This window comes from Epargyreus clarus, unplaced genomic scaffold (assembly GCF_041222505.1).
Source record: "Epargyreus clarus isolate Ecla_fem2 unplaced genomic scaffold, WU_Ecla_fem_2.2 ptg000033l, whole genome shotgun sequence".
Classification (NCBI taxonomy): Eukaryota; Metazoa; Arthropoda; class Insecta; order Lepidoptera; family Hesperiidae; genus Epargyreus; species Epargyreus clarus.
Window position 1 is genome coordinate 4,429,780 of NW_027332238.1, and position 240,421 is coordinate 4,670,200.

General features: G+C 37.5%; 14 protein-coding genes and 1 long non-coding RNA gene across 18 annotated transcripts; 9 read left to right on the forward strand and 6 right to left on the reverse strand.

Moving 5' to 3' along the window:
* Positions 1 to 13,762: 13,762 nt before the first annotated feature.
* Positions 13,763 to 25,936, reverse strand: LOC140755543 (uncharacterized). Its single transcript, XM_073090827.1, has 9 exons — positions 25,631 to 25,936; positions 22,748 to 22,861; positions 19,449 to 20,279; positions 18,753 to 18,952; positions 17,447 to 17,551; positions 17,020 to 17,229; positions 15,953 to 16,076; positions 14,694 to 14,798; positions 13,763 to 13,942 (listed from the first exon to the last, which is right to left on the reverse strand). Exons 1-9 carry the CDS (start codon positions 25,763 to 25,765, stop codon positions 13,793 to 13,795), a joined length of 1,974 nt encoding a protein of 657 aa, XP_072946928.1. The 5' UTR covers positions 25,766 to 25,936; the 3' UTR covers positions 13,763 to 13,792.
* A 262-nt stretch (positions 25,937 to 26,198) lies between these two features.
* LOC140755548 (zinc finger Y-chromosomal protein 1) lies at positions 26,199 to 34,860 on the forward strand. The gene is made up of 10 exons (XM_073090835.1): positions 26,199 to 26,402; positions 26,779 to 26,892; positions 27,919 to 28,242; positions 29,020 to 29,238; positions 29,722 to 29,936; positions 31,340 to 31,444; positions 31,877 to 32,083; positions 33,645 to 33,756; positions 34,275 to 34,376; positions 34,664 to 34,860. Exons 1-10 carry the CDS (start codon positions 26,295 to 26,297, stop codon positions 34,799 to 34,801), a joined length of 1,644 nt encoding a protein of 547 aa, XP_072946936.1. The 5' UTR covers positions 26,199 to 26,294; the 3' UTR covers positions 34,802 to 34,860.
* Positions 34,861 to 40,423: 5,563 nt separating this feature from the next.
* LOC140755564 (solute carrier family 2, facilitated glucose transporter member 1) lies at positions 40,424 to 65,033 on the forward strand. The gene is made up of 12 exons (XM_073090858.1): positions 40,424 to 40,685; positions 52,860 to 52,958; positions 54,325 to 54,485; positions 54,848 to 54,958; positions 55,631 to 55,718; positions 56,377 to 56,590; positions 57,288 to 57,346; positions 60,149 to 60,350; positions 61,790 to 61,926; positions 62,835 to 62,937; positions 63,542 to 63,642; positions 64,247 to 65,033. Exons 1-12 carry the CDS (start codon positions 40,680 to 40,682, stop codon positions 64,382 to 64,384), a joined length of 1,419 nt encoding a protein of 472 aa, XP_072946959.1. The 5' UTR covers positions 40,424 to 40,679; the 3' UTR covers positions 64,385 to 65,033.
* A 1,450-nt stretch (positions 65,034 to 66,483) lies between these two features.
* pn (exopolyphosphatase prune) lies at positions 66,484 to 75,272 on the reverse strand. The gene is made up of 8 exons (XM_073090575.1): positions 75,046 to 75,272; positions 74,473 to 74,741; positions 73,663 to 73,850; positions 72,864 to 72,971; positions 70,393 to 70,513; positions 68,365 to 68,494; positions 67,141 to 67,296; positions 66,484 to 66,633 (listed from the first exon to the last, which is right to left on the reverse strand). The coding sequence occupies exons 1-8, from the start codon at positions 75,079 to 75,081 to the stop codon at positions 66,484 to 66,486; spliced, it is 1,158 nt and encodes a 385-aa protein (XP_072946676.1). The 5' UTR covers positions 75,082 to 75,272.
* LOC140755565 (uncharacterized) lies at positions 71,409 to 72,606 on the forward strand. Its single transcript, XR_012103793.1, has 2 exons — positions 71,409 to 71,615; positions 71,926 to 72,606. It is a non-coding gene; the product is annotated as an uncharacterized LOC140755565 (long non-coding RNA).
* A 292-nt stretch (positions 75,273 to 75,564) lies between the features above and the next one.
* Positions 75,565 to 82,987, forward strand: LOC140755550 (uncharacterized). The gene is made up of 9 exons (XM_073090837.1): positions 75,565 to 75,677; positions 76,957 to 77,172; positions 77,532 to 77,597; positions 78,375 to 78,467; positions 79,201 to 79,308; positions 79,931 to 80,647; positions 81,085 to 81,231; positions 82,014 to 82,163; positions 82,939 to 82,987. The coding sequence occupies exons 1-9, from the start codon at positions 75,650 to 75,652 to the stop codon at positions 82,971 to 82,973; spliced, it is 1,560 nt and encodes a 519-aa protein (XP_072946938.1). The 5' UTR covers positions 75,565 to 75,649; the 3' UTR covers positions 82,974 to 82,987.
* A 4,389-nt stretch (positions 82,988 to 87,376) lies between these two features.
* Positions 87,377 to 94,006, forward strand: LOC140755439 (uncharacterized). Its single transcript, XM_073090699.1, has 4 exons — positions 87,377 to 87,573; positions 89,578 to 89,801; positions 90,792 to 91,552; positions 92,150 to 94,006. The coding sequence occupies exons 2-4, from the start codon at positions 89,582 to 89,584 to the stop codon at positions 93,944 to 93,946; spliced, it is 2,778 nt and encodes a 925-aa protein (XP_072946800.1). The 5' UTR covers positions 87,377 to 87,573; positions 89,578 to 89,581; the 3' UTR covers positions 93,947 to 94,006.
* A 2,923-nt stretch (positions 94,007 to 96,929) lies between these two features.
* LOC140755436 (uncharacterized) lies at positions 96,930 to 99,065 on the forward strand. The gene is made up of 2 exons (XM_073090695.1): positions 96,930 to 97,330; positions 97,530 to 99,065. Exons 1-2 carry the CDS (start codon positions 97,136 to 97,138, stop codon positions 99,057 to 99,059), a joined length of 1,725 nt encoding a protein of 574 aa, XP_072946796.1. The 5' UTR covers positions 96,930 to 97,135; the 3' UTR covers positions 99,060 to 99,065.
* Positions 99,061 to 101,261, reverse strand: LOC140755437 (uncharacterized). Its single transcript, XM_073090697.1, has 3 exons — positions 100,835 to 101,261; positions 100,401 to 100,597; positions 99,061 to 100,071 (listed from the first exon to the last, which is right to left on the reverse strand). Exons 1-3 carry the CDS (start codon positions 100,963 to 100,965, stop codon positions 99,089 to 99,091), a joined length of 1,311 nt encoding a protein of 436 aa, XP_072946798.1. The 5' UTR covers positions 100,966 to 101,261; the 3' UTR covers positions 99,061 to 99,088.
* A 5,726-nt stretch (positions 101,262 to 106,987) lies between these two features.
* LOC140755415 (uncharacterized) lies at positions 106,988 to 113,544 on the reverse strand. The gene is made up of 4 exons (XM_073090622.1): positions 113,342 to 113,544; positions 111,186 to 111,404; positions 109,427 to 110,424; positions 106,988 to 109,132 (listed from the first exon to the last, which is right to left on the reverse strand). The coding sequence occupies exons 1-4, from the start codon at positions 113,349 to 113,351 to the stop codon at positions 107,015 to 107,017; spliced, it is 3,345 nt and encodes a 1,114-aa protein (XP_072946723.1). The 5' UTR covers positions 113,352 to 113,544; the 3' UTR covers positions 106,988 to 107,014.
* A 211-nt stretch (positions 113,545 to 113,755) lies between these two features.
* LOC140755416 (bromodomain-containing protein 8) lies at positions 113,756 to 131,797 on the forward strand. Its single transcript, XM_073090623.1, has 18 exons — positions 113,756 to 114,029; positions 114,817 to 114,997; positions 115,856 to 116,051; positions 117,156 to 117,257; positions 118,522 to 118,662; positions 120,275 to 120,425; positions 121,465 to 121,555; positions 121,956 to 122,015; positions 122,181 to 122,318; positions 123,070 to 123,194; positions 124,348 to 124,517; positions 125,319 to 125,476; positions 126,655 to 126,786; positions 127,314 to 127,386; positions 128,376 to 128,475; positions 129,822 to 129,956; positions 130,390 to 130,498; positions 131,667 to 131,797. Exons 1-18 carry the CDS (start codon positions 113,845 to 113,847, stop codon positions 131,763 to 131,765), a joined length of 2,346 nt encoding a protein of 781 aa, XP_072946724.1. The 5' UTR covers positions 113,756 to 113,844; the 3' UTR covers positions 131,766 to 131,797.
* Positions 131,798 to 138,095: 6,298 nt separating this feature from the next.
* LOC140755527 (uncharacterized) lies at positions 138,096 to 197,029 on the reverse strand. 4 transcript variants are annotated; one of them, XM_073090816.1, is made up of 48 exons: positions 196,566 to 197,029; positions 191,716 to 191,931; positions 190,991 to 191,126; positions 190,358 to 190,437; positions 189,301 to 189,405; positions 188,696 to 188,778; positions 188,114 to 188,196; positions 186,958 to 187,084; positions 186,074 to 186,210; positions 185,455 to 185,574; positions 184,685 to 184,799; positions 183,783 to 183,849; positions 183,207 to 183,289; positions 182,398 to 182,474; positions 181,613 to 181,697; positions 180,303 to 180,375; positions 179,811 to 179,872; positions 178,458 to 178,579; positions 177,706 to 177,967; positions 176,947 to 177,067; positions 175,298 to 175,420; positions 174,357 to 174,454; positions 170,620 to 173,615; positions 169,653 to 169,744; positions 169,030 to 169,128; positions 168,214 to 168,336; positions 159,283 to 159,426; positions 158,534 to 158,626; positions 157,606 to 157,812; positions 156,856 to 156,948; positions 155,668 to 155,771; positions 154,594 to 154,717; positions 153,997 to 154,156; positions 152,809 to 152,906; positions 152,126 to 152,233; positions 150,997 to 151,090; positions 150,423 to 150,482; positions 149,421 to 149,527; positions 148,912 to 149,031; positions 148,081 to 148,330; positions 147,517 to 147,695; positions 146,469 to 146,537; positions 142,672 to 142,758; positions 141,928 to 142,036; positions 140,260 to 141,260; positions 139,557 to 139,665; positions 138,782 to 138,835; positions 138,096 to 138,235 (listed from the first exon to the last, which is right to left on the reverse strand). In XM_073090816.1, the coding sequence occupies exons 1-48, from the start codon at positions 196,824 to 196,826 to the stop codon at positions 138,123 to 138,125; spliced, it is 9,429 nt and encodes a 3,142-aa protein (XP_072946917.1). In that variant the 5' UTR covers positions 196,827 to 197,029; the 3' UTR covers positions 138,096 to 138,122. The 4 variants fall into 4 exon arrangements, with proteins under 4 accessions (XP_072946917.1, XP_072946915.1, XP_072946916.1 ...); XM_073090814.1 differs by having other exon boundaries at positions 146,463 to 146,537; positions 174,357 to 174,451; positions 196,566 to 197,028; XM_073090815.1 differs by having other exon boundaries at positions 146,463 to 146,537; positions 155,668 to 155,768; positions 196,566 to 197,028.
* Positions 197,030 to 198,427: 1,398 nt separating this feature from the next.
* On the forward strand, positions 198,428 to 212,171 carry LOC140755647 (uncharacterized). Its single transcript, XM_073090949.1, has 4 exons — positions 198,428 to 198,877; positions 209,096 to 209,186; positions 211,065 to 211,183; positions 211,625 to 212,171. The coding sequence occupies exons 1-4, from the start codon at positions 198,736 to 198,738 to the stop codon at positions 211,795 to 211,797; spliced, it is 525 nt and encodes a 174-aa protein (XP_072947050.1). The 5' UTR covers positions 198,428 to 198,735; the 3' UTR covers positions 211,798 to 212,171.
* Positions 212,172 to 220,216: 8,045 nt separating this feature from the next.
* On the reverse strand, positions 220,217 to 224,132 carry LOC140755409 (calmodulin-like protein 4). Its single transcript, XM_073090613.1, has 6 exons — positions 224,005 to 224,132; positions 223,881 to 223,911; positions 222,854 to 222,967; positions 222,216 to 222,307; positions 221,686 to 221,793; positions 220,217 to 220,606 (listed from the first exon to the last, which is right to left on the reverse strand). The coding sequence occupies exons 1-6, from the start codon at positions 224,005 to 224,007 to the stop codon at positions 220,505 to 220,507; spliced, it is 450 nt and encodes a 149-aa protein (XP_072946714.1). The 5' UTR covers positions 224,008 to 224,132; the 3' UTR covers positions 220,217 to 220,504.
* A 214-nt stretch (positions 224,133 to 224,346) lies between these two features.
* LOC140755408 (solute carrier family 25 member 44) lies at positions 224,347 to 232,405 on the forward strand. The gene is made up of 8 exons (XM_073090611.1): positions 224,347 to 224,540; positions 226,328 to 226,891; positions 227,608 to 227,759; positions 228,252 to 228,341; positions 229,055 to 229,180; positions 230,094 to 230,277; positions 231,024 to 231,151; positions 232,193 to 232,405. The coding sequence occupies exons 2-8, from the start codon at positions 226,693 to 226,695 to the stop codon at positions 232,385 to 232,387; spliced, it is 1,074 nt and encodes a 357-aa protein (XP_072946712.1). The 5' UTR covers positions 224,347 to 224,540; positions 226,328 to 226,692; the 3' UTR covers positions 232,388 to 232,405.
* Positions 232,406 to 240,421: the final 8,016 nt, after the last annotated feature.

Here is a 240,421-nt window from a genome sequence, read left to right on the forward strand (position 1 = left end):
AGTTTGGCTAGGCGGCCCGTTCACAGGTAGCAAAGGTAGACAAAAACATAACTTACTTTTGTTAAATTCGAAGCACTGATTTTTATACAGGGTGTCGTGTAAGTACCACGACAAACTTAGGGAGAACATAGGTGAGGGTCTGACCGCTCTGGGAAAAAAATTACCTTAGTAAAAGTATCACCTTATTTGCACTATCAATTGTTTTAGATTTTTTGAGAAATACAGACCTCTTCATCTTCTTTCGTTAACTGCGTGTACAAATTTGGTGATGCAGTATTTATTTTTTCTGTTACATACTATAAGATAGTTGGTCTATCATATTGAAATGTAAATTGGTTAAAACATGTAAAGGCACCATGAAAAAAATAGGGATATTTTTAGATTTTATTTTTTTTGCTATTTTTCCCTCAACTTTGACTCGTCGTGGTGAAAAAAAAAGTACTGGACTAAAAGTGTACATTGCGCAAAAAAATATGTCCAGTTAATAGAGATTTCAAAAAGGTAACACACTTACTATTTAAAGTTGAATAAAAAAAGTTAAGGCCGTTTTTGCATGAAAGGGACTGAAACCAACTAAAACGTAATGATCGAGTTTTTATTTAAATTACGGTTTCTACCGACTCACAACGTGTCAGGCAAAACTCAATCACATTATTACCTAGTTACACACTTAAAATATCATTCTTCTTTTGTAAAAAAAACAATTAAGTAACTAACTAGCAAACAAAGTAATACAATTCATTAAGTCAATTTTTACCTACTTAGAAGTGTCGTTTCGAAGTGAAGCTTCGTACATGTAAGTAATTTGAATGACAATACCATAATTTGATATCTTGGAACTGATCTGATGATGGAGTCCCTTTCATACACAAACGGCCTTAACTTTTTTTCTTCGACTTTAAATAATAAGTGTGGTACCTTTTTGAAATCTCTATTAACTGGACATATTTTTTTGCGCAATGTACACTTATAGTCCAGTACACTTTTTTTTTACCGCGACGAGTCAAATTTGAGGGAATAATATTAAAAAAAATTAAATCTAAAAATATCCCTATTTTTTTCATGATTCCTTTACATCTTTTAATCAATTTACATTTCAATATGATAGACCAACTATCTGATAGTATTTAACGGAAAAAATAAACATTGCATCACCAAATTTGTACACGCAGTTAACGAAAAAAGATGAAGAGGGCTGAATTTCTCAAAAAATCTAAAACAATTGATGGTGAAAAAACGGTGACACTTTTACTAAGGTATTTTTTTTTGCCAGAGCGGTCAGACCCTCACCTATGTTCTCTCCAAGTTTGTCGTGGTACTTACGGGACAACCTGTATATGTCACATAGAATATTATTCAAAATAAATAATTCATATTGACAGACCGTTCTTATAGGCGGTAATTCTTCCCAGACGCTTTAGACCTCATAAAAAAATAACTGATCTTTTGTTATATTCGAAGTCTTCAACTTTATATATGATGCTTGGGGGACTATTTTAATACCTTTTGTGGACAGCCAGACCAATCCGAAGCGCCAAACATTCTCCCAGACACAATATTTTTTTTTATTTAACCCCAGAAACAATCATTTTTTTTTCCTACACGGGGTTTGTTTTCAACAATAAGTTATTTAGTTAAATGACGATTTATTATTATCATTATATTAATACAAAAATATAGAAATTTAGTAAAAATATGATTTTCCATTACTATTTAATTATGTCTTAATCTTCATTGTTTGCTTCATATGAGTTTCGACTTTCATCCTCGAACCAATCCTGGATTTCAATATTCAAGTGGTCATCATCGTTAATATCGTTATTTGAATCTTCTTTTGAATCTACTCGAAACTCTATCAGCTATGTTAAGTTCACATCAAATTAATTTATTCTATGCACAGCAATTCATATCTTCATTAATTTATTTGTATTTTCAGAAGATTCAAATAACGATATTCACGATGATGACGACTTGAATATTGAAATCTAGGATTGGTTCGAGGATGAAAGTCGAAACTCATATGAAGCAAACAATGAAGATTAAGACTTAATTAAATAGTAATGGAAGATCATATTTTTACTAAATTTCTATATTTTTGTATTAATATAATGATAATAATAAATCGTCATTTAACTAAATAATTTATTGTTGAAAACAAACCCTGTGTAGGAAAAAAATAATGATTGTTTTTGGGGTTTAATAAAAAAAAATATTGTGTCTGGGAGAATGTTTGGCGCTTCGGATTGGTCTGGCTGTCCACAAAAGGTATTAAAATAGTCCCCCAAGCATCATATATAAAGTTGAAGACTTCGAATATAACAAAAGTTCAGTTATTTTTTATGAGGTTTAATGCGTCTGGGAGGAATTACCGCCCACAGGAACGGTCTGTCAATGTGAAATATTTATTTTGAATAATATTCTATGTGACATATATAAAAATCAGTGCTTCGAATTTAACAAAAGTAAGTTATGTTTTTGTCTACCTTTTCTACCTTTGCTACCTGTGAACGGGCCGCCTAGCCAAACTAGCGAGTATGCACACACTCTTAAACACATATAAGAGCGTCTATACCGTAAAATTCGTTACTTCAAAAATAAGTAACGTCTGGGGGCCCTGGGATCTTACTCTACTAGATCAATAAGGAGCTCAGTTATCCAATTAGTAACAAAAATAGTATCAGCATTCCTGTGTTTGCCTGTCTTTACAGTAAATGTAGACTTACGGGTGTAAAATTTATAACTCAATTACTTAAATTGGGATTTATTGCTAAAACCTTTGAATAATGCAAATCATTTTAATTGCATTTGACATGATCTTATCATACAAATATGAAGGCTCTAGTACGTTAAGCGTATGAAATATGCACTCGCGTTTGATGAAGAGTTTACCTTGTTTTTATTATTCTTCATCAAATAGATATACTAATGAAACTTGTCTCTATCCTATAAGGCATCTATCTAGTAAGGGATTAATGAGAATGACAAGCCTTATCGATTTATTTCTCTCTGTACATATTTAAGATAACTTTTTAAAATTTAAACAATATCTAGCTATCTAGTCCAGTTAGTAGGGGAAACAACTTTTACCATACAAAAGACGGTGGATTAACAATTATTTTTAGATGATAGAACTGCTTGTGGTTCGATTACGACACCTAGCGCCACACCTTTTTTGTCTAGTAACAGGAGTGTTTAGCTCTGTTGTATTCTGATTTGAAGAGTGTGGTGAAGGAGCGCTGTTGTGTTCTGGTTTGAAGAGTGGGGTAAGGTAGGCATACTTTTCCAAGGCCTTCCAACTTAGTCCTTATGGGCAGCAGTGCATCTGTGGCCAACCTCTGCTAGGAATCTAATCTTATACAGGGTTGATAACTGACATCCATGGCCGACAGTAGCCACTTACTATTAGGTATATTAAAAACGAAATTATATAATATGTTGTTTAGGTATGTATTCTGATGTAAAATTAAAATTTATGAACTTGAGGAGTGACCGAGTATTATACCCCAATGGTTGATGCTACGACTAAATCATTCAATGAATACTTGAAGAGAAAATTTTACATTTCTTATTGTTTGGACATTATTTTTGCAAGTCTCACGTGTATCGAATGATAGCAGTGTAAACATGAAAATTTGATCACAGATTACAATTTATTGGAACAAATATTACTTTATTATTTTTAACGCTCTTTTACACCAAAATAAGATTACATGGCAGAATATTCCAAATTACTTACTAGGTGGTGGTAATTTAGAATACATTTTGCCATATAATCCTATTTTTGTGTAAGAAAGTGGTATCTAATGATATTTATTCCAACAAAAAATGTAATTTGTACACAAATTTTAATCTTTATACTGCTATAACTCAATACATGTGAGACGTCCAAAAAATTGTTGAAACAATAAATGTGTAAATTTCTTTTCACTTCCAGTTTGTTTTGAACCTTTTTGTCGTAGGATCAACTGTTGAAGTATTATATTGAAAAATACAGAATTTAGCACCTTTCATCCACGGCGGCGGTCCGAGCGGGCACTACTCAGGTCACAAATTTGGATTTTTCATCAAAGTACAAACCATAACAACATATGTAAAAATTTTTACTAAACCACCTTTTGTATGGCAAAAATCCTTACTGACTGGAGTAATCCATAAACTCAATATCATTTGTTTTGAGAATATTTGCAATAATAGAAATCGTAAGAAACGAGAAGTATATTTTTAGGCGCAATTTTCTACGTTCACCCCGAAGTGACACCTACAAAAAATACATAAGTTATTATTAGCTATTTGTTTCATAACAGAATTACCAAAAGGTCAAATCAGTGGAATATACCTTAAATAAATTGACACCAATTATGGATATGTGTAAGGGAATAATTTTTTACAAAAAATAATAAATAAGCTACAAGACAACCTTTCATTTTCCAAATCTGTAATCATAAACATATGCATAACAACGTGTCATAACTTAGTGACAAAATATTGCAACTGTACGCATCGACTATATAATTTGACGGTATTCGACGCCACGAATTCGGAACACGTGATTTAAATTCGATACCTTGTTATTGTATTATGAGCTTCAATAAGCATGTACTGTACTCTCAACGATACGCTGTAATTCATCAAAAAATTTCATCCAGCTCCTCCCAAATCGAAAAGGGCCCTGAAAAGGGCAAACGCCGTCAGCACGACAAAGGGCGTTTGCCCTCATAGAACCCCTTTTCGGTAAACTTTTTAATAAATTACAGCTATTCCTCGAGGATATAGACATCACATTATACTATAAGATAACTTAGTACAGAGTCTAAATCACGTGTTCCAAATTAGTGTAGTCGAATGCCGTCAAATCAGATAGCCAACATGTGTATCCGATGAGTTATGAAACGAAAAATAATTCATATGCACTTAATATCCATGATTGGTTTTAATTATTTAAGGTGTGTTCCACCAATTAAACCATTTTATAATTCTGATTTGTAAAAAAATAGCATACTAATGTATAAAAAAACAAATATTATTGGTAGGTGTCACTTCGTGGATAAGTGTAAAAAATCACCCCCAAAAATATACTTATCATATCTTACTATTTTCCATATCACATATAATCTGAAAAAAAAAAATATGGAACATGGATAGACATACATAATTTACAAATATAAACAGTTTAAATTTCATAAAGATATCTTAAATAAGTACTGAAAAAAAATCGTTAAGGGTTGTCGCCCTCATAACTCCCTTACTATAAGGGCAAGTGACAAGATTAATTGGTATAACTATTTTAGATGAAGAACAATAAAAACAGGGCAGGAACCCTTCATCTGGTGAGAGTGCACTTTTCACAAGCGTAATCGATTTCTTTTATTAGTTTTTTAAAATATTAATTTTACGCTTGAGCGCTGCAGCCGTTGCTTCTTCCGCGAATGTTCTATTTTTTAAAACACAAAATCTTTTGACGCATATTATAAACACACTATTAATAATTTTATTTACATTTATTTCTTTATGTGTCATACAACTGTTCAAGAAATTGAAATCGATTTCTGATTTTATTTGATTAGTAATTATATTTTTTAAGTATATTATTTCTCCTTTTTCTTTTAATAAATTGTTTGTTCTTGCGGCGCAGCGCTCAACACAGATCACCATATTTTTAGATGCATAATTCAAAGACTTTTTCAAATCCGAATATTCCCGTAGCTCTACAAATCTGTGATGCAATTCTAGTTTATTTGAAAAAAGTAATGATTGACAAATTTTACAATCGCTGGCAAATTTCTTAAGCATAAACCCACACACATATGCACATGCTTGTATTTCTGCATTATCTTCAGTTACATTAAAATTAAGCTCCAGCTCATTTGGTACTGAAAATTCAGATGATACTGAATTTTCAGCAGTAAATGAGCTGGACTGGCATGAGTGTGTGGGTTGAGCTGTAGAAGCCACAGAATGCATTGTATAGAAATTATTTACAATTATGTTGTCATCTTCTTCACAATTTCCTTTAGTCCCAATATGGGCTAAGTTACTAATGATGGATGTTTTTAGGGCAGCCTCGAATTGACCTAATGTAGGGTTGAAATTGGAACCACAGTTACCACGAATACATCCAAATAAATTTTCGAGTGGGTCCTGCTGAAGCCTTCTTGTAGCAAGGCTTCTTATTTTATGGGTACGTACTAAATTATTCCATAATCTTTCCACACCATTCAACGTCCATACCCAGCCATCCTGAGAAGGAGGGGTACATCTACTACCAATATATTTCACATTAGACAAAAATTTCCTCATTTTAAAAAAATACTCTAAATGTGGTGTCCCCTCCCTCATATTTGTAGCATGAGGTTTTCCTCTTCGCAAGTCAGCTGTGTCACTATTTAGCAGATCAAATAGTCGGTCCATGTGGGTTATTAAATTAGCAGTAATTACGCTTTCTGATGCCAATGTCCCTGGAATTTAAAAAATAATGTATTTTTTACCAGACCAAACTACTTTTGTGAAACTACAAAACAGAAAGAGAGATAGGTCCTATACCTTTATTTCAAAGTTTTTTAATCATATATTCAATCATATATTCTACTACTCGGTTAGAGATACAATGTTTCTTTGCTTAAGGGGATCTCAAGCAGGCATGAAATAATCAAATCCTGAAGCCGCTCGTAGATCATTCAAGATTAAAATCTACCACAGGGCTTTGCATGTGTCTTAAATTTAAACGATTATTTACCTTCCGATATCTTAGCATACATGCCAGCGGCCACAGAATGGCTAAACACCTGAGCGGCAAGCTTTACTTTCATTTTTTGTTTAGTATTTGGATTGAGGTGATCCGTTGATAAACTAGGCACATACACAAATACTGGATTTTCACTGTCTATTTTGTGGAAATCTTTTATATGTGACCACTTAGCAATTCCTGTAAAATGATACAAAAAAAATTACACAACAAAAAATAAATTAAGCACTATTTACAAATTTGTGGTGGTGTGCAACCATTTCATATTAGACTATACTATTTCCTAAATTCTGTACATTTATGAGAAAAAAAACTCGTTTCCGTCAGTGGAACATTGAGGGTTTTTGATTTTAATAAATATATTGATGAACTTTGATAAAAGGAGATGGTTTTGCTTCATAACTGAAATGGAGTTTTGCAAAATCATTTTCTTAGTCTATTTTAGTGAACAGATTTATTTCTTAACTTTATGCCTATAAAATAATACAAACTATATATTTATATATAACATAAATATTCAAATACTGCAGTGACCAGTTAATTGGACTATACTCTTTTGATTATCCCTTGTTATAGGAAATGCAAGATAAAAGTTTTTAACCTCAAAAATAATAAAAGTAACTGCTTACCTCTTCCAAGTTTATCATCAGAAGATATATCAGTATCACACTCTATATTATACTTAAGAAAAAGATTTCTAAAGCACTTTAATAAATGAGGTGTATCATACAATGTTACTACCTCTTTCCCAAATATGTTTATATATGGGCTCTGAATGAAAGCACCCAATATAGCAAGAGCTCTCCTATTCACCCCATCCATATCGCAAACAGTAGCAGCAATGTGAATATCATAGTTGTAGCACTGTCGGAGGACCTGAAATGAAATATATAACATAACTAAATCTAAATTCAACTATATGTTTACTAAAAATATGATAAAATATGCACTGGCTAAATTCAAATTGTACTTTGTCTGCATAGAGGATCCAGTAATTTAGAAAGTATACCCAATTATGTAAAAATGTGAAATAATATGTGCTCATCATCATCAATAAATCTTTTATGTCTACAATGCTGGCCAAGCGTAGGCAAACTATGCAATAGTGATGGAAAAAAAATGAACTGCACAGTTTTTGCAAAAGTAAAATATGTTCAAAATTGGGATGTAAATTAACTCACCTCTTTGATGAGCACTGCTAGTCTATCTGCAGTGGAATACCCGCTGGAGAAATAGTGCGCCACAGGCTGCTTAACTTTATGTCTTATGCCACAAATCATGAAGACTAATGCCTGAGATGCTATTGACGAACTGCGTCCTTGTGACGCATGATCTTGATATCCTTCAATTACATCCTTTTTAACATTATAGTGTAAATGTTTTTTTATCGCCATCTCATCAAATGCGAGAATAAAACAATTTTTATCTGCTTTTAAAGTTTTTAAATATTTCTGTATAACTTCTAACACGGGTTTATTGACACCAACATCAACGGGAACATTACTTAAAAGTGTTTTTAATGTTCCTGGTGTTGGTAAGCAGAACATTCTCCTGAGTAATCTGTAGCATGTAGGTGACCTCTTATATATTCTTAATGCTGTCACCTTCTCGTCTCGAGTCCATCTGTGACCAGTTTTTGGCCTCTTAGCATTCCTTAATTGCCCTTGTAACAAAATAGCAAATGCTGGTGTAATTTTTTTTGAAAGTTTTTTCACTGCTACATCATTATTTATCTGAGCCAACTTGTTTTTTAAGGAGACACTTCTTATGCGATTGCGCAGTTCGCAAATTTTTTTAAGATATTTGCGGCATTTAATTAGGTTCAGATTACCATTAATGTTCTGTTTTCTTACTTCAGAAACAGTAGTGTGGGTTATTGTAGCCGATGTTGAGGGATAGTCAGTTGGTTCACTGAAGGTATCTATTTGTAGAGGATTGATCACTTCAGCTGCGGTGATAATTGGCTCACAGTTAGTTGGATGACTAACCTTAAAAGCAAAAAATAAATATATGTACTTTTTGGTATAACATAAGTATGCCCAAAATTACAAGTAAAGAGTTTCCAAGAAGCCTTTTTTACATATTTTCTTACTTCAGAAACAGTTGTGTGGGTTATTGTAGCAGATGTTACGGGATAATTAGTGAGATCTCTGAAGGCAACCCTTTGTACAGGATTAACCACTTCAGCTGCGGCAATAGTTCGTTCATAGTCAGTTGTAGGAGTAGCCTGAAAACAAAAAATAAAAAATATGTATTCCTTGGTATGGCTTAAGTATATACACAATTACAAGTGAAGAGCTTCCAAAAAGCCTTTTTGTACAGCTTTAAGTTCTAAATATTATAATTTATTTTTAAAAATTACCTGAATTTTTTAAGATCATCTAACCTGACTAGTTTCCAGTATAAAATATAGAAAGGTAAGGTATAAAACTACATAAAGATACTCACAATACCATTTAGGACAAAAGACATGAATATGGAGGTAATTGGTTTTTATATATTTATATCAAATTAAAGCAACAACTTACATGATACATTGGAATAGCATCTCTATTCAATTGCAGTTTAGTCTTGTCTACAAAATCTGCATCTTGAAAATGCTTCGTACATAGCATTCTATGCTCAGAATGAAGTTTATGTAGCAATGTAAGAGTAGGTGCCCTTTCCGGGAAAATAAACTTTGCCCATTGTTCACAGCTGTGAATGAAACATAAGTTACCAAATTATTATTTGTACACAACTGTTCAGAAAATAAGGGGACAATGTTTTTAGGGTTAAAGTATGTAAATATTCAAGTATGTAAGCAAGTTTCCTTAGCTCATCACAAGTGACAGATACAAAATCAACCCTCAAGAAATAAAAGGATTAAGTTACATGCATGTTCAGAAAGACTAAAATAGTCTCTCCAATAATCTGTATGCATAATGGTGTCTTTCAAACATATATTTATTTGTGTAATGCCAATAAACCAGGACTATTTTATGTGGTGCTCCAAGGTTCACATAACTCTATTTATAGCATAGGATGTAAATGAGAGTCGTATTAGCGTCTTTCTAGCAAATTTGACGATTGCTAATATTCACAATAAACCGATTAAAAATCGTCTAAAGTGATGAAGTTTTCTAATGTGTATATTATTATGTAAAGATATAATATTTATATGAACATTGCGCACACGGTTTTTGATAGTGGAACATTTTTGTTTTAGACGGTTTTACAGTAATTTATGTTTTTAGCGTAAGAGTTACTTAGAAAAATGATTTACTTATATACAAAATTAGCACGAAGAATCATAGAATTTAAGGTTTGATAAAATGGCTTCTAGCGATCATGTTAGGCACTTACCGGCGTAAGTTCCTCAAAGTTACACCAGGCTTCAGAAATCGGAACAATCTAACATTATCTAAAGCAGGCGAACACCCACACTTAAAACATTTCCTTTTGGTGTCCTTATCTGCCATTGCAAATAAAATAACTACTTAACTAATAGAGTCCTGTCTCGAAAATAATAACCACTGATTACGAGCGGAGTTACAAACTCAACACACGAAATCGGTTCACTGGATTATGACTGCACTTTTAAAACACATAAACGGAGGAACACAAGCTCGACTCAACGTTGTAGCGAATTAAAAATGCAAGGAATTATGTCACACAGGGTATTACGCCGGAGGACATAAGACGCCATATTGTTTATTTTGTTTTTTTTTTTTTAATCTCCTGAGATGTTACTATACACAAAAATATTAAGAATATAAACTATATTTAAAATGGCAACAAAATTGAGCCCCCGTAGGTATAACCATTGCACATACCTAGTTGACCCCCCCTGATACTGAGTTACTGACTGAAACTGTTAACTGACTGTAGTCTGTCGAGAGTGTCGAGTCGAGTGAACTCGAGTGTGATGCAGTGGAATCGATCTGAGGAATAATCGATTGTTTTAATCGATTTCCAGTAATGGATTCAGTTAATCGATATTTTAGAAAATCAAGATTATAATATAATCGAGTTGTACTCAGTACAGGGGCCCTGGCAACGTTTTGTAATGTACTTGTGAATCAATAAATTATTTTTTCATTTTTCATTTCATTTTCATATATTTACCTTTACCATAACCACGACAAAATTATTTACAGTAGGGAATATGCTCATTTTTGTTTTATTATTTTGAATCACTTATCGTTTTATCATAGTAAAAAATATAAACAAATTTTGCGCTTTAAAAAAAATATTTACGAGGCGTAGTCCTTCATTTTAAATTATTTTAATGCTATAACATTGTAAAAACAGCTTTAATAATTTAAAACGTACAATAGATGGTTTTTATAATGACCTTTTTGTTTTCTACCATTTAATTTGTATTGAAAATCCGAACTTAAAATCAAATAAAAAAATGATCGATTCTTTAGGCCCAGATTTTTATAGCGTACCGATTTATCAGACTTCGATTCCAATCAATCGTTTTCGGAAAGAATCCCATCCTTACAACGCAACTAGTGTTGCCAACCTTCCCAACTAAAAAGCAGTAAATAGTAGTATTTATGTAATAATCACATTGTGTGACAAACAAAGATGGTTACTTAAAATAAGTAATCAAAAGAAGTAGTGTTACTGGCTGGTACTGCACTGGCAAATAGTGGAATGGCATTTGTTATCCGTGCACTGCTCATATCATAAGAGCAGACTAAGATACACTTGGTTGTACGACCACGCTTCCTTGAATAAAACATCGATTATAGTCTGACAAGTAAAGTAAAATTGGTTGTGCAACCATTTATTTTAACAAAATTTGTAAGCGGATGTGGTTCTCGAGCGTGCAATTCGCGGACCCTGCGGTACGTAATAATTGGGTACTTGACAGTTATAGCAATAAAATATGAAATATGTTGGATATGATAGCTTATAAGTAAACATAAATTATGCAGTATTTCGTTTATTTTTTAATACGTTCTAAGTATTTTAATTTTTAAAAAGAATTTTTCGATTTTTTATCTGTGGATTTTAAATCCCAAAACGGCGACAGTGCTGCCTCAAATGTCATGTGACGTCACTACATCGAAACCAAACAAGACAAATAATAATTAAATCGTTTGCTGTTAGAGTTGGTTGAATTTATGTTGTGAACCGAAATGAAGCCATACTATATTAAAGCTGATAGCGTGAACCTGCTTAAAGAAGATCCATATATGCAGTGCAATAAATCAAAATATAACCTATGGAAACCTATGGAAATATATAGGATGATAACCTATGGAAATATCAAATAAACAACGTAAGTAAAACATTCTTTATATTTACATTTAATCATATCGGACAATTAAAACATTTCTTAACTGACTTCAGACAGAAGAAAGGTTGTCTTCAAGTGATTATTAAGATTTTTTTAAATATATATATTCTTATGTGAACTGTTTTAAGGTTATTAATTGGTTATATTTATATTTACAGATCTTCCCGACAATCGTATAGTGACGACGTTATAGAGTATGTGCAGTTTAAGAGGAAGGCAAGTTTGTGTTTCATGAAAAGTAAAAGTTGTCCTGAACACAAGGTACATCAATGAAAATGAAAATGTGATGACTGTCCTGCCTAGAAGAAGTGACGAGCCAAAAGTTTCGAAAGTGGGCACCAGTCTGAAATACATAAAGTAAAGTACACGGGAAATAGTACTTCTTTACTTGCGTAACCTACCCAACAAGATGAAGGAAGAAAAGTGACCATACAGTTCCTATTATTGCATTGCAATTTAATTCTGAAAATGACAGTGATAAAAATATATATCCATTTGTTACGGAAAATAATTTTAGTAATGAAGAAAAGCAGACACGCAAGCAGCACAAAAATTTAGCTTAGGTGATCTGTAGTAATTATTGTAACTGTAACATATGATAAATATATACAAAAGTTCTACTGTGTGTACTCACTAATAGAACCATATAAACCAAATAAACAAAGAAATCGGTTAATAAAATACTAATATTAGCAAATCATGTATTTTTAATTATACAGTCCTGTAACTTAATCAGTGCACATGCACCATCAATCATGAAATATTTTACATGTCATGAAATATTTTAATTGTGTCCTATTAATTACAGAATGGGCCCTTAAAATAGAATTCTCATAGACGTCTTATAATTCTATTCTTATCATAGACATCTATATAATATATTAAATATATGAATACTTCCACTTGCTGTTTTGTTTTGATTACGTCCCGTTCCAATGATTTGGAATTGACGAATCACTCGAGAGGTACTAAATTTATTCCTTTTTTTCAATAATACTTCTCTTACATAGATACATAGATTAGTATTTGTTAGGATATTTAGCGATCGTACTTGTACACATCGTCACTGCACACGTCTTATAACTTGTCATTTATTTAAATTTTAGTTATAATAGCTAAATAACTCTCAATTTTCTTCTAAGCGTTGTTTGTTTACAGTGTAATGACGTTCCGCCACAAAATGACACTTGACCGCCTGATTTAACGCGACGTTCCGTTCACCGTAAAGAAAGTTCGATTTTTATTAATGAATAGCCCTTTTTTTGAAAAAGTGATCAATGAAAGGCATATATAATACGTATACTAATTCATTAAAACACTTTCCCAAAAAGTGTCAAGTAGCCAATTGAATAGATTGATTGATTAACAGATAATTAAACTTACGCAAAATATGCCACGACTTTCTTTCATTTGCCAAAGAAACAGATCAATTACGAACAAATACATAATTAATACCTATGAACAAATAGGGTCGTACGACTAAGATAGTTTGGCATTCGTTTGCCGCTCATATTAAAAGACCGGACTAAGACATAATTGGTCGGACGACCAAGCAAACTTGTATTAAATATCGATTACGGTCTGACAACTAAAATAAACTTGGTTGTTCAACCATTTATTTCAACAAAATCTGTATACAAAAGCATTGCTTTCATTGTGACACGACAAAAATAACTTTGGTTGTACAACCATAAATTTGACAAAGGCAAAAAAAGCACGTAAATAGTTTTTTCTTTTTTTTTATTGTTTTAATTCTGTCAAAACGCGCGCCGTTTTCCCTTCATGTGTATGTACTTGACGTGCGACACCATGCCGTGCTTCTGCGTGAACCTGGCGTCGCAGTGCGCGCAGCCGTACGGCCGCTCGCCCGAGTGCGTACGGATGTGGTTCACGAGGGTGCGGTTCGCCTGCGGATAGATTAGATAGACCGTTATTAATAATCAATCTATGCAAAGCTTCGCCAATCTGCTTTGGTGGTAGAACCCTTTGTGGTTCGACTCCGGCGGCACTACCGCCACACCTATTTCTGTTATTACAGCAGTGTAGCGCTGCTGTGTTGCGGTTTGAAAGATGTGGTAAAGGAGACATACTTTTCCGAGGTGTACCACCTTAGTACTCAGGGGTAGCAGCGCATCTGTGGCTGACTTAATTTTACTAATCTATGCTTCAGGTAGGAATATCCAATCCTTTCTGGGGTTGATTACAGATGTTTATGGGCGGCAGTAGCCACTTACCATAATATAGGAGTATCAGACGAGCATACAGTCCACCTGATGGTAAGTGGCTACTGCCGCCCATGGACATATGTAATCAACCCCAGATAGGATTAGATATTCCTACCTGAGGTCGGCCACTGATGCGCCTGAGGACTGAGCTGGAACGCCTCGGAAAAGTCCGTCCCTTACCACACCCTTCAAACAAGAACACAGCAGCGCCTAACACTGCTGTTATTAGGTAGAAATAGGTGTGGCAGTGGTGCCGCCGGAGTCCAACCACAAAGTGTTCTACCACCTTCAAATTCTAGTGTAATCCATTATAAGCAACAAATTGTATTCTTCTATTATCGATAAGTGTAACGCTGTTGGATTGCCGAATAAATTAATATATGAATAAATGAATGAATAAATAAATAAATAAATAAAACATAATGGTACTCACTGAAAACCCTCTCCCACAAATGTTGCATAGTTTATTCTTAAGTTTAGTTTTCCCTTCGTGTTGGTATTTCCTGTGCTCCACATACCTCGTGCGATTCAGGAAGTGCTGTAAAACAATTTAATATTACTTAAGTAATAACATTATTATAATATTAACATTAGTTAATTTTATGTTGTGATCATAGATAAGTATAGATATCTCAATGCCTTGTAATTGAAGGAAGCCATTAAATGACTTAAAGGGCCGACAAATATGTCAGCCGTTTAATGGCTGTCATGGTGTAATTTACGCGGAACAATGCCGACATGTGCAGTTAAGTGTGCAAAAACACGAAATCGAAGAAAAAGTCCGGAGAAATATCGTTTCATTGGTAAATATTTTTCAAACACGAAAATAATTGACAGTGACAATTTCAATTGTCAAAACTAGTTACATTTTCTTGTTAGGAGTAAGTAATCTTTACTAATCTAAGATTGTGGTCTTAACAAACGGGCTTTTTTAAATGAAATTCTGCCACAGATGCGCCGCTACCCCTGAGGACTAAGCTGGAACGCCTCCGATAAGTTTGTTTCCCTTATCACACTTCAAACTAGAACACAGCAGCGCTTAACACTGCTGTTATAACTTATAATAGAAATAGGTTTTTTTTAATAGTTATACCTAACGATAAGGCAGACGTGCTACCGTGATGGAAAGCAGTCAACGTCACCTATGGACATTTGCAACACCAGAGCAGTCGCCAATGCATCGCCGGCTTTGAAGAAGAGCTCTTTTTGCACTCCTCTTGAAGAGCCCCATGTCAGCGCTCAGGGAATACCTTAGGAGGAAGTTCATTCCACATTGGCACGTACGCGGCATAAATGACCGTGCAAACTGAACCGTGGAGGACCGCCACGAGTCCAGTTGATGTGGATAGAACGTCATCCTTCGGCGAGTGGTGCGATGAAGGAAGGGTGATGTAGGCACCAGATTGAACAGTTCCTCAACCCAAACAGGTATGGCTGTGGTGCCGCCGGAATCGAACCACAGGGTACAGTCCACGCCAATCTTCAAGTCCGCTCTGAATATAGAACCGAGTCGCGTCGTAATAGCAAATTGTAGATATTAGCGGGTCCCCCGGCATCCCCCGCTGCTCTCGACCGCGGATATATAGCTGCGATAGTATGCCCTTACATTACGGAGTACATGCTAACTAAACCTGCGCGCAACAACTTCAGAGCGGACTAGCAGTTTGGCGCGGACTACACCATACTACTTACCCTATCACAATCCGCACAGTAATGCTTCGACTGCTTCATATGTACATGGCGGTAATGGTTCATCATATATGTCTTCCTAGAGTACATATTGTTACATATCGGACAGCTGAATTGCTTCTTGTCTCTGAAAACAATATAAGAAGTATATAAATACACACAATGTTATATATTCCTGTTTAGATTTAGGTATAGCTGGTCAAAGTTTTTGTATGCAAATCATTCATTAACACACACCGAAACACACACATACGCAAACAAATACACAGGCGCGGTCGCGTTCACACTTACACACACACACACACACACACACACAGTAATTAGTTATTACGCTTGTAGGCACACACGTACGCAATCATCCATACACGCACTCACACACAAACTCGCACGTATACACATACGCTTAGCACTAAGTTTTCTTCACTATACATACATTACAAAACGTAATCCCGTCCCACTCACGTACCTTTCGGCGTCCCGCTTACATCTAGTGACGTCACGACACGCAGCTCGCCGCTCGCTACACACCGCACCCAGTGACGTCACTCACCCGCCGGCGTCCCGCTCGGCCGCGTGCGCCGCGCTGCCGGTCACGTGCCGCTTGTACAGCGCCGCACCTAGTGACGTCACGACACGCAGCTCGCCGCTCGCTACACACCGCACCCAGTGACGTCACTCACCCGCCGGCGTCCCGCTCGGCCGCGTGCGCCGCGCTGCCGGTCACGTGCCGCTTGTACAGCGCCGCACCTAGTGACGTCACGACACGCAGCTCGCCGCTCGCTACACACCGCACCCAGTGACGTCACTCACCCGCCGGCGTCCCGCTCGGCCGCGTGCGCCGCGCTGCCGGTCACGTGCCGCTTGTACAGCGCCGCACCTAGTGACGTCACGACACGCAGCTCGCCGCTCGCTACACACCGCACCCAGTGACGTCACTCACCCGCCGGCGTCCCGCTCGGCCGCGTGCGCCGCGCTGCCGGTCACGTGCCGCTTGTACAGCGCCGCACCTAGTGACGTCACGACACGCAGCTCGCCGCTCGCTACACACCGCACCCAGTGACGTCACTCACCCGCCGGCGTCCCGCTCGGCCGCGTGCGCCGCGCTGCCGGTCACGTGCCGCTTGTACAGCGCCGCGTTCGCGAACTGCTTGTCGCACGGCACACAGTACGCCAGCTCGCGACACGTGCTCTTGTGCTTCAGCTCGCAGTGGTTCCGTAGCGAGTTGCGTGACGCGTATTGCTTGTTGCATATCAAACACACGTTCGGCACGAAGTGGTGTCTGTGGAGGTTTTTTGTTATTAATAGTATATAGGGTGAATTTTTCAAATAGGCCTTCAGGACCGAATCCGAAACTATAAGGATTAGCGAAAAGTGTTAGAAGGAGTTACAAGCCGATTTTGATAAAAACTAAAACTGCGTCATTGGTTTTTTAAAATATGTTTTTCCCTAGCCGGAAATAGCATGCTACTTAGTAACATTGAATTAGATAAACTTACTTCATATGTTTCTCAAGGGTATATTTCGTCCGAGACTTCTTCCCGCAGTGGTCACATACGAATGAATGGTTCGTTTTAAAGTGTTTGTAGAAAGCGTTGATATTACTGGAACAATAAAATTTTACTTTAACACACTTTGTTACTGTTTAGTTCTTAGAAAATAATTAATATATTTAGCGCTAAATTTATTTAAAATAAGAAACATAATACTTTTATCCCTCTGTCACAGGGAGAATTAAATTAAAAATATGAATTAAGTTCAATATTTCGTGTGTAAGTTTTCAAGAGATCATACAAAAATCCTGTGTGTGTGTGTGTGTGTGTGTGTGTGCGTGCATGTGAGTGCGTGTGCATTAAATGTGTTTGTGTGTGTACCTTCAATACCTGTGTTAATCCTTTCAATATGTTGTGTTTTCTTAAATCATTTAAATGATGAAGATGACAGTATTAAAAAATCAATCTTTGATATTTTAATACTGTCATCATGCAAATTGTGCGTGGATTTATATATTTGTGCGCGCATGCGTGTGCCAGTGTGCGTGTACGTTAAATCTGTGCTAGTGTGTGTCCTTAAGTGGCTGTAAATATGAGTGCGTAGCAGTGTGTATCTATGCGTATAAGTATATTTACGAGTGTTTGCGAGTGTGCGTGTGTGTGTGAGCGCGCGCGTATGCGTGTTTGTGTGCGTGTGTGTGAATTTTACGAGCGTGGGTGGAAGTTTGCGAGTGTGTATATATGTGTGTTTGCGAGCCGTGCATATATGAGCACACGCTCTCTTATGCGAGCGAGCGGCTGTATCTGTGTGTAAGGTAGTGTGTATTTCATTGTGGTTTTATGTATTTATGCGTGCGTGCGTGTACGTTAAATGTTTGCTTATGTGAGTGTGTGTATTATTTTTTTTTGCGCGCGTGTGTGTGTGTGTGTAGACACGCGTGCGTGTTTGCGTGTGTGAACACACGTGCAAGTTTGTGTGAGTATGTGAACACGCGTTCATGCGTGTTTGTGTGTGTATATGAACGCACATACTTGCGTGGTTGTGTGTCTATGAATTACTCACGGGAAGCAAGCGGCACATGCAATGTGTGTGTCTATGCGAAACATGCGTATGTTCTCGAGCGTGTCTGGCAGTGCTTGCAAATGGGTGTATGTGCGTTTGTGTGTGTATGTATGCTTTCTTGTTCGTGTGAGAGGGCACGTTGTGGTAATGTGCGTGGCTGTACCTAAAAGGGCGCGTGTGTGAGTTGGTGTGTATTTCTGCGTGCCTTTATGTATTTGTGTGTACTGTGTGTGTGTGTGTGTTACTCACGGGAAGCAAGCGGCACAGTGCGCGCACCGCAGCGCCTGTTTGTGCCTCTTCATATGCAACTTGACCACGCGCCGCGACTCGTACCGCCGCCCACACACTAGACACTTGTATACATAGTAGTGTTTGACCACGTGCGCTTCGAGTAAGTCCTTCGACGCGAAATGCATGAGGCATATATCACACTTCCACTTTCCAACTGCCTGTAATCATTAAAATAAAACTTATTTTGTTTTTAATGTGTTAGAAACCTCTGTGGTTCGACTCCGGCGGCACCACCGCCACACCTATTTCTGTTATAACAGCAGTGTAGCGCTGCTATGCTCTGGTTTGAAGTGTGGTAAGGGAGACCTACTTTTCCAAGGCGTTCCAGCTTAGTCCTCAGGGGTAGCATGCATCTATGAGAGGCTTCATGTAGGACTCTAATTCGGTTGATTGAATTGAAAACTTACCCTATGGGGTTCGATGAAGGTGGTAGAAAAATTTTATGGACTTCATTCGAACTTTCAAGAGCATGGTAAGGGAGACATACTTATCCGAGGAGTGCCAACTTAGTCCTCAGGGGTAGCGGCGCATCTATAGCCGACCTCACGTAGGTACCTAATCTTATCTGGGATCAATTACAGATGTCCATGGCATTAGCTTACCATCAGACGGACTGCATGCTTGTTAACTACTTCTATATAAAAAAAAACTCACTTCATTATGGTATTTCTCATCATGTTCCTTTTTATCCTTTAAGTTTAAAAATCCAAAAACACAATCGTGGCACTTGTAAGGTTGTTTTTGATAAAAATCACTCGCTCTTGCGTGATTTCGCCATGTTATTAGTTCACTTGCATCAAATTTGATTTTAATTCTAAATGACTTCAGATCATTCCGTGTGATATCAACCATTTTGTAGTGTCCCTCTAGATCTTCCTTTCTCATTCTGGCTCTTGACATTTTATTTTCTTTAAGCATATTCATTATTTCGCTGGTATCATTATTTAAGATATCATTATTTGGTTGTACACTATTGTTTAAATTATCATTATTTAAATCATCATTATCTGGTTGTACACTATTGTTTAAATTATCATTATTTAAATCATCATTATTTAAATGATTATTATCTGGTTGTACACTATTGTTTAAATTATCATTATTTAAATCATCATTATTAAAATTATCATTATCTGGTTGTCCACTATTGTTTAAATTATCATTATTTGGTTGTACATTATCATCATTGTTCGTTTCGTCCAAAATTATCTCCGAAGCCTCTTCAATAGGATCTATTGTGTCTTCACACATATTTACTTCCCAGAAATCTACAGTGTGCATATCATCAGACATCCACATATATGGCTCAAATTCCCTTTCAATTTTTAGTCCATTAAAATACTTCGTATCATAGCAGTCCAGATTTCCAGGGATAGGTGCGTCCTTAAGAACTTTGTGGACATATGTATCTTCTTTTTTTAGAACTACGTCATTTATTCTAATTGGGCCGTAGTCTACGGATGACAAAGCTTGAGGTACACTTCCCTGAAATAGAAAAATTTGACATAATTTTAAATTACAACTGAAACTTCTCAGATACAAGCCTTTGTGGTTCGAGTCACAGGCACTGCCACACCACTATTTGTTATAACAGCAGTGTTAAGCGCTGCTGTGTTCTGGTTTGAAGGGCATGGTAAGAGAGACATACTTTTCCGTGTTCCAGCTTAGTCCTCAGGGGTAGCGGCGCATGTGTGGCTTACCTTAGATAGGAATATATAGTCCTATGAGGGGTTGATTACAGATGTCCATGGACGGCAGTAATCACTTACCATAAGGTGGACAGCATGCTCGTCTGCTATACCTACATTATAGAAAAAACACTTCCATAACGAGACCACAGACACTGGGTGCTCCCAGTTAAATATTGTATAGAAACATATGATGTTGTCTGACAAAACAAATTGGTTGTTATTATAAATTTTTCAATAATTTAGGAGTAGCAGACGAGTATGCAGTCCACCTAATAAAAAGTGGCTACTGCAATTGACATCTATAATCAACTCCAGATAAGATTAGGTAGGCCACAGATGCGCTACCCCCACCCTGAGGACTAAGCTGGAATGCGTCGAAAAAATATTAACTTTAGCACACCCATTAAACAAGAACACGGCAGCGCTTAACAGAAATTATTATTATATTAGGCAGAAATAGGTGCGGCGGTGGTGCCATCGGAATTGAACAAAAGTTCTACCAACCAGAAATATTAACGAAGTAGAAAAGGCTATAAAAAGCCAAAAGATGGAAAAAGCACCTGGTCCAGACAAAATAACAAACGAAATTACACGTGGAACGGTCAAATAAATAAGTCCAATACTAACAAAGATCTTCAACGCGATTCTACATACCGGAATTATACCACGCCAATGGACAGAATCACATATAATTCTACTATACAAAAAAGGTTCAAAAGACGATATTGGAAATTATAGACCCATATCTCTGATATCAAACATATATAAAGTTTTTGCGAAAGTCATTTTGGAAAGAATATCTAATAAGACTCGACGAACACCAGCCGGAGGAACAGGCAGGAAAAACTTTAGCACAATCAACATACATACGGTAAAACAGCTAATGCAAAAATATGATGAGTACAACAAACCCTTTTACCTGGCATTCATTGACTATTCCAAGGCATTTGACAGTCTCAAACACGAATGCGTATGGCAAAGCCTAAAGTACATAACAAGTACATAACGGTCATCAAAAACATCTATAGCGACAGTAAAGCTAGTATTAGAGTGGAATCACTAGGAGAAGCGTTTCAGATTCAAAGAGGAGTAAGACAAGGAGACCCACTCTCGCCAAAACTATTCTCAGCAGTGTTAGAGCAAATGTTTAGAAAGCTAGAATGGGATCATCTAGGACTAAACATAAACGGGAAAAGACTAAATAATCTAAGATTCACCGATGACCTGGTTATATTGTAAGGGAATCCTAAAATACTGGAAACCATGATACAGACCCTAACAGATAGAAGCAGAGACTTAGGACTAGATATGAATTCGAACAAGACAAAGATGATGACAAATTCAGAAGCTGTAGACATAACCATTGACGGGCAGAAACTTGAATATGAAAAGGAGTATGTGTATTTAGGCCAGATTGTATCGCCCACAGACCAAATGTCTAACGAACCTGTCAAAAGAATTGCCACTGGATGGAAAACATTTTGGGGTTTAAAAGAAATCATGAAGAGCAAAGAAATAGGTATCAAGATAAAGAACAAGACCTTTGACATCTGTATTCTCCCCTGCATAACATATGGCTGCGAAACCTGGGCTTTAAATAGATATCAAAGGAGCAAACTAGCCAGGTGTCAAAGAGCCATGGAGAGGAGCATGCTGGGGCTGAGGCTGAAGGACAGAGTCAAGAATGAGGATATCAGACAAAGAACAGAACTGACAGAACAGACATTCTACTACATATTGAACGTATGAAGTGGCGATGGACATGGCTCCTTTGTGGAATAGAGAAGTGGTCAGATACCCACGGGACGGTCGGGATTTAGGACAAGAGGTCGAAAAACAAGGAGATGGGGGGACGACCTAAAAATGAACCTTAGGTCCCCTCTGGCTAGGAGTAGCTAAGGATGGACAGCAGTGGAAGGAGTTGGAGGAGGCCTATGCAGCAAGGCACACCGAGTTGAGGGACATTCTGTGAAAATAGAGTAACTAACTAATGTATTAAGAAGAAAAAATGTAAAATTCGGAAATAAAGAAATATTATTATTTTCTACCAACAAAATGTCTGTGTAAATGGGGCCTTTATTATAAAGACCAGCTGACCCTTTGCCCACTATCCTGGGAGTTAATTATATTTTTGTGATGCAATTATGTTGTGAGAACTAATAGAGAACATTTTTCATGAATATTATGTTCGTCTATAGCAAACCTTTTAGTCAGCGCACACCGAAACTACTACTAGAAAGATATAAGGAAAGATATATTTACCCTAGCCCATTGCCTGCACAATGTGTTCTGGGACACAAAACACCGCTTCTGAAACTCTTTTACCCTTCTCAGCATCCCTCTGCATTCCCAACATACTTTAACACCATCTTTGATCTGAAAATCATAATACAATTTTATAATTCAGTAATATATTTAAGATATTGATATTGAGATTGAGATATTGATATTGATGTTTGTCCCTTTATTTGGGTCTACCCTGAAAATCAGCACCTTGGTTGAACTACCATTATGTCACAGTGCGGTACCCTCCATATATAGTAACATAATGTTTCTAGTATTATAAGAACTTGTTTTTTTATGTTTATGTTTTCTTTTGATTCTTGTATTCTAGTCATGTGTGTGCTACTATGTATTCTGTGAATAAAATTTTATTATTATTATTATATTCTATAAAAATAATATAAGAAGAGCTTTTTTTTTTGTGTTGTCATTTGTGAACAGTCTGTTGACTATAAACAGATGTGTTGTGAGTCTTTATGGCTTGTAGGGAACTGCTCCTTGGAGCCATCCCTTCCTTTTCGGACTTTTAGTCACACATCATCAAACATATCCCGTCGCTTTTTTAGGCGACGTTCTGCCACTGCAATTGCCAGCTGCCCCGCCAGCCGGTTGGGTTGCCTCTGTAGTCATCTTTTATACTTTTATATTATACTTATTTTATTATATTCAAGTATAATATATTTGGAAAATTATAATCTGTAGTACTTAGTATTGTATAAGGGAAGAGCGGGACCCTCTACTACAGGTACTAACGTACTAAAAAGAGGATACCCAACAATATTGTAAAACAATGTACAGTACATGCAATAAATCATTTTTATTTTTATATATTTATGTATTTATATAAAAAGAGTAATTGTATAAATATGTGGTCGTCAAACCATTACTGTCCCACTGCTGCGCACGGGACTTTTCTAAGAAAGAGAAGGATTAGGCTTTAGTTCACAACGCTGGCCAAGTGAGTATTGGTAGGATTCATTACACCTTTGACAATATTTTTTAAAGATCGCACAGAAAGTTGAGACTCAGCCCCTCAATCAGGAGGCCGAAGTTTCCCCAGGCACACACCGATTTTCAAAGTTATGTGCATATTAGAAATTAATTATCACTTGCTAATGGTGAAGAAAAACATTGCAGAGACTACATAGCTGAATTTGACAATCCGCGTGGCGGAGCGGCCACCATACCGGTCTGACGCGCACAGGGTCCCTAGTTCGATTCCTGGCCACACAGATATCTAAATGATGAATTTAGATTTCTGTTTCTGGGTCTGGGTGTTTGTGTATTTGTTTTTGTGTGTCCATGGCACCCACGACACAGGGAATCCTAGTGTGGGGCTGTGACTGTAGAAAGTGTTTAAGTTTTAAGCGTTTAATTCTTTGAAAGAAAAAAAAGTTATTGTAGGTGTGAAGTTAAAAATTCGCACTTGGCCAGCGCGGTGGACTACGGCCTAAACCTCTCACTCTGAGAAACCCGTGCCCTTTTTTTTTCTTTTTATTCACGAGGGGGAAACCTTCAAAAGGTATCCGATGCCGTGGAAGCGTTATGTGGTGGACACATGGATATGTGGGATTCTTACCGGGCACGATTACGATTCTTACGGCGCCAAAATTTGAATGCGGATCCTTATAGATCTCGACGAGACAAGACGAAAATTAAGAATAAATTTTTTTGATATCTCGCTTAGTTTTCGAGATATCGATATTTAAAAATCGAAAAATAAAAAAAAAATATTCTTTTAATGATGTATTTCGATAGATTTTTGGAAAAGAAAACAAAAACAAAGAATATTTTTTTTCGATATCTTGCTTAGTTTTCAAGATATTAATAAATACATTATTAAAAATGTTGGAATTTTATTAAAAAAATTTTTTGAAGATATATTTTATCCTTTATTATGCTTATCACTATTATTATGATAATAATAATAATAATAAAAAAAAACCTAACCTAACCTAACCTAACCTAAACCTAACCTAACCTAACCTAACCTAACTGAGGCAAGTAGGTCCTAGTTTATGTTATGTTTGTGTTTATGTTTATGTATGTTTCTAACAAATCGTCCCAACCCAAGGAAAAAAAAAAAAAAAAAAAAAAAAAAAAAATGAACTAACTAACTGTTCCACCACTTCCACCCATTATAAAATAAAAAAGAAAATTTAAAAATTTAAAAAAAAGGGGGAAAAAAAAAGTAAGTAGTAAGTAAAATAAGGTTTTCTGTACAGCCGCCAATGCCATCACCGCATGAAACTGGGTATCGGCTCGTGCCATTACCAGGTTAAGTGTGGTGGTGACAGGGAAGGCTCATAGTGGAGCTATCAATATATATAATTATTTTATACCATCGTACTAGTCTCAACGATACCTTTTCGCACATACTACTTCCGTTTCTCTCCGTTTTCTAAATTTTTAAATATAATATTCTCCGTTTTTCAAAAATCAATTTTTGGTTTTTCTCATTTTCCTCCGCCGTTTCTTAACGAATTCTCTTCATTTTTCTTCTACCGTATTCTGCACGTCCTCCCCTATCCGGAGATACCAGTCGCACCCGTTTCCGCCGCGCCGTTCCTCGGCAATTTCACTTTTAAAACACAAAAAATCGAAATTTTCGAATGATTTTTGAGTATCGATATCTCGAAAACTAAGCGAGATATCAAAAAAAATTATTCTTACTTTTCGTCTTGTCTCATCGAAATCTATACGGATCCGCATTCAGATCTTGGCGCCGTAAGAACCGTAATCCCCCCTTCTTACCGCACTAAAACCCCCGGTGGCCGTCCTCGGCGCTGCGTAGAGGACCCGTGCCCAGCAGTGAGAGAGTAATGGGCTATCGAGCTTGTCGACTAAAACAACGGAACTCACCAATACTTTGTCCGCCAGGATTACTTTTAAAGTATCATAATGATCACCCACCGGATGTAACTCTCGAGTCCTATTCAGACATGTGTAACAAAATACGTTAATTTTGATTTGCAAAGAATCCAATGCTGATGCCATATTGTGAATGTGTGACTAATAAAATTCATTTAATATATAAGTAAAAGTAAAATAGTTTGTTTATAACGTAATCTATAACAACAACACTATTGTATTATCAATAAACACTTGTAACAAATCAAAACTATTGGAACATAGGATAAAATACATGTATAGAAATTAGAAATTGTATTGACAATGGCATATTCATTGTCAAAGTTACTAATCTATGGCCAAAGTCAATAAATTTAAAAAAATTAAATGACATTTTCGTTTTAAAAATTGATTGTATTTTTAGGTTCTCTAATAACGTAATTTATTAAAAATTACTCTTAAATCTAAAAAATTATATTTTTTTACCTATATACTCTTGGTTGTTAACAAATAGTGATATTATATTATACAAGGCTGTTTGCTTTAATTACGCTGTACTACATGCAGAGCTTTGCCTTTAAGAAACATAAAAGTAAACAATTATGGCGTTTGAAAATGACATAAACAAAAACAATAATAATCAATAAAAGTTGTAACAGGACGAAAATCAATAAAAATGAGTGCTTTATGTATTAATATTTGCCAAACGTGTTTATCTAAGGATCGTACTCTGTATCCTATGTTTAAATTGCAGACTATTTTAGAGGAATTACATTTTTTCCAGGTTACAACTTTTTTTAACACTGTTTTATATAAATCATGGGAGTAGCAGACGAGCATGCAGTCCACCTGATGGTAAGTAGCTACTGCCGCCCGTGGACATCTATAATCAACCCTAGATTAGATTATTTGAGATCTGCCACAGATGAGCCACTACCCCTGAGGACTAAGCCGAAACGCATCTGTAAAGCAAGTCTCCCTTACTATACTGCTATTTGACAGAAATAGGTGCAGCGGTGGTGCCACTGGGGTCGAACCATAGAGGTTATACCACCTTCAAAACCTTTTTTGTTATCATCTGCGCTCAGTCTGTCGACGCTAAACATATGTGCTGTGAGGTCAAAAAAACGAATTTATTTATTGTTTAATTATATTTTCAGCTAATCAACACAATGGGAGGCATTTGTTGGGAGTGTAAACAACAAGTGAGAAACATATGGAAGTTTAAAAATCAAGTTATACAGGCCCAGAATGTTCTATGCAATAATTTGGAGGTAAATATTATTCTGGCTCAAACTATACTTTTTAGGTAATTGTATCAATAGCCTTTTTAGGTAATTTTATACCTTGAACCATAGATTAGTAACGATTACTCACTCCTAACAAGAAAATGTACCCAGTTTTAAGAATGGAAATAGTTGCGTAAAAAAGTTTTGCTACGTCTCCATGCTAAAATGTCCCTAAAATATTTGAAATAATTATTTATTTATTATCTAAATTACGCAATATTAGTTATTTGTTCGTAAATTTTCTCTAAAAATGTTTTTATTTGTCAAGAATTCAAAAAAATAACTTACTAATAAGCCGTTTGTGGCTTCATTCAATTTCAAGGCGGCGAAGTATCTTTACTAATCTATGCCTTGAACACAAAAAGTTTGTGGAACACTGACCTAAACTACAGGACCACCTTCACACCTATTTCTGCCTAATAAAAACAGCAGAGTTAATTACTGTTATGATCTGGTTTGAAGAATGTAGCAAAGAAGACATATGATGCGTACCAAGGTTAAAACAGGTGCCTCCAGACACAAATTACAGAGTTCTAACTCAGTCATTCACATATTGAAGGGTGTGGTAAGAGAGACATCCTTTCCTAGGCATTCTGCCTTAGTCCTCAGGGGTAGCAGCCATTTAGGCCGATCACATGTAGGAATTAATCATATCTGGGGTTGCTTACAGATGTTCATACGGCAGTAGCTACTTACCATCAGGTGGACTGCATGCTCATTTCCTACATATAAAAAAGTATATAAATAATTATTATAGCTTACAAAACCAAAAACCAGGCTAAATTTGCACAAGGAAAATTGCCAATCCTGGTTCCTGATGATCCTGATGAGGTGAATGGGATAAAATTATTAAAATCGTGTATTGTCATCGGCTCTTTATAATTGTTCAAAATTTTAAATGAATTTGACCATTCAATGTGGGTTGACATCGAGTTCAAAGATTCCGTTACATATATACATACAGGTCAAGCTAAGAAAAGTGTGGTAAAAATACCTGTATGTTCTTTTCAGTCTAAATATATAGGCAGTATGTCACTGAAAACCAAAAATGATTTTGACTACCAATTTTACTATGAACAAGACCCACTGTTACACACAGAAAATGTTACTACAAATAAATTGAATGTAATAAAAGAAGAGGAAATACGTAGAGTCGAAAATAATGAAAATATTCCAAAATTTGAAATTCCAAATTGTGATGATAGTATATCAAGTTGTGCTGAAGATGTTAAAGTTGGTTTTAAAGAAGAAATTGATGGAATAAATTATTGTGATTTTGAAAAAAGTGAACTGAAAAATGACAAGAATGGTGTCTTGGGGAAAGTAAAAAAAAAGGTAAGGTATTTCTTTTAATATACTTTGTCAAAGGGAGATCTCCTGCTGGGCTAGGTGATAATGCCCGAGGAGCGGCCGTGCTCCGACAGTCTCAGTTCGGAACTTGTATATATGCAAGATATAGATATATAGATATATAAGATTAGAAAACTTCGATAGCGTGATTCAGCAGCGCCATCTCTTGTCGAGTAGCGGGAAGTCGCTACAATACTATGTGTGTTTACTTTTAACTTACATTATAAATATGAAGGTGAGTTTGTTGGTTTGCTACACTTTTCCACCTTAACTACATAAACCAATTGTCATGAAATTTTGTGCACATGTTGTCAAGGGTTCAAAAAAACACATACATACATACAAGGTACCATTATCCCGAAAAAAGTATAGTTCACAAGGAAACAAAAAAAAAAGTTTAAACTAAAAACCATGCTAAACTCGCACAAGGAAAGGTTAATCCTGATTCCTCACGATCCTGATGAGGAGAATGGGATAAAATTATTAAGATTGTGTATTGTCATCGGTTCTTGATAATGTTCAATATTTTAAATTAATTGGACCATTCAAAGTGGGTAATAATCGAGTTCAAAGATTCCGTTACATACGTACATACAGGTCAAGGTAATAAAAGTGTGGTTACAACTAATTTAGCCGACCTCTGGCGCGAGTGGAGCCGCGGGTAAAAACTAGTCATATATATTGCTGCTTTTAGATGTGTGAAACCATGTTGTTTTCTGGTTGAATATAATATTATTTCAATAACACAATAACAATTTTCAGAACAGCAGGCCGCCAAAAATCACAAAAGACTCAGAGGAGGACATTTTAGAAGAGAAGTACAAAATAATAGTGTTCACAGAGGAAGAAATGCTTAGAAATAGAGAAGAGAAGAGAAGACAGCCGAATTTTAAGAAGATTCCATTCAAATGTGACCACTGTGTTCTTGGTTTCAAGAATAAAGAGAATTATGATTTGCATGTGAAGAATAAGCATGATGAGGTAGGAGACTTGTTATGTGTTGTGATTCAGCACAGCTAAGCTTCAGCCAGCCAAATCACTAAATGTTGAAGGTGGTAGAATCCTTTGTGGTTCGACTTCGACAGCACCCCCGCTACATAGATTCCTTTCTAATAACAGCAGAGTGAAACGCTCCTGTTCTGGTTTAAGAGTATGGTAAGGGAGACATACTTATCCGAGGTATTCCAGCTTAGTTCTCAGGGGTAGCGGCGCATTTGCGGTTGATTTCAGGTAGGAGTCTAATCTTATCTGGGGTTGTTTACAGATGTCCGTGTGTGGCAGTAGCCAATTACTGTTAGATGTTACTGTTAGATGGACTATATGTTCGTCTGCTAGTCCTATAATATAATAAAGTCAAATTTCGATCGTTAGTAGGCAAACGTGAGATAGATTGAGTATTAATAAAGGGCGTAAGCGAGTTGCCTGTGCAATCCATGTGTTACTACCTATTAATATTTGTTCCAGTCGATAGGCCCGCACGCTTGCCCGGTGTGCTCCACCCGCTTCGCGTCTCTCCCGGCGTTGCGTCGCCACCTGTGCGCTCACTACCGGCGCTACGCGTGCCGGCTGTGCGCGCACCGCACGCGGCGGCGCGGCGCGGCGCACAGCCACGCGGCCCGCAAGCACGCCGCCGACACGCGCGGGAACATACACTGCGCCCGGTGTGAGCACGTCGCTAGGTGAGTGGTGACTGTCCCGCCCCCCATTTTCACCCCCCACATTTTAGCTCCCCCCCCCCACATTCTTACATCCACCCACATTTTCTCCCCCCATTTTACCCCTCCCCCACATCCTTACACCCTGCATTATTCGCCCCTCATACATTCTTCCATCCCCTCATTCTTCAACCCCCCGCCATTTTTCATCCACACATTTTCCCTCTTCCCTTCTTTCCCCCCATTTTCCTTCCACAACACCCTCACATCCTGCATATCCCTCCATTATCCCTCCCTGTATTTCTTTCCCCCACTCACCATCCCACACTTTCAATACACCCAGTATATCAACACACTCGGTCTAGCTATAAGCTCGTGTGTGTATGTGCCTCCGTGTGTGTGTGCGTGTGTGCTCCACCCGTTTCGCGTTTCTCCCGGCGATTTGTCGCCACTTAGTCGCTCACTACCGGCGCTACGCGTGCCGGCTGTGCGCGCACCGCACGCGGCGGCGCGGCGCGGCGCACAGCCACGCGGCCCGCAAGCACGCCGCCGACACGCGCGGGAACATACACTGCGCGCGGTGCGACCACGTCGCTAGGTGAGTGTCCCCCCCACATTTTTCACATTTCCCCACTTATACTTCCCCCCCACTCATAATACCCCCCACTTTTTACCCCCTACATTATTTCATCCCTAAATTCTTCCACCCCCCTCATTCTTCTACCCTCCCCCTTCACTTTTTCACCCCAACATTTTTTCATCCCCTTCACTTGTCCTCTCGTTCATCCTCTCCCTCACCCTCCCTTCATGCATATTCCTATACCATTCCTCTATTATCCCTCCCCGTATTTCTTTCCCCCACTATCCTTCTTTCCATTGAACCTGTACTATCCCTTAAACACTCGGTCTCGCTATATGCGCGTGTGTATGTATATGCTTCCGCGTATGTGTGTATATTAGTATGTATGCGTATGTGTGTGCTCCACACACATTTTTTTCTCCACAATATTCCTTCCCCAACATCCGACATCCATTCATATTATTACGCCTGCCACATTCATTCTCCGCTTTTCTACCTCATCCCTATCCCTCCCTCATTCCTCCCTTTTTCCTCCCTATATTCCTCTTCCCTATAATACCCTTCCTTCATTCTTCCTTATTTTTTTCTTACACACTCGGTTTTCCTAAATGCGTGTGTGTAGGTGTGGGCGTGTGTCTATATTATATGTGTGTGCTCCACCCGATTTGTCGCTTAGTTAGTCTTTCTCTGTCTCCTTCATTTCCCCTCCCCCTTTCATTAGTAGGTTTCCCTATGTACACATGTATTGGTGTTCGTGTGTGAGTGAATGTATATGCGTGCTCCACTTGCTTTGTCACGAGATAACTTGCATTTTCCCACATTTTAAATTATTATTTTCTTGTTCCAGGACTCCAGAAGAATTGTCGGAACACATGCGGACACAACACATTTTGTATTGCAACGAATGCGGCGAAAAGTTTAAAGGGAAAGACACGCTGCGTAAACATGAAACGTATGTATTTAGTAGAAAAGTATCTGATAGTGATGAATATACAGTCCACCTCATACTAGGTACCTTCTACTAAGTACTACAGCCCATGGACATCTGTAGTCAAACCTAGATAAGATTAGATTCCTGTAGTAGCCAAAGATGTGTTGCTACCCCCTGAGGACTAAGTTTTAACGCTTCTGATAAGTAAGTCTCCTTTATTCACTTCCTTTAGTCACACCCTTCAGTGGAGGTGATACCTCCGGAGTCGAACCATAAAAGAGTATAACCCTTTGTGAATCCTTCAGTCTTTTTAGTTTACCTTAAAGGAATCTTTACTTAACCATAAAGTTAGAGAGATGAAGTATCGCTGTCATGGGGAATTGGGGCAAAAATTCAAGACCTAAACTTTTATTTAGGTAGTAGTACTAGTCTATAACTACCTAATATTTTCAGCCGCATCCACAAATCGAAGAGGGATTTCATATGCGACATATGCAAGAAGACATTCAAGACGAAGTCCCGCCTAGAATCACACATGTCGTCGCACGCGGCGTCGCTCGCGCGGCAGCTGGCGTACTGCGGCGAGTGCGGCGTGCAGTACAAGAACATACACGTGTACAGGCACCATTTGAGGAACAGCAAGAACCACGCGGAGAGAGTGTGAGTGATTAGAGATGAAAAATTGTTCGTGTCCTACTTGTTTTCAGGTTTAAAAAGAGAGATGTCTCCCTGTAGGTAAAAAAGGCATATTTTCCACTCTTGATATTTCCGGGTTATAAAGACGATTTTCCCCTCTTCATATTTCTAGATGAAAATGTGAATATTTCCTCTTGATATTTCTAGGTTGAAAATGTTTTGTTTCCCGCCACATATTTCCAAGGTGAGAAAAAAGTTTCCCCGCTAGCTATTTTTAAAGTAAAACAGTAATTTTCTTCATCGATATTTTCGGGATAAAATGTTTTCCCTCTCGGTGTTTGTCTGAAATAGTAGTTTCACCATCGGTTTTATTAGGTTAAAAAAAATTTATCCCGCATGACTTTCTCAGGGTACAAAATAGCCCCCCTAACTATTTCTGGGGTACAAAGCACTCTCTACACATCACTCAATCAGCAAGAACCACGCGGAGAGGGTGTGAGTGATGAGAGATCTTCACATTTCTAGGTGAAAAAAAATATAATAATAACAAGAAATTTCCCCCATCGATTTTTGAGGTTAAAAAGGTAACATGATTCCCTCTTCATAGTTCTAGATGAAAAGGATAATTTTCCACTTCTTATATTTCCAAGTTAGGAAGGTAATGTTTCCCTCCTTATATTTACAGTGTAAAAATTGCGTACCGCTGCATATTTTCAGGGTAAGAAAGAAGTTTCACCGCTAGATATTTTTTTCATCAATATTATCGGATTAAAAACTGTTTTCCCGTTCCATGTTTTTCTGAACAAGTGGTTTCTTCACCTTAGGTTTTGTTAGATAAAAACCCCGCTTGATGCTCTCAGCGTACAAAATAGTCCCTGTAACTATTTTTGTGGTACATAATATTGTCCACACATCACTAAGTCAGCTACACTGTAAGTAAATTCTGTAAGTAAATGAGTGCACATGATGAAAAGTGGATCCTATTTTACATGTTTTCAGGTTTAAAAAGGACATTTCTCCCCTTGAGTTTTCTAGGTGAAATTGGTATTCTTCCCCTCTTCATATTTCCAGGTTAAAAAGTTTATTTTCCACTTCACATTTTCAGGATAAAAGGATAGATTTCCCCCATTATAATTTCAGGTTAAACAGGTAATTTTTAAAATTTACCAATTCCCAGGGCAATAGCATGGTAAAAAAGATGTTTCCCTTTTAGATATTTTCAGAATAAAAAGCGAGTATCCCTGGCAGGTGTTTTCAAGGTAAGATAAAAAATGTGTTATTCTTAAATTGTTGAGGTAAAAGTAATTTTCCCTTTTAATATACAAAACAATATATCTGGGTTCAATATGTACAAAAGCAAAAATAAATAAATTGCCCTCTTAGTAATTTAAAAATAGCCTTATAGCATTAGCTACCAGTCAGTGACAGACAGACAAAATATTAAATCATTGATTGATTTTTACGGTGTAAAATTTTACATTTAGTAAAAAGAAATTTTGCAATTAAAAAAAAACAGACACTTAAGCTTATTTATATAGATTTATTGAAATAAATAAATGAATAATAATTAATACTTTGTCCACAGGCATAAGTGTCCGGATTGCAACAAGATGTTTGCTTCAAAAGTATATTTTCGGAAGCATTGCAACTTTTTTCATCTCAAGAAATCACCGTTCAAATGCGAGATTTGTGATAAGGTGAGGACAATAGTGGTGCCCATATCGCCCTAACATAGCTCCGGTTTCGATCCCTGTCCAAGCCATTTACTTTTAGGGTTCCATACCCAAAAGGTTCCGTACCCATACGATACTAAAACGGAACCCCATTACTAAGCCTCCTTCTCAAACTCAAACTCAAAAAATATCTTCAAAGTGATTGGGGGTTGCCATATAAGAAACAGCAGTGATAGCCTAGTGGTTAAGAAACTCGGCCTCTCGATCGAGGGGTCCAAGATTCAAATCCCAGGCACGCACCCCTGGTTTTTTTTTTAATTATGTGCGTATTAGAAATTAATTATCACTTGCTAAACGGTGAATGAAAACATAGTGAGGAAAAATAAAAAAATAATCTCAAAGGTATGTGAATTCGCAACCAATTCGCACTTGGGCAGCGCGGTGGACTATGGCCTAATCCTTCTCATTCTGAGAGGAGACCCGTGCCCAGCAGTGATGGGTTGATGATGATTATTTTGGTTCATTTACATTTTCTGTTACAGCTTTTTATATCGGATTGGCTTCTGAAAAATCATATAGAGACTCACCATAGTGCCAACAGGAAGAGAAATCATACGTGTACTGAATGCGGGAAGAAATTCTACGTAAGTATTCCTTTATAATATAGGAGTAGCAGACGAGCATGCAGTCCACCTGATGGTAAGCTACTGCCGCCTATGGACATCTGTAATCAACCCCAGCTAGGGATAGATTCCTACCTGACGTCGGCCACAGATGCGCCGCTACCCCTGAGGACTAAGCTGGAACGACAGAACACAGCAACGCTTAACACTGCTGGTATAACAGAAAAGGTGTGGCTGTGGTGACGTCAGGGTAGAGTAAAAGATTCTACCACCTTTTGGATGTCTTCTCAATAACTTTTATTTTTCAGACACAGTCAACTCTCAGAGCGCACTATCTCACTCACTCCTCAGAGCGTACTTATATGTGTGAGCAGTGCGGCGATACTTTTAAACAACGGGCAGCGTTACACACACATACACGGGCCTTACACGCACAAACGCAGTGACTTCATATATGGAAAATTCGTTTAAATATAACGATGACAATAAAAATATTTATTTTTAATTAAGGCGTTTTATTTTTAGCGTATCTTTATTTATAGACCTGTATGAGAAAGGTTTAAGTCTTAGTTCTGCCACACTGCTTTGTGGTAACTCCAAACCGAAATTTAAAAATCACGGAACAAAAAAATCTAATAATTGTTCCGTGCCATAGATAAGTATAGATATCTCACCGCCTTGTAATTGCAGGAAGCCATTAAATTGTGTAAACAGCTGACAAATGTGTCAGCCATTTAATGGCTGTCATGGTGTAATGTACACGGAACAATGCCGACATGTGCAGTTAAATGGTGCAAAAACACGAAATCGAAGAAAAAGTGCAGAGAAATATCGTTTCATTCGTAAATGACCTAAAAACTACATTTTTTAAATATTTTTCAAACACGGAAAATATATGACTGACAATTTCAATTGTCAAAACTGGTAATTTTTTTTGCTAGGAGTGAGTAATCTTTACTAATCTCATAGATTAGTAAAGATACTTCGCCGCCTTGAAATTGAATGAAGCCACAAATGGCTTATTATCGTAAGTTCTTTTTTTGAATTCTTGACAAATAAACACATTTTTAGAGAAAATTTACGAATAAATAACTAATACTGCGTAATTTACATGAATTTACATAATAAAAAATAAATATTTCAAATATTTTAGGGATATTTTAGCACGGAGACGTGGCAAAACTTTTTTACGCAAGTATTTCAATTCTCAAAACTGGGCACATTTTCTAGTTAGGAGTGAGTAATCTTTACTAATCTATGACTAATCTATGTTCCGTGCTTAAAACCAAGTTCCATTTATATAGGAACAACACCATCTATTAATATGAAGCGGACATTATACGTTATTTCTGTATATTATATTATTAACTCTACAAATAAAATTGAATAGCGCACAAATAATATTTTTAAACATGTGTACAATATTTTTATGATAATACACAAAATGGTTAAAAATATATTCCTCTAATATCACTTATTACAAAAATCCGTTGAAGTAGTGCTACAGCGCCATCTAACGGCGAGTTACAACAACGTCCATAGCTTAAAAACTAATGATTTTTTATAAGAAAATAGTCAGATGTGCCTACTTGCATGATTATTATAAAAATTAAAATATTATTAAATAAATAAATTACCTACCAAAGATCGTCTTTTAACAATTTTCCTATGTTCTTTATTAATATTGAATCTATCCACCGTATGCCTACCAACATTCGAAATGGGACATTCTAGGCGGAAATGGTAAAAAGTAAGCAAACCACTGGATAGATGGTTTATTAATAATGGACGCTTCTAGAAATTTTCAAATTTCGATCTTTGAAAGCCAACTAGCTACATAACGGGACTTTTTCACCTTTTTTTAATATAGGAGTAGCAGACGAGCATGCAGTCCACCTGATGGTAAGTGGCTACTGCCGCCCGTGGACATCTGTAATCAACCTCAGATAGGATTAGATATTCCTATCTGAGGTCAGTCACAGATGCGCCGCTAGCCCTGAGGACTAAGATGGAACGCCTCGGAAAAGTATGTCTCCCTTACCACACCCTTCAAACCGGAACACAGCAGCGCCTAACACTGCTGTTATTAGGTAGAAATAGGTGACTATTCAGACTTCACGTATTGAAGATATTTGTAAAAATTTCTTGTATCAAGGAGTATGTAATCTACCTGATGTTAATTCCGCACAGACAGATGTAATTAATCGCTATATATATGTGATTCTATTTGTGATCGGCTGCACGTAGGCCGCTACTGAGTAATATGCGTGGATGTAACTTAATATGGTCAATATGGACAGAATGATCTAGAATCTAAATAAAGCTATTATTTCAACTATATATCACTTCCGCGCCTAAAATTAGGGTCGGTTATGCAATTATAGGTACACACTCATATTTCACTGTAAAATTTATGACGATAAATTGGAACTGCCTCGGTTTTTTTCTGACGTATTAAAACGAGCCCATCACACACCTCCGTGTGTTTGGTTTTCAAGCGCAAAAAGCGCTTAAATTTATATATTCGTACTCATTAATATTATTTAATTAATTACCTAAAATTTGGTTTATTTATGTGATTTCTCAATATGTTTATTTAACTATCGGTACATCTAATTAATTATAAAATACTAATGAATTGATAATTTATACTTATATATTTTGTATTTCAATCATTATTATACCAAAGTTTAATTAACAGTCTAGGTAGACCTCTTACATAATTTATATTTTCCCTGCTTTAAGGATGTCGAAAGCTGTACAAAGATGAGCATCTTTGGGCGGTCAAGCGTTGGATGGGTGACCGTTAGTGGCTAAATCTTGTGCGTGTTGACGTGCTTCAAAGAACGTTAAGCTGACATGCATTGGCCACTAACCGTAACGTTACTCCACAAATCTGGTTCGAAGCCAAACCATATCCAGATCGTCTTAGTAACCATTTTTGTCACACTAATACTAAAGTGATATAAAATGTACCTACTAAGTAGGTCGGGTAGGGTAGGGTAGCCAGATACATTTTGTGTATCAAATGTAAGTTGGCTACATTATTTAGCTCCTGCTTAACCTAATATAAACTGATGCTATATATCAGAACTAATTTTTGCCCGCGGCTTCGCCCGCGTTTAAAAGAAAATAATATAACATACTAACATAATATATAAAACGGAAAATTCGTACCTTCAACTTTGCTAAAGATCATCACTTGATCAAATGCATAGTTTACGATTCAATCCTTACTAATATCGATTAAAATAATCGATGTTTTGGGTCCAAAAGATCGATTTTACGATTAATCGATCTTAGATCGCCATCCCTAATTCCCTTGGGATTTCCGGGATAAAAACTATCCTATGTCCTTTCTCGGGTCTCAGACTATCTTTGTACAAAATTTCATTAAAATCGGTTCAGTGGTTTGGGCGTGAAGAAGAGACAACCAGACAGACAGACAGACAGACAGAGTTACTTTCGGATTTATAATATTAGTTCCAGGAAGTTCCGGGATAAAAACTATCCTATGTCCTTTCTCGGCTCTCAGACTATCTTTGTACAAAATTTCATTGAAATCGGTTCAGTGGTTTGGGCGTGAAGAAGAGACAACCAGACAGACAGACAGAGTTACTTTCGGATTTATAATATTAGTAAAGATTAAAAAGTTATTTCAACCCGAGATATATTTCTTATTTTCAGCATTAAATAAAAATGTGTTCAGATTCATGCGACAAGAGGTTTGTATCTGCAACTGTACCGATTATTTTAATAATAATTAATTTTAATACCGAAATATATTACGTCGATTTTATACTAATTCCTAGAATTAGAGTAAATAATTAAAGTTTCCCGGTTGTAACAGGAAAAATGTTATATTTATCTCATAAGGGACGCTGTAACCTTGAAAACTACATATGGTATATGTAAAGTGAATATTCAACTATATCGTAGTATAGTAGTAGGTACAATGGATATAGTTGTAAATCGATCTGAAATATAATATGTTAACGGTTAAACTAAGATGGTGCGTTAAGCGGGATAAAGGAGGTAGAACCATCTGTATTTTGACTTAGGCAGCACCACCACCAAACCTATTTCTGTTATAACAGCAGTTTTCAGCACTGCTGTGTTTTGATTTGGAGGCTGTGGTAAGAGAGAAAGATGTCCATGGGCAATACTAACCACATACCATCGGATGGACTGGATACACATCTGCTACTCCTATATTATAAATAAACCTTATCTTATCTGGGGTTGATTACAAATGACTATGGACGGCAGTAGCCACTTACCATCAGGAGGAACGCATGCTCATTGGCTACCTCTACGTTAAACAAAATCTAATTTAAATAATTATAGATCATTTTACTGTGTTTTGTTGTATCTAGAGTTAGACAGTACCGACAGACAGACAGACAGTAGTAGTAACTAGTGTTTTCCATATTTATTTTCATTTTTAATTTCTTCGTTCTTTATACTTTCTTCTTTTGTTTCTTACACTATCTTTGTTAAAGACAGACATCATGGTGAAACTACTAATTTTAATAAGTATAAGAAAACATTTTTTTTGAAGCTGCACAAATTTGTAACTCTATTCGTTTTACGTACTTTTAGGTTACGTGTCTTTTATCACGCTACTACGCATTAATACAGGAAAATTCCCTTTTGAGCTCATGAAAACCCTAATGACTAACTAGGTAGGAAGGTACGCAACCACATTCGCTGCGTAAACAACTGATCATTGCTTACGTCATTATACATTTTATTTATGATATTATAGTAGGATGTTAGTATGCGGTTAACCTGATGGAATGCGGTCTGGTGCTGCTCATGGACCTTTGTTAATCCTTATAGAACAGGTTCTACCTGAAGCCAATCACCGATGCGTTGCCACTAGATAAGATCATAAGAGTAACTAAGTAGCAACGCCGCTAGCATTTGTCTTTAGAGAAAGGAGGGCAGGAACAAGATACAAATCCCAAACACGATTAACTCTTCAAATTTATGTGTGTATTACAAAAAAATGAAACCTAGGTATGTACCTATAATCATAAAGTAACCAAAAAGAAAATCATTGTAAGGAAACCTATATGCCTGAGGACTCTAAAACCAACTCAAGGATGTATAAAGTCGGCCACACTTGAGCGCGGTAGACTATGATCTAAACTTCTTTCACTCTAAAAGGAGACCTGTGTCCAGTAGTGGGACAGTAATCGGTTAAAGACGACATTATGTAGAAAATTGAATAATAACTCCATTTTAGATTACAATTTTTATTAAGTCCAGTCACAACTTGTTTGATCACAACAATGACTTCTTTACACAGCTTATCTCTATTTTGTTAGAAGTTATATTACCTATCTCGGATAGTCCGATGCCCTTCAGATGCTATTTTTACCCAATCACTGTAAAAAGCGAAGTTTGTTATCTTTTTATAATATTGAGGTACCAAACAAGCATGCCGTCCAGCTGATCGTAAGTGGCTACTGACCAGTGGACATTTGTAATCAACCTCAGATCTTAGTGTCCTGTGATCGGCTACAGATTCGATGCAAGCGAGACATACTTTTTCGAGACGTTCCAGCTTCGCCCTCAGAGGTGGAAAACTAATTTACCATCAGGTGTACTGCATGCTGGTCTGCTAATTCATATTATAAACAAAAAACCCGAGTAGAACCATGAAAAGTTCTATTTCTTGACGCATTGTATAAAACACAATAGTCGTCGGATGCTCCTAATTGTCTACAATATTGCACAAGAGTTGCTAAAATATGGTAATGTTATGTTAATCTGACGGAAAACCGCTTTGTGTGGTGACAAAATATTAGCGGGCTATTATCTTGATGTGAAAAGCAAACTTTTGTTTGCCAAATGACGTGTACAGAACAAAATCCAGCGCTACACCGCTGAATGTGTCTGCTGCGTACACTCATTCAAAAATATATCACAACATAACTTGCATTGAAAAAAACAAGATGGACTTTAAAACTAAGCTTATAAACTTCAGTTTACTTCGTACTCTGTACTTGAGTCAGTCTTCGAGGGGCTCGCATCTCAACCGGTTTATGTGACGTCACTGCACGCCTTGTCATTTGAAATTCGAATCATTTTCGACCCGCTACGCGACCGTGGTAGTGACCGGCGTGGAAATAAACTACAAAAATGTCTTTTAACGACTTTTAAATGTTTAAATCGTAACTATCTGTGTTACAGTTGTTCGTTTAAAATAAATATTATTTTGCTAATTTTATTAACGTGTTAGTTTTAAATACTTGGTGATTGTTACGTAGTTGTGTTAAATTGTAAACGGAAGCTCGACAGAAGTGGAACACCAGAATGGCGGTAAATTTTAGTTTTATTTATTTTATCTGTCGGAATACTGGGGCGTCGATATTTATACAGCCGGACTTGTTAAATGCTAACATATTTGCAAAACATAAGTAGATTTCTTGGCTACAATTAATAATTATATAGAGCCAAGGTGAACTATTACAATAATTTCATATTATATTATTAAAATATTTGCATAAAGTAATTAGTAAGTTATTAAAACAATTTACATTTTAAATATGAATAACAGTATTCAGGCATACAGGCGCCGAGGTAACAACCTTTAATATATGACCAATTATCATAAAAAATAACTTTAATAAAAATAATACACTTATTGTTTATTTCCGCTTTCTACACAATTAAAATTATTGTATATTTTCTTTTAATAAAATAACAATAATGATTAAGCTTAATAAACAGAATATTTTTATATCAAAGATAACGAATATTGACTAAGTACATGTTATTTTTTTATTGTAGTAACAGACGAGTATGCATTCCATCTGATGGTAAAGTCAATACCGTATGGACATCTGTAATCGATTCCAGATAGGAACCTATCTGGGATCGGCCACATGCGTTGTTTTCCGTGAATTTCGTATTAGACCGGATGTTATTGTTTCAATGGGGTTTTGAGCATATTAAACTAACTTACATATAAGGCGACCATTACTCCTCAGGAGTGGCGCATGTGATCAGCTTACAGGAGTAAGCTGTACAGATGTACAGATGTAGATGTATAAATATGGAGTTGTACAGATGTGATACGAGAGTGACCACTTACCATCACGTAAATTGCATTTACTCATTTCTCATTTGCTTCGCATTCGCATTTGCTCATTTACTATTAAAATTATATCAGTTTGTAAGTCAATGGATCTTTTTTATATAATATAAGAGCAACAGACGAGCATACAGTCCATCTGATGGTAAGTGGCTACTGCCGCCCATGGACATCTGTAATCAACCACAGATGCGCCGCTACCCCTGGGAACTAAGCTGGAACACCTCGGAAAAGTACGTTTTCCTTCAAACACACACACACTTCACAGACTTCAAACCAGAACACAGCAGCGCTTAACACTGCTGTTATAACAGAAATAGGTGTGGCGGTGGTGCTGCCGAACCACAGAGGGATCTACCATCAAGTTACAAGTGATGTAACACACATTTTCCCAGAGAAAATAAGTACCTACTACGCAACATTTCATTCAATACAACAATCGTATGATTTCTCAGAACTTAAGGATTATTGATAGAATTTTTTATCGACACCTACCTGATGTATTGTTTTTTACCGGTATGAATGGAAACGGTCAAGTGCGAGCTTGTTCTCATGTATTCCGTACAATTTTAACAGGGCTTTAGTTTGTACATGAATTTTGTGTAGTTTTCACATTATTTTTTTTGATCGAATAGTATAACTATTTAGTATAAATATAAATATTATAGTATAAATATTTAGTTTAACTATTTCACATCAATAATAATTAAAATCGAATTACTAGCAACAATATAACAGAAGATTTATACGAATCCAAACAAAACTAATAATGAAATATAAATAATAATAAAATTCTACTTATAAAATAACGAGGTCGTCGAAAATTCTTTCTTGTGGTTCACTTTTAGTAGATTTTTGTTAATTTACACATAGATGCCCTAAATATTTTGTAACTATTAGTATTAAAATAAAAGCCAAAACCCGACTGCTTAAAATATAGATTATGTCTCCCACAATTTAGACGAATCCAACGACACCTCATATGTTAATCCGTCAAGCCGTTTGGGCTGCAGTGTGGCAAAGAATGAGACATACATCACAAAATAAGTACCGGCTTTACAATGGTGAGTGTTCCGAGGAACTATTTGACCTGGTGCCTACGTCACCATTCCTCCATCGCACCGCTCGCCGAAGGATGAGGTTCCATCCACACCAACTGGACTCGTGGCGGTCCTCCACGGTTCGGTTTGCGCGGACGTTCTTGCCATGGACGTGCAAGATGTGGAATGAACTTCCTTCTGAGGTATTCCCGGAGCGCTGACATGGGGCTCTTCAAAAAAGGTGCAAAAAGAGCTCTTCTTCAAAGCCGGCGATGTATTGGCGACTCCTTTGGTGTTGCAAATGTCCATAGGCGACGGTGACTACTTTCCATCAGGTAGCACGTCTGCTTTATCGTTAAGCTCAAATATAAAAAAAAACTTTTTACTTTGCGACGAAAATCTCGCTTTCATTATGTCTACTGCATCCTATCCTTGACTATGCAGATGTTTGCTATCTAGATCTAACCGTGGAGCAATTAAATAAGCTTGAGCGTATCCAAAACTTATTTATCCGATTCATATTTGGAATTCGTAAATATGATCACGTCTCTGAGTATCGTAAAAAACTCAAGTGGCTCCCAATTCGCCTTCGTCGGAATACTCATATACTTTCTGCTTTATACTGCATCTTGTTTAACCCTAACACACCTAATTATTTAAAAGAGCGTTTCCATTACCTGCATCTGTCTCACGATACACATTTACTGCGCTCCAATAATAACCTTTCCCTATTAACTCCTTCTTCTTCTTCATCATTCTTTAGTAAATCTTTTACTTCAGTGGCTGTGCGCCTATGGAATGCCTTACCAATTACTATCCGACGTGCGCAGTCACTGGATTCTTTTAAAAATCAGGTAAAAGAATTTTATCTATCATTATAATCTGCTTCCTAGTTACTCTGTTATTTTTATACTATTCTATTATTTCCTACTTTATATATTCTCCTCTTTCTTTCCTTTTCTTCCATTCTTTACTACTCTAGCTGCTGATATATTTAAAATATAACTCTCGCTACATTATACTTATGTACACCCCTACCCTGGATCTCTTTTTATACATTATTACTTTCTTCCTATTTGTAAACGGTTGCCTGGAAGAGATCGCTATTTAGCGATAAGGCCGCCAGTTGTACCTTTAATTAATTTTCATTGTGTATTTCTGTTTTTTATTATAAATCTGGTGTACAATAAAGAGTATTGTATTGTATTGTATTGTACTTTGTGGATACATACTCCCCAGTCGGATAAATTACTATTCTACGTTATTTACCATACGATAATAAGTAATAATTAGATACTCACTTAGATATTAATCATTTTTAAATTGGTTGTAATACGAGTACCTACTCATTTAAATTTGATTTTATACGAGAATATTTAAGCGATGCGTCCCATCCTTATTTATAAACGACCGTTATTTATAATCAATCTATCCACATTTTGAAGGTGGTAAAAACCTCTGTGGTTCGACTCCGGCGGCACCACCGCCACACCTATTTCTGTTATAACAGCAGTGTTAAGCGCTGCTGTGTTCTGGTTTGAAGTTTTACTATGTTTGAAGGGTGTGGTAAGGGAGACAGACTTTTCCGAGACGTTCCAGCTTAGTTCTCAGGGGTAGCGGCGCATCTGTGGCCGACCTTAGGTAGGAATATCTAATCCTGTCTGGGGTTGATTACAGATGTCCATGGGCGGCAGTAGCCACTTACCGTCAGGTGGACTGCATGCTCGTCTGCTACTCATATATTATATAAAAAAAAAATATTTTAAATTACTTATTTTTTTTTACTCTGTAATACATTTTCAAGTGTCTATCTATAACGGTTTAAGAGACAGAGCCCTGTGACAAACGGACAGACAGCGAATGCTTAATAATAGAGTTCCGTTTTTAGGGTTTCGTACAAAAACGGAACCCTATTACTAAGATTTCACTGTCTGTCCATCTATCTCCTGAAAGGTAATAGATAGACATTCGAAAATATACAGATATATTGGTGGCCGCTATAACAATACTAAAAATAAAAAAAAATGTAAATAAATGGGGATCGTCATACAGAATCCGTTTTTTTACGTTTCTCGCTTTAGCTCTTGAACCATAATAGACAGTTCAAATTTTCACAGCCATGTAATTCAATGGCTGCCATATAACAAATACTAAAAATAAAAAATAAAAAATGATAGTACGAAATCCTCCGTGTGCGAGTTTGACTTGCACCTTTTGAGTACAGAACCCTAAAAAAGAAACCGGTACTGAAAACCGGCACCGAAAACCCGCATCTATATAAACGGCCCGTGTCAATAGATCTTTCCGTTCGTGATTCAAGCGCATTGTTTTTACGTTTTTATACAAACACGCTCTGATTGTCGCGGCGTGTGTATTGGAGTGTGGTTTGAAACTTCTCTTTTAAAACTTAGTACTAAATACTTTAGTAGCAATGATATTTTATACTATCTAATATATAAAATTCTCGTGTCACAGTTTTCGTTGCCATACTCCTCCGAAACGGCTTGACCGATTTTGATGAAATTTTTTGTGCTTATCCGGTATCTATAAGAATCGGCCAACATCTATTTTTCATCCCCCTAAATGTTAGGGGTAGTACAACCCTAAATTTTTTTTTATTTATATGGCAATACAACGTTTGCTGGGTCAGCTAGTAGTAATATAGATGGGGATACATGCTTACTAAACAACTCGAAAAAGTAAGAGAACCAACGCATTGACACACATACGCATTTTCCTTTTTACTTAAGTATTACTACATAGACAAATATTCTATAAGGGACAGAGCTATTGGAACAATATGATAACTTCAACTTCATATTGCTCAAGGCTATTAAATATTACCATTAATTTATTTTTATGTATTCTAAGCTCCTTTTTATCTTGTATCCATTTTAGATTAATATATTTTTTTTTGTGATTGACTATGTTTCTTGCAATGCTGTGCACACCTATAATTTAAGTACATAATATATTAACTAGCTTTGTATAGTCTCTTTTTAATGCTATTTATGTATTTAGTTGGTTTGCCATTTAAATAAATAAATAAATAAATAAAGAGCTGGAATATGTCGGAAAATGTCTCCCATACCACACCCTTCAAACCAGAACACAGCAGCGCTTAACACTGTTATAACATAAATAGGTGTGACAGTGCCGCCGTCCTATCTTAAAATGTCTTTAACGGCCAAAGTCACAAAGCACTGTCGATGTTCTCCGCTCCAGATACCCGAACGAAGGAAGTGAATTTTTAAAGGAATTTGTAACGCTCACCGCCGGTTGTAAACTCGTTTAGTACCGGTTTGACCGCTTTCGGTACTAGCCACTACCCAAAATAGTTAGCGATGATGTAACAATGAGTTTTGGGCATTAAAACATATGACAATCTATTGTAACTTTACATATACTGAATAATAATCTTTGCGTGTCTGTACGAATGTTTTGCGTAAAAGTTTGGACGCAGGCTAAGAATTAATAAGAAGAATAAGAACTTCCTTACTTAATATTATAAATTCGAAGATAACTCTGTCTGTCTGGTTGTCTCTTCTTCACGCCTAAACCACTGAACCGATTATAATGAAATTTTTTACAAAAATAGTCAGAGACCCGAGAAAGGACATAGGATAGTTTTTATCCTGGAAATCCCACGGGAACTAGGGATGGCGATCTAAGATCGATTAATCGGAGAATCGATCTTTTGGACCCAAAACATCGATTATTTTAATCGATATTAGTAAGGGTTGAATCGTAAAGTATGCATTTGACTAAGTGATGATCTTTAGCAAAGTTGAAGGTACGAATTTTCAGTTTTATGTATGTTAGTATGTTATATTATTTACTTTTAAACGCGGGCGAAGCCGCGGGCAAAAACTAGTTAATAGTAAGTAATTATTGCAATTTCTATAATTTCGGCATTTTAACCACGCTTTTATTAGCTTGGGTTGTATCTATGTATGTATGTATGTTACGGAATCTTTGAACTCGATTTTTACCCACTTTGAACGGTCCGATTGGTTTAAAATTTTGAACAATTGTAAGAACCGATGATAATACACGATGTAAATAATTATATCCCATTCTCCTCATCAGGATCGTCAGGAATTAGGATTAACGATTTTCCTTGTCGATTTTAGCGTGGTTTTTAGTTTTTAAACTATAATAATTATTTCTATGCTGACACCGTATGACATCTTGACTTTTACAGTTTGCTTTGCCGTCTTACGATCAGGCCACGTGTCCTGACGCGACTTTAACATTTTTTACCTATCACAAAAATTGCACAACGCCGTTAAAGAAGTTTTTACTTCAAAAACAAAACAGTAGCCTAATTATGTGTAAAGAACTAATCTACTATTAAGAGGAAGTTACCGCTAACGCAAATATTTAACTTATAAATTTTTGTTGACGACGTACCGTGTTCTTATTTTAGATTGAGATAACTTTTCTTACGAAAAATAATGATGTACGAGTATTAAACACATGTGTTTTTAATATATATATAATGCTAGCTTTACCCGTGGTTTCGCTCGTAGTCAAATATATTTTTTTCGGGACAAAAGTTGTCCTTTTCTGAACCCCTGACGTGTGTACAAATTTTTAAGACAATCGGTCATATACAGGGTGGCGGAAAACTAATCACAATAATCCCTACTATCTAGGTTTTTGAATAACTTTTGTATTGAATAAAAAAAGTGATTTCGATTAATATAACTACTTTACTATGGCCTGTAACTTTTTTTTGCCTAATAGAAAATATGATATCTGTGGAAATCTTCTACCAGCGTTGGCATAAATTTGCGCCCAAATTTTCATTTTTAGTATTTGCTGTTATAACGGCCCCAAATTTACATAATTTGTAAAAAATGTAAATGTTTATTACGGTTCCAGAGAACATTGTGAGGCTTAGTAATAGGGTTCCATTTTGACCCTTTAGGTACGGAACCCTAAAACTGTTATTCTTATATTACAAACAGAAAATTCAATTTTATTTATTCATAGAATAGACATATAACTTTCAATATTGCATAAACCACAGATTCGAACCTAACACTCCTAGAGTATGTAACACTATCTAACCACTGACTTCATTTTACATTTTGTAATCTGTGGTAAATAAGCAGTGATAGCATAGTGGTTAAGAAAGTCAGCCTCTTGATCGAGGGGTCCGAGGTTTAAATCCCAGGCTCGCATTTTTCAAAGTTATGTGCGTATGAGAAATTAATAATCAGAGGTTGCATAGCGGGGGCTGCTATAAAAACAAATACTAAAAATTAAATAAATTGAATATTGAAGGGTGTCTCCATACAACAAGTATTTTTCGGCATTTTTCGATGTAACTGTTAAATCGTACTAGGAAGATAGTTGACATTTTTACAATCCGTTTACTACTATAATTGCTATTATAATAAATACAAAAAAGAACAATAAAACAAATTTTCATATGTTTATTTCATAAAATTAAGAAAAATATAATGAACATTTGCTGGTACGGAAGCCTCCATGTGCGAGTTCGACTCGTACTTAGCGAATTATTTAATATTTGTTTACTAAAATACACATTTTATAGGGGTCGGTACCCAAAGCGTAAAATCGGAACCCTATTACTAAGCCTCCACTGTCTGTCCGTCTGTCACAGGGCTCTATCTCTGGAACAGTAATGGATACATACTTGAAATTTTCACAGGACATGTATATAGCGGCCATGCCACAACAAGTATTAAAAAATAAAATTATTGAAAATAAATGCGCTTTTCGCTTTATTTTTTCTACTAAATCAAACACTAATAATTAAAAAAAAATGAAAATTTGGCGGTGCGGAACCCTTAGTGTGCGAATTCAACTCACACTTGGCCAATTATTTATAATATTGAATACATATTTTTACAAGATGTCGATAATGATAAGTGGCTACTACTTCGAAAGACATTTGTAATCAACTCCAGATAGGATAAGATTCCTACCTGAGGTTGGCCATAGATACGTTGCTATCCCTGAGGAATAAGTTGGAACGCCTTAGACAAGAGAGACACCCTTACGTCCCTTGAAACCAGAACACAACAGCGCTTAACACTGCTGTTATAGTCCGCGTAAAACTGCTAGTCCGCTCAGAATATAGAAACGAATCGCGTCGCCGTAGTAAACCGTATGACTACACCTGCTCGCAACAACTTCAGAGCGAACTAGCAGTTTATCGCGGACTATACAATAATAAATAAGTGAATTACAGAACTAAAGTTTACTAAACGAGCATTCATTAAAATTATTTTTTCTTTGTGACAGAAGTCTGTTATGATATGTTTATGTTTTATCACAAGGAAAATGGAGTATAGGTACTTAATTCCGGATTTCGTGTAATATTTCAACGAAACAATAACCATAATCGGGTGCAATAATCAACACATTGTTTTTATATAATGAAAAATAAATATTGACATAACCTTGCCTCAAGATAGTGGGCGACCATTAAAAATATTTTTTATTAATTGACATAATAGGTATCTATAGGAATATATTTGCAATATGTGTTTGTTTTCTTTTCATTACAATACTCTAAATACTTAAGTAAACTTAAATACTATTTTTTTTCTAAATAAAATTAAATTTATTTCAACCTTTTGTGGTTCGACTCCGGCGGCACCACCGTCACACCTATTTCTGTTATAACCAAAAGTGTTAAGCGCTGCTGTGTTCTGGTTTGAAGTGTGGTAAAAGAGACATACTTTTCCGAGGCGTTCCATGTATGTACGTGATTGAAATGTAAATTAATAAAAATATCGCTCAAAAAGGGTCAACCATTTTTTTAATAAATTCGTAAAAACAAAGTAGATAAAAATTGGATTCAAAGATTCCGTTACTAAGTAACATACATACATACATACAACACAAGCTAATAAAAGCGCGTTAAAAAAAATTGAATAAAAAATATGTAATAGTTAAAAGCATTTCATAACTTTTTATATTTTGTAATACTAAATTACAAAAAAGCGTGTTAAAAATAATCAATCATACAAACACAAATTGTTGGTACTAAATTCAAATACAGAACTAATTTTCAAATAAAGTACCTACGTATGGTCCGCGCCAAACTGCTAGTCCGCTCTGAAGTTGCGAGCAAGTGTAGTCATACAATTTGCTATGGCGACGCGATTCATTTCTATATTCAGAGCGGACTAGCAGTTTTACGCGGACTATATTTAGAAAAAAACATCTTTGTAAGTATATAGCGAAGTGAATGACATAATTTTGTCTCTGGATCACTGGTGGCCTTGACACAAGATGGCGGTACGCGACCGACATGTGTTTTTAAAATCGAATTCTAATGTAAATGTGTTAATGATTTTCGCACATCATGTCGAGGCAAACCATAGATTAATGGTTTTTAATAACGGGCGGGTGTAGCATTTTCTGTGGTTTAACCATTTTAACTGATGTCCTTGTGTCAAACAAGTTCAAATTAGCGCTCCTATTTTTAATAATATTCGAGTAGCAGACGAGGATGCAGTCCACATGATGGTAAGTGGCTACTGCCGCCCATGGACATCTGTAATCAACCCCAGATAGGATTAGATATTCCTACCTGAGGTCGGCCACAGATGCGCCGCTACCCCTGAGGACTAAGCTGGAACGCCTCGGAAAAGTCTGTCTCCCTTACCACACCCGACAAAACGGAACACAGCAGCCTAGCACTGCTGTTATTAGGTAGAAATAGGTGTGGCGGTGGTACCGCCGGAGTCGAACCACAAAGGGTTCTACCACCTTTTAATCTATGTACACATTATATACGCTCGAGATTACCCTCCGATGTCTTGTAAAAAGCGTAATAACAAACATGGCGCCGATGCAGTCAAACTGCAGACACTTCTAATATCATAAATGTCCTTTCATGTCATAATAAAATGCAAATTATTAAACTTCCTCGTTTCATAATCAGACGAAAAATTAAGACAGCGCATGAGAATAATTCATTTTAATGTAATTACTAAGTAAATCCGAAAAACATTTTATTCTTCCTGAACTTCCTGAGGCATTCCCGGAGCGCTATGACATGGGGCTCTTCAAAAAAGGCGCAAAAAGAGATCTTCTTCAATGCAGGCGATGTATTGGCCATTCCACTGGTGTTGTAAATGTCGAAAGGCAACGTTGACTACATTTCAAATAGCATGCTTTATTGTTAAGGTCAAATATAAAAAACAAAGTGTCTATGGGTCTATTACAGGGCTCTATCTCTGGAACCGTGATAGATAGACACTTGAAATTTTCAAAGTAGAAAAGAAATAAATAAATCTTTAAAATAAATGGGGGTCACCATACAAGAAATTGCTATTTTTCAAAATTCTTCGCTTTATGTATTGTAATAGATGTATCTAGAGAGTTCAAATTGTCACAATGCATCTCTATACGGTCATGGTTAAAACTAATTTGTTAAGTATTTCTTTTTATTTTAAATCATACGTGAATTATACTGACACAATATAGCAATTCTTCTAAAACGATTAAAAAAATCAAGCACCGCAATTATATTACTTTTGCTTAGTCTATTTTTTTAGTCACAGAAGTCATTTCACCTTACACGTTCTCTAAAGTGTAAAGGTTAACTTGTTTTCTATTTTCAATGTCATCCGCATAATATAATAATCTCTTTAGCCGCCAAAATCAAGCGAGTCTAGATAAAACTACTTAAGTAAATTCTTTTTAATAAAATAATTGTTGTTAAAGATTACCTGAATTGCTTCGAGAAAAGAACGGTACGGTCCAAAGAGAATGTAATCACTACATTTGTACGGCCGTACCGCTTTTTTTTTGCTCGACTTGGCGGAGCACTGCCGTGTCCCCAAATCTCTGAACAATTGGGGAGATTGTGGTAGTACCAGATTTGCCCACACAGCACTGGCGTATTTAGATAACGTTTTATTTCAGAAGTTTTTTTTATTTAAGAGTAGCAGACGAGCACGTAGTTCACCTGATGATAAGTGGCTACTGCCTATGGACATCTGTAATCAACCCCAGATAGGATTAAATATTCCTACTCGAGGTTGGCCACAGATGCAGCCGCTGCCCCTGAGGACTAAGCTGGAACGCCACGGAAAAGTATGTCTTCCTTACTACACCGTTCAAACCAGAACACAGCAGCGCTTAAAACTGCAGTTATAACAGAAATAGGTGTAGCGGTGGTGCCGCCGGAGTCGAACCACAAAGAGTTCTACCACCTTTTTAATTGAGTCTCTACTGTCATTTATATTTTGGATATCCGACTTTCGGATACGATTACGGAGCTTCAAACAACAATACCGGTACTATATGCTAATGCATGCAAGTTATGCGTTAGAAAGTGGAATGCAGTTCCGTTAATACCGTAATTACCGTACCCTTGATTATTAGAAAGCAGTGATAGCCTCGTGGTTAAAACTCAGCCTCTGAATCGAATTGTCCTAGGTTCGAAACACACTCAGTGGTTTTTCGGCTATGTGCGTATTAGAAATTAATTATCACTTGTTTTAAGTTATTATAAAGGAGTTTATACGCTTGAGAGTTCTGTAAAACAGTTTTGAAAGGTGCGTAAAGTCTACTAATTCGCACTTGTCCAGTTCGGTGGACTATGGCTTAATTTTTCTCATTCTGAGAGGAGACCCGTGCCCAGAAGTGGGACATAATGGTTTGACGAGGAAGAAAGAAGAAATAGTAGGGACGTTATCTTAAACATTGAATGTTTACAGTTTTTTTTTTTGTTCATAGGGAAATTTGTTATTATTATAAAAACAAAAAATCTGCCTGCATAAAATTGTAGACTATCTCTCTCTCACAATTTAGACGAATCCAACGACACCTTATATGTTAATCCGTCAAGCCGTTTGTGCTGCAGCGTGACAAAGAATGAGACAGACATACATACGCTCGGATAACATTACCCTCCGCTGTGGAGTAAAAAATATAAGTCTATGGGTCTAATAGGTACTAAATTCATCAAAATAATGCCAAATTTGGGGTCGCTAGGCAACGTAATCGTTGTTACAAATTACAATATTGTTTCCAATAAAAATAACACCTATCTCTGTTATAACAGCAGTGTTAAGCGCTGCTGTGTTCTGGTTTGAAGGGTGTGGTTAGACGTACTTGTCCGAGGCGTTCTAGCTTAGTCCTCAGAGATAGCGGCGCATCTATTACCAACCTGTTGTCTTATCTTATCTGGGGTTGATTGCAGATGTCCATACGGCAGTGGTCATGCTCCTTTGTTTCTTTTACAAAGTAGTAATAAAGTCATAAGATTCCTACCTGAAATAATAAATATCATTAGATTCCTACCTGACTTATTTGATATCTTAAGTTTCATAATAATATTTTTTTTTATGTTTGCTTCAACAGGAAATGAACCTGAGACTGATGTTTGCGATAGTGTCATCGGCGTGTTGGTCAGCCTTCCAACATGGGTACAACACAGGAGTCATAAACGCACCACAGAATGTAAATACTGTTTTATCTATGAGCATGGGTATTTATGAGGGAAAGAGAGGGTTCAAATTAGAAATGCGCCGAATAGTGGTTTCACCGAATACCCGAATACCGAATAATATTCGGTTTAACCTTTACCGAACCGAATATTCGGCCGAATTATTCGGTCGACTATTTCTTTATTGTCAATTTGTCAGTTATGTGTGTTCATTCACACTTTAAAATGTTGATTTGAGGTTTAAAGTTGAATACTGATTTTAGGTTTAAAATAAATGGTGACTATATTAACTATAGGTCAAGTAATAAATGTTTTCCAAAATATATGTTGATTCAAATCAAATCAATCAGTTTAATTGCTTTATTTTATTAGCCTTTCTCAACATATTTTTCATATGATTTGAGTTGGACTTATATTATAACATAAATCTTATATAAGAAGTTTTGTGTTTAGTCTTGTACCATTTCGTGTATACAACAAAATAGAAATACTCGAACCGATCATATTCGGCACTGAAACCGAATAATTCGGCCGAATACACCGAATACCGTTTGGTATTAAACGAATATTCGGCGCATCCCTAGTTCAAATGTTTATTAACTTTACTTAAAGCTGGGAAAACTATCATTGTTCAGAAAAGTTTTATCTCAATATTGCATCAACATTATTTTGCTCCTCCTTAATTCCTCCTTAAAATAGTTTTGTTTTGTTGCTGTGGAGTGATGTAAAAGAATGAGCAATTTGTCAATTCCTTATCCAAGAGAAAACGAGACATTGCAACCAATAGAAATTGTCATATTTTGCTTAAAAAGTTACATTTTCTGCAAAAAAAGAATGAATAATTTCGTCTGACATCATACAAAATTGCTTAAGTATTGTAATATTATAAAAACAAACTTTACTTTAACGAGGTCGTGGTACGAAATTTTAATGTATTATTAAAATAATATTGTTTTAAGAGATGGTAGTAGTCCCGCTGGCCTTCCAATCTATCATGGAAACTACTGCCATCTAGCAGAATTTTAATGAAACACGAGGCAAAAAAAACACATTTATTTAAAAAAAATGTGTGTTATGGAATTTCTTTCGCCGCTTCTTCTCCATAACGAAACACCTTGTGAAGCGGTGGTAGATGTAATTACATTCAAAAAGTGCTATGTGAATAAAAAAAATGATTTTTGATTTGATTTGTCAATGTTGCTGTGAATATTTACAAAATAGTGGCGCATCTATGACCGACCTTATATAGGAATATCTGATTCTATCTGGGGTTGATTACAGATATCCATGGGCGGCAGTAGCCACTTACCATCAGGTGGACTGCATGCTTGTCTGCTACTCCTATGTTATAAAATATTATATTTTCTCATTTTATTTCAGGTGATGTCAGAATGGTTACAACGCGACGTCCTATCTGGTACTAACACAACCTTAGTTGCTAAGGAAGACCCGAAGGTCACCATGGTGTGGACGGTGGTGGTCGCCATCTACTGCGTGGGGGGGATGGTGGGCGGTGTGATCACCAGCTATGTGGCTGACAGGTGAAGACATCTTTATTATACCTTGAAAATAAGTGCCACTTTCAAAATATGAAACGAATTTTACTTAAGTATTTGAAGGTTCGACCTTTGCGGTTCGACTCAGGCGGAACCACCGATACACCTATTTCTGCCATTAACAGCAATGTTAAGCGCTGCTGTGTTCTAGTTTGACGAGTGTGGTAAGAGAGACATAATATTCTGAGGCGTTCCAGCTTAGTCCTCAGGAGTAGCCGGCCTCAGGTAGGAATATCTAATCCTATCTGGGGTTGATTACAGATGTCCATAGGCGGCAGTAGCCACTTACCATCAGGTGGACTGCATGCTCGTCTGCTACTCCTATATTATAAAAAAATATTTTTCAGATTTGGAAGAAAAGGCGGCCTTCTTCTGAACAACGCGCTGGTTTTTATCGGACTTATTCTCCAAAGTTCTTCGAAAGCTGCAGCTTCTTCGGAATTGCTTATTATTGGACGGTAAATTTAAATATTAATTAAAATTTCTTTTATGTAGAGAAAATAAAAAAAATACTAAAGTATTATAAGTATTCTAGTGGTGCCCGCGGCGTCGCCCGCATTTTAAAGAAATAATACGACATACATTAAACGGAAAATTTGTACCTGCATTAGAATGACAGTGGTGCCATCTGTCGAAAATTGGTCTTACCAACTCTCAAACCCTCGTGGACTTTTGGACAACAACTTTGCTAAAGATCATCATTTGATCAAATGCATAGTTTCCGATTCTATAACTAAGTACTTAGGAATTAAAAATAAATTAAAAAAACCTTTTCCCACGGACTAAATTGTGAATCCAAACCATTCTCAAGTCCCCTTGAACACACACAACAAATTTCATCAAAATCAGTCCTGTCGTTTAGGAGGAGTTCAGTGACATACACACGCACATAAGAAATATATATATAAAGATATGTTTATATTGTCTGAAATATATGATGATGATGATGATGATTATTGAATAATAATTAGAAACAACAAAGGTATATATTGTCAAAATACTAATTACTTAAATTTTAATCAAACATTAAAAATTCAAATTAAATTAATCATGAATTAAAGTAAAAAATATTAAATTATATTTTGCATTTTCGTCTACAACTTTGTACTTTACAAATGTTAATGTTTCAGATTCTTTATTGGAATCAACAGCGGATTGAATGCTGGACTCGCTCCCATGTACATATCTGAGATATCTCCGGTATCGCTACGAGGATCTGTAAGTATACTTGTCATCTTTAATCCATCACTGTCCCACTGATGGGCACGGGTCTCCTCTCAGAATGGTTTAGGCCATAGTCCACCGCGCTGGCCAAGTGGATGGGTAGACTTAGCCATAACTTGCGTTTTTTTTGGTTTGTAATAGTTTTAAATTACAATTACATATAAAATGGAATATTGGAATCCTAGTAGAGGTGATCATCTAGGGAGTCTTCGTTTGCTAGTCTCAATTCGAAGCTTGTATATATGTAAGATGTTTAGAAAACTTCGATAGCGTGATTCAGAATACTCGTGGCGCCATCTCTTGACGAGTTGCGTAGTTGTTACGCGAAAAAAATCAATATTTATATTATTGAGTTATTTTTATTTATGAAATATGTAATATTTACTTATTTATTTATTTATTTTATTGATCTAATTAGAACGGCCGAGGCCACTTACACTAACTAGACAGATCTAACATACAGACAACTCACAGAACTCCAAGCATACAGACATGATCAGCTTCCAGTCATCAGCAAGCCCATCACAGTTCCAATAAAGCTTTACATAAAAGTTACACGAAAAAAATCTTTGTTTGTTCTTAACTTGTTGTGTAAGGATTTTTAAGGGTTGTACAGCATGTTTAAAATATGTTTTTCTTTTATTTCTTCCAGATAGGCACAGTCTACCAACTGGTAATCACTCTAACGATCCTTCTCTCGCAAATCCTGGGCTTGGAGTCGGTTCTCGGTACCGATGCTGGTTGGCCTTACCTGCTGGGTATAGTGGCTATACCAGCGGTCATCCAGTGCTGCACTCTACCTATATGCCCGGAGTCGCCGAAGTACCTGCTGTTGAATAAGGGGCAGGAATTGCACGCTCAAAGAGGTATGTAGATTTTTATATGCGAAAGTCTCAAAGCACGCTGTCCTGATGGTAAGTGGCTAGTGCCGCCCATGGACATCTGTCATCAACCCCAGATAAGGTTCCTACTAGATACGCCACAGATCGCCGCTACCCCTTAGGACTAAGTCGGTATGTTACCAGTTCCGACACCCTTGAAGTCAGAACACAGGACAGCAGCGCTTAACACTGCTCTTATCTAGGGCCGGATTTAAGGGAGGGCAACCGGGGCGGCAGCCCCAGGGCCTCCACAAAAGAGAGGCCCCCACAGAGACATCGGATTTTTTTTATTCCAACTAGTAAACACTAGTACAAAAAAAATATACATATTTTCCTTTGATATTCTTTTTCACTGTTTTACCTTTATCTACAGTACTTTGTACAAACAGGAATACTAGAAGAATCTACCTGCGTTTCACAATAAAATATTTATTGAAAAACTCAACTGAAAAAATTGTTCATTTTATTCGGAAAATAATTTGGGGCCAGGGGGCCTCCACTCCTTTGTTGCCCCAGAGCCTCTAGACCTCTGAATCCGGCCCTGCTCTTATCAGGTAGTAATTCTTAACCACGACCATGACCATGACATTCTGTAAGGTGTTCAATATTGACAATGATTAAAAAAGTAATACGAAAATTTGAAAAGTTTTAATTAATATTTTATACCTTCGTATTATTGCAGCACTGACTTGGTTGAGAGGTGATGTAGCTGTTCACAGCGAAATGGAAGAAATGCGACAGGTAAGCGATAGTTAGATCAATTGACAGATTCTAAATTATATTTTATTTTAGCTGCATATCTATTATATTTTATTTTAGATTTGACATATTCCAAATTTTTTACCTTAATTTTTATATAATTAAAAACTTAATTACCTTTTAAATACTCAATACTCAATACTCAATACTTTATTGCAATCAACAAATAAATGCAATCAACAATAAATAAATGACACAAGAAAATACCGCATACATAACCGCATAAGAAAATACTTTATTGCAATCAACAATAAATAAATGACACAAGAAAATACCGCTTGCTTATGCTTTTTTTACCTTACCTTACCTTTTTTTAACTATTGTGTTTAGAGGGCCCCCAGGACCAGGATCAGGACCCGTGGGCGGATCACCCCTTTCGCCCCTAGAGCCTAGCGCTAATTTTTTTTTGTTGGGGGTAGTTCCATGGACACAGAAAAAATATGTACACCAATACATAGACAGTAATCTAATTTTACCATTTAGATATCTGTCTGACTAGCAACTTAACCCGGAGTCGATCGCTCGGCCACGTTGGTCGTCAAATCCAAACTTTTCTCTCTCTCATAACTATATACGTCCCACTCCTTCTTTGTTCATGCGGTTAGACTGTGGAATTCACTGCTGCCTTTTCTCTAAGACTATATCTATATTTAAAAGAAGAGTTAGAGAATATTATCTATCACTTTCATAAAGATTATATTTATTTATATGTATGGTATACAGGGTGAATTTTTAAAACGGGCCTTCAGGGCCAAATCCGAAACTATAAGGATTAGCGAAAAATGCTGAAAGGAGTTACGAGGCCGATTTTGATAAAAACTAAAACTGCATCATTAGTTTTTTAAAATATTTTTTTCCTTAGCCGGGAATCGAACGAGTTCATTTTGAAAAAAAATACACCTCTATATTATTTCGCTATCTGATAGTGTCGCTTATAAGGATAAAATTCTGGGAAGTAATGTTATGTGACAAATTAAAGGAAAAGGAAAATTTTGAAGAAAATACGTATTTTTCCATACATTGGCATACTAATCCTTAAGGATTATACATAACAAATGATTTATGTATAATTCTTTAGAAACATACATAAGTCATAGCATTGAAGAATTTGTTGGTTAAACAACTAATTATTCGATGTTATAACTATGGCATATGGCTTAGTATGAGAAAGTAATAGTTTGGCAAATAAGTTACCGCCGTTTTTAGGATTTATTTTTAATGAAAATAGATAACTGAATAGTAAATTCTTATTGTTTGTTGTTTACAACTTCGTTTCAACGTTAAATATGATTTTCTATATCTCTTTTTTTAGTAATCACTCGGATTCGACTCTAAAAGTAATTCTCGCAAATTGTCAACTTTACAACTGTATTAAACGAAACTCCGCCCATAGCTAAGTCGGACATAAAAATATAAATTATTGGGAAACAAAACGTCCATTTCGAATGATTAGAAACATTGAGCCAAAAAAAAAATGTCAATGTTACGAAATTTTAAAATTCATGAATGGCGGGAACTTAACTGCCAAATTAATACGGAAAAATATGTATTTTCTTAAAATTGAGGCTTTTCCTTTAGTTTGTCATTTATCATTACTTTCCAGATTTTGATCCTTATAAGCAACACTATCAGATAGTGGAATAATATAGAGGGTGCATTTTTTTTCAAAATGAACTCGTTCGATTCCCGGCTAGGTAAAAAGTTATTTTAAAAAAGTAATGATGCAGTTTTAGTTTTTATGAAAATCGGCCTCGTAACTCCTTTCAGCATTTTTCGTTAATCCTTATAGTTTCGGATTTGGCCCTGAAGGCCCGTTTTAAAAATTCACCCTGTATACAGGTATTTGTCACATAACATTACTTCCCAGAATTTGATCCTTATAAGCGACACTATCAGATAGTGGAATAATATAGAGGTGTCATTTTTTTTCAAAATGAACTCGTTCGATTCCCGGCTAAGGAAAAAAATATTTTAAAAAAGTAATGATGCAGTTTTAGTTTTTATCAAAATCGGCCTCGTAACTCCTTTCAGCATTTTTCACTAATCCTTATAGTTTCGGATTTGGCCCTGAAGGCCCGTTTTAAAAATTCACCCTGTATATCTGTAGGTTTAATATATGTTGTCCCTGTAGTCTCGGGAATAGAATAGGGCTACGGTATCCCCTGCCTGTCGTAAGAGGCGACAAAAAGGGGGCTTCCGGGGTTGCGGGCGGCAAGAGTGGGAGCTCGAACCGTCCAGCAAGCAACCCTGGGAAGGACAGCGGTATGTGTGGTCGCATACCGTCGTAAACACCAGATGATGTGAGAGGAGCCAAAAGTGCTCCCCCAGGGTAGAGCCCGATCGGGGCATTGCGCTTGAAGGACTCCGGTTGTGTTCCCTCGGAGATCCCGGAGTTCTCCAACAAGCGTTGAGGACGACCACCGGGGGGGTTTTAGTGCGATAAAAATCCCACATAACCCGGCGTCGCTCCCACGTCGTCGGGTACCTTTTGAAGGTTTCCCCCTCGTAAACAAAAAAAAAAAGGTTTAATATATGTATATATTTGTTATTATTATTATTATTATTTTTTCTTTGTTAAGTTTTTTTTGCACACTAATTTTGAACACTAATTTTGGAATGAGCAATCCTTTGTACTTCATTTCTATCTCTTCTGTATTGTTATCTTTTTCTTTGTGTACAAAAACTTATTAAATAAATAAATAAAAATACTCTACACACATTCAAGGCAACTTAGTCAATTAAGGTAATTTAAATCCCTTTACAATGAGCACTTTACACTTCCAGGAGGCAGAAAAGAACAAAATAAGTAAGAAGGTGACTCTCCGCGAGTTGTTCAGCAGCCGGCAGCTCCGGCAGCCGCTGGTGATCGCCGCGGTGGCGATGGTGGCGCAGCAGTTCTCCGGCATCAACGCGGTCATATCGTTCTCCACTGACATCTTCAAGCGCGCCGGCCTCCACGAACAACAGTCGCAGTACGCCACGTTGGGTATGTTCTTATCATAGAAGTAGGTAAAGAGCAGGTAGTCACCAGATGATCACGACAATGACAAAAAAACACGACGATGACTATGACAACGATGATGACTATAACCAACATAGGATGACCATGACGATTACTTGCCATGACCACGATGATGACTATGACCTCGATATTAACTATCACGAAGAGAATGATCATGACCACTGTGGTGATAATGACAACGACGTTGACCATGACCACAAAATGACTATGACCACGATGAAAAATATACCCAAGTCAATGACCATGATGACTATGGTCACGAATACGACCATACCACGATAATAATCATAATAATGACCATGACATCGACCATTATAAAAAATGACCACGATATTGATGACCACGACCACGAAAATATGCAATAAACAAGACGGTGATGCTCTGTAAGTAAACAAAAAGGTGACGCTCTGTAAGTAAACAAGAAGGTGACCCTCTGTAAGTAAGCAAGAAGGTGACCCTCTGTAAGTAATCAAGAAGGTGACACGAGCAACAGTCGCAGTACGCCACGTTGGGTGAGCTGGTTTATACTAGACTGGACTAGAGTAGACTGGAGTAGAAGTAGGTGAAGAGTAGGTATGTAGGCTTCCCGATGGTAAGTGACAACCGTGACCAATGAGATAATAATGACCATAAAATGACCTAGACATTATTTGATGACCATTACTAAGACAATGGCCACGCTACGTTGAGCTGGCTTATACTAGACCAGACTAGATTAGACTAGAAGTAGGCTATCTGATGGTACGTGGTAAGCGTGATAACAACGATGAAAATTACCATAAAATGACCAATTACTAAGATATATTATTTTATGACCATTACTAAGACTATGATCACGAGGTTGACCTTGTTCGTGACATTGATTGTGACCACTGCGGTGACTTTGACTGCGATATTGACTATGACCTCGTTAATGAGTATCACCAAGAGAATGACAATAAGCACAATGACCATAATGACCACGAATACGATAAAAATGGTCACGAGAACAACCATGACTACTAGGATGACAATGACCACGAGATGTCTATGACCACAACGTAGACGTTTTCATGACGTTGACTGCGGTGACTCTTACCACGACGATGACTATGACCTCGATAATGAGTATCATCATGAGAACAATGGTAACGATGACCATAAGACGACGACGACCATGACCACACATAACTATGACTACGGCGTCGATCATGACCTCGATATTGATAACTACGAAAATATGAACGTCGTGGTCATGGTCACAACAACAATCAACGATGACCACGACCACGACATCAACAAATATGGTGATAATAAATATAATTAATTATTTATTATCACCATATTTGTTGATGTCGCGTTGATGTCGCACCATTAATTATATATTTATTATTTGATGTTGATGTTATAATGAATATTTGCAGGTATGGGAGCAATGAACGTAGTCATAACGGTTGTCAGTTTGGTGCTGGTGGAGCGCGCTGGTCGGAAGACGCTGCTGCTGACCGGCTTCAGCGGTATGCTGGTGTGCTCGGTGGCGCTCTGTGCTGCTGCTGCTTTTGTGAGTATCCTAATAGATAGATGATAGATAGATAGATAGATGATAGATAGATAGATAGATTATTTATTTCAAGAACTTAAGCAACAACAACAAATTATAACACATAATAAACAGTGAAATCAAAAATACACATATGGAAACACAAACTTAATTATGAACCTATTGACTAAATTTTCTTAAGAAATAAAATTATACAAAAATAAAAATAAAAATAGTGAAAATAATAAAGTAATTTAAAAATAAAAACAAACAAAATACATAATCTAGTGTTGCAGCTAAAGTCTGTGAAAAAGGTTCCGGAGCTCAGAAAAAAACCGAGATTGGATCTCGGCAACTGATTTTCAGCCCGGACCTTATGTATTGTAAATGTAATATGTATTGTAAATGCGAAAGTGTTTGTTTTATGATATAGAAGTAGATAAGCTGTCTACCTGTAAGCTATTGCCGCGTAAGAACATCTGTAATCAATGACAAATAGGATTAGATAGGACCTGAGGTCGGCCACGGGAGCGCCGCTACCCTTGAGGACTAAGCTGGAACACCTCAGAGAAGTATGTCTCCTTTACCATACTGTTGTAAGGCCGAAAAAGTTGTGGCGGTGGTGCCGCCGGAGTCGAACCGCAAAGGGTTCTACCACCTTTCTATACTATCAAGGCATTCCAGCTTAATCCTCATGGGTAGCGGCGCATCTGTGGCCGACCTCGGGTAGCAAAATCCTATGTGGGGTTGACTATAGATATCCATGGGCGGATGTAGCCACTTACCATCAGGACTGCATGCTCGTACGCTACTCCTATATCATAAAAATATACATAAAAATACATCTTAAATTAGAATCAAGTAAGATCCTTCGAACGATAATTTTGTGAAAGATATTCTTGTCTTCATGTTCACATTTTGTTTTACAGAATACAGTCAGTTGGGTGCCGTATCTGAGCATCGCTTTGGTTATAGCGTTCGTGGTTATGTTTGCCGTCGGTCCGGGTTCGATTCCGTGGTTCCTTGTCACTGGTAAGTACCCAACATAATAATTATACGGTATTTGTCGCTTAGAAAATAAGCCGAAAAAAAGGAAATTTGTATTATGCAGTACAAAAAATGACTTTTTTTATATTTTAAAAATTTCATTTGTGAAATAGGCGCATTACGTTTGAAAACTTTCATTTTGGTTTTAAATATCAGCAAATCGAATTGGCAGTAAAAAATATAAAAATATTACAATAATGAGCGTAATAATGAGACATTTACCTCACCTATGGACATGCGAGTGCAAATGTCCATAGGCGACGTTAACTAAATAAATCTGTTATTTAATTTCTTTTCATTGACACATGAATGAAATGTTTTAAGTTATTATGACACTCAAGTGACATTGTGGCGAAATTCCGTAGCTCGTCAACAGATGGCGCTATAATCTGAATCACGCTATCGAAGTTTTGCCAACATTCTGTTACTTTCATTGACAAATAACATACGTTCTACTTTTAATATCAATTTTATCAAATTGACGTAGAAACTAAAAAATAAAAAAATCGCTTTTCATCAAAACATTTCAAAAACCGCCACACGATCAAAAATTATCGGAATATATTAAATTTTGTTTTCATTCTTACAGAGTTGTTCGGCCAATCGGCTCGGCCAGCTGCGACCGCTGTGGCAGTTACCGTCAACTGGGCGGCTAACTTCATCATTCTACTCGGCTTTTATCCTATTTCTGTAAGTATTATTAATATTTTTTTTATTTTGATTATTACAATCCTATGGTAATTTTGAAGGTGATAGTACTGTTTGTGATTCGACTCCGGAGGTTCCACTACACCGTTTGTTATAACAGCAGTGTAGCGCTGCTGCGTTGTGGTTTGAAGAGTGGTGAGAGTGACGTACTTATCAGAGGCATTACAGCTTAGTCCTTAGGGGTAGCGTCGCATCTGTGGCCGACCTCAGGTAGGAATTTAATCCTATCTGATGTTGATTACAGATGTCCATGGGTGGCAATATCCACTTATTACGTGGACTGCATGCTCGTCTGTTACTTTTAGATTTTCTATCTAAGGTTGGCCACAGATGCATTTACCCCTGAGGACTAAGCTGGAACGCCACGGATAAATATGTCTCCCTTAACAGTACCACACCAGACCAAACCAGATTCAAATCCAATCCATCCAAATTCAAACCAGAACACAGCAGCGCTTAACACTGCTTTTATAACAGAAACAGGTGTGATGATGGTGCCGCCGGAGGCGAAGCACAAAGTTCTACCACCTCAGACCATCTACTATCTTTAACTATCATCCTTCTAATATAATATTTTGTCTTACAGCAAATAATAGGTATGAACACATTCATCATTTTTGCCGTTCTTCAGTTGATATTCATCATCTTCATCGCTCTCAAAGTGCCAGAAACTAAAAATAAGACCACTGAAGAAATCACCGCAATGTTTAGACAACAGATGTAAAATAAATCGAAATTTAAAAAATTAATCGAAATTTAAAAAGAGCGGGAATTTTGCGGATTTTTTTAAAGAAATTCTTGATTTTCCGGCATAAAAAAAGATGTAAACCTCTCTGTATATTATATTTAAGAAAATTCTAACATGGAATGATATAAATATAAAGTTTTATTAAAAAAAATTCGCAGTGTGCACAAAATTTGAAAACCGAATAGAGATGCATATTGACGTAATCTGACTTTTTGTAAAAAAATGCTTTAGAATATTTCCGCTACGCAGAAATATCGTAATTCGTAACATTTTAATACAAATTCGTTAGCATATTAAAATGTTTCGTTTTCATATTTATATGGCGCATACTCTAAAATGATTGAGAAATTCAATTTTATAATATGATTATGAATGTACTTATCCATTTTTTTTTGTAAATTTTGACATTTCGTATTTACATACGTATCGAACAATCAAATAAGGACATAATATTGTTTATGTATAATGTACAGACATTGATATTTTTATACATCGTAAGATTTAAGATAATTAAATTAATACTCCAGACGCATTTCTTATTTGTAGATTAGAACAAAATAAATGTGTGCGTTTATTTTTATATTTTATTGTAGGTATAACTTAAAATGTCATTAATTTTGAATTTATGACTCACTCCTTTGAGAATTTGCCCGGGCAAAGAGGGTACCCTCGAGACCCGAATAATCCCTACCCACCCCCATATTGCAAACGCAGACGCGGCATATGAGAGGCCGGTGGGTACGAAGTCCCGTCTTGTCTGTCACTAGCGTCATTCATTTTTAATTGAGCCGCGCTTGAGAAGTCGATCATTTTCAAATTTAATGAGTGTAAGTAAACATTAAAAAATAATTTTATCAAATGTTTTATTGATAATTCGATTCTTGAACAAACAAAAATAATAAAGAGGAATAAAATATCACGGGCTTCAAGCCATAGGAGTGTATACATTTCGTTTTACATCAAAAAGATTTTCATTTTCTGGGAAAATCTTAAACTATTTTAAAATTATGTTCATTGTCTTCTTCATAGATTAGTTGTTTTCTTAAAAAATGCTGACTTGAGAGATTATGTATTGACAAATTAGGCAAGTAATGACGTAATAAAATAGAAAACTCATTTTCATACGCCCCTATGGTTGCAAGATCGCCACGTTTTAAGCATATTTTTGTTATTTTTTAACCATAATAATATGGAAATAGATACATAAAATAAATTTGATATTAAATTATATTTATCAAGTGCTAAGCGCGGCGACTATGACAAAACTTTCTAAAAGAGTTGTTTAGTATCTCTAAGGGCTGATGATAGATATATTTTAGTAGTAATATTTATATTTACGTCTAGAAATAAGATTGTAGTACTTAATGTACCTTTATTGCATTTTGTAATAAACATTTTCGTAATAAACTTTCGTTTTATTATTAACAACACTTGTAGGTATGTGTGGCAATATAGTTTATGAATGGACGAATCTAGGATTTTTGTTTGAAAGGAGACTAGGAATGATTGCAGAAAACTTGTTTAGTAATTTCATTTGTAGGTTATTGGCTTTTTTCTGATTAAACTTTCATTCCAAAATCGACAATAATAGTGACTCGATGGTCACTTAAACTATTAATTAAGTTTTAAAATTGGTATTGGTTTAAATTAAAAAAAATAATCAATGGTGAAACTCCTAGCGAGAAAGTAGTTCTCGCGAAGTTAGCACAATTCTTATATAGGTACATAAAAAGTAAATAGTTTTATCCGAGTATAACAGACTAATCTTACTTCGGAGGTTATATACCTACAAGATATTTAGAAAATTTCAATACCATAATTCAGTATACACGTGGCACCATCTCTTACCAAGTGTAGTTCACGTAAAACTACTAGTCCGCTCTGAATATAGAAATGAATCGCGTCGCTATAGCAAACTGTATGGCTACCCCTCGCAACAACTTCAGAGCGGTCTAGCAGTTAGGCGATAACTATACTAACAAAAATGTTTGATCCTGGATTGAATATATGTTTGCTCCTCCTTGTTAAACAGGATAGGTCATCACAATAAAACAACTTTATTTTATTATATATATTTATTGTTGACTTAAGAAATGTGTAAGCGCTGGTAGGTACTGCTTCCGTGAAGCTGCGAGGTTCGACTGTGTGAAGTATAAACAGTCGATTGCTGGGGACTGGGAGAGGCCTAGGGAAGGCCTCGTCCATTGCTGGAGGCCTCGCGCCAACTGAAAATACAAGGTATTAGAAAACTATAAAATCTCTCATACATTTTTTGTAATTCTCATATTTTTTTGTAATTTTCTTTTATGCTATTGTGTTTTATTGTATATTTTACCTAATAAATATTTTTTCTTTCTTTCTTTCTCACATTTTTATAAATTTATGTAGCAAATGAGCATGCTGTCCACTTAGTGGCTAACTGTGGCCTATGAACGTCAGTAACCAACCTCAGATAAGATTAAAATCCTACCTGAGCTCGGCCACAGCACAACTACCCCTTAGGACTAAGCTGGAACCTCGGATAAGTATGTCTCCCTTACCACCTTTCAAACCAGAACACAGTAGCGCTACACTGCTGTTTAATATAACAGAAATAGGTGTAGCGGTGGTGCGCCTCAGGTAGAAAACTAATCTTATCTAGGGTTTACAGCTGTCGATGTGCGGCAGTAGCCTACCATCAGGCGGACTACATACTCTGCTATCCTTATATTATAAATAATAATAATACTCACAGACTCCGTTATAGCAGGATCGTTACGGGCATACACAGCGACATCTCGTTGCAGTTGTGCACCCAACTTCATGCCCAGCAGTACGCCCACGCTGCACTGCCGCTGGGTTAACGCCTCGTCCAGCGCTGGGATAGCGTCTGGCTTTGCTAGGAACTCCTGAAACAATATACAGGGTGAATTTTTCAAACTTTTCCTTTATTATTTTCTTCAAAATTTTCCTTTTCCTTTAATTTGTCTCATAACATTACTTCCCAGATTTTGATCCTTATAAGCAACACTATCAGATAGTGAAATAATATAGAGGTGTCACTTTTTTCAAAATGAACTCGTTCGATTCCCGGCTAAGGAAAAAAATATTTTAAAAAACTAATGATGCAGTTTTCGTTTTAATCAAAATCGGCCTCGTAACTCCTTTCAGCATTTTTCGCTAATCCTTATAGTTTCGGATTTGGCCCTGAAGGCCCGTTTTAAAAATTCACCCTGTATAGTATGTTTTATTATTTTTTATCAATCTAATACAGGCTGAATTTTTCCGGCCATATCCGAATCTATAAGAATTAGAGAAAAATGCTGAAGTTATGAGGCAGATACTGAGAAAAACTATTTCCTAGCCATTTCCAACTCCATCGGTGGCCAACCTTACGTGATATTCTAAAGTTATTAAGAGTTGATCCCATGTAGCAGCAGGCTGGCAGTGGCAAGCAGCAGCAGTAGCCCACCAGGTGAACTCCTCATATACCATGTCTATAATATACGACAAGAATCACACAACTAAACTTGTAGGGACGACCTAGTGCGTTGTAACAACTTCCCACAACTCTTTAAGAGATGGCGCCACACATATTCTGGATCACGCTATCGAAGTTTTCTTAACTCGCTGCATATATACAAACTTCGAACTGAGATAGTCGGAGCACGGCCGCTCCCCGGTGATATCTAGCCCACAAGGAGAGCTCTACTGAACCGTGTATAGTCCGCGCCAAACTGCTAGTACGCTCTGAATATAGAAAGGAGTCGCGTTGCACCAGCAAATTGTAGATATTAGCGGGACTGCGACCGTTCTCCCCCGCGGGTACATAGCACAGTTAGTGTGTCCTTACGTTGCTACGGATTATATGCTTATAGTTGTGCGCAACAACTTCACAGTGGACTAGCAGTTTGGCGCTGTCTAAAACACATATTATATTCAATGAAAGCCCACGCCCAACAGTGGTATATACCCACCTCGACGAGAATAGGGAAGCTGGGTACAAGAATGTCTGCTATAACTTTAACATCTTTTCTGAGTAGTTGCGCTGCCGTCAGAGCTGACACGTCGCACCTCGCCGCTACCAAGCGATCCACTAGGGTTTTTCTAGAAAATTAAAACAAATAAATTATTGAAATATTGAATAAATTATTGAAAAACCTTTAAGTTTATGGTTTGCTAAAAATGTGTTATAAGATAAACATTGGAGGTGGTAGAACCCAGTTTGTCTCCGGCGGCACCACCGCCACACCTATTTCAATATAGGAGTAGCAGACGAGCATGCAGTCCACCTGATGGTAAGTGGCTACTGCCGCCCATGGACATCTGTAATCAAGCCCAGATAGGATTAGGAAATAGGTATGGCAGTGGTGCCGCCAGAGTCGAACCACAAAAGGTTCTACCACCTCAAAATGTTTGTTATAACCGCAGTCTTAAGGCGCTGCTGTGTTCTAGTATCAAGGGTGTGGTAAGAGAGACACACCTTACCATATAAAGCATTCCAACTTGGCTTTCAGGAGTTGCATAGTATCTATGGCCGACTACAGAATCTATTCCTATCTGGGGCTGATTAGAGATGTCTATGAGCGGCCGTAGCTATTTACTTTTAGGTGAACTGGATACTTGTGTGCTATAAAAAACTTTTTAATGATATCTCTTTATCAATACTAGAAATAGAAATAAATTAGCTATTAATACTAGAAATAGAAATAAATTAGCAATTCCTAAACATAGATTATGTAAGGTGGCTAGATCTTTCATGGGTAACTGTATTCGCTACTACAATAAAATACCCGACCACATTTTGAATCTCAGAAAAAAAGTTCAAACATGTCGTTAAAACAAAAGCTATGTAAAAAGCGTACTATAAACGAAGTTATTATTTGACTGACAAAACGGTGTGGTCTGAAGTAGTTCCAGCTCCACATGTACCATTAGGTTCAGTTTAACATTGTAAAAAAACATTTTTCCAATGATGTGTGTTATGGGGTTTCTTTCGCCGCTTCTTCTCCATAACGAAACACCTTGTGAAGTGGTGGTAGTTGTATTGACATTCAAAAAGTACTTTGTAAAGAACCTATTTTGAATAAAAAAGAAATTATTTGATTTGAAAAAATTATAATAGTGTTCACCCAGTAGTTGAAGTTTTACTCGATGGCCCCAAACTTCAAACCAGAGTATAGCAGCGCTACACTGCTGTTATAACAGAAACAGGTGTGGCGGTGGTGCCGTCGGAGTCGAACTACAGAGCGTTCTATCACCCTCAAGTATAAAATCTTTAAAATTACTCCTAAGTAGGGGTGTGCGAATAATTCGAACTTACGAATTATTCGTTCCGAATCGAATATTAATATTCGATTCGAAACTCGAATCGAATAATTCGAAAATTCGAATTATTCGAAAGTTCCCGAATAATTCGAAAAATTTCGAATAATTCGAAAATTTTCGAATAATTCGAAAATTTTCGAATAATCCGAAAATTTTTGAATAATTCGAATTTTTTCAGGGTTTCTTATTTTCAATTTTCGAATAAAAAATTGTTTTTGTACTTTTTTTTTTACTTTTTAGAATTTTTTAAAAATAGTAAAAATTGAAATTTGGGGATGATCCTATTCTTGTAATGTTAATAAATAACTTATAAAAAATGGATGGTAAAAATATTGATTGCCTTTTTTTACGGCACTTCAAAAAATTACCTGAAATTCATGCTTCTAGACTAGAATACCCCCTTAATTCGCGAATTATTCGAAAACTTTCGAATTATTCGAAATTTTTCGAATTATTCGAAATTTTTCGAATTATTCGAAATTTTTCGAATTATTCGAAATTCTTCAAATTATTCGAAGAATTTCGAATAATTCGAAAATTCGAATTATTCGAATTTCGAATCGAATATTGATATTCGATTCGATTCGATTCGAACGATATTCGCACACCCCTACTCCTAAGGGTTAATATTGTGGACTTCAAACATACATTTCAAACTGAAAGTACTTAAAGCTTACCTTTCTAAATGACAGTCATTCGGTTTTATCACATTTTCCAAAAACAACACTATTTCTTCATCTTGTGGCGTTGCTTTGTTCACTTCTTTTGAAAAATTTACCGTGTCTAATAATATTACACCTGAAATAACATCCATATGTATAAATAATTATAGTTTTAAACTAAATAGTTTTAAATTAAGTTAAAACTAAAAACCACGCTAAAATCGAACTAGGTAAATCGTTAATACTGATTCCTGACGATCCTGATGAAGAGAATGGGATAAAATTATTTAAATCGTGTATTGTCATGGGTTCTTCATAAGTATTCAAAATTTTAAATTAATCGGACCGTTCAAAGTCGGGAAAAATCGAGTTCGAAGATTCCGTTACATACATACACACATGTCAAGCTAATAAAAGCGTGGTAAAAATCAGCTTCCTTTTGTAAGCATTTAAGCATACAAACACACATAAGTTAGGATTTTTAACAAACATATTGAAAACGATTTTTGAAGTGAAAACTTCTTTAGCGACGTTGTGAAGTTTTTGTGATGGGTTAAAAATGTTAAACTCGCATCAGGATCACGTGTCCTGATCGAAAATTCGTAAGACGGCAAAGCAAACTGTCAATATCATCAGGTGCCAGTATAGAAAAATATGTCAATGGGTGTCAGTTTCATTTATTATTTATTATATTTTATTATTCAGGTTAGGTTTCAAAAGTTCTCACTTGTGCCGTCACTCCCGGAGCGCAACCCGTTATATGTGTATTTTTTATATGAAATAATTAGTGTTTTTATTTTGGAATATAAACGCTTTCTACTCTCACAGCCCCACACTAGAATTGCCTGTGGGTACCAGGGACACACACATAGACGAATACACAAACACCCAGACCCAGAAACAGAAACCTAAATTCATAATTTGATATCTGTCCGACCAGGGATCGAACCCGGGACGCCGCGTGTTCAGACCGGTATGGTGACCGCTCCGCCAAGCGTTTCGTCGATATAATATATTTAAGTCATATCCCTTTACACCCGAGATGATATGAGCGTGAGTTTCACTTTAAAAAAATTCCCACGTGATAGCTTCTTATTTTTCGAAACGCAACCGATGCCGATCAATCGTGAGGAGAGTATCGCACGTGCTACTGGCTAAGTGAGCGGGGTGCAGGCGGTCAGTTGTGCTAGGGACTCGTCCAAAGATGGCAGATTTTTTCGACCCGCGCACTGTCACAGGTATATAATTATTTTTGGTATGAAATGTTAAGTATCTATTATTAATTATTGCTAATTTAAAAGCTAAAAGAACACTAAATACGTGGACTTTAGTACTAATTTAAAAGCTAAAAGAACACTAAATACGTGGACTTTAGTAGTTTATTCGATTAACCTGCAATTTAGATACAATTAGGTTGCAAATCTCAACTGTTACGATCGTGTGCCTACGGGTGTTGGTGCAGAATAACGTTTGATGAAAATGCTTTTATTGTTATTACCAGTTATGTGTAAGTTTCGTCAATAACAATTTAGTTTGTTTCAATTTTAGGGGTACATTTAAATGACGATCAGATTTTGCCAGTGCGGGGTGAGGAGAAATATATCGGACATTGAAGATCTTCATGAAAGTGAAGAGCTTCAACCAAATAGATTAGAAGAGTTTCAATTTGAAGAATTGTGCCCTGAAACAGATCCAGAAGCACATGCAGACCCTCAAATAGAAACTAAGCTAGAATTGGATCTGGAACTTGAGCCTGAACCTCAACCATCTACTTCAAAATCATCCCTAGAAATTTCTCGCCGCCGAGCATCTTCACGTCCAACACATCGAAAAATAGCTTGGAAAAGAATACGTTTTCTGTCTTGAAAAGGTCTATACATCCCTACCAACATCTCCAGTAAAGTTTACAAAGAAATATTTTTATCAATATTTTAATTGTGAGGCTCTTGATATGTAACCAGATGCACAAATTTTTATTATCTAAGAAGAACCGGTCGAAAACTTAATTTAATTGCAATAGATATGGCTAAAGTTTTCTCTATCTGCATTATCATTGGATGTATTCCCTAGCCAAGAATACCTACGCCTTGGAGACCTGGATTGAAGACGGAGGCAATAACGGAAGAAAGAAGAATGTTGATTTTCATAGAATTACGTAGTTTAGGTTTCATTGCCAAGACAGATTTTTTATAAAGACTAATGAAAATAAAGACAGTGATGTTAAATATCTCCAAATTGTTTTAATTTTGTAATATTTTTTGATAAAAAACTATTTTTTTTTTGCAATTTTCACGATCGTGAGTGTGACAGTTCCCACCGGAGACTCACGATCGTGCGGGTCGATTTCTGGATTAAGTATAAACTCTGGATTTTTTTTCCTATTTTTTGTGGGTCCCTTAAGCTATATAAAAAGCCGTAATAAACGTTTTGAATCGGAAATTGCGAAAAAAAATCTTCGGGTGTAAAGGGATATTATATATACTTACTATGTAAAAGCCGTGCGCATACAGGGTAGGCATTGAAGAATTCCATATCCTTAGACAGGAGAGCACTTAAGTCTTTTATTCTTTGACCAACTAATGTACAACATGACCCTGTAAGCAATAGATATACTTCGTAGACCAGGTATCAGCATATAGTGGACGTGAAACATAAAATTGACCTACATTTCTGTCTTTTTGTTCAAAATATAAGTAGCAAATGAGCATGCAGTCCACGTAGCAGTAAGTAGGATGTTTGTAAATTCTGTAATTAAACCTATAGGACCTTTAGCACTAAAGTCCTAACTGAAGTCGGCCACAATTGTGTTGCTTACTCTCTGTGGTTCGATTATTATTTTATGCACTGGTGGGTTCTGGTTTGAATATTGTGGTAAGGGAGATATACTTATCTGAGGTGTTCCAGCTTAGTCTAGGGTAGCAAGCATTGTTCATTAAGCTCAGGCAGGAATCTAATCTTATCTGGGATTGATTACAGATGTCAATGGGCGGCAGTAGCCACTTTGCCATCAGGTTAACTGCCTTATGCTACTTTATTACAAAAAAAATCATAACTTGACAATTTCAGCTGACTAGGAATTGTCAAATACCAATCTTTAGTCATCAATAATTGGATAGATTGATTATTAATAATGGGCGTTATTCTATCTGGGGTTACAGATGGTTACAGACATACAGAGGGTTACAGACGTCAATGCCGCAGTGTCTTACCATCAGGTGGACTGCTTGCTCGTCTGCTACTTCTATATCATAAAAAAATATTGAAGTAATTTTTTTACAATCTCACCAACAACTTCTATAGTACTTCTTGTATCTTCTTTATATTTCCATCCAGACCTATCTAATGGTCGGTGATCAATTATTTCAGTCACATACGGTGCTAAGTACTCATATTTCTTGCATAACACATGATGATCCACTAATATGACCCTAGTTGTGACTGTTTGGACCAATTCTTGTAAGTTTAAGTCGTCTCTGAAAATAAATAAAGTAGATAAAATAAAGTTACATATCAGGCTCATTTGGAGAATAAACTGAACTACAAATCTTAAACAGTGTTTACATATGAAACTTAAATCCCTGTGCGGGTACTATGGACACACACAAAGACATATAACAAACACCCAGACCCAGAATAAGAATCTAAAATCATTATTTACATATTTGGCTTGGGATCGTACTTGAAACATACTTTGGCGAGTACTCCACAAAAGTTTAATAGAACATCTTGTACGACCTCCACATCTATTTATAGCATGTAGTAATCTTTAGTAAATTCCAGTAGAATTATTCTCATATTAAGACAATTATATAGACAACTAGCTGACCCGACAAACGTTGTGTTGCCATATAAATAAAAAAATGTTAAGGGTGAACAACCCTTATCACTTAGGGGGATGAAAAATAGATGTTGGCCGATTCTCATAGATACCGGATAAGCACAAAAAATTTCATCAAAATCGGTCAAGCCGTTTCGGAGGAGTATGGCAACGAAAACTGTGACACGAGAATTTTATATATTAGATTTGTTAGTGTCTCATAGTCCTATACAAAATACATTCTGTCACACTATATTAAACAAAAATATGACAAACACCTAAAAACCAGTAATTCCTTCGTAATCCCAACCTCCTTTAAGGAGTACGCCACCTCAGTCTTCAGCTCAAAGTCCTCGCGGTCTACGTCGAGTAATGGCACAAATATCTCATGCTTAACGTCATCCGAGGTTCGTGTACAGACTCCACAGTGGATCTTCTGATACTGCCAGTGGAGGAAGATGGCGTAAACCAGGGAACTGATCGCGGAGTCCAGGTCGCAGCTCTCGTTCCCCAGGACTACTGTCACGCTGGAATAGTCTTTGGACTTCTGTGGATAAATAGGAAAAGAGAGTGATAAAAGTGGTTGGAACTGGACATCAACTGGAAGGTCCGGTGAGCACCTGTGATTTTTTAGTTATGTGCAACATATTAAAAGTTTCTCAGGCATAAACAAACCCTCATGTCGTTTTATTTCAAAATTAAAATAAGTAGTACTTATTTTCTAATACGTAAATTAATTTGAAAAATCAGCGCTTGAGATATGAACATTGGACCTACAACATCAAGAGGAAATTCACAATACTATTGCTCTTTTAATATCTAATTAGGATAGATATTGAATAATAACTTACCAATTTCGATACGGTATTAGATAAAACGTCCTCCATCTTACTTTACGCAACACACGACTTTCACATAAATTACTAATTAATAGTTATCACATCAATATAACGGTATCATAACATTATCATATTTGTTTAGGTCGCACGCAATTAATTGATTTTAATATAAAATTGACCCCAATTTGTTATCATTTTTCCCGCCGTTTTGACAGTACTACCATAGACAATTATAGAGTTGACAGCATAAGATGCCAGATATATCATTGAAATAACCCACAGATTATATATGAATATATTAAGAGAAGTAACAATGAAAATTGTACATATTGTTTGAAAAAAATAAAGTGCGTAGTACAAAAAAGATTAAATTCGAGTACTAATATACTCCCATCAAAAGATAATGTAATATAAATCGTTTCTCTAAGGATTGTAATAAAAAATAATGGTATTTTATACGATTCCCTTAGGTCTTCTACACGATGAATTTGAATTTTTAAATAGTAAAATAATTTCTAGTTGCAATTACGCTTCACTCGAGCGTGTTATTTTAATTAAGAATCGCTATCATCAAAGTTATTCGAAAGAAATCTTTACGTTGATATTATTCACAAAAATGAAATTCTGTTTCGTGTTTGTGCTTGGTATGTTTCCACTAATATTATTTAGTTATAAATAAAACATATAAATTTAGTCTGTAATTTTCTTTCAGATTTTTACGATGCTTATTAACTAAATACTGAAAAAAAAACTTTTTTTTGAGTCTGAATATATGCGAGTACCATCTAAATCTATTTTGATGAGACTTAAATTTCATTATGGTGAAAAAGTTAAGTTAAAAATGGTTATTCATTTATTAACCGACTTCAAAAAGGAGGTGGTTTTCAATTCGGCCGGTATCTTTTTTTTTATGTATGTACACGAATTACTCCGCCGTTAGTGGACCGATTTCAATTATTCTTTTTTTATTGTATAGAGACAAGCTGGAAGTTGGTCCCATTTAAATATGGTTAGGATCCATCGATGAGTTCTGGAGAAAATGAGGGGAACTCCTCCTCCCACGTAAATATAACAGCCATAACTTCGCCGTTTATGAACCTATTTTAATGCCTTTAATATCGTGTGTGTATAATTGCTACAATTTGGTCCCATTTAAGTATGATGAGGATCAGAGCGGGTTCTGGAGACAAAATATGTAACTCCTCAACCGATGGGTATAATTGAGTTTTGTTTGAAGATATTTGGTGTAGGTTCTAATGAAATTACAAAGCAAGTTCATCATTGACTATTTAAGGGTCTGATAATGTGGCTCCGAGACAAAATATGTAACTCCTCAACCGATGGAAATAATTGAGTTGTGTTTGAAGATATTTGGTGTAGGTTCTAACGAAATTGCAAAGCCAGTTCATCATTGACTATTTAAGGGTTTGATAATGTGTCTCGGAGACAAAATATGTAACTTCTCAACCAATGGGAATAATTGAGTTGTGTTTGAAGATATTTGGTGTAGGTTCTAACGAAATTGCAAAGCCTACTATTTAGTTAGGTTAGGTTGGAACATATAAGACAATATGAAACGGGCGGTTCCAATCAATGTAAATTCAGACATTACCTTCATTCATGATCACGTTTATACAATTTTATATTGTATTAATATAAATGTTAGTATGTCATCACTAAAAAGGATGATTTTTTTTTTTAACAAAAGTTCATATTAGACACGCTGTTTACATCGTTATCCAACGGAAAATATTGAGCGCCGACTTCAGAAATATGTACTAAACCAACATTTATTTCAATTATTTTTTACTTTGTAGTGACATAGAAGTCGGTTGTATTTTTTGTTATTTTTTTTTTATTATTAACTTTACACTCCCAATAGGAGTAACATACCACTAAGCCAGATGCATATATTGGTTGCAGCTATTCATTCGGCTTTAAATTTAGAGAATTTGAGCAACACTAACAAACTAAAATGGAAAAACGTAACAAAATTCAACTGTAAACGAATCAACTGCCCGCCAGTGGAAGAGCCGGTATGCGTCAGAATGAGAAACAAGAAAATTGGATCAAAAACAAAAGACATCTACATCATGTTGTTAAATAAATGTGAAATGGAATATATGAAGTGTCATCAAGGTAAGAGAAATGAAAAATGTCGCGTCCATACATTTGCCAAACCATTACTAATTCAAACGTGCGGATAGAGTTTGACTTGGTTTGTGCAAGTTTGCAGGAGTTTGTAGCCAATCCAAAGGGTTTTCTTAGCAAATCAAAAGAAAATTGTCGCGACTGTTTATGATGCGTCCACATCTTGGTGTATAATCTTAAAACATTTCATATGTGTTTACATATGATTTAATTTTTAAGGCGTTTAATATAAAAAATATTAAATACCCCATTATAATGCAGTTTTTGGTTGGCATCGGCAATTTAGGTTTCGATTACATATTGTCGTTTTGGTAATAATCAAAATTAATGTAGTGTTTAAATTACAGATTACAAAGCTACTGAAGTTTCAATGAAGAACTGTGGACATTATGGCAAATCGTCGGGACTTTCTGGTAGTACCTAGTTTGATTAGCGACATCCCTACAACAATTAAATCTTCATTTTATCTTTACCAAGGGGAGATCTCCCTGTCGGTTAGGTGATCATGCCTGGGGAACGGCTCCCACAGTCTCTGTTCAGAACTTGTATGTACAAAATGCTTAGAAAACTTCGATAGCGTGATTCAGAATACTCGTGAATACTCGCCATGTCTTGACGAGCGGGAAGCCACATATCAATTACTTCATCCATTTACCTACAAAGTATTTCTTTTTACTTAATTGACGATATTATGGTTAACATCATGATTGCCAATTACCAGTTGCTCCTGCGAAAGATTCCAGGGTCCAATTTGAGACATATACATAGATAAGTATACATATAAGTATAGGTACCTCACCGCCTTGCAATTGAAAGAAGCCATTAAATGGCTTAAACGGCTGACAATGTATCAGCCATTTAATGGCTGTCATGGTGTAATTTACGCGGAACAATGCCGACATCTGCCGGAACTGCACATCAGTTAAGTGGTGAAAAAACACAAAATCGAAGAAAAAGTGCGGAGAAATCGTTTCAGTCGTAAATTATCTAAAAACTATTTTTTTTAATATTTTTCAAACACGAAAATAGATGATAGTGACAATTTCAATTGTCGAATCTGGTTACATTTTCTTGTTAGGAGTGATTACTGATTACTAGTCTATGGACATATATGTGAACTGAAAGAACCTACTTAATTTTTGCAAGAACGACCTTTTATGTAATATTCACCCTTAAATATATATTCACAGGAAAGTCACGAGTAAAGCGGGAAGTATTAAAAGGTATACACGAACGAGGCAGCCTTACTACCGATCCAGCCAAAACACAATTAAGGAACCGAGGTAATAATAGTGTTTTTTTTTTATAATATGGGAGTAACAGACGAGTCCACGCAGTCCACCTGATTGTAAGTGGCTACTGCCGCACATAGAATATAATCAACCCCAGATAGGATTAGATATTCCTACCTGAGGTCGGCCACAGATGCGCCGCTACCCCTGAGGACTAAGCTGGAACGCCTTGGAAAAGTCTGTCTCCCTTACCACACCCTTCAAACCGGAACACACCAGCGCCTAACACTGCTGTTATTAGGTAGAAATAGGTGTGAGGGTTGTGTCACCGGAGTCGAACCACAAAGGGTTCTACTCGTACCACATTCAATAGTATTTGTTGTTATAGCGGCAACCATTATACATACCTATTCTGTGAAATTTCAAATTTCAGAAATAAATCCCCTAAAACGCTCATACTCATAGATATAGAATTAAAAAAAAATATTTTGTCTTACGGAACCTTCCATTTGCTAATTCGACACGTTTTTCTGTGTTAGTCCGCTTTTTATAAAATGCATGCGGATGTAAAGTTTTTTAAGAGTAACTTTATTCTTTTCTCTTCTAATTTTTCCCATTCCATTTCTCTTTTGTTCTCTCTTTTTTTCTCCTTATACAAGCCAAAAGAAGCACAACGTTAATAAAAAACGTTTTTATGTCTGCTTTTCTCCTTCTTCCTTCTCTTTTTCCCCATACACAAGCCAAAAGAAGCACAACATTAATAAAAAACGTTTTTACGTTTCAGAAGACATAACATATAGAATGTTCAAACCATATCATCCTCAAAATAAAAGCATTTTGGCCGGTTTGTCAATCTTCGGATCGCCGTTATATGAGAAAGAGGCATTACAACGTAAGTAGTGATAGCCTAATGGTTAAGAAACTCGGTCTCCTGATCGAGGGGTCCTAGGTTCAAATCTCAGGCACGCACCTCATTCAAAGTTATGTGCGTAGCAGTAATTAATTATGCGTAAACGGCGAAGCAAAGCATCGTGACGAAACCTGCATATTTGAGAAATCTAAAAAAAATTAAGGTATGAGAAGTAATACGCACTTGGCCAGCGCGGTGGACTATGGCCTAATCCTTCTCATTCTGAGAGGAGACCCGTGCGCAGCAGTGCGACAGTGATGGCTTAAATTAATAGTCCAGTAAACTGATGCCTCCATGTCGTAACACGGAGACCTATGTTTGGCGTTAAATTTAAGTTATAGATAACGGTGCTAGAGTTCCAGAAATTAAGATGTTTTATTGTAGATTTCCTCTTCTTTCTTTTGTAATAACATAAACACAAACTCTTATAGAAGTCTTAATATAGAATAAGGCATGGAGAGGGCATAACGCTTTTTCCTTATGTAACGATTTGGACCATCTTACTCCTACAGCAAACCAAAAGGATTTGTCTCAAAGAGGACATATACATTTACGTTTTGAGATAAATGCTATTGTAACATTATTATTTATATTTCTTTATTAGGAAGACCAGTAAAACTAACTCCTAAATCTAGTCCAGAGAACTTAGAAGACGCTAGTGACGAAGAAAGTAATAAAGAAGAAAGAGTTGAAATGAAAGAAGATGATGCCAACAAATCAATACCTGAATCTAGTCCGGAGAACTCAGACGACGCTACTAATGAAGAAAGTAATAAAGAAGAAAGAATTGATAAGAAAGAAGAAGATACCGGAATATCTAAAGAAGTGAGTGAGAGGGAAAATATGGTTGAAAAAGAAGATAGCGCAAATAAAGAGGCTGTTGATATAATATCAATTGAAAAGCATGACGGAGATTCGGATACAGAAGAATCGACCCCAAGCCCTGTTTTAGAAGAAACTCCGATTGAAGAAAATGAACATGAATCTACTGAAGAAAGTCAGGAAGTTAACATTCATGATAACAGTTCTGGTACGAATACAGAAGCCGTTGACAAAGCTAATCCAGATAATCATGTAATAGAATTAGACTCAAATGGAAAAGTACTAAGTTCTGAGGTTAATTATGGAAAAGAACCTAAAATAAATGTGAAGAGTGAGGAAGAAAGTGAAAGCAAGTCAATGCACGGACCTGATACTAGTGAGATAGAATTTACTCCAAAATATGGGATGTATACAAATACTAAAAAACCTGAATCAAACCAAGCAGAGCAGGATCAAAAAGTTGCTGTGGAGTACAATATTATGGCTGTTAATGAGGGAGGTATGGCACTTTATGAGATAACCGACTACCTAATTGCTTTAAAAAATAGCCTTTTTTAATATTGAGGAGTAGCAGACGAGCATGCAGTCCACCTGATGGTAAGCCGCCCATGGACATCTGTAATCAACCCCAGATAGGATTAGATATTTCTACCTGAGGTCGGTCATAGATGCACCGCTACCCTTGAGGACTAAGCTGGAACGCCTCGGAAAAGTATGTCTCCCTTACCACACCCTTCAAACCGGAACACAGCAGCGCCTAACACTGCTGTTATAACAGAAATAGTTGTGGCGGTGGTGCTGTCAGAATTAAATCCGGAACCTTCTGCGTTTCAGATTGATATAGTGACTGCTCTACCACAGATCGGGTAATTCCGATCAAAACACAAAACAGTAGAATAAATATTTACTTAAGTATAATACTTATTTAAATTGCAGTCGATTTCGAAGAATACAGCAAAGAATGCCCAACTGTTTGCCCAGCGTCTGAAGTGATGTTGTGTGGGCGATGTAAAGATGGTGTTTACAGAACTTTCATGAGCATCTGCCATCTCCGAATGTTTAACTGCAAGCATCCCGATGAAAGTAAGTTTTTCTGTAATATAGGAGTAGCAGATGAGCATGCAGTCCACCTGATGGTAAGTGGCTACTGCCACCCAAGGACATCTATAATCAACACCAGATAGGATAAGATATTCCTACCTGAAGTCGGCCTCAGATGCTGCTACCCCTGAGGACTAAGCTGGAACGCTCTAAAAAGTATGTCTCCCTTACTACACCTTCAAACCAAAACAGCAGCTGGTGTTATGGGGCAGAAATAGGTGTGATGGTGGTTCCGTTCGAGTCGAACCACAAAGGTTCTACCTTCAAAAGTTTAATAATAATGCCTCCCTAGTGTCATCTAGCGACATTATAAATAAATACTTATAGCAAAATTGTATGCCTCTTGCAAGTCTTTTGACAGCTTCGTAGTGTCATCTAGTGGCCGATTTTGTTGAATATATTTTTTAATCTTTGATACGTAACGTAATTTACAAAAAAGCTAATGATTTGGCCGTTGAAGCCAATTTAAAGTTCTGTAAAAAAACTGTAGTTGGATTTTTATTTGAGTTCGTTCCAGTTTTGGTGTAGTTTCAGTGTATACTGAGTTTTATACGGTTTTCCTGTAGTAAATTTCAGAATTATTTCAGAAAATTCTATATAAGAGTTTTAAAAAAATCTATTAAAATTGTATATTTTTATTAATATGTCACCCCCCTAAAAGTCCCATGGCTAGCTCTAAGCCTCACTTACCTTCCTATTACCTACTATGATCTATTTCTAGTTCATTTTACTTCCAATCTAATCCTATAACAACACCCCATCAGAAGTGGAGCTGGTGACAAGATACCCCTGTATCCTCTCCGCGCCGTACCTACATGAAGCACCCTCCCCTCCAGGCAGGGTTACAAAACCGGGCAGAGATGTAGTGTTACAGTATATTAGATGCAGGGAGAAGAAAAGCCTCGGAGAAGAGGGTAAGAAGTTACAGAGTAAAGTAGTGTCATCTAGTGTTTAATTATGCATATTGTTCGAAGACATGATTCGCCTTACGCTGTTTGTCCACCGACCACCGATACCGAGCCGATACCGATAATTAATGGCGGCTTGTAGCTTGTCCACCTCACGTCTGTCACCCGAGCACCGTCATCCCAGCCGCCGATATTCCTAGCAGATCGGCGTGACCGCTAGATCGGCACCGAGTTCTTGACGGGTCGATGTGCAATCAATGTAAAACACAGTGACAGCGGCAAACACAGCTAAACACATTTACATACGTCGTCGCACTAATAGCAAAAAGCAGTAAAAAGCCTAAGTAGTAAAATATTTGGCTTCTTGATCGACAGATCCGAGGTTATAATCCCAGGCATGCACCTCTGATTTGTCAGTTATGTGCGTAATAGAAATTAATTATCACTTGCTTTAACGGTTAAGGAAAACATCGTGAGGACACATACCTGAGAGATATTTAAAAAATGTTTTCAAAGGTATGTGAAGTCTACCAATACGCACTTGGCCAGCGCGGTGGACTATGGCCTAATCCTTCTTATTCCCATCAGTATTCGGTTGGATCAGACGACAACGGCGCTTGGTAAAACGTAACGTCGTACTAGTAAACAATGTCGTGTCGTGGAAATCTACGACGTAAAGAGTTTATATGTTTAGGCGCAAAATCAAAATATATCAATTGAGTTTATATATTATCTTTGATTAATTATTGGTACTTAGTAATAGTGAATAATTCTTTTACAGATGATCCAAGATGTAATTTCGAATCTAAAAGTTAAATAAAATATTGGCAATAATCGAATTCGTTTTATTTAAGGTATTGCAACGGGTAAAATTAGTACTAAGCGAGTTCTTAATTAATATCCTAGCATCGAATTATAGTGTGACGAACTTTTCTATGCGTGTGCTAGGGACGACACTGGGAGCCATAATGTTGCTAAATTATCAAAACTACCTAAAAAAAACGGGAATTTTTAAAGAATTTAAGTATCGATAATTATCATATTTTTACAAATCTCAAACGATGTTAAACGTTATAAATTTTAATGACAAATAAAATAAATTACAGTATTTGGAGTCGATTTTTTATTAAATTGACGTAAAAACTAGCTTCTTACTCTTACTTACGGGGAAAATCCATGACTATAGACAACAAAACTATTTCCGGAAACCGTCACACGCACAAATAATGACGGAGTCAGATAATAGGTTCATACAGTTTACAATTCTACAATTTAAATAGAAAAATAAAATTATTACTACTCTAATATTAAGAAATATAAGGTTAAGTATAAGTAGCAGTCCAGCAATAATTGATCTGGTTAATTGATTTTAAACGTTTTAATGAGCGATAAACTCTAGTTCACACCTAAAAGAAGTTAAGTTACGATAATTGATTATGTATGCTCTAATTGTATATATGATCAAAGACTAAGCAGTACTTTTTATAGATGGTATAGTATTTTTGTGTTGTCAAAATTTCCTATCCTAAAAAGTGGGTTCGCATGGGAGAGACAAGGAGTCATGTCACATGTGGGATTTTTCCAATAAAAATCCTTGCGACCGTTCCCGAGTCCCCCGAGCACTGTGGCCCGTTCAGGTACAGCCCTGGTATGCTCACCATACCTTTGGGTGTATGACGAAATGCGACAACACATCAATGTCCTTCCCGGGGTCACTGGCTAGGTGCTTCGAGCTCCCACTCTTGCAAGCAAGCCCTAAAATCACCTTTTAGTCGCTTCTTATTCTTACGTCAGGCAGAAAATACCATAGCTCTATTGTGTCCCGAGTCTTTAGAGATAAGATAGTACCAAAGCTTTTGATGTTGGTATACAATTAGGGAGCTTACAAAACAGACCATTTGAGTCGGACTGCTGCAGACAAGGACACCATGATGGTATTGACACGAGGCAATCACAATGATTTTTTTATAATATAGGAGTAGCAGACGAGCATGCAGTCCACCTGATGGTAAGTGACTATTGCGACCCATGGATATCTGTAATCAACCCCAGATAGGATATTCCTAACTGAGGTAGGCCACAGATGCGCCGCTACCCCTGAGGACTAAGCTGGAACTCCTCGGAAAAGTATGTCTCCATTACCACACCCTTAAAAACGGAACATAGCAGCGCCTAACACTGCTGTTATTAGGCAGAAATAGGTGTGGCGGTGGTGCCGCCGGAGTCGAACCACAAAAGGTTCAAGGAATTGATCATCTATTCTTGCAATGCTATTTACTCTATGTCAAGTGTTAATTAGAGAAAAATATTAAGCACCGCTTCTCAAAAACAAATCAGAAGAGTCATAGTCACCACCATGAAGATGGGTATGTTTAATTTACACTGTTTTTTTTACAAGAGGACTAAGCTGAAACTACTAACTTGGGCGTTCGAAGTTAGTAGTTTCAGCTTAGTAGCAGGTAGCGGGCTCAAGGGTAGCGGTGCATCTATGGTCGACCTCTGATAGGAATCTAATCTTATTTCGGGTCGATTAAAGATGTCCATGCTCGGGAGCAACTTATAGTCCGCACCAAACTGCTAGTCCGCTCCGAATATAGAGACGAGTCGCGTCACAATAGCAAATTGTAGATATTAGAGTGTGCATCAGCAGCGGTACAAATCCTTACGAAGTTTATGCTAACTAAACTTGCCAACAACTTCAGAGCGAACAAAAGTTTGGCGCGGACTATACCATCAGACGGACTGCATACACGTCTGCTACTCTTATATTATAAAAAAACGCAGTCCATGAGCGTCAAGGTCATTTGTAATCAACCCTCAATATACCCATTTTGAAGGTAGTAGAACCCTTTTGTAGTTCGACTCCGGCAGCACCACCGCCACACCTATTTCTAATAACAGCAGTGTTAGGCGCTGCTGTGTTCCGGTTTGAAGGGTGTGGTAAGGGAGACAGACTTTTCCGAGGCGTTCTAGCTTAGTCCTCAGGGGTAGCGGCGCATCTGTGGCCGACCACAGGTAGGAATATCTAATACTATCTGGGGTTGATTACAGATGTCCATGGGCGGTAGTAGCCACTTACCATCAGGTGGAATGCATGCTCGTCTGCTACTCCTATATTATAAAAAAAAACTTATAGACCCCCAACTGACGACGACCTTAGATGCATTTTGCTACCCCGTATGAGCACTAAGTTGGAACGTCTTATATTAGTGTCTCTCCCTTACAATACATGACAGTGTTCACTTAATACTAAGTACATTATATCTTCTTTCATAATAGATAGAATAGATACTTATAAATATCATTTGTTTTTCAGATCTATTTCTCTTAATATTACTTCTTGGAATTCTAATAGAGCGCTTAGAAGGTTTTGAAAATTATACCGACCCCAGTACACACCAATGGCTAAACAAAATCGATTTAATTGAAATAGCAAAGAAAAAACAAGACATAATGAGTCTTCGCAATGACAAATTAAACAGAAGAGAAATCGAAGACAGACCATTACTTATTTCCAAAATAAATGACAATATAACTGATGAATATTTGCATCCTTTTCATATATTAGATTATTCTATAAAATATGATAATGTAAATAATAAATTTATTAATTTTTCACCCCGAAGCAGTGCCTATTATTATAATCAAGTGAAGATTAGTAAGGCAAATGACCAAGAAAAAATATATCCACAAAATAATAAACTAAATCGTAAGCCAAATTATATAACTTTTGAACGTTATTTAGATGACACTGAATTAAAAAATAAAGCAACAAGACCCAAATACAAAAATGGGAATCAACGAAAAGGAGTAAAGAAAGGAAATGGTTTTTTGAATCGTATACTACGTCTTTTGACAGGCAATTTTCAAAATCGCTTGAGAGGATCGAAAAATACGTTTGATAGTAAACCTGGGAAATACGACAACAAATATACTTTTATTAACACAGACGCGATAAGTAAAGAGAGCAATATAATGAATCTTGATGAGATTTACAGCAACACTGAGGATTTTACACTTAATGTTGACGAAACGGATAATCAAGCAGAGCCAGATATAATCGTCGATGACAATAAAATTCAAGACAGAAATTCTATGTTCAGGACTAATTTACGCAACATATTTAATTTCAGAACTGACGATAATATCAACGATTCATTTGGTCACTTAATTAATATGCATAAAAGTGGTGTACCTAATAAGAAAGAGAGAAATTTTAAAACGATACGTGAACATAATAATGTTGGCACTGTAATTGGTATTGATAATATGGCGTTGCTAAATGATCATAATATGAATACTTTATTCAACCATGGAAATCCTAAACGGGCAAAATATAGATATAGCTAAAATAAAGTTAAAAATATTATATATCTGGCAATGGAGTGGTGAAAAAAAAATAAGTCATCACTTTCTTCACTATAATATTATAATGAAATAAATGATAATGATTTAAAACATATTGTTGAAAACTATTTAATCAAAAATGATGAAAATGTGGTCAATAATTATACTTTTGGTCGAATAAATGATTTTATTCGAAAATTAAAATCTAAATGTGAATTGATCTATTATAGTCTGACAAATTTTTGTGTCACAGGGGTTACTAGCCCATCATAAAGTTGCTAGTTAGACAAAACTACCTATAAAATGGGAGATTTTAACAATCTTACCTGATTTATCAATATTAAAAATAATAATATACGAATACCCCAAAAATATTGTAAAAAATCATTAATTTCATTCTCAAATAACATGTAGTTAAGTTTTATGATTGTAATTTTATTAAATTAACGTAAAAATTAAAAATGTTTTACTTGGGAAATTTGAAAAATCTTTCATGAAGCTGACAAGAAATTACTGTTTCCCTAATCCATCACACCAAAGGTCAAAGAGTATAGCATCACACGTTCGAAACAGATTGTCGGACAATACTTAACTTAAACAAATAAAATATAATAGTGTTTATTATAATATAATTTGACGAATGTATTCCAAATTTCAACCTAAAAACTTCTTATTTACTTTTGTCGGTGTGAAATGAAAGTCCACCTCCTCTTTAAACAGTGTTTTATAAATTATAGTTTAACATAAAACTTGATGGTCTTGTCGATCGTGTGCGTATTACAAAATTGACATTATATAGTGTGCTGTTGTTTTATTTTCATAATAACTTTTCACCTTCTCTCTAGTTCGGGAAAAACAAGTTCTTATATCTTTCCTATAAAAAACGTTGCTTTATCATCGTATTTGTAAAATACGCCCTATAAATAACTATACGTGCACAAGTCTATGGTTTATAGTGAGATTCTATCTATCGTTAAGTGAAGATTAGATAAATTTCCGTAATATATATTACGGAATTACGTATTTTATTTAGATGAATGTAACACTCCAGAAGTTCAACCAAAAGCCGGTGAGTCTACGACAATTGACATGTAGATTCGATTTTTGAATTAAGAACAAAGTCGGGCTCTTAAGTTTGTGTCCGCAAAAATCGAAAAGTATTCGATGGATTTATTTGAATCTTTTATACCACGTTTCATATCTTCGTAAAAGTGTTTATAAATAATATCCCGAAATTCCCACGGAAACATCTGACTAAGCCACTGTGAAGCGTGGCCGTATGTAGCCAAACTTTAATAGAACTTTCCATAAAGTTTGTAACAAGTAATTTGTTGCAACTTTGTCAATGTTAGTACAATTTTAATGTCTTATAATTACACTTCATATAATACTAAGACAAAATAGTGTTGAGTGTAAGTACACAATATTAACTTGGATATCAATGTGAAACTTAAAATCTATACATATAAGCATAGATTAGTAAAGATTACTCACTCCTAACAAGAAAATGTACCCAGTTTTGATAATTGAAATAGTTGCGTAAAAAAGTTTTGCCACGTCTCCGTGCTAAAATATCCCTAAAATATTTGAAATTATTATTATAAATGATTTAATGATCATGTAAATTACGCAGTATTAGTTATTTATTCGTAAATTTTCTCTAAAAATGTTTTTATTTGTCAAAAATTCAAAAAAAGAACTTACTATAATAAGCCATTTGTGGCTTCATTCAATTTCAAGGCGGCGAAGTATCTTTACTAATCTATGCATATAAGTATAATAGTGTCTGACACTGCATTTTTCTGTAACGTATGTAGTAATAGTATGATTGTTATTTATTGCATGTAATATGATGCACAAGATGTTACATATAATTATGATCGCTGGCCAAGTGCGTATTGGTAGACTTCACATACTTTTAAGCTTTTTTTGTTTTATAAATCTCTTAGGTATGCAGGTTTCCTCACGATGTTTTCCTTCACCGTTTTTAGCAAGTGATAATTAATTTCTAATATGCACATCATTTGGAAAAATCAGAGGCGTGTGCCGGGGATTTGAACCTCGGTCTCCTCAATTGAGAGGCCAAGTTAACCACTAGGCTATCAATGCAATTTCAATAGGGAATGTTGTAAATACCTATAGTGTATGAGTACTGCATCATTGTCACCTTCAACCCATTATCACTGTATTACTAAGCACAGGTCTCCAGTACTCCCACTGTCCCATTAGCACAGATTGGTAGACTTAACACTTCTTTGAATATATGCCTCAATGTATTAAATCTTTAATATGACATCTATTTCATAAAAAAATGGACGAAGATTTAATTGGGCAGGCTTTTATACAATCCAGGAATTTTACATTTATATTTTAAGTGTAAAATCTATCAAATAAAGATATTTAATTTGATTCAACAACTTTTGTTTTAATGAAACTCTTAGTCTCCAACTGTTTTCAGTCATAAAGCTAGTTATAATAAAATAATTAATTCCTGACACACGGGCAAACATATTTGATATTGCTAAGTTGTATCTTAGCAATATCAAATAATGTAGGCCTAATTTTAAATAATGAAATATATTCATGAAATGTACTAGTAATGTTGTGACCTGGGGGCCTACCGCCATCTTTTAAAAACCATAATAGTTCAGGAGAGTTTTATTTCAATGTTTCATCAACATTAATATGTTTTTTTACCACAACCTCCTTAAAGCAGTATTGCTTTATTTCTGCCGAGTGATGTAAAAGAATGAGTAATTTGTATTCCTTATCCAAGAGGGAACGAGACATTGAAACTAGTGTCATCTCTTTCATACCACGGTCTAAAAGTAAAATTTTGTGAAAAAAAAGAATGAATAATTTCAACCAACTTATAAAAAAACTGCTTATTGTAATATTATAAAAACAATCTTACTTTAACGAGATTGTGGTATGAAATTTTGATGTATGATTAAAATAATATTGTTTTAAGAGATGCTAGTACCCTCCTATGCTCTAATCTGTGCCCAGCAGTGGAACAATAAAAACTTCAGATCGATGTACTTAATAAAAATATGTCATAAATATATTTCAGAAAAATGGCATCACCTTACGTTGAACCAAACAAATACGTGATATCGTTAGACTCTCTGGACCTCGGCCTCCTTCCCAACTCATACCAGTCACGACTTAACAATAATTCAACCTCGTTATGGTCAGCAAGTAATTTGAACGGAAAAACAGATGACTATTTTCAATTTGAAATAAAACCAAGGACACATGAAAGAGACACATCTGAAATTGATAGCAGTATAGATGGTATGTTATATTTTTTTTATTTATTTATTTTTTTGCTATAGTAGTTAATAAGTATAGCATGTTGTCCACATGATGGTCATTATTGTAATTTTTTTCTGTTATTTATCTGTGTTGCAATTATCCAATTAAATTAAAGATATTCTTTCTTTCTATGGACATTTGTAATCAACCTCAGATCGGAATAACTTGAGAGCCAGAAAACTTGAGGGCCAGAAGTCTCCCCTGCAATAATCTTCTGGCCATTCCATCCAGTAGTTGCTTAGAATTTCTATTAAAAGAAATTCTCCATTTTTTATATACAAAATAGGAGTAGCAGACGAGCATGCAGTCCATCTGATGGTAAGTGGATACTGCCGCCCATGAACCCCAACCCCAGGTAGGATTAGATTTTCCTACCTGAAGTCGGCTACAAATGCGCCGCTACCTTTGAGGACTAAGCTGGAACGCCTCGAAAAAGAATGTGCTTGACGCCTGATGCAGCTGATTAGAGGCAGAAAAGGGGTGGCGGTGGTGCCGCCGCAGTATAACCACAAAGGGGTCTACTACCTTCATTATTCTAATGTAGGGTTAATTAAAAAATACTTATATAATTAATACAACATGATAATATGTTAGGATCAAATCTTGAACTTAATTTCAAACCAAATGAACTTATATTTTGTAAAATATGCATACCCCAAGACGGTAGGCCCATTATTTTTTATGCACCCCTACGATATGAGTATGAAACCAAAGTGTTTTCGAAGAATATCTTATATACAAAATTCTCGTGTCACAATGTTAGTTACCGTACTCCTCCGAAACGGCTTTACTGATTTTCACCAAATTTTATATGCATATTCAGTAGGTCTGAGAATCTGCTACTATCTATTTTTCATACCCCTAAGTGATAGGGGTTGTTCACCCTTACCATTTTTTATTTATATGGCAACAATGTTTGCCGGGTCAACTAGTTAATTAATAAAAAAATTGTTTTTTATACAATTTCAGGTTCAATAGAAGAGTCAACATGTTATATTTGCGACCTCAAAGTGCCCATTGCATACTTAACGGACCACGAAAACAGTTTAAAGCATCAAGCATATGTAAAAATAGCTGATGTGGTCCTCGATAGAGCAAGACAGCACATGCTGAAGCGAGACAATAGACGTATTGTACACAATAACGATTCTATGTACTTTTGTGGTCCCTGTGTTACTGTTGTTCGAACAACAGATAGAGGAAGTCACGAGAAATCTAAATTGCATAAACGATCTCTGTCATTAGATCGGTTACTATTCGAACTAGTTTCGTTATACACAGATGATGATGTCACAGAGCCAAAAGTAAAACATAAGAATAAAGTTGAGGAACATAAGCTGCATATAACGGATAATTTTATAGATGATAATGATAACGATGTTAACAGTGAAGTTGATAGAAATTTGGAAAATACAGTCCTTATCAGTGACATTAAAGCTACTATGACTGCACATGAGACTGAGAAACATAAAACAAATAGTCTTAAAGTGAATGCCAATGATAAAATGAAAAATATAACCCCAGTTGATAACGTAACGATAGAAACGTTAGATGGGCATGAAATTAGCATATCCGATGACAATTTTCATGGGTTCATGCGGATCGGAAAACATCATATACAGTGCAAAGTCTGCAAAGTGATTGTCAAAAATGAGCAAGAACACAAAACATCTAAGGAACATGTGAATAAAATCTTACAACCGTTTAAAGATAAACATTGCATTAGAATTGTAAGTATTAATTTTGAATTTTGAAATTCAAAAAACATACTGGTTTATGCTTCATTTTTTTATAATATAGGAGTAGCAGACGAGCATGCAGTCCACCTGATGGTAAGTGGCTACTGCCGCCCATGGACAACTGTAATCAACCCCAGATAGTTTTATATTTCTACCTGAGGACAGCCACAGATGCGCCGCTACCCCTGAGGACTAAGCTGGAACGCCTCGGAAAAATATGTCTCCCTTACCACACCCTTCAAACCGGAATACAGCTACGCTTAACACTGCTGTTATTAGTCAGAAATAGGTGTGGCGGTGGTGCCGTCGGAGTCGAACCAAGAAAGGTTTTACCACCTTCAAATTTCGATCGGGTAGATACCACTGACGAATTTTAACATATGAGATGTTGTTGAATTCGTCTAAATTCTAGAACTAAAATAAGCTATATTTTTAAGTACTTAGTTTTATTTTTCATAATAATTACTTTTTTAGTTTTATAGCTCTTTCAGTTCATCCGAACTTTATAGTAGATGCTACAAAAATGTATTTCCTTTCATTTAAATATTTTACTAGTGTTAAATTGTAACATTCTATTCTCTTTTATAGTTGAATGACTCTTGGAGCCATTGCGTCATTTGCAACGAAGTAATTGAAAATTCAGACGTTCACGCACTTTGCAACGAATTGCACGAAAAGCTACTCAAAAAAGCTCTCGTAGTTTATAAAACTCCGCCCAACAAGTTTAATATTTTAATAGAAAATAATAGTACCCCACAAGTAAATACTACCACAGACAGTTCGGAATATTATTGTGCGACATGTAACGTTACAATGCACGTGAATAACACAGCGTCACATGTAAATGGTACGAAACATGCGATGAACTCAAAATCTAATTTACACTACTTAATGAAACAAGTTGAAGGTGCTGACGACTTGGTTTGCAAAGTTTGTAACGTGCACGTTGTAGACAGTCCGACTGACGTGGAAAAACACGTTAAAACTGCCGATCATTCTAAAAATTTAAAAGAGTTCCTGTCAACGAACTATGTTAGGCTTCACCAAAACGAATTTTACTGTAAGCCATGTGACGTAAAAATTACGAAAATGAATGAGTTCTACCACATAGAGAAGTTAAGTCACGAAGTCAATTTAGCGGTTTTCAAAAGCAGCTTGGACGCATCAAACAAAGTATGCGAAAGTAAGGTCGAAGTTAAAACTGAAGAACCGAAAACCGTTGAGAATCTAAGCTCCTATTATTGTCATGTTTGCAATGTTAAGATTCCGAACAATCCCAAAAATATAAACTCTCATAATGACGGTAATAAACATAGGAAAAACGTTTCAAACGTTATAGCCGAGATAGAAAGTGCCATAGAAAGAGTAGCATCTAATATACACTACCAAATGGAATTGACGCAGAATGAGAAAGAACTGAAATGCAAAGCTTGCAATGTCATCGTACCAAATAGAGAAGGGAATATAGATGAGCATGTTATTGGGTTACGACATAAGAATAATGAGAAAAAGCTTATGACAGACAATCATATCGAAATCAAAGGCGATAAATACTTTTGTAACGCTTGCAACATGTTCATTGTAAGCGAACAACAATTTATTCACATAAAGCACCCAACACACGTAAAATTGCTACGTAATTTAGCACAAAAACAAGAAAAACCAACCGATTTGCCACCCAAGGTGGAGATTTGGAGAGATAGTCCATCCGTCGAATCAAACAGTACAATTTCAGACGCAGGTAAAAGTACTGAAGATAATCTAGCCAAAAACGTACCTGTGAATCTATATTCAGTTTTAAAACACCATTTCGCTGATACAGATGACCCAGATATCGTTAAGTGTAGAATCTGTTCTATTAACATCCTACATACGGTATTAGAAGTTTTAAACCACGCGAACGATAAGAAACATATGGAAGGGTACAGGGATCTGATGTCAAAGAACCTTATATTCGAAACTGACAATTCTACATTCTTTTGTGGTATTTGCAATTGCTTAGTACCCGGTAAAGGGGAATTTCATCATGCCTTTGGTTTAAGACATGCGGACAATCTCACTAAAGCCACCGCGGGTGATCATTGTGATATTTGTGACGTAGATACCGTGATGAAAGACCACATAACCACGGCTGAACACATAAAGAAAGTGAAACAGAATCAAACAATTCTAAATCATTGTGAGATATGTAATGCTTTGATAACGAAGAACGATCGTGACTTCAGTCAACACAGCGTGAACTGTGAACTGATGCTGAAACACCGTTTGGTTGTAAAAGACAAAATTTGTTTTTGTATTATCTGTGATCTGTATTTCGCTAGGGATTTAATAGAGGATCACGTTCAAAGTAATCACCATTTGTTACTCTTTAATATGGTATCATAAAACCCAGCGGGTTCGAGCCATTGTTCTTTCTCACAAAAACAACTCACACACGCACGTAGACAGACACGCACCCGTAAACACCACACGTGCGTTCACACAATATACGCAACAACAACATACACTCGGACGCAAACACATGTCGTTGGTTCAATGCAAAACTACCACAAATAACACTTTTTTACAAGAGAGCTGATTAAAAAAACGTATTTTTTGCCTTTATAAAATCAATGTATAACACGGATTAGTTTTCGAGATGTGTCACTTTTGTACGGAAGAGACGTCCTTCAGCTAGTTTGTCGACGTGCAACTAACAATATGACAGTTTAGATTATATTTCGCACGTTGAAAACAAAAATTCAAAAACAAATGGTTGCGTGGTTTTGTATCTCAGAATGCAGAATCAATGGGAGTCTCTTTCAAATTTAAAAATATAAAGGCTTACGATTGCATTTTTGCCATATAAACATTTTTGATATTTTTTTATTCGTGGTACTTTTGAATTGAAGCAGCGATATATAAAACTGCACCCAGTCACACGACAAATGCGCACATACACATCATACACGAAAAAACGACACGAACACATGCAGGCAGACACAAACCACACGTCACACACGTACAGACACACACATACACACACACCACATGCTAGTAGAGACATAGCCTTGCACGCCCACACATGCATCAGGACCAAAAGTATCCTGTGTGCCGTTGATTACATATGTCCATACACGGCAGTGGCTATTTACCATCAGGTGGACTACATGCCCAAAGAGTAGCAAAACAAGCAGCAAACTTACTTGTACATTATAAAAATAGTTTTTATAGAAACTACGGGACTAATGTATATTTTAGGCAGCCATAAATGTCGTTTGTAATTCTTTATGAACTTAATAATATTTTATTACTTTTTTTACTAAGTTTTAAGTTGAAATTTAACTTTATAACCTTCTTCGATAGATATAACGTATCTAAAATGGCAACTTTTAATCATAAGGAAAACCGAAAAGTATCATTTTGGTCACTATTAAAAAATGATGGAAGTTTTTGTTGTTTAGCACTTAAGATTTCTTTGATAAATAACTGTTTTTGTCAGCTAACAAAATTTTGAATACTTTTAGATTTTCCGGTTGCTTAGGAAGGATTGCTTTTCATGTATCAATATACTCAATTATGTTTTACCAAACGCGCCAAATAGTATAACTTCAATAAGTCTGTGCTCATATTTGTCACAAATATATAATCATGTATTTTTTATTCTCTACTCTAGCATATAAGTCTTTAATTTTAGTGATTTTTTGTACTTTTATTGGGAATGGAAATACCGTAGTCGTAATCATAGTCATTGTATAAAATAGCTTAAGACGAAACAATTATGATATTTTTCTCGTTTTTTTTTGTTTTGGTATTTGTTTGTTTATGTAAAGTTAGTTATTAAGTTAGCGGCGGGAGATCTCCCTGCTGGCTAGATGACACCGGGGAAGCGGCCGTGCTCCGACTGTCTCTCAGTTCGGAGCTTGTATATATGCAATACGTTGAGAAAACTTCGATAGCGTGATTCAGAAACATGTAGCGCCATCTCTTGAATAGTTGCGGGAAGTTGCCACAATTATATAAATTGACATCAAGCGTGTATATTATAAATTTAAAACCGATCATGTGGCCATCTTTAAATATAAAGATATCAAATATCAATTAGTGTTTCCAGTATTTAAAATCCATTTCAACTTTGTGATACTAGGTATGTTAAGGAATTTGTTAAAAAATAAAAAAATATTTTTCGAAAATTTCCTTTTTTTTCAAATCCTACGTTTATAAAATAAATAAATATGATGTTTTGTGATTTACTACTGTTCAAAATACTGAAAACTATGAAACAACCAACTTTTAATGAGATTTTCATAAAGCTATATTAATAACTTATTGACAACAAGGTTACTCAAAATGCATTTTATATAAAAGTACCACCAATACAGGTATGTGAAAAGTATGGATCAGTAATGCAAATGAAATTCAAAATAGTTTTTAATCAAAAATTTTAATGTTTACAAAATAGATACAGTAGAACCTTGATTAACCAGACTAATTATTGTCGTTAGGCATTCAGATAATGTATGAAAAACAGCCGGTTTTGTGCACATGTAGTACATAATGATAAATGTTTATTAAAACAGCCTTTGCATATCAACGAAAATCAATGTTTGATAAAAAATTATTAATTAAAAGATGCATTTTCCAACATAGGATGTATTTATGTATAGTCCTCGAGGTCTAAGCTGAGCTTTGCATTTGTGTGCGAGCACAGGGATAGTGTGTGAAATCAAATTAAAGTTTAAACCAGTTTATACTGTTGTTTGGCAATCGTGCATCTTCTTGACTTCCAGTACCTTCTAGTAGTTAAGCTCAGCTGAGGCCTCGCAGACTATACATTTATATTTTCTTAGATTATATACATACATAATTGGTTGTGGTTGGTAGTACGGATAATCGCGTATCCGTATAACCAAGGTTCTACCGTATAGATACTTATAAATACTGCTACACTTTACTACTATAGTATAATACTGTTAACCAGGGGCGGCTCTAGCTCGTGAAGCGCCCGTGTGCAATGAAACCCTGGCGCCCCCTAGGCCTGACCAGCGGGTATAATTATTAACTTGGCCGTCGTAACATGAAAGTTTTTCATATTCCAACAAGCTATTTTATAAGTAGTTTGATAAAGCGGTGCCCGTGTGCATTGCACACCCTGCACTGTAGGTTAAGCCGCCCCTGCACTGTTAACATAAGTTAAATGTAATAGGTATAAATAACTTACTATTATATAAGTCTTAGACTGCAAACTACTTAAAAAATCACAGATCACAATTAATACACAATAATTCTACAAAGCTACTACAAAATATGGCAAAATGATATGGTTTACCTAATAGGGAATATGCACATTTATTTTTTATTTTTTTAAACCACTTTTGACTTCATTCTAACACAGTAAAAAATATAAACACTGAAAATAGTGATTGATTTATTTTTTAAAAAAATATTTAAATTATCCATAAAATTTGACACGTTTAAACGCCGCCATTTTTTCGCGCCCTTTGTGTGACGTCACATAGCGTAAATTGAGTGTTGTTTACTATACGCATAAGTTATGATTTAAAGTTTTTCAACGTTAATAACAATTTTTACATCATGGAAAGAACTAAAGAACCATATTATAGATATTGCCTAGTACCGCTGTGCAAAAACACCATCAGAAGTACACCAGATAAGGTGTTTTTTTCTGTTCCACACGACATGAAAATACGAAACCAATGGTGTAAGATGATGAGAAGAGATAAAGTATCTCCTATGGCGCATTTACATTGTTGTGAAGACCATTTTAATGTAAGTGTTATTACTTTTTTATATTTCGATATAATCAACAAGGTGTGAATTGCTCAAAAGGAAGCAAGAATAAGATGTAGAATATAACTCAGTTTTTATACCTTCTTCACCTATTTCACGTCAACATTAAGTATAAAGAACTGTAGCTACTTATCATTCCAACTCATTTGGTATTTTACTAATGTTGAATTTATTTCAGATCAAGGAAGATACAAAAAATTATATGCAATATAGCATCATGAAACAACATGGGGAAAAAGTTAACTTGCAGTTAAAGGAAGGAGTTATACCTCATAAATTTCAGTGCCAAAAAAGAAATATGCCACCACCAAAAGAGAGAAATTATCCTATTAAGAAACAAAGATTATCAATAATAAACGAAACTCTTTCAGAGTTTGACATCAAGAGTACTGTAAAAAGTGAAAGTTTGTATGACGCTGGGCCCAGTACTTCTTATATTGAAAGCAGCGATGATTACCAAGCAAAGCCCAGTACCTCTCGCATGGATATCTCTGAAACAGAGCCCAGTACCTTGCATACTGAAGTCTCTAGAAACATGGAAAACTTTTGTGACAAAGCTATACAAGTAAATATTAAATTGAAGTACAGAAGCAAAGGTGTTAATGTAAATTTAAATACAGAAAATAAGAATGTAGCTCTATCCCCTATTCGTCTTGCATCACAAAATATTGGAACTTCACCAATAAAATCAACTACAATAGTTGTAAAAAGAAAGTTATTTGGAGATAACCCTGTTGATAGTTTATCTATATCTTCTAATTCTTCAGTTATATCCCATAATGAACCATACAGTTCATCTGATTTAAGTTGGGTGCAAGATGAGTCTGAAGATGAAAAACATTTTAAAAATATAATGCGTAGTGGTATGTTAAGTGCTATAGAAAAACAACCTAAAATGTTATTAGGATTACCTAAACAATCATATCATTTAATAAAATTATTAAGTGATAACATTCCACTTCCAACTATAGATATACTAATTACCCTAAAGAAATTAAAATTAAATGATTCATTTAGCATATTAGGCTTACATTTTGGATATTCACAGAGCACTATTAGTAGAATATTCTCTAAAACCTTACCTCTCATTGCATCAAAAATGAAAGATTTGATTGTGTGGCCGACACCATCAAAGGTTTATGAAAATTTACCAATATCCTTCAGGGCTAGACATAAAAATGTTATTTCAATCATTGATTGCTTGGAAATTCAAATCGAAAAGCCAACAGATGCAGTCCACCAATCACTTACTTGGTCACAATACAAAAAATGCAATACGTTAAAGTACTTGATTTCATGTACACCAGATGGATTAATTAATTTTATTTCTGATGGGTATGGTGGAAGAGCAACAGATGTTGCAATTGTGCAAGATTGTGGCTACTTGGACTGTTTGCCCCCTAATAAAGCAGTGATGGCTGACAGAGGATTTAAAAATATATCACATTTACTAGAAGCCAAAAAATGTACTCTCGTCAGACCACCTACTGTTTCAAAGTTTTCTGCCAGCAGCAAAGAAGAAGTAAGAGTATCTAAACAAATAGCTGCATTAAGAATTCATGTGGAACGGGTTATAAATAGGCTGAGAGAATACCACATGCTACTCCCTCATGCTTCTATAGACTGTAACTTAATTCCCATCATGGATGAAGTGATAATATTAGCCTGTGGCTTAATTAATATGCAGGATGTTTTAATAAAAAAATGAATCAATTGTGCATTACTTTTATTTCACATTCAGTTCACATTTATTTTAGGAAAAATAGCTTGATGCCAAAATAGTATGCATTTTTCCAATAGAGCTTCACAAAATTCTTTATTATGCTCTACTTCTATTATATTTACCCATTTTGTATTTTCAAAATCATTATGGGCAACACAAAACAGGCCCTTTGCTTTGTTGGAAAAATGCATTTGTAATTGTAGCTGTGCCATATATTTTGGAGCCACTTCATTTTTTGATGTTATATATTGATTGATTGCTTTTTCTGTCATTGGGCATTTTATTTCGATGCTGTACTCATTACTTTCCCCATCTGGAGAAGCACCCATGGTTGGGTAATCAGCACATAATTTTAACCCGCATTTATTAATTTTAATTTTTAATGTTTTTTCAACTTCTTTTATAACTTGATCTTCTAAAAATCTTCCTCTTTTCATTGCTTCAGTGTCCCTCAATTTACTTGCTCCTAATATGGCTTCAGTTAAACTACCATCCAAAACACTACAATTTGCAGCCTCATGTGCCTTAGAAGCTGTGATTCTTCCATATCTCAGCTCGTGCCACAATGGACAGTCTCGTTGTTGTGTTGTTGCTAATGCAGCTTCATTGCATGCTTCTGTACTCATTATAGATTTACAACACACAATAAAATCATCAGAGTTAGTAGCTTTACTTGTAATTATTAGATGATGTATTGACAATCTTTCTACTATACTAGGATTCTTAAAAAAGACCATTAAATGATTATTTGTATCACCAACTACCATGCAATTATTTTTCACCACTGAAAGAAAATTGTCTTGAAGTGTTCTTGAAGTTTTTGGCGCAAGGTTATGTTTAGGTACACTACAAATATCCTTTGCTTTAATAAATTTCAATTGGGTACCAATTGACGCTAACTTGGATTTTTTCCAATAACATTCCGTACTAGTACTTGGTGGATCTTCACTACGTCGATGTAGCCAAGCCAAAAAAGCAATAGCATGCTTGCACCCTCCTAAAACAAAAGAAAAAAATTAAGTTATGTTTCATATAATAATGTAACATTGGTTATGTATGGCATGAAACATGGTAGAATGAATATGGTTCGAGGGAGGTACCACCAACACCATCCCTATTTTTGGGATATTTCAAGGATGAAGCAGTTCTTGACTTCACCATGAGATGCACTGCATGGCCATTTGCTATTTCAATTGTATAAAAAAGTATGACTAATCTAGTGCTCCTATCTTAATGAACAGTACTTTGATGACAAGTGGCAAAACCAAGGTCTCTGACACTCAATAAATTAATGGTATCCACTGAGTGAAAGAAACGAAATACTACCTAAGTGTGCCGCACAATCTTCACATTGAACAGAAATTATTGTTTCTTCTGTTTCATCACAGATAGCTTGTACGGCATAACACTTCTGATGCACATTGTGCTCCGGTGTAATTCGAGCTCTAACTACACATATGTTCCCCTCTCGTTTTACTTGTACATAGCCTACAGCTGAATCGCCATAAGATTCTCGTTCAGATCTGTAATAAATAATAATTTTACGTAAATAATTATAAAAGATTCAACCATCTCATCATGATCGTTATGATGACTTTGTTAAGTATTTAAACATACAAAATGCAGTAAAATGTATTACCTATAATATAAAGGCAGGTGAATGTTAACATCTAAAGGTTATGTTTAGTTAAATTACCTAAATTGATCTATGCATACACATCTATTTAGAAGTAGAAATTACAATATATCATGATAATTACCTTGCAGCTTTCACTCCTTTAATCTCAGCGGACATGAAATCTGGATTTGATGCAAAATACGCTGTCATCATAAAAGCATCTATTTTTGGTAGATTGTCCGATTGTGCTTTAACAAAACCAATTTCAGTCATTGTTCTTGATACAGTGTAATGTATAACTCTGCAGGGATATAATTAAAAACAATTTTCCTCTCAAAACTATCAAATATCAATAATACAAACTATTAAATAGGATGAATATGGATGCCGATAATTGTCATAACACGCTATGTTACGTCACGTTTTGTTTCGACCAATGGCAATGCGTTTCGCAAATTTGAATTTCCCGCACAAAATTTACGATTTTTAATTAAAGTTTTAAGCTGTTTAAGACAAAATAAATAAAAAATAATAGTTTAGACGTAAAGTCAGGTCTTTAAAGTACCATAGAAAAAAATAACAAGCAAATCTAAATCACATGCATATTCCCTATTCTGAAGAAATGGTAATGGTGTGGTAATACTACACAAAATTCACATGAAAGTTATATTTAAATTCAACATTGTTAGTAGTAAGTACATAATATTCTAAATTCGGACATATTGATGAACAAACGATATTGCTAGATAAGATTATAATTCCTACCTGAGGTTGGCAATAAATGTGTTGCTACCCTCGAGGACTAAGTTGGAAATCCTCGGATAAGTATGTCTCCCTTACCACACCCTTCAAACCAAAACAAGGCAGTGCTTAACAGCGCTTTTATTAGGCAGAAATATATGGCGGTGGTGCCTCCGGAGTCAACCTTCAATATGTTGCGACTCAAAATTATAGCAATTTTTTAATATCGTTAAATTTAAGAGCTATATTATTGTGCATTTTTAAGGTGTTACTATTTGTTAATGTAATATATTTAACATGAATAAAATCAGAAATTTTACACATGTAATCAGTCCTGCAGATTGGAAGGTGGCTGGCTTACTTAATACACTAATCTCTAGTATTTTTACCTTATTGATACCTACACATAGATAAGTATAGATATCTCGCCGCCTTGTAAACAGTCAACCATTTCCCATTACGTCACCGACTGTCATGGTGTAATTTACGCGGAACAATGCCGATGTGCAGTAAAGTAGTGCAAAAACAACACGAAATCGAAGAAAAAGTGCGGAGAAATGTTTCATTCGTAAATGCTCTAAAAACTACATTTTTTTACTATTTTTCAAAGTTAAAAACATTCAAATTTGTTAGGAGTGAGTAATCTTTACTAATCTATGTGCCTACATTTTAATTTTACACTTAATAAAGTATAAAAATAAAATAATAGATACAAAATACAATGAACAATTATTTATACAATATTCTATACAATACAATTCGGACAATAACTCGGACAATAACTAAAATGCAATTATCAAAGGTGGGTAGTTATATAACATTATCAATATGCATTTTTACTGTGCTTTTATACAGTGCTGCCTATATATGACTAGCGCCCGTTATTAATAATCAATCTATCTGTCTAATGTATTGCTTACCAAATATCAACATTTAACAATTTCTTCATATTTATAAGGGCGGCCCTAGAGCGGTGGAAACAGTACGACCGCACCGGGCGCCATCAAACTATCATCAACAACCCATCACTGTCCCACTGCTGGGCACGGGTCTCCTCTCAGAATGAGGAGGATTAGGCCATAGTCCACCGCGCTGGCCAAGTGTATTGGTAGACTTCACATGCCTTTGAGATTTTTTTTTTATAAATCTCTCAGGTTTCCTCACGATGTTTTCCTTCACCGTTTAGCAAGTGATTATTAATTTCTAATACGCACATAACTTTGGAAAAATCAGAGGTGCGTGCCTGGGACTTGAACCTCGGACCCCTCGATCGAGAGGCCAAGTTTCTTAACTACTAGGCTATCACCGCGCCGTCACTCTAGGGACGCCAAAAACACATACGAGAGGCGCCGAAAATACCCGAGCGTCACTGTTCAGTAAAGAGGCTAGGCTGTTAATTGAAGGCTACTTAAGCTACTTGGCTGAAACATACATATTCTGTACCATAACTATAGGGTGCGAGAGAGCCCCACCATGAGATGTCGCACTACCTTAAATATTTGCAAGGGCCGCCACTGTTACTAGACATTTAAATTTTAATCTTAGATAGATATAGCATTGGATGATTGATTATCAGCAACGGGCGTAAAATGCGTAACTGAGGACTAAGTTGAAACGCCTCAAATTATTCTTTTTATATAAAAATCTTATATTAATACGATTACATATAAAAAGGACACCGCCATAAAAATCCCCTTAATTCTAAAGCCCACTCCACATTCTCGCGAGAACTCGAGAAATGCACGAGAAACGAGAATGTAGAGCCTATGCGAAACGGATTTTTTCGCGTTCTCGCAAGTTTTCGCGTGAATGTGGAGCGGGCTTAACGAGTAACATATGAATCAACTATCATCTATATTTCGTTTATTCAAGATCTTAATTAAGTAACATAAAATGAATCAAATCCAAGATATTATCCTTAAATCCTACTTTTAATCAATTTTCATCCTTGAATCACATCAAATAACATTATATTAATCAAATTAGGGAGTAGTAAGTAACATCCTCTTAATTCTCACTGAGAAAGATTTTAAGATACAGACAAGACACATGATTCACGTCCTCTCGTTCCCCATTAAGTAAAATTAAATGAATCAAACTAGAAATACGATAAAAATCTCTCATAATCCTCACTTGGTAACAATAAAACAATCAAATTAGTAAATGATATCATCTCCCTCTATTCACAGAGTAAGGACCTTATTCCTGTCACGCAGTATGTCTTCATGCGTGTCCCACCCGCACGCGTTATATAGTAAATGGTATCATCTCCCTCAATTCACAGAGTAAGGACCTTATTCCTGTCACGCAGTATGTCTTCATGCGTGTCCTACCCGCACGCGTTAATTATAGTAAATGGTATCATCTCCCTCAATTCACAGAGTAAGGACCTTATTCCTGTCACGCAGTATGTCTTCATGCGTGTCCTACCCGCACGCGTTAATTATAGTAAATGGTATCATCTCCCTCAATTCTCACAGAACATAGGTATTATACATATCACGCGGGGTCGCTCGCACGCGTGAAGTTTCAGCCTCTCCGCGACCCTTTTCGTGTGCGTGCATGACAAGAAAAGTATTTCTGAAAGGGACCAGATTTGGAGGAGGGCAGGCCGGGCTACGGCCAAGCGCAATCGAAGCATAAGATTTCTTTTTATAACTTTAGTATTAACTTTACTACTACGACAAAAAACTGACCAAGTCCAAGTCGGACTCGACGGTGTTAGGGTCATGAGGCTTAGGACAGGCGCCTGGTTACGGCCACGGGGCCTCCACAATAATGATAAATATTATATAAAAAATTCGAAGGTTAACAACTTGAGTAGTAATTACTAGTCTTTATTGAAATTAACAAACAATTGGCTTATTTATTAACAATATAGAAAGACTTCACGGAAAAAATGCTTCGTTTATTCGGAAAATAAAGACGCTCTTTCGTTGCCCCTGGCTCCAGACCTCTAAATCTGGTCCTGGATAAAATGTAAGAAACGTTTGGAATGGGACACGCATGTTAAAAGCACGCGCGACAGGAAAAAGGTCCCTGAATTGTATTAGATCAAGAGCCCGCGGCTCCCAGACCTTCCTTATTTTATAAAAGCTGAAAGTTTGTCTGTGCACGACCCCAACACACATGAAAACGTTCTGCGACTATGGAGTTTAGATGATGGTGGCTTTGGCAAATATCAGGTAGTAAATGTGTGAAAAATAGTACCTTACTTTCGTTAAAGTATAAAGGTCAGTTCTTATATATTTTATTTGTAATAACGTTAAAAACTACCTCGTTCATTGCCAGACACCTACTGCAGTGGCCACGCCCTACCAGACACCCTTAAATTATAAGTCATTATAATTCTACTTCCGTCATGGTATAAAGGCTGAACTATAAATATGTTATTTGGGCAACTATAAATTGATGTTTTCTCTGTAGCCAGACAGTTCCCAGAGTTCCCCTACCTTCCCAGACACATTGAAAATCACTCGAGGTGCGAGCGCGAGAGTAGGTGTGAATGAAATACTGCGTTCTATTCACTAGATTTACCAAGAAAATTGATTTTATACATATATTAGGGCTTTATAAGCAGTGAAAGATTAGTGGTTAAGAAACTCGGCCCTCTTGATCGAGGGGTCCGAGGTTCAAATCCCAGGCACCTCTGACTTTTCACACGTATGTGCGTATTAGAAATTAATTATCACTTGCTTAAACGGTGAAGGCCAACATGTCAAGGAAACCTGCATGAACCTGAGAAATCTTAAAAAAAAGATGTTTTCAAAGGTATGTGAAATGTACGCATTTGGCCAGCGCGGTGGACTATGGCCAATCCTTCTTTTTGATGAAATTTTGATACTAGCAGTTGATAGTACCATCTTGTAAAAGAGACCAATTACAAAAATTTTTGCTAACTATATTAGTAAAATTTAGAATAACGCTCACTTAAAAAAACAACTTCAAAAGAATCAAAAATAATGGCTGACCAATACCATTTTAAATTGTTTGAAGGGCATCAGAAGGGCTCCAGCTCTTGGGTCACCGGAGGCCTCAATCAGGTGCGAATACAATTCTTTATAGAAATGCTTCGCTTCCGGTCCCCACGGTCCTATCGTCTCGACTGCGAAGGGCACAAACATGTAACTCTGTGAGATATTAGCATACTTGCTCCGCTTCACAGCCTCCGCAGATTCAGCAGCCGCTCCAGCACGCATCAAGGTCGCCTGTATATGAGATGGGGCCATGGTATCTACACATGTACCATCCCATTATTTTAAATAAATCATAGGCTATTCATAATTATTCTAATTTGTTGAATTATTGTAGAAACAGACAAAGAAGGCGATAACGTTAATGACCAATAAGTACACAGATTGAAGTGGCAGTGAAGATAATGAAAATATTGATGCAAACGATGGAGACGATTGAATATATTTTTGGATTTAATAATACGTGTTTGAAACATTAATTTTTATGTATACTAATGGCTATAAGTTGAATTAATCTTCATTTTTCATTGGATTTATTAATATCTCAATAATTTCCCCTCTATAGTAAACCCAGCACACTTCCAAATAATTCTATTAGAATTTTAATTACTACAAATTTTCCACCTATTCTTAATTTCTTCTTTTTTCAATAATCCTTGGAAAAATTATCAACCGTTATTTCTTTATAGTTTTCTCAAATGTCCGTTTCAGTCAATAAAAGTTGTTTCAAAATGTTAAAATTTTTGTAGAATGTAAAAAATAATAAAGTTTACACATCCCTACAAATTAATTCGTTACATTACATGATTGTTAATTTAGTAACTTTATTATACATGATTTTTTCTTTATTCCTTTTTAAAAACTTCTTTTGAAGCCCTCATAATATTTTAAACGACAATTTTCATGGTACATCTAGTTAATAGAACGCAGTATTTAATATAATAATTAATTTCTATTACGAACATAAGTGTGAAAAGTTAGAGGTGCCTGGGATTTGAACCTCGGACCCAACGATCAAAAGGCCGAGTATCTTAACCACTAAGCTTTCACTGCTTAAAAAGCCCTAATATATGTATAAAATCAATTTTCTTGGTAAATCTAGTGAATAGAACGCAGTATTTCATTCACACCTACTCTCGCGCTCGCACCTCGAGTGATTTTCAATGTGTCTGGGATGATATGGGAACTATCGAAACTGTCTGGCTACAGAGAAAACATCAATTTATAGTTGCCCAAATAACATATTTATAGTTCAGCCTTTATACCATGACGGAAGTAGAATTATAATGACTTATAATTTAAGGGTGTCTGGTAGGGCGTGGCCACTGCAGTAGGTGTCTGGCAATGAACGAGGTAGTTTTTAACGTTATTACAAATAAAATATATAAGAACTGACCTTTATACTTTAACGAAAGTAAGGTACTATTTTTCACACATTTACTACCTGATATCTGCCAAAGCCACCATCATCCAAACTCCATAGTCGCAGAACGTTTTCATGTGTGTTGGGGTCGTGCACAGGCAGTTTCAGCTTTTATAAAATAAGGAAGGTCTGGGGGCCGCGGGCTCTTGGGTTATATGGAACACACTAAAATTACCATAAAATCTTAATCTCCACCAAGCAGCATTATGTGATTCAAACTAGAGATATGAACATCGAAGAATTCTCTACTGAAGTGACTTTCGCATATTTTGCAAAAACACTTTTTGTTCTTCAAGGACACGCTGTTCTGTTCTAACAGAGAACAATTGTTCTTGTGCTGAAAGCCGTCGTTATGTCGCTTGACGTTCATTTCGTTGTTAGTTAGTTGTAAATCACAAATATTGCAATAATAATGAGCGGGAGTATTCCTGTTAATGTTTTTTATATGTTGAATTGTTGTCACGTGTTCTTTTACTCCGATGTCGATAGTTGATACGTTACATTTGAAACAAAAGTTCTTTTTGCGGTATTTTTGCTGCGTTTCCACGTGATTTTGACTCGAAATGTGCTCAAATTCATTGTCAAGTGTACATTCGCACAACCCACATACGAAACCAGTATCAATATCGAAGATTTGATTATGTGCCATCACTTCTTTGTATCTCATCGTATGATTTTTATCATCTGAATGTGTTATGATTTCATATTCAGTATTCGGTACCAAAATACGACATAAAACACAAAATATTTTATGTTCATTATCAATTACTTCAGTAAAATGGTGATTAACATTCGTCCTGCAATTGCCTTTCTTTTTCGAAGGCAAAAAATCACCAAATTTTATCCCTTCACTGCAATTTTCGTATTTATTTTCCAAAAATTTCAAATCCTTATCAATTTTATCAATTAGCTTTTTTGCATCGGCTGTGATTAGGACGTGGCTTTCATTTTTAAGAGCTTGTATCCTTTTTATATGTTTTTCTGAATCAATATGACTCAATTCTTTATCATTATCTACATACACATTACAGGCGTAACAAATGTATCTATTCTCTCTTGCTTTTAGCTTATTCTCGGCTATTAAAACTCTATAATTATTCACGTGTTTCAAACTATTAATATGTTTTTCTGTATCTTCAATGGAAATTGTATGCGCACAAATTTTACATATTACTTCGTTTTCAGCATTTATTCTTTGCAAATGGTAATGTATTTTTGGTGGATTACTGTAATATTTCAAAAGTTCCTTGAGCGAACTATTTATTCTTGAAATAAACTTATCCATCATTACATCCTTTGGCAATTCATCATGTACATTAACCGGATTATTTAAAGAGTCCTTATTTTTAGCGTCGCAGTCATACGATTGAGTGTTGTCCTTATTTTGTTGTATTTTAATTAATTTAACATTCTCATAATCTACAGACACTTCTTCAATAGAATCTTTAATATTACACTTATCCACAAAAGCATTATCTATATGTTCAAATGATGAATCCTCACTCACAAATGTATTAAGTTTAACCACTTCATTATTATCATTATTATTACCATTCTTATTGAAGACAGTTTCCTTATCTTCAGATGTTTCAGAAACCTTACCACCTTTCTCATCAACATACAAATTCTCCTTACACTTATTTATATCCTTAATACACTCGATGTTATAAGACGCCAATTTCAACCGATGAATCCTACTTCCTATATGACAAATTTCGGTCATTTTTGGCAATATCACAGAACAAGGTTTACAGAACAAATCATCATCGATTTTATCAATTTGATTAACAGCTAATACATTGAAATATTTAATAACGTGATCAACTGTAGCGACATGGTCTTCGATCGCCCAAAGGTACTTTTGAAGGGATGTGTTACAAACTTTACATTTTAATCCATCATTATCTTTTTTCATAAGATAGTTATTAACTGTTTTCGAGTTCATTATATGTTTTGTCCCCTTTTCGTGAATTTCTATATCATTGACATGCATAAATTTGTTACATATTATGCAAAAATGACGATTGCTGACGTCTTTCCTATGTTCGTCTAAAGAATTTGTATTTTGATTATTACTTACTGTATTAGCGGAATTTGTATCTTCTATTTCTTTTGCTTTCATATCAGTTTTTGGTACAATTTTTAGTTCACATTCATTGACTTCTTCTGGTGGAGATTTAGTTACCTTTTTTGGAATAAGCGCTTGTTCAAGCTTCCTTATATGTTCGTTAAATAGTTTGTGTACCTCTGGCTTATCAACAATCTCATTGCAAACCACACAGTGACTCGACGACTCAGCCAACTGAAAAGACAAAACAATTAAGTCTTTTCTTTTCATATTCACAATCCATACTGAAACTTCCACTATAAGTCCACATACAATTTTCTAAGTAAAGAATTATAATAATAACGAATACCCGACTGCTTAGAAATATGTCAATTCTATTCACAATTCAAACGAATCCAATGTCACCTCATATATTAAAAACCGTTAAGCCGTTTTGGCTGTAGGGCGTGCTAAAGAATGAGACTTACTTACGCTCTGAAAACATTAACCTCCGCAATCAATCGATAATAATTTACAATCAATACTCACACGTCTCAAACAATGTTTATCTTCAAACGGCTGCGTTACGTATTTTAAATGCTTTTCCGATACTTTATGCTCATTTTTATCACTCACGAAGATCTTACATAGTTTACATTGCACAAACTTATTCCCAGTTCTCCTTAAACCATGGAAATTGTTCACAGAAATCACTAATTCAGCGCCATCTGTTGACTCAACTATTAAACGTTCTTGCTCATTCGAATTTATCGTGCTAAGTTTGATAGTACTGTGCCTCTTAAGGAGTCTTATGTATTGTTCTAAATTGCTTACAAGATTCGCGCCCTCATTGCTTTCAATTTCAGTAACATTATTGTTCATCTCTTTGAGATCAACTAAACGACTCTCTATATCTTTTATGAGACTCTCAGCATCTTTTATCTTACTACCAAGAACTGTTTCTTTTTCTTTTGTAAGACTCTCATCAAGAACCAAGCTATCTTTATTTAACTTAGTATTCATATCCAAATTATCTTTATTAAATTCTCTAGTTTTTTCGTTATTACTAATTTTGGTTGGCTTGACATCAACATAGTTATTATCGGATGTACTAATTTTTATCGTCATTACTTCTAAATCATCTTCTGTTTCAAAATCTTTCTGATTTACTTTTACAAGTTCACATGCATTTGCGTGTTCAACTACACCAATATGTCTATCATCTTCAATATAAGCATAGAATGTAGCAAAAGTATCCACAAATGTGTCAATTGCTGTGTATTTTTTGTGTAATTCTGTATTTTCATGTGTATTTCGAGCTGACAGAGGCATAACTAAAGTGCAATGCTCACAAAAGTATTCCAATTCTTTATTTTTGTCCTCTGTAATCATCTCTTTATGCTTTTTGACTCTTTCTAATCCTATGTTCGCTATTTTTTGGTATGATCTATGCTTTAAACTTCGTAAATGTTTGGCGAAGTGGGCATTTGGCATTGTTACGTGGCAAATATAACAGAATGTGTTTGTTAAATCTTTTGTGGGTCCATCTGGGTGTACAAACAATATAGAATTTTATAAGACATTTTAGAACAGATTTAGATAAGTAATTTAATAAACATAGGGTTTGTTATATTATAATTTGGTTTATGATGTTGCTAAAAGACCTTTTTGCTCATTACTATATATATAAAAAATAAGAATTAAAAAACGATTAACACATATTGCATGAAAGTAACATATATAACAATAAAACAAGGTAAAGGCAACAATAATTTTATTTATAAGAAACATTTATTAATCCCATAAATAACAAAATATTAAATAAAATAAGACTTAAATATTAAATTGTGGAGGAAAATTATACATTACAAACAAATAAATATACTTTCATATACAAAATAAATTATATAAGAAATACTTATAGAAATAATAATAATTAATTGTAAATATAAAAAATAAACTTTACATAATTTATATATAAAATTCTCGTGTCACAATGTTAGTTACCATACTCCTCCGAAACGACTTTACCAATTTGCACCAAATTTTATATGCATATTAAGTAGGTCTGAGAATCAGCTAATATCTATTTTTCATACCCCTAAGTGATAAGGGTTGTTCACCCTTAACATTTTTTTAATTACATAGCAACACAACGTTTGCCGTGTCACCTAGTAACTTATATTATTAAATATATGGTGAAAATCGGTAAAGTTGTTTCGGAGGACTACGGTAACTAATATTGTGGCAAGAGAATTTTATATAATAATATAAGATTTATGTTAATAAGTACCAATAACATACATACCATCAAAACTGCCTGTAAACTCAAATACAGGGGCTTCATGACTAGATTTAATTTCAAATTCATAATAATTTTCAGCTCCAACACAGTTATTTGCAGTCCAAAGTAAAGCTGGCTCTCTACGAGGTTTATATATTGGTAGAAGTTTCAAATCCAGTGAATCTAATGATATGACATACTTATTTGAATCTTTTGAAATCATATAACTGTTGGTTCCCATTTCTGAAATAATAATTTATATTTAATTCTTGGAGAACAGTCATTCATATTCCATATGACCAGGAAAATTCTCTGCTCTGCTTGAGAAAAACTTGAGTCTGCACCGAAAACACGTGGGAGACCCCGACTCACATGGTTAAAGATCATAGATAACCTTAAGAGTTATAATATTGACCCAAAGACGATCCAGAACCGCCAGCTCTGGAGAAAAATTATTAGGAGAGCCGACCCCAATTAAAAATGGGAAGGTCTGTAGAAGAAGGAGGAGCAGTCACTGTACAAGTCTGATGCAGTAGGTTCCACCTCCAGCCCGTCAAAATTAATTTAGTTTTTATTCTAGGTCTTTGTGTTGTATTTTTTTTTTATAATATAAGAGTAGCAGACGAGCATGCAGTCCACCTGATGGTAAGTGGCTACTGCCGCCCATGGACATCTGTTATCAACCCCAGATAGGATTAGATATTCCTACCTGAGGTCGGCCACAGATGCGCCGCTACCCCTAAGTACTAAGCTGGAACGCCTCGGAAAAGTTTGTCTCCCTTACCACGCCCTTCAAACCGGAACACAGGAGCGCCTAACACTGCTGTTATTAGGTAGAAATAGGTGTGGCGGTGGTGCCGCCGGAGTCAAACCACAAAGAGTTCTACCACCTTCAATATTTTATATTCTATTTGTCTATGGCACCTATAATTCAGGGAATCCTAGTGTAGTAGTATGTAGGAAGTGTACTAGTATAGTCCGCGTAAAACTGCTAGTCCGCTCTGAATATAGAAATGAATTGCGTCGCCATCGCAGATTGTATGTCTACACCTGCTCGCAACAACTTCAGAGCGGACTAGAAGCTTGGCCCGGACTATATCTACCTAACATAGTGACTTGATTTGGGCATGTTTTGTTCATCTGGTTCATCATTACTATGCAGTTACCATATTGAGGTACATTTTAATTCTGGATGTGGAAGTCAGCTTTGAGCCTGTGTTTTTGTTGAATGTTAGCATGATTCTATAGATGACGGTCTTTTAGCTCATTGTCTACTCATTACTGCCTCATTGCTGAGCATGTCTCCTCTCATAATAAAAAGAATCAGGGGGTTACTACCATCTCTTAAAACAATATTATTTTAATCATACTTTTATTTAACTTTTTAAGCAAAATATGACAATTTCAATTGGTTTTATGCAATGGATAAGTGAAAAATTAATAAGGGTTTAAGTTTGTTCAACTGTGTATGACGGAATATTTTACTGTTTTAAGGAGGGAATAAAACTTTCCTGAACTATGATGGTTTTTAAAAGATGGTGGTAGGCCCCCAGGCCTAAAACAGCCATGCTGGTCATGTGCGTGTAGGTAGAATTCACTGGTAAAAAACCAGTAAAAAATTATTGAATACACATTCAATATTTTTTTTATGTATACTAAACACGATTACTAGAAAATAATTTATGAAGGTAGAACGCTTCATGGTTCAACTCCGGAGGCAACAGCACTACATCTATGATTTCCATTGTTACTAGGAAATCATAGATGAATAGGAAATGATAGATGAATCTAGCAATGCTGTGTTCCGGTGTTGGGATAAGTATTTCACACTTACCGTACGTTTAAGTATGTCACTTTGGTGCTCCAAAAATTTAAATTGCAGTGATTAATTCACATTAAATCATGTTACATTAAGCTTCCTTATATAAAAATATTTTTAACAAAAGGAACCTTGATTATCACCAAAAAAATATTCTGTTTATTTTTCTTTTTACTTACGTGAAAATACAAAATTGATTTTATTTTCATCCAATTTTAGAATTAGATTTAGAGCTGCGATTATGTAGGCAAGTAATACAAATTAAGTAATGTTAAAATCACGCTCAATACTACAACCACATTTCTTTTACTACTGGATAACAATTTTATAAAATCTATTTTCAAAATTGTCTTATACGTACCGGCAAACATTTTGAGTACTAATTAATCACAATTACAAGATTTTGATCTTCCAATAGCCACAAAACGCGCGAAGAATATTTATTTCCATTCCTATGCTAATATAAGTTTAGTTTATTACAAAATTCGGGTATTTACAAAACATTAACAAAAACAAAAATTAGCGTAAAAAATGGCGGTTAAATCTTTTGTTCCGATTCACACATTGATTAGGCAAAGTATATTTACAAAGTCAATCATACACAAAGTTAGTATCCATATAAGTACGTAATTATTTATTGTATTTATAATAATTTATATCTAAAATGGGATTTTTTTATACTTATTTAAAAGCAAATAATTAAAATACATTTAAATTCTATTAGGCTGAAAAGCAAGAACACGAAGTACCAAAAAATTCACTAATGTCACTTTCATTTGACATATTTGTCAATTGTCATTTTGTTGTAATAGGGGTGGAGCGCAGTTTGTTTATTATTTTGATATTTTGTGTAATTTAACAAATATGAGTTCTATCCAAGAGCGTCTGCAGTTAAAGCGGGTGCCGCTGGACACGTGGAATGTTCGCGAACAGTTGTGTCTCGCGTCCGCCGTGGTGCGGAGTGGTGATCAGAATTGGATGTCGGTGTCTCGCGCGCTTAAAACCGTCGGAGAGCCGAACAGGCCGCCGGATTGGTACTCACAGAAGAGGTATGTATTAGAGATGTACTAAGTCAGGTCGACTCGAGTCAGTACTCGAGTACTTATATAAACTCGCATACTCGAGTACTACTCCAGTCTAATGTACCTTATATAGGCAAACGAGTGAATGCAGCAGGATTGTGCAAGTAAAAACTTGTTTAATTTTGTGTAGTGAGTGCCTTTTTAATCTTCCGTGCTATTGGACTGCGTGTTACAAAGTACTCAAGTACTTTATGCTAACTCGAGTACATTGTAAATGGACTCGAGTACTGAGTTGATTCTTTTTTATATGAGTACTAAGGTACTCGAATACCAAAAATGGCCGACTCGGCACAAAAAGTACCCAAAGAGTAAAGACTAATAATTGGCCAAGTGCAAGTCGAACCCGCACTTGACAGTTCCATACCACCAAATTTTTTTTTTTACGGTTAGGTATTTTTTATTATAGCAGCCATTGAAGTACATTAATTGTGAAAATTAGAACTGTGTACCTTTTATGGTTCAATAGATAAAGCAAAAAACTTCTACGCCCATCTATTTCCAACTTTTTTTTTTTATTTTTAGTATTTGTTTTTATAGTGGACATCTTTATACATACTCTGTAAAAATTTCAAGTGTCAATCTATTACGGTTCCGGAGATAGAGCCTTGTGACAGACGGACAGACAGCAAAGTCTTAGAAATAGGTTTCCATTTTACCCTTTAGGTACGAAACCCTAAAAATATATTTTTTTCAAACTTTGCAATATTATCTAGCTAACTGTGATTTTTATGAAACACCATATTTCACTACATAGTTGCGCAGCTCAATATGAAGCCCTACTCGAGCATGTGGAGACCCCGAAGCGCAAGAAGCGCAGCAGTGAGGGTGCGGTGGAGACTCCCCAGGAGAGCATCCTGAAACGCCTCACACAGGACAGGATCCTCGAGATACAGAAGACATTGGCTGATATGAACCAGCAGTATGATCAATTAAAGGTGACAATTTTGTAGCTTTTTTTTGTAATATAGATGACAAAGAAACCATGCAGTTCTGATGGTGAGTGGTTACTGCTGCCCATGAACATCTTAAAACAATCTAGATAAGATTGAAGTCACCTGAGGTCAGCCAGTTGCACCATTATAGTCCGCGTTAAACTGCTAGTCTGCTCTGAATATAGAAATGAATTGCGTCGCCATAGCAAACTGTATCACTACACCTGCTCGCAACAGCTTCAGAGCGGACTAGCATTTTGGCGCAGACTATACCTGTGAGCACTAAGATAGGATGCCTGTGATAAGTATTATGTAATATAGGTAAGAAACTACGAGTTCTGGTGGTAAGTCTACTGCCACCTATGGACATCTTAAATCTAGATAAGATTGGAGTCACCTGAGGTCAGCCACAGATGCGCCGCTACCTCTGAGAACTAAGCTAGAATGCCTGTGATAAATTAGTCCCACACCATACATTTCAAACCCGAACACAACAGCATGCTGCTATTAGGCTATAATACATGCTCGTAAATGAGGCTGCTAGAACCAGACTGGCCTAACTGCATTTAAATGATTTTTGACCTATGTGTTTTCGTAATTTGAAAATGCTCAGCTAGTATTTTTTTTATAATAATATATGTACTAGCTGACCTGGCAAACTTTGTACCGCCTAAAAATCTATTTATCAAATATATTTCATATAAAATATAGCCTATGTTACTCGTGGATAATGTAGCTTTCGAATGGTGAAAGAATTTTTTTTAATCGGTCCAGTAGTTTTTGAGCCTATTCATTATAAACAAACAAACAAAGTTTTCCTCTTTATAATATTAGTATATATAAAAAAAACATTTCTTGTAGAACGAGATAGCGGAAGCCCACAACCCGTCGACCAGCGAGGAGAGGCTCCAGGAGCTGTGGACGGGCATAGAGAGCGCGAAGCGGGCGAGGGAGCGCGAGAGCGGGCGGCGCGCGGCCTGGCTGAAGGAGCGCGAGGAGCGCCGCGCGCGGGCTGAGAGGACCTGGCGGCCGCCGCAGACCCCGCCGGCCGTCGCAGGTGACTGACTTAGTTGTCATTTCTTTGTCTAGTGTCTCTTTGCTTTGGCCCTTCAAGACCCTTGAAGATATTTGATGTGAAACATCTATAGCCGCACGTAAAACCGATTTCTGGCGTGGCGACGCATGCCGTCGCCACGCTAGACGATGGTATATATATACAGTCTATATGCAGTAGTGTGTACGGTGTGGCGACGCGTCGCCATGCGCAATCGACTGTGCGATTCTCTCCCACTCGATCTGGCGTTAAGAGTAATACCGTCCTCAGAGGCAACATCGAATATAACTATTACCGAAGTCACTGATTAAACGAATTAAGTAGTCACGATTTGAAATAAATTCGTAATTTTTTGTATTTAATGAAAATAAATGTTTATTCAATAAATAGTCATCGTTATCTGGAAAAAAATCGTAATATTTTATTTTATCATTATGACATATTTAGTTCCTATCACAATATGTTCTTTTCTGCATATTACTTTTACAAAATAATGTCGATGTTTCACATCTGCCAGGCGTGCCGTGACGGCTCACATTTTTTTATTTATTATATTATAAGCAAAACACAAACTTTATTAATAATTATTTAATCAAATTAGGATTTTAAGAACAAAAGTTCTATGAATTTCTGGTTCTAGAGAAAACAAGGTACGATACTACTTTTCATGAATATATGTGATGCGCCTAACCGTTCTGAGCAATGTCTCAAGCAAAAGTCAATCAAATGCCAAAGGCCGTTCAGCCACTCCTGTCGTATTGACGTTAAGTTTACATCACAATTTTTCTTTTTTCCTTATAATATATATAATACATAAATCAGTTAAGTTATATCCGCCAATCACTAACACATAGATAAATTGCACAAAATATATGGGGTGAATTTTTCAAATTGGCCTTCTTTTCTTTTTTGTGAAAATAACTTGTTTGATTCCCAATCAAGGCGCATGTCGGGGTGGTTCCGCGTAAATTACACCATGACAGCCATAAATTGGCTGACAGAATTGTTAGCCGTTTAAGCCATTTAATGGCTTCCTTCAATTACAAGGCGGTGAGATATCTGTACTTATCTATGAATTCAACTTGAATTCCTTTTGTATTATTCCAGCTACACCACCGGCGCCGTCGTCACCGCTGCTGACGTCACTGCTGAAGTCCTCGCCGGTGGTGACAACACCACAGCATCTACCACACCCGGCCACACTTGTTGGTAAGAATATCATCGTCATCCTTATAAACTAGTTTTTATCTGACTACCCAATGAAACGGAAATGTGTTACATAAAATACATACATACATACATGCATAAAATGTAATACAATACATACATACATAAAATGTAATAAAATACATACATGCATAAAATGTAATACAATACATACATACATGAAATATAATACAATACATACATACATGAAATGTAATACAATACATACATACATAAAATTTATGTATGTATTTTTATTCATTTCTGATTCACTGAGATCGAGACTGAGAAGAGAGAGACAGAGATAAAAAGAGGGAGAGAGAATGAGAAGATAAAGAAATTGGGATGATTTATTTATTAATTCATTTATGTGTTTCTTTGCTTATTTATTGAAATGTAATTTCTTGTTTATCATTGATTACTTGGGTTTTTACGTATTCTTCTTTTTATTTGATTATTATATTGCAGTGATGTTTATTAGATCAATAATTAGAGTTAGTGATACTGAAACTCTCTGTCTATCTCTTTTCCCCACACAAATAAACATAATATGCGCACAATAGCATAAATAAATGGTATCAACTCTTTCTGTTTCTCTCTCTTCCTCTCTCTCCCCTCTCTTTTCCTCTCCCTCCTATTCTGTCTATTGCTCTGCCACACACACATTAAACTATCCTATCTCTCTCTTTCTCCTGCCCTCTCCCTTTTTCTCTCTCTCTCCTTACCCTCACTCTCCCCCTCTCTCTTTACTTTTTCCCCCTCTCTCTTCACTCTCTCCCTCTTTCTCTTCACTCTCTCCCTCTCTCTCTTCACTCTCTCCCTCTCCCTCTCTTCACTCTCTCCCTCTCTCTCTTCACTCTCTCCCTCTCTCTCTCTCTTCACTCTCTCCCTCTCTCTCTCTCTTCACTCTCTCCCTCTCTCTCTTCACTCTCTCCCTCTCTCTCTCTCTCTTCACTCTCTCCCTCTCTCTCTTCACTCTCTCCCCCTCTCTCTCTCTTCACTCTCTCCCTCTCTCTCTCTTCACTCTCTCCCTCTCTCTCTCTTCACTCTCTCCCTCTCTCTCTCTTCACTCTCTCCCTCTCTCTCTTCACTCTCTCCCTCTCTCTCTTCACTCTCTCCCTCTCTCTCTTCACTCTCTCCCTCTCTCTCTTTACTCTCTCCCTCTCTCTCTTCACTCTCTCCCCCTCTCTCTGCCACACTTTCTCCTCACCCCTTCCCCCTAGACATGAAAGTAACAATCAACTACACCAACCCCATCACATTCCAGAGACGATATCCCCGTCAGCGGGTGCTCCAACACTCTCCATGCTGCTAGAGAAGCCCGGGGGCTCCAGCCCGCATGAGAGCAAGCACGCGGCTATAGAACACATCAAGAGCCAGCTGGTGCAGATCGAACAGCAGCTTAAAGGTAAGGCGAAGAGTTATATAGGTATAGTCGCTGTAACACTGCTGGTCCGCTCTGAATATAGAAATGAATCGCGTCGCCATAGCAAATTGTATGACTACACCAGCTCGCAACAACTTCAGAGCGGACTAGCAGTTTGGCGCGGACTATACTTGGTTTGTTACTAATTGAAAACGATTGTTTAGAAATAGTAGAAAAACTTATTTATTCTTCTTCGATAGAGCCATTTGCAAGAACACTAAGGAACAATAGACTACATTATAGCCCGAGACCATAGATAGTGTACGCGTTATAAAATATATAAAGTTAAATTTTATTATTTCTAATAGTTATAAGATATACTTACAGGCACGATCGCAGCACAAGACTTGGGGGGGAGGGGAAGTCATCGAAAACTTGGTTAAATTAGACCATTTTTTTCTAACGCGTTTAAATGTATATTTCAATATTTATTGTACCGTTCGGCATATCGACTCCGCTACCCTCGCGGCAGAGAAGAATCCATGCTAGGTTTCCCCACGAAAATAAATCTGACGAAATTTTGGGGGGGTCATGACCTCTATGAATGACTGCACCAGTTTACTTAGGTACGAGCTTTTGCCTGCGGCTTCGTTCGCGTAACGAAGTAATATTTTCATCCCCTATTTTATCCCCTGGGGGTAGAATTGATCAAAATCGTTTCTTAGCGGATGCCTACGTCATAACATCTACCTGCATGCCAAATTTCAGCCCAATCCGTCCAGTGGTTTGGGCTGTGCGTTGATAGATCACTATGTCAGTCAGTCACCTTTGAGTTATATATTTTTAAAGATTACCAGTTCTGTAACTACGAGTTGGGAGCGCAAAGTTATTATGCAGATTAAATGTAGGATGGGGGACAAAGAGTTATTGTTGTATCTGAAGTTACACTAAAGTATTACCGGTTGGTAACTAGGGGTTGGGAGCGAAGAGTTATTACGCAGATTGAATAACTGCTTAAAGGTAGGGTGGGGACGAAGAGTTATTGTTATATCTGAATGTTACTGGTTTGTAATTTGGATTGGGGGGCTGGGAGGGAGGGGCGAAGAGTTATTATTATTTTTAAAGTTATACTTTTCAGGGCATTTGGGAATAGGAGAAGTGATTATTGGTATATAAAAAGTTTTTTATACTTGTATGTAATTAGAAAATTATCATGTAGTTTACGTGATAGAGGTGGTGGTTTAGTGGACATCAGTAATCAACTCCAGGTAGGATTAGAGTCCTATCTGACGTCAGCTACGAATACGCCTATCTCCCTCACCACACTCTTATATATATCCCACTAAAGATCTTGTCAAATGTTAATCTTTGGTAGACAAAACATTGGATAATATCATCATCAGCCCCTCACTGCCCCACTGCTGGGCGCGGGTCTCCTCTCAGAATGTGGATTAGGCCATAGTCCACCGCGCTGGACAAGTGCGAATTGGTAGACTTCACATACCTTTGACAACTTTTTGTTAAGACTTCTCACATATGCAGATTTCCTCACGATGTTTTCCTTCACCGTTTAAGCAAGTGATAATTGATTTCTAAATTGAATAATATAATGATTATTTAGGTGATAAAAAATAATATATTCATCTCTTTCCAGCAAACACGACGCCCCCTCAGCCTGTCCCGCTCGCACCCGCGCCATCGGTGGACATAGACGACATAGAGATCAAGGCGGAGGATGTGTATGCCTTCAGGGACATCGATATACACATACCGCCGGTCACCGCTATGCACAAGGGGAATCCTAGGTGAGTGTTTTGCGGAGGGCAATGTTGTTAGAGCCTGTTGTCGAGCGGCGGAGGGGAATGTTTTAGAGAGTATGGAGGGTGGACTGCGGAGAGCAATGTTGTTAGAACCTGTTGTCCAATGGCGGAGGGGAATGTTTTAGAGCGTATGGAGGCTGGAGCGCGGAGAGCAATGTTGTTAGAACCTGTTGTCCAATGGCGGAGGGGAATGTTGTTAGAGTCTGTTGTCAAACAGTGGAGGGGAGTGTTGTTAGAACCTGTTGTCCAATGGCGGAGGGGAATGTTTTAGAGCGTATGGAGGGGGGACTGCGGAGGGCAATGTTGTTAGACCCTGTTGTCCAATGGCGGAGGGGAATGTATTAGAGCGTATGGAGGGTGGACTGCGGAGGGCAATGTTGTTAGAGCCTGTTGTCGAACGGCGGAGGGTAATGTTTGAGAGCGTATGGAGGGTGGACTGCGGAGGGCAATGTTGTTAGAGCCTGTTGTCAAACGGCGGAGGGGAATGTTTTAGAGCATATGGAGGATAGACTGCGGAGGGCAATGTTGTTAGAACCTGTTGTCCAATGGCGGAGGGGAATGTTTTAGAGCGTATGGAGGGTGGACTGCGGAGAGCAATGTTGTTAGAACCTGTTGTCAAATGGCGGAGGGGAATGTCTTAGAGAGTATGTTGTTAGAGTTAAAGCAGCAGTGTTAAGCGCTACCGTTGGAAGATGTTCCAGCTTAGTCCTCATTGGTAGCGGCGCATCTGTGGCCGACCTTAGATGTCTTATCTTATCTGGGATTGATTATAGATGTCCATGGGCGGCAGTAGCCACTTACCAGCAGGTGGCAGTCCATCTCCGCGTACTTGCAACTTTAGTATAAAAAATGTATGTATGTATGTCTCATTCTTTGTCACGCTGCAGCACAAATGGCTTGACGGATTAACATGTGAGGTGTCGATGGATTCGTCTAAATTGTGGGAGTGACATAATCTATACTTTAAGCAGTCGGGTTTTTATTTTAATTATACTTGGTAGTTATAATTATATAATTGTTATAGGCCTACAGAGAAAGCTTCAATGCGCAAGGAGGATGTAGCCCCCATAGAGATGGTGCCAGCGCCCCAAGCAATGGAAATAGACGAGGATAAGGTAAAGAAATAAATAATATAGTTCGACATTAACCCATTACTGTCCCACTGCTGGACACGGGTCTCCTCTCAGAATGAGAAGGATTAGGCCATAGTCCACCGTGCTGGACAAGTGCGTATTGGTAGACTTTACATACCTTGAAAACTTTTTTTATAATATCTCAAGTATGCAGGTTTCCTCACGATGTTTTCCTTCACCGTTTAAGCAAATGATAATTAATTTCTAATACGAACATAACTTTGAAAAATCAGAGGTGCGTGTCTGGGATTTGCACCTCGGACCGCCCGAGATGCTTACATGGGAGGCCGAGTTTCTTAACCCCTAGGCTCATTTAGATGTACCCAAATGTAGGTTGTGCATGTAAAATTAATATAATTCTAATGTTTAATATCTCCGATAGGTGGAGCCACCGTCAACTGAAAATATTAATGAAGAAGTTTTAGCTACTGAAATGGAAATGGTAAGCAGAATATAAATAATAAATATAAATATCCTTACTAAGCGACATTTAGTAATATTTACAGGAGAGTAATTAGAACATGAAATATTTACAAAAATAGATATATTAATTATTACATTACGCTAAATATATTATTGTCATATTAGTATTTTATTTAATCTATAGCCGGAAGCGCCGGAACCGGAACCAGAACAGGAGCCGGAAGCGCGGGAGGCAACACCGGAACCGGAAGTGCGGATATCGTTCCCGGAAGTCAAGTTTCCGACGCCGGAGATCAAAGTTATACAGCCAGAAGTTGTTAAGGTTTGTTTGTTGTTGTTATGTTTGAACTGTTTATGTTTGTATACTAGTAATAAAATGTTTGTAATAAATAGGAAAGAAAAAAATAAATAAATGAAAGTAAAAAAGATAAAAATAGAATAAATATTTATACAGTATAGATAAAAACATCTATTGTCATCGACATCGAACAAATAATAATAAAAATACTTATCGAAACGGGCGAAAAATTATATTACAAGAATATAAAAAAAATACGACGGAAAAGAGGCCTTTACAGATAAAGATAAAATACAGATAAAAGAAAAAAAGATAGTAGGATTTATTTTATCGTTAAAATATGTATATTTCTTTATTTTTAATACATATTGATATATCTGCTGTTTCTATTATTGTCTATCGCTCTCTGTTACTTTCGCATAACACCTGCTGCAAATTCTCCTCATCCACCTAGGGTTGACTGGTAGAAAATGCCATCAGGCATTATGTTTGCCCTTTTGTACATTTCTTCTTAGAGGTGATGCAATATTTTTTTTAATAAATAAATATAGCATAATGCCTAAAACATAGTGTAATTATTATAAACCATAGCTTAGTTTATACAGTAAACTTCAAAATTTGATTAAAATAATTAATTCTCAAAATATTCGTTTTAGAACAGAAATTATCAAAAAAAAAAAGAAAGAAAATAAAAATAGAAAACAATTTATAGTACTTATTACATAATAGACAATATTATATTCTCAATTTTGTTTCTTACATTGTCTCCTTCTAGATCAAAGAGGATATTAGAGAAGTAGAAGCTCCACCGCCAGAAGAGAAGCAGAGGGAGACAGAGAGTGTCGTGAACGTGGAAGAAGATTCTAGACCTATCGAGGAAGAAGTCATTCATAAACCGAGGTATGTTTTTTTTATAAAGGAGAATGCCCATTCTTGGTACTGATTTTTCTCATGCGTCAAAATGAAAGTAATATTAAAATTATTTTTTGATTTTATTACATAGTTTGTTTATCAGAATAGTTTCTTTGAACGGGGAATCAATTTAAGATAAAATAAGACGAAATGTTGATTTTTGTTCTTAAAAATTATTATTGGCGGTATTTTATACTCGGAATTCAATAAGATCTATTAGTGTTTTGGCTAAACAAATAATATCATTACAGTTGATGTATAAAGAGAAAATTTGAAGGCAATGGCGTTTTATTTTGATTTAGTTCATGTGTGTTTGTCAATACGGGATAATCGGATATTTTAGATTTTGAGGTTATGTAACATTTCGGTAAATAACTTCCGAACCCGGGTGCTGATCTATAAAATAATTATTGGTGGTAGTATTTGGTTAATTATACATCGTCTACAACAAGTTTCAATTTGATGCAACTCTGGACGGCGGTCCATACTTTCATGGGCGTGTGGGTGTTTAATTGTGTGTCATTTTTAGGGTTCTGTGTGCAAAGGGGAAAAACGGACTAACTTACTAACCCTCCGCTGTCTGTCCGTCTGTCACAGGGCTCTATCTCCTAAACCGTTATAGACAGACACTTTACAGTGAAATTGAAATTTTACAGTGTGTAAAATGGCAGCCGCTATAACAACAAATACAAAAGTATACAAATAAAAAAGGTTTTAAACGTGGTAGAACTCTTTGTGGTTCGACCCCGGCGGCACCACCGCCACACCTTTTTCTGTTATAACAGCAGTGTAGCGCTGCTGTGTTCCGGTTTGAAGTGTGGTAAGGGAGAGATACTTTTCCGAGGCGTTCCAGCTTAGTCCTCAGGGGTAGCGGCGCATCTGTGGCCGACCTCAGGTAGGAATATCTAATCCGATCTGGGGTTGATTACAGATGTACATGGGCGGCAGTAGCCACTTACCATCAGGTAGACTGCATGCTCGTCTACTACTCCTATATTATAAAAAAAACATCTGTCCGGCCGGGGATCGAACCCAGTACCCTCTTACGTCAGACCGTAACTTGGGACTTTTCATTTGTAAATACTTTTTAGAGGGCATGATTTTTTTTATTTAAATTTAAATTTTAAATTATTATTTACAGCATCCCAGAACAAAACGAAGAAGACATCCAGATCAAGATAGAGCAAGAAGAAGAAGTTGAGAGAAGACCACAAGCGGAGGACAGCAGAGAAGAGAGGGAAGCGCAGCCGTCGCCAGAGGAGACGCAAATAGAGAAGAGTCCAGAAGTACAGGAGACTGAAGTTGAAACAGGTATAATCAAATTTAGGAACAAATTTTATTAGAAAAGAATTCTATTTTATTTGTATTCAATGTGTTTTTAAGGGATTTTTTTTTATATATAGGGTGTAATGAATCCTATATAATAAAATATGGTACTTTAGCTATTTATAAGCTAATAATATAACTAATTATGGGAGATCTCCCTGTGGGCTAGGCGATCATGCCCAGGAAGCGATTGTGTTCGGACATTCTCAGTTCGGAGCTTGTATATGTACAAGAAGTTGAGAAAACTCCGATAGCGTGATTCAGAACACTCGTGGCGCCATCTCTCGGCGAGTGGCGGGAATTCGCCACAAAAGAATAACGTTATTATTAGAACGTGGCATTTATTATTGTTTTCCAGATTTACTAAATGATACTGGTTACTTTTTTAAGGCTAACTAGGAAATATTTAAAATCCGCTCCATATTTCAGTTTTGCACTTTTCCCCATAACTTACGGATTTGGCCATCGACACGCACTTAAAAAAAATCATCATATATTTAATTTGTACTCATCTCCACGTGCCTACTCTCGGGCTAAGTGTAACAGAAGAGCAACTATAACTCTGTTGTAAAAGGAATAGGTGTGACAGTGGTACCTCCGTGGTGTAATCTCTCAAACTGGTATAGTCCGCACCAAACTGCTAGTCCGCTCTGAATATAGAAATGAATCGCGTCGCATAGCAAATTTTATGGCTACACCTACTCGCAACAACTTCAGAGCGGACTTGCAGTTTGGCGCGAACTATACCACCTTTAAAACTATCTCACAAACTCCTTTATCTTCTAGAACCACCTCCCAGCACACCGAACACAGAAGTGTCCCTGAAAGAAGAACGAGAGGACAATACAGAAGAAGCGCCGCCAGAAGAATCCGTCTCCGTTCTAGAAGAAGACAGCGCGGAGGAGAAGTTGATAGAGGATATCAAGAAGGAGGAAGATGCTGAGGTATTTGTTTCATATTTTTTTGGAGGTCCCGAGTTCGAATATACTGCTTACAGTGGTCGTAATTCGAGTTAGGGATTGATTTGCTAATATACGAGATTTTGTGCCTATATGCTTAACTAGATACTAATGAGCCGTTTTATATACTACAAATCTTAGAAATGCTCAAATCAGGGTAACTTAGAAATATAATAGGACTAGTTTTTGCCCGCGGCTTCGCCCGCGTTTAAAAGAAAAAATATGACATATCACGCCATCTGGCGAAAATTGGTCGTACCAACTCTGAAGCCATCGTGGGCTCATGGACAACAATTTTGCTAAAGATCATTACTTGATCAAATGCATAGTTTACGATTCAATCCTTTCTAATATCGATTTTTAAAATAATATTAAAATAATCGATTTTTTTTGGTCCAGAAAATCGATTCTCCGATTAATCGATCTTAGATCGCCATCAGTTCCCGTGGGATTTCCGGGATAAAAACTATCCTATGTCCTTTCTCGGGTCTCAGACTATCTTCCTACAAAATTTCATTAAAACCGGTTCAGTGGTTTGGGCGTGAAGAAGAGACAAACAGACAGACAGACAGAGTTACTTTCGGATTTATAATATTAGTAAGGATTTTGTTCTCACGAATTTTGTGTCCATCAAAAACAAAAAAAAAGATAAAAGCCAAATGTCAGCTCAATTGGACACTGGCAAGTGGCAGTCCAATACAAGGCAGGTGGTAGAACCCTCTGTGGTTCGACTTTGCCACACCTAGTTTTGTTATAACAACAGTGTTAAGCGCTGATGTGTTCTGGTTTGAAGGGTACGGGTAAGGGAGACATAATTATCTGGGGTATTCCAATTTAGTCCGCAGCAGCAGCCACTCATAAAAAATCATAATTAATTATTTCAAAATAGTAAATCAATTGTCAGTCAATAAAATTTTATTTATAATTTTTCACAGCTATATTTCATTTGTTTCAATTTAAATTTCTAATACATTTTGATTTTATAAATTAACAGCTTATATATAATATTTTTATTTGTATGTAATGGAATGAAATTATATATAATTTATTATATTTACTATTTTTATATATAGACCTGTGTAGACACTTACAGATTGTTATTTGCACTATTATTTTCTTGTAAGAAACTCAGTGTATATACTATATTATATTATTTTATTCAGGACTCGATCCCGCTGAAGGAGATGATGAAGGAGGACTGCCAGCTGGCGTCGCTGCCGCAGCATATGAAAGAAGAGAAGTTGCAAGAAGTAGAGGATACTCACACGGAAACAGACGATGATACTCCGATGGAGGTATGTTACGTCATATATCGTTATTTTAATAATGGCTCATTATTATTTCTTTTTTTTAAATATAAATATAGAAGAAACATTTGAACATGCAGTCCATTTGATCGTCATCATCAACTCATTACTGTCCCACTGCTGGGCACGAGTCTCCTCTCAGAATGAGAAGGATTAGGCCATAGTCCACCGCGCTGGACAAATGCATAGTAGACTTCATATACCTTTGAAATATGTACCTTTAAAAGCTTTTTTTCAAGATCTCTCAGGTATGCAGGTTTCCTCACGATTTTTTCACCGTTTTAAACATGTTATAATTTATTTCTAATACGCACATAACTTAATATATATAATATTATATAAAATAAGGCCTGGGAATTGAACCTCGGATCCCTCGGTCAACAGTCCGAGTTTCTTAACCACTAGGTTATCACTGCTGTTATCAGCAGTCCACCTGATGGTAAACTTTTATGTAAACAATCTCGTATATATTTTTGTTAAGATTTTTAAAAGTAATTCTGTATTTATATTCGCAGTTGAGCAGAGAAGAAGAAAAAGACGGTAAAAAGAAGAGAGATTATTCTAGAAAGAAGAAGTCGGACTCTAGAAGTAAGTAACGCAATATTTTTAAAAATCATTAATATTAATGCATAAATAACCAAACGATGAAAGAAAAGATGACGAAAATGACCAAGAGACCACGCCAAACTGCTAGTCCGCTCTGAAGTTGTTGCGAGCAGGTGTAGTCATACAATTTGCTATGACGACGCGAATTATTTCTATATTCAGAACGGACTAACTGTTTTACGCGGACTAAGAGATTAAATTAAATAAATAAACACTTTCTACACTCATAGCCCCACACTAGGATTCCATGTGCTATGGACACACAGAGAGACAAATACACAAACACCCAGACCCAGAAACAGAAATATAAATTCATCATTTAGATATCTGTTTGGCCAAGGATCGAACCCGGGATTCTCTGCGCGTCAGACCGGTATGGGGACCGCTCCGCCACGCGGGTCGTCGGGTAATGAAATTGGCACACCTTGGATAAGTGTTTTTCTCTTACCACACCTTTCAAACCGGAAAAGAGGAATGTGGCGGTGGTGCCTCTGAAATCAAACGACAAATGGTTCTATCACTGCAGTAATCACTTACCCTTTTTGAAGATGGTAGAACCCTCTGTGGTTCGACTCCGGCGGCACCACCGCCACACCTATTTCTGTTATAACAGCAGTGTAGCGCTGCTGTGCTCTGGTTTGAAGGGTGTGGTAAGAGAGACATACTTTTCCGAGGCGTTCCAGCTTCTGTGGCTAGCGGCGCGTCTGTGGCTGACCTCAGGTAGGAATATCTAATCCTATCTGGGGTTTATTACAGATGTCTTATTTAGTTATCATCAGGTAGACTGCATGCTCGTCTGCTACTCCTCTATTATAAAAAAGGTGGATTGTATGCCGAACTGTAAGAATTGGGTAGTATATAATGTTATAATGAATTATATATTGTAAGTCAGATGATTCGGGAACGTTTGCCCAGCAGTGGGCTAAAGTTTGGTTGGTACAGTTGTCTTAGTTCGTGTTTGGTGTTTCCAGCTCGCTCGGGCTCCGAGAGCGCCCCGGAGTCCCCGAGCGCGGGCGACGCGGAGCGCCAACACCGCCTGTGGAGGAAGAGCGTCATGCTGGTCTACAGCAGGTAGGCACACATGATGACACTTTCACATGTCGTATGCACGTATTATTTTTTCCCCTTTAAATGATATATCCGAGTTTTTTAATATGTTTTTGTGAAGTTGCACAAATAATAATTATAGTTTATTTTTATTCAAAATCACAAAACAACGCTAAAATCGTACAAGGAAAATCGTTAATCCTAATTCCTGACGATCCTGATAGGAGAATGGGATAAAATTATTAAAATTGTGTATCGTCATCGGTTTTTGATAATTGTTCAAAATGTTTAATTAATCGGACCGTTCAAAGTGGGTGAAAATCGAGTTCAAAGATTCCGTTACATAATACAGGTCAAGCTAATAAAAGCGTGGTAAAAATATCTCCAAGATATGTGAAGTCTACTAATCCTCACGTGGCTAGCGCGGTGCACTATTACCTAGAGATGAGACGTATATACTGGAACACCTAGTATCATCTTGTACCTACTACGGGCAGCGGTACTTGCGCCCAGTTACACCTTTTTTTTTTTCTTTTCGAGGGGGAAACCTTCAAAAGGTAAAGGACAAACCGAAAAACGAAATAGCTTCTAGTGATTCACTAGGTACTTAGTCTTGGACTATAGTCTGATTCATAATTAGGTGTCCAAAATGTAAACAAAGGTGTTGACCTATCAAGAAAATACGTTTCAAATGGTAGTTTCTTGTTTTTTTAAATATTAAAGTAATACAACAATAATAAAATAATAATCTACACAAATGAAGATCAATTCGCATTTTCTAATATTTATGTTACCTCAATTTCGTTCCATAGAGTAATAATAATAAAAAACAAGGTTTATGGTAGAAAATTAAAATATGATAATGGTAACATAATCGGAACCCAAAACATTACTTGTGTCCTCATTTTTAAGTTTCGTAGATGTTATTCATTTTCGTGATTGTAATCGAACTCGAATGTATTATCGTTTTCATAGCGCGTTTGTTAAATTGTGAATAATTGTAAAGTTTTCGTTTCTTGTTGAGTTTGTTAAAGTTTTTGTTTCTTGTTAATTTTGACAGTGACATTTGTTTGTTTACATTTTGGACACCTAATTATGAATCAGACTATAGGTACTTGTGACCAGATTGTAACAAAAAAAAGGTACTTAGTGACCAGATTGTACGCGTGTCGCGTATGCGAACCATAAATAATGAGACTATTGAGGCTCGGTGGAACAGGTATTTGGATCACGTATTTTTAATTACTAGGAACAGGTATACCTAGTCCCAACCCATCTCTACTATGATCTAATCCTTCTCATTCTGAGAGGAGACCCGTGCTCAGCAAGGGGACAGTTTATGATGATGATGATGATTGCTTTATTTCCAGGCTATGCGCCCACAAGTACGCCTCCCTGTTCCTGCGGCCGATCAGCGACGAGGAGGCCCCCGGCTACAGCGCGGCGGTCAAGCGGCCCATGGACCTGTCCGCGGTGCGCCGGAACATCGACTCCGGCGTCATCAGGTGAGGCCCCGGCGACGGTGGCCACCGACACTGGTCAGGGGGCCCCCGACACCCGCGACACTGGGCGACACTAGCCACCAACACCCGGGGACTTTCCTACTATGCCCTGATCCTTCTCATTCTGAAAGGAGACTGGAGTGGGACAACAATGGATGCACGAAAATGTATTTTTTTTCGACTTTGGATGAGTGCTCTTTTAGCCTACATACACAACAGATGTTTAAACTCATCATTAAGATCTGTCTGGCCGGGGATCGAACCCGCAACCCTTTGCCCGGCAGACCGGTATGGTGACGGCTCCGCCGCGCGGGTCGTCACACAACATTTGTCTGCTACTACACGCGCCTGATACGTTCTATGTCTGTAGTGATAAATCTTAATACATTTTAAACTGATGTTGTGTTATATTTATTTAATGTTTTATTTATTTTAGGACAACGGCGGAGTTTCAGCGAGATGTGTTACTGATGCTGTCTAATGCGCTGATGTATAACAGTAGCGAGCACAGCGTCTACACTATGGCGAAGGAAATGTTCGAAGAGGTAGGTAGTATTCATATCGATACCTTAATTCGCAAATTAGCCAACTCCACTTTTTGTCAAAATGTTTTTTTATTTAGTAAATGGCGTTGAACGAAATCAATATGTAGTTAATAGTCTTAGGGGTTATTATTGCTGAAATTGATTTTATTAAGTTACAATAAAACTACCAAACTAACTAACAAATGTATTGGATAATTATTGAAATTAATATTTTATGAAATATCTAAGTAAGATAGATGTAATATTTTTTTTAGCGGTATAAACTGTATTCATCTCATAAAAATTGAAATATTCAATTAAATAATAACATTATAAGTGAATGAAGGATATATTTTATATTATATAGAATTAAGTAACTCACTACATACGCCTTGATCTAAATATCTATTATTAGACGTGAAGAAAAACATTATAGCATTGAATCTATAGTCTACATAATTACTTTAAATGTACAAAAAATATATGATAATAATATAGTAATACCATAATACTATATTTATACTACAACATTTGTTAGATTTATAATCTTTAAGGCCTATGTATATTTTCTGTATCGTGGGGAATCACGTGCCATTAAAGAAGTTCATCATTATTTGGCTTTTGTTGGCCTTTTAATGTGTATAAGTATAGGCGCATTCGCAGCATAAGATTTGGAGACTGGTCAACAGGAAAAAATTGGTTAAATTAGACCACTTTTTTCTGACGCGTTTTATATGTATGTAGTAATCGGGATCTCGAAGTCAAAAACACTTATTTCTTCGTAATTTTTATTTTTTACTTATTACAACCGTCTTTCTTTTATGTCCATCGTTCGCCCTCCTTCCATATCCCTCATTCACACCACTGTCACCGCTCAATCCTTACTGTCATTCAATCACTTAGACATTCACATGCATTCCGTTTTACATATTATTCATTCTATTTTAAGTTCCATTTCCACGTGTATTTATTGTAAAGTCCGGCATATCCTCTCCGCTACCTTCGCAGCAGAGACGAATCCATGCAGGGGTTCCCCACGAAAAAAAACTGATCAAGTGTTTCGACTCGACTGTTTTCATGACCCCTGTGACGCCATCCCCCTGGAACCGCGCCTGTATTAATAAGTATTAATAAGTATAAGTATTAATTAGTAGATATTATATAAAATATATTGTATGTTTGTGTGCAGGCGCAGGGCCAGCTGGGCATGCTGCTGGCGGCGCAGGCGCACGCGGGGCTGTGCTGCGCGCCGCCACGACGCAAGCGGAAGGCGCCCGAGAGACACTAGCGGGGTGGAGACGTGTGGAGTTGAGGGGGGAGTGTGGGGTTGTGGTGGGGAGTGTGGGGTTGTGGCGGGAGTGTGGGATTGTGGGGGGAAGTGTGGGATTGTGGTGGAGAATGCAGGATCGTGGTGATAAAGTGCATAATTATAGCAGTGGAGTGCGTAAATGCCACAGAGAATGTTAGTATTATGGCGGTGAAGAAAGGAATTCTGGCGCTGGAGTACGGATTTGTAAAGGAGAAAGTCAGAATTATGATAAATAACATTAGATTTATGACGTAGAATTTCTGAATTGTGAATAATGTCGGATATGTGGCGGAAAAAGCAGAGCTGTAGCGATTTATTACAAAATGTAACCGAGTAATGAAGAAATGTGACTGATTAAATAGTTCTACTACATAAAAAGTAGTATATAAGTAAATGTATCGTTTATTAAAGGAAAAAATGAAAGAGAGAAGAAAAAAACACTGGAAAGGATTGTACATCAATTCCTATATGAGGTACAACTTGTATTGATTGTAATGCATAATCCATTCATTATGTTTTATGTTGCATTAGTTGAGCTATTGAAGAACAACTTATTTACCAAAATTGGCCTTATCCTGCATATTTATATACGTTGTTAATACTCGATCTGTCCGATGCTACCTACGATAGATTGATATTTGACAATGTCTAATATGCAGAAATGGACAGATGTCAATCTATGATAGGTAAAACATTAGATAGATCGATTATTAATAAAAGGCATCTGGAACTTAGCGCTAAACTTGTAAATACATACTAAGCGAAAAAAAAAAAGAAAAAAAAAACTATGTATCATTAGATATGGAATCAACTTGTATTTTAATTTAATTGTTAATGTAAACAATTCTTAATTTCAAATTTAAGAATCATAATTTCTACGATGAATGTGTGGAATATATCAATAAAGTATTTTCGCCTAGAACGTGATTTTTACTTTGTTATCTTAGTCTATGTCACATCTGTAATCAACCTCAGATAAGATTACAATCGTATCTAAGGTAGCCCACAGATCGTTTCTATCCCTGAGGACTAAGCTGGAACGCCTCGTAAAAGTATGTCTCTTACCACACTTCAAACCAGAACACAGCAGCGCTACACTGCTGTTATAACTGCAACTGCCGGCGTTGGTGCCGGCGAAGTCAAACCACGAAGGGTGTCATACTAATCAAACTAATGTATGCAATATCACGTATAGTCCACGTAAAACTGCTAGTCCGCTCTGAATATAGAAAGGAATCACGTCGCCATAGCAAACTGTATGACTGCTCGCAACAACGTTCAGAGTGGACTAGCAGTTTGACGCCATACCGTCCTACAGGATAGCATCAGTAAATAAAACACAAACTCGGCTATAATATACACTTTACTTATCACTTACGTACAACCTTTACACGAGAGCTAAACTGAAACATAAATGTATTCCCTGAGCGCGGGACATCGATACAAACGCGGCCCATAAACCACGGGCTACTGCGTATATACAAGCGAACTGATCTATCTGAGATCTTCATTTGACAATTTGTAAAATTATATTAGTCAAAACGCCCGTTATTTATAACCTATCTATCCATTGTTACAAATTAATCATCATTAAAGATATTCATTTGACAAAATCACTGTCAGATTCCAATCTTTAAATTTTTTATTGATTATATATAATAACGGGAGTTACAGATGGAAAGAAATCACTAACTGAACATATCATAGAAGTCTAGAATAGTTTTAAAATGTCAAAAAAATATAGAAAAATCGCTTCTTTAAGCGACGCGTCATCTACTCATCTATGATATCTCCATCAACAACATTCATAGTGAAGTACGGTTTATAAACATTATATTACCTCGATATTTATTTTAAAAAAAGCATTTACAGTAGAATGCATGCATTTAAAAATCTAGAAAGTGTCTCTCAATTATTCAATTGCATTAAACTTTGATATTTTCATGCACTTTATACTAAGACTTGTACAAAACCTGTGTTTCTCATTTTTCATATCATTTATATTATTACTCTTCTCATCATACAATGGGGCAGCGTGGTGGAATGCCCTTCCATACTGCCCATACAAATTCGATAATAAACTTTTACATCATCAACTTCAGTAAGTTTAAACTTACTCTCTCGTCCCCAAATTCTTCTATCACACGTAATTTCGACATAATTTTTCAGTAAAAGATATTTTTATTATATTCCACATCACATTATTAATCCCCTATCTCCTCTTTTAACGTCACGTCATATTTTTTTCCACATCCCTCTCTTCACTGTAGTATATAAAATAATTTTCTCAAATACAAATTGTGACAACCCTACCTATATAAATTGTTCCAATAATAATTCAAACTTAAAATGACATATCCCTCTCACAATCTCTTAGAGTAAACGAGAAACGTATACAAATCGCGCCATTTGCGTTACCATTCTTTATTGAAACAACTTATATATATTTATTGTAAAAAATACATAATTATATAAAACTCACATAAATAAATAAACTCTGATTTTTTGCGACAATCATATACTCTTAATTTTATCACCAAAATAATAAGAAACAAAATAAATAGTGTCCCAAATATAGAAATATGTGAACATACAGTAATTTGTCACGACCAATAACACTCGTAGGTGTGGCTTTATATACGTCATATTTAAGTGATGTAATACCAGAACGTTTCCTAACATTGTTATTAATAAACGATCTATCCGTATTCCTACCAAAGATCGATATTTGAGATGTCTTCATACTATTACAGTCACATCACACTGATTCATGTATAGATCACATAATTGCTTTTTATTGATCATTTACGTCATTTTTAAATCTTTTTTCTATTTTATATTTTTGGAAGAATAAATTGTATTTATTAAATCCCTACTGAGCACAAACAGTATTCATTGTCAATCGATCTTTTGCCAGATAGGGGATAGATCGCTTATTAATAACGGGTCACAGTCTATCGACAATCAATGTCAAGTTTAACATTAAAAATCACATCTAAGTCAATAATTTCGAGAAAAATCAGTTACAATCCTTTTGAACGATTATGTATGTACATAGCACAATTATCTTTCTATAATATTTTGAATAATCGTGCAATTTCTTTTATAACTTTCAATTTACATAATTTCACATTAGCTTTCACTTTTCACTTTTTATTTTCAATGTATTTTCATAAAGTCTAGTCCGTTTAGTGGTATAACTGATTTCTTGTCAGAGTTTTTCGTTATTTTTATCTCACATCCAGGATATATTCTTTAAAACCGTCAGAACATTGTAGATACTATCTTTCTCATTAATAATAATCAATCTATCCATTGCTTTACCTACCAGTTTGACATCTTACAATTACTTCACAATTGTCAAATTGTCATGAAAATAACTTCATCTTGACAATTTTGACAATGACGTCGTAATTGTCAAATTTTAAACTATTTTCGGTAAAACAAGGATAGTTTGAATATTAATAACGGAGATTTATCCTACAATCGCATCGATATATGACATATGATAGCTTATAAGCAGGCGTATAAGTCAGCGGGCAGCAATGGCCCATGCTCAGCATCGCCCTCCAGCAGCGGGTCTTGGGCAGTTTTAGACACTAACGGAGAGCTTTGGATAGTGTCAGATTGTAGGGGACGGCCTCGGACAGCGTCAGACGTCTGCGGTGAGCTTCGGACAGCGTCAGTGGTTAGCTGACGGCTTCGAACAGTGTCAGACGTTTGAGGAGGGCTTCGGACAGCGTCAGATAGCTGAGGACGGCCTCGGACAGGGTCAGACATTTGAGGATGACTTCGGACAGCGTCAGATGTTAGCTGACGGCTTCGGACAGCGTCAGATGTTAGCTGACGGCCTCTGACAGCTTCAGATATAGAACTTTGGATAGTATTAGACACCACCGGACGACCACGCATAGAATCAGAAGACATTCCGTAACGAATACTGTCGGGTGTCAGCTGAGAACGTGCGTCAGGCATTTTATACCGAGCAGCGTCAGATACCAGCGGAGAGGCGCGGATAGTGTCAGGCCGGGGAGGACGACTCCCCACAACTTTAGACAGCTGACCGTACCTCACAGGGTCAGAAAGTGGACCGTGGTAGACAGAGTCAGGTTGTTGCCGAGCGTCAGGCCACTGCGTACGGTGTGTGACGTCAGACGGACAGCGGCGGGCACTGTCCGCTTGTGTGTACTGTTTACCATCGCCAGGCACTAAGGAACGGCGTTGATTAGCGTCAGACACTGACGAATTGCCTCGGAGACTGTCAGGTACCGGCATAGAACCACGGAAAGCGTCAGACTGACGGTCTTGAACTGTGTTAGACATGCTATGCTGGACAGTTGTAGGCAACGGATAGCCTCGAAGCGGACGGCCTCCAAGAGTGTTAGATAGCGGATAGTTTTGGGCAGTTGTGTGCTGGCCTTGCCGGATAGTATCAGATAAGGAATAGTTTTGGACAGTGTCAGGCAGCGACGCACCTCGGACAGTCCTAGGCAGCGTAGCTTGGACATTATCAGACACTTGTGGGGAATTCCGGACTGTGTTAGGATAGTACCGAGCAGTGTCATACCTGTGGTCCCGGACAGAGTCAGGCACCAAGGAAGGACCTCGAACAACTTTAGGAGGCAGTGAATAGCCTCGGACAGTATCGGACACCTGGGAATAATTTCGGACAGTGTCAGATACTTGTGGATAACTTCGGATAGTTTCAGACACGTGCGGACAGCTTCGACTAGTGTCGGACACTTGTGAATATCCTCGAGCAGTGTCAGAGATTTGTGAATAACTTCGGACAGCGTCGGATACTTGTGGAAAACCTCGAAGATTCTCAGACACTTGTGGATAACTTCGGACAGTGTCAGACAGCGGACTGTGCCGGACAGCGTTAGACGGATAGCTACGGACAGTGTCAGTTCGGGAACGGTCCCGGACAGAATCAGGCATATAATTCCGTGCAGCATTAGACTTCGGAGAGTCTCGGACAGTATCAGACCGGAACGTATAATCCCGGACACTGTCAGACATTTGAGAATAATCCCGCGAAGTGCTGGGTGGCGGGCGATCACGAGTGGTATCAGGCATCGAATTGCCACGACTGTCGGCTAGCGGAGAGCTACGAACAGTGTTTTGTCTGAGCGAATATTCCTTAACATTCTCAAATTGATCTCGATTTGAGGTTTGACCATGTTGGCCATCAGAGAGCGGTTTGTACCGAGAATCAGACACTGACGGGCGGTCCCGGACAATGTCAGACAGCGACTGACGGTCTCGAATAGAATCTGACACATTGGTGCGGTTAGACTCTGACGTTATCGGACGATCCCTGACAGAGTCAAAGAGCGACGGATTGCGGTTAGAATCGGACACTACCGGACGATCTCTGAGAGAGCCAGAACCGTAACCCCGGACAGAGTCGAACCCCGGCGGGCGGTCCCGGACAGCGTCAGACAACGAACTACGAACACCGTCAGATGTCAGCGGAGAGCCTATAACAGTATTAAATTTATAATCCTGAACTGTTGACTGTTGGCCGTGTTTAACACTATCGGATTTATATCGGACAGCGTCAGACACTGACGGTCGGTCCCGGACAGTGTCAGGCAGCAACGAACCGCCGCGGACAGAGTCAGGGAATAACGAGCCGCCGCGGTTAGAGTCTGACACCGATAAGCGATCCCGGACAGGGTCTAATCCTGACGGGCGGTCCCGGACAGAGTCAGATAACGAATGGTTGCGAGCAGAGTCAGACAGCAATGTATGATTGCGGTTATCGTCTGACACTGTCGAACGGTTCCCGACAGAGTCAGACATGATATTGCCACGGGTAGAGTCTGACACTGTCGGGCGATCCCCGACAGCGCCGAGCACGAACTTACCACGGATATTGTCTGACACTGTCGAGTGATCCCTGACAGAGTCAGACCCTATCGGACGGTCCCGGCCATTGTCAGAGAGCAACGAACGGTCCTCAATAGAGTCAGGTGACAATAAATTGCCACAAACAGAGTCTGATTGTGCCGGACGGTCCCGGATAGCGTCAGACGGCAGCGAATCACTACTTCGTACACCGTCTGACGCTATCGGACGGTCCCAAATAGAGTCAGATAGCCGCGAATCGTCGCGGACAGCGTCAGACGCTACCGACCGATCCCGGGGAGCGTCAGACGCGTACAAATCGCCGCGGGCAGCATCCGACGGTGCCTTACAGTCGGACGGCGGGGAGCCCGCGGCGCGAGGGTCCCGAGCGGCGTCGGGGGTGCCGTGTCGGACAGCGGCTAGAGCGGCCACACGGCGAGTGTCCGGGGCGGCTGGGGCGGTGTCCGACAGCGGCGGGTGTCGCTAGTGGTGCGCGTGCGGCGGCCGCGGCGCGCGCAGGTACATGTCGAAGCGCTTGAGGGCGGAGCGCTCGCGGTCACACCCCTCGGAGCGGTCCGCGAGGAACACACTCGATTCTGGAAAGAAAAATAGAGTTCAAAGATTAATTTGAAAATGCAAGTCGTGGCCATAAATTAGTAAAGATACTACTCGAGAATGTAAACCAGTTTTGAGAATTGAAATAGTTGCGTAAAAAAGTTTTGCCACGTCTTCGTGCTAAAATGTCCATAAAATATTTGAAATACTTGTTCATTTATTATGCAAATTACGCAGTATTAGTTATTTATTCGTGAACTTTCTCTAAAAATGTTTTTTATTTGTCAAGAATTCAAAAAAATAACGAATCAGCATTTTGTGGCTTCATTCAATTTCAAGGCGGCGAAGTATCTTTACTAATCTATGATCGCAGCACACGGAGGGTACCATACCATCAAAATTTTCATATATTTACTTTTTATTTTTATTTTTAATAGTTGTTGTTATAGCAGCCCCCGTTATACATACTCTGTATAAATTTCAAGTATCCATCAATTAAACTTTGGAACCTCTTTTTTTGCTCAAATTTGGTCTAAAAAGTATATTTTCAATATGAATGAATGAAGGAATGATCGACCGGTCCTTACCAGCATGGATCCTGGGCGGTTCTGGCTCGCACGAGGCCGCACACGACTGCACGCCTGAAATAACACACATACAAAAAGAATAATTTATTGAAGTTAAACTTCTTTACGCTTGACTTGTGAAGTGAACTTGACTGAAGATGGTAAAACCCTCTGTAGTTCGACTCCGGCGGCACCACCGTCACACCTATTTCTGTTATCAGCAGTGTAGCGCTGCTTTGTTCTGGTTTGAAGGGCGTGGTAAGGGAGACAGACTTTTCCGAGGCGTTCCAGCTTAGTCCTCAGGAGAAGCGGCGCATCTGTGGCCGACTTAAGGTAGTCCACCTGAAGATAAGTGGCTACTGTCGTTCATGGACATCTGTAATCAACCTCAGATAGGATTAGATATTCCTACCTGAGGTCGGCCACAGATACGTCGCCAGTTCTGAGGACTGAGCTGGAACGCCTCGGAAAACCATGTCTCCCTTACCACACTTCAAACCAGAACACAGCAGCATTTAACACTACTGTTATTATAACAGAAATAGGTGTGGCGGTAGTACCGCCGGAGTCGAACCACAGAGGATTTTATACCACCTTCACAAAATACATGGTCTAACCTAACGATTAAGGAGACGTGCTACCTGATGGAAAGCAGTCAACGTCGCCTATAGACATTTGCAACACCAGAGGAGTCGCCGAAGCATCGCCGGCTTTGTAGAAGAGGTTCTTTTGCACCTTTTACCTCAAGGAAGCGTGTGTGACAGGAAAGGGGTCCTACCAAGTGTCAGTGTCTCACCGTGTGGGTGGGATCCGGGGGCTCCGTACAGTCCGTCGGGCCAGGCGCGCGAGTACCAGTCGCGGGAGTACTCCTCGCGCGGGGCCGGGGGCTCCGCAGGCTGCTGCTCCTGGAGATATGGACCACAGCGTCAGATTGAGTCAGTAAGTTATGTCGTTTATATCAAAAATATAGTTTTTTTAGGTTATGAAATATTGCAATGTCCATTAAGGACCTCGAATTCGGAATGAGCGACCCAAAAAACGAATAAAAATATCTTTATTTGTTTATTGTCTTTTCTTAAAAATGAAACTTTTAGTTTTATCATTTATCATTACTTCCCAGAATTGGCTCCTTATAAGCAATACCATCCGATAGTGGTATAATACATAGTGCACTTTTTATTTTCCCAGTGACTTCCAGCTAGAGAATAGGTTTTAAAAACTCATTAGTTTTTAAAACCTATTCTCTGTATCATGTAACTGTATCATTACATACAGTTTTAGTTTTTATCAAAATCTGTCTCGTAACTCCTTTCAGCGTTTTTCGCTAATTCGGATAATTTCGGATTTAGTTCATATGTAAGTGAAAAAAAATATTTTTTGACTTAAATATTTACAATTGAACTTTTTTATTTATTATTTATATAAATATATTTTAAAATAAATCATAATTACCAAGCCTTTTTAACTTTTTAACTTTTTAACAAATAAAACTAACTCACCTGTCCCTTATAATACTTGGAGTCTGTCACGTAATGTATAGTCACTTCGTTGTTCAACTTCGAACCGGCCCTCAACCTTTGGAAGTACGGCAACGGATCACCATTCGTCATATTATTGCTATACTCTTCACTCTTCGTTACACTGGGATACTCTGCCTTGTCACTGAATAGGGCATTCCGGAACACATTCCTGTCCTCCTGCCCGAACGGAGTGTAGAGGCTTCCGGTGAAGTCCGTTCTCTCCTCGTCCCGTTTTAACGGAGTCCCTATTGGCTCAGGACGGGATGGGTGTGTGAAGAGGGAGTCGTTATCAAAGTTCCTGTTTGGGTCCGGCCTCGTGCCTATCGGATTAGGTGAGACAACGGGCTTCGGATTAGGATTCTCAAAGTACTCCGGAGTTAGGAAGCTCTGTTGTTGGTTATCGTTCGATGTCTTGAACAACGAGTAACCTTCCTCGTTCTTCTGCGTGAACGATGCAAGATTCATGATCCGGTTTTGATACTCCGTGTTCTCCATTTTGGGTGAGTTCCGTGCTGGATCCAGGACGTAGGACTGATTGGGGGTCTGCACGGGGTTGTAGACGTTGGGGTTGACGTAGCTGTATTGGGGTTGCGTGTAAACGGGGTTCATTTGGGGTGTCTGGCTCCGTATACCCATGAGACTTTGCTGATGCATCATCGACATCAATGGATTCCGGATGGTATACATTCCATTCGAAGTGGGGGTGATCGTGGCTTGGCAAGGAGTCGGTGGCATAGGTATGGGGTCCGGGATACGGATCTCGGATTTCTTTTGCTGGGGTGCGTTTGTTATTTGCACCGAGGGTAGGTTGGGGTGGAACATGGGGTTGCGCAGGGTGACCATCTTGCTCCCCTCTGGTTTCTGCTCGGGGGTGTCGGACTGAGCGGCGGCGGCGGCTTTCTTGGCCTTCTTCTTCGCTTTTTTCGATTTTGCAACCCCCTGGGGTGAGGGCTCCGGTACTATTATAGTTTTCGGTGGTTCTGTAAATAAATTAAAAATAATTTGTTTATTAGTAATTGGAAAATAATGTTAATTATAGAAATTAGAAGCATTTAAGTACCACAGTATACGCGTTGTACTGGAATAAATTAATTAATTTATATAATTTCTTTTAAAAGTAGATAGGCACGTGTTTAGCTTTCATCTCGCCTGATGGTAAGCGTATGATACTTAGAAGTAGTCTAGAAGTAGATTATACTTATTGGGAAACAGAAGTCTGCAGGGCATTCTACTCTTTGGTGGTTCGTATTAAGAATGATGAAGCAAAAAGTTTCGTTCGAACCAGAGGAAGGTAGGCTCGATAGAGGTGGTATCATGCCATGTTAGACGTCCGAAGGTAGAAGTAGGGTTGGGGTAACTAGATTGTGTATAGTCCGCGCCTAACTTCAAGTCCGCTCTGAAGTTGTTGCGCATTATTGCAAGCATATATTCCGTAGCAACGTAAGGGCATACTAACGCAGCTATGTAGCTATGTTCCGGGAAGGTCCTGCGCTGTCTTCATCCCGCCAATATCCACAAGTAGCCTTGCCCCAATAGCATTGCGACGCGATATGTTTCGTCATTCGGAGCGGACTAGCAGTTTGGCGCGGACTATACGATGATAATTCTAGTGTAGTGTGTTACAATAGCGGTATAGTTGGTACGTACCGGGGTGCGCGGCGCTGAACATCATCATGCCGGGCTCCGCGTTGATGACGGGCGGCGGCCGCGCCACCGGCGTCGGCGCCGCCGACAGCGCGCTGCACTTCCACAGCGGCTGCGGACACCGACAACATTCACTATATTCACTTAACATTCAAACGAAGTACTCGTATAGAATGGGCATGATTACAAATTTTGAACTCCCCTTCTATAATGTAGGTACATGTCTACTGATTCCGAAAATCCTATTATTTCGGCAATAAATTCGTACTCGTATAGAATGGACAAATTTTGAATTCCCCTTCTATAATGTAGATACATGTCTACTGATTCCAAAAATCCTATTATTTCGGCAATAAATTCAGTATTAACGGAAATATTAGCATTATTAAAACAAACTTTGAATTAAGCGCGAGAACGCTCACGGGTGTCATGGCATCCGCGAGTGACGTCACGCTTCGATATCCCATAGAAAAGTTCAAGCAATACGGTGACACGCCAAAAAAATGACGTCATTTCGCCCCGATTAACGTTTTAGACAAAATGGCCGACTCCATTATTTTATACTTTTATTTTATTGAAAATATAATTAATCCTAAAGTTTTTTTTTATTAAAACTGGGCTATTTTCGAGAATGCTTTCAACATATTGTTTTTTAATAAATAATTTATTCTTCGATTTTTCAATACTGTCATCATGCCCATTCGCGTATAATAATAACCACGCCAACGGCACAGTGGCTCAACTCACCACAGACTTGATCGGTGGGGGTTCCTTCTTCTCGCTGGGCTGCACTCTGGTCAGCGTGATGCCGGGGGGCAGCTTCAGGTCAGCCACCTACGGACAAACAGACACACATACTTATATATAAATATACATAATGGTTAAAATAGCCGAAGGGAGTTGTGTTCCGGAAGTTCCGTGGACGGAGAGGACCCCCGGAAGTCAGCAGACTCGCGTCTCACGTCGCCGCAAATACGTGATTTAGTTATAAGTATATATTAGTATGTATGTTAGTCTGTAAGGTATATGTAATATGGGCCTTGTTGTCTGAAATAAATGAATAAATAAATAAATAAATAAATAAAATTAATTGACGAATGTGACATAATTACTATTACTAATACTAATAATATGTAACTTGACAATTTTAAAAATATAAACTGACTTATATGTATATTAATTAATAGAATAAATTGCCTTTTTTATTTTTATTTATTATACACAATAGTTATAAATATTTTGTATTGAATCTTCATAGTAGAATTTTCTGTAGGATGACATGGATAGAAATCCAGAATTTAAATGTTTGCCTGTCCGAAAATTGAAACCGAAACCCGAAACCATCAGCATATCAGATCAACATATTCCTCTTTCTAAATAATACGCCATATACATTTGTTAATAATCATCATCATCAACCCATTACTGTCCCACTGCTGGGCACGGGTCTCCTCTCAGAATGAGAAGGATTAGGCCATAGTCCACCGCGCTGGACAAGTGCGTATTGGTAGACTTCACATACCTTTAAGATTTTTTATAAATCTCTCAGGTATGCAGGTTTCCTCACGATGTTTTCCTTCACCGTTTAAGCAAGTGATAATTAATTTCTAATACGCACATAAATTTGAAAATCAGAGGTGCGTGCCTGGGATTTGAACCTCGGACCCCTCGATCGAGAGGCCGCGTTTCTTAACCACTAGGCTATCACTGCTGCTATGTTAATAATAATCACTATGAATTACGAAAAAAATAAGAATAGCATCTATAATTAGTTTCAAAATCAACAATGTTAAAATAATACTGCAGGTATTAGGGATAATTCACATCCACAGACATAGGGCGTGTCAGACGCGTGCCGTGACAGACATAACGTATTCCCATGTGTGAAATTAACGTATTTATATCTTCCGTACCGCGACCGCAGACACGGGCTGTGCCTGATCAAATATTATATTAATAAATAAATGATTTCTACCCTCATAGCCGCACACTAGGATTCCCTGTATCATGGGTGCCATGGACACACACACAAACACCCAGACCCAGAACAGATATCTAAACTCATCATTAAGATATCTGTCTGGCCGGGGATCGAACCCAAAAACCTTTGCGCGTCTGACTGGTATGGGGACCGCTCCGCCACGCGGGTTATCAAAAAGATATAGAAAAATAAGACTTTGTCAGACACGGGCCGTGTCTGATACGTGTAATGTCTGTAGATATAATTAGGATATAAAATTAAAACAAGATTATAGTTTTTGGAAACAATACAAACGAGTAATAAATAAAAAAGAAATAGTAGAAAATTAAGAAAATAAAGCAACACTCATAAGTAGTGCACTAGAAAGCAAAGTATAATGTTTTATTTTATATAATATAGGAAGAGAAGTTTTTTATATAATATAGGAGTAGAAGAGCATGCAGTCCGCCTGATGGTAATCTACTGCCGCCCAAAGACATCTGTAATCAACCCCAGATAGGATTTAGCTTCATGATACATTTTTAAATTTCCCAAGCAATAAGTTTTTAATCTTTATTTTAATTTAATAAAATAATAATTTTAAAAATATAGACATTAAAATTTTCCACTTTTTAGGTAATTTTGAAAACCCAGCAACATTATGATGGCCAGGGGCGCCCCTGACACGCGCACTGATAAGTTATTCGAAATATATACGCATTATTTTTTAAATCTTTTACGAAATACGCCATAAAAATAATATAACCTCTTACATATTTTTTGTAAGTTTTACAAATAATAAGCCTGTAATGGCATTATTCGATAATAAAGTTAATAATTTTTTTTTTCTTTAAATCTGTTATAAATGTTGGATATTTTAATTAAATGATAAAGGAAAATAGTTTCATTTTGAATGATGCTCCAAGTTACTAAATTATTAATATATAAAAATGTATTAAAATTATTATATACATTTTTATATATTCATATATAGCATATGTGCTTGCTTAAGCTATATAATGGTAAGCGTCATGCTAAACATAATATACTATGTAATATTCACCTACCAATTCATAAACCAAGAATTTCGTTCAAAAGTGTCCGAATTAAAAGTGCTACAACATTGAAATAGTACTACAATAATGGAGCCCTTATCATTTGCCTAGGAAACTGATTAATGATGGAGTTTATGTGATAAAATTATGCATAAAATCACATGAATGGAAAAAAAAAATGGTAACATATTTTTATTCTAGTAATTTTTAATTCTGATTATATTTCATTACAAATAAAAATGTTTCAATGGTCATGACATGTCTTTTTATTACGAACGAACAAACGTTTGCGATTAAATAAATACATTGTTAGACATATTTTCATAAGATAATATACATTTTTTTATGAATTAAGTGTCAAAATAGGCATCAAATTTCAAAAATATTTTATTAAAAATAGATTCTTTTTACCACGCTTTTATTAGCTTGACCTGTATGTATGTAACGGAATCTTTGAACTTGATTTTTGCCGACTTTGAACAGTCCGATTGAACAATTATCAAGAACCGATGACAATACACGATTTAAATAATTTTATCCGATTCATCTCATCACAATTGTCCTTGTGCGATTTTAGCGTGGTCTTTAGATTTTAAACTATAATTATTGAACATCAATATATCAATCCATTTGTATGTATAAAAACGATAACAATAATTACAATTAAAAAAAACATACTTATATAAATATATAGTCCTATTTAAGTATACTAAGTATGTATATCGCGGTGTAAGAGTCAGATGAACATATCTACATTTTGTCAATTTTACAGGAGAGCAAAAATAGTGTGACAATTCGCCATTTCAAACTTTGCCAGCTGATTAATAGAGATTATATACAGTGATGATATTGTGATGATACAGTGATGATATTGTGGACATACAATAATCTATGATTAAAAACGTATTTTTTGCAAATACGTTCTTAAAGGTCTAACAGGTAACATGATAATTAAAATTAATTTAACGGTACTCACATAGATTAGTAAAGATACTTCGCCGCCTTGAAATTGAATGAAGCCACAAACGACTTATTATAGTAAGTTCTTTTTTTGAATTCTTGACAAATAAAAATATTTTTAGAGAAAATTTACAAATAAATAACTAATACTGCGTAATTTACAATTACAATGTACAATTTACATAATAAATAAATAAATATTTCAAATATTTTAGGGACATTTTAGCACGGAGACGTGGCAAAACTTTTTTACGCAACTATTTCAATTCTCAAAACTGGGTACATTTTCTTGTTAGGAGTGAGTAATCTTTACTAATCTATGGGTACTCATAATACGTTATTCTGGTTCAATCGAAAGTGGGTCTTATAATATTTCTTTTTGTGAAATATTGAATATAGCGTTACGTCGTTTTACCATTTTATAAAGGACTACATTGTGAACCGTTTTGTGAAAAAAAAAAACGTTTTTTGATTTTTTGTAGATACGTTTATCTGACTCTTACACCGCGACATAGTATATAGGTAAGCGTGGCAACACAAAGAAGCGAACAACAAAATGTTACCTGTACCCCGCTACTGAGCTGCTCCATGATGCTGCACGACGCCGCCGCCTTCTCCGCCTCCGCACCGCACGAGCTCTGGACAACATCACATCTTTATATATATATATTTCTTATGTGCGTGTGTATGTCACTGAACTCCTCCTAAACGACTGGACTGATTTTGATGAAATTTGTTGTGTGTGTTCAAGGGAGAACTTGAGAATGGTTTAGATTCATAATTTAGTCTGTGGGAAAAGGTTTTTTAAATTATTTTTTAATTCGTAAGTAGTTGTTGATTTTGGAATGTTTCACATTGGATTCGACAGACTTCGCTACCATCGCAGTTTCAAATATTCTATCTATTTGTCAAACCCGTAAGTGATAAGGGTTGTTCACCCTTAACATTTTTTTTATTTATATGGCAACACAACGTTTGCCGGGTCAGCTAGTATTTTATATAACCATGGTATAGTCCGCGCCAAACTGCTAGTCCGCTCTGAAGTTGTTGCGAGCAGGTATGGTCATACAATTGGCTATGGCGAACTATACAACCCTTTGTGGAATGGGTAACGATGATGACATAGGTCACAACTTCATAAGTCTGCAAAACACAAGCATGCAGTCCACCTGATGGTAAGCTACTGCCGCCCATGGACATCTGTAATCAACCTCAGATAGGCTTAGATATTCCTGCCGAAGGTCGACCACAGATGCGCCGCTGCCCATGAAGATTAAGCTGGAACCTCGGAAAAGCATGTCTCCCTTACCACGTCCTTCAAACCAGAACACTGATTTCACTCCGACGGTATTACCGCCACACCTATTTCTGTTATAACAGCAGTGTTGAGCGCTGCTGTGTTCTGGTTTGAAGGGTTTGGTAAGCTACACATACTTACATACTTATCCAAGACGTTCCAGCTTAGTCCCCAGGGGTAGCGGCGCATCTGTGGCCGACTTCAGGTAGGAATCTAATCCTATCTGGGTTTGATTACAGATGTCCATGAGCGGTAGTAGCCTACCACCAGGTGGACTGCATGCTCGTCTGCTACTCCTATATTATGAAAGAGAAACTCACCTTATCAACCACCGACAGCGTGGTATCCGCGGTGATGTTGACCACGTGGCTCGGTGTGTTGTTCTGTTGCTGTTGTTGTTGTTGGGGCGTCTCCTTCTTCTTCTCCTTCTTGCTCTGTTGTTGTTGGCTCGGTGGCGGCGCCTGTTGCGGCTGTTGTTTCGGTTTCGCTTGGGCTTGTGCTGTGGAAGAAAATATAATAACATTTTTTATTTTTTAAATTAATGAAATATAACAACATTTTATTGCAAGCAAGTTACTTAATTTAATGGTGTTTCATTGTATACAAATTAAATCAAACCAAAAAAAATTAAACTTTTCCTCTGGGTTTAGCCACTTCTGCTTTTGACATACAAATCCTATGTTAAAAAAAAACACTAAATTTAACTAACCAATCCTACCCCGCTTTCTTCCTCAACTGTTCAACCTCAATAAACTCCTCCTTTTCTCGCGCATTTTATAAAACAATAAAACGCAACTCACCATTCCTCTCCTTCTCCCTCCGCACAACCTCCAATCACTTCTTCCTTTGTAGAAACCAAAATCAAAAAACACTTAGCAACCCACCGTTCCTCTCCTTCTTCTCCCTGGCCTTCTCCCTCTTCCTGGCGGCCTCCTGCCGCTTCTCCTCCTTCTGGCGCGCGAGCTCCAGCTTCCTCTCCGCGCGCCGCTCGCGCTTGTCCACCGTCTCCGTCTTCACCACCTCTATCCGCTTCTCCTTCTGCGCGCCGCTCTCCTTCTCCTTCTCCTTCTCGCGCCGCCTCTCCTCCTGCTTCCGCTGCTGCTCCTGTTGGCGCTTCTGTTCTTCCTCCTCCGCCTGGAAATTAATCAGAAATAACATATTATATTTCTTTATTACTATAACTTTACATTTATTTCAGAAAATACAGATATAAAATACTCAAAATGACCCATTCCTTCGGTTTGTTATTTTACAATTATAATTACTTCCCAGAATTTTATCCTTATAAGCGACACTATCCGATGGTTGTATATTAAAGGTTTATGCAATTTTTAAATTAACACGTTCGATTCCCGGCTAGGGAAAAGATATTTTGAAAACTATTGATGCAGAAAACAGAAGGCCGATTTTGATAAAGATTAAAAAATCTTTATCAAAATCGGCCTCGTAACTCCTTTCAGCATTTTTCGCTTATCCTTAAAGTTTCAGATTTGGTCCTGAAGGCCTACTTGAAAAATACGTGTGTCAAGTTCCGATCTTCAATAGGCAAAGGCAAAAGAGATCGATGGAATATTAATAACGTGCATTACTATCGCTAACTCTACAGTGAAACACTTACGAGGTAACTCAAATCTTTCTCGTAACGTCTTATGTTCGGAGTCTATGCTGTCAGTACCTCAACAACAACAACAACAACAACAACAGTGCACACTCACCTGTTGTTTGGCCAGCAGCTTCCTCTGCTTCTTGGACAGCGGCTGCGTTTCCGTCGCGGACTCGCTGCGTTTCTTCTCCTCCTGTTGTTTCTTGATCGCCTGCTTCTCTTTTTGTTTTTTCTATTAACATACATAAAAAACAAATATTATTATTATAAGTATTTTAAAAAATATATATATTTTATTCATAATGCAGGAGTAGGAAACGAAAAAGCAGTCCACCTGATGGTAAGTGGCTACTGCCGCCCATGGACATCTGTAATCAACCCCAGATAGGATTAGATATTCCTACCTGAGGTCGGCCACAGATGCGCCGCTACCCCTGAGGACTAAGCTGGAACGCCTCGGGTAAGTCTGTCTCCCTTACCACACCCTTCAAACCGGAACACAGCAGCACTTAACACTGCTGTTATAACAGATATAGGTGTGACGGTGGTGCCGCCGGAGTCGAACCACAAAGGGTTCTACCACCTTTAAAACCTTTGATATTCGAGTATCATTACTCTTACCTTCTCCTTGTTAGACCCCTTGGCCAGTTGGTTGATGTGCGCCAACGCCTGTTCCCAGGTTTGTTTCCGCTGGGGGTCCTTCTGGGGCGGCTCCTGTGGGGTCGTAGCTGTAACGCAAACGGTTATAATGTTAAGCATCACTGTCCCACTACTGGGCATGCGTCTCCTCTCAGAATGAGATTAGGTCATAGTCCACCGCGCTGGACAAGTGCGTATTGGTAGACTTCACATACCTTTGAGAATTATATTTCTTTTTAGATTTCTCAGGTATGCAGGTTTTCTAACGAAGTTTTCCTTCGCCGTTTAAGCAAGTGATAATTAACTTCTAATACGCACTTAGCTTTGAAAAATCAGAGGCGTGCCTGGGCTTCGAACCTAGGACCCTTCGATCAGGTGGCCGAGTTTCTTAACCCTTAACTGCACTAGCCCTTTAAATAATTAATTAAATCTATACTAATATTATAAAGAGGAAAACTTTGTTTGTTTGTTTGATTGTAATGAATAGGCTCAAAAACTACTGGACCGATTTTAAAAATTCTTTCACCATTCGAAAGCTACATTATCCACGAGTAATATAGGCTATATTTTATATGAAATATATTTGATAAATAGATTTTGAGGCGGTACAAATTTTGCCGGGTCAGCTATTTTATATAAAATTATAATTCAACTTAATGCCATTCGGTTATAATATAATTAGTAACTAATTTTAATTTATAAAATAATTTACCTCATACAGGTAGAACACACTCGACTACAGTATGCACATAGTATCTGTGTAATAACTGTGTTCTACCAAATAAAGAATTTGAATTATTGTTTTACTGAACGATATGTTCCCCCGGCTACAAAGTCCTTTATTTAATTAATTAAAATTATTATTTCTTGTTTCTTTGTAATTATGATAAATTCTACTAACATAGGTTTTTAAGTACAATGTAAATACTAACAAGATATGGACCATGTCTGAATTAAATAGAAATAAATAGATATATAACTCACGATGCACATGCGCCGGTATGTGTGCGACACCGCTCGTCCCGCACATGTGTGTCCGCTCCACTGTAACACATTACACATAGATTAGCGCGGACTAGCAGTTTTACACGGACTATACCTCCTCGATCTAACTGCGAAATCTCTTTAGAAAAGTGCCACATTTTTTTTATAATGTAAGAGTAGCAGACGAGCATGCAGTCCACCTGATAGTAAGTGGCTACTGCCACCCATGGACATCTGTAATTAATCCCAGATACGATTAAATTCCTACCTGAGGTCGGCCACAGATGCGCCGCTACCCCTGAGGACTAAGCTGGAACGCCTCGGAAAAGTCTGTCTCCCTTACCACACCCTTCAAACCGGAACACATCAGCTCCTAACACTGCTGTTATTAGGTAGACATAGGTGTGGCGGTGGTGCCGCCGGAGTCGAACCATAACGGGTTCTACCACCTTCAAATACCAGATAGAGCATGCCGTTTTCCTGATACCTATCTCCCTCTGAACCCCCTTAAGATCTTTTCCACACTCCATATGATAGTCAGGTAGATGTCAAAATGTCAACAACAACAACTCACCCTCCTCCCTGACCTCCACGTCGTCCTCATAGTCATCGTAGTGTTGGCTCTGCTCCGACAGCTGACGGCTGTTGTGCTGCACCCTCTGGTCGCTCTGGGGGTGACAACAGATTTTTATAATAGTAATATTTATAATATTATGTTTTTGTGTGTATGTGTGATGGATTTATAAAGATATGTGTGAGTGTGTGTGTGTTTTTTTTATATATATTTAAGCCTAATGATAAAGCAGACGTGCTACCTGATGGAAAGTAGTCAACGTCGCCTATGAACACTTGCAACGCCAGAGGAGTCGCCAATGCATCGCCGGCTTCGAAGGAGAGCTCTTTTTGCACCTTTTTTGAAGAGCCCCATGTGTGTGTGTGTGTGTGTGTTTTTTGGTTGTTTTCTGTGTGTGACTACACAATTCAGATTTGAAAGTGTGTACACTAGCGTATCGGAAAAACTCAGTATGTATGTTTTAAACTAGATTTACCCTTTTTACTTATTTTTATGTTTCAATTCCTTCTCTGTCATATGTATGAAAAGTCTGTTTATATTATGTCTATTTGTGTTTGTATCTGTTTCTAAATATGTTATGTGTGTTATGTTTAACATTCTATGCATTCCGTTTCTATGCATGTGTTTGTGTGTCTAACTGTATATATTATTAAGTCTATCTATGTGTATTTAGAGGGGTATTTTTTTTTTATATATGTGTTATCTTATACGTATGGTATTTGTGCATCGGTCTGTCTGTTTACCTATGTTTACCTATATGTGTATTGCGCGTGCGCGAGTTTGTCCTTCTCCCTCCCTTTCTTTCTTTCTTTCTTTCTTTCTTTCTTTCTCTCTCTCTCTCTCTATATTACATGTATTCTATTCAAGTCATTTACCACCCCCATCTCTCTCTCTCTCCCAGTGCCCTGACCGTAGCGTCCATTATTTGTCTACATGACACGCTGAGTACCTCTGTGTGGGTACGCCTGTTTCTCTGTCTGTCTTTGTGTGTGTGTGGATGTGTATCTGTCTGTCTATGTGTGTAAGTCTCTATGTGTCTGTCTGATAGTGTCTCTCTGTCTCTATGCGCGCGCGAGTGTGTGTCTGCCTGTCTGTCTGTCTGTCTGTGTGTATGCCTGTGTACACTCACCCTGGGGTCCCCGCCGGCGGCGAGCGCCCTCGCATCGGCGAGCTCCCGCTCCACGAGCTGCAAGCGCCGCGCGCACTCCGCCACGCGACGATCCGCCGCTTGCACGTCCTGGAACAACAACAACAACACACTTTGTAACATACAATTGATAGTAGAGCCATTGCAGTGTCTGTTTGCCTGTCCGTCACTGTCTGTCCATCTCTCTTAGGGCTCTATCTTCTGAACCGTAACAGATAGACACTAGAATATTTTACAGAGTATTGATCGCGGTGGATAACAACAGTAAACAAATTGCAAATAAATGGGAGTCGCCATACAATAAATAACTATTTTTCGACGTTTTTTTTTATATTATAGGATTAGCAGACAAGCATGAAACCTTCTTGATGGTAAGTGGCTACTGCCGCCCATGGACATCTATAATCAATCTCAGGTAAAATTAGATTCCTACCTACCAAACCCTTCAAATCACACAGCAGCACTTAACACTGCTGTTATAACATAAATAGGTGTGGCGGTGGTGCCGCCGGAGTCGAACCACAAAGGGTTCTACCACCTTTCTGTACCACTCACGCCTGGTACACATATTTTATATTATATTGAATATATTGAACGGTGAAAATATAACATATCCGTACGATATTTTATATTTTAATGATCCGTGTATGTGAACGGTGCGTTACCTTGAGCGTGTTTGTGGTCATGACGTTCAGTTCGGCAATCTGCTCCGAGTATAACTGCACCATCGCCTGCTGCGCCGGATTCAGTTTCGGTTTCTTGCCTGTAGACAAAAATAACTTATTAATGTTTTGTGACGGCATTCAGGTTATATTTTTAAGCGAGTTTTACTTACTTGTGACGTCATTAAAGTTCACTTGTTTTTAAATCAGAGGGCGATATTGATGCTGTGGGATACAACACATACGCCAGCGCCTACGAGTGCCGAGCGGCGACTGAGGGCCGCAGAGCGAATGGGCAATATTTATAATCTTCCATATCCATCTCGCTCACACTCATGGAACATCGCCATTCACCATCTCGCTCTAATGCATCACGATGAGCGTACACCGTTGAAGCAAGACAGCAATACATCGTTTTTCTCCCACAGCAGTGCTACCTGGTTATCCGCTAGTTGTATCACTATTTTTGTAAATATTAATAAGCATTTTTAGCGAATAAACATATACAAACTACCGATACTAAATATTATTTTCAACTCGCAACAAGTACCCACAATGCCTAATTTATTTTAGTCTCAATTACTTCTACAAATAGTGAACAAATAGTACATTACAATACGAGGACGAAAAATTTTTTTCTGACAAGTGTGAGTTTGCAGGCCGAGCCGCAGGCGAGGACTGCAATCACACGAGTCAGAAAAACATTTTTCGTCCGCGTGTTGTATAAAATTTTATATTACGGGGTCGGAAATGGGGGTTTTGCGCACGCGAAGCGTGCGTAAAACGTCAATTTACGCACGCCGTGATATAAAGTTAATTTTAGGAATTTTCTAAACTTTTTTCTAATCCTTTTTTTTTATCAACCTTTCTTAATAGATATAGGAAATAAAAGAGAGGCTATCTCGTAGAGAGAGTGAGAGAGAGAGAGTGAGAGAGAACTTTAACTTTACATCTGTACTCTCTTTTCAACAAAGTTCCGTCTTCTACGCTACCACTTATTTTCAATTATATTTTTTTTTTATTGTAAGACAATCTTACTCTTGTCCTTCATCCTTTTTCTTTCCTTCTTATTCTTTTCCTCTTTTCTCCTCATTCTCCTTACTACCCCCTTTCCCTCCATCCGCGTGCTCGCCGTGTGTCCCCCCCGCCCCCTGTGCCCCCGGCCCCGTGCCCCCGGCCCCGCACACTCACCCTTCCTCCGCTGGCGCTGCACGTCGGCGAGCGTGGCGCGCGCGTCGTCGAGCCGCTCGCGCGCCGCCTCGTGCTCGCCGTGTAACGCGGCGCTCGACTTGCGCAGGAAGCTCAGCTCGCTCGCGAGCGCCGCGCGCTGTGCGATCAAGCGGGACTCCATCTGGTGGCGGGAGTGGGGTGTTAGCTTTATTTTATTTATTTTGGAATGGAACATTTTACAGGGTGAATTTTTCAAATAGGCCTTCAAGGCCATATCCGAAACTATAAATATTATTCTAACTGTATTATTCCATCATCAGATAGTGTCGCTTATAAGGATCAAATTCCGAGAAGAAATGATAATATTAAAGATTTCACCCTGAAACCACCATTTGAAAAATTCTCCCTATATATTTTTCCAATTTAATTATATACAGGATATTTGAGAAAGTTTGTCAACTAAGTCTCCACTTTCACCATCCATCCATCCATCCATCCATAAACTCACTTCCTTTCTCTCTCCCACCCACACATCATCCAACTCCCTCACTCTCTCTCATACAAAACATCCTCACCAACACCCCCACACACACCCACCCTCTCCCTCCCCCGCCTCACCTTCTTGGCGCGCTGCCGCTGCTTCTTCGCTCGCTTCTTGCCGCGGTCCACGTGCCGCGCCGGCCCCTCTATGTACTGCAGCAGCGCGTCCAGGTCGCGGGGGTCGTCCGCGCCGCACCCGCTCCTGGGGGGTCATAGGGGGGTCGAGATTAATATCACTGTACTAGTACCACTATGGATTAAAGGTAGATACATAGATAAATAGAATATTCTTTATAATAAATAAAGGTTTATAATAAATAAGGGGTTGTGTGTGTGTGTGTGTTATAATAAATAGGGGGTTAACTGTACTATGTATGTGTTAGTGAAAGATTCATTATTATTATTATTGCTGAGGGGTCACGGTGGGACAAAGTGTAATATAAGTTCACTGTACTATGTGTCTGGTAAGGTAATGGTAAGTCGCGGGGGTCGTCCGCGCCGTACCCGCTCCTGAGGGGTCACGGGGGGTCGAGATTAAAATTACAGTACTAAACTAAAAAATTCATAATTATCATTGTTATAACTGAGGAGGACAGGTGTGATAGAGTTTAATTTAAGCATTGTACTATGTATATGTGAATGAAATATTCACGTATTACCGTAACAGCTGTTTTCAAGGTATTGTACAAGTCAAGGAAATGGAGGGGGATGGGGGAGGGATAAAGAACGATGGTGGCAGTGTGGTCACGGTGGGGTCGAGAGTGTGAGGACAAAGATGAGATGTTGGTCAGATAATCATGGTAACCGGGGTGTTAAGATTAATTTCCTACCTGAGGTCGACCACAGATGCGCCGCTACCGCTGAGGACTAAGCTGGAACGTTTTGGATAAGCACGCTTTCTACACTCACAGCCCCACACTAGGATTCCCTGTATCATGGATGCTATGGACACACACATAGACAAATACACAAACGCCCAGACTCAGAAACAGAAATCTAAATTCATCATTTAGAAATCTGTCTGGCCGGGATTGAACCCGGGACCCTCTGCGCGTCAGACACGCGGGTCGTCTCACACACACAGACACAGCTATTATTGTTTCTGCCGCTCCTGCTCCTGGCGCTGCTGCCGGACAATGGGTGGCCACTCACCCGGAGCAGCCGGAGTACGTGGAGAACACGCTGCTGTCGCGGCTGGACAGCGACACCGCGCGCTGCTGCTGCGGCCGGCTCTGCCGCTGCTGTTGCTGCTGCTGCTAAAAAAAAAATATTTTTTTTACTAAATATTAAAGTAGCAGAAGACTATTAGTCTACCTGATGGCAAGTGGCTACTGCCGCCCGTAGACATCACTAATCAACCCCAGATGGGAATAGAATCCTACACGAGGTCGGCCACGGAGTAGTATTCCTCCTTTAGAACAAACCAGAAGACAGCCGCGTTCAAAACTGCTGTTATACCGCCCCCAACCCCCCTCCCCCGCTCCGTGACAACGAAATAAAAGCAAAAGCCTACGAGTCGCCCTCCTCCATACAGAGACGAAATGTAAAAATAAATATTGGTCACATAACCACCATCCACACACACCAGTCCACATGTCACCAAAAATAAGCACCCTCTTTGTTGATTTTTTAAAGTAAATTAGAAAGATACTTCATCGCCATGAAATTGGTTACACTTTCTTGTTAGGAGTGATCAATCTACACATTTTACTAGAGATGTTATATTAGGGTTATTTATAGGTAATCCTATTATTGAATATATTAGCTATCGTATATTATGATACCATACCTATTACTGGGTATTAGTCACATATTAGTGAACCGATCACTATTAGCTACTCAATATAATATTGATACCTGCGTAGGTAATATTATCTACAATAATTAATATGAAATACAAGTACTCGAGAATATGCACGATATTAATCACGTAGGTATGCCTATTATAGAAGTAAACTGGTGAAGGTGATTAAATTTTCCTTCATGCTTCAACAGGCTTAGTTATTTTCAGGCGCATGTTTGTGTGTGTGTGCCGTTACGAACGCTTGTAGGGAATTTCCATCCTGGTCCATATTTCTACTGTGGCCGCTCGGCGAGTGAATGAGAGGAGATGACCGCAGCCGGCAAATCATATTGTCATAACGAGGCAACTCGCCTGCTCGCCTCGCTATTATTTGACTAATACCTGGTAACCTATTACTCTATATTCGCCTATCCTAATATGAATATACATGGCTTGTATTATAATAACTGTACCTATTACTAATATATTAGTCACACCTATACATTTTACTCATCAAAGTTATCAAGCCATAAACTTATAGTCAGATAAATAAATACCTGTTGTTGTTGTTGATTCTGTTGCGTCTGGTTTTGAGCGGGTTTCTGTTGTGCTTGCGTCTGTTGCGACTGTTGTTGAGGCGGCTGTTGCACCTGTGATAGAAATGTTCCACTTAAGCATCACAACGACTAACGTAGTTTTACACTCTAATGATTTTTTTAATTTACAAAGTTATTGTAAAACAAATAATTTTAACCATAAATGTACTATATTATACAGGGTGAATTTTTCAAAACGGGCCTTCAGGGCCAGATCCCAAACTATAAGGATTAGCGACAAAATGTTGAAAGGAGTTACGAAGCCGATTTTGATAAAAACTAAAATTACATCATTAATTTTTTAAAATATCTATTTCCCTAGCCGGGAATCGAACGAGTTCATTTTACCTACTGCTACTACAGTCCCCCCACTCTCTCCCTCTTCCCCCACTCTCTCCCTCTTCCCCCACTCCCTCCCCTCTCTTACAACCCTCACCTGTTGGTGCGTCTGCTGCTGCCTCATATACTGCTGCTAAACTACCTCTCACTCTCTTTCCCCCTTCTCTTTTTCCCATTATCCCCCGCTCTTTATATCTTAGCATTATCTCACTTCTTGCACAATTTGCAGCTGCTACTGCTCTCTCCCTCCCCCCTATTATGTCCATCTCTCTCCCTCTTCCCCTTAAACTCTGCCTTTCTCTCCCCCCTATTCTCCCTCTTCCCCCTACTAAATCTCCCTTTCTCTCCCCACTCTACTCACTCCCCCCTTACCTGTTGCTGCGCCTGCTGCTGCCTCATCTGCTGTTGCTGCGGCGTCGGCTTGTTGTGTATCGGCAGGTCGTATATCGGCTCGGGCTTCTTCTGTTGTTGTTGTTGTTGTTGCGCCGCAGCGGCGGCCGCCTGTTGCTTCTGTTGTTGCGCCGCAGCCGCCTGCTGCTGCAGCGCCTGTTGATGCTGCTGTTGTTGTTGTTTGAATTGCTAGAAAGGTCATTTAGTGTTCGATTTATTTTCATGTCAAACATATAATTTGACGATCAAGACTAAAAAATAACTAAAAAAATGCTATTAACCTAAAAAATATTATTTCTATTAAAAAAAAATATTCAATTTTGATTCTATTAAATATTTGCATAATTTTTAATAAATGTATATAGAAATTGGACATGTTTTTGATATTTTGCGCCAAAACTGTCCCGGTGAAAGACATCTACAACCAATTATGTAAAGACTTTGCTACCCTTAAAACGTAAGTAAGATATCACGTGGTATAATTTGCCGAGGCATTCCAGCTTAGTCCTCTGTGCGTCTGTGGCTGACTTTAGTTAGCAATATCTAATCCTATCTGGGGTTGATAACAGATCATCAGATCAGTTGTCCATGGGCGGCAGTAGCCACTTACCACCACGTGAACTGCATGCTCGTCTGCTACTCTAATATGTAAATATATATAACTCAAAGGTGACTGACTGACATAGTGATCTATCACACATCTATCACACGCACAGCCCAAACCACTGGACGGATCGGGCTGAAATTTGGCATGCAGGTAGATGTTATGACGTAGGCACCCGCTAAGAAAGGATTTTGATCAATTCTACCCCCAAGGGGATAAAATAGGGGATGAAAATATTACTTCGTAACGCGAGCGAAGCCGCGGGCAAAAGCTCGTTATAAAAATAAAATCGTAATCTCCACCAACCTGTAATCGTATCTGCTCCATAGCGTTCGGGTTGACTTTCCCTTCGGTCTTGATGGCGGAGGGCGCCGCCGCCTGTGTGGTGCGCTGTACCGCCTGAAATATTAATATTATTTCTTTACAGGGTGAGCATAGATTAGTAAAGATTACTCACTCCTAACAAGAAAATGTACCCAGTTATGAGAATTGAAATAGTTGCGTAAAAAAGTTTTGCCACGTCTCCGTGCTAAAATGTCCCTAAAATATTTGAAATAATTATTTATTTAGTATGTAAATTACGCAGTATTAGTTATTTATTCGTAAATTTTCTCTAAAAATGTTTTTATTTGTCGAGAATTCAAAAAAAGAACTTACTATAAAGCCGTTTGTGGCTTTATTCAATTTCAAGGCGGCGTAGTATCTTTACTAATATATGAGGGTGAGTTTAACAAATGGGTCTTCAGGGCCAAATCCGAAACTATACGGATTAGATTACATTCCGGGTGGTAGGCGCCACTTCCACACCTATTTCTGTTATAACAGCAGTGTTAAGCGCTGCTGTGTTCCGGTTTGAAGGGTGTGGTAAGGGAGACAGACTTTTCCGAGGCGTTCCAGCTTAGTCCTCAGGGGTAGCGGCGCATCTGTGGCCGACCTCAGGTAGGAATATCTAATCCTATCTGGGGTTGATTACAGATGTCCATGGGCGGCAGTAGCCTACCATCAGGTGGACAGGACTGCATGTTCGTCTGCTACTCCTATATTATAATATCTACCTTGGGCTTGCCGTCCGGCTTGTCGGATACTATGAGCTTGGCCATCTTGTCGGTGAGCTGCTTCTGCTGCGCCTCCATCGCTTGCCGCTTCTGTTGTGCCGTGCTCGAGGTTAAGCTCGCCGGTGGGAGGGTCTTAGGTAATGCCTGGGAACGAATTTAATATGATTAAAATTAATCAATGTTAGGGATGGTTTGGCAAAGGGAGATCTCCCGCCGGGCTAGGTGATCATGCCCGGGGAGCGGCCGTGCTCCAACATTCTCAGTTCGGAACTTGTATATATGCCAGATATTTAGAAAACTTCGATAGCGTGATTCAGAATACTCGTGGCGCCATCTCTTGACGAGTAGCGGGAGGTCGGCATAATGGCATTAAAGTTACATTCAAATACACACTGTTTTACCAATAGGTACAATGTGTTGAAAGTTTTCACTAAAATAAATCGGAAAGTGTGTCTAATTAATGTAAGTAGTAGTGTCAAATATTTTTACAAATAAACTGATACGGCTATATAAACTGAATTCGTTCTATTACAAAATAATGGTGATATACTTAGTTAATTGTTATACAAATTGAGTTAATCTCTCCACAGACTTGTATTTGTGCCCAATAGATCCCGCATGTGTACGTATTTAGTATGGTTAAACCTCGGGTTAAAGGAGGTGGATTCAACCATAGACTTTTTTCGCTACGCTAAAGACCAACAAAGCATGAGAAACATTTTTACCATTTTTATATTCAGGTGTCATTATATTCGTCTCAAATACCCAAGTGTCCTTAGATACCTGTTAGAAAAAAAAAGCAACATAGCGGATTTTTGGCGCGAAATCGTAACACATTTCAATAAAAAACGTTATCCGATCCGAACCCATCGAGTGGGGTATCAAAATAAAGGAAATTAAAAGGAGATTAAAAAAATATACTTTGTAAATAATAATGTTTTTCGAAATTCTACTTCGTCTTAATTTTTGGTGCAGTCGGGTTTTTTTATTTTTTTATTAAATTACTTATGGTTGTATGATTTTCATTGGTTCCTATTGGAAGTTAATAAACACATCCCTATTAAAATAATTTAGTTCCTCTTGTGCTCACTGGCGGCGCTGCTACTTTATGTTTATCTGTGCTCATAGTTTTTGACAACTACACTTTTGTAATTTACGTACAATAAACCGTTTTTGTTCAATCTATTTTCGGTGTTAATTATTTATATTCCAAGAGTTCCTTTATATTACAGGTTCCTGTGGGGTACTTTTCAGTAGATGGGGCAACAGGGCATCAAAAATCCGATCTGGTAATACAATGTTTGGGGCATTTGCGAGAAACAAATATAATTGTAGTCGGCCTTACCTTTGACGGTTGTCCTGCTAATTTGTCTATGGCAAAAAAATGCAGCAGTGATAGCCTAGTGGTTAAGAAACGCGGCCTCTCGATCGAGGGGTCCGAGGTTCAAATCCCAGGCACGCACCTCTGATTTTCAAATTTATGTGCGTATTAGAAATTAATTATCACTTGCTTAAACGGTGAAGGAAAACATCGTGAGGAAACCTGCATACCTGAGAGATTTATAAAAAATCTTAAAGGTATGTGAAGTCTACCAATACGCACTTGGCCAGCGCGGAGGACTATGGCCTAATCCTTCTCATTCTGAGAGGAGACCCGTGCCCAGCAGTGGGACAGTAATGGGTTGATGATGATGATGAAAAAAATGCAAATGGACACGAGTTTTAAACACCCTATTACAAAGAAAAAAATGCTGTTTTTTTGGATCCTTGCCATGTGATAAAATTAGTAAGGAATTGTCTCCAGTCATATGTAAATACATATTATAGATAAAAATGGTAAAAATGTTTCATGGGTGTATCTCGAACGTTTAAATTAACTACAAAGTAATGAGTATTTCCATTTAGCCAACAATCTACGAAACGGTCATATCAATTTCCATAATGAAAAGATGAAAGTTAAGTAATGTTGGGTACTTTTGAGCAAAAGCGTTGCAAATGCTCTTAATTTTTGTAGGGAAAAATTAAAATATACTGATTTTAAGGAATCGTTGGCGACAGCAGAATTTATAAGCACATTTAATGATCTATTCGATATTCTCAACTCTAGAAATTTTAATCAACTAGGTTTTAAGCAACCTACTAACATGAGCAACAAGACAAACATAATAAAATTTTTGGACGAAGCTGAAAACTACATCAGAGGATTGCGTACTAGACTAGGATACTCATTGATTAAAAGTGGTAGGAAAACGGCTTTTATCGGTCTATTAGTGTGTTTTTTTTTATTTATTTTGCATGCAGTCCACCTGATGGTAAGTGGCTGCTGCCGCCCATGGACATCTGTAATCAACCCCAGATAGGATTAGATATTCCTACCTGAGGTCGGCCACAGACGCGCCGCTACCCCTGAGGACTAAGCTAACGGAACACAGCAGCGCCTAACACTGCTGTTATAAGGTAGAAATAGGTGTGGCGGTGGTGCCGCCGGAGTCGAACCACAAAGGGTTCTACCACCTTCAATCGTACCACCTTCGTTCGATCGATCATCGGGTGTATCGAGAGCACAAAAATACTAATTCAGGAAATGATAGAAGAAGAAAACATGAAGTTTATGTCGATGTACAGATAGTCAAGATCATCTAGAATTATTCTTTTGTAATGTAAGAGCTCATGGTGGTTGCAATAATATTCCGACGGCTAGACAATTTGAGTCGTTCCACAAAAAAATGTTAAATCATCTTGAAATACAAAACAGCAGCGATGGCACACATATGATTATTTATGATTTGCTGAGTGGTCTGAAATGTTTTGGTCTTAACATTGAATTATAAATACAATAATAATCTACTATTGTCCACTGATGCTCCTTTGGCATTTTCTATTGTGATACCACTGACATTATTCATTTTTATCTTTATATCACATTTTATTGTTATTGACATTTTATCTTATTAACGTTTTAATAATATTGGAAATTAGTATCTACAATTTCATAATTTGAACTTATAAAATGCGACTTAAAATTATATTTGTACGCCATTTATGGCAGAATGAGCGAAAATTCTTGACTGTAACACCAATGTATACACCTTATTCTACAAACAAAGACTTGTATATGTATTTATTTGTAAAAAAAATGGCAATTGTGTGGAATTAGTACAAATATCAATGCTAAACTGTTCTTCACAAATAAATTTCAATAATATTCATGATTCCAATAGTTTATGGTACACATTACCAATTGTCCAATCTACAGAATTCAGTGAGCAGATTATAACATACATCGCTGGATACGTGGTAAGATCACTAACTAATACGATCAAATGCGATGAATGTATCGATGCGTTATATCACTCAACAGAAGACACAAGCCGTTCATTTGAATTCGTAACCTTTAAAGATAGAGGTGCGCACATTTATTCGTTTATCCCTCAAGCGATGTTATTCTAATATGCAAAGTTACAAAGCAGGGTTACAAATAAGAGAAATAATGGTCATGTCACACAAATTTAACACCAAGCCGTCATTGACCAAACCTCATTCAATTTATAAGATATATTACATCTTTTTATAAACAGATTTTTGATGTGAAACATCTATAGCCGCACGTAAAACCGATTTCTGGCGTGGCGACGCATGCCATAAGCAATCGAATTCAATAAATAGTCATCGTTATCTGGAAAAAAATCGTAATATTTTATTTTATCACTATGACATATTTAGTTCCTATCACAATATGTTCTTTTCTGCATATTACTTTTACAAAATAATGTCGATGTTTCACATCTGCCAGGCGTCCCGTGACGGCTCACATTTTTTTTTTTACCAGTCTCCAACAGAGGACCATTTGATACAGTTACTAAAGGCAGTCGCAAGTACGTATATCGACGTACGTTTACACTATCTAACTAAGCACGCCAAACCTGTAGTGACCAAGAGACAATTATACAATCAGCTCATTTTATTCCAGGGGCAATAACTTTTTTTTTTAATAAAACAGATAAGATGAGCCTAATTTTGCACACCCGAAGGGGTAGGACATAAGAATGTATGTTAATTTTAAGACCCATGTATACCACTATGTTCTTGCAAATAAACTGAATTGAATTGAATTGAGAATCCTGCCCGAGGTTGGAGACGGATGCGTTACTAAGGCTTTAGTTTTTTTTGTTAACGTTGGATTTAGGTTATCGATCATTCGTTCATAATGGATGTGGCTACTGCGACTTAGGGAAATCTTCCCGACAAGACCATGTAATTTCTCTTGTAACACTGAATATCATAAGACATAAGTATAAATTGAAGGTGGTAGAACCCTTTGTGGTTCGACTCCGGCGGCACCACCGCCACACCTATTTCTACCTAATAACAGCAGTGTAGCGCTGCTGTGTTCCGGTTTGAAGGGTGTGGTAAGGGAGACAGACTTTTCCGAGGCGTTCCAGCTTAGTTCTCAGGGGTAGCGGCGCGTCTGTGACCGACCTCAGGTAGGAATATCTAATCCTATCTGGGGTTGATTACAGATGTCCATGGGCGGCAGTAGCCACTTACCATCAGGTGGACTGCATGCTCGTCTGCTACTCTTGTATTATAAAAAAAAATAAAAAAAAAATAAAAAAAAATAAAAAAAAATAAAAAAAAAATAAAAAAAAAATTAAAAAAAATAAAAAAAAAAAAAAAAAAAACAATAAAAAAAAAAGTAAAAGACGAGCATGTAGTCCATCTGCATGCGCGTATTTTTATGAAGGCTATTGCAGCCCAAGAATATCTAAAATCCAGACAAGACCAGATTCCCACCTGAGGAAGTTGGAAAGCCTCGATAAAGTATGTCGCCCTTACTACACTTTTTAAACCAGAACAAATCAAATCAAATAGTTTACGAACACAAGTGAGAGCTGTTAATAGGCAGAAATAAATATGGCGATGGTGCCGCCGGAGTTGCACCACAGAGGGTTCTATCTTTAACAACTTGCGAACAATAAAATATACAAGCCTGTGTACCATCTCACAGAGGACAGAGGACTGAGGACTGCTTTAAAGCGCCTCGAACGTCTCGATTACCATACCCATGTTTTACATAAATAAAAACAGATCAACACTTAAAAAACGTGCACCACTTTTATATCAATCAGACTGTACATATCAGTTGTTATGACATAAGAATTTCGCCGGTTCACGGCCAGTTAGAAGATACGTTTTTCTTTTTTTTGTGTTCAGATTTTTATTTACAACGTAATGATCAAATACATCTCCTAAAATGATCAAATACATCAAATACAACTCCTAAGTTGATGCGGCCATTTTAGCGGATTTTTCCGTACGTAACATGTGATTGCGAGTGCGCCTACGCACCATCGCCATAAACAAATAACGATATGTTTACAACTTTCTATGAGAACTATATTTTTTTATATAATATAAGAGTAACAGACGAGCATGCAGTCCACCTGATGGTAAGTGGCTACTGCTGCCCATGGACATCTGTCATCAACCCCAGATAGGGTTAGATATTCCTGAGATCGGCCACAGATGCGCCGCTACCCCTGAGGACTAAGCTGGAACGCCTCGGAAAAGTCTGTCTCCCTTACCACACCCTTCAAATTGGAACACATCAGCGTCTAACACTGCTGTTATCAGGTAGAAATAGGTGTGACGGTGGTGCCACCGGAGTCGAAGCACAAAGGGTTCTACCACCTTCAAGTATATAAAACAGTGTAAGCTACCTTAATGTATATATTGTAATTACCTTAATCACTAAGGTTTTCTTATATTTCCAATGTAAAATGAGATACGTTACTTTCTCTCAGGATTTTGTATAAAATAAGTTAAAGGTAAAATAAAGAGAATATTGTGATTTGTGAATAGAATTAAACTCAGTACAAATATACTGTTTAATATCACTTATTTTTAGTTTATTATTATTATGACGACCCGCGTGGCGGAGCGGTCACCATACCGGTCTGACGCGCAAAGGGTCCCGGGTTCAATCCCCGGCCAGACAGATATCTAAATGATGCATTTAGATTTCTGTTTCTGGGTCTGGGTGTTTGTGTATTTGTCTGTATGTGTCCATGGCACCCACGACACAGGGAATCCTAGTGTGGGGCTGTGAGTGTAGAAAGCGTTTGTAGAAAGCGTTTATTATTCCGGCGCCCACGACCGCACTACACTCGCGAAGGCCGCCTCCAAGAACTTCGAAGAAAAGCTCCAAGAAAATATTTTTTATTAGTGCTGACATGCAATTTTATTGTATAGTTATTAGTTTTATATGATGATCTAATGTTATTATTGTATCCTTTGTCCTGTTTCAATTTTAATCTTTTAGTTTAATTTTAATTAGAATTTATATACTTATGACATATTTGCATACCCTTTGGGTTAGGATAGGAGCAAAAAACGTATGTATTTCACGTATGTATACCACCTTATCCTGCAATAAATGAATTGAATTTGAATTTGAATTGAATTTGGTTTGATGGTTTCGTATTGTGAATAAGTTTAAAGGGCAATATAACCCATATATATATGATGACCCGCATGGCGGAGCGGTCACCATACCGGTCTCACGCGCAGAGGGTACAGGATTCGATCCCCGGCCATACAGATATCTGAATGATGAATTTACGTTTCTGTTTCTGGGTCTGGGTGTTTGAGTATTTGTCTTTGTGTGTCCATATTACCCACGTACAGGGAATCCTAGTGTGGGCGGTGAGTGTAGAAAGTGTTTTTATTTATCATTTTATGTATTTGTTCTTATGTTAAAAAATGAAGCAATATAAGTTTTTGTAGGTCCATTATAATACGGAATATACACGGGGTCTACTGAAGTCGAAGGACTTCAGTTGGCCCCATGCAGAGACTATTTTAACACCAGAATTTAATAAATGTTTAAGCAATATTTATTTTGTATTAAATCTTTTCTCCGTAGACATCTTGTTTTATTTTGTTGACTAAATTTATGGACGACACGGTAGATTTAGATAATGATGATTCGGCGACTTTTTCACCAAAACGTTCGCAGAGCACTAGTAAAATAAATCTAGACGATCGATTTCACGAAAATCTATCTTCGATTTTTCGATTTCAAAATCGATTTTTGTAGCAGAACCGACCCGACTTTTGAAACGATTTTCTCTCTGACAGAGAATTAACAATGAACATCTCTAAATCTTTCTTGACAAGTGTCAGTCGATCGGAAAAAAGTGGCACGCTCGGTTTTCATACAAATAAAGGTGGTGAATGAAGGTGGTGGTGGTGGTGGTGGTTTGAAGGTGGTAGAACCCTTTGTGGTTCGACTCCGGCGGCACCACCGCCACACCTATTTCTTCCTAATAACAGCAGTGTTAGGCGCTGCTGTGTTCCGGTTTGGAGGGTGTGGTAAGGGAGACAGACTTTTCCGAGGCGTTCCAGCTTAGTCCTCAGGAGTAGCGGCGCATCTGTGGCCGACCTCAGGTAGGGATATCTAATCCTATCTGGGGTTGATTACAAATGTCCATGGGCGGCAGTAGCCACTTACCATCAGGTGGACTGCATGCTCGTCTGCTACTCTTATATTATATAAAAAAAATGAAGGTACATGTGTCATCTATTTAGATATAGGTCTGTGAATCTCTCTCAAAAACATGTTTGTCAAACGTTTGAGCAAATACATCTACACCGCTACACATATCTGATTATTACACAAAAATCTATGTCAATATGTTCGCTTTAGAGCAATATTGTAACAGTTTGTTAAATATTTCAGTAAGTACATCGATACGGTTACAGCAATTAAAACCTCTTTATAACAATCATAGAATCATGATGTCAATGAGTCCATGAGTAGAGTAAATGGTACGTTTGTAGTATTTCTGTGCACATTAAATAATAAACGCTTTCTACACTCACAGCCCCACACTAGGATTCCCTGTGTCGTGGGTGCCATGGACACACAAAAACAAATACACAAACACCCAGACCCAGGAACAGAAATCTAAATTCATCATTTAGATATCTGTCTGGCCGGGGATCGAACCCGGGACCCTTTGCGCGTCAGACACCGGTATGGTGGCCGCTCCGAAGCACGGGTCGTCAAAACATTAAACATTTGATTATTTTGCTGTGTAATAACACACAAATTGAGACAGGATAGAATCATTGCCAAGATGTTTGGCAAACATTTTAAATACCACATTGACCGTCATAGAGTGATCAGGCCCGGGAAGCGGCCGTACTCCGATAGTCTCAGTACGAAGCTTGTATATATGTACAAAAGATATTAAGAAAACTGCGTGTTTCAGAAACGTGTAGCGCCATCTGTAGCGGGTAGCTGCCACAATATACCTATGTGCGGTCGTAGCCGCTAGCCACTTACCATAGGGTGGAGTGCATTATTTCTGTTTTTTTATTTATTTATTTACTCTTTATTGACCATGTTAAAAACAGTGTTGTACAAAAGGCGGACTTTTTTTTTTTTTTTTTTTTTTTTTTTTATAATATAAGAGTAGCAGACGAGCATGCAGTCCACCTGATGGTAAGTGGCTACTGCCGCCCATGGACATCTGTAATCAACCCCAGATAGGATTAGATATTCCTACCTGAGGTCGGCCACAGATGCGCCGCTACCCCTGAGGACTAAGCTGGAACACCTCGGAAAAGTCTGTCTCCCTTACCACACCCTTCAAACCGGAACACAGCAGCGCCTAACACTGCTGTTATTAGGTAGAAATAGGTGTGGCGGTGGTGCCGCCGGAGTCGAACCACAAAGGGTTCTACCACCTTTAAACTTAAAGCTAAATAGCATTTACTCCCAGTCAACCTTAGGGATGTGCAGAAAAATAGAAGGCGGTACAACTATACTAAAAAATAATAATAATAATAAATACGAAATAAAATAAAATGGAAAAAAGTCTGTTAGTTCAATATATTAAAAAAAAAGTATATTCTGCGACTCACGGGTGGTTTGGGCGCGACGGCCTGCGGCCGGGGGCGCGCCTGGGGCGGAGTCCCCGGCGGCGTGTGCGCCGAGCGCTCCAGCGAGGTGGTGCTGCTCGTCTGCGTGGACGCCTCCTGCTCGCCCTGGGGGTAAGACCATCGTTAGACGGTGCTCAAGACATCGCACCAGTTTAAACCCTTCGTCAGCGAACACCCGAGGGTCAAAGGGTCCCGGATTCGATCCCCGGCCAGACAGATTTCTAAATTATGAATTTAGATTTCTTTTTCTAGATCGGTAGTTTCTAGATGTGTCTGGGTATTTGTGTATTTTTGTCTCTGTGGGTCCATAGCATCCACGATACAGGGAATCCTAGTGTGGGACTATGAGATTAGAAAACATTTTTTGTCGTCAACTCATCACTGTCCCACTGTCACTGTTGGGCATGCGTCTCCTCTCAGAATAAGAATTAGACCATAATCCACCGCGCTGAACAAGTGCGTATTGGTAGACTTCATATACCATTATTTTTTTGTAAGATTTTGTTTGATTTCACGTTGTTTTCCTTCACCGTTTAATCAAGTGATAATAAATGTGTAATACGCATATAACTTTGAAAAATCAGAGGTGCATGCCTGGGATTCGAACCTCGGACTTATGGCCAAAACTTAAACGAATCCAACGACATCTCATATATTAAAATATGTCAAGCCCTTTAATCTTTATCTAAAAAAAATATTAACATTCTATTTTATTAGTAACTCAACGGTAACAACAAAAACACTAGCACTCTACTTCATTACCAACTCCACGTTAACACCAAATAAAACACAACTCACATTAGAACTCTTGCTCTTCTGTTTCTTCTTGTTGAGAATGGATCTCAATCTCTCTCTCGTTTCGTTGAAGTTGCGCGGCACCGGCGTCGTCAGCGGCGGCTGGAAAACATTCATATAGTTAAAAATTGTTCAGAGGTGGTAGAACCCTCTGTGGTTCATCACCGCCGCACCTATTTAGAAAGAAAGAAAGAAAGAAACCATTTATTTTACATGCTATACAAGTAACAACATACAGAAAACATACATACAAAGAAAATAATAACAATGGAAGGGATACAATAAAAAAAAAACGTGACGTAAACGAAACAGTATAGCAGCAAAAATGGTCGCACTCAGTCTCTGCCGATGCCTGTGAGAAATAACAGACTCCGGCGACTGGTTTTAGTGGTATTTCTGTTATAACAGCAGCGTTAAGCGCTGCTGTGTTCTGGTTTGAAGTGTGGTAACCTACCTGGTACCTATGGTAGGATTATAATCCTCTATGAGGTTGATTAGCGGAGCGGGCTTCAAAGGTTTTGTTTTTTGGCGAGTTTCTTAAAATCGTACTTCGACATTGACATTTCTTTGGACACATTATGAATCAGATTATAAGTTTTGTATAATAACGTGGTGTGTACACTCACCGCGTGCCCGAACACGGCACAGTAGCAGCAGGAGCACGGCTGGTCCGGCGAGCTGCCGTCCCCCGCGCACCCCGTGCCGATCGAGTGGCCCACTGGGGACACGGGGCGTTCCCGATTAGTTCGCGTTACATACATAACTAATAAGAATTTATTATAAAAGTAACACTACATTCTACAAGGTAGTAAACATCCCGTGCAGATCGAGTGGCCCACTGGGGACACGAGGCGTTCCCGATTAGTTCGTGATAATAGGCAAAGATAGATATAAATCATAGATAGATATATTTAGGTCGTATAAAAAAATAGACAAATAACAAACTCTAAAATAACATTTTAAGAGGTCGTAGAATCCTCAGTTGTTCGACTTCGGCGGCACCACCGTCACACCTACTTCTGTTACAACAGCAGTGTTCTGGTTTGAAAGGTGTGGTAAGGGAATCGTAGTTATCCGAGGCATTCCTGCTTCGTCTTCAGGCTCATCTGTGACCGACCTCAGGTAGGATTGTCTAATGTGAGGTTAATTACAGATGTCCGTGGGCGGCAGTAGCCACTTACCATCAGGTGGACTGCATGACCATATACTACTCCTATATTATAGAAAAAATCAAAGACATTTATGGGTAGCAGTGACTGCTTACCATCAGGCCCCTTACAAACTTTGCCTTACTACAAATAATTCCCATAAACCTTACTACCAATCCCAAAAAAATATACCATTTTTTATTTAAACACCGCAATACAGTAACATCCCTTATTGGCCACTTACAACATCCCAAAAAAAAAACAAAAATAAATAACTGGCCCCTTGCAATATCTCTTTTTATACAAATACTGCAATACAGTAACGTCCCTTATTGGCCACTTACAATCTCCCAAAAAAAAAAATGACACATTTGAAATATATTTTTTTAAATACAGTTTTTAGGCCAGTTACAATCCCAAAAAAAAAGCCTAAAAAAAAACTCACCCTTACAAACATGCTGCTGGTGGTTCGCGTTCTCGCACGCCTTCTGCTTCGGCTTCGTCTGCTTCTTCAGCTCCCGCTTCTTCTCCTCCAGCCCGTTCTTCTTCTCGTCCATGTCGTAGCACTGCTTCACTATGTCACCCAGACACACCGAACCCGAGACATCTGTGTCTTTGCACGTGTCGCACACACAGTCGTTCGTCCACTTGCACTGGCTCTTCGGTATATCGCATATATCGCTCTCCGATTTAGTCTGTCCGTTTCTAGTGTTTCTGAATGCGACCGCGTTCAAAGTTTGTTTCGCGTTACGTAACGCTTGGGCTGAATATTTCGCTAACAATTCCGGGTTTTGAGTACCAATTACTGACAGATTCGTGACGTCATTCGTGATGACTTCTCCATCCAAGCATTCTTCGAACTTAAGCCTCAACTCCTCGGTCGACTCGTCGTCCCACTTGGGGTCTAGATTCGAGAAAATCGAGACGACATGTTTCTTATATTTCTCAGGTACGGGTAAGCCTTGGACAAGGAAAGATTTCATCTTATTGAAGCTGTCCAGTAGTGTCTTCTCGCCTTTCGCTTTAAGTTTCGCTTCGCACATCGCTAACAGGTCTTGATTCAAAAACAAGTGACGATCGTCGTCTTCTTCCTCCTTCTTTATGTCTTTCTCCTTCTTGATTTCCTTCTTAACTTCCGGTTCTTTCGTTTCCTTCTTAACTTTGGGCGGTTCTGCTGGCTTCTTTACTATACGGACGTTTGCTTTCCCGATGATCTTGCTTAGTCCCTTAGCGGCTAATATCTCCGCTTCGCTCGCCCCGTGGTTTTGCGTCTGTTTCGCCGGCGGTGTCATCGCCTTAGCGAACGACTCTCTTAACCTCCCCTCAAACTGCTCCAGCTTGTAGAGAACCACCAACCACTCATCCCCACTCATCGTCTTCTTCGGCAAGCTCTCCATGTGCAACCTGTTCATCTCTCGTAATCTATTTATGAAGTAATCCCGTCTCGCTTCGTAGGTCAACGTGCTGAAGTTAGGTACGTTGTCGATTTTGCGGAGGCTCAAGCACGATAGCTCTGAGATGAAGTTAGCCGCGAGTTCCGGGTCATGGAGGATCCAAGCTGCCAACTGCTGCGAGTCGACAAATCTTCGTAATACGTCACAGTAGTTGAACTTTAGCATCTTCATTATCGGCTTTTTGTCTTGTCGCGTAAGTCTTGATAACCTCATCATGAGTAGATCGAAGGTATTCCCCGCCGCAGTGCAGAGCAACTTCGTGATCCTGTCCCGGGACTCCTTCGCGCAATTCTCATCATCATCAGCATCATTGCCCTCCCCACTTAACCACATTTCGTTTATCTTTTCTATAATCATCTCTCCCTTCCCGGTCTGTCTGTTCGCCATGTCTTGTACGTATTCGTAGAACTTGTCCAACAGGCATTCGACCTCAGCGTTGAGCAACTCTATTGGTATATGGCAACACTTCGCCGATACGTGGCTCTTCCAGGCATCGAACCTGACTTTGAGAATCTCCTTCAACTCCTCCATATTGCATGCGTTCTTCACCGAACTATCATATAAGGTACTCGCGTGCGGATTCGTCATCGGAACAGAATTAATCTTGAAAAAGGGCATGAGCCCTTCCTCTAAATTCGCAACATCTGTCGATTTCATACTTTTCGCGTACTCAAACACTTTATTAATAATAACTTGAGCTGATGCCGTGAAGAGTAGATCTCTGAACTGACCCTTGCCTGTCCCTTTGCCCTTCAGAAGCTTCTGGAGCTCCTTCTCGTCCTTCAGAAGTTCGTTCATCTCCTTATTATCTAGTTCGAAGGTCATCGTGCCTATGACTTCGGTCTCGACCACATTATTCTTAACCCTACCTTTAGTCTTACGTTTAGTTGTGTTCTTAGTAACTTTCACACTATCCCTGGTTTTATTGAGCTTCAGTTCGCGTATTTGTTTCAGCGTTTCAGGGGTTAATTGTGCTTCATTGTTCACATCTGGCAAGCTACTCATAATGGACGCGAACTCCGGTAGCTCGAACGACGCATTTGCAAATTCTGACAGTTTAGAGGCAATCTCTGGCATATTGGCTAAAATCTGCGGCATATTTTCGACTAACTCCTGCAGCTTTGTGTTCCCCGCGCCCTCTGTTGTCTCATCGGCGTCAATTTTCTCCAAAAACTCCGCCGGATTCTTATCCAACGTCATCATGACCTCGACTATGTGTTCGAGCGAGAGGGGCCCGTCTTGCGTATCGCCATCCTTTTCCTTCCCATCACCTTTGTACGAATTGATAATGTTCTGACACTCCTCCATAGCCTTCTTGATCTCCAAGCCGTACGTAACCAACTTATAATTTTTGGGATCCTTTTCTTCATTTTCCGTCTTCACATCAGCTTCTTTCATTTCGATCGTCGCATCCTTTTTAGCATCATCGACTTCGACGTTCCGTAAGAACTTGTTAACAGCTAAAAGTCGTTGGCTTGGTTTCTGGGTGTAAAGGGGCATCGGTTCCGACGTTGTCGGCGACATCTCCTGTAGGGGCGGGCTGACCGACTCCGGGCTGGGGAACTTTAGATCATTCGACGCGAACTCTTGCAAACCTTCTGTGTTTAGCGCGAAATTCGCGAACTTAACCAAACATTCCTTCATATCCGTGCTGATTTCCGTCGCTTCCTCATCACCTACAATTGTCTCCGCGTCGCTTATATCATCCTTGTACAGCGGGAACGCTTCAGGCGGTTCCACTTCAGATTTCACGCTATCATCTAGTTCCTTATCATCATTCTTGTCTTCAGTGTTGCTTTCAGCTTGATTCGCCTTCTGTTTGAGCATCTGTATGATCCTGTGGGGTCTGCTGATGATGGAGGGGGGCATGAAGGGGGATTTGAGTTTCCGTTTGGGCGCCGCGGTGATCCTCTGCATACGAGGGCTGACGGTCCTGCGCTTGCGACGCGGCAGGTCCTCGATGTATGTCACGTTGCTGTCTGGTATGCTGTAGGAAAAATAACAGCATAATTATTTTTTTTTTGAAACAAAAACATATATATATTCCATTTTAAATATTCATTTCCTTCAATTTGCAGAGGTTGCATCATTTTCTTTGGGGAGTTTAAAAAAAACTTGCAATTTTTTTTTTTATTAAAAGAAAAGAAAATTAGTGCATCTTTTAAATTCACGAGATTGAAAAACTAGAACTTAACTATAAATTAAGATCATTTTATGTACCTTATCCTTATGCAAATAAAGAAATTGAATATAATAAATGTATTATTAAACATTTTTTGAAGTTTCATAACAATTTTTATGCTATCAAAACATAACTTTTAAAAAAACCAAGTCTCACAACTTAGTTCTTCTACCGTAAAAAAATGTGAGATCAATGTAATACCAAGTCGGATAATTTTTTCAGTCCCTCCTTATGGGATTTTCTGTCTTAAATTATTTCGTAATTAGCTAAAAACATCTTGTGAGACTGCATCAATATTAAAAATCTTTTATGTTTTAAATAAATATATTGACTTGGCAATATTGCTAGACAATATACTTTGATATTAAATGTTACTTGTGTAATGCGATGAATCTCACACACAATACATATTACATTAAGTTAGATTGTTTAGTACTATTGCCAAGTCATTTATTTAGTTAATCTATTAAGTTTAGTCTACTCTAGAAAGAGACAACAGATACCCAGTCACACGAGTCAGACAGAGACAGCGGCATGCTCACTCACCTCTCCCTCTCCTGGCGGAACTGGTCGTCGAGCCACATCCGCAGGCGGTGGTAGTACAGCTGCTGGTCCTTCATGTACATCACCTTCCGTCGGACCTGCTGAGAGGACACGCTGTTATCACTTCAAGGCCCGGTAGCCCTTGGCCCTTACGACCTTAGGGCCTTACTTGTCAATTGCAAAACAATTTGCTACAAATTATGACTTTACAATATTTTTGTAAAACGCATAGTTTCCGAGATATCGCGAGAAAAGTGTTTTCACCCCTTTTTCCAAGATGGCGGCCGGGGGACAAGGGTGGCGACCCCACAAACTTGAGGTAAAGCTTCTATTGACCCCCCACACATGTCCCAAAAATAAAAATGCGTCCTCTAAAAAATGCAAAGCTCATGTAACATTTGAATAGACTAATGCTGTAACTGTAATGCTATATGTAACACAATCTCTCCAACATGGTTTAAAATATATACCATTATTTTTAATTTTTTGCATCTTCACGCATCCTTTGTGGGAGAGAGGGTGGTACATATTGCATGGTTTAAAATATATACCATCATACATATTAGTGGCGGATCGTTGTGAAGTAGTTTTAATCTTAACTTAATTTATTTTACAAGAGTAGCGCACGAGCATGCAGTCCACCTGGTTGTAAGTGGCTACCTGCCGCCCACGGTCATCTGTAATCCACCCCAGACAAGACTAGATTCCTACCCGAGGTCGGTAGAACTCTCTGTGGTTCGACTCTGGCGGCACCACCGCCACACCTATCTCTGTTATAACAGCAGTGTAGCGAAGCTCTGTTCTGGTTTGAAGGGTGTGGTAAGGGAGATAGACTTTTCCGAGGCGTTCCAGCTTAGTCCTCAGGGGGAGCGGCGCATCTGTGGCCGACCTGAGGAACGGTGGGATGGTGTGTGTGTGGGTGGTGTGGTGTGGTGGCAGGTTACCTCCTGGAAGCGGCGCAGGTGGTACTTGGGGCAGCCGGGCTGGTAGGCGGCCTGCGCGGCGGGCGGCGGGGAGCCCGGCGGCGGCGGGGGCGGAGGCCGGCCTCCCGCTAGGGCTCCGCACACCTGCACAGATAGCAATAGGGCTCCGGTTATTGATAATCGATACATCGATAATTTTCCCTACCAACACATTTTATTTTTCTCAGTTCCTTGCTGAATTTCTTGTAATTTATGAAATTTGTCAAGTTTGTCGTGGTACTTACAGGACAGCCTGTATACAGGGTGAATTTTTAAAACGGGCCTTCAGGGCCAAATCCGAAACTATAAGGATTAGCGAAAAATGCTGAAAGGAGTTACGAGGCCGATTTTGATAAAAACTATAAATGCATCATTACTTTTTTAAAATAACTTTTTCCCTAACCGGGAATCGAACGAGTTCATTTTGAAAAAAAAATACACCCTCTATATTATTCCACTATCTGATAGTGTTGCTTATAAGGATCAAAATCTGGGAAGTAATGATAAATGACAAACTAAAGGAAAAGCCTCAATTTTAAGAAAAAACATATTTTTTCATACTAATTTGGCAGTTAAGTTCCCGCCATTCATCAATTTAAATAATTCGTGTATTAACAATTTTTTTTGGTTCAATGTTCAAATCATCGAAAGCGGACGTTTTGTTCTCCACGAATTTAATTTTTTTTATGTCCGACTTAGTTAAGGTTATTTTAAGGACCATTATAATAGATTTAACTAGCTATGGGCGGAGTTTCGTTTAATACAGACGTAAAGTTGACTATTTGCAAAAATGACTTTTTCGAGTCAAATCCGAGTGATTACTAAAAAACAAAGAGATAAAGAAAATCATATTTAACGTTTAAACGAAGTTGTACACAACACACAATAAAAATTTACTATTTAATCAGTTATCTATTTCTATTAAAAAATAATCCTAAAAACGGCGGTAACTTATTTGCCCAACTATTACTTTCTCATACTAAGCCGTAAGTCATGTTCATAACATCGAATAATTAGTTGATTAACCAACAAATTCTTCAATGGTATGACTTATGTATGTTTCTAAAGAATTATACATAAATCATTTGTTATGTATAATCCTTAAGGATTAGTATGTCAATGTATGAAAAAATATGTATTTTCTTCAAAATTTTCCTTTTCCTTTAATTTGTCACATAACATTACTTCCCAGAATTTGATCCTTATAAGCAACACTATCAGATAGTGAAATAATATAGAGGGTGCATTTTTTTTCAAAATGAACTCGTTCGATTCCCGGTTAGGGAAAAAGTTATTTTAAAAAGTAATGATGCATTTATAGTTTTTATCAAAATCGGCCTCGTAACTCCTTTCAGCATTTTTCGCTAATCCTTATAGTTTCGGATTTGGCCCTGAAGGCCCGTTTTAAAAATTCACCCTGTATACAAGATAATCTTTAAAATGTGCCCATAAACGAATTATTTAACAATTTTTCAAAAGCAAAACCTAAAATAAAATTTTATTTACATCTTTTAGCAACATATCACCAAATAATTCTCTACAACAAAACAAACTTTGAACACCGATGACCGACACAAATGAAGTAATGAACAATGAAAGAAACAATAACATAAACTTTGAGCACCACTGACCGTTGAGAGTTTCTTCTGCTTGCGGTATATGTGCAGCTGCTTCCTGTACACCTCCGGCAGCCGGTGGTACATCGCCAGCAGCTTGCGGTCCACCGCAGCGATGTTCTGCTGCACGCGATTCCTATGAACATAATATAGAAATATATATAAATATTGTCTTAGCGTCACGTCCTTGTGTCCTTGGTAATTGCCCATCTTTTAGATTCGAATGGAAGAAATTTCAAATTTGTACTCCAATGGGAACCTTGGAATCTGTAGGATCCTGAATGAGAAAATGTTTCCCACCCAATTTCTTGTAATTTAGTAATAATTGAACTAACTTTTAATATTGTAAAGCAATGGGAACTATGGAAGCCGTAAAAAACTAGTCTATTTATGTACAAAATTTTTTGGATGGATCAATTTCACTTTCTCACACCAAACTTCACCACTCTCTCACCTGCCATCAGGCTCCCCGCGCACTACTTCCACACCACTTCTATACCACTTCCTCACCACTTCTCCACCACTTCCTCACCGCTTCTCCACCACTTCCTCACCACTTCTCCACCACTTCCTCACCACTTCTCCACCACTTCCTCACCACTTCCTCACCACTTCTCCACCACTTCCTCACCACTTCCTCACCACTTCTCCACCACTTCTCCACCACTTCCTCACCACTTCCTCACCACTTCTCCACCACTTCTCCACCACTTCCTCACCACTTCTCCACCACTTCCTCACCACTTCTCCACCACTTCCTCACCACTCCCTCACCTGCCATCAGGCTCCCCGCGCGCCGCCTGCGGCCACCCGTCACAGTGCTTCATCATCTTATCCATCAGCCTCTCGATGGACGCTATGGACTTGATCAGATGCCTGAGGGTCTTGTAGATCTCCCCCGGGGGGTCGTCCCCATCGGGACCGGCTTCGACGGCAGCTGCGGCAACCAGGAGGAGCTCGGAGGCAGAGTCCAGGGAGTCCCCGGAGGATATCGAGCGCCCGGGGGACTCGTTGTCGTCCGAGTCTGTCAGTGATACTGGAAGAATAAAGACAGTTATTCAAAATCAAGTATTGACGGTGGTACACCTATTTTTGTCTAATAATAGAGGTGTTAAGCACTGCTGTGTTCTAGTATAAATTGTGTGAACATACTTTGAAGGGGGAGACATACTTGTGCGAAGCATTCCAGCTTAGTCCTCAGGGGTAGCGGCGCATCTGTGGCTGACCTCAGGTAAGAATCTAATCCTATCTGGGGTTGATTACAAATGTCCATATGCATGCGCACCGTAGCCTATGGACATTTGCAACACCAGAGATGTCGCCAATGCAACGCCGGCTTTATAGGAGAGCTCTTTTAGCACCAGTTTCGAAGGGGCGCTGGGTAGATCCTCTTTTTAGGACGTGTTTTGAAGAGGCCCAGGGTCAGTGTCATCATCCACTGGTCAGGGCCATGCTGGGTCAGTGTACTCGGGCGCAGGGCAGAGGTGCTGGGTCAGTGTACTCGGGCGCAGGGTAGTTATACTCACTGTCGTCCAGGTCGTCCAGGTCCACGTTGCTGAGGTCCCGGATGGGCAGCGGGCTGGCGTTGAGCCGCCGCGTGAGGTGCGCCCGGGGCAGCAGCACCGGCCGCGGGAGGCTGTCCGGCGGCCTGGAAGATTACGTTATAATAATAATCATCAACACACACCGAGAAAATAAGCAAATATACGGACCTAGACATAGAATTAAAAAGTCAATGGAAGGTAGAAAAAGTTACAACCGTACCCATCGTTCTCTCCACTACCGGAGTCATACCTGACACTTTACATCCCAGTCTCAAACTCTTAAACATTCATCCTCAAACATACATCACCTTACAAAAAGCTACCATACTCAACACGTGCAGGATAGTCAGAAAGTTTTTATCCATGGACACTTCATCACCAGCTCTTATGCTTGGCTAAGGCCCGCATAAAAGTGTAAAATATACCCGTTTTGGGAGAAAAAGCAATGAAAATAATAATAATAACATTTATTTGCAGAAATAAGGTACAATTTAGATGGGATATTGCATGTATACAAGTCCTCTAATTTTACCTATTGCGGCATGTAAATTACAATAGCATACATAATATGTAGTTATTACGTACAAGTCACTATGATAAAAAGTTAATACACAAGTTTTCGTTTTCTACACTCACAGCCCCACACTAGGATTCCCTGTATCGTGGGTGTCATGGACACACCCAGAGAGAAATACACAAACATCCAGAAACAGAAATCTAAATTCAACATAAAGAAATCTATCTGGCCGGGGATCGAACCCGGGACCTTCTGCGCGTCAGACCGGCATGGTGACCGCTCCGGAACGCGAGTCATCACCGTTGAAGTGAAGTCGGGATGTTGTATTGTGGTAAGAGATGGCGCTGTTTCCTATGTTTTATGTTTAAAAAACTAATTGCCTATCCAAAAAATACGCATACAAAAAGCAGGGATATCGCAGTGGTTAAGAAACTCGGCCTCTTGATCGAGGGGCGTGAGCTACAAATCCTAGGTACGCGCCTCTGACTTTTCGAAGTTATGTGCGTATTAGAAATTAATTATGATGATGATAAAATTACGTGAGACGTTTTAAGCGATTTTCTGAGCCCCTCCCACGTCTCCTGCTGATGAGATGCCGTGAGATTTGGCTCGACCCTCTCCCTCAATCTCCTTCTTTCTTAATTTATGGAAAGTTTCTTATGCAAAGAATATGTGATTATCACCGATACCCTCTTTCCCCAAGTAAGCTTTGGATACATGAGATTTGGCTCATAAGCCCCCCACACACCCCTGCCGTAATTAATAGACGCTTGCTACCTCCTTATGTAATAAGAAGTGGCGCAGTTTTATATACATACTTGGCTCCAGTGCCGTCCCCTTGTTGCAACTCTCTCCCCGTCCGGTCCTGATCGTTGGGCGCCTGTAAATTGAAAGGAAACTAAATATATAGTAAATTATCGTCTTGTCCGGCGAGAGATCACGCTCTTAAATGACTATAGTATTGGATAAGTTTTTTTTTTATAATTTATAGGTAACAAAGTTGCATGCAGTCCAAATAATGGTAAGTGATTACTGCCGCCCATGGATATCTTTCATTAACCACAGATAAGTCTGATCTTAGAACTATGAGAGTCTTATTTGAAAATGGCCACAGATGCGCCGCTACTCCTGAGGACTAAGCTGGAACACCTCGGAAAAGTATGTCTCCCTTACCACACCCTTCAAACCGGAACACAGCAGCGCTTAACACTGCTGTTATAACAGAAGTAGGTGTGGTGGTGTTGCCGGAGTCGAACCAAAGGGTTCTACCACCTTCGGATCTATGTAAAAGGGATGTCTTTAAGCCCTACCTTGTCCTCGTCAGCTCCAGTCTTGTTGGCGTTGAACTCCTTCACCATCTGCAGCATCATGAAGAACGACACCCTGGAATACGAGTAAGGAAGGTATATTTATTATGAACGTAGAAGAAAATCTACATTTTTATTGTTTGTTCTTTTTACAATGAAACATACTTAACTTTTTTTCATTTTAATTGAAAAAAAGTTTTTAATTGCAAGAAGTAATAAGTACATATTTGCACAAAGAAGTTCACAACAATCTATGTACAGGGTGGATACTATAATACGACAATAAATTTAACCACATCATAATATCCATAAATTTATCCATCTCTCAAGCCTCCAAACAAATTTTAAATCAAATATCTTTAGTACTTTAGGCACAGGATTTTTTCTTCATTTTTCAAAGTTTCCACACGCTTTGTGTAATATTAGTCCATCGCAGAAAATTTATAAATCGAAACATAATAAATTACAATGTTGCAAATTCGTCAAATTAAGTAAATGCATATTGTACCTTATTCCTAAGACATAAAGATCACATATTACGTCATGACACTGCGCTGTTACCGCTCTTATCAAAGGTATTCTATTGTTCAACCCATTATTTATAATTAGGTCACTGATTTTTTTTTTTTTTAAATTCGATATTAAGTGTTTTTTAATTATTGTAACATGTTCCAAGGAAGGAGTAGGACTTGTGTTTTCATTTACTGTCGTATGAAGGTATCCACCCTGTATATAAAAATGAATGTTTGTCTGTATGTCCTTTATATAGTCGGTACGTTGCATTTGATTATAGGTATGTTAATAGCACTCGTCCGTTATTGGCGTTGGTACCTGGCCTAACTGGCTCTAGCACCTATATGCTAGGTTAGGTTAGGTTTGTCCCTGTAGTCCCGGGACTAGAATAGGGCTACGGTATCCCCAGCCTGTCGTAAGAGGCGACAAAAAGGAGGCTTCCGGGGTTGCGGGCGGCAAGATTGGGAGGTCGAGCCGTCCGGTAAGCAACTCCGGGAAGGACGGCGGTGTGTGTGGTCGCATACCGTCGTAAACACCAGACGGTGTGGCGAGTCCTGGAGCTCACCTGGGTGGAGCCCGAAGGGGCGACGCGTTCAGAGGACTCCGGTTGCATTCCGTAGGAGATCCCGGAGTCCTCTTGGCAAAGTAGAGGAAGGCCACCGGGGGGGTTTTAGTACGGTAAAAATCCCACATAACCCTGTGTCGCTCCCACGGCACCGGGTACCTTTTGAAGGTTTCCCCCTCGTAAACAAAAAAAAAAAAAGGTTAGGTTAGGTTATGTTAGATGAGGTTGGACATACCTCAACAGCTCCTTCCTCTGCTGCGAGCCGAGGGTCTTCGGATTGAGACAGTCGCAGCGGTGCTTGTAGTCCGCCCACGCCGTCACTGGAACAATCATGTACGACAATTAACACCCAGACCCATAACATTCATACAAATGCATTACATAGCGACAACATCATGTTAAGATTAATGCCACTAAAACATAACTTGTAAAAAAATCAAAGTCACAACTGTAAAAAGTTGTGAGATCCATATAATATACCAAGTCGGTTTATTTATTCAGTCCCTACGTAAAGGACCTTCTGTCTTAAGGTATTACGTAACTACCTAATCGAACAACAATTTGTGCAACAATATCAATATTAAAAATCTATTTTAAATAGACTTGGCAATTTTTTTGACTCGACTTGGCGGGGCACTGTCGTGCCTCCAGATTTTAAGGACTTTAAATTTATTAACACCCAAAACAAAACGGGATTTTTAAATGCAAACAGAATTGTTGTTGTACTTCTTTTTCTTATTTTACCATTTTAAGCAGAAAACAAATATGCAGTTCACTAGAATTTTAGCCAATAACATTTAGACATCTAAAGTCAATTCCAATCTGAGATTAACCACAGAAACGATAACTTGGTACGCCTAGTTCGCCTAGTATGCTTTGAAGCCGCAAGCTCAAGTCGTCACGTGGTCGTAAACTGCATACTAAAAAGTTAGTTTAAGACATTAATGATGTTAGGATGGCATGTGTCAAAATGGGCCTATTAAATTGTGAAGACTATAGTACTACACATAAGTTACTCACGGTCGAGGGGCACAGTCCTAGAGGCCATGTCCTGGAGTCGCTCGTTGGTGCTCCGCCGTTGGTGCGGCGCTAGGTACCTGCCGTACAAATAAAGTGTCAGGACTAAATGAGCTACAAAATAAAATTGAGTAACAGACAACACAATGGCACTACATAGACAATTTTACTATGCACATAGCATAATAAAATGTACCACGAATCCTATTGATATATAAATAAATGTTTGTCTGTATGTCCTTTATATAATCGTAAACTATGCATTTGATCAGGTGATGATCTTTAGTGTGCCCACGAAGGTATCCGAGTTGGCACAACCAATTTTCGACAGATGGCGCCACTGTCATTCTACTGAAGGTACAAATTTTCAGTTATATGTATGTCATGTTTTTTTTTAAACGCGGGCGAAGCTGCGACCATTTCTAGTATGTCATAAGCAGAAAAATGGGTAAAATCTAGCCTATAGTATCAAGCTAGCCATAAATTGGTGTTAAACATATATTTTGTCATTTGACTTTTCTTACCTGGGATTGAAACCTGCTACCATTCTACGGGTGATCATATGGTACTCGACATGTGTTTAAAAGTTTTATAAACCTACCATGACGTAACCTAATATTAATGTTAATACATAATCGAATATTTCTTTGGAGATTCGAACCTGTTACCTTCCCCTAAACTACCTTATTACAGTCAAATTTTGCTCGAAACTACACCATTGCAATTGAAAATTGCGTCACTACGTCTTATATAATGATATTAGCTTCATTCTGCTACGCGGGATTCGAACCCGCTACCTCTGTCATACTAACCTGGCGAGCCTGGCGCGCGCGGCGTCCACCCAGCTCGTGTCCTCCTCCTCGCTGCCGCTGCCCTCCGCCGGGACCAGGTCCACCTGGGAATATATCATATCATCATTATCATCATCAACCCATTACTGTCCCACTGCTGGGCACGGGTCTCCTCTCACAATGTGAAGGATTACGCCATAGTCCACCGTGATGTACAAATGCGTATTGGTAGACTTCACATAACTTTACGAGACATTTTTTTAAGATTTGTCAGATTTTTTTTATATAGTAGGAGTAGCAGATGTCGTAGGCTACTTTCGCCCATGGACATCTGTAATCAATCCCAGATAGCATTAGATATTCCTACCTAAAGTCGGCCACAGATTCACCGCTACCCCTGAGGACTGGAAGCTGGAACGCCTCGGAAAAGTATGTCTCCCTTACCACACCCTTCAAACCGGAACACAGCAGCGCTACACTGCTGTTATAACAGAAATAGGTGTGGCGGTGGTGCCGCCGGAGTCAAACCACAAAGAATTCCCTGTTCACCACCTTCAAAAACTTATATGTTACTTTGATTACATAAAACACAGTTACCTTAAAAGTGATCACAGATGCATTCTTGAAGTTTTCTAACAACTTGAAAAACCTCTCCAAGGCGTGCCTGAAAATGAAACATTTATATTTATATATTTATTTACGAAATAGTAACAAACTTAATATAATCATCATTATCATAAACATTTATTAAATATAGAAAACAAATATCTTCATTGATTTAATATTTTTTGTAATACAAATCTGTTGTTATACACACACACTTATAAACACAAGTAGACACGCACACACACACACACACACACACACACACACACACACACACACACGTATATATTATTTGATAAACGGGTAAGATGAGACAGATTAATTTAAAAAAATTGTAATACAAATGTCTTTATATATACACACATAGACACATATATACACACACACATACACAGACACGTATACAGGGTGAATTTTGATGTGAAACATCTATAGCCGCACGTAAAACCGATTTCTGGCGTGGCGACGCATGCCGTGGCGCGTCGCCACGCTATACGATGGTATATATATACAGTCTATATGCAGTAGTGTGTACGGTGTGGCGACGCGTCGCCAGGCGCAAAAATCGTAATATTTTATTTTATCATTATGACATATTTAGTTCCTATCACAATATGTTCTTTTCTGCATATTACTTTTACAAAATAATGTCGATGTTTCACATCTGCCAGGCGTCCCGTGACGGCTCACATTGTTTTTTTTTCAAATAGGCCTTCAGGGCTAAATTCGAAACCATAAGGATTAGCGAAAAATGCTAAAAGGAGTTACGAGGCCGATTTTGATAAAAACTAAAACTACATCATTCGTTTTGTAATTTAATTTGTAAAATATTTTTCCTTAGCCGAGAATCGAACGAGTCACTATCGTATATTATTCCACTATCTGAGACGTACCGTTTCTCCATGGGGCGGGTGTACTCGCGGCAGAGGCATATCCTGCTGATGATCTGGTTCGCGATCTCGTTCTGCTGCGCCGCTCGGCACAGCTGCTCGTGGATTATCGTCTCGGCTGCGGCGAACATACACGAATAAATTTATTATTTAAAGAAGATACAGACTGAGCACCTAATTTTTGAAAAAAATAAAACGACAAGATGGTAGGGTTGCCGTTTGATTCAGGCAGCACCAACGCCACACCTATTTCTGCCTAATAACAGCAGTGTTAAACGCTGCTGTGTTCTGGTTTGAAGGATGTGGTAAGGGGTGTCCCTTATGGTAAGTATTTCTATATTTAATAAAAAATAAATTGGAAAATGTAGCTCTAGATTATTTAATTTTAAAAGGTTTAAATAATACGAATATCATTATAATCAACCCATTACTGCCCCACTGCTGGGCAAGGGTCTCCTCTCAGAATGAGAAGGATTAGGCCATCCGCACTATCCGCACTGGCCTAGGGCGTATTGGTAGACTGCACACACCTTTGAAGAGTTTTTTTTTATTTTTCAGGTATGCAGGTTTCCTCACAATGTTTTCCTTTCCCGATTAAGCAAGTAATAATTAACTTCTAAGATGCACTATGAAAAATCAGAGGTGCGTGCGTGCCTGGGATTTGAACCATGAACCCCTCGAGGCCAAGTTTCTCAACTACTAGGTTATCACTGATTTACATACATACGAATATACAACATACATAATTCAAAATAAATTAACAGCAATCATACCATTGTCGGGGAAGTTGATTCGCCTCAAGCGCGGCAACTCCCACTCCTTGTAGGGCACCTTGTCCGACTGCAGCTTCAGGATGCGCACCAGCCCCACCGCCACGCCCACCGTGGTACCACCTGTAGGTTGTGTAGGGAATGAGTTTGTAACAAGGGAAATTATAATGTTGGTTATTTTCAATTTTAACGAAACATTTTTATATGTTTACGACTCTGTAATTTTTTCAAATAAAATTGAGAATATTTCAAAAGCAAATCTGTATATCGCTCCAACTGGCTCCTTGTGTATTTTTTTCTTTAGTTCGGTATTTGATATTCACCTTTATAAAATACGAATCATCATAATCATTTATTCATTTGTCAGTAAGGAATACAATTTTGGATGTTTGCACTTTGGGAACAACTCTTACAGTACAAATATTGGCGTACAAAATACGCCCGCGTATCTTAAGCACGAGCGACACAAGCTCGAGTGTAACACTCGGGAGCATTACTTTCAATTCACTCCACATCACGCGCCTCATCACCTTCAACCGCTCTACCAGCATTCACAGTGTGTCGATGGCCTCAGCCCAGCTCCACCACCGCTCTAGCCCACACCCACCGCTGGGCCACTCACCGTGCGCCAGCTCCCACACGATGTCCCGCAGCAGCGCGGCCAGGGCGCGCGGGCTGCCCGCCAGGCCGAGGCAGAGCCGGCAGCTGCAGCCGAGCCGCGCGCGGTACCACCACTCGCGCTGCTCGCTGTCCGTGTTGCTGCGGAAGGGACAGAAGGGAATGTCAATATTTATTGGTAAGAGAATGGACGAATGACAGACCACGCCTACGACCGCCGTTAAAAGTCGTCGGCCACAGACGGCAACAGTCAACGACATGCAGTGACAGTCATTGACATGAAGACGTTGCAGTGTTAAGCTCTGCTGTATTCTGGTTTGAAGAATATGGTAAGGTTACATTACAAAACATATTTGTCCAAGGCAGTCCAGCTTAGTCCTCAGTGGTAGTGACTCATCTATGGCCAATCACAGGCAGGAATATCTTATCCCATCTGGGGTTGATTACAAATGTCCATGCCCAGCAGTAGGCACTTACCATCAAATGGACTACATGTTCGTCTGCTACTCCTATATTATAAAAAAAAAAAAAATACGTGTGGCACTCGGAGACTGCCGCGGTAAAGCTATTGCATAGCATTTTTTATCAACTTATGCAAATTGCAAGCGTGATATTTCAAAAAGTCATTAACCCGTCAATTGGTGTGTGCGCCCCGGGGCGCACAGATCGCTACTAAAAAGTATCACCGCTGTGCCGGTCGGAGTGGGGGGTGTTAGGTTTTTTTCGTTACGGAATTTCTGGATTCGGTCTCCATGCTCCAGGCCCGCGATAGAAGCTATGCAATAGCTTAAAAAAAAAAACAAAAAATACCTCCGGACTCGAACTACAGAGAGTTCTACCATCAAACAACACCATACCCAAATAACACTGATAAACAAAACAACTCACATGTTGGCACCGAGGATGGTGTACAGCAGCGCGGAGATCTCGCACCACGAGCGGTACACGCCGAGCAGCCACTCCTCGATAGCGCCGAAGTGTTGCGCCTCAGGCTCGTCCGGGATCGTCGGGGAATCTGGTGAATGAAAGAAAATATGTAACGCCTACTTGTTAGATTTTAAGCATCCTTTAAAACTTATATATAAAATTTTCGTGTCACAATGTTAGTTACCGTACTCCTCCGAAACGGCTTTACCAATTTTCACCAAATTTTATGAGCACATTCAGTAGGTCTGATCGGCTACTATCTATTTTTCATACCACTAAGTGATAAGGGTTGTTCACCCTTAACATTTTTTTATTTATATGGCAACTAAACGTTTGCCGGGTCAGCTAGTAATTCATTAAATTTGTATCATTCATTTTATAAATTGGTTTGTTCATTAAATTTGGATTAGTCATTTATGTCAGATAATTAATTTGTCAATCATTCATATAATTCGGATTTTTCCTTTTTAGATTATTTATTTTTGATTCATAGATTAAATTCGAATCATTTATTTTTGGATCATTAATTAAATTTAAATTACTCGTTAAAGTTGGATTATTGATTATTGAAACATTAATTCATTAAATTTGAATTACACATTAAAATCGGATCATTCATTGTGATTATTGATATGTGTTCATATGAACCTATTAAATTGCAACAACTATAAACTATTTTGAGTACCAAATATTTTATTTACTGTTGTTTATTATACGATGTTGTTGATACGATGAAGCATAGTAATATATTTAAAAGTAAATTAAAAACATATTTGTTAAGCAAATGTTATAAGAAATTAAATACATTCTTAAGTGACAACAGTAGTCATTCCGATTTGTGACTAAGTGTTTGGTGTTACTATTAAGCATTATTTAATTTTCTTCGTCAATATAGCCATTGACATGTATTTTAAATATTTTAATTATTTTGAATTTATTATAATGAAAATATGTATTTTGAATTTTAAATCAGATTGTTTAACCTTCGTATATATATTTGTAAACCACTGAGTGGTAGAATAAGTGATCATCCAAAATTGTTTTGACATCCAACAGCCATTATATGTTACCAATGTACGCTGAACATATCCGTATAATATAGTACAGTAACACTGACCGCAGACGTAGTGCAGTAGGAGCGCCTCGTCATCCGGCGTCACCGCCGGCTCCTCGCAGGCATCCGCTACCTCCTCGTCCAACCTGAAACACATGTTATTATAAAACAGGTGTAACAGACGAGCTCAAGATAAGGCGAGAGAAACGTTGGAAAGCAACTGGCACGATGAATGGACGACATGGTCAAATTAGCAGGCTGCCATTGCACAAGAATGGCAAATGATATTGTTTTGGATAAATAATGATTGATAAGGAAGAAGACGAGCATGCAGTCCACCTGATGATAAGCAACTGCCGGCCATCCGCCCATTCGCATCTGTATCAACCCCACATAAGATTAGATACCTCCTCCTACCCGAGATCGACCACAGATCGTCTCTGCCCTTGAGGTCTAAGTTGGAATGCCTCGGATAAGTATATCTCCTCTACCACACCCATCAACCCAGAACACAGCAGCGCTACACTGCTGTTATAACAGAAATAGGTGTGGCGGTGGTGCCGGAGTCGAACCACAGAGGGTTCTACCACACCTTCATAACAGTGGTACGTAACTCATAACTGGTATATTTAACATGATACTCACGCGTCGGTGGGAGAGTCGAGCGCGGGGTCGTCAACGTCGGCGTGGTCCTCGCGGGAGCCGCTCACCTCCGCGGACGCCAGTAGCTGTAACAACAATTATTTTTGTACATTTAGTCTGAATAGCAGCTGTTAGCTGCAACAACAAGCATTTTATATAGCCCAGCCTGAATAACAACAGTAGACATTAGGGTGCAGCGGACTAAGGTCGGCAGAGGCCCGGGGCCCGGGAAATGTTGAATGAGGTCCAGGGAGAATTGAATGGAAGACCGGGTCGGAAAGTTGAATGGATGCCCCCAGTATTTCAGCGATGGTTTCATTCGAGCGACCTTTCTTTTCGCTGACATATAACTATGTCACAAATAGTATGATCCTAACGGATTTGCAACGGGCCGCCCCTTCCGCTCCCCCCCGCCCTAGTCCGCTAGTGTTAGGGTGTAAGAATTCTAGGACCAAATAGAGGCGAGGACTAAGCTAGGGTCAATAGTTGTAAGCAACAAGTTTAAGTAAGGAACAATATGTTGTTGTAACCTCAAGTATGTAGGTCTCATAGTAAATAAATAACGTCAAAGTATTTCATGTGTAACGTCAGTGTAATGACCACCTCACCTGCAAGATATCCTCGTGCCTGATGAGGAAGTGCTCGGGCTCCGGACCCACGGGGTCCGAGGACAGCAGCGGCAGGAGGAACTGGCCCATCGTTGGCACTTGGATCTGAGAAACAAACATAAAAATATTGCAGTTACATCATATTAATTCATATATAGATTACATAATTGGTGAATATTTATGTCACTTCTTGTGAACACTTGTCTTATTTTCACCACGCTTTTATTAGATTGACCTGTATGTATGTATATAACGGAATCTTTGAACTCGATTTTTACCCACTGTGAACGGTCCGATTAAATAAAAATTTTGAACAATTATCACGAACGAATGACAATACACGATTTTAATAACTTTATCACATTCCCCTCATCAGGATCATCAGGAATCAGGATTAACGATTTTCGTTGCGCGATTTTAGCGTGGTTTTTATTAGTTTTTATACTATAATTATCAAATTTTTGCAATGTCTTTTGTAATGGAAGTGTGATAAATTAGTGGATAAAGATTATTGAAGACATTGATGATTATGGAAGAATATATTGTATTTTTGATTCTTCTGAGCATTTTCACATAAAAGAGACAATTGTTCAACTTTATATGACTTAATGTATAAAAAATACATGCTTTCTACACTCACAGCCCTACAGTACGATTCCCTCTGTTGTGGGTGACATGAATACACACCACCCAGAAAGGAAATGTAAATTCATCATTCAGATATCTGTCTGACCGGGGATCAAACCCGGGAACCTCTGTGCTAGCTGCAAGACCCATGTGTAGACTGTTCCATCAGTCTCAAGGTCAACAAAATATAAATATTAAAAAGGTCCATATGGTTTGTATGTCTCACAGCTAGGCACGAGTTTCTTCTCAAGGTTTTAAGTCTCCATTGGTAGACGTCACACAGGTTTGAGAACTTTTTGCTAGACACTTTGCTTTCTTTTAGGCTTATAGAAATCTACAATTGTTCAAGTGACTGACAATAAATTATTTCTCTAACGTACACAAACCACGACTAATAATGTTATAGTAGAGAGAGTAGAGTTATACTTACACCACCCTTATGATCGAAAGCTGGTTCCAAATCGCCCACGGATGCCGCCTCTTTGCCAGAGGAGCTGTCCTCTGAGCCGGCTGAAACATAAGAATTACTGTTAATCCAAGACATTTTCGGATATTTTTTATTGTAAATTTGCCATAGTTAAGTAGTAAGTACGTACTACGTACTAAGTGAACGCCAATTATGCAAAATAGAGAAAAACATAATTTGCATGGACGGTTAACCCGAATTTCATCTGCCACCTTTCAATGTGTATGATCTTCAAGTTTCTGATAGTGGTATATCGATGATTTTAGGCCTGATAATTTAGTACTAGGTCACATGCTACCGTCCGTGCCAGGTAAGGCCGAAGGTATATGTGGCCGCAAATCCTTCTACTCACTCACTGGTGAGCATAAACGCTTACTAGGGCAAAGCCCGACGGGCACACAGCTGTTGGAAACTCCGGTTGAGTTCCCTTATAATTCCCGGAGTTCTTGACGTAGCGCTGAGAATGGCCACCGGAGAGATACATCTCCCTTGCCACACTCCCTTATAACAGAAATAGGTGTGTTGATGGTGATGCCGGAGTCGAACCACAGAGAATTCTACCACCTTCAAAAGTTGCCACAGTCACAAGCCACTCACATCCGTCCTCCAGCTCGGTCCACTGGTCCGAGGAGTCCGACTCGGCGCCGATGTCCGACATCTCCGACACGACCTCCACGCGGCGGAGACGCAGCGACACCGCGCGGCGGGGCGGCGGGTTGCGGCGACGGCCGACCTGCGTACAAAATATAAGAGTTAGAAAATTATCATAAAATTAAAAATAAAAACAACTGCTTAAAAATATCATCTGTGTTGGTCTCAATTAAGAAAATTCCAACGACACCTCATATGTTAAAATCCGTGAAACCACTTGGGTTGCAGGGCGTAACAAAGAGTGAGACATACAAACATACATACATACGCAGCCTCAAATAAAATTACCCTCCGCAGTCGGATCATTCAATAAATATAACACTTTGTACACTCTATGAGTGTGGGGAGCTATGCTCCCACTGTAGAATTTCTCACCAAAGTCGAAAAATAAAGGGTTAATACTATCTTCCTGAAAGTAGAAAATACTGTGTGGTTTGACTCTGGCACCAGTGTTAAGCGCTGCTGTGTTCCAATTTGAAGGATGTGGTAAGGGAGACATACTAATCAGAGGCCTTCCAACTTAGTCCTCAGGGGTAAAAACGCATCTGTGTCCGACCTCAAGTAAGAATCTAATCTTATCTGAAGATGATTACAGACGTCCATGGGCGGCAGTAGCCACTTACCATTAGGTGGACAGCATGATCATTTACTACTGCTTTAATGAAACCTACCGAGCCAGGAACAACAGCCGAGAAGACCTTCTGCATCGCGGACCGGTAGATGGAGCTCTGCGGGCCGCGGCTGGCGGCGGCCGGGGGCTCCTTCGCCTTCGCGATGGGGCGCCGCCGCGTGCAGCGCTGCGGCCGCGAGGGGCGGCGCACCCGGACCGCGGGCCCGCCGGACCAGGAGGACGAGGAGGAGCCGCTACCGGAGCCCCGGTGGCCCATCTGGGGATTGGGAAATTGCCAGTTAAATACAAATTTGTATGTTTAAAGTGGTTGTAATAGAAAACAAGTGTATAAAAAATAATTAATATCTAACTTCGTCAATGTATTACTGTCTCACTGCTGGACACAGGTTTCTTCACAGAATAAGAAGAGCTTAGGTATACAGTTCACTGTGCTAGCCAATTGCGAATGGTAGATTTCACACACATTTCACAATTTTTTTAAGCCAGTATGCATGCCACTTACTGGAGTGTACAACAATCGCCAAATTTGAGACATGTTATTGAAAAAGAAAAAGTAATAAACACAGATTAACTACATACATATGAAAAAACAAAAATAAAATATATATAGCTTACTCAGGACAGAGAAGAGAGATGAGCCTCAAAGATCAATAATAAACAATTTCTAATGGACAGAAATTGTCAAATGATAAGCATAGCAGGGTTTTGTAGGCCAAGGATTGGATAGGATGATTATTAATAATGGGTTTTAGTCTCTTGTAGGTCTATACAAAATAAATACATTTGATTTTATACCACAACTTGGAATAAGGAACAGGCTTCTTATAAAAGCTGACATCAAGAAAAAAATCTCTATTTTCCAAAGATAGAGTTGAAACCTTGAAAATTAGCTCCTATTAAACAAGACAGAGATTCTTTTCCGAGGCATTCCAGCTTAGTCCTCAGGGGTAGCGGCGCATCTGTGGCCGACCTCAGGTAGGAATATCTAATCCTATCTGGGGTTGATTACAGATGTCCATGGGCGGCAGTAGCCACTTACCATCAGGTGGACTGCATGCTCGTCTGCTACTCTTATATTATATAAAAAAAAAAACAAGACAGACTTCACAAATCTAATTGTTTGTGTAGAGTTACAATTGTATTTACTTTAAGAGTTCATTGAATTAATTGACATAATTAATGTATATGTGCCGTTGTAATGGAAGCTAGAAATTCTACGAACAATCATCTTAATACAAATAAATTACCTGTCACTCTGTTTTTACATTTTTTTGTAGTTGAACCTAACAGCAGTGACAGCCTAGTGGTTAAGAAACTCAGCCTCGTGATCGACCGGTCTGAGGTTCAAATCCCAGGCAGACACCTCTGATTTTTCAAGTTATGTGCGTATTAGAAATTAATTATCACTTGCTTAAAAAGGGTGAAGAAAAATATCATGAGGAAATCTGCATACCAGAGATCTCTTAAAAAACAAGTTTTCTAAGGTATGCAAAGCCACCAATACACACTTGACTCGTGTGGGGGACTATGGCCTAATCTTTCTCATTCTAAGAGGAGACCCGTGCCCAGCAGTGAGACAGTAATGGGTTGATAATGATGAACCTAACGATAAAGCTGCTGCTACCTGATGGAAAGAACTCAACGTCGCCTATAGACATTTCTAACACCAGAGGAGTCGCCAATGCATTGCCAGTTGTAGGAGAGCTCTTTCTTGAAGAGCCCCATGTCATAGCACTCCGGGAATACCTCAGGAGGATGCCATTACAGAAACTGATCAATAGTTTCAATGGATTTTTGTATGTGTATGTTTGTTTTATAATATAGAAGTAATAGACGAGCATGCAGTACACCTGATGGTAACCTACCCATGGACATCTGTAATCAACCCCAGATAAAATTAAGATTCCTACCTGAGATTGTTAACAGATGTTGCTACCCATTGGGACTCAGTTGGAATGTCTCAGTATATGTATGTCTTCTTCTAATCAGAACATAGCAGTGCTTATGACTTCTGTTTTTAGGAACTAATAGGAATGGTGGTGATGGAACTGGAGTTGAACCACTGAGGATTCTACTTTAAAAATTATAACCTATCATGTATACCTTAAATCTACATCATCATCATCAACCCATTACTGTCCCACTGCTGGGCACGGGTCTCCTCTCAGAATGAGAAGGATTAGGCCATAGTCCACCGCGATGGCCAAGTGCGTATTGTTAGACTTCACATATCTGTGAGATTTTTTTTTTATAAATCTCTCAGGTATGCAGATTTCCTCACGATGTTATCCTTCACCATTTAAGCAAGTGATAATTGATTTCTAATACGCACAATAATTTGAAAATCAGAGGTGCGTGCCTGGGATTTGAACCTCGGACCCCTCGATCGAGAAGCCGTGTTTCTTAACCACTAGGCTATCACTGCCTATCATAAATATCATACATATATCCTTATCCGTTTACCTATCATAAATCTACATACATATATCTTAAATCTATATTTAAAACCTATGTGACCTTGACTTTCCTTTCTACTATACAAAATATATTAATTGAGAGTTGTGAATTTAATTATGTACAATGAATATAACTGGTAATAAGTACTAAGTAAAAGCAGTGATAGCCTAGTGGTTAAGAAACTCTGCCTCTTGATAGAGGGGTCCGAGGGTCAAATCCCAGGCAAGCAATCTCTAATTCTTCAGTGATGTGCGTATTAGAAATTAATTATCACTTGCTTAAACGGTAAAGGTAAACATCGTGAGGAAACGGGCATACCTGAGAAATCTTAAAACAAAACAAGTTTTTTGAGGTATGTGAAGTCTACCAATATACACTTGGCCAGCGCGGTGGAGTATGACCTAATCCTTCTCATTCTGAGAGGAGACCCGTGCTCAGCAGTGGGACAGTAATGGTTTGATGATGAAAAAGTAATATAGTGTAAGCGGACTATTCCTGAAAGACTATTTTATATAACAAAAGATTCAATAACAGATCCATTCTTTATTTTCTCTGACAATCCATTCTATGGCATCTTGTTCTCTGAACAATATAATATCCTTCTTTCTTTTTATATAGTTTTCAGCTAGATTGCTTCTCACCAGCAATTAAATACTCTTGTTGACATAAAATTATTAAAATAGTATTGCAATAAAAATATATTTACAATAGAAATCGGCTGAATTCTTCAAGTTTAAGTGACATTTACATTATTTCATCACAACCATAATATTTTGTTATTGTAGATACTATCTGCGTACTTGTAATAAATTTTTACAATCTTTTCAATAATTTGTTATGCCTGTAGGTCATTTTGCAATTCAATATTTAACTATTGACTACTATTTTTTGATAATTTCTTAACTCTCTTAACTTTGATAAATAATTATTCAATAAGTTACAATAGCATAGTAGGTTTGAAGGTGGTAGAAACCTCTGTGGTAGGACTCCGGTGGCACCACCACCACACCTATTTCTGTTATAACAGCAGTGTTAAGCGCTGCTGTGTTCTGGTTTGAGGTTTGGTCATCAAGCCTAGGAGCGGAAACAGCGCCTTTCTATCAGAAGAATTGTTATTGATGATAGTTGAGGAGTTGTAACTTAAATGAAGGATCCGAACTACGAAACCCAGGCACACAAACGAAAACTCTGATTTTTAAAAGTTATAAAGTAAAGTAACTGCTGATATGTTCAAAGATAATTTTTGAGTCGGTATGTATTACATTTGTACACCCCTACCTGTATTTCTTGCATATATATTGTTTTCTTTCAAAAACTCTAAGGTTGTATGGAAGAGATCGCTTTTAAGTGATAAGACCGCCTGTTGTACCGTTCATTATGTTTATGTATATTTTTTCGTGTATTCTTTGGTGTACAATAAAGCATTTTTGTATTGTATTGTATGCTAACACACCCAAGTTCATAAAAAATCTTGAAGGTATGTGAAAGCTACTAATTTGCACTGGGTCAGTGGGGTAGACAATAGCCCAACCTTTCTCACTATGAGAGACCCGTGCCCAGCAGTCGGACACTAATTGGAAGATGGGCTAACATTTTAACATTTTTTTTTTTTATTAATACTACGATCTGTCACTTTGGACACTGAGTAGTAGGTTGGTAGGTGTTTAAGGATGGCATGCTCGGTATGTGACCTGTGTCACATCGTACTTTACAATCTGTAATTTCATTTTCATTTAAGTATGTCTTGGGGCATTCTTCGTTTCAGCCTACGAATTGTGTGAGTTTCTTTCATAAGGGTCTTTGCCAAGGGGTTTGGGTGGTTTATTATTCTCTTCTGGTAGTTTTTAGTATGTCGTACTATTTCTTGCCTTACTGTGCTGACATATGACATCATCTTATAGTTGCACGAGGGAAAGTGCTCCAGGTCTGTCCTAGATATGGCAAACCTTTGCCCAACAGTGGGATGGAATGAAATGCAGCCACTGCCCTACTAGTCCATTCTTATTGGCATTATGTATGCCAATCAATATAGGTCAATTTTATTTTTAAGGACACTTGTCTTTATATACACCAAATAGTATCAATAGTTGTTTGTTTTCATTAAATGATACAATTTTTATTGTATTTTGTATACAATAGTATACAATACTTCAAGATTCTAGAATAATTTTGCAAATGTATTGTTTGCAGTGTTACAAACAGTTATAAGTAGGTGACTTTTGACATTTAAGCACCACTTTGCAATAACACAAGTCCTTGCATTCAACAGTCGTGTTTGCACTGAAACGTCTAGTACGATACAAGAAAATCAATACTCATTGATGTTTTGATCAAAACTCACTGTTTTTAGCTCGAAATGTACATTTTGACGTTTATATCGTGCGCATTTTAACTTTTTGGCGTAGTAACAGGCAGCCATGTTGGGGAACTTACGGCGATCTCGAAGAGCGACGGGTAGTCCTGCTGCGGCTCGTCCGCCAGGCCGGCCAGGAGCCCGAGCTCCGCGCTCAGGTCCGCCAAGTCAGCCCCGATGCGCTCCGCCCGGTCCGCGTCGCCCAGCTCATCCTTCAGAATGTCCCCGATCTCGTCCGACACGGCCGCCACCGCGGACGCCACCTCGTCCGAAGGCACCGACGCCTGCGACCCACCACCGGCCGCAGCCTCACCACCACACTTATCCACCGAAAACATCATTTGCCAACCGAATCAGACACCTTGTACAGCAAACGAAACATCTAAACAAATCTCTAGTCCCCCAACTGTTCGTACAAACACACGAATTAAGGTAATCCGCTCGGCGCAAACCGAAAATTCATCTTTCTATCGCACCGATAGCTCGATCTTTTGACAATACCAATATGGCGACGATATTTTTAGGTATTTGTGACCAGCCGCTGGTGGATAGCGTATCAATTTTTTGTCTGGCAATTTCGGGACTTCAACCCCGATGTCCCCAATTACGCTTCAAAAAACGTGATGAATAGTGATGGATTATTATAGTTTATACGGTTTTTTTGTTGTTATTTATCCCGATTTTGATTTTTGATTCATTGTTTGCTATTTATCGCAAATGAAATCTTGAAGAATTTTTAATTTAAAAGCATTTTGTTTTAAGGGTTTCATAAATGTCAAAGTTTACAAGTTTGATCAAAATTATAAATGAAAAGGTTCGAATAAAGTGAAGCTTTTAAATCAGGACATTTACTTAGCATTTATTTCTCACCTAAAATTGAAATACTACTGACTCTTTGTGAATAAGTTCCAAATTTCAGTACCATAGACTTTCATAGGAGTAAAGTTACAATGTCAGTAATGAAACAATGTAATAAATTACTTATCTAGTGGTAGAACGGTAAATTGTCTCGATCTCTCCTAGTCAGGATATTAATTTTCATTTCTTATTTTTTATGAAGACAGAACTACCAAGGATCAGTAATCAACATCAAATTATAGAGGACACTACTATACCTCCGTTAATCATCTTAAGGTCTGGTATACCATCGCCGACTGGTTATTAAAATATCAAGTTCTACCTTCTCAAATTTTGAAGCACTTTTAAAATGCCGCTTAAAATAAGCTAGTAACGTACTTAAGCATAAATTGGAAATATTTGCGAAAAATATCCATAATAGAATATTATTTACTTTTACAGAGCAAATAGTTAATGGCGTGTTGCTAACCCCTTGAAAAATTCTCAGACCCGAAATCATCATTGCACACTCGTTAACCTTGACGAAATCCCTGCCAAATTTTAGTTGTTGGGTATATAATTAAGATTGGGTGACGCTACATTACGTCACAAGCATCAAGCTTTAAGCACGTTACACATTTGTGTCGTAATTTTGTATCATGATTGCTTATCTTTAAATTATTTGTCTAGGTTTTTTTCCATACGATAATCATAATATTGATGACTTTCTCTTTGATTATCTATATTCAAAGAGTAACACCGGTATTTTTACTATAATTCCACAAAAAGGCATTTTTATTTAACTTAAAATCGTAAAAGTATGTCTACTCTGAAAAACTAATGACTATAAAGATATCGTTTATTTAAATATTTATACAATTTAAGTAAAGCACTCACGGACTGTGATAAGAAATAAAAAAAAAATGTTTATTTGTAATAGAATAAAAGTCTCCATTTTTAGGTTGAAAGACAAGAAGTCAAGGCCATAGAAAAACTAAAAAATATCTTATATGGCAATAGCAACTGTCACTTTTAGTTGACAATGACGGCAAATTGACTTTGACACTGACAGTATCTCTACCGTGACTGGTGACATTGACGTCGTAAGTGCGCGAATGAAGATGGCACCTTGCCTATTCTATATTAACATCTAATTATAATTTCACATGAAAATATGTAATGCAGGTAAAATGCCGCAATGCGATGCACGCTTGAACGTACGCGCGTTAGTTTAGATGTAGGAAAGTTTCCCGCTTAATTCAATTAATCTTGATTAGCCGACATTTCTTTAGGTAACTTTGCAATTTGTTTATGCGTGTTTTTAGTTGTTTTTTGTGCTGGAATTCGGTTGATTATGATGTATGGAGTTGGGAAGTAAATGTTTAAGTGTGTTTTGGTGGAAATAAGTGCAAAATGCCGGTGCAAAATAAAGTTTTGTATGCTTTTCGTGGGTGGATAGCGTTTGTAGCGTTTATGGACTTGGGAACCGCTGGACGCTCGTACATCGAAGGTAGATCCTTCTTAAACAACAACGGAGACACAGATCATATGGATGGTGAGTAAACCACTGACAAAGTTAAATTAGTTACGGAAACTTAAACCAAAAATAGTCTAATGATAAAGTTTTAATCACTTTAACTTTTTGATGTAGACTACAGTTCTTCCTGAAGTTAGTTGAAGATCAAATATTCACTTACTAATTTTATGAGTTATAAGCTCTGGATCAGACATAGACCTCTATAAAGGATTACTTTGGCTAAGTCACTGTTGGAATGTAAGGCCGCAGAACTGTGAAAATACTGCCCATTTTAAATTTAGATATTTAATCACCTACAACTCCCACGGTTAAATAGGGTGTGCTCTTTTGGACTGATGCCACGCAATTGTATGGATAGTATTTTTTGTTATCCTACTGGAGGAGATCTATGTAATCCTTACATAAATATTTCTTATATTCTAAGGCGTTTACATAGCCTATTGGTTAAGAAACTCTGCCTCTTGATCAAGGGGTCTTAGGTTCAAAGCACAGATACGCATGTTATATTTTTGACTTGTAATTAATTAATACAATCTTTATTTAGAAACACATGCTCTATATTTCAAACTTTAATATAATCAAATTATAAGTGACTACCAGAACTTTCCAGAGAGGGTTGCCAGTACCTCATTTATACAACAGTGTAAATTTTATATTTCAAAATAATGTGCATATTAAAAATTCATTATAACTTGCTTAAACAATTAAAGAAAATGTATTGAAAATCCTGCATGTTCTAACAAAAATATTGTCAAGGGGGTGCCTAACAATTCACACTTGGTCAGTGTAATGGATCTTATCCTTTTTATGACTGCTAACACAGCTTTTAAATTCTTTAAGTGCAATAAACATCTAAATATATATAACTCAAAGGTGACTGACTGACTGACGTAGTATTCTATCAACGCACAGCCCAAACCACTGGACAGATCGGGCTGAAATTTGGCATGCAGGTTGATGTTATGACGTTCGCTAAGAAAGGATTTTGACCAATTCTACCCCCAAGGGGATAAAATAGGGGATGAAAGTTTGTATAAATCTTCGTAGTTAATAATATTACTTCGAAACGCGAGCGAAGCCGCGGGTAAAAGCTTGTACATTATAGAGTTAGCACAAAACTGCTAGTCTGCTCTGAATATAGAAAGGAGTCGTGTTGCTACAGCAAATTGTAGATATTAACAAGGCAAAGACAGCAGAGGACCCCCAAGCACCCTACGCTGCCCACTCTCGCCCACAGGTACATAGCTGTGTTGGTGTGCCCTTACTATTGCTATGGAGTATATGCTCGTAGTTGTGTTCAACCACATTAGCTCTCTGACTACACCTGCGCGCAACAACTTCAGAGCGGACTAGAAGTTTGGCGCGGACTATACACTCTTCCATTATAATGTTAGCCATTACAGTAGTCTTATGTTCATGAAATACATTATGTTGTGAAAAAGAGTGAGAAAACTTAAACGGACTCAACCATTTGAGTTAGTGACATGACATAGTGTAGTATTAGTGAAATAGAGATTAATGTACATTATAGAACACTAGCTGACCCGGCAAATGTTGTACTACCCAAAATCTTTAATCAAATATATTTCATATAAAATATAGCTTACGTTACTTGTGGATAATGTGGCTTTCGAATGGTGAAAGAATTTTTAAAATCGGTCCAGTAGTTTTTGAGCCTATTCACTACAACCAAACAAACAAACAAAGTTTTCCTCTTTATATACAGGGTTACTGATAATTCGATACATTCCCTTGGAGGGGTAAAAGTAGAGCTCATTTGCAATAGATTTTGTCATTAAGTACCCTAGCCGATAGTGATTTGTTTTTGAGATATTCAAGTTTTTGTGTTTTTATTTCTAAATACCGATTTCAGGCAAAAAATAAAATGTTCCTAAGTGAATGTCCTATTTTGATTCTATTTTTGTGCATAATCTTATACCTAACATCACAACACGTCCTTAAAATAACAATACGCTGTAGTAGTATTCTTAAACTTTACGTTATGGAGGTCAATTTGCTAGAGTTCAATACTGTTCAGTTTTGTCTATGGTTCTACGCATTAATTATCTGTCGTTGGTATTAATTTTAATCTGTAGGATTAAAAGCATAGAGATTTATAGTTTGAAATAGTTCGTTGTAGTGTCGTTGTCGTCGTGTCGTTCGCGGTGGCGGGAGCCTGATGGCTTCCGCCACCGGGATTTCTTGTTGTTCGAGAAGCTTCGAAGTCGTCGGTCGCGCTCGCGCATATTTGTCGTTTTAGTTATACTCCGAAGTAGAAGCCACTATTCGTATTCGTAGCGTTTCCTTTAAATTCGCGTTAACTTCATTGTTCGCGGTGCAACGTGCTGTAAGATCGACGCCACGTGAGAAGAGGAAGAAGGTAGAGGTAACCGGTAGACCATTCCGAGGTAAGACTAGCTAGCTCGAGCTTAGGGTGAGTTGAAGGTGCCTTATACCTAGTACAAGAGGCTGCGCACAACAGCAGCAGGTGAGTGCGTGACCCTATAGCACTTTGCATCTTAATTTTCGTATATACAGTCCACTTAACCTTCTTCGGGACACGGTCATCCTGTCCATCGAAGAGAGGAACATTCGGTTCCTTATTTGTTCTAACGGCCGCGGAAATCTTAATATTTTCGGTCTCGGAGCCGAATGCATAACATTTTTGGTCTTCGAGACGAATTCACCACATTTTTGGCCATCGTGCCGGATGTATGCTTCACATTTTTGGTCACTTCGGCGGATCTTAATTGTTCCATCGTCCTAAACACCATTTTTGCTATTTTCCGTCGACCGAACATAACGAACATTGAAATTAATTTTATCGTGTCGTATTTCGCTAAAGGAACGAACATTTACGTAAAGTGGCTTCTAAATTTGTCGTTTCGTGTCGTATTTCGTATTAGATTTGCTATTTTGTATTGCATTTCTATAAAATTTCGTAATTTTCGTTTTGTCGATTAACATTTTATGTTGAGGGTGGGTGTGATTCTTTACAACTCATCACTTTGTTAGTTGTACTTAGGTCCCGCCATCTTTGCGCTATTTTTATTAATAGTCGTTGGTTGTCAGTATTGCATTGCGCCATATTTATTTGTCGTTGGTCATATTGTCAATACTGTCAAATTGTATTAGACTTTGACGTATTATTGTGTCGAAGTCAGCTGTCAGTGACATTGCAATTATTTGCTATTGTTGTCGATTTCGTTAAGTTTATAAAGGCAATGTCTACTGGGAGCAACGAAAGTGGCGCAAGTGATGGGGACGTTAATAGGATTGCCCGGGATTACAGTATGATGCGATTGGAGTATATAGCGGGATCGGATATGACAGGCTGCGTTGAGGAGGACCTTAGGGAACTTTCAAATGAATTCCATAAAGCCCAGATAAATTTATTGCGTTCATTAAGTGCTGCCCAACGCCAGTCTGAAATTGGTGTAACTGCATCATTTGATACAAAATTTAGAAGTGTTTTGGCCCGTCTGCGGCATTTAAATAGTGACCGTCAGATTAAACAAGAAGTAGTTTCGGGTTTTGCTAAGCTGCCTAAAATTAACATTAAGCCATTCGATGGTAAGCTAGAAAATTGGTTATCTTTTAAACAATTATTTGAGTCGTTGATCCATAATAGAAATATTCCTAATGTGGAAAAGTTACATTACTTGTTAACTTGTGTCGAAAATAAAGCGTATGATTTAATCAGGAACTTTCCACTCACGGATGAAAATTATATAGACGCATATGAAACACTTAATAAATATTATAATAAGAAGCGCTATATAACGGCCTCCTATTATCAAAAGTTGTTGTCATGTGAGCCAGTGAAAACAAAATCAGCTGTAGAACTTGAGCGTGTTCATAGAACTTTTGTGGAGAATTTAAGTGTTTTGGAAAAGTTTGGATTACCAGATAAGAACTTCATGTTGTTCCATTTATTTTGGTCAAAATTAGATCGGGCCACAAAAGAATCATTTCAATTAGAATTTAATTCAGATGAGATACCAGAGTTCACTCAAGTTCAGGATTTTGTTGAGAAACAAGTTAGGGCATTAAGTGAGGTAACTCCGAACCCAATATTAAGTAATGTAGGAATATCAAAAGAACCGAAACCAAGTAACTTTAAAAAGTCCAAATCCTCATTTGTCGTGTCGGGAGTGACTTGTGACTTTTGTACTGGCCAACATAGTCTTTCATCATGTAAGAATTTTCTAAATTTAGATATAGATTCTCGATTTAAATTCATTAAAAATAAAAATCTTTGTATCCGTTGCTTTTCGAAAACTCATAGGGTAAAAACTTGTCGAGTCCCTATAAGTTGTGGTGTATGTGGGTGTTCACATAACACATTGTTACATTTTAAAAAATCGGTTACACCGTCCGCTGATAGCAATTCCCAACCTGATACTGAAGTTGTTAGTTCCATTAATAATAATGCACAACTGAGTAATATTGTTTTAACTTCTGTCGGTGGTAAAGGTACAATCTTGTTTTCTACAGCTAAGGTTCTTATAAAAGATAGTTGGGGAAACTTTCAACCTGTAAGGGTGTTGTTGGATTGTGCAAGCGCTTGCAACTTTATTTCAGTACCATGTGCAAAGCGCCTCGGGTTATGTATTAAAAACACTAAACAATCAATAAATGGAATCGGATCTTCTGTTGCTGAGTCTCGTGGTTCACTATGTTGTGAAATAAAATCCTATAACTCAAATAAAATCGATTTTAAGTTTGAAGCTTTTGTTTTGTCGTCGATATGTAGTGACCAACCTGCACATTTTGTTGATTTTTGTGGTTGGTCACATATTAGGAATTTACCTTTGGCTGATCCAGACTTCGCTCGTCCAGGGGCTATTGACATGCTATTGAATGCGGATATATTTGCTTCATCTCTCATACCTGGTCTGAGACGAGGGAGGCCGGGACAACCAAAGGCTCTAAATACTATTTTTTGTTGGATTCTAATGGGTGAGTGTGAGGTAGATCACACACACAACTGTCGTAATGGTAAACAGAGTGATTGTTTTTTCGTCGATAACTCTTATTTATCAAATATAAAATTAGATAACACTTTAAAAAGATTCTGGGAAACAGAAGAGGTTCGCACTCCTGTCTGTAAAATCCTTTCGAAGGAGGATCAAGCCTGTGAAAATTATTTCACTAATAATTATAGTCGTAACGATGATGGTAGATTTGTGGTGCCTCTTCCATTCATGAATCCTGCAGTAAAGCCATCGTTCTCACATTCCCGTGAAATTGCTTTAAAAAGATTTCTGTCTCTCGAACGTAGACTTAATACAAATGCTGAGTTTAGAGATGCCTACGTTCGGTTCATGAATGAGTATGAGGTTGCCGGTCATATGGAGCAGGTGGATCCCCCGACTTCAAGCGTTGGGAAGTTTTATTATATCCCTCATCACGGAGTATTGAGACCAGATTCTGTTAGCACCCCACTTCGTACTGTGTTCGATGCAAGTTGTAGAGATGCTAATGGATTGTCTTTGAATGATACGCTACTTGCTGGGCCTAAACTGCAAACTAATATTTTCGATTTACTTATTCGGTTCCGTTGGCATGCTGTCGTTTTTACTGGTGACGTCAAACAGATGTATAGACAAATCTTGGTTTGTAGAGATGACACCGAGTACCTACGCATTCTGTGGCGCCCATCTGCTGACGGTCCTATACGTGACTATAGGCTTCGCACGGTCACTTATGGCGTATCATCTGCACCGTTTCAGGCTCTTCGTGCGATCGCTCAACTAGCAGAAGACTCTACCCAAGAACTTCCGGCTGCCTCTACAGTTCTTAGTAGAGACATTTATGTCGATGATATCGTGTCGGGCGCTGACTCGGTAGAGCAAGCTCTACAATTGCGCTCGGAACTTACCAAAATTTTGTCGTCTGGTGGTTTCCATTTAAGAAAGTGGACATCTAATTGTAGTGAGTTTTTCGTTGATCTTCCATCTTCTGACTTATACTCAGAAGAATTTAAACATTTCGAAGAGATGTCAGACCTCTCCTTAAAAATTTTGGGACTTTTATGGCATCCGCAATCGGATGATTTTAGATTTCGTGTCGTCAACCCCGATGATTCTAGGTGCACCAAACGTACCATACTCTCCCATATTGCGCGGATTTATGACCCTTTGGGATTTCTAGCGCCGATTACGTTTTATGCTAAATATCTTATGCAACTTCTTTGGACTTCGGGAGTTTCATGGGACGATAATGTGCCACCTCACATTGCACACGAGTGGTTGCGATTTAAGTCTCAATTGTCGTCGTTAGTTTCGATTACCATTCCTCGGCGTATGGTAAATTCTTTCGTGTCGTTACAGTTGCATGGCTTCTGTGACGCTTCAGAACGTGGCTATTGTGCTGTCACATTCTTTCGTGTCGTTGAGGCGGATGGCTCTACATCCGTTCATTTTTGTTGTGCAAAGTCGAAAGTCGCGCCTTTGCGAAAATTGTCGATTCCAAGATTGGAACTTTTAGCTGCTGTCTTGTTATCTACTTTAATGGAATCAGTGGTAGAGGCTTTAAAACCATTTCATGCAGTTCAAGAACTTTACGCATGGTCTGACTCTACTGTCACTTTGGCTTGGATTAAATCTTGTCCATCCAAGTGGAAAACGTTTGTGGCGAATAGAGTCAGCCACATTCAGAGTAGAGTAGCTCCTGACCATTGGCGTCACGTGAGCTCTAGTTCGAATGCTGCTGATATTGGTTCTCGTGGTACGCTTCCAGCTGACCTCGTTGACTGTTCCATGTGGTGGAAGGGCCCTTCATGGCTTGTAGAGCCAGAGAATGATTGGCCTTCTTCATTATTGGTAGAACAGGACACAGACTCTATCGCAGAAGAACAAAGGATTCTTAGCCTTCTGTCACCGGAAAAGGTGAATCTCGTTAGCGATTTGTTAAATCGTTTTTCGTCGCTTTCGAAAGTAAAGCGTGTTTTGTCATTTTGTTTTCGTTTCGCTCATAATTTGAGAGATTATAAAAATAAATTTGTCGGTGCATTACAGCCTTGTGAGCTACGTCAAGCTTTTGAGTTGCTCATAAAGCAAGCACAAGTAGAGTCGTTTTCGTTTGAATTGGATTGTCTAAGTAAAGGTTCGCCTAATTCGCTACCCAAAGCCTTGCGTAAATTGTCTCCTTTCGTTGATGACGCGGGTATTTTGAGGGTGGGCGGTCGGTTAGCTAACGCTAATGTAGAGTTTACCGTTAGACATCCTATTCTTTTACCTCGTAATCATAGATTAACATTTCTTATTATCGATGAGTACCATAAGAAATTTATGCATCCTGGTGCTCAAACTCTACAAAATTTACTTTCGCAAGATTTTTGGATTCTGTCGCCCAAACGGGCTATTCGCTCCGTAGTCTCTGGGTGTATAAGGTGTTTTCGTGTTAATCCAAAACCTACGTCAGTTCCTTTGATGGGGAATTTACCTTCGTTTCGTGTGTCTCAAATCAAGCCTTTTTCTAGTGTAGCTGTCGATTACGGGGGACCATTCGACATTGCTCTTAGTCGTGGACGTGGTGTGAGGACGTATAAAGGGTACATTTGCGTGTTCGTCTGTACCTCTACCAAAGCGGTTCATATAGAGTTGGCTTCCGAACTTTCTACTGACGCTTTCCTTGCTGCCTTGCAGAGATTCATTGCTCGTCGTGGTCGTTGTAGTAACATCGTTTCTGACCAAGGAAGAAATTTTGTAGGTGCTAGTAACTACCTTGGCTCTATCATGAAGCAGGCTGCGGAAGGCCGGGAAATAAAGTTCTCGTTTAATCCTCCTGGCAGTCCTCATTTCAACGGTCTAGCTGAAGCTGGAATTAAGTCTGTGAAAACTCACCTTTCTCGTGTCATTGGTAAACAAAGATTGACTTTCGAAGAGTTCTATACTGTCTTGGCTCAGATAGAGGCGATGCTCAACTCCCGACCTTTAACCCCTCTCAGCTCTGATGCGAATGATCTCGTTGCTTTAACGCCGGGACATTTCTTAACTTTAGAACCCTTGTCGATGCTTCCCGAAGAAAATCTAGTCGAACAGGTTATACCTGTTACCCAGCGCTGGAAGCTTATCCGAAAAATGCATCAAGACTTCTGGAGACGGTGGTATCGTGAATACCTACATACCCTACAACAAAAGGCTAAATGGGACAAAACTAGCTCAGGAATTAAAATAGGAACTTTGGTTTTGATAGTAAATGAGACAGTTAATCCATTGGAATGGAAGTTAGGTAGGGTTACAGCCCTACACCCAGGCTCGGATGGTGTTTGTAGAGTAGTTAGTGTTAGAACAATGTCTGGCGAGTATAAAAGGCCAGTCGTTAAAGTTTGTCCTCTACCTTTGTATAACTAGTTACGTTTAAACGTAACTTTTTCTTGTCGTAGGTTAAGTAATTTTTGTTGTTTTCGTAAATACGTAGTATTTAGGTGGGCGGTATGTTCAGTTTTGTCTATGGTTCTACGCATTAATTATCTGTCGTTGGTATTAATTTTAATCTGTAGGATTAAAAGCATAGAGATTTATAGTTTGAAATAGTTCGTTGTAGTGTCGTTGTCGTCGTGTCGTTCGCGGTGGCGGGAGCCTGATGGCTTCCGCCACCGGGATTTCTTGTTGTTCGAGAAGCTTCGAAGTCGTCGGTCGCGCTCGCGCATATTTGTCGTTTTAGTTATACTCCGAAGTAGAAGCCACTATTCGTATTCGTAGCGTTTCCTTTAAATTCGCGTTAACTTCATTGTTCGCGGTGCAACGTGCTGTAAGATCGACGCCACGTGAGAAGAGGAAGAAGGTAGAGGTAACCGGTAGACCATTCCGAGGTAAGACTAGCTAGCTCGAGCTTAGGGTGAGTTGAAGGTGCCTTATACCTAGTACAAGAGGCTGCGCACAACAGCAGCAGGTGAGTGCGTGACCCTATAGCACTTTGCATCTTAATTTTCGTATATACAGTCCACTTAACCTTCTTCGGGACACGGTCATCCTGTCCATCGAAGAGAGGAACATTCGGTTCCTTATTTGTTCTAACGGCCGCGGAAATCTTAATATTTTCGGTCTCGGAGCCGAATGCATAACATTTTTGGTCTTCGAGACGAATTCACCACATTTTTGGCCATCGTGCCGGATGTATGCTTCACAAATACAAAAACTCTTTTTATTTCCACTTCAGAGTGAATTTGAATAAAAAAGATGTATGGAATGTGTCATACAAATTATTAAAATAATAGCCCTATTTCACTAGCTATCTAAATTGCTACGAAATATTATGGTATTCATTTTAATACAAAAGTTATTAGTTAAAAACAAATATTCAGAACATCAGTAATTTTTGGATTCGCAAACTTTTTAATGGGAAAGAAATGAAAATCGGCTGAATCTTAACATCATTTATTCAAAACATAAAATTACATTTCCTGCTCAAAATGGGAGCCACTGTTAAACTTTGGGGCAACGCCGGGACATCTTTTTCTTTCGCCTTACACATTGCCATTCAGATGGTACTGCGCAGATTCTTACTGTTTGCCACAGGTAAAGCACATTATCCTAGTTAACACTTTAAACTGTGTTATTGTTGTGATTGTCAATGCAGATAAAAGTTTTATACCATTTTGGAAAGCTAGTGAAATAGGGCTATTATTTTAATAATTTGTACAACACATTCCATACATCTTTTTTATGCAAACTCACTCTGAAGTGGAAATAAAAAGGGTTGTTGTATCGAACCCTAGCAAATTAACCTCCATAACGTAAAGTTTAAGAGTACTACTACAGCGTATTGTTATTTTAAGGAAGTGTTGCTATGTTAGGTATAAGATTATGCACAAAAATAGGATTAAAATAGGACATTCACTTAGGAACATTTTATTTTTTGCCTGAAATCAGTATTTAGAAATAAAAACACAAAAACTTGAATATCTCAAAAACAAATGACTATCGGCTAGGGTACTTAATGACAAAATCTATTGCAAATGAGCTCTACTTTTACCCCTCCAAGGGAATGTATCGAATTGCCGGTAACCCTGTATATTATATATTAGTATAGACAAGAACAATGTGTCTACTTCCTTATGTGATAAAACAAAGAAGTTAATTATATTATTATCTAGGAGTTTAAGTTAGTGTAGAAATACTCGTTACTCTTTAATTAGGCTACATTGTAATTAATAAAAAGTATCTTATTCGGTACTTTATACATGGAAAAAAAAATGTTATGAAAATACATATTGTATTGTTTCAGGTGACTTCACGATATCCCGGATGCTGGGAATGTATTCAGTTTTGAAGGCGTTAGCACTTATACACTGTACACTGTACATCCACTATAGACCGTAAGTAATTGTTGAGTAATAGTAACATTGGCAAAGGGAGATCTCCCTGTGTACTACGTGATCATGTACAGACAGCGGCCGTGCTCCGACAGTCTCAGTTCGTAACTTGTAAATGTGCAAGATGTTGAGAGAACTTCGATAGCGTGATTCAGAATACTCGTGGCGCCATCTCTTGACGAGTAGCGGGAGGTCGGCACGCTAATAAATCGGTGCTTTGCATGAATAAGCGCTCAACTCAAAATTCATTTTTCTGTTAATATTTCTTATTTTAATGTGTCGAAGTACACTGTAGTTACATATATAACTACTTATAAGTGTTTTTTTCATTCATCAACTTCATGTATTCGAAACATATAGAGACAAAAACATTGTTTAATTTTAAACTGGCTTTCCTGGAAAATTATAAAGACATAACAAACAATAAAGACATCTACCACCTTAATCATGTGTTAGAAATCTGGTAAATATCTGTAAGCTTTACAATAAAATATTTATCACATACTATATTTGATTACTACCTTTTAACCAAAGCTTCACTCGCAGTCTGAGGTTTTTTTATGTCCTTTGCGAACGGTACCTTTTTTCGGAATATAAGGTACCCTGTGTCCTTTTCTGAACCCCTGACAACATGTGTACAAAATTTCATGACAATCGGTTATATAGTTAAGAAGTGAAAGTATAACAAACAAATTCAAATTCTCATTATATTTATTACTGATTAATTAGATTAGGAAAGTTAATAAGTCAGGCAGTTCTGTTTCCTGATAAATTACGTTAGAAATACGACCCTTTATTTTGGAGGTCTCGAAATATCAGCTGAAAAGTTTGATAATCAACACGCCAACGAAACGCCGACGAGCGCTTGTAAAATTTAAAGGTACCCGAATACCAGCGAGATCTCAACTCAAGCACCCTTCACAGTAGTTGCACTTCGGACGCTGCTGACCCGGGCTATAGGCACTCGTGTCGAATATGGCCTATATTCGGTCCAACACAAGTGCCTATAGCTCGAGTTTGTTAACTGAAGTGCCCCTTAAGTAAAAAAAGGTGGAGTAATATTAAAATTGGAGGCTCCGTGGACTTTTTTTGGCGCTGAAGTATGAAACTGGCGAAAAAAGTTGGCTGTTGAGTTTTAACGATATAATAATAAAAAATGCCTTACGTTATATTTTTTAAATAGAGTTTAGATTGCCGCGTATTATGAATTTAAGGCATACGTTCATGAAATTTACAGGTAAATTAAGAATAGTTACTTAATTCTAATTTGACACATCCTAAGGAAATACCTTTGCCTGAAATATTTCCCTATTATTTTCGAAAGTGGATGAAGTTAAGAAGTGAATGTGTAACAAACAAAGGAAGAAACACACATTCTCATGTATAATCATTATTACTGACGTATTTGATTGAGAAAGTTAAAAAGTCAGGCAAATGAGTTTCCTGATAAACGCCCTATGTTATATTTTTAAATGAAGTTTGCCGCGTATTGTGAATTTAATGCATACGATCATGAAATATACTGATAAATTATAGATAGAAGGTGGTAGAACCCTTTGTGGTCGACTCCGGCGGCACCACCGCCACACCTATTTCTATTTAATAACAGCAGTGTTAGGCGCTGCTGTGTTCCGGTTCGAAGGGTGTGGTGTGGACAGACTTTTCCGAGGCATTCCAGCATAGAGCTCAGGGGTAGTGGCGCATATCTAATCCTATCAGTGGTTGATGGGGAACATCTGTAATGTTCATGAGCGGCAGTAGCCACTTACCATCAGGTGGACTGCATGCTCGTCTGCTACTCCTATATTATAAAAAAAACTGGTCCTACCACCTTTAAAGAGAAGTAATATAAAAGGTGCTGATGTATTATGTCTGTTTCAGGGTCGTCTCCATGGGCTATTGGTCGTTAACGTTGACGATCATCCTGTACTTCACCGAAGCCTTCTACTTTCGTTCGACCAACCTCAACTTTTATGTTGTTTTCCCTTGCACGTTGAACAGTGAGTATTTTTTATTATATTTTTATTGAGAGGGAGACAGGAGATGGACGTATTTATGTGATTACATTTTAATGTGATAGTAAACTCTTAAGAGAAATAAAAATAAATTTTAGCATTTTTAATATGCGAAAAATGAATTGGTAAAATTTCTGTCATATTATTCAACGATTTTTTTTGCCGAACCTTTTTTTTTGTATAAAAGAAGAAATTGAAAGTTGTTTTGAAGAAATCGTTAATGAGTGATGAAGCCTCCGATAGCCTTTTGTATTGTTTAAAAACGTTTATTAATTTTTTATCTGAATTTATTTTTTTGGGTACAATAAAGTGTAATATTATACAGCATTATCTTCTATAAATACCTTTATATTGCACCATTTGACTCAATAGAATCATTGCGACCTACCTCTTAAGTTCTTTTACACAATTTAAAACCATTTCCAGTAATAACCCTACTCGGGCTGATATACCTACCAAGCCAGCTGAAGCTATGGGGCACCGTCCCGGGCACCTGTGGGATGGACCGCGAGATCGACGACGAGAACGTCCAGATCCTCCGTCAGATGGGCACCTTCCGGAGACGAAAGCCAGGCACTATCAAGAACAAACATGTTTGATGGTTGTCCTGCTTGAGTTAGAAATATAGGTGCCTGTAATGTTAAGTAAGAAAGAAAGTAAGGGGCGGCCCTAGGACGGTGCGAATGTTTTGATCACACCGGGTGCCTTCATACGAGGGGCGCGGAAAACACCAGGCACGGGCAAGAATAAACATGTTTGATGGTTGTGCTGCTTGAGTTAGAAACTTAAGTGCCTGTAAAAACAGGGGCGGCCTTAGAGTGATGCAAACGGTGTGACTGCACCAGGCACCGTCATAAGAGAGGCGTCGAGAACACTCGAGCATCACTGTTTAGAAACATGGGTGCCTGTAAGTTATGTCACACGAATTCTATGTATCTGTTGCAAGGGTTAGAGTGTTATATTTGTGTGATATTACATCTGGATCTGGATAATGTGGCATCTGAAATGTTTGTGTGACGTCACACGTTTGCAAATGTTTAGTGTCAATGATGGAGTGATAAACATTGTTTTGTGTATTTTTTGTGTTGTAACGTCATATGTGTGACTGTGTAATGTTTGTGTGACGTCACACAGAAACAGCGACATGGGTGGGATGTTAATATTATAATACTTATGATATTGTGTGATTTCCCATTGTTGTGGTATTGGGCATCTATTTGCAAACTTAATAATGTAGTTGTGTAGTTTAATTAACGTACTTTGTTAAATTAACGGTCGGTAAATTTTATGTATATTTTGAATTAGTTTTGAATTATTATTGCGAAGTTTTTTACCCACTCTTGTCACATATTATGGACCCAAACGTGTGATGTAATTTATGAGTAACCCCTTATTATTAAACTGCTTTGTCAAGTATCTACGACCGACTACTACTATACTACTATGATATACATATTAGCTGATGTGGAATCAACTTATGGTCTTGTTTGGGGTCAAATTAGTGTTGATGGTACCATGTTACGTTGAAGGTTGTGGTAAAGCAGGGACACATGACCTTACATGAAGCGTTACTTAGTCGACAGAGGAAGAAACGCATGGTTGAAACGTTTCAAGTGGGGTCCAATCCTATCTTAGGTTGATCACAGCCTATGCAGTGATTTACCTTCAGATAGGACATCGGTTAGTACTTCCACTAAAAAAAATTGGTCGTGGGTTGTGACAAAGTAGTTTGTAGGTTTAGGTTAGGTTAGGTTATCCTAACTTCACGTTTTATGGTGTTGCCGTACTGAAATCAAGGCTGTGTGGTTTAGTGCACTTGGATTATTCATAATTACCTAGTTTTAATCTATTCTATAAACCAGTGGTGGAATAAGTGTTATGCTGTAGGAAACTTCTATAATTTGTATGTAAGTTCGAATTCTTATTAGTGGTGAGCTATTTTTATTTATAGGTGAGTAAGTAGGTGGCGGATCGTAGGTTTTGTGCATAGGTGGAGTGGGTGGGAGACTTTGTGTGTAGTTAACGACCCACACGGCATATAGACTATCAGTACGAAAACATCAAGACAGAATGTCTATAATTTAGACTTATGCCTGTCCAGTGATCGAACAGAAAACCTTCTACGTGTCAAACCGTTTGTGTGTGACGTCTTAAGCACCCAACACTTTGCAATGACCCTGACAAAGGAACCCTCTCCCATAATGGTTATTCCACCACGCCAACGCTTGTACCTATATTATTGTTTGGACTTTATTTCAGGTTTGATGTTAGCTTGATAGTAATTGTGCACGTGTGATTATATTTTTAGATGTAATTACAAAGTACTCTTATGAGTAATGTAAATAATGATGGAAGGTGTGGATGGAGTAATCAGATAGGTAATATTCATATGTGTAAGTCTGAGTAAAGAAAGAAAGAAAGAAAAACATTTATTCGGATAATTGCAACACAAATGAAATACTATAATAGAGAGAGACAAAAAAATAAAAATTACATAACTATAACATAACATATTTGCGATAACTACCGCGAATAAGCGTATATAAGATGATTGGACGGACCGTTAAAGATGTTCGTCATTGTTTAGTCTACTTCAAGTTACAGTAATGCAGGGGCCACACTAACGAGAAATGACATTAATTATTACCATAATGTACGTTAACCGTAGGTGTAGCCACGACTTACGCGATAATTTGACAACGGCATTAACAATGCCATTTGGCGTTAGGCGATAACTCAAGTGGCGGTACATCAAAGAGACTAACGCAAGAATTATAGAATTATAGAATCAATTTGAAGAGAATGAAAAATTCAAATAATAAAAATTTACACTCATAATATACAGAACTCTGTCAACGTCCATCTTGCTTCATTCAAATAAAATTAACGCCGTTTTTATCGCCAATGATGGGTATTCACGTTGACATTTCAAGTGTAGCCACCTACTTTAGCGCGTTAAAAATTATCGCAATAATTATCGCGCTAATGGGCATTGACGTTAGCCGGTAGTGTGGCCCCAGAATAATAGTAATTCAAAATAAAGTAAAGTAATTTCAAATTTCCAATTTTACATTCTGAAAATCGGCTTTCGATTGATAGACTAGCTAATTTTTGTGCGTTATGTATGTTTTAAATGTCTGATCAGTTGTTTTAACGATAAAAGGAAGCGGTGTATATATGTCATAGAAGCCTATTTGGTTACTTTGACCGTGGGGTGAGACATAATTTGGCCAATTGAGTCCTTAATATGATTCATAAACAATTTGTGTATCCAGAGGCTACGGAGAGATATACTCTCGCCAGACTTTTGTTGTGTCCACCAAAAATTTGGGTGCTTATTAACTGGCATCCTTTTTTTTGGTTTATAAATCAGAAACTTTCATACATACTGGATGCAATTCCTGACACTCTTAGTTATGTCAAGTAACTAAATCGTGAAAAAACCTTTAAAAGATACTGGATACATTCCCTGAAAGATTTCCTGGAATCGCCAACTCCCTGAATGATGAAACGTTGTGGCTCAATATGGCTATAGGCTTTTGTTTAGCACCAGAAAATGAGAATCGAATGTAAATATTAAAATTTTAAGATTATTATATAAGACTAATACTTCTTATTAGTGATCGAAGACTAATATTTAATATAAGCAATAAAATGTATTCAGTATTATGTACTGTAATACGAAATGCAGTGGTGTAACCATTCGTGGTTGAATTGAGGCACACCTATTTCTGCCTTAGCCCGCGTTCAAACTTCAAACCAAACGTACTACGTGGTGCGGAGTATGAAGAGCGTTATGCACTTTCCTGTTTCTCCATTCATATTCAAGTTTAATTTTCTCCGAACCAATAACAGCTATTCCTGAAGACTAAGCTGGAACGCCTTGGACAAGTATGTCACCACACCCAGTCAAACAAGAACACAACAGCGCTTAACACAGTTTGTATAAGTTGGAAATAGGTGTTGCGATGATGTCGCCGGAGTCGAACTACAGAGGGATTTACAATCTCCAAAACCACAGGACCACGCGTCTGGGATTTTGGAAGAATTTCTCTTCTATTTAAGGTTGATTACAGATGTCCATAGCAGTGACTGCATCAGGTCGACTGGGCGCCGGCAGAGGGATGCAAGGGGGTGCACGTGCTTTGTCCGGAAAAGTGCATAGGTGAAGAAATCTCTGAAATGTGTAATTAAGAGCGAAAATAAAATATGTATCTTTCAGCTTAAAAATGGCTATGTACCCCCTGAAAATAATCCTAGCGGCGCCCATGTCGACTTATATACTTGTCATTGAGAACAATTGCATCACAACACACCTGCAGTGATTTAGATAGTACTTAAGTATCTGAGTGCTTTTTAGGTAAAGGTGCTTTGAGCTTTGAGAACCACATGCCTTAGGTTTTTATACATTTGCTACTACTATTCGAAGGTAACGATTTTTCACGATAATGTGTTTTTCATTGTGTGTAAAAAATGTTGTTTTTTTTCAGTTTAATAATTGTAATATAGTTTTGTATTTTCATATATTATTATGTAAGAACATAAAATCGTACGTCTATGTAATGTTATATTATGTTACATTTATATTTCCATATACTTTTGCCAAGAGTCATATAATTTTATTTAACAAAATGTGAAACAACAACAAAATTGATCGACATGTTGTCAACTTGTATAGTTTAAGTTAAAAATTCCTAAAAAGCTGTATATTTTAGTTTAAAATTAGTTTTGACAAGGTGTAAATAATTTTGAAATTATGTTGTTGTAAAATTTGTATATTTTTAGCTTGAAATACTATTTGAAAAGGTGTAAACTTTTAAAAATAATTTTAATGTAGAATTTTATGTGTTACGTGTGTGATACAATTTTTATTTTCTTTCTTAATTATTTATTTTTAAATCACTTGACAAATCTTAATTTTTTTTCTTATTGACTTCTGATAACTTTTTTGTATTACAAGACCAAATATTATTCTAATGAACTAGAATTACCTAGCGATTGTAAAGTCGATAATAATTCATAGGTGCCAATAACCATTTACAGTACAATATATGCCATATATAGATACCTATATTTAATATGTTATACCGTGTCCACATGTTTGCCAAAGCATCACAAATTCAAGCGTAAAAATGGTCTATTTGACTTGGTTTGTGTAAGTTTGCTAGTTTTAGATCAAACCTAATGTTTGTAGAGGTTTGGAGTTTGCCAAGCGTGTGGACATGGCATTATAGGAAATTGAACTTTTTTAGTAATGAATTCAAAATTATTTTTTAAAGAATTTTATATGACATTGTCTTATAATGTTTTTTTTTTCGAAAATAGCCCTAAAATGTTGTTTTATGCATCTGTTGTGTTAATAATTTTGGTTTACATAACTAAATTATTATAAAAAATTAAATAATAAAAGCTAAAATATTTTAAATCAAGAAATAAATGCATGATTATTAATAATGCACTTCAAAATTATCTTTTAAATATTTTAATTTAATTGAATCCAGATGTTACTAATTTCAGCAGTTAAGGAATTCTTCTTCATGTGAGAGATTCTGAGGCCTCATACCATCACAAGACCTTAAGAAATGATAAATTAAAATAATAACGGTAAAACTAAATTTTATATGTTATTTAAATTTTAAAATAAACTAAAATTTATTAAATATGTTTTTAATGTTAAAAAAGTTTTACTTTATTTAAGTGTCTTTTTTTTTAATGTTATTTTCACCTACTTTTAGTATAGTCCGCGCCAAACTGCTAGACCGCTCTGAAGTTGTTGCGAGCAGGTGTAGTCATACAATTTGCTACGGCGACGTGATTCATTTCTATATTCAGAGCGGACTAGCAGTTTTACACGGACTATAAACAATTGTATCCTAAACATTTTAAACTTGAAATATAATGCTTATTTTAATAGAATCTAATCAAAGTAGTCAATTATTATCATATCAAATATTTTAACCCCTTTGCGTCTTAAACTTCGCTATTTAACTATCGCTTCTAAATTTTAACGTAAAACTTAAATTTTAACCCCCTAATATTTATTTAAATCTATACTTTATACTCTAATACTATATTATACAGGATGTTACAAAACAACATAAGGGTTTAAGGAAAAAATATAGGCAATTGTATTTCTTACGAAATTTGTAATTCCGTGCATAGTTTCCAGCATTACGTATGATATTTATACTCTGGATTACTTCAGGATCTGTTAGGGATTTCGGAAGGGGACAAAATCATTTCACAGAGAAACCCTTTATCCCGTAACGGTTGACGACCCTATATAGGTCACTAAGCTTGTAATATTGTATTTTGGACCGTAATACACCTGAATCAGGTCGCTGAGCTTTGGGATAATAAGGATTTAAACCCACCCAAAAATGTAATTTGACATTTTCATTGAACCATTTTCACGGATACTTTGGAACTGATCCGAAACTTTGTTAACGTTGAAAGTAGTTTTAAATCGACCTGTTTCTTCTGTTACTGTATTGGAACATCCTGTATACACATTTTAATATCTTAATCTCTCTAAAATGTATCTTTTCATTATGTTATTCACTCATAGTTATTAAGTGTGTTGTTTGCGAGTTTATCTGCTAGAGTTATTGACTAACGAACTTATGGACTTCGGGACTGAAAAGTGATATAAAAATGGCAAAGTGCTACAATACCTGATCAGTTGTCACTTGCTCTAGTGAAGTTAAAATATTGTGGTTTTATGTAAGAAAATATGTAAAAAAACTGTGCTAAATTGACATTGAAAATAATGGTATATAATTCAAACATATTTTGTTGCTCGAAGATTTTTGAATAGCACATTTATATGCAAAATGTTGTATTTTTAAGGACAGTTGTTATTAGATTTTTTTTTTGGTAAAATTAGTTTTAGACCCGAAATCCATCTGTTTTTCAGTCAATACTTAGGATGAGTTATTTAGTGCTCTTATAAAGTTTGTGTGAATTAATCTAATGTAGATATACAGAATCTATATATTATACAATTATTTGTTTATGTATCTAACACTGCCTGTACTTTAAGTCAGTTTTATCGACACGCGGCTAGATATTGTTGTTTGTTACTCAATTTCTGCATAGGTGGGCCAATTAGAACTAAATTGTATGAAATATACCTATTTTTCTCCTTGTGGCAATTTCCTGCAACTTGTCAAGAGAAGCGCTTTCTGAATCACGCTATGAAAGTATTGTCGACATGTTGCATATATAGGGGGATTTTTTTTTCAACTATAAGAAATAGTTCAAAATTCTGAAGGGGCCGAAGGGGAAAGTTAGAGGCAGATTTTAATTAAAAAAAATAAGATTGCATCATTAGATTTTTTTAAATCCATTTCATTAGTCGGGAATCGAGCAAGTTCATTTTGAAAAAAAAACACACCCTGCATAATCCTGTATTATACAATGGGATAGCGTTGCGTATAGGAATCAAATTGTAATAATAATAATAATGCGTTAGAAAAAGATATACATAATTTCTCTGAAAAATGCTAACATTTTTAGTTTTTGTCATTTATCCTCAGATATTAAAACATTTTAATATGAAAATTTAAATTTCAAGTTGGCCCGCCTTGTTAGAAATATTTTAGCTATATTCAAATATTATATAGAACTTACACAAACAAGATTTTTACGAGTGACTAGTGTGAGTTTAGATTGTACACACACACGCGCCTGTTTTGACGTATCTTGTATATAATAGAAGAATTTTTTTTTACAAAAATAATTTTTCTACCATTTTTTCTAAATATCAGTCAAAAATTGTAATTGTAATTGAATTAAAAATTGGAAATTGCCCTTGGATAATAATTTACTTTTCTATAATACTTCCATGTTCAGGGTGCTCCTAAAAGTCACGTATTAAATTTAATTATTTTATATTAATTTTTGTTATTCAAATATATGAGCGCGTGTGTGAAAGAGCCACAATAAGCAATGATTGGACGCTTTAAATAGTTACTGTAGTGTTTTGATATTTACTATTGGGTTTCAATGTAAAGGCATATTTTTATTATACAAAGTGTACATTATACAATTTTATCCCCTGCTCAAGATTAAGAAGTTTTTCAACAAAGTAGTGTTTTTGTCATTTTCACAAAAAATTACACTCAATTCGGAAAACACTCAATATTAGAAAAAGGCGTTGAAAATGGGAAATAAAAATTTAATTGAATGCAAGAAATAAGTTATGCGTATTTTTTCTCATTTTAAATCAAAAATATGTGTTAATAAAATTACTCATTTGAAAATTTGTATTTTCTATCTGTATTTTCTTTAATATTTTTTTATAAAAATGCGGACTTTGTATAATAAAATTATGTTTAAAAAATATATGTATATTTTAGCTACGGACCACATCCAATATAGTGCCATATCAAGTGTTTTATTATAGGAATTGTTAAATTTGAATAAAAATCCGAAAGTAATTTTTGTATTTTTTATTTAAAATCCCTTAAATAATATAAAAATACATTTGAATCTTGAAATACAAAAATAGAGAGTAAATAAGTTATTGAATTTTCGAAAATATTTTTGTTATTGTTATTTTTGTATTGTATAGTCCCCGCAAAACTGCTAGTCCGCTCTGAAGTTGTTGCGAGCAGGTGTAGTACAATTTGCTATGGCGACGCGATTCATTTCTATAGTCGGAGCGGACTAGCAGTTTGACGCGGGCTATACAATACAAAAATAAAAGTTTTATAAATCCTGACAGCGCAACCGTGGTAGAGTATTCGATTTCTTCAGAATTCCTTAAAATTGCATCCCTTGCCGATTTAAGAATTGCAGTTTCGTACCCTTTTCTAATTTTACAATACTAAATACCTTTTCGTACAACCTTGCCTTTATAAATTATTCATACAAATTATATTTAATTATAGTTTTCTTTATTAATTAACATTGAATTCTCCATGCAATAATTAATACTTAAAGTTGGAATGTATCAAAAAAATCATTTCTATCATAAAAAATCGAATAAGTAATTTAACAGCACTATGTATGTATGTATGCATATCTATCTATGCATTAGATGTCAACTTTATGCACAATATAAATGTCACACCACATGAATTTCTTGTTACACATAGGCATTTAAATTCTATGTTATGTGTTATGGAATGAAAAAAAAATACAAATCTGGCTCACACTAAAAATCCCAAACCGAAGGAAAATAATTTTTCTAAACCCAGCAGAAAAAAATAATAGTCACATAGAAGCCGCGAAGCACACATCAGACTTGCATTTACCCAGGTTCTTCGACTGTAAAAGACAAGCCAACTGATGTATAAAATATCAATAGTAGTCGGGAACGGGCGCACAGGCGATCTTAACGAAATCTTCATATCTGACTGTACCGCTGTTCGTCACATTCGCTTCACGGAATATATTGTCCACCTGGAAACAGAATTGTAGATTACATCATCATCAACCCATTACTGCCCCACTGCTAGGCACGGGTCTCCTCTCAGTATGAGAAGGATTAGGTTATAGTCCACCGCGCTAGCCACGGGCGGATTGGTAGACGCAAAGTATGCCTTTGAGACCTTTTTAGGTTTTCGTGCCCGTAGGGTAAGAAGGGCAACCTATCAATAGACTCCGCCATCTGTCCGTCTGTCACAGGACTCCTAAACCGTTATAGACACTTGAAATTCACAGAATATATAATGGTGGCCACGATACCAACAAATACTAAAAATAAAAAATAATTGAAAATGTTGGTGGTACAGATTCCTCCGGTGGTACAGTTGAACTCTCACTTGGCCAATTATTTATTGATAGATTCAACACACAGTTTAGTCACACAACAGTAAGGGTACAGAAGGTAATCTTCAAACAAAGCGGGCTCGAGCAACGCACACATAGACACCGCTCACGACACGTTATCTCGGTCGGATTCAGTCTAATATGTGAGAGACTGTCGGCCCTATTTTGACTTCCGTACCCTTAGTATGAGTTTTTACGTTTGCTCGAAAACGTTCAACGTTTACGAATTCGCGCATACAGTGGCCACGTGAACCGTATTGAAACTAAAATTCCGTAGCATAAGTTGAAAATTGAATTAAAAATATAAAAACAAATGCATTCTATTTATATTTGTAAAATTAAGAGTCGTTACAATTGACTATTCCGTTTTTTAAAACTTAAATTGCGAAATTTTAGTTCCGATAAGGTCCACGGCGGCGCTGTATGACCGAATTCGTAAACGTTGAACATATTCGAGCAAACGTAAAACGTACTAAGGGTACTGTACCTTTTTAGTCTGTGGTTTAGCTGCCTCGGATACCTCTAGTGGAAAGTACCCTAAAGGTGATTAATTTTCACTATGGCCTTAAATATTACATGTATGCCTAATGCGTTTCAGAGGAGCCATATTTAATATTAGGTAGATAAGTTCTTATTATTACTAACATAGATAAGTATTTACTAACAATATATGGATCTTGTGCGAAATAAAGAATTATTATTATTATTACCTCCCGAGCAGATAGGCCTTCGCCCCAGTTCTGCAGCAGGTTGCGCAGCTGCCGCGCGGGGACTACGCCCTTCTTGTCGTTGTCGCCGGCTTTAAACGCGTTTACTACCTGACGAGACAAAGTTACCAATTAAATGTTAATTAATTATATTAACTAGATTAAAATATTTTTTTTCTTGCTTTACATATTTTTCCTAAATATACATGAAACTTAATCATAGTTTTAACATTTGTTTTTAATAATATTGAAGTAAACATATGCAATGTACCTAATTGTAAGTGGCTACTGCTGCTTTTGGACATCTGTAATTAACTAACATATGACATTAAGATATATAAGAGATAAGATAACATTATTACCTGAGGTTGGAGCGCGTCAGATAAGTATGTCTCCCTTTCCACACCATTGATAGCGGCACACAGTAGCACTTAACTTAGTTGTTATTTGGTACAAATAAGTTTGGTTGTATTGCATCTGGAGTCGAACCAAAAAGCTTTCTCCTCATTTTTCGAAATTGGTTAAAAACTTACCTCATTCGGTAGATTTTCAGCGCGCGAGTGTATATGCATGACTTCTAGGAAATCTGCAAATGACATTTTCCCTCCCTTGCCCTTCAAGTATCCTGAAAGTTAATAAGACATAATATATATATTTTTTTTATAATATAAGAGGAGCAGACGAGCATGCAGTCCACCTGATGGTAAGTGGCTACTGCCACCCATGGACATCTGTAATCAACCCCAGATAGGATTAGATATTCCTACCTGAGGTCAGCCACAGACGCGCCGCTACCCCTGAGGACCAAGCTGGAACGCCTCGGAAAAGTCTGTCTCCCTTACCACACCCTTCAAACCGCAACACAGCAGCGCTTAACACTGCTGTTATTAGGTAGAAATAGGTGTGGCGGTGGTGCCGCCGAAGTCGAACCACAAAGGGTTCTACCACCTTCAAAACACCTGTGTCTATCTTATAACAGCAGTGTTAAAGCGCTGCTGTGTTCTGGTTTGAAGGGTGTGGTAGGGGAGACATAATTATCCCAGCTATTCCAGCTTAATCCTCATGGGTATGGTAACAGATGTCCATGGGCAGCAGTAGATTGCCATCAGGTGGACTGCTTGCTTGTCTAGTACTACTATATTATAAAAATGGCCAGGTAGGGTCATCTTACCAGCTAACTCCTGTATAGTAGGGCTCATGCCCAGTGACCTCATGACCACTGTGAGCTCGTCCAGCGAGGTGATCTGGCCAGAACGTGCAAATAAGTAGAAACACTCACGGAACTCTGGAAACAAATACATTTTATATAAACGCATTCTACGCTCATAGCCCCACAATAGGATCCCCTCTATCGTGGGTGCCATGGACACACACAAAGACGAACACGTACACCCAGACCCAGAAAAGAAACCTAAAATAATCATTAAGATATCTGTCTGATCGGGGATCGAACCCAGAACCCTTTGCGTGGCAGACCAGTATGGTGACCACTCCACCACGCAGGTCATCCAATTTATTTTGCGGGTATTCGAGAAGTACTTACTATATAGTATATTCTTACATGTTTTTGTATGTATAAGTCATCCAAGGCTCTGAGAGACAGTAGCCCTGTGTGTTAGTATTTAATGTAATACAAAATTCCACTGATACACTTAGACAGCATTTACCAGAAAAAATAATAACATACAAATGTGTCAAAAAAGTTTTCACTTCAAAAGTAAATGAATAATTGTTGATACAGAGCATTGAAGGCATGCTACGCCACTAGGTAATTGATTTATTATTTGATTTATTTTTCTTGCCGATACATAAGAGATCCAGAAAAGAGTAGTGCAATAAATAGTTTCTGAAAAATATCAGCAAATCAAGTCCAATTACAATTTTTCTCATTAATTTGTAAACATTTCGAAATAACAGAGGTCAGAAAATAGGGCTTTCTACCAAACTTTCTACCCAGCCAAGAGGAACTTAGTAATACGACAATATAGAAAATATCGAACGGGGAATAACTGTTTAAGCGCTTACTTTTACTATAGATAAAACTACCGTTCATGTCCTATTTTTCTTATTTACCAATTGTATTCAATCCAAGATCATAATTAAATTTTTTATAACAAATCCTCGTAACATATTTAATAATATGCATGTTTAATCCGTAAGCAATAAAACAGGAAATACTTAGCATTTTCTTATCTTACCATCAATATCTTGTTCTTTGAAGTATCGAGCCTGAAATAACACAAAAAAAACATTTAAACATGAAATAATTCACGCATCATTACACAACGTTTTACTTTGGTGATAACACGAATAAATACGCACCATTTCGATAGTTTTTAAAGAATATAAAAGTAATAAAGAGAAATTAGGACGATTCGAGCAAGTTTTGAAACAATTTACAATTTGACAGATGATTAAAAAGAAAAGAACGTAGTGACGTTAAAATAATGTTACAAGCACTAAAAACATTACTTTTATTACTGTTATTAATTTTTGATAAAAGCTATGATAATGTTATCAATCATTGATTTAAATTGCTTAAGTTGCAATAATGTCAATAAAAAAATATTATCCAAAATAATAATTATAAATTGAGAAATATAAATTATCGATTTTTATTGAAAAGCCGGAAGGGGCTTCCGTAATTGATTGTCAATCCCTACAGACAAAATGAGGGAAGGCAGACCAATCAGCTGACTGACAGATATGAAGGACTAATATTTTTCCATAGTGTCTCCAATTAAAAGAATTGAGAAAATTATTACATAAAACGTTTTTAAAAAGGGCTGTGCAGTGGACGTTGCGTGTTTAATATCTTTCGCGCGTATTCTCACAATGGATTTTGGCTTACAAGTTGTGTGAGTAGAACGAGTTGATGTGTATTTTGTTACGATTTTTATCAATTCTGAAGGTTGTTTTTATTAAATTAAGGTATTTTATTAGTTCTTTAACATACCATCTTCAAGGTACAACCGATAAAGTTACGTAGGCGCCCTAATCTCCGGTATTGCGTACAATATTACAACCTTAACATGTTATTATGCTATCCCTTATGCAAAAGGTGAGCCTGTACATTTCATATAAAAAATAACATAAAAACTCTCTCATTGTTAACGTAAAAGAACTCTCTCATTACTTTTGTACAAAAACGTTTGATGTTTTATAAAACTTATCCTCAAATATGAAATTACACAAATTATAATGTTAAAAGAGTTGTAATTTTTAGTTTTAAATTTATAGGAGGCATTAGAAATAGTAAACTTGACATAAATGAAACAACCACAACTTTAATATTACCAAATACCAATAATAAATAATAAACTTTTTTGTTTTATCACTGAAATTAATATGATAATTAGTCATTATTTATAATTAAATTATGATTATAAATGCAATAACGAATGAGTAATTGTTGTTATTGTGTACATTAAAGCCATAGATTAGTAAAGATTACTCACTCCTAACAAGAAAATGTACCCAGTTTTGAGAATTGAAATAGTTGCATAAAAAAGTTTTGCCACGTCTCCGTGCTAAAATGTCCCTAAAATATTTGAAATAATTATTTATTTATTACGTAAATTAGTTACTTATTTGTAAATTTTCTCTAAAAATGTTTTTATTTTCAAGGATTCATAAAAAGAACTTACTAAAATAAGCCGTTTGTGGCTTCATTCAAGTTCAAGGCGGCGAGGTATCTTTACTTATCTATGATTAATAGAACAATGCATATGAATAAATTTTGTGATAAGTTAAATATTTAAAACTTAACATACTGAAATAGAAACAGTTATTGATAAATTGACATCTTTAGAATAAGGCGGCAGAAATAGTGAGATTTATTTTTATCTCATAAATGTTGAAAAGAACATTTCCAATATTTATAATGGTCATATTTTGACCACAGGCAAACACTACTTGTATTTTACTTAATCATTTTTCCTTGTTCTGTGCAATTGCTTATTTATCTAGGTCCCAAAAATATAAACAATTAAGTTATTGAAATGTATTTATACATAATGATAAGGTTTCCAAAAATTTCAATAACACATCATTTGTGTGCATCAAATATTACTAAAGAGTCACAAAACATGTAAAACATTTTTATTTTCGAGAACTTCTAGGAATGTAGGTTTTCTTCATAATATTTTACTTTACTGTTAAAGCATGTGATATTTTTTTATAACATTTATATATTGAGTAACATGTGCATGTCTGAGATATGAATTCTGAAACACAGAATGAGCTCAAAATACTACAATACTATTTAATACATAAAAATATCTTATATGATATTCTTATAATATAAACAGCAATATTAATATAAGAAATAAGCAATAAAAAGTGTCCAGGGTGAATTTTTCAAATGGGCCTTCATGGCCAAATTTAAATCTAAATGGTTTAGCAAAAAATTGCTGAAAGGAGTTACGAGGCTGATTTTAATAAGAGTTAAAACTGCATCATTATTTTTAAAATCTTTTTTTGCCCTACCCGGGTTTCAAATCAGTTAATTTAAAAAAGAAAACTTTAATTTTTATGTTAAATTCTTCACTTGAGTGCACTTTTAAATCCAGCACTTTTTTCGACTTATCAGGTAGCAGTGTCACACACTAAAACCCATTTCTAAACATTAAATTATTATTTTCAGGATCAACAAACCTCTCTGACGAATAACCATGGAAGACACGACAGAACACACACACAAATCAAACTTAAACCACTTCAAGATATCGTAACAATCCGTTATAACATCTAGTCGAAATTGTGTTACAAAAAATATATATTTATTAACAAAAAACATATTTATGTTTCCATAATCAAGACGTATAATTCCATTGACATCTGTATAAAATACAGTATAAGTTATGTATATTTTATACAAAGTATAAAAAAATATTTATAGCCAAAGATAAATATATTATTATTATTATTATATAAATAGAAAGACAGTGAGAAAAATAGTAAATTATAGTAATAATTATAAATAATTATTGAAAAGTTAGTGAGAAATAGATGCTATTAAGCTTATGGAACACGTGGATAGGCGGAAAAAGCGAGAGCGAGACAGGTAGAAGGACGGATAAGAGTGAGCAGGACAGAAACATGACGGCGATGGTGGAGTCCCCCCCACCGCAGCTAATCACCAACATCGAGTGGGGGATGATGGATAAAAGCAAGTTTTATCCGCTATACACCCTAAGCAGTTTTACAGGTAAGATTCTGAACACCGTCACAACATATAGTCGTCCTTCCGTCCGTCTAGACGTCCTTCTTTCTTTTTTTGGCGAGGGGGAATCCTTTAAAAGGCACCCGATGTGCCGATGTTAGGTATCACGGGATATAATAATAGTAACTTTCGATATTCCTGCTCGATCGGCTTTTGAACAATGAAGAAGACGAGCCTCTGTGACGACCCGCGTGGTGGAGCTGTCACCGAACCTAACTCGCAAAGTGTTCCAGCTTCGATCCCCGGACAGACAGACAGAATGATGAATTTGGATATCTGATTCGGGTGTTTGTGTGTTCGTCTATGTATGTGTCAATGGTATCCACGACACAGATAATCCTAGTGTGTGGCTGGGAGTGTACTGACAGGGTAATTTTGTAACAGTTGTAAAGGAGGTATAACCGTCTGTGCTTCGACTCTACCGCCACACCTAGTTCTGTTATAACAGTAGTATTAATTGCTCTGTGTTCTGATCTGAAGGGTGTGGGTAAGGGAGACATACTTTTCCGAGGGATGCCAGCTTAGTCGTTAGCGGTAGCGGCGCATCTCTTGCCGACTTCGTGTAGGAATCTAGTCTTATCTGAAGTTGATTGCAGACCTGCAAGTGGCAGTAGCTTGCTATCAGGTGGACGGCATACTCGTCTGTTCCCTATATTATAAGTAAATAAGAGGTTTTTGAGCGCTTTTTTATTATTTTCCAGTCCGCTGCGCGCTCTACCCGTTAACGTTGGTAAAGACGCAGATTCAGGTGCAGAGGAAGAAGGAGGTGTACACAGGTGTGGTGGACGCCATCAGAAAAATATACAGGAATGAGGGCGTCACCGGCCTGTATAGAGGATTTTGGTTATCTAGCGTGAGTTTGATACTAATGGGTTTACTTTCAAAATCACATAACTATAATACTACATTGAAATATTAGAAATTTTGGTCCAAAATAAACTTATACCTACATGCAAAATTTCAGCTCAATCAGATACTGAGAAGTGGGTCAAATTAAACTTACAAGATTTGATTTTGATTTGATTTGATTTGATTACGAATCAACGTACATACGGTGCTAGAACTCTCAGTGGTTTGACTCCGGCGGCACCACCGCCACACCTATTGCTGCTTATTAAAAGTAGTGTTAAGCGCTGCTGTACTCTGGTTTGAAGGGTGTGGTAAGGGGGCATACTTTTCCGAGGCGTTCCAGCTTAGTCCTCAGGGGTAGCGGCGCATCTGTGGCCGACCTCGTGTAGGAATATAATCCTATCTGGGATTGATTACAGTTCTCCATGGGCGATAGTAGGTGGACTACATGTTCGTTTACACTAATTTCCTATTATAACCGTGAGTTTATATTCAGTTTCAGATAATTTCAGGCGTATTCTATATATCGACGTACGAAGGAGTTAGACATGAATTAGGAAAATACGAAATTAACCCTCGAATGAAGGTGAGTTAATTTTAAAATTAATCAATATTTTTTATACTCAACTCTTTATAGGGATATTAAGGGTGTCATGGACAGTCAAATAATGGTGTGATTAGAATATGAGAGAAGGGAAAGCGAACGAATATCTTACGCCTATTATATCAAAAAGACAACATGTCCTAATTAGTAATCTCGATTATTTTTATCTACATTTGTTATCGATTTGATAACTATTACTATTACTGATATTATTCAATGACTAATACTATTCTGTAAATAAATTGAGTTGTCAAAAGATGGTCGGCTCATTTCGGCTTTGACAGAATTATTTCAGTCTTTGTACCACTTGCTAGGAGTAAAGTGGTATCCAGCATAAGATTTTATTTAAATAAGTTATAATAGTATTACAAGCCTGTTACAATAATAAAATTATATTGTAAAATAATATAAAAAACCATAATGTAATAGAACTAGTTACCGAATCAAAATTTTGGTTTTGACCAAAATAAAAGTCAGAATACGGCCGAAAGTTTCGGCACACCTAAAATACGATGATGTGATACGAGTATGTGATTCTCTTGTTGTTTCCAGTCGTTCGTAGGCGGAGGTTGCGCTTCCGTCGTGGGCCAGCCTGTCATAGTCTCATTATATAATTTATTTGCCAGAAATTTTACAATGTTTTTAACTTAAATCTTAAGATTGAAGTCTCTATGTGATTCTCTTGTTGTTTCCAGTCGTTCATAGGCGGAGGTTGCGCTTCCATCGTGGGCCAGACTGTCATAGTCCCCTTTGACGTGCTAAGCCAGCATCTGATGGTGCTCGGGCTCGCGAGGAGCACCGCGCACGGTAGCAAAAACCCTGTGAGTTGAATCTACCCTCTTGGTAATTTTCAGAAACGGGAAAGAGGGTAGTCTTTCCCGTTTTTTAGATTTTGTGATATAGTTTGTTAGAAAACTTTGATAGCGCGATTCAGGATATTACTAAAACCAAGTTTTCAGTAAAATGAACATAATAAGATTTATTTTTCATAAATTACATGTAAATAGATTTTTTTGTCTACCAAAGACAGTATTTGACAATGTCTAGTAGGCAGACATTAGTAATTGCAAAATTACTTTGTGTACTCCAATGTCATAATCATAATCTTTATTTGGTACACGTAGGTGTTAAAATAATTTACAATATACTCTTATTTTGCCTTTAAGGCGTGAAAATATTGAAAATATTGAGTGAGGTGACCGTTATAAGTGATAGGCATAAATGAAAGTGTTTGGTTGAAAAATAGCGCGTGCGAGGGACATTATTGGAATAGCCCGTGAAATATTTGATGACAGACTGCTTAAAAGATGTGACACAAAAGAAAATTATACATAAAAAGCTTCGAGTTCCTTCGAGATTAAATACCTATTAAGGAAACATAACGCATAAAAACCTGCTGCGCTAACTAAAATAAATAAATATATGAATTAAACACATAAAACAATAATTATTAAAATACATTTTTTTTAATAATATAGAAGTATGCAGGTGAACTGCATGCTTGTCTGCATGCAGTCCACCTGATGGTTAGTGGCTACTGCCGCCCATGGACATCTGTAATCAATCACAGATACACCCTTCAAAACGGAACACAGCAACGCCTAACACTGCTGTTATTAGGCAGAAATAGGTGTGGCGGTGGTAGTCGAACCACAAAGGGCCACCTTTATACATATATAGTCATAGTGCGTCTCCTACAGACGTCATACATCGTGGTGCGTTTTCCGTTCCCAGAAAATAAACCCGCTAGGGCTGGACCTAGACAAGCGGCTATCGAAGGCGGCGCTCGCGCGCGAGGTCGCCGTGCGCGTGTACCGGCTGCACGGCGCGCGCGGCTACTACCGCGGGTACGGCGCCTCGCTGGCCGCGTACGTGCCCAACTCCGCGCTCTGGTGGGCGCTCTACACCGCCTACCAAGGTGAGACACGCGCACGCACACACACACGCACGCACACACACACACACACACACACACACAGAGAGATAGTGAGAGACAGACAGACACGCACACACACACACGCACACACACACACACACACACACACGCGCGCACACACACACACACACACACACACACAGATAGTGAGAGAAAGATATACAGACACGCATGGCTGCTACCGCGGGTATGGGGCCTCGTTGACTGCCGACGTCCCCAATTCAGCGTATTGTACACCGCTTACCGAGGTGAAACACACACGCACACATACATACACACGCACAGAGATAGAAATACACACGCACACAGAAACAGACTGCGGCTATCGTTGGCCGCGTACCTGCTTAACTAAGCCCTGTGATGGGCAGTGTACGCCGCCTGCCAAGGTGAGGCTACGCGCTGTGAGATCCACGTATACATACACGTACACATACGCACGCACAGACAGACATAGACATAGATACTTGCGTTGGTACTGAGCCCTCGTCGTCCGCGTACTTGCCCAACTCCGTGCTCTAGTTGGCGCTCTACACCGACTACCAAAGTGTTCGGTACTTAAACACGCACACCCAAACACAAACACACACTTGCATACAAAAAAGCACTGGCTCTGGCTATAATCCCATCCTGAACAATGAGTCTTCCAATCCACTGAAAAAAAAAACAGTACAAACCAAACACTGCTCCTGTAAATTCAAAATCTATTCTAACAATGATACCGTTGACAGACGAACTGCTGAAAATCAGTCCGTCGTGGGTGTCTCACCTGCTGATCCAGTGCGTGGCGGGCACGCTCGGCGGCTTCACCACCACCGTGCTCACCAACCCGCTCGACATCGTGCGCGCGAGGTTGCAGGTAGGCTACCACACGATACAGGGGTCAGGGTGGCCACTATCACCCCTGCCACCAAAGTGCCTAAACATCACTGTCATTATAGAATCACCTGTAGCAAAGTGGCCACACACTGTTACTCCTACCACCAAAGTGCCTCACATAACTGTCATCATAGTACCTATTAGTAGTAGCTATCATACCATACCACTAACAGTGCCATCACATCACTACCACCATTATAATACCACAATACCACTACCATCACAGTGCCTGCGCACTCATATTGCTACTCGCACTATAGCGAGTCTGCTACGATATTGTCACCGTTATCATCATACCACCAGCTTTGCACTACCACCGCCAACTTCGTATCATAATGTCATTACCACCATATTACCATCTCTATCATACCACCACCACCACCACTATAGTCCTATCATCTACACCAGTACCATGCCACAACATCACTGCCATCAGCATCCTCGTCTCGCAGCTATTATACGATAATCACCTTTGTAGTGTACCACTAACACCGTCATCACGTTTGTTCCACCACTGTAGCGGCACGTTACTACCACCAAAGTGCCTGCACCGCCATACTAGTATGCACTCTATAGCGCAACCATATCGCCACCATTATCGTCATACCACCAGCCTTGCACCATCACCAGACCATTACCACCGACACCTTAGTATGTTAGTGCCACCACCATTATGCTATCATACCACCACCGCCACTACAGTGACATCTTCTACACCATCATCATCACAATCAGTCCGTCGTGAGACCCACCCGTGCTACAGTTGGAAATATCACCTATAATTTTGCCAATGACTGCCATATCACCACCAAGTGCCACCTCCACACCTTGATGACTTATATCATACTATCGCCAATCGTAATCCAGGATATAGTGCACTGCGTTGGAAATGTACAAATTAGTTTCTACCATCAACACCACCCAATTTTCGCTCCCACCACCATACCATTATCGTACTAACTTTATAAATTTATTAGTTGTCAATTAACAGAAAAAATAATTCAGTAATGATTGGTTTCAGGTCGAAGGAGTAGGTTCAATGCGAGAGGTATTCAAGGAGCTGTGGCGGGAAGAGGGTCTGATAGGGCTATACAAGAAGGGTCTGTCGGCGCGGCTGGCGCAGTCGGCCTGCTTCTCGTTCTGCATCATCCTGGGCTACGAGAGCATCAAGCGCGTGGCGGTCAGCGACGAGTACCGTCCGCGCGTGCGCTGGTGATAGTACACGCTGACAGGACACGTGGCTTTTATTTCAACCCCACCCCTACCCCTTAACCCAAAAAAAAATAATAATAAAAATATAGTTCAAAAAACTAAAAAACACGCTTTTATGATAAAATTAACTAAAAAGTAGAAAATCTAAATGAATCTAGGAATCAATTAAGGAACAGTAAATAGTATAATTGTGAAATAAATCTACAAAGTTTGAACGAAATCTGGCCGTTTAAAGTGGGTCAAAATCGCGCCCAAAGAAGTCGGTTACAAACATACAAACAAACATACAGGTGAAGCTAATAAAAAGCGTGTAAAAAGGATGCGATAATATAAATTAAAATACAATTAATAAACTAAAGAAGGTTTCAAATCACTGACGCTTGCATACGTATTTGACAGTTCTGTAAAATAGAAGTTTAACATTTCAGACACTTAGCAACGTACTTGACAGGTCTTTAAATTTTAAAATTTTGCGAATTCTTGACATTTAGTTGCATATTTGACAGTTCTATAAATTTAAAAAATGTTGCGAATTCCTAACATTTAGTTGCGTTTTTGACAGTTCTATAAATTTAAAAAATGTTGCGAAATCCTGACATTTGGTTACTTACATAAATATTTAACATTTAAAAAATGTTGCGAAATTCTGACATTTACTTATAAAAAAACAATGTCTAGTTTGGATAAATACACATTAGCTACTTGTCTAGGTATCTATAAAAAAAAAGAAATTAAAAATCTCTTAGTGGTAAGAGTGTAATAGGTCTATACAAGAAGGGTCTGTCAGCGCGGCTGGCGCAGTCGGCCTGCTTCTCGTTCTGCATCATCCTGGGCTACGAGAGCATCAAGCGCGTGGCGGTCAGCGACGAGTACCGCCCGCGCGTGCGCTGGTGATAGTACACGCTGAGAGGACATGTGGCTTTTATTTCAACCCCCATTCCTACCTTAATACTTAGAAAATATTACGAAAAACGTTGGAGAAATTGAATTTTAGGTACCTACCTATTTTAAAACTATAACAGGTTTCAAATTACTGACGTTGAAATGCTCATTTGACAGTTACGTATTTGACAGTTCTATAAATTAAAAAGGCATTATTGGCATTTTGGTAACTCATACAAATATTTCACATTTTTTAAAATAAAAAATGTTTAAAATTTCTGACATTTAGTTGCGTATTTGACAGTTCTATAAAATTAAAAATGTTGCGAATTCCTGACATATACTTGCATACTTGGCAGTTCTATAAATTTAAAAAATGTTGCTATTCCTGTCATTTTGTTACACAAATATTATACAATAAAAAATGTTTCATATTCCTGACATTTACTTACTTAGTTATTTGACTTTTCTATAAATAAAAAAAACTGATTTAGATGGCTTGAATAAAACACATTAGCCTATGTATATATAAAAAAGGAAAATGATTTAAAAATCTCTTAGTGGTAAGAGTCTATGTAGTGTGTGAGGGTAGTTACTGTAGTCTAGTGGTAAGGTCTGTACAAGAAGGGTTTGTCTGCGCGGCTGGCGCAGTCGGCCTGCTTCTCGTTCTGCATCATCCTGGGCTACGAGAGCATCAAGCGCGTGGCGGTCAGCGACGAGTACCGCCCGCGCGTGCGCTGGTGATAGTACACGCTGAGAGGACATGTGGCTTTTATTTCAACCCCACCCCTTCCCATAATTAAAAAAAAAAAACAAAAAAGATGCTATAATTTTAATTAAAATACCTATTAACAAACTAAAAAAGGTTTCAAATCACTGACGTTTGGTTGCGCATTTGACAGTTCTATAAATATAAAAAAAGTTGCGAATTCCTGCATTTAGTTGCGTATTTGACAGTTCTATACATTTAAAAAATGTTGCATTCATTTACGTTAAGATACCTATTTCACTACTACAGAAGGTTTCAAATCACTGACTTCTGTAAAAAAGAAGTTTAAAATTTCTATTAAGTTGCAAATTTGACAGTCCTGTAGAAAGTGTAATGTTCTATTTATGAGTCTTCTAAATAAATATTGCTTTTTAAAATAAAAGATAACATAAATACTCGATATATTAAGACAAGCGGTCTTTAAATTAAACGGTAAATTTGGCACTTGTTTAAAATGTTTACACATTTTTTTTTAAATGACCTACATAGTCCTTCCTCTACTCGTGATTTCATCCTAAGTTGAAGGAAAAACATTCGCAATGCGTCACTTTTATCGTTACATACGTAACAGGGAAGGAAATTATTAAATTTAGGCATAAGTATTTAAAATTACATATAGAAAAACACACATTAACTTAATTTTGAATGCTCTATAACTAGTTCCTTCTCCAGACTGTCTGAAATTCTTGTAGCATACTGAGATCTGAGCCTAGCACTTCTAGCATGCACTGGAACAAGGTTGTAGTCTACCTACTGACTATTTAAAAAATAGCACTGTTTTATAATACCAACATATAACGTTTCTTTAAACTAGAGAACTATTATATAAACAAATCTCCTGTATGCTTAAAAATATAACCTATGTTTCTCCCAGAATTTAGAAGAATCCAACGATACCTCATATTCAAATCCGTCTAGCCGTTTGTGCCGCAGGGCGTGCTAGACAATGAGACATATATACGCTCGAAAAACAGAGCAGTTAGGGTAAAAATATCCAAGATAACTCAAATATCAAGGAATAAAAGCACAAATGGCACTGATATTGCATTTTTTTGTAATAGGAGTAGCAGACGAGCATGCAGTCCACCTGAAGGTAAGTGGCTACTGTCGCCCATGGACATCTATAATCAACCCCCGATAGGATATACTCCTACCTGAGGTCGACCACCACATGCGCCGCTACCCCTGAGAACTAAGCTGAAATGCCTCGGTAAAGTAACTCTCCCTTACCACACGCTTCAAACCAGAACACAGTAGCGCTTAACACTGCTATTATTAGACAGAAATAAATGAATAGGTATAGTCCGGAACAACCTACTAGTCAGCTCTGAACTTGTTGAGAGCATGTGTGGTCATACAATTTGCTATGGCGACGCGATTCATTTCTGAAGAGCGGACTAGCAGTTTCACGCGGACTATACATATAAGTAAAGGCTCATACATATTAGTAACAATGAATGTTTACAAGTTCTACAACAATAACAGCTCGTATGAGTCAACCGTGTAATCCTAGCATGTATGTATGTATTAGGTATGAATGATTTAATAACATTAATAAAGTCTCCTGAGTCAGCAGTAGTCCGTAGCGGATGCTGTATGGACTCTGAATCATAACACACTTATATATATCATTTATTCACCGAATCGGCTTATCGATTATATTTTACGGAAATACATAGATTTGTACTTATCAAATAAAGCAAATTGGCGTGTCCTGTACATGTTAAATGACCTATATACCTAAGTGATGAGATGAGATGAGAATCTTTTGTAGTTCGAAGCTGGAGACAATACCACCACACCTAATAACAGCAGTGTTAAACGTTTCTGCATTTGATTTAGAGGGTGTGGTAAGTTTCAACTTAGTTCTCAACGGTAGCACGCATCTTTGGATAGCGTCAGGTTAAAATCTAGTCTTATCTGAATTCGACCATAGACCAGGACAGCACGACGGATAGCCATTTACCGTGAGGTGGACTGTATGCTCGTTTGCAACTTCTAAATTATGAAAAAAATACAATAGCACAACAGTATCTATTTCTGCCTTATAGCAGACTAGCCGTGCCGTATTCTGTTTTAAAAGGTACCATAGAACATATTAATTTTAAAGCGTAGATCTTCAATAAAGCACTTGACCTTTGAATGTCCATACGTAATATGCACGTAATATATGGAGTAAGTAGTTACAGATTCGAGTTCAAGGAATGTTACCCGTTTTGGCGTAATTAGGTCCATTTAGATCAACGTCAGGTTAAACTGGTTCCCATCGCAGAATTTTAGGCTGTTATAATAGTTTGTTTCTTACGGCTCTGGTTAAGTGTTAATGACCTTCACTTCCTGAGAAGTTCGTTTATAAATTGAACTTCAGAAACTTCAAGGAATGAAATAAAATGTTAGATAAATCAACGTAACATAAGACTGATATGATCCTACAGATCCTTATCGATTTAGATCTAGATCTAACTCTCTTACTTATTAATGGTAGAAATCTATTCGAATTATTTAAATTAATTATTTTGCGTTATTTTCATGATGTGTGTTATTTTTTATAATAATTCATTCCTATTTATATAGTCACTGGCTGGCTGGTATGAGTTAGCATAAAAAAGAAAAAGAACAGTCTTGACGTTTGGTTTGTATTTTGAGCGGGAATTAAAAAAGTTGTAAATAGTTATATTATTATTCATTCGTTAGCCTTAAATTACTTGAGTATTTTCCTTTACAGTTAAAAAGGGATCAATTATTTCTAACACGCACTTTTATTCGAAGGTTCAAATTGCGTGCCTTAGATTTTAACCTAGATTTTCAGTTCAAGAACCGTATGGCACATTGTGTGTACTAACTACTTTTAATATAATAAAGGATGTTGACATGAGATCATTCAACTCCAACACCGTTTGACCGATCGCTTTAGAATATATTTTTTATGAAAGGGCGTTCATGTGTAGGTACTAATTTACTCTACTCGGCCATAGATGTAATAAAATGTCATTGTACTCGGCCATATTAGACTCGTCAATCTTTTAGTTTCTCTCTTTATTTATTTATTTATACTTTATTGAACCAAAACATAATTGTGGAACAAAAGGCCGGCTTAATGCTAAAAGCATTATCTCCCAGCCAACCTTTGGGCTGTGCAGAAAATAATAAAAGCGGTACAACAATAACAGAAAAGAAAAAAAATACGTTATAAAATAATAGCATAAGAAACAATACGTAGGAGAAAGAAGAAATACGAGAAGGAAAAGGAAAAGTGACGTAAGGTTCTAAAATACATACACAGATATAAATAAGAAGGAAAGATTAGAAAAATTAATACAAGAGTTGATTCATGTAGTGACCATGCACTCCTTATTTAAAAGAAGTCCTGGATTTCATCCTTCTGATAGCCTCAGGGAGAGAGTTCCAAAAACGGATGGACTGGAGCGTGAAAGAGTTTGATATAAACCCAGAGCGGTGTAATGGAAAAGCAAGGGCAAGAGAAGAGAAGTTTCTGTCAGAGAGCGGGATTATTACTACTACTTCACCCATATAGGGACGAAAAGTGGTACTCCAGCAAAACAAAAAAGAAACCTTCAACCTTCTAGTTTTGGCTGAAACCAATCGTTTTTAGGCTTATAAAAAATTACACAATTCCCTTGAATTAAAAAAAAATTTGAACAATTTCAATTCAGGCGAAATTTATTGTATATTTTAGACAAGTTAACTTATTCCTTATTTATTTTTTAATTCAATAGGGATTAAGTGTAAGTTAATAAAATTAATAAACCTTACCACACCCTTCAAACCAGGACACATCAGCGCTTAAAACTGCTATTATTAGGCAGAAATAGGTGTGGCGGTGGTGTCGCCGGAGTCAAACCATAAAGGGTTCAACCACTTTTAAAATCTACTCATAATTTAAAGTCAACGCGAACGAATTCGCACATATACCTACCTCTTTATTAATGTCAACAATACTACACAGTAATATTAACAAACAGACCATAAGTCGTACCATCAGATGCAAGCCAATCAAAATTAAGTCTCACTTAATTAATAAGATTTCTTATCAATCATGCTTTGGAGTCAACGCACGATATCCAATATAATTTAATCAACTTAAGCTGGGGACTGACTAGAGGCTTTGGGTGTAATGTTGGCACGGTAACGAACTTAAGATTAGAATATAATCGAAAGATACAGTACGCATTGATGGCGTCTTAAGAAGAGAAGCAAGAGTGGAGAGGTAGACCAAACGTAGGATAATCCTAAGGTTTATTTGTTATAAAATTAGATTAGCGAACGAGTAATAGTAATCCGATAGTAAGTGGTCCATGGAAATCTGTAACTAATGAGGGAGATGCCTTCCTACCCCTGAAGAGACACTGGATTAGGCAAAGATCACACAAGGCCGTTGCTAAGGCAACCTATAAACCAAAACAAGGGTCCTTTTATAGATAGAAAAACCGAACTGCCTAAGGCAGATAGGGTGTAACAAGTTTAGATATATAGAATAACTAGCTGACCCAGCAAACGTTGTTGCCATATAAATAAAAAAATGTTAAGGGTGAACAACCCTTATCACTTAGGGGTATGAAAAATAGATAGTAGTCGATTCTCAGACCTACTGAATATCCATATAAAATTTTGTGAAAACCGGTAAAGCTGTTTCAGAGGAGTACGGTTACTAACATTGTGACACGAGAATTTTATATATAAGATTATGTTTTCCTAAATATATTTTCCGTGGTCATTACCCAGCTTTATGTCGCAAGTTTGTGATATACATAATATTGACATAAGATGCTACTATCACAAATCAGGTGATGTTTTATCTGTGCACATCCGGAAGGTATTTTTTAATAAAATATAACAATACATTATCTCATTTTCTTATCGCAAAATTGGTAAATTAGCAAAAACAGTCTTTGTAAAGTCGCGTGACTCTGTTAACAACATACCTACTGGTCTGATAGGCAGAGTTCCGGGATCGATCTCCAGCCAGCCAGATAACTTATTAATATACGCTTCTGATCTAGGTTTTAGTACTCATCTGAAGCATACTAATTCGAGGAATTTTAACGTAATCTTCAAGGGTAGCAACGCATTTGTGGCCAACTTCAGGTAGGACTTATTTGAGATTCACTACAGATGTCCATGAGCGGCAGTGGCCACTTACCATCAGATGGACTGCATGCTCGTTTGCTACTACTGCTATTATTATTAAATGGTTGACTTGTAGTACGAGACCACTAATATTTGTAGTTCTGCAAGTCAAAGGCATATCTACCGCCCTATCGATGATACGGGGCCTCCGAGCGACAGGAGCCCTGCGAGTAAGCAAAAACTCATAAAATGTTATTCACAATTTTAAAATCTTAAACCGAACTTCCCTGAAAAATTGATATCATAAAAAAATTGTTCGCTTTTACTTCAAAAAGGGAATATTTTAGGGGCCCTTACAATTTTTGATACAGGGCCCATCTATTACACGCTACGCCACTGCTTCAAGTGCAAAGTTACTTTTATATCTAGACTTTGAACGCGCCAAATACAACTATAGCGACGCCTGTACAATATTATTGACAGGCACGACTTGTGCCTGTAACGATAGATAAAAATAAGTTACAAGTTAATACTTAAGTATTATATCCCAACTATTTTGTCTATCACCATGGGCGTCGCGACGATTATTTTCAGGGAGGTGCATAGCTATTTGGGCGGTAGTGCGTACTATCAAATAAGTAGTATTATATACACACATCAGTGGCAGACTAAGCTGCCCGAGGTGGAAAGTTTAATAAAGCCTAGTTTAAAAAAATTATTGATTTTTTCAAACTTTTTACAAATATGTAGTTCAGAGATTGTTTGTCCCAGTTGAATTTTTTTGTTTTGTTTTCTTAATTTTTTTTGCTGATAAATACACATTTTGGAGATACCTTCAATGTCTGTAGATATAAACGGGGCCTAATTTATATCGTAAGTGTGCAGATAATATATGCCGTTACATAACTTATGTACTAAATGGCAAAGAAACACGTTGAAAGAAACCAATATGCCAAAGTCCTTAAGATTATTTGTCTATAATTATATGATGCAATCTACCAATGTCCACATACAGCGAATGTAGCGGACTATATCTTCAACATTTTCTTTCACACCTATAGCCCCACACTAAGGTCTCCTGTACTGTGGGTACTATGGACACACAACGATCCAGACTCAATATAAAATCATCAATAAATGTCTACTTGACAGAGGATCAATCCCGGAACCCCTTGCACGATGCCATACCGGATATTGAAAGGCAGATCCATAAAGGTATTAGGAATATTGACATAATAAAAAACAGTATTATAATTCAAAATTGTATATTTGGAAGTGACTGCGCTATACAAAATACAT

Coding starts and splice junctions, on each gene's coding strand:
- LOC140755543 (XM_073090827.1), bottom strand. CDS start 25,765: ATGGCATCAGCATTGGATTCTTTGCAAATCAAAATTAACGTATTTTGT. Junction 20,280..22,747: donor TGTGCAGGCAATGGGCTAGG/GTAAATATATCT, acceptor TTTCTATTTCAG/GGAAGTGTACCTCAAGCTTT. Junction 16,077..17,019: donor GCCGAGCGGGACGCCGGCGG/GTGAGTGACGTC, acceptor TATTGTTTTCAG/AGACAAGAAGCAATTCAGCT.
- LOC140755548 (XM_073090835.1), top strand. CDS start 26,295: ATGAGTGCTTTATGTATTAATATTTGCCAAACGTGTTTATCTAAGGAT. Junction 28,243..29,019: donor TGGGGAAAGTAAAAAAAAAG/GTAAGGTATTTC, acceptor AACAATTTTCAG/AACAGCAGGCCGCCAAAAAT. Junction 29,239..29,721: donor TGAAGAATAAGCATGATGAG/GTAGGAGACTTG, acceptor TATTTGTTCCAG/TCGATAGGCCCGCACGCTTG.
- LOC140755564 (XM_073090858.1), top strand. Junction 57,347..60,148: donor AAATGGAAGAAATGCGACAG/GTAAGCGATAGT, acceptor TTACACTTCCAG/GAGGCAGAAAAGAACAAAAT. Junction 63,643..64,246: donor TCGGCTTTTATCCTATTTCT/GTAAGTATTATT, acceptor TTTGTCTTACAG/CAAATAATAGGTATGAACAC.
- pn (XM_073090575.1), bottom strand. CDS start 75,081: ATGGAGGACGTTTTATCTAATACCGTATCGAAATTG. Junction 68,495..70,392: donor AATGACTGTCATTTAGAAAG/GTAAGCTTTAAG, acceptor TTAATTTTCTAG/AAAAACCCTAGTGGATCGCT. Junction 66,634..67,140: donor ATCCTGCTATAACGGAGTCT/GTGAGTATTATT, acceptor TTGTATTTTCAG/TTGGCGCGAGGCCTCCAGCA.
- LOC140755550 (XM_073090837.1), top strand. CDS start 75,650: ATGAAATTCTGTTTCGTGTTTGTGCTTG. Junction 78,468..79,200: donor AACACAATTAAGGAACCGAG/GTAATAATAGTG, acceptor TTTACGTTTCAG/AAGACATAACATATAGAATG. Junction 80,648..81,084: donor TATGGCTGTTAATGAGGGAG/GTATGGCACTTT, acceptor TTTAAATTGCAG/TCGATTTCGAAGAATACAGC.
- LOC140755439 (XM_073090699.1), top strand. CDS start 89,582: ATGGCATCACCTTACGTTGAACCAAACAAATACGTGATATCGTTAGAC. Junction 89,802..90,791: donor AATTGATAGCAGTATAGATG/GTATGTTATATT, acceptor ATACAATTTCAG/GTTCAATAGAAGAGTCAACA. Junction 91,553..92,149: donor ATAAACATTGCATTAGAATT/GTAAGTATTAAT, acceptor TCTCTTTTATAG/TTGAATGACTCTTGGAGCCA.
- LOC140755436 (XM_073090695.1), top strand. CDS start 97,136: ATGGAAAGAACTAAAGAACCATATTATAGATATTGCCTAGTACCGCTG. Junction 97,331..97,529: donor GTTGTGAAGACCATTTTAAT/GTAAGTGTTATT, acceptor AATTTATTTCAG/ATCAAGGAAGATACAAAAAA.
- LOC140755437 (XM_073090697.1), bottom strand. CDS start 100,965: ATGACTGAAATTGGTTTTGTTAAAGCACAATCGGACAATCTACCAAAA. Junction 100,598..100,834: donor AAAGGAGTGAAAGCTGCAAG/GTAATTATCATG, acceptor TATTTATTACAG/ATCTGAACGAGAATCTTATG. Junction 100,072..100,400: donor AGATTGTGCGGCACACTTAG/GTAGTATTTCGT, acceptor CTTTTGTTTTAG/GAGGGTGCAAGCATGCTATT.
- LOC140755415 (XM_073090622.1), bottom strand. Junction 110,425..111,185: donor GTTTACAGGCAGTTTTGATG/GTATGTATGTTA, acceptor TTGTACACCCAG/ATGGACCCACAAAAGATTTA. Junction 109,133..109,426: donor ATAAACATTGTTTGAGACGT/GTGAGTATTGAT, acceptor TTGTCTTTTCAG/TTGGCTGAGTCGTCGAGTCA.
- LOC140755416 (XM_073090623.1), top strand. CDS start 113,845: ATGAGTTCTATCCAAGAGCGTCTGCAGTTAAAGCGGGTGCCGCTGGAC. Junction 125,477..126,654: donor AGAAGGAGGAAGATGCTGAG/GTATTTGTTTCA, acceptor TATTTTATTCAG/GACTCGATCCCGCTGAAGGA. Junction 126,787..127,313: donor ACGATGATACTCCGATGGAG/GTATGTTACGTC, acceptor TTATATTCGCAG/TTGAGCAGAGAAGAAGAAAA.
- LOC140755527 (XM_073090813.1), bottom strand. CDS start 196,826: ATGATGTTTTCGGTGGATAAGTGTGGTGGTGAGGCTGCGGCCGGTGGT. Junction 188,779..189,300: donor GGCACGAGGATATCTTGCAG/GTGAGGTGGTCA, acceptor TTGTTGTTACAG/CTACTGGCGTCCGCGGAGGT. Junction 138,836..139,556: donor CCCCGGATCCCACCCACACG/GTGAGACACTGA, acceptor GTGTTATTTCAG/GCGTGCAGTCGTGTGCGGCC.
- LOC140755647 (XM_073090949.1), top strand. CDS start 198,736: ATGCCGGTGCAAAATAAAGTTTTGTATGCTTTTCGTGGGTGGATAGCG. Junction 198,878..209,095: donor AGACACAGATCATATGGATG/GTGAGTAAACCA, acceptor GTATTGTTTCAG/GTGACTTCACGATATCCCGG. Junction 209,187..211,064: donor CTGTACATCCACTATAGACC/GTAAGTAATTGT, acceptor TGTCTGTTTCAG/GGTCGTCTCCATGGGCTATT.
- LOC140755409 (XM_073090613.1), bottom strand. Junction 222,308..222,853: donor TACTATACAGGAGTTAGCTG/GTAAGATGACCC, acceptor ATTAACTTTCAG/GATACTTGAAGGGCAAGGGA. Junction 221,794..222,215: donor CTGAAAATCTACCGAATGAG/GTAAGTTTTTAA, acceptor TTGTCTCGTCAG/GTAGTAAACGCGTTTAAAGC.
- LOC140755408 (XM_073090611.1), top strand. CDS start 226,693: ATGCTATTAAGCTTATGGAACACGTGGATAGGCGGAAAAAGCGAGAGC. Junction 227,760..228,251: donor GAGGATTTTGGTTATCTAGC/GTGAGTTTGATA, acceptor GTTTATATTCAG/TTTCAGATAATTTCAGGCGT. Junction 231,152..232,192: donor TCGTGCGCGCGAGGTTGCAG/GTAGGCTACCAC, acceptor GATTGGTTTCAG/GTCGAAGGAGTAGGTTCAAT.